The 214851-nt window shown below is 45.4% G+C and overlaps 1 protein-coding gene across 1 annotated transcript; it reads left to right on the top strand.

Moving 5' to 3' along the window:
• The first annotated feature begins 89825 nt into the window (after positions 1 to 89825).
• Positions 89826 to 192732, top strand: LOC146856388 (17-beta-hydroxysteroid dehydrogenase type 6-like). Its single transcript, XM_085654515.1, has 5 exons — positions 89826 to 90023; positions 118558 to 118890; positions 148885 to 149143; positions 189878 to 190041; positions 190830 to 192732. The coding sequence occupies exons 2-5, from the start codon at positions 118578 to 118580 to the stop codon at positions 191039 to 191041; spliced, it is 948 nt and encodes a 315-aa protein (XP_085510641.1). The 5' UTR covers positions 89826 to 90023; positions 118558 to 118577; the 3' UTR covers positions 191042 to 192732.
• Positions 192733 to 214851: the final 22119 nt, after the last annotated feature.

Below are 214851 nucleotides of genomic sequence, written 5' to 3'. Positions count from 1 at the left end.
GTTGGTGGGTGGAAGGAAAAGGGGGGCAGAAGCAACACAGTGGCAGAGGGAAAGCAAAACAGAGGGTGTGGGTGTGTGAAGCAGCATGGAAGGCTGTGGGGGGCAGAGAAAAGTAAACGAAAGAGAGAAAGCGAGCAACGTGGGAGGCAAGGGGGCAAAGTAAACATGAAAGTAAGAGCAATGTGAGGGGAAGAAACACACAGGTGATAAAGCAACGTGGAGGGAGAAGCACAAGAAGTGGACAGGCACACTGGTGAGAGAGAAAAACATGGAGAGGGGAAGAGAATCACATGGCGACAGCAAGAAAACACATTCCCTCTCATGCAGTGCTTACAACAAAAGAAAAACCTTGTTCCCTAAAAGTAAGCAGTGGAAGGAGACAAGTAAAATGGCAATGCCAGGGAGGGAGAGACACAAAATGGACAAGGCAAGTCATCAAATAGGAAGCATATAAATGAGACTGACAGTAAAACCAATCAGTGGTAAGCAACGGGCGGGCTGCAAGCCCCTCTATGTTCTTGGTAAGCCCACAGTATGTCTTTCACAACCAGACACCTGCACTGTCTGGTAGGCTTAACTTAAAAAGATATTCCAAGTTTATCCTTACAGATTAACTCAGCAATACAGACCTAACCAGGTCACCAAGCGAGGTGAAAGTATGAAGTGTTTAAATCTTGATCAGTTGCAGTAACTGACTTTGCAAGTTTGAACTTTTCTTCCAGTGAATTATGTAAAAATCCTACAAGTTGCTCTTAAAAGGTGACACTTTACCACGATTATTTATCAACTTGCACATCAGACTAAAAATTGGCAGTGTTTGAAACAAAAGCTCCTATAACAAGCATTAAAGTCAATATGTCTCCCCTTTGGGACCTATTTGCTTTGCCAGTGGTGTTTAGTGATGCTATATACAGATTTGCCAATACTGTATTATGTTGTACTTTAGCCACTATCCATCTACCACACCCTGGTGTAAACCTCTGCTTACTATCGCTACCTTTGGTGGCAAGTTAACTGTGCAAAGAAATTCACTTTTTTTATTGAATTGGAATGAAATTGAATCTTAGGCCTCACTATCTTCTTATTCCTTTTATCTCTTATCTGCACACACTAGGAAAGCTTACAAATAGGCTCAGTTAAAGGTAGTGTGTGCTATAAAAACTCTTTGGCAAAGCCCCCCTGCCTTGTTGAGACTTGCACTATAAGTGCTGCTGGTAAAAGGAGCCTATTGGGTGGCTCTTCTAACTGTTGCTTGTAATATCATTGCACTCACTTCCTTTATTGCTTTTGATAAATTCACTGTCTATTTTTTAGATTCTTCTCAAAACTCCTCTGAATGTGTTCCTGCACTGTTTGCAGCAGGTCCTATTAACATCCGTTGTAATTTTTTGTAGAGATGTGAATTGCAGATGGTAATGCAGTAATCTGTATATATGCTTCATTAATGAAGATTAGACTTTTTCGGCACTTGTGTGCTAACACTTAATACAAAAGTAAAAGCTAAGAATTGTAAGTCAGACATTTGAGCAAATGCTGTTCATATTACCATATGTTGTTTACGTCAAGGCCTGCGTAGAAGCCAGATCTTTGAAAAGATGTGGACCAACTGGGGCTCATGCATGAATTATATTTTTCAATTGGCCTGCACCAGTGGTGCTGCCACAATTGTCAATGGGAGGGTACTTCCATTAATGTGTATCACTGAAGTTATGAGGATTGTGAAAAATCCATGTGTCACACAAAGAACAAGTGTAGCAAATGTATTCAGGAGGGTGTAGTATGCCGATGGTAGTGCATTTTGGAGGACATTTTCGGAAATAAATTACTAACACATGGTGTGGTAGCATGCTGTCATTTACTGACAATACATTTCCACTGAAATGACCACTAAATGTTCACAGACATACAGTAGTATTGATAAAACTAAGCAGCGCCCAAACGGTAATGCATGGAAATCAGGTGTCAACGAATATTTCATTTGCACGTCCCCAGGTGTATTGGTTTGTTTTGTTCCCATTAAAATCTTTGTTTACACCACGCTTCAGAATTACACAGAATTTGCTTCATTTGTGCTTCCATAAATGCTAATATATTCTAAAATATCAACAGAGTTAATTTACAGGCATACATTTTGTTGGGGCTAGAATTTTTTTTTCGCCCTGCAGGCTTTCCTTTCAAACTTCTTGTTCACTTTACAAAATTCTCTCTTTTTGCAATCAGAGAAAAAAAGTAAATAATAACCTCCATTTTAAAAGAATAAACAGCAATTTGTCCGAAGACCTTATTTGGCCTCTGTCTTTGAACCACACAACAAATGTGGCAAGATAAAGAAAGCATTTAAAGTGCTCTTTAGTTCTCATTCCTGTTGTGAACTCCAGCTGGTCACAAGCATGCCTGAGTGATAAACTGACTGATAAAAAAAAGCTAGGAATGCTGGTTAACAAAGTGTGCCTTCTGTAGCAGGGAGAGGGGTATGGGGGCAGGGCCTGTCATCAGAAGCACATTTTTAGGTCGAGCCTAGACAGTGATATTGCGCTGTCTGGAAGATCTGTTGTATGTACTTTGTGTGGGCTTTGGAGCATGACCCTAGGACTTGTCTTCTTCCTCTTTTGCTTAGGGACTACTTTTTTTCTAGCAACTGCCTCTTTTTAACTGTTTTGATAAAAAACAACCAGCAGAGGTCAGTAAAATACCAGAATCGCTTTACCCATCATAATGTGCTTCATAGCTTAAAACTTCTAAGGTCCCAAAGGTGAGACCTGTTCCATTGCAAATGCTTGTTTGTGTTGAGCCTCCCTCAACACAGCAATTAAAATAAGAGACGCGTTTAGGCAGATCAATTGCCTTTATAAACCTAACATCGCCATGCTGATTCTTCATTCAGATACTGAAAACAGTAAATATAGTAAATGCACTTCCTCATGGTTGCAGTCCATCCTTTTAAGAATTTGTTCGGAAAAAAACCACACGTTGCCGGTGTGCATAACATAGTTCATATAATGTGCCAGCACTGAATGCTAAATATAAAACATGTAAGTGATGTTCTTTTCATGGTCATGCTAGGTCGTGCTGTCCATATCCACCCATTTCAGCTTTGTTTTAATAAAACAAGAACTTGACTATCAGGAACTGCATCAGGTGACACCATTTCCTATGTCCATATGTCCACAAACACGGCACAAACACCTGGCTAAATTACATAGCCCGTGCCACCTTTCAGTCTCAGAATTCATGGCTCCTTGCTTGACTGAGAAATCAACAATTCTTCCACATTGCTTTATATCAGCTGACCGGGAGCCCAAATACATCAGCCACTATGCCCCTTCAGTCTCTGTGAACACTTTCAGTACTACCAGTCTCATAATCCATCAGGGTGTTCCACCTGTGTCATTGCAATCCGTCATCATTAGCAGAACAGTTATTTCTATATTGCGGAGTCGGGGGAGACCTGCCCATAAATAACGTAAATTCTCTGTCCATATATCTCACCATATAAGTGATATTTACACAGTGCTCATCCACCAGATTGCAGCTAGCCTTCTGAGTGGGGTTTCCGGTCTACGGCTAGAGGACGGGGCATCCTTGCTGAAAATCACACGACTTCCTCATGCCGAGCCCTCACCCCATCCACACACAACACATTTACTGCCTCTTCCTGGAATGAAGTCTGGGGGATAACCTATCCAAGCAATTGCCATGCCACCTTCAATGTTGTGATCACCTTCTGTGGCCCAAAATGACTGGTGGTCCATGCAGAAGGGTCACCGCAATGCTTTAATAAACATCCACAAACTTCCTGCTTCCCAAAAAGAAAAGGGCAGGCACACGTTTATCTGCAGAATCGTTCTGTAGCTTTTTTAGGTCGAGCCTAGACAGCTCTTGCGCTGTCTGGAAGATATGTTGTATGTACTTTGTGTGGGATTTGGAGCATAGCCCCAGGACTTGTCTGCTTCCTCATTTGCTTAGGGGCTAGTTTTTTCTAGCAACTGCCTCTTTTTAACTATCTTGATAGAAAACAACCAGCAGAGGTCAGTAAAATACCAGAATTGCTTTCTGTTTAGGGACTTTCCTTTTTTATTTTTCTAACAGCTGCCTCTATTTAACTGTCTTGATAGAAAACTACCAGCAGAGGTTAGCAAAATACCAGAATCACTTTACCCAGGATAATGTGCTTCATAGCTAAAAACTTGTAAGGTTCTAACGGTGAGACCTGTTGCATTGTAAATGCTTGTTAACTATTTCCTACAGTGTTGAGCATTGCTGAAAATGTTTAGCAGATCAGAAAAAATATACTTGGCGTGGCCATTCAGGCAAACTGATTGGTTGAACGTCACTTCCTGACGTCTCCGCATCCCGACCACCCCTGAATATTTATATCTAATAATGCTTTGCTGTGTTTCAATGGGAAGCGGAACTCCAGGATCTGTATTGTGTTTTCCACTGTGGCATGGCGAACACATTGTATTGTTGTCCAGTTGACCAGCTGATTTGTAAGAGGTATTTAGCATTGTCAATGTTTAACACTTTCAGTTACAGTAAATATATCTCAGATCATACCTGGCCGTCATATGGATCCCTCATCTGTGCAGATCCGGGGGAGGCTAAGCCCTTAATTACACATGACTGCAAATATGGTTGTACTGGGAGAGTTAATAGGCCACACACCAACATTAGAATGGCCCCCATTAGAAAATGGCCACCTTTGCAAATCATTTCAGTTTTGAACTTGTAAAGAGGCTCTGTATAGGGTTTTTGCAAGGTATGGGACACTGCATGCATTTTTTGCTTGCTGCTGGAAATGTTTGTGGTAACATCAGTAAATTCAACAGTAAAAACTGGCCCACTAAACCATAATACAGGCCCAAAATGAGCCTCAAAACTAGCCGCACACTGACTTATCAGAGCATACCTTATGTCAATGTCAGATTGCCATATAGGCCACTCTGATCCTGACTTCAAGCATTAGGTACTAACCCTGCTGGAACTTGCCCAAGGCCACAGTAGGTCACTGATGGCTGATCTGGCCTGCAGGCTTGGGAAAAAGCAGAGTCTTCTTAGATATTGAATACTAAAAGGGAAAATCAGATGCTGCTGGGATATTGAATACTGCATGTGCAGAAAAGAGTCCATTTAGTAATATGTATCTCATCCATGTCTGATCTTTTCTGACCCCACTCCACTGAAGGAAGATAAATAGAGCTTAGCTGATATGGAGGGAGATTGAAGCAAGGTAGGCACCACCTGGCTGCTCAGTTTAACATTGAGAGCATACTGCAAATGTTTGCTAGTTGAAAAATCCTGCATATTTCTGCTTGTTGATCAGGCAGTTTCTATGTGCATGCCCACATGAAAGGTAAGGACACTGGCATGCTAGTGCCAAATCATTATACGTGTGTGTGCGTGCGTGTGTGTGTGTGTGTGTGTGTGTGTGTGTGCGTGCGCGTGCCCCCTCGTGGCAGTGAGCAAATGCAAGGATATGATTTGATAACAGAAGAGAGAGTGAGACAAGAACTACTTTTTTGGCCATAACCACCTACAGAGATGATAAATGCAAAATGTTAAACATATCACCTGCGGGTTGATCCAGAGAGTGACATTCAACCCTTGGAGTCAATGCATGGAGGGGAATCGCCCCAAACAAGCCAATAGTTAAGAGGGCTGACATATAGCCGCTTTCTCTACTGTGTGTGGTATGTGTCTCTAAGTGATACAAGGTCTTGTCAAACACTTAAAGCTCTCTTTAACTAGACTTAAATAGGGGGGGACAGCAAACTGAGGGTAAGGCAAGGTGAAAAGGGCAGACAATGTTGGCAGAGCAAGGTTTTGGCAAATAGGAACCTGAAATACAGCACTACTTATTTTCACAGGGATCTGCGCAAAGTATGTTTGCAAGTGGGTGTTTTTACTAGTGTGGTCATTTTAAACCACACAGGGACTTTTAACTATTCTTTCCTCAGTCAGAAAAAGAGAGTATCTGCTTTGCTCGAGGTGGCACACTTTATCCTCTTTGTTAATCCCATAGGGATTTTGGTTATAAAACAAAGTACTATATGCGTTAGAGTGTTTTATATCATGCACTCTAAGGTGCCCAGCAACAACAATGTCTCGTCGTGAGTGGATACAAAAATTATTATAAGTAACATTGTATAGCAACTTGTTTAGCCATTAAAGTGGGTCAAACCCTCTAAAATTAATATTAAATCAACCCTGCACCATACAAGACTAGCAGAGCTCTCAGTTTTCCCAGGTCCATGTATGAGTAACTTGGGCCAGTTCTTTTCCTTTGCATCCTGGTACTTGTAGTCCTGAATTTACAGTAGGGCATGCTGGCTCGACATACCAGAAAGAAAAGAAAAATCCTGGAATGGGTAGCCTACCCATGCTTAGACCTGGAAAGCTTGAGAGCTTTGCTTCATAGTAGTTGTACTATAACATTTATATAGTGCATACAACCCCTAAGTGAGACTCTGAAGCACGCTATACCTTGTAGGGTGTTTGGCTGGAAGCGTGTTGTCTTGGTTTTGATTTCATGTGGTAGTTTTTTCCATGTTGTGCATGAGAACCATTGAGGTGTGGTTAGGATGTTATGGGATGCATCATTTAGCAGTGTGATGGATGAAGAAGTCTGAGAGAGAGGGGCACAGTTTACGTTTTTTGATAGGTTGGCAGCTTTGAACAGCTCTACAGGTCCATTTACTGGTATTTCTTCTGCGGATAGTCCACTTAGCTGGTTACTGCACTTTGTTGTCCTTTATTGGATTTATTTATTGAAACTGTTTTTAACGGTTCTGAACAGGCTTAGGATGGAGGGAGAATTGGTGGAGAGATGATGGGAAGAACTTTGTTACTATTATCCATATTTTATTGCCATTGTGGGGTGAGAAGAAGCGTTCATACTGTATAGCTTGTTGGCAGGGTCAGCGGGATGTGGCAGACCGCTTTAACTATGCCATTCCTCTTCTGTTGGTAATGAGTGGTTTATTGCTATGGACTAGTACAGTACTGGATGATGGATATGACCTGTAGCAGTTTGGTCGTATGTGACTGTAGGAGTGTCTAGCAGAATATGGGAATTATTATGCAGGCTGTATGAACTATGATCACCCGCCCTACTGCTGAGTGTTACAATATTAGTATTTGTGTGGGTCAAGAGTGTTATATGTTGTATTGTAACTGAACTAATGTAGAGCTTACTACCACTAACAAGAACTTGGCACAAAATTCATCTTCTATGCAGATGACACGCAGCTTCTGTTTGCTTGCGAGAAGGGCAAGGACTTAGATGCAAAGCTGATCTCACGTTGTCTCACCAAGGTGTTTCAGTGGCTGGATATGCCCCATCTGAGATGCAAACCGGACAAAACAAAGATCATGACCTTTGGGGATGTCCCCCACAATTTTGTGGAAACTTACTGGCCGAGCAACTTGCCGCACCCTGTTTCCCCACTGTTAGAACTGGGGGTCTCTAGTTGGCAGCGGTAGGTACCTTTGACCAAATAGGGACCCTTGCTTCTAGTCAGGGTAAGGGGGTACACTTCTAAAATAACCCCTGCTCACCCCCTTGGTAGCTTGGCACGAGCAGACAGGCTTAGCTCAGAGGCAGTTTGTAAAGCATTTATGAACACATACAGTAATACAGTGAAAACATTACAAATGGACTCCACACCAGAAGGGAAAAATAAGTAATCTTTACTAGACTTAACACAAGACCAAACAACAAAAATCCACAATAATGTACTCAAAACAGACTTAAAGATGGTAGAAGTAACTTAGTTCAAGTTGATGATAAATGCGACACAGTTCTCACAAAAGTACCTGGATGCGTAACGCAAAACAAACAAAAGGTTCGCAGGGATGGAGATGCATCCGTTCCTTACTTCGGGGGAGACGATGCGTCGCGCCTCAATGCTTGTACAGAGTAGGGGATGCATCTTAGTCCTTACCGGAGAGGAGGTGATGCGTTGATTCTCGTACTGCGTTCCGGTTACGATACGACAAGATGGCGCCGCGATGCGACAATCCGGTGCGATGCGCTAAGATGGCGCCCTTGATGCGATGACGTGTAGACGATGCGTGCACACCCGGCGGCCGTGCATCAAACTCTGTAACTTTGGAGCCGCGACAAGCCCTGCGTCACGCTCTGCGGCGGGGACACGCTTCTCCGGTGATGCGTTGGGTAACCGCTTTGACAAAGGCACGCATCTCTGGTGATGCGGCAGCGACCTCTGCGGCGGCGACATGCTTCTCCGGCGATGCGACGGCAACAGCTGCGACTGTGACACGCTTCTTCTTCATTGAGTCACGCTTCCAGCTCCCAGTGACACGCAGGCTTCTGCAGACAGAATTCCCAGCAAGGAAATTCAGAGGGGAGCTGGTGGTGAAGTCTTTTGTCCCTGAGACTTCAGCAGGAGGCAATCACAAGTTCAAGCCCTTGGAGTAAAATTCTGCAAGATGATGAAAGTTCTTTGAAAGTCCCTTCTCCTCTCCTTGGCACTGAAGACACCACTGTAGGCCAACCCAGCAACAGAGCAAACTGGCAGGGGGGCAGTCCAACTCCTACAGCTTCCTTTGGTTCTTTTCCTTGACAGAGGTTTGTCTTGTTGTTCCAGAAGTGATCTAAAGTCTTGGGGTCTGGGTCCCCATATTTATACTACTAAATCCTTTGTCCTCTGAAGGCAGAGGGGCATGTACCTAGTCCAAACCAGTTCTGTGCAGTCCTGGAGCACTTTGTTTACAGGACTCCGTCTTTACTTTGGCAGGGTGGGCCAGGGACATGAGACGAACCACAGGAGGTGGAGCCAGCATTGTGAAAGGCAGGCACAGCCCTATTTAGACCCAGGTGTTGACTCCTCCCACCACTCTACATGCAGATAGGTCTATTCAGCCCCGTGCTGACTCACCCTGTCTCCTGGAATTCCCCAGCCCCAGTCACTCACAAAACCAGACACACAATACACAAGCTAGCAGAGGCAGGCTGGATGTTTCGGTAAGAAAATACCTACTTTCTAAAAGTGGTATTTTCAAGCACAGAATGTTAAAACCAACTTTACTAAAAGATGTATTTTCTAATTCTGAATTTAGGCATACTAAACTCGAATTTCTACCATGTTCCCTGGGTCAGTTAGGATTATAAGGTGTTATAATCAAACTACCCATTCTGGCCTATGGGGACTGGTAGCCTTGCAATAGTGAAAATCGAAAATGCCTGTAATTCACTATTAGGACATGCCACACACACCAGGGCATGTCCAACCTTATACTTACAATGCACCCTGCCCTTGGGCCTACCTTAGGGGCGTCTGATATGAAGAAAAGGGAAGGTTTAAGGACTGGCAAGTGGGTGCACTTACCAAGTCGACATGGCACTACTAGATTGTACACAGGCTCTGCAATGGCAGGCCTGAGACATACTTTACAGGCTGCTTCTGTGGGTGGCACAACCAGTGCTACAAGCCCACCAGCAGCATTTGATTTACAAGCCCTGGGCACACATGGTGCACTGTACTAGGGTCTGACAAGTAAATCAAATGAGCCAATCATGGAGTCACTAATCAATACATCAATTTACACTAGAGAGAGCATATGCACTTTAGCAATGATCAGCAGTGGTAAAGTGCCCAGAGTCATAAAACAAACAAAAACAGGTCATAGAAAATACAGGAGGAAGGCAAAAAGTTCAGGGATGACCCTGCAAAAAGGGCCAAGTCCAACACGACCCCCTTCCAGCCAAAACACAGGGTAGACCAATAACTACCTTGATGGGCTTCCCTGCTTTGGGCGATAGAACCTGGACCTGGCCCGCAACTGCAGGGGCATATTCCAGTTCTACGCCAATCTGAACCTATTTCAATTCCTCTGTCCATACTCTCAGAGCCCACCAAGCTAATCCATGGGGAACCCTTCTCCTCACCTGTGGACACCACCTGTGCAGTACCTAACCTTAGCTTGCTCACAGGTGTGTCCCAACAGACAGACAGCAAGCCACAGTGGCCACTGATAGTAGTCAGTGATGAGACCCAGGCCTTATGCCTCTCAGACCTCGGTGGCGTCAGAGAGCAGGGGCAGTAGCCCCAGGCGCTTGGCACCCTTTGTCCACTCTCCCTCTTATCAGGTCTGGTATGACATCCTGATGCTGACCTACGAGCCCCGGGCCTGTACCCGGCGGCTGGACAGGAGACTGGGGTGGGCTTTCCCACACCCGGTCCTCCTCCTCCTTGGGGCTCTGTACCCTCCAACCTGGAGTGGTACCCCCTTCCAGAATTGTCATGGTGCCTGAAGTAGGTATCTTGCACAATTTGCCCACCAGTTCAGGGGTTCTATCCTGCAACTGGGCTTCCAGGTCAGAGGGGACACCCTGAACCTGGCCCTCTAACCTAGGGTCTAAACCCTCCAGTTGAAGCGGGGTCAGAGGCGAGGACTCCCTCCCTCTGCACCCCCTTCCAGAGTACTGCACCCTCCCATCAGGAGCGGTACCCCCATAAGACAACCCGGTCAGGACACTGCTTACAGTTGTCCCACCCTACAGGTCAGACAACACCTGAACCTGGCTTCCCAACCCAGGGACCAACCCCTGCTGTTGAACACTTGCCTGGCGCACCTGGACTTCATTGGGAGCACATATGCCCCCCCCTGAGGGTGACACACAACTCATGTGTCGTGTGACAGTCTGCCTGGCGCAGATCTCCCGACCCCTGTCCATCTGCCAGCGCATGAAGATCCCCCAGGACAGAAGTGGTGTCACCATGGTCATTCATTGGTGACTCAGCCCTTCTGGCTGGCCCCTGACCCACTAGTTCTTCCACTGGGGACTCTCTCCCCCTCTCACCCGTCACTCTGGACTTCTGCACCCTCCACTTAGGAGTGGTACTGCCAGACACCAGAACTGATGGAGGCCTGCTTACAGACACTCCCAGTTCACTAGACACTACGGGATCCCCCTCAACGGGTGGCCCATCAGGACAGACTAGGTTCCCTACCTGTGTTCCCTTAAGGAATCATCCAGGCCCTGAGACTGAGGTTGGGCACTATTGGGACATATCCCAGTCTCACTCCTTCTCCTTGAAGACAGGACGTGAGGCCCTACACCCCTCCCACTACCACGGGACCTAGCTGGGCTACTCTGAACCACCTCCACCACTCTGGGTTGGAAGATACCTGAGCCACTCCCCTTAGGGTCACTCCATAATGCCTCTTCAGACCCTCTGGAATCCACCAAACGGTCTGCCTCCCTGGTGAGCTCCCTGGGGTCAGAGAACTCACTCTCCAACAGGTGTTGGCATAGCTCTGGAAAACAGGGACTTACAATTTGATCTTCCACAATTGGATCACACAGCCCACTACAAGGGTTAACCAAACTATCCTTCACCTCACCATCCAGTGCCTTGCACACGTACTCCACACCACTCTCCTGAGATTGGCAAGACAGTATCTGACAGTCTCTGTCACTCAACCCACACTCTTCTGGGCAGTCTCCACATTCACACACCAGTACTTCAACCATGAGGGAACCTCTCTCCCTGCTCCTCTCATCTAGAGTCAGTGGAGTGTCCCTCCCAATACTAGGACCATGAACCCCTGCGCCAGTGCCCCAATCTACTTCCGGGGACACTGCGCACCACTGGAGATACCTCAGATCCTTGAACCTCCTGGTGTATGTTAACCCACTCCCTCAAGTCAGGCGACACATCTCTGGGTGTGTGTACTACTCCTTCAGCACTAGAAAATTCAATTTTGCTGCCACCATCTGAGCTGGATTCCACCTCCAACTCAGCAAGTCTCACTTCCTGATCTTCCCAAATTTCTTCTTCTTGGGCTAAGGCCCTTTTGGCCTCATCAATCTCCTGCAGCTCCTCATCAATCTCTCTCAACCTCTGGTAATGAGCCAGAAACCAGGCATCTGTTTCTTCCTCACTTTTAGAGAACTCCTCCTCCTTAGACTCAAATGGTAGTGATGCCTTCTAGCGGGGTAACTCATACTGAAATAGGGATGCTTCAAGATCCTCCGTGGACCTTCTCTTCACAGGCAGCCCTCTTTCCTTGCAAAACACACGTAGCTCCTTCATTGTGTAGACAAACATGTGCCAGAAGTTTAGTTCCATTTTGCAACAACTAACCAGAGTCATAGCATCAAAAATACTTCCAGGAGGACACCAGGAAACAGAAAAACAGTATGTGGTTGCGTTTGGTCTGCACTCACTAGTAGTGTACACCAATTACTGTATATGAGTCACAAATGCAAGTCCAAATCCCCACCGCTGACCACCAATGTTAGAACTGGGGGTCTCTAGTTGGCAGAGGTAGGTACCTTTGACCAAATAGGGACCCTTGCTTCTAGTCAGGGTAAGGGGGTACACTTCTAAAATAACCCCTTCTCACCCCCTTGGTAGCTTGGCATGAGCAGACAGGCTTATCTCAGAGGCGGTGTGTACAGCATTTGTGAACACATACAGTAATACAGTGAAAACACTACAAATGGACACCACACCAGTTTAGAAAAATAAGTAATCTTTACTAGACTTAACACAAGACCAAACGTCAAAAATCCACAATACTGTACTCAAAATAGACTTAAAGATGGTAGAAGTCACTTAGTTCAAGTTGATGATAAATGCGACACAGTTCTCACAAAAGTACCTGGATGCATAACGCAAAACAAACAAAAGGTTCGCAGGGAAGGAGATGCGTCGGTTGCTTACTTCGGGGGAGACGATGCGTTGCGCCTCAATGCTTAAGCAGAATAGGGGATGCAACTTAGTCCTTACAGGAGAGGAGGTGATGCGTTGAATCTTGTACTGCGTTCCAGTTACGATGCGACAAGATGGCGCCTCGCTGCGATGTGACAATCCGGTGCGATGCGTTAAGATGGTGCCCTTGATGCGACGACATGTAGACGATGTGTGCACGTCCAGCGGCCGTGCGGGCAAACTCTTTAACTTTGGAGCCGCGACAGGCCCTGCGACACGCTACTCCAGTGATGCGACGGCGACCTCTGCGGCGGTGACATGCTTCTCCGGTGATGCGTCGGGTAACAGCTTTGACGAAGGCATGCTTCTCTGGTGATGCAGCGGCGACCTCTGCGGAGGCGACATGCTTCTCCGGCGATGCGACGGCTACAGCGGCGACATGCTTCTTCTTCGTTGAGTCGCACTTCCAGCTCCAAGCGACACGCAGGCTTCTGCAGACAGAATTCCCAGCAACGAAATTCAGAGGGGAGCTGGTGTTGAAGTCTTTTGTCCCTGAGACTTCAGAAGGAGGCAAGCACAAGTTCAAGCCCTTGGAGTAATATTCTGCAAGATGATGAAAGTTGTTTGAAAGTTCTTTCTCCTCTCCTTGGCACTGAAGACACCACTGTAGGCCAACCCAGCAACACAGCACACTGGCAGGGGGAAGTCCAACTCCTACAGCTTGCTTTGGTTCTTCTCCTTGGCAGAGGTTTGTCTTGTTGTTCCAGAAGTGATCTAAAGTCTTGGGGTCTGGGTCCCCATATTTATACTCCTAAATCCTTTGTCCTCTGAAGGCAGAGGGGCCTGTACCTAGTCCAAATCAGTTCTGTGCAGTCCTGGAGCACTTTGTTTACAGGACTCCGTCTTTCTTATGGCAGGGTGGGCCAGGGACATCAGACACACCACAGGAGGTGGAGCCAGCATTGTGGAAGGCAGGCACAGCCCTATTTAGACCCAGGTGTTGACTCCTCCCACCATTCTACATGCAGATAGGTCTATTCAGCCCCGTGCTGACTCACCCTGTCTCCTGGAATTCCCCTGCCCCAGTCACTCACAAAACCAGACACACAATACACAAGCTAGCAGAGGCAGGCTGGATGTTTCGGTAAGAAAATACCTACTTTCTAAAAGTGGTATTTTCAAACACAGAATGTCAAAACCAACTTTACTAAAATATGTATTTTATCATTTTGAGTTCAGGCATACTAAACTCGAATTTCTACCATGTTTCCTGGGTCAGTTTGGATCATAGGTTGTTATAATCAAACTGCCCATTTTGGCCTATGGGGACTGGTAGCCTTGCAATAGTGAACAACGAAGATGGCTGTAATTCACTATTAGGACATGCCACACACACCAGGGCATGCCCTACCTTAAACTTACAATGCACCCTGCCCTTGGGCCTACCTTAGGGGTGTCTGATATGAAGAAAAGGGAAGGTGTAGGGACTGGCAAGTGGGTGCACTTACCAAGTCGACATGGCAGTACTAGACTGCACACAGGCTCTGCAATGGCAGGCCTGAGACACACTTTACAGGTTGCTTCTGTGGGTGGCACAACCAGTGCTGCAAGCCCACCAGCAGCATTTGATTTACAAGCCCTGGGCACACATGGTGCACTGTACTAGGGTTTGACAAGTAAATCAAATGAGCCAATCATGGAGTCACTAATCAATACATCAATTTACACTAGGGAGAGCATATGCACTTTAGCACTGATCAGCAATGGTAAAGTGCCCAGAGTCATAAAACCAAGAAAAACAGGTCAGAGAAAATACAGGAGGAAGGCAAAAAGTTCAGGGATGACCCTGCAAAAAGAGCCAAGTCCAACACCCACAAAACTGCGTAAAGAACTTAGGGATCAAAATAGACAAATCCCTTTCTTTCCAACCTCAGATTCAATCCCTACTCGGGTCCTGCTTCAACGTGCTTCGCATGCTGAAAAAATGTCTGCCTCTTTTATCTGAGTCTGCTGGTAGAAAGGTAGTGCAGGCCCTGATTACGTTGAGACTTGACTCTGGGAACGCTCTGTATCTCAGTCTCCCAGACTATCTTCTGCAGGTGGTGCAGAATTCGGCGGCGAGACTGCTACTCAGACTCCCACCTATGTCCCACTTGACCCCTCACCTGAGGGCCCTTCATTGGCTACCGGTAAAAAAGAGGGCGGTCTTTAAGTCCATGGTCCTTATGCACAAGGCCCTGCAGTGGACAGGCTCGTCCTATCTCAGCAAGAGGATCAGCACATACATCCCTGCACGCACCCTTTGCTCTTCCTCGGTGTACCTGACAAGGGTGCCCCACATTAGTTGCCTTAGAATAGTTGGGAGATCCTTTTTCTATCTGGGACCACTCTTTTGGAATAGACTCGCATTAGATCTTCGGCTAGTACACAGCCTGGATATTTTCAAGTGTAAACTAAAAACCTGCCTCTTTAACAGCTAATCCAGTTGCCTGTTTGATCTCCCACTGCCTAACGCTGGGACACTCTGCTGAGTAGCTGTCCGCTTTACAAAACAATATAATTTAACGTAACATAACACTGAAGCACTTTAACCCATGCTGCACCCTTCTCCTGAACCTAAGGTTAATGGTGGTTTTTTCAGTGTTTATTGTTGCTTATTTGGATTAGTATTGTGCTCCTACGGAAACAGCTCCATGCATCTACTCCCATTTCTATGTGTTAGTTTAAATTAATACGAGTTAGGCATATTCTTAAGTGTGAAGGGGAATTTAAATTCATGCATATAGTTTGCAGTATTAATAGATGAGCTACAGTAAATTAGGTGTTGCAAGGCTGCAGGAGTATGCCTTTTAAAGGAGAGGTTGTGATCTTTGAAATGAGGATTAAGCAATTCAGAGAAATACAATAATGGGGATTAAGGCAAACATGCCTGTAATTTAGAGTAGGCTGTGTTCAGACTGAGGAGGCATGCAGGATATGGAAAGGCAGGAGAGAGTCATTTGAAAGAAAAAGGAGAGTTAACATTGAGATGGTTTAAGTCAAGGCCAGTTTTTCGTGCAGAAGTTTTAGGAATACTGTGGAAGCTATTTGACAAAGCATGCAATCTGATTATGTAAAACTTAGAAAAAAACATTATTTGCATGTGAGATAGTGCTGTATTAGGTACTTTTGATGGACCGTAGGTTCAGACGAACAGTCTGTCCACTGCTAGGCTGCTGCTAGACCAATGCTTCAGCAAGCACAGCTGATCTCCTCGGACGCTGGATGCATAAAGTAATGGCTAGCCCCATAAAGAGGGAAATATCAAATGTTTTAGGCTGTGCTCATAGAAAGATGTGACCTCATGATCATATCAACATCAAAAAGGAGATTCTGCAAAAGCCAGAGTGGATGTTTTCTGAGGTTCTCCCTGGAAGCTTGAGTCACAGTATTAATTGGCAGATGGGAAGTGTGGGGGTTAAAATTCAGTTTTGATTGTTCAAGGTGAGGACGTTTCTAGACAGGTCCTTTCCTTCTGTGTCCCTGAATACTGTTACAGATTGTCCGGTGCAGGGATCTCACACTTCATTGTGCCCATGTATTGGGTGCTTCACACTGGAAACAGCTGAAGCGCTACCTGCTGCGAGAAGCAAAACTTTACACAAAGGCTGTCTCTGGGAAGGAACCTGAGAATATTGACAATGGCTACGCACACATTTTATCTATCACCAAGAGTAAAACTCGCCATTTTCAGTCTGTCCTTCGCACAAATCTTGGAGTAACATTTTATGATAAAAGCGCAATACAAATGCACAAATTCAATTGGAAAACACCAGTAGCCGTACCGTAGAGGTTTATGGACCAAGTACCCAGCGAGTATCTTTAAAAAAAAAAAGAAAATCTTTTGGTGTCCTCATATCACCAGTGTTTGCAAAGCCAAGCCTGGTACCCGACCTGTTCCGCCTTCAGGCTACTTGCAATTAAACATCTAGCCCTGCTGCTCCAGTCCATCCAGTTTCCTGGTTACTGGTTTCCCGCAGGTGTAATCATAGGACGTCTCCATTAGGTTCTTGCTGTTCCATACCACCTCAAGTTATAGTCCCAAATCATACTACGAGGGCCCCCTCAACTCCAGTATTCATTTTACATGTTGTTCTAACCGCTTAGAGCCAGTCAAAACCCTAAGGGGGGAGAGGATCTGTCCATCTCTTGCGAATCTCTCTCCTGGCAAGAAGTATCATAAAAAAATGAGATCCCTTCGATTTGCCGAATAGGGCTGAGTAGGATGATCCTCCAACCCCATCAATATCAAAGTTGGACTCATTGTTACATTGGCCTGGAGAATACCATTGACAACTTTCTCAACAGTATGCCAATAATCCTGTAATTTTGAGCACTCAAAAAAAAATATCTAAATCATTGGTGCTTAACATGCCGCATCTATGACATCTTGAAGTTGGAACTGATACAAACTTTGCAAGTTTCTCTGGGGCCAGTACAATCTGTTGATTGTAAAGAAATGGTTCCTTTACAGGTTAGCAGGTTTAACCACCTTGTAAAGTAGTTTTAAATAAAGTTGCCAAGTTTTTTGCGGATCTGTCATCTGAATTACTCCTGCCCAGATCCCATATGGGGCTTTTAACTTCTTATCTTCGGATTCCGACAGAGCCCAATGCCAATCTGAAAATTCCTTTTTTCTGCAGGCCTCATTCTGTAATTTTGATTCCATGTCATGAGAAGTGCTGGTGGCAAAAACGGGTGATTCCCTCTCAAGATTCAAATACCTGCAGCTATAATCTTGGGTGGAGGCCAACAGACAGGAAATTGGTGGGTCTTGGGAAATTAATTCAAAATTACAGAAGTACCCAGCAAGTGTTAACTTCACTTTAACCGTCCAGTGTGTGTGGATTTTAAAAACAGTTGTTACTGTATTACACTGCATTGTAGCATTGTTAGAGCACTTTTAGCTCGCGACCTTTGCAGTCTAAGACATGCATGTCATAGCCACCTAAAGTGCCATGCAGGATATCTCAAAACACCACAAACTAATACCCGTTTGTGGACCTTTTATCAAAATAAGTTGCAAATTTGTTTCTACCAATTGTTGTATCGAAATCACGAACACCTTGAAGTAACAAAGGTCTTTTTGTGTTGGGCCATTAGCAGACAGTATATGTTCAGCTGTAACACTTTCGGTGCTGGTGATGTCCAAAGTAAGATGGGTTGTGATGTTTTTAGTCACATGAATAAAAGTAATATGAACAATAACAATGAAATCTAGTGGCGCTGAGCACCGCTACCATGCATCCATATGGTACCAAGGCGCTATATGAATGCAAAGCCAAAGAGCACGTAAGGATATTGTAGCACAACAGCGAAGGTAGAACACAATAATAAAGCTACAAAACTAAAGGACACAAAGAAACTCCAGCAGAGCCTAAATGTACAGGTCTGAAAAATCCATTCGAGCGAGGCCAGTGGTCCTATGACGAAGACAGTGATGAGCGCGTTCAAGTCACCGGCAAAGGAACGTTGTGAATGAAACTGGGGCAAGTTTAGCTTTTTGTCATGAGTTTAAGTAAGGTTAGCTTTTTCCAGGGGATTCTAAAGTAGCGCGCGCCGTCCCGGGAAAGTAGTCCGGTGAAGTCTCGTGGGGGCCAAAGAATTACGATACAATGCTCTTTGCTACCTTCACAAAATATTCCAGGGCAAGGGCGCTGCACATCTGCAGGCGTCGTCACACCCTAGACTGAAACCTTTTTTTCACACCACTCTCTTTCTGCCAAGCGAGTTGCAAAACTAAACAAACAAACGCGGGACTTGGGGGCATATCAGCAACAGACGGCGATAAATATCGCAAAGCGCGCTTACCGTTTTTATATTTATCGCCGCCTATCGCTGTAATTTATCGCCCGGATAACGCTTTATTAACAACGCGTTACTCCAGGGCGATAAATTTTAAATCAAAAGCGGCGTTATGTAGGAATATTGCTGTTAAACCAGCGATATTCCCACAGAGATAGAAGAAACCATGATGATAGCGAGATGTGGATTCAGCCACTGAATCCACCTCCCATGCCATAGATAGGGTAGTCATGAGAAATAGCAGACTTAAAATACCGGCGATAACAGCGGTTAGCGCTGTTTTTTACATCGCTATGGGTGTCCTGGGCCGTATTGTAAATACGGAGTAGGGCAGTTAGAGATCATTTTCCCTTAGTTTTTGCAGGGAACGCCTACTTTGCATCTCATTAGAGATGCAAAGCGAGGCGTGAACTAAACAGGAGCTGAATCAAGGAAACATGCGATAGCATGTCCTTGTAAATAATGCAATATAATTATCACCGCTTTTCGCCCAAAAACGGACGATAATTATATCGCCAGCCCTTGTTGATATGCCCCTTGGTAGGCAACATCTTCTCCATTCTGACTTTCAGTCCCTTAACGAGCTAAAGAAAATTACCGGTTGTTGAGGAAATATATTCAAAAAATGTGTTCTGGAAGCCGAGAAGGTTCACAAGCACTTTGGCGGGTCAGGGGTTTCGAAAGCCAGCTTGGCCAATTCTTGAGAAACCAAAAACTTGAGTAACATTAAACTAGGCAATTGTAATCTGTTCCATGAAAGCAAGCTATAGTAACCTGTTTTTACAGTACTTCAGAATGGCGAGAAGTGCATTACAAAGAGATGCACAAAGACAAGTTACTATTATTTAACAACTCATCTGATGCATTACCTGGTTCCCATAGCTGCTTACCAAGCCAGACTGAATCATGGCCCGTGTAAGAGGGGATGATGCACTCACCAGTTCATCATACTTTGTACTTCATCCTGTTGACCTAGTGACATCGGAAGCGGTTGCTACAGAGTATGGCGGAGAGTGGCGGGGTTGGTTGCCTCCCGGCCCTGGGTTCTAATCTTTGTTTAAGCTTGGACCAAAAACGTGCTGTTTTGGAAAATAACCACTTTTCTTTGTCTCAAATTACAGCTTGGCGTATTTTGCGTTTATGTAGAACTAAGCTGGCTCCTGGCTGTCGGATAATATCAGTGGGGTCTGGAGGAACGATATCATGATTGTGTTCATCAAGTGAGATTTTCAGCCTCACAAGTTTGGGTTCGAGCCCAGGTCACCTGGGCCCAAAATCACCAACTTGCCCACAAGGCCACACTATGTATTCAGTACTAATGAATCAAATATTTGTAAAATATACATATTTGCAGGGTCCAAAAATAACTATGTCACCTCACCACCTCTGTCTTCATACCATCCCAGCTCCTGTGGCTAGGTTTCACCAACGTACCCTCCAGCCGATCCTGTCTGTGAACAGTACACCATGGTTCTGATGCTCGGACAGCAATGATGTTTGTGAAGCCCTCCCCTGCTTCAGATGGTTAGCTTTAGGCCGCATCAAATACAAAACATCGAATTAATTAGAATAAAACCCAAGACAGGCATGAATTCATGAATACTTCACCACAGAATCACATCTTCAAACCCACGGGTGGTCCAACATACTTCAATTATGTTAGCCAAATTACCAACTTTTCCTTTTTTGGGCGGTCACTGGAAACATATGTCAAACAGCCACTTTTGTCTTCCATAACCAGTTTCTCAGGAAGTACCAGTCAGATTTTTAGGTCGAGCCTAAAAGAGCATGCGCTCTCGCTTGAGAGATTCTTGTGTACAATAATAGGCTTGGGACCCGCCCATAGCTTACCATTCATTGTCATCATTGTCTCTCCTCTTTGCTGTCTTCTTATTGGGTAGTGGCTTGCCTTGTGTCACTTCCCTTACGGTCCATGGTGCACGGACCAAGTACAGATTGATTACCTTTGATCAGTGCTCCTCTGCTGCCATCTGCTGCTCCCACTGTCATTCAGGTACTTTTTGCGCAATGATGTAATCAACGTCGTCTGCGTCAAAGCTCCTTTTTTGGTTTTTTTTTTAAACCATCCTTCCTATTTGTTCTCCTCTATGTCTCAGCAGGACACGATGTGGACACTCGGAATCAAGTTAGCCAGAGACTGTCAATTCTGAGTGTGAGCCATCCATTCATTGGAGGCAGTACTTCATTTGTGCTGGTGGTTGCCGGTGGGCATCACCACCCCTTACTTTAGGGGACCAGAGCTCTTTTTACTTCTTACCATGCTGCTTCCTTAGCCCAGACCTAGTGGCGGCTGGTGGATGTAAAATGTGGTGGGGTGGACATTTTACACCTGAGTATAATGTGAAAGTGAGAAATTAAAATGGGGAGTGAAAGGGATTCTTCCACTGCAAGAACATTTTTGGAAAAATGTATTCAAATGGTGGATTTTATGGCATGCAGTAAGTCATTCAGAACTTTGTACTTCAGTGTAAGGCAAAGAGCAACAGCCCAGTGTGAAGCATTTTCACCTAAATCTAACCATACACATACGTATGCACTGATAAAAGAACAATAAGATCTCAGTTTAAAACATTTATTTGTGTACAATAAGTTTTGCTAGCAATTGCCTTTTACAGTTCTTTGCGAGTTTCAGCCTTTTCGCTACTTAAAAGAGACTTATGTCAAAAGCAGACAAGCAAACTTCCGTCATACTAAGAGAACACTTTAACTCTAATTCTGGCACATCCTGACATATTGTACCATTTATCCTGGTCATTTTCAACCAAGATACTCAGTGCCTGCTACTATTGGCAATGTAAGTGTCATGCTTTTTCTCTGCAGAAGCCATATGGACATTGCCTGCTGTTGTGCTAATTTTTTTTATTCCACTTTTTGTTTTGTGTATGCTCGCCCTTGTAGTCCAATAATGACACACTCTGCACTCATTAAACATATTTTCATAAACTTGCACACATACATATGTCTTCTGAGGTTGCTTTTGTGGTGCAGTTGTTTCTGACAGTGTCGGTGCATCACACCACATTCAAATATGCCATTGAGTTTTAAAATTGCTTTAGGGAAGGCTCTGTGAGTGCACCGACTATAAAGCCATTTATTTTTACAATTGGTTTAAAAGGGCGGCTGAAGACACCAGTCACTGTCTATTGCCTTGCCCCCTTCTAAAGCCACTGGTAGCTCCACTCGCCCTCCGAACCAGGAAGCGAGGTGTATATCTGCGTGGGCAGTGCCATAAAGCACCAGAAGCAGCATGTGGCAGCCAAGCTAGCAGGTAAATCTGAATGGAGGGGTGTCATTCAAGTGCCTCAAAATCCCCTTTCACACATTCACATGCATACACGTATATTACTGCTTTGTAGGAATTAATTTTCTATTTGTGTACCTTTTTTACGCAGAAAAATGCATTTGCTTCTTCATCTTTAGCAATAATGGTTCGTATCTTGCAAAAACATGTCCTGCGTATTCTTTGGTTAGATATTCAATTGAGTTCAACATGTTTATCCCAGTGGCCGTTCCTTCGTGGGAGAGGAGGAGCATTGCCCCCCGACACTGCTGGGCAGAAAACATGAAAAATGAAATGGTAATAAATTAATTGTAATACCATTTTATATGTGACACTTTCTGCCAGCAAACAGAGTGCAAGGGCAGGGCCATTGCATCACTGCTGCGATTGACCCCCCGCCCCCAATGTGATTAGCCACCAACGACCATTGGTTTAGCCAAAAACATGTTTATAATGGCAACAGCCAGCCAGAATTTCACTGGAGACACTAGAGGAGATCGTAAATCATTTAGGCCTTCACCAGCCCCTTCTTTGTACCTGAATGATCATTTGTCACAGGACTCCTGGAATGTCGTTGTTAGGTCTCGCCTGGCATTAGCAGCGCACATGCGCTGCTGTCGCCATGTGAGGGCCTTTTGGAATCAATACAGTTTCGGAAGGGACTTTAAGCCCCGCCCTTGTTTTCAATTGGCACGCGTCATCGTTTATGTTAAACGCTGGCGTGGGATTGAAAATCTGGCTTTTCGGTTACCGCCTTGTCCACTTTTAGGACGGCCCATTTGGACAGGCCGATGCCATCTTTGTTCCCGTGACGTAGGAGGGCTTCTAATTGGGCTGTCAGAAACATTAGCACTTTATTGCTCCATAGCTCCCATCTGGGCTGGTACAGATACGATAATAGTCAGCAGGAAATAACATCTTGTCAGATGCCCTCGGACGATAACAACAACAAAAATCAATAGCAGGTCTTTGTGGCTGTGTCTGAAAAGCAGAGATCCGGCACAACAAACACCGCTGGCCGCCTTGGAATGTTTACGAGCACAACAAGACGCCCCTCGCAATCCCACCACCACCCCTCAGATAACCGCTTTATTGATGGCATTATGTAAGTTTTCCTTTGCGCGCGCTGCATCGCAAAATGCGATGCAGCGCGCGCAATGAAATTTGTTTTATTTATTTAAATGTGTACTTACCTCCGTTCATCCATATTCCGGTGTTTACATTTCCCCACCCTGCCCCTCCCCCGCCCCGCCTCACAGAACTCCCTCCACGGACCGCTACTGGCTGTATTATAGGTCCCAAAGGCGAGACCTATTGGCTATGCCAATGCTTGTTCTTGTCTGAGTCCCCTCTGATCGGGTTAACAACAACTCAGAAAAAGAGTGGACAGGCCTTAGAATGCCTCTGCATTTGGTGGACAAATGTGAAGACCTGCAGAGCCCAGGGCAGGGATTCTGTTGATCCAGTATCTTTGGGGCATAATATCAAGGACGGCGTTAAAATTATCGCCGGTTTAGCGGCAGAAAACTGCCGCTAAAGCGGCGATAATGGGCTTGATAATATGCCGCAGAGAATTCCAATGGAATCCCATGATGACACCAGAACATGGGCTTCTATGGGAATTCTCCAGGGCATATTATCAAGCCCATTATCGCCGCTTTAGCGGCAGTTTTCTGCCGCTAAACCAGCGATAATTTTTACGCCGTCCTTGATAATATGCCCCTTAGTTCCCACAGGAAAATAAAGAGAAGCAAGTATCTCTGCCACGCTATTCATTCTGTACAAGTAGAACATACACTGATGAAAACGTGAGTTTTCACCTCTGGGGCTCAACCTGGTGCAGACAGGAAGGAGAATTACTCCCATCCACAGTCTATCAGATCAGGATAAGAGATGGCTCACGTTTAAGGGCATGGTGGGACCAGGAAAAGCCTCATCGCATACCACATCTATTAATGAATTGTATAACTTGCATTAAAAATCCATTTTGCAGGCAACTTGGTAAATTCATGCATTATGGAGCAGCGCCATCTATTGGTGAATGTAAGTCCCAGAGTTCAATGTTGCAGAAATGAAGAACTGTTAACGGAAATAATAAATTCCTGTCAAATTTGCACTAAATAAAAACTTTTCAAAACCTGTTGTGTTGTCCATGAGGAGTTCCTTATTTATATTGGGCCCAGTCTTCTGCTTGACATTGCTGCACTAAGCCAGGAGAGTCAGGCTCAGCTACACAAGCCTTCCGGAGGGTAACACGCACTAGTGAACACATGAGTTTATACTGCACTCCTCGTACTATGAGGTCACTGCCGTCGAGGCACAGCAGATCGAAGAAAATCTCACCCGACTGCCACATGTGCAGCACGACATGTCCAAAATCCATCTCCCTCCTGTGGTGTAGCGGTCTAGTTCGTTGACGCACACTGCGTGTGACGTCAACGGAATTCCGGCGGCGGCCATGTTCTGCATTGGCGCGCTGACTCCGGAGAGAAGCAGAGCACCGCTCCGGCACGCCCGGTGGCAATAATTAAATAAAGATAAACGTTCCACATAACGAAGTGTACGAGGGTATCCTTATAACACAGCTCCTGCTAGGAATATGACCTACATTACAATGGCGACGAGGTGGTGAAAAGACGACCTGCACCCCATCGATACCCACGTGTGAGGGCCCGACCCTGGCATTACCTTCCTAAGGAGCACGTCACCGGGAGCGCGGCAGAGCAGCGGTAAGCACGCCACAGCCCCAGCGTCGCACTACACCTGAGCAGGCCCAGGGGCACCTCACGCCCACATCTACAGGAGCCAGCCACCCTGCCCGCAGAGGTCCCCGGCCGATGACCCCACGCCGCCCACGGGTAAGAGGGGTTCATCAGCCAATCGTCCCCAACAGGGGTGTCCTGTACCCTGGCGCAGCCAAGCGACAGCCACGCGGAGAGCGGGGAATCCAGCCAGGAGGATGAAGCGCGTTTTAGGGACGCCCTGGTTGCAGAGCTCCCAGACAACCCTACCTCTGCACGGAAACGTGCCGCGAACGGGGAGAATATGTGTGCTCAGACATTCTCGCTGACGAACCCAGTGCCATTCCTGGCAAAGGCAGGCGAACCCGAGATGCCGTGGGAGGACTGGAAACAGTACTTCCTGAATTACCTCTCGGCACTGGAAGAGGAGGGAGAAGCAGAGTTCTCGAGTGCCCGGCGGAAGAAAATTCTCCTCCATCATTTGGGCCCGGCGGGACAAAGAGTATACCAAAACCTGGTGAAAATAGACAGAATAGCGACGGATGTAGACGTGTTCCAACACACACTAGAAGACCTTGACGCCCACTACCGCCCTGTGGTATGCACAGCGATAGATCGGTATAATTTCTACCACAGGAAGCAAGACAAAGGGGAATCAGTCGATAAATACGTGGCGGTGTTACAAAAATTAGCCATAACGTGCAAATTTGGAACCTTACAGGAAGAATTGATAAGAGATCAAATTATCATGCACACAGTGAATTCCTCCATACAAGAGAAGTTGTGGATCAACGGCGATGCACCCTTGAAGGAGGTGGTGGCCTTAGTAAAAAAGGCGGAGTTGATCAAGAGGTGTGCGGAAGCTGCCAAGCACGAAAGCAGTCAAGGGCAAGCAGTGTGCAAAGTAGCGGACAGAAAGACACATGACAATAAACAACCACCAGGACAGCAAGGGGCGCGGAACTACAAAAAGTACAATACAAGAACATCAAGACCACAAGGACAACGGAATTGGAGTAGGAGTACCTGCTATAGATGCGGCAACGGCACTCATGCCGCCAACGACAAGGGTTGCCCCGCATTTGGTGCCAAATGCTCATACTGTGGACTGGTAGGACACTATGAGAAAGTGTGCAGGAGGAAGTCCCCTAGAAGCGAAGTAAAGTATGTGGCACAAGAGCTGTACAAGGAGGACGAAGAAGAGGACGAGGAAGATGAAGAAGGGATCTTGATAGTGGAAGAGCAGGTCCTAGGCATAGAGTGTACCACCGACAAGAAGCCAAAATGTGAGATGACGATTGGAGGAGTACGAGTGACCATGGTAGCTGATTCGGGGTCACCCTACACGATTATCCAGAGGAAAATATGGGAGAAGGAGTTCGTAACGAGAACAAGTTATCACCTAAGGCCCACAGACATCCACCCAGTGACATTCACCGGAGAGCCTATCCCCATGGTGGGATTTTGCCCTTTTTCCTTTGAGTTCAAGGGCAGAACATGCGATGGGAAACTATATGTGGCCAAAAAAGGACCTTCGGTACTGGGTTGGAAAGATCAAGGAGCCCTGGGAATGAAGTTAAACCCAGGAGGACACACGCAAGTCCTCATGACCGAAGAGGGACCAGAATATGAAGCACAGCGATGGAAAGAAGAGTTTCCAGAAGTCTTCAGGGACTCCATTGGTCGCATGGCAAAGTTCACGCATAGAATTCATCTGAGAGGGGGGGCACGACCGGTGTCCCACAAAGCACGTAACATCCCATTCCGGACAAGGACAGCGGTCCAGGAAGAGTTGCAAAAACTGGAAGATAACGGAGTGATAGAGGCGATCGACAATGCAGAATGGTTGGCGCCCTTGGTATTAGCGCAGAAACCTAATGGGAAGGTGAGGTTGTGGGTCGACCTAAGAGAACTCAACAAAAACATCGTGGTGGACAAGTACCCGCTTCCCAGGATCAACGAAATGCTAGCCAAAACCCAGGGAGCAAAATGGTTCTCCACCATCGATCTGACATCTGCTTACCACCAGATTGCCTTACATCGATCCTGCAACCACCTTACATCGTTTATCACACCGTTCGGTTGCTACAAATTCTTAAGGATGCCCTTCAGATTATCCTCAGCGGCCGCTGTATTTCAAAAACTGATGCACCGGCTGTTCCACAAGAAAGAAGGCATCCAATATTTCCAGGATGACATCTTGGTGATGGGAACATCCAAGGCAGACCACAACATGAAGTTAAAGGAGGTACTAACCATATTGATGCAAAACGGGCTCACCCACCCAATGGGACAAATGTAAGTTTGGAATGAACAGGGTCACGTATTTAGGGCACGAGATAAGTCGACACGGTATCGAGCCGAAAGCATCAAACGTCGCAGCGATCAGGGACGCCCCTACACCTAAGAACAGGGAGGACATCAGAACTTTCCTGAGGATGGCAGAGTTTTATAGTAAATTCGTTCCACACTTTGCATCCAAGACCCATAATATGCGATTACTACTGAAGGACAAATCTACGTTCCAATGGACGGAAAGGGATCAACAGGAGTTTGAGGACATGAAACGCAATATCAGTGAGGCAGTACCTATACACTAGGGGTGGGCGGAATTGGCGGAAGGCACTTCTGCCAATTCTCGCGAGAATGCACGCAATTTCTGCAATCACGCGATATTTCCGTGATCGCGGAAATTGGTGCTTCCGGCCTGCCGCTGCCGTTACAGTGACCATGTGTGTCTGTAACGTTGACACGGCGCCGACGTTCCTGGGGTCCCTCGAGTCAGCTGTCCATCAGTGGGGGCAAGGGCGGAAGACGTTGCCCACCGCTGGTGTGTGGGGCGGGGCTTCCATGCAGTTCACATGCCTTCTGTTTATGGGCCAGAGACCGAGCAGAGCAGCAGATGAGGAGACTGAACCTCCTGGAGACTACGCGGGGATTGCGCTCGAGTCGAGAGTCATGGATGCGCAGAGCTCCATCACGGATCGGGTAAGTGACGACGACCTGGGGGAGAAGCACACCTGCCCAGCCTCGACCTAGCTCCCGAATGTTTTGTGCTGATTAGAGCGTTACTGAATTTGAGCTTCCACTCGGGTCCCTGCTTTATTTATATCTGTAAGTGCTTCCTGTTGTGGTTGGCCAGGCAACAATTTCCGTTCCCTCCCTGAAATTGCGACAATTCGGCATTTCCGCGTTCCGGTCGGAACGTGGAAATGTCGAATTGTCGCTATTTCCGGGAGCGGAATGGAAATTGTCGCCCACCCCTACTATACACGGGTTCGATCCAGATGCGCAGACCGTGTTAACCACTGATGCTAGTGACCAAGGATTAGGGGCAGTGCTCACGCAACAGTCCACAGAAGGGGTAATCACCATGATAAGCTTAGCGTCCAGAGCATTGGCCCCCAACGAACAAAAATTCAGTGTCATAGAAAAGGAGATGCTAGCGGCAGTGTGGGCAATGGAGAGATTCCGGCAGTTCCTGTGGGGTGGAAAGTTTCTTCTGCGCACAGACCATAAACCCTTGGTGAAAGTCCTCACATCATGCGGGCACGAGCATGCTACACCACGGATTGCCAAAATGACACTGAGGCTACTGGATTGTGTATATGACGTGGAGTACCTACCAGGACACAAGAACAAAGTAGCAGACTCCAAAGAGAATGCGAAGGACCAAGAAGAAGGAGGATGGGAGGAGTACGCAGTTGCTTTCACAGGAGACCCAGAAAGAGCCATAAGCACCCAGGAGTGGGAATCCGAATACGACAAGGACGCGAAACTAAGTGCAGTAAAAGCATATTATGTGACTAACGGATGGCCGGACAAGAGGTTGTTGGTGGAAGAATTGAAACAGTACTGGGAAGTCCGAGAAGAGCTGTCAATAGGGGACAAACCATGGTTCTTGTTAAGGGGCACCAAAGTCGTCCCTCCTTACTCCCTGAGAAACCGTATTGTATCCATCACGCACGAAGGACACTTGGGGATCGTAAAAACAAAGTGGAGAGCAAAAGAAGACTACTGGTGGCCCGGGATGGACATGATGATAGAGAGATATGTAAGGGCGTGCGAACAGTGCAGCAATGCGGACAAGACTCAGAAATTATTACGCCCGCCCTTAGGAAGGTATGACTGTCCGGAAAACCCATGGGAAGAGATTTCCATTAGCATCCTGGGACCCATACAAGACCCGCAAGGCACTCAGAAATATATCACGGTTGTCATAGATCGATACTCCAAGTGGCCGGAGATCGGCGTGGCTGACAACACCGAAACCGAAACAGTACTGGCGTTCTTAACAGACATCTTTATAAGAGAAGGGATCCCCAAAGGGATTTTGAGTGACAATGGCCCGCAATTCACATCAAGTAAATGGGAAACTTTCATGGAAAGGAACGGCATCGCTGTACGACATACACCTATGTACCACCCGGCAGGAAATGGATTAGCGGAGAGATTTAACCGGGTGATCATGGGATCTGTCCAGGCAGCGATCAGCCACGGCATAAACTGGGAGAAAGAACTGAAACGACTGATGTGGGCCTATCGGATAACACCTACCACCACGGGGTACAGCCCATTCAGAATCCTGAGAGGAAGGGAACCATTCACAAAGGATAATGTGGCATGGAAACGTTTCACGGTGCAGAGCCACTGGTCTCCAGCAGTGGTACGCAAGAATTTAGAGAAAGCCCAAACAGTGTACTCAGAACAGTACGATGCGAAGCACAACACCAAAGATGTCACACTTGAGAAGGGCGAATGGGTGAGAATCAAGTTACCTACTCAGAGGAAGAAAGGAGATAGTAAATTCACCCCCCCTCTTCGAGTGATGGAACCATATTCCAGGTCAGCTCTCCTCAGCGACGGGAGAATATGGTCACAAGATCGAATGGCAAGATGTACTCCAGCAAGTGTGAGTAACACCATAGAAAAGACAGCTAACACCTTGACAGTTCACACCTTGCTGAAAAAAGAAGGAAACCCGGAGAGTCCCAAGGAGGTCGGGAGCAGTCCACCACTGGGAACATCGCAAGGAGCGAGGGAGGAGATGAGAGAACAGGCGTTCAGCACCCAAGAGAGAGTAGATCTGGAAGGAGGGGTGGAAGCAGGACGCATGGACGGTGGAGAAGCACCCGATCTGGGACATAATGTTTCCACTCCGAGTACTGGTGGTCCCAGTAGTCGGACACGGTGTGGCAGAAGAGTCAATCTGCCCAGGAGGTTGGGAGATTTCGTTATGGACAGCAAGTAAGACTGTACAATTTCTTTGGGGTTGTTGTTAAGGGGGGGAGATGTGGTGTAGCGGTCTAGTTCGGTGACGCACACTGCGTGTGACGTCAACGGAATTCATGCAGCGGCCATGTTCTGCATTGGCGCGCTGACTCCGGAGAGAAGCAGAGCACCGCTCCGGCGCTCCCGGTGGCAATAATTAAATAAAGATAAACGTTCCACATAACGAAGTGTACGAGGGTATCCTTATAACACAGCTCCTGCTAGGAATATGACCTACATTACACCTCCCCCTTAGTAAAATAACACAGATTCTGACCACGTTATCACCGAGCAGCAAGTAGTCATTTAGTCTCAGCTGCTTGGTGTTTCTTTAGGTCTCGCCTGACCCAGCGCATGCTAGGGTAGGAGGACAACGCCCATCCTGCCATTTATCACCAGCTGCCCCTGTCCAGACCCTAGCCAAACTGCCTTGGGTGCCTCTGCTTCCTGTCTCTTATACCCACGGTACCCACCGTCATCCCAAACCCAGGCTTTTGGTCGGCTCAGCTGGGCTCACACAGTTCACCACTAGGTCTGCACTTCAAGAAACTTGTGGTCTCTCCTACTTTGCTGTTTCGCCAGCGATTGCCCATGGCCTGCCTGCCCGCAGTGCTGCCTGCCTCAGTCTGCAACCTGAACGTGAGCTCAGCCCCAACAATCCATGCCCTTCTAGCGGGTGCTCTGTGGGTATCGAAGACCCACACCTGCTACCTGATAAACCCCCCCAGCAACGACATTATCAAGCAACGTTGTGAATTTGGCCAACAGCACCTCTTAAAAAAAAAAAATAAATAAGCACCGACCAGAGCATCTATCCACCTGCCCTCACTCTACCATCTATTCATCCAGGCATCAGTCATCCATACACGCATCTATCCATCTATTTAACCGTTTCCATCATTCAGGGTATTCGTCTGGTCATGCATGCATCCATCCATCCTTCTACACAGACTCTGCCGCTCACTCATCCGCTCACCCATGTACCCATTCACAAGAAGACCATTCATTCACCCACATGCAATATTTCATTCATCCATCTATCTACCCATCCATCCATCATATAGAGCATTCATTCATCCTTACAGGCTCATTCTCCTGGACACACATCCACATATTCATCCATGTATTTATTCACAAAAGCATCTAGCCATCCCTATACAATCTCCCATCCATGCCTCCGCTCGTCCATCTTTCCTCGCACCCATCCTTGTTTTCAATCAGTAAAGCCTCAAATTATCTACACATGCTCTCCCATCAAACCATATTCAGGTTTCTGCATCAAAAGAATAAAGACCTTGGCACTGTCTTGGCCACTCCTGTATTTGGCGAAGGAGGTAGAGGTACGGAGGTGGACGGCGAGGTCGTTCTAGGCTTTGGCAGCGAGGTGGGAGAAGGAGCGTCCTCCGGCTCGAGTGTGATGGATGCAGGGGACGGTGATGAGGGGCCAGGGAGGCGGACTGAGGGGGTCTGGTGGGCTAGTGGAAGGTCAGGCGGTTGTTCAGGTAATCTGGCCCCCTGCTCTGGAGGAATCTAAATTAATCTTTATTATCGAGATTTTGGACACTGTTTTGGTACCAACAGTTCTCATGCTGTATTAATAAGCTCAAAAGCCTAAACTTTTGAAACTGCTCTTATGTAAATTGCTTATAAGCAGTTTTAAACTGGTCTCCTTTTAAAGCCCTCTGACATCAATTGGGTCTTCTTCTCGCTATATTAAGCTGCAAAATAAATATACTTAAGCATAAAAGGAGATCATTATAGAAGATGAACACAAGCAAAATGCGCGAGCATAGCTGGAATACTCTACTCACAGAGATTAATGGAGTGAAAAAAGGACAGGTGCTGGACCATAGGCATCAGTCACAAGAGCTTAATGTAAGGGATCCATACAAACATGGATAGAATCATCGTTTCCCACAGACAAGAGGAAAGCAGAAATATGGCTAACATTGTAGCTGGCTCAGTCAGTGGGGTTCAGACCGTACTGGAAAAGTCCCTCCTGGGCATTTAAAATGCTGTGATGCATAGTAAAGGCAGACTGTGTCCTACACAAATGCCATGTTGCAACATTATGCTACCTGGAGAGTAGTAGAGCAGAAACATACAACAGTGCCAAGAATGCCATTCAGAGGTGTGCACTGTAAAAGTCAATCTTGAAAAATGAAAAAACTCTGCACCAGTAATTTCCAGTATGGAAACAACCCACCATTACTTCCCAATTATGAGTTAAACCCCAAAGAAAAGAGAATTACTGTACAGACCCATATTTACCAGTGGATCTGCCTCATGATATTCCTCTTTTCCCTGGGGTTTAATGCACACATTTACCACCTGCTCTGAGCATCTGGTAAAAATGTTCAGGGGGCTGTTGTAAGACGGGGATGATGGGAGAAACTGAAGAGGGTGAAGGAGTGGGAAGGTTGGCTGGACGGGTGATAGAGGAGCCTGCGATGCTCTCCTGTGCCTTTTCTGAGTTTAAGGCAAGGGTTCTAGACGGGATCCATGATACAAACAAGCCATTTCCCACAGTGACTATCAGCTGGATTGTCTAGCCAGTAAAATTGGGTTTATTGTTCCCGACCCCCAATATATCTGGCTGCAGGAACACTGGACATCTTATAGTTGAGCAGAATGGAATTTCTCACAGGAACTCTGCTCTGCACACAGTTCCCAGTCATGGCACATACACTTTATGGGCACCTTTCAAGTGGGCTCATCATGCTGAGAGAGTACAACACCATGAGACACTAGAAGCAATACAAACACAAAGTCTCTTCTACTTGCAATGGTCTTTGAATGCCATACGTGGGCTAAAGTGGGCAGGACCTATCGGGATCGACACTCCCAGCCTTTTTCACATTTTATAATAAAAGTGCCTTTACTTTTTGCTAAAAAGGACAACATTTCCATAATGTGTTATCGTGATATTCAAGTGCTTCTTGCTGAAAGGGAAGGGAGAGGGTCTCCTGTTCTGTGAAGCCAAGGGATAGGCAAACAGCGGAAGAAAAAAGAAGCCTTCTCTCCGGGTTGGCTGCTACCTGAAAGAAGTGTAAATGTGTGCAACTGGATAACCAGCAAATCTAAAGGTTGCTTGTGAGTCAGTACAGGACATGAATTGTTAGAGTAATTTGCAGCTTCATGGTGACAAACATTTATTCTTTTTGAGAGGTGATGTGATTATGCTAGCTGAGTTCTGGAGTGTGTCCTTCCAATGGAAACTTGTAAAAAACGTTCTGCACTAGGTACAGTCTGATTGCGTATTAAAAAACAAATGTATTTTAAACACACGTGTTTTATCGTAATCAATAATGGCCTGATTTAGAGTTTGACTGATGGAACCCAGTCCATCGGAATGATGGAGGACATTCTGTCCATCACCCTGGATGGACTACTGTCAATTAAATTTAGAGATGACCCAGGGGTCATCCAAGTACATTGAAAGTAACCGCTGTCACTGTGGTTCCTTTCAATGTACAAAAAGTTTGTTGGAAGACTACCATCAGTTTTAATGGCTGTTCACTAAACTTTTCAAAGGTTATTTGTTTTCCAAAATCGAAGTCCCAAAATGAGAGTTCCTATTCGAAAAATAAAAAAATAATGACCCCACAGCCGGGTAGCAGGGTACTCTCTTGTATTTGTGACGGAGTACCCTGTCCACCAAACCTGAAATTAGGCCCTAAATTTCCTTCCACAGTTCGGGCATCCTACTTTATACTATGTATAATACAGCTTTAAAATAAAGGCTTGCATATTGACAGTGATTTCATAGTACTGTAATTCAGACCATTCAGGATATTGTCATTTCCAAACAAATCGCAAAATCAGCAGTTTTGTAAAAAGAACTTGCTTTTTACAAAAGTGGCTGTGAAATTTGAAGCATGCTTTCTGGGCCCTCTGCGTACCCAGTGGGAGGCAGGCCAAAACCTGCTAAAAATTAATGCCTCCCCACCCCTCCCCCCCCCCCCCCCCCCCGAGGCATGCAATGGACCCAGGGGTCATTATTTTTTTTAAATGATTAGCTTCCACGAGGCACGTGGCAGGCCCATAAGACATTTATTTCTTAGAACTGTTTAGGGCCCGCGGGCACACGGCACGCCCAGTGGGGGGACTTTTTTTTTAATGATTAGGGCCTGCCGCCCGTGGAGCACGCAACGGGACCAGCGAACATTTTTTTTTTAATGATTAGGGTCCGCCTCCCCACAGGGCATGCAGGCGACCCAGGGGGATTTAATAAATGCCCCCTGGGCCTGCCACCGGCCCCCTGGGTGGCGGGCCATAAACATTTTTAAAAAAAAGAAATGCCCCCTGAGCCCGTCTCATGCTGCTTGGGTGGCGGGACCTAATCATTAAAAAAATATAAATGCTCACTAGACCTGCTATATTCCTCGTGGATGGCGGGCCCAAAACTGTTTCTGATCATTATTTGCTTGCCGGAGGTGCCATTTTACACCTCATTAACTCTTTTCCCTCTCATCCCATATCCCTGTCATGCCTTGCCACCACGCATCAAGAACATCATTCGGCCCTACCAACAACTTCACACTAGTGATGGAGCTAAGTTGTGAGTGCAGAGACATTTGTGTTCAGAAGCCACTCACTGATTTGATGTAATCAGCTAGTGACTGACCTGTGAACACAAAATGGGCAGTCTGCTCCCTCATTTTATTCATCAGCAGCAGCGAGGATGCCAAATTTCTTTCTGCCCTGGGCGCTATTCAAGATAGGGCTGTCTCTGCATAAAAGAATACATTTCCCATCAATTACTTTAACTTGCATTGCTTTTTTTATTTAAGATGTGTGAGTTGTAGTTTATATGTATTTACCTGAAGGGGAAAGGCCAACAAAATAGTTGCATTTCAACCTGTAGATAAACTGTGAAATACTTTGTACAAGACATCAGTGAGGCCCCATCTCCAATGCAGCCCAACACTAGGGCTGGGCGGTAAATTCCGTTCCGGTTGCGGAATATGGGCAATTCTGCGTTCCGCGGAGAACAGAGAATTGCCAAGAATTCAGCGAACCGCGGCGTCACGGAGTTTCTCCATTGTTCACTCTTTCAAAATGCGTGTTCACGCATGCGGGAGCGACTTACCAGGATCCCTGCGTTCGCCGGCAAGTTTTCCCTATCCGTTCGCATGCACCACGAGATTTTGGTAGCCGGCCGCGCGATCACACGAGAGAGTCCGATCGTGAACACGTCATTCGGACGTGCCCGCGTTTACGAACAGGAAACACGCATCGCGAGTGGGCGGGACAAGTGAAAGAAGATGGCCGCACCAATTGGAGACCGCATTGGCAAGTCCGCGAGATATTTCCCCTCGAGCACGCAAACAGCGTTCACGAACAGGAAAAACGCATTGCGGACGGGTAGAACAAGCAATTCCGCGTCTTTGTGGAACTCTGTGTGCTCGTGGACATTTTTTACCATTTTGAGGAGATTTGCGTAGAGCGACTACGCAAATTCCGCCCACCCCTACCCAACACACATAACCTCAAGAATAGTGAAGCTGCAGTAGCCCTGACTAAGGGATATGACGGGAGTGTGAGAGAGGGGATAAAAAGCCTGTCATTGTGAGCCTGGGGCTGTCTTTCAGTGCCTGGATACCCTCACAGGTGATTAGACACGCTCTACAAATTCACATAACATTTGCTATGGTGTGTGAGACCTAAGCATGTACGTTTGCAGTAGGTAAAGCGCTTTTGCAAACCTCTGAGCAGTACTGTTATTGAGACCGGAACGATGCCTAAAATCATATCTGTGTGACAGTATGAATGAGCAACTGGCTGAGACTGTAATGACTGAATGTGGTATGGGACGTTGGGTTGGGTGTTTTCCTGAAAGCGGGCATCTAAAGCAAGTTTGAGAGCTCTAAAAAATTATTCCTGACCTGAGACAGATTCTTGCTGTCTCAGTCAGGGCTTTAAGTGGGATGAAAATAGGGGGGTTCCCTGAAAGAGGTGGAGCCTGTACAATTAAGGGCATGGCTTAAACATACGCACTAAAATTCCCATAGAACGCCACCCTACCCACACATTCACATAAAATCGCAACTGCAACTGGCATGGGTGACCATTGCTCTGTGCGATTGCAGAGCAGCCAAAGATTGGATGACAATGTATTCGGAACACTTTTTTCCTCCACTGTCAGACAAGAAGAGAAACTTGCACTGCCATCAGCCACAATTCAGTCGTGCCCATTATTAACACCTGGATACAACGCCATTCAAACTATGCCCAAGACAAATATAATATGCTGCCTGAAAAAAATCGTAACACAGCATCCTGGAAAAAGCAAACACTCACGGGGAATGCACGATTGAGTAAGGCCAGACCTGCCAACTTACATTGTTTCACCATGCGTCACACGATTTCGGCTCCCTTCGCACATGCCAAAATCACGCGGTGACAGGGAAGACAAACTGGAAAGCACTACACAGAGTGGCTTTCCAGCTTGTCTTCGGGGGCTGTAAGCAGACAAAGTCCATTAGGGGGGTGAAAACACCCCAGGACAACGGTGTCAGCCTCACAGACCCTTTGGTTTCTTTTGTGAGGGGTGGGTGCATTGGTGGAGGGCAGAGTGCCTCTCAAGAAGCTCTCCGCATGAGTTTCGGCCCATCCAAGGCCGCGCCCGTCCTCACACAGTGACGTTTATTTATGGGTTGGCAGGTATGTAAAGCATGTGACATATAAGCGGGAAGAACATGGACTACCTTAATGTGTTTTACACACATAGTTCAGAGGCGATCAGTGTTTTTGCATGAAAAGTTAAGGACATGAATACAGGACCCAAAAGTTTTTTTTTTATGTCTGTTTTAAATTACTACTGGGTCTAAGATCAGGATGGTCCCGGCCCACTTAAAGCCCTGGCCTCAGTACTATCCGTCTGCACACTCCGAGCAGGCGTCGAACACTTCTTGTGCAGAGATGCTCGGCCCATGTGGAGGAAGCATATGTCCAAACAGATGCCTCATAATCTCATCAGCGAGTGAGCCATTACGGCCATAGTGAGTGTTATTTTATGTTATAAAGCTTTGTAGATCTTACTATTACCTGGGAGGCTATCCTGGAGCGTGATGGTGTGTGATTAGAAACTTTCTATTACCTGAGTGAGTGCGATGATTATGGCAGTGGATATCAATTACACACTTTATAAAGAATAATTGAAATCATGGCGCCGATATAGCCATGTTTCCAATGGTATTTATGATAGAGCTCCAGGATAAGATGACCAGGTGGAGACACTGTGTATAATAGTACATCGAACACTGTGGAGAATGTTATGAACACTCCTCTCTACAGGTCCAAGCCAACCTAGGTATGCTGCCTGGGGGTGAGTGTTGCAGAACTAGGGAACAAGGACTATGGTCTGAATATTCAAAAATAACAAGAGAAGAGCAAAGTGCATTAAAGGACACCTTAGGAAGGAATCTCTGCTACAGAAACGTACTGCTAAGGCATGGTGATTGCTACCTGCACAGTTAAAAAACAGCACACCACCAAGACTGAGGCAGGCATAAAACATGAAAATGTGTGAATAAACCCAGACTGAACCATATAACAAATTTATGATAGTCACGTTAGATGTCTTACACTTGGCAGAGCTCATGTTCTGCCCCAGGCAAATGGCTACATGAACACACATGGGAACAGCCCTAGGGCTTCATTTCGCAAGCCATCATAAACGTTTATTTTAGCCTGACGCTCCCTTCCTCCAGTGTGTTCCACCCAGCTCACAGGAATGCAGCAATCCACAAATCTGTTTGGGGGATTCCTCTACCTCCTAGTGTTCCTCCAGTTAGCCCTGGTTCTCCCAAAATCGAACCCCGAATCGTCAATGTAATCTACCGTTCCCAGATGCCCATACAACCAGCCAAGGCGTATTATATACATGGGGCCTGTTGGACTTTGCCCTTTTTGAGGGTCATCCCTGAACTTTGTGCCTTCCATCCTATATTTTTTCTGACCTGTTGGTGGTTCTATGACTCTGGGCACTTTTTCACTGCTGATCAGTTTTAAAGTGCATATGCTCTCATCGTAAATTATTGTAATGGATTAGTTACTCCATGATTGGCTTATTTGATTTACTTATCAGACCCTAGTACAGTGCACCATGAGTGCCCAGGGCCTGTAAATCAAATGCTGCTGGTGGGCTTGCAGCACTGATTGTGCAACCCACGGAAGCAGCCTGTAAAATGTGACTCAGGCCTGCCATTGCAGAGCCTGTGTGCAATCTGGGACTGCCATGTCGACTTGGCAAGTGCACCCACTTGTCAGTCCCTAAAACTTCCCTTTTCTATATATTAGTCACCCCTAAGGTAGGTCCAAGGTAATCCTGTGGGCAGGGTGCATTATATGTAAAAGGTAGGACATGCCCTGATATGTTTGTGGCATGTCCTGATAGTTAATTACAGCCAATTTCGTTTTTCACTATTGCAAGGCTACCTGTTCCCATAGGCCAGAATGGGCAGTTTGATTATAACATCATATAACCCCAACTGACCCAGGGAACAAGGTAGAAAAACATGTTTAGTATGCCTGAACTCAGAATGTTAAAATACATCTTTTAGTGTGGGTGATTTTTACATTCTGTGTTTGAAAATACCACTTTTAGAAAGTAGGTATTTTCTTGCCTAGCCATCCAGCATGCCTCTACTAGGTTTGTGTATTCCATGTCTGGTTTGTGAGTGACAGGGGGCTGGAGAGGGCTTTGGCTCCAGCAGTCTGATGGGATAGCGCTGGGATGAATAGGACCTGCATTGAATAGATATTAGGGGAGGAGATTTCCTTTCACTTGCCTGAGCCTTCATAGAATAGAGAGTAGGGGGAGGAGATTTCCTTTCAGCTACCTGGGCCAGGTCTGCTTTCTACAACGCTGTCTCCACCTCTTGCCAGGAAGCGGCACCAGGCAGGATAGAACTGGTTTTGGCTGGGCACAGACACTCTCTGCCTTCAGAGAACAAAGGATTTTGCAGAATAAATATTGGGGCCCAGACCCCAGAACTTTAGATCACTTCCGGGAATCAAGACAGACCCTTTGCCAAAGAGAGAAACCAAGGAAGCTGAAGGAGGAGACTGCCCCTATGCTGTTTGCTGTTTGGGGTTGGCCTGCAGTGGTTACTTATTGGAAAGGAAAGGAGAAAATGAACTTTGTGTGTACTTTTACTGTCTTGAGGAAGAACTCCAAGGGCTTGAAGCTGAGCTTGCCTCTTGTTCTGAAGTTTCAGGGACACAAAGTCTTCACCACCAGCTCCCCCTGAATTCCCTTGCTGGGAATTTTAACTGCAGAGAGGTGCCTGCTGTTGTTTTCGGCCCTCTGAAGTCTGCGTGTCGCTGGGAGCTGGAAGCGTGAGGCAACAAGGAAGAAGTGTGTTGCCGCCGCAGCAGTTGCCATCGCATCGCCGAGAAAGCGTGTCGCCGCCGCAGCTGTTCGCCGTCGCATCGCCGAGGAAGCGTGTTGCATTACCGGAGAAGCGTGTCACCGCAGCAGAGGTTGCCGTCGCATCACCGGAGAAGCGTGTCGAAGGGCTTGTCACGGCTCAAGAAACCATCGATTTCGCCGCACGGCTGTTGGGCGTGCACGCATCGCATCCATGTTGTCACATCGCACCGGATCGTTGCATCGCATCGAGGCGCCATGTTGTCGCATCGTAACTGGAACGCAGTAAGAAACCGACGCATCACCTCCTCTCCGGTAGGAAACTGATGCATCACCTCCCTTGCGCTGCTGTAAGGAACCTACGCATCACCTCCCCCGAAGCAAGGAACCGACGCATCACCTTCCCTGCGACCCTTTTGTTTGTTTTGAGTGACGCACCCAAGGTACTTTGAGAGAAAAGTGTCGCTTTTACCATATACATTGTTAAGTCTAGCAAAGATTACTTATTTTTCTAAACTGGTGTGGTGTCCATTTGTAGTGTTTTCACTGAATTACTCACTGTATGTGTTCACAAATGCTTTACACACTGCCTCTGAGATAAGCCTGTCTGCTCGAGCCAAGCTACCAAGGGGGTGAGCAGGGGTTATTTTAGGAGTATATCCTCCTTTCCCTGACTAGAAGCAAGGGTCCCTATTTGGACAAAGGTGCAAACCATTGCCAACTAGAGAACCCCATTTCTAACAGGGCCCAATTCACAAAGAGCCTCCTCAGTGTTGGTAGAGTCGCCACACTCGGGGCGGAATCCCAGCAACAAGAAACTGCAGTGTGAAGATTCCACCACAAGTGCGGAGCCTCCGTCACGACTGTGAAGGCTTTTTGTGAACCGGGCTATGCACTGCACAGCACCGCATCCTTCACGTATTGTGTTATTCGTAGGAAAACATACACCTGTGACAGAACACATGTATAACACACACTTACTGTGCAGCGCTGCACACAAACCCGATGTAGGCTAGGGGTGAGTTAAGCACACATCAGTGGAACGGTTGAATAAGTGAATCTGTAGGCCTCACTCTAGTGACACAGGTAAAAATGGCCTGTCCACTCCTACTGATCACTACACAGTATGCCGCCACCAACGCATTCTTCCTGGTTAACTTTTGGCAAAGGCTTTACAAAAAGACTGTAATCCATGAGACAAGCCTATGTCATGGAACTCCCGCATGGTCCATGCTCGCCCATGAAAATAAAAATCAGCTTCAGGGATATAGACATCATTGCAGCCAGGGCACTGAGGGCAGGGGTGTAGGACCATCACTGTGCGAGTGACATTTCCGTCCTAACACAAGCCAATGGGTGAAGCGCAATATGCTGTTGAGGCAGAACAAAATTGGGAATGACAAACTTACACACAAATGGATGAAGAGAGCTAATTGAAGAGTAAGTAGAGTATATCATTATATGAGAATCAAAATGTCTATGCTAACACAGCATAAAAGATGGCTGGTATGTCCAACTGAAGTACTGGGTATTTTAGTCCCAGCGGTGCAGGGGCACACACCCTATGACTTCTGGGTTCACCCTGTTCCAGACCTACAGAAACACAGAGTCTTCTGGGTGAAGTCAAAGATTCGTTTATTGGCTGCAGACCAATTACAGGTATCCTAGAAGTACAACAGCGTGTATGTTCTCAGGAGACTGCTGAAAATCATAGGAACGGGCTTCTCCTTAAGTACAAAATATCATGCTCCAGGCACACATTCCTTGGTTTACGATATGGCCATTATAAGTATATATTACAAACGAAAAAGCAGAGTCATGATGACCATCCCACATTCCAGTTCGGCCAGCCCACAATGATTTACACAGTAAGGTTCAGATCCCACATTTGATGTCAATAGACCCCCCAATAAACATGAGCATCTCCTGTTTTGGGAAACAAGTCATAAAGCAGGAACAAGCAGGTGTGGAAGAGATTAGCCGGGGGATTGTATAGAATGAAAGGGTTTTATGACGGGTCAAGCCCTGATGCTAATCACAGGTGGACGGAGGAAGGGGAGCTCGTGAGACCGGTTTGACCTGGGGCAGCAGAGCCAGCTGCCCAGGTCACAGAGAAGTCAAAGGAGAAGCCCATGTACTGTGAGGCCCGTATTTACTCCATTATAGCCTATGTGAGGGCAATGACAAGATGGCCACTGCTTCCAAAATGGAACCCGCGTAGTGAAGCAGAATAACGTGTACACAGTGCATTCATAGCTAGAACGATATATAAAGCACTTGTACATGCCGCATTTACCATTTGCGGTTTGTTAATACCAAGATAGACAGGGGTAGGGCCCTGTCCCCTACGCGGTCCCGAATATTAAAGTACGACAGACCCTCCTTTTGCCCTTACATAGGCAATCACTATACTCATCTTAATCCGAGTCTAGGTCAATATTCACAAAGTCATGGAGATGTTGCTGTAGCATCATCCTATTACTTAGTTCGTCCCTCGATACAGGTTTCCTTACACATAAGGTAGCACAGAGGCCACATATCGCAGGAGCACACTGTATGCACAGACAGAACAGGAAAAGAATGGCTAAGATCATTCCAATGACCATCAGAACTTTCCAACCCCAGGCAGATATCAATTCCCAGAACCACCCCACCAGTGACCAATCTGCCTCATCAACGTGTATGGATTCAGATATTTTATGGAGTTTGGAGATGGCTTGATACACTGTTGGAGCATTATCTGGTATGAAAATGCAGCAACTGGATTGGATGACCTTGCATACCCCACCGCGGTCTGCAAGAATAACGTCTAGAACCATGCGGTTCTGCAGAGTCATAAGGCGATCCGCTTGGAGCTCAGCTGTCAGATTACTAATGGCACCAGCCGTTACATTGACAGTGGATTCAACCACACAAGTCAGTTGTCTCAGGTTCCTACTATTGACCATAGGTCCCCAAAACGGCAGGAAACCCAAGAAGAAGTCTCCCGCTTCCTGACCGGCAGTATCCTCCTTACTAATCACACCTCTCACAACTCTGGTCTTGTGATAGTCAGAGGCAGCAGTAAATGTCGGCGGTAGCAAGTTCGCAATATAACATGTGCCCGAGAAATCAGGGGGCAGCCATGTATATGCTCGGTCATTACAGATGAAATATGTGCCCTTGGCAGCCAAAAACGCAGGGGAAAACTGCGATGGGAAGGTGTACGTTTCAGTACAGTCACTCCTTCCCAGTTGAGCTCTAGGATTCTGACCATTACCCTGTAAGCAGAACCGACCCATGTGGGGTACGACCCAGATTGGAGATGAGATTTTTCGCTGTCTTTCACCCAGACTAATACTATACCCCGTCGCGTTCCATCCTACATAAGGTCTCAACTCTTCTTTGGGAATGGATGAGTATGCATCGATATCCCTACTCATATCGGCAACTCCTTTTATCAAAGCCTTATTATTGGTGATAGGTCTGATGGAACGCGGTTGGCGAGGGGAATATATATCTAGAGCATAGAGAAACATGGTCTGGAATGCCCATGACGATCCATTGTAACTATACGGCAGCACTAGGTAGGGAATACCCTTGTTAATGGTATGTGGCATTAACCCACACACCCAGCAATTGGTCGTATTCATTACCAGTTGGTGCTGGTGCAAGAGTTGGATAAACGAGTTATTTACGAACTCTGATCGTCTGGTCTGTTCGTGCTCAGGCAAAGGGTGAAAAGAGTGAGAGGAGGCGGTAGAAGGAGATATAGGCTGTTGAGTGGGTGCAATGGGCTTTTGAGCGGAGAAAAACACAAATCCTACAATAAACATTATTGTGCTACACAGTGTAAAAAGGCACAAAAAGACAAAACATTTACTTTTTACAATTCTACACATCCTTGCGTTAAAGTTCATTTCCTCAATCGGTCTCTCCATCTTAAAAAACTCCATCCTCTACTCGGGCCGCTCGCGGTGGATGAGTTTCTTCTGCTAAGGAGTACGCCTGTCAGTCCAGGGAAACGCCCTAGACCCACCAGAACCGTTGACCTAGCGTCTTCGGCCTGTACCCCAAAGTCTTGGCACCGCGACCCTGCGGCAGAACCCGGATGGTGGTTCAAAAAACAAAAATCAAGAAAGTCTTTCAGATGGGAGAGCAAAAAATGTTAAAAAGGAAATAGTGAGGAAATCTTTATTTGTCCATGGGCCTAGGTCTCAAATTATAGCGGAGATGGCCAGGTGCTGTTTGGTCTTGAAACAAAAGTTCAGGCTCAGTGGTGTCCAGTCGATTTGATGGTGGCACAGCTTCCTGCAGAATATTGTCACTCTCTTGGTCTGAAACTGTGTCTTTTAGGCGTGCGTCACTGAATGGTACAAAACGAGGTACAGTGTCTGTCTCAGAGTCGGCGATACCCTCCTTGACCCACTGGTCATATGGCAGAGGCAAAGGGACTACTTTACAGTGGGTACCATGGATCCAGTGTTTCTTCCCTTTTACTCGCACTGCTGATCTTGTCGAAAGAAGAACAAGATGAGGGCCGATCCAGCGAGGCTCGTCGTTGCTCTTACGCTGGAAGTTTCGGATCAGGACCCACGAGCCAGGGTTGATGGGGTGTCCAGGAGGTTCAGAAGCTTGGGGAAGAGTATCATGTACCTGTTGGTGCAAAACACGCAGTTTAACAGTCAAATCATACAGGTAATCGAGTAGTACTGGATGCTCAATCTCACTGAACTTCGTAGGCCTCGGTACACCCCATACGTTGGCCGGGCGGCCAAAAACAACCTCGTAAGGGCTAAGTCCCACTCGTGAGTGTATGGTCATTCTGGTGGACAGGAGTGCTAAAGGCAGAGCGTCAGGCCATTTAAGACCGGTGCTCGCCTGAATTTTGGCCAGCTTGAGCTTTAAGGCTCCATTGTAGCGTTCTACTAATCCAGCTGATTGGGGGTGATTTGCAGCGTGGAACTTCTGCTTTATCCCTAGCCCTTCACATACGTTCTTCATCACTTTACCCACAAACTCACTTCCATTATCACACCACACCATTCTTGGCATCCCAAACCTAGGGAAAAATTCCTTCACAAGGGCTTTGGCTGTGGATAGGGCAGTGTTATCTTTCAGAGGATAAGCCTCTATCAATTTTGAGAAAGCACAAACAACCACTAGTACATATTTCAGGTTGTTGCATCTTTCCATGTGAATAAAGTCCAGCTGCAAAACTTCAAATGGACATGATGGGGGTGCAAAGTGACCAGCTGGAGTTGGGGTTCCCCTACCAGGGTTGTACTTCAAGCATACTATGCAATTCTTGACCACATTCTCTGCACACTTGGGAATCCCAGCATTCTGCCATACTGGAGCCAACAACTTGCATATACCTTTCGTACTGATATGTGCCATTCCATGTGCCATAGTAACCACTGGAAGCACATATGCATCAGGCAACAACCATCGCCTATGCTCTGTCAGATCAATCCAACAACCATTCTCATCCAACTTACCCATACTTTCTCTCCACTTGCTTAACTCTTCCTCTGTGGCTTCAGCTTGAAGCGACTTCACACTCTCTATTGTGTTCTCACACATTCCCACATCATTAACCCATCTTGCGGGGCCTGCAACATACATTCTAGTCTTCACATTCTGTGCTGTTTCTTTCGCGGTCTCATCAGCAAACGCATTCCCACGTCCAACATCATCTGTGACTTTCCTGTGCGCACTGCATTTCATGATCGCAACTTGCAACGGTAGGGTCAGTGACTCAAGGAGATCATTCACCAACTTGCCATTCCGAATTTTAGCTCCATGCGACGTCAGGAACCCACGCTCCTTCCACAGTCGCCCAAAATTATGAGCCACGCCAAAGGCGTACTGGCTATCTGTGTATATATTTACTCTCATTCCTTCAGATAACACACATGCTCTCGTGAGGGCGATTAATTCTGCTGCTTGGGCCGAATTATGTGGCACTCGTGCAGTTTCCACGACCGTGTGCAAAGTCGTGATAGCATATGCAGCAGTCGTGTCACCATTAGGGAGCTTGAAACATGAACCATCTACCCATAAAGTGCCATCACACTCAGTCAGGGGAGTATCTTTTAGATTTACTCTCCCTTTCGTCTCTTCTTCTGTTCTGAACAGACAATCATGTTGCTCAACCTCATCTGAGTCTGCTGGAATTGGCAACAATGTAGCTGGATTCAGCGTATTGCATCTTTTTATGTGTATGTGATTTGCTAACAGTGTAAGCTCATAACCTGATAATCGCGCACTAGTCAAGTGTTGTGTCTTGGTCCTATTTAATAATGTGTCTACTGCGTGTGGAACCATAACAATCAATGTATTGTCCATTACCAAACCAGCAGATTGTCGGATAGACATCGCTGCAGCAGCTGTCGCTCTCAGACAGCTTGGCAATGCCCTCGCTACAGGGTCCAAGGTTGATGAAAAATATGCGCATGGGCGCGGTCTGTCGCCAAAAGGCTGTGTTAACACTGATAACGCACAACCATCTTTCTCGTGAACATACAATGTAAAAGGCTTACTGTAGTCAGGGGTACCCAACACAGGTGCTGAACATAATGCATTACGCAATTCCACAAAACTTTTCTGGCACTCTTCAGACCATGGGATAGGATTCGGTGTGTCTTTGCATGTTAAGGCTACTAAAGGTTTTGCCAATAAAGAAAAACTAGGGATCCAATGCCTACAGTATGAAGTGATGCCCAAGAAAGCACGCACTTCTCTCTGTGTTCTTGGCACACTCAACTGTGCAATGGCTTGAATTCTTTCTGGGGTCAGTTTCCTTCCCTCCTTCGATAAGAGATGACCTAAGTAGGTCACTTCTTGTCGACAATATTGCAGCTTAGAGAGAGACACTTTGTGATGGAAAGCGGATAAATGGCGCAACAGTGACAATGTGGCTTCTTTACAAATCTTTTCAGTATCCGCAGCGATCAGTAAATCGTCCACGTACTGAATCAGGATAGCGCCACTAGGAAAAACAAGTGCATCAAGCTGCGCTTTTAAAGCTTGACCATATATTGATGGACTTTCACAGTAGCCCTGGGGAGCGCGTTTGAAGCGGAAGCTTCGGCCTCCCAGACTAAAACCAAAAATGTCTCTGCTCTCTTCTGCAATTGGGATGCTAAAGAAAGCATTCTTTAAATCAATCACTGAAAACCATGCAGCAGAGGCTGGAATCATCGTTAACAAGGCAGTTATATCGGGGACAACCGGAAACTGTGGCACAACAATCTTATTAACCTCTCTGAGATCGATCACAAATCTGTAAACAGGTGGCTGTGAAGGATCCGTTCGTTTTAAGACAGGTAAAATCGGACTATTGCAAACGTTGCCTCTTGTCTCTTCAATCACACCCTTATTAATCAAGTCGCTGACAATGTCTAACAATGCTTTCTGCCCTTCATTAGAGATCTTGTACTGGGGAATACGTGGCAGTCTGACATTAGCCTTTAAAGTCACCACATATGGCGGTATCTCCAAGAGGCCCACATCATTGGGACCAGTAGCCCAAAGGGCATCCGAAAGGGATGACAATTCAGGCGGCATTGTGTCTTTAGACAAGTACATTGGGGAAATCACTTTCTTGCCTAATGTAAGTTGTACTCCTGAAGGAGAACAATACAGTGTAGCATGCAATCTTTTCAACAAATCTAATCCCAGCAAATTCTCACCACAACCTGTTGTCAGAATCAGGGGTGCTTTCAGCTCACAAGGTCCAACAGAAAGTGACATGGGACTAGAAATCGGGTTCCTAACTGGGGCGCCAGAAAAACCTACCGAAACATTGATTTCGCCAGACAAAGGTGCGCCAGGGAGTTTTGAATGCATGATTGAACTCTTTGCAGCACCAGTGTCTAGCAGAAAAGGCTCCGTTACATTTGCTGTAGTTACCTCAACATATGGTCCACTCTGATCCACTGGCACTGAAACAACTCCCTCTCTCTGTCTATGGCTGTCCTAGTAATCATTACTTTCTGCATCACCGTCCTCTGCATAATAATCATTATTATAATACTGGGCCGTATTACTAATCGCGTTAGCTTGCTGATCAAAGCTATTGATGGTATTTTGAGGCGGCAGAGGACGCGCGTTCTGGGGAACACTTCCACGCCCTCTGCCTCTAGGAGCTTGCTGACCACCCCTACCTCTTGCGCCATACGCATTACCGTTCCGCTGCATTAATTTAGGGCAATTATATTTATAATGACCTTCCTCTTTGCAGTATGAACATTGGTTGGGACCTACAGGAACACGTGGTTGATAATACCCGTTCATTTGCTGATTGTTCTGAAACTGTTGGGGTTGGTGATAGACACCTTGGGGTTGCCTATAATTATTCTGACCTCCACGTGGCGGATAGGCCTGCTGTAAAAGGACCTTTGTCTTTAGTTCCTTCGTTTTCTTCTCTGTTCTATCTTTCTCGTCTTTATCTCTATTTTCATAATACTGTGCAGTAGCCAGTATTTGCGCTGAAGAAGAAACAGCCCAAGAACTTTCTGAATCTTTTAACTTTTTACACAGGTCAGGAAGTAAATTCTGCACAAACTTATCCACAAATAACCGTTGGCCACTCTCAGTACTCATATCCTGCCCACTGTGGTCAATAAATGTTTCTTCAAACCTAGTAAAGAAGTCTGACACTGTCTCATCTTTCTTCTGCTTGCATGCAGATAACTTGTCCCAATTTACGCGCATCGCAGGCATTATTGTCTTCATATACGTAATGATTCTACCAGGCAGTTCAGCTACTAAAGGTTCTGGTTTCGCACCACCAGTTTGTCTAGTATCAGCAGCAACAATGTTAGCCCATGTATCCCCTAGTTCTGCATTGTGATCTACATTACGAATTGACCCCCATAGAGGCTGTGGAACAACATTACCAAACAACATGTCTATGTCGGCCAGATTCATAACGCATGACCCTGCCGTCTGCGACAACTCGTTATAATAACCTGCTGGGTTTTTACGGGGATCAGGCAAGGACTGCTTAAGCGCTAACACCGCAGAGCGCTTCCATGGAACATGCACCCAACCACGCTGGAAATGCGCTGCCACAGCGGGGTTACCACCGGCAGCTGCAACCGCTTCCTTCCATACCGGGGGAACTTCTCTCATAGGGTATTGTCGTGCTTTTACTTTTTTCCCCACAAGGACATCTTGTTCAAACAATGACTGTTGGCAATCATCATTCCTAAAGGACAATACAACCGCAACTGCTTTATCTACTCCGCGGTCCACAATTATACCAGTTCCAAAATCGAACCTCACTCTACACAATTCCTGCGGGTTCGGATTTTTACCACTATCCTCCAATTCTTCACAGAGAATTTCGCACATTTTCTCAAACACATATCTCTGTTTTGGGGCGTCCCACTGATGGAAAACGTTGACAACTGATTCCACATCATACAGTGAAGGGAAAACAATCCATCTACGCGCCAAGTTATCTATTACCTTTTTCTCGTCAGGGTTAGGCAATTGGCTGCGCAACTGCTTACGCTGTAAACCAGGAGTCGCACCAGATGACTCAAAGAGGGGCGACATTAATGTAGTAACCACATTAGCTAAGCGCTGTCGCGCTGAAGGAGAAGCTGAGGCGAGAACAGGGGGAAAAACAGAGGGAAGAAAAGAGGATGTAGAGACAGGTACTGGAGTGGTGGAAGGAAGAGTGTCAGCGGAGGCAGCTGCTGTATTAGGCAAAGTCGCAAGAAGTGCGGGGGCAGTTGGAAGCACAACTGGCGGTCCTTGAGAGGGCTGCGCTACATGGATAAGAGCCGGATGCAAAGCAACTGGCGGTTGCGGCAAGGCTTGCAGTATATTCACTGGAGGTGGCATATTTACAAGCTGGGGAGGAGCCGTGGCATTCTGAGCATACGGGGGTGGCGAACTCAACAAATGTGACATCAGGGGATCTTTCTCCTTTTCTTCTAACCCATTCTGCTTAGAATGTGGTAAGGCTGGGTAACATTTGTCAATCCCTAACTTGCGCTGCCTATGCAATTGCTCACTCATCTGCTCCTCTTCATTGTCTTTAAATTGTACAGCTGCTTGCATTACTGTCATACCTTTCTCTCTCTTATTCTTTTTCGCCAACTTAATTTCCTTTTGTTTGGCTTCCTTTCGCCATAAGCGGAAAGAGTCAAACATCGCCGGCCGGGCTTTTTTCTTAAACAATTTAATTTCCAGATTATCCAAAATATCGGTATCAAAACTACCATTTTGGGGCCATTTTAAAACACCATCTTTCCTGGTGTAGTGGATCCACACTTCGTTATATGCAATGGGGCCTACGCCATGTTTTACATAGAGCTCATAAGTTGGAGTTCCAACCGGAGGAACCGGACATGATTCCTCTAGCTGGAAATCCTTTCCACAACCCAAACAGAATAATCTACCAAATAGTCCAGAACCAGGCATCTTTGCTCACTAGTCTAGATCCAAACGTCAAAGGATTATCGATTACGATATTCTCGTGAATACACGAGTCCTCTGGCTTTGGCGTTTGCAAACTCCAAAGTACCAAATTACCAAATCAAACGATCCCGAAGGATACCAAAAACAAATGGGAGACGCTCCACTTATACTTAACTGAATATTGCTGATCGATGGCGTCACCAGAAGACTCTCTCGATTGTTTCGCTCTCTCAAAACTCGTCAAGGGTCCAAAACAGGTCGATTAATCAGGGCAGCAGTCCTTCGTAGCCGTCGGGACGCGGAGAACCTCGCAGAAAAGACTTTCGGACCACGTCGACATGCAGGGGTCGATGAAGTGGCGGCCTTCCTCCGGAATTTCCACACGAAGCTCCTCACGAACCTCTGGCTTGGACTGGTACCGCTGAAATCGTCCCGAGTTGGGCGCCAAACTGAAGTACTGGGTATTTTAGTCCCAGCGGTGCAGGGGCACACACCCTATGACTTCTGGGTTCACCCTGTTCCAGACCTACAGAAACACAGAGTCTTCTGGGTGAAGTCAAAGATTCGTTTATTGGCTGCAGACCAATTACAGGTATCCTAGAAGTACAACAGCGTGTATGTTCTCAGGAGACTGCTGAAAATCATAGGAACGGGCTTCTCCTTAAGTACAAAATATCATGCTCCAGGCACACATTCCTTGGTTTACGATATGGCCATTATAAGTATATATTACAAACGAAAAAGCAGAGTCATGATGACCATCCCACATTCCAGTTCGGCCAGCCCACAATGATTTACACAGTAAGGTTCAGATCCCACATTTGATGTCAATAGACCCCCCAATAAACATGAGCATCTCCTGTTTTGGGAAACAAGTCATAAAGCAGGAACAAGCAGGTGTGGAAGAGATTAGCCGGGGGATTGTATAGAATGAAAGGGTTTTATGACGGGTCAAGCCCTGATGCTAATCACAGGTGGACGGAGGAAGGGGAGCTTGTGAGACTGGTTTGACCTGGGGCAGCAGAGCCAGCTGCCCAGGTCACAGAGAAGTCAAAGGAGAAGCCCATGTACTGTGAGGCCCGTATTTACTCCATTATAGCCTATGTGAGGGCAATGACAAGATGGCCACTGCTTCCAAAATGGAACCCGCTTAGTGAAGCAGAATAACGTGTACACAGTGCATTCATAGCTAGAACGATATATAAAGCACTTGTACATGCCGCATTTACCATTTGCGGTTTGTTAATACCAAGATAGACAGGGGTAGGGCCCTGTCCCCTACGCGGTCCCGAATATTAAAGTACGACACAACCCAAGTCTGACATTTTTTAGGGATGAACTAACGTCACACTCCAGCATCAGTGCTTTCTGTCAGTAGTAGCACTGGAAATGTGAATTTACATATGCTATATATATCGCCTAACACTGGCCTTTTTCTCTCCAGACTGAGAAAGCACAGAAAGATAGAAGAACAGAGAAAGCAATGATGGTGGGGGATGTGAGCACAGCGAGGAGGACAACTCACACAAAACTATAGGTTGAATCATGGAGTTTCCGTAATTAGTAGATGGGACACAACAAATTAGCGTGCAGACTCAGGGAACGGAGTGCCATTTTTCATTCTTTCACATTGGGAAGAACGAATATGTAATACAGTGGAATTAACCGAAGATTGGCAGGAACGCAGGGTCAAAGGTTTCATTTGTCAATAAAGAAAAAATGCCTTAGTGCATCTAGTCAAGCTGTTGTGAAGGGCATCCTTATGGTCTGAAAGAGACTAAAACTAACACCGAGGGGCATATTTACAAGGGCCTTATCTCCGCTTTTTTGGCTTTTAAAGCCAAAAAAGCGGAGATAAAAATATTGCCCTATTTACAAGAGGGTGCTAACATGCATTAGCGCATGTTAGCACCCTTTTCTCCGATGCCTCGCTTTGCATCTCTAACGAAATGCAAAGTGGGCGTCACTGAACAGTACAACCTTGTAAATATCGCTGATGTGCACATCGCGATATTTACAAGGTGGCCCACGCATTTTAGCATACGCTAGTTTTGTGCGAAAACCGCTGTTTTCGCCAAAAGCTGACGTCTGCTAAAATCATGACTAACCCACACCTAACATGGGGGGTGGATTCTTGTGTTACGACCACATGGTCATATCAACAAGGATATCGCCGTTTTGCAGGGAACATTGCTGGAAAACCAGCGATGTTCCCTGGAAAACGGCGATTATACCGCTATCGCTGGAATTCATATCGCCACTGCACTATGCGTTGTAAATACAGCGCAAGCATGGCGATGAATTCCAGCAATAGACGGCTATAAATATAAAAGCGCTAAGCGCGCTTTGCGATATTTATCGCCATCTGTTGTAAATATGCCCCCAAATTCTCAACCATGCCGGAGTAAGTGTTAGTCGAAGACATTAGTAGCACAGTAAAACAGCTCGAAGCGCTTTGACATAAGGAAGCGGTTTTGTCTCATTATCCTGTGGAAAACACTACACAATTTGGAGACGATAATTACACAAGACCTACCAACTGCGCAGTGAACACCCGCTATTGACATGTTTCAAGGAGACTTCTGAGATCTCATCCGTGCATATATTGTGATAAGGGATTTTGCTTCACTTGTCCAACAATGGAGGGAATGAGGCCTAGGTTTTGCGGTGATCCCTGTTTGCTCTGCCATCCTATTTCATGTTATTCTTGTTGCAAGACCTTCTAAACCCCATTGGTGATCTCTGGAGAGCGGTGCTCCTGAAAATGATAAGGAAACTCTTGCCGTTTATTCCCCACGATTCCTGTAAAACAGTTGTAACAACCCTGGCTTTATCAAGGCTGGACTATGGGAACGCTTTAAATGCAGGGATACAGGTCCAGCATCTGGCTAAACTGCAACGACTCCAAAAGGCAGCAGCTAGGCTGATACTGGACGTTCCCAGGTCCGAACCTATTACACACAGATTAAAATCCCTCCACTGGCTCCCAATAGGAAAAAGAATAAAGTTTAAGGCATTGTGTCTGGCCTACAAAACCTTGCATGGGTTGGGCTCGCAGTTTTTGAAAAACCCGTCTAAACGGTATGAGCCATCCAGAACCTTGAGATCCAGCCAATCAAAGCTTATACAGGTGCCAAAATATAAACAGGTCAGGTGGGGGGGAAGAAGCTTTCTACTGCATGCAGCTAGGGCGTGGAATATGCTTCCAATAGCAATCAAGAACAGCCCAACTTTGCTTTCATTCAGGAAAGAGATAAAAACTTGGTTATTCAACGTTGACTAGTTCATAGATTCGGTAGCTCTCCATGTCTCTGCATCTTCCTAGCGCCAAGACGCCCATGGACATTTGTGCGCTTTATAAATATTCAAATCAAATCAAATCAAAAAATCAAATCAGATCCAATATGATTCCATTATACATATGATTACAAATATTATCCTGTTCTGTCTTATTAGTATTCAAATGTTTTCAGTACATTGATGATGTATTTTATTGTGAGCCTGTTTTGTTATTTCCCTTTTTCCTACTTAATAAACTTTACTTTTAAAACTAAAAAGGTATGAATCCATTATGTGATGCGATAGCGCCTCCAAGGTGACCACACCCAGGCATCTCATCCTTACATCCAACTCTTTTGGAACAGATGAGGTGCTTGTGGAGCCTTCTCACACTCCAGCAACTCCTGCACCTGTTTTGTAAAGTCATATTCCTGTGGGGAAACACTGAAGGACCCACGGAAGCCTGGTTTGGGGTCGTACTTCATGGCTGGCTCCTGCCTGAAAAACAAGAAACCTATCCAGACACCAGGTGTATCTATTGGAGAAGACCCAATGAAAGCAGTCTTTGTAAAAATCCATATTTGAGGTCTGATAAGGGAGCTCATGTCATGAAAAACTAGCATTGGCAAAGCACAAGTCTGGTTTTAACCAGCTAACACATTCAATCAGAAGCACCACCAAATCCACATAGACTATGTGTGTTGTGTGACTGTGTAAGCTGATGCATGACACCAAGAACTTGGGGAATAAAAACAGTGCACAGGCAGGGAGGCACAGAAAGAGGCAAGCTCGACAGAGAGCAGGCACAAATCGTGTATACACATTTGTGCATACTTGAACATAAGGAAGCACACCAAAGCCACAGTTATTGACACTGCTATGCTAGTGCTTGTTTGTATTTCTCTGCAAAATAGTCTAAATGCAAAAGGTACAGCCAGACATAGATCCTGTGCTCACTGTGCCACAGGATTCGGATTGTACCTGAATGATCAATCCCAACATACCAAACTGATCGGGGGTTGTGCTCCTGATAAGAGGAAACATGTCTTAGCAGTTTGGACTTGGCTGTTCTTAATGGAGGAGTCCTATGATTGATCTGCACATAGTTTGAATCTGTGGGGCTGTTTTACAAGCTCCTTGCGCCGGCGGTGCATCACTTTTTCCCATATTAACAGTGATGCACCGGTGGCACAAAGGGCATGTAAATAAGCCTCTGTAAGTAGAAGCTCAGGACCTCATTTACTATATTTTGATGCACGGCAGCGCAGCAAGCCTTTCAGCTGCGCTGCCATGCGTCAAAATAAAATGGCAGGAATGCGTTGTATCTACATGATAATGCGCATTCCTGCCCTTTTCCCCAGCGCCACTGCACAAACAGCAGCTGTGAGCCAACACAGACACCCTTTCGCCATGGTGCAATGATGCTTGCATTGTAGGGATGATTGTTGTTTTGAAGGAAGGAATACCTTCCTGCACATAAACAATCATTAAGGGCAATTTGCTCCTTCTATGTGTGCTGTACACTGCAGCACACATAGGAAGAGCAAAAAATGAGGAGCAATAAAAGTATTTCTTCACGTTGCACCACTCATATGCCGCCCTGGAGAAGCGTATGATGCTGTTGCATTCCCAGGTTTACAACACTTGAATGTGTTAGGTTTCCATGGGGGTGTAGTGAATCAGCCACTTTTGTGGTCTGACACCCTATGATGACCCTCAACCACCACCATTCTGTACTGACTTAAGTGTGTTATGTTACCTTAGCCTTAATGTAGGATGGGTTTGCATATGCCTGCTTTTCTTCTGTCTTTTAGTGGAATAGTCTTTCCAAGAATAGAAGGTATGGGATGTTGAGGTGCAGTGCTGTGGGTGGTGGTGCACACATGTGCTCAATGTTGTATACTGAGGGATTAAGTGTATAATGTTATTTGGGTTAGGTGAATTATGACTTTGACCTATTGGCTTTGACGTGGTCTAATGTCATTCTGCCTTCTGACTTTACCTTGCTTCTGTGTGCACAGTGGTGCTTGTAAGTTGTGTGGATGAGAATTATAGGTGCTCCTTTGACATGGTCTCATGTCATCTTGCTTTTCTGATTCCATCTTGCTTTGGGCCTTTGTGTGCATGGCTTAACTAACTCTGAAGCCATTTTCTGTGAAGAAGAGGCCATGTTTTGCTTTCCTGCTGTTTTTCGCATTTCTCTGACTAGAGAGAACTGGTTCTTATCAGAGGAATGTGCATAGTTTGACTCGTAGCCATAGCGGGGGCCTGATCAACCCTTTGCTGTGACCTTAGAGCAAGCTGGTACGGGCTCTCATGCGAACTAGGGGGCGGAGTTTGCTAGTAGCTTCGCTGTGTTTGAATGTGTATTAAAAAGGGGAGTCTACACTGGCTTGGTGGAAGTTCATCCGTGGAGCAGACGTGTTGTCACGGAAAAGTGGTGTCACCTCTGAGCTTTCGCCCGGTTCAAGCAATGGACTCCCCTTGAACAAAGTGGGGTGAAATGATGGAGCATTAGGTGAGGTGTCTCTGCTACTAACTGTCTCTTGATTCTTTACTGATTCTCTCCTTATTTTCTGATTCTTATATCCATACATATATATATTTCTACATATATATTCAATCATATTATTGATATGTTAGAGTCTGCTATGTTAGGTGCATTTGGCTTACTGTGTGATGCTATTTACTAATAAATACATCCCAGATATACCAATTCGTCTTTTCCTTGTAGCAGGAGGTGTGGACTCTTCTTGGCCAAGTATTCTGTTGTAGAAGGATGGGTGAATTCCCTTCTAGCAGGTAATTGTGTTATAGGAAGTTGGCGCTACTCCTCACAAGTGATGCGCAAATTATTGTTATCTTGCCTTGCCTTTGGGGGAGTGTTGAAAGTTTGCCCACCTTAGGAAGTGATGTGTATATGTTATATTCCATAAGTTTGGACCTGATATTCTCGCCCTGGGAAAGTGACGGTACATTCCTTGGTCCAGGGAAGATCTAAAGTTTGTCATTACAGGAGGTTGCAAGGGAACACCCACAACACCCATGGAACATCCCTTTCATGCAGAGTAATGCGTGAAAGGGGCCCATATTTACAAGGCCATGAAAAGTTATGCAGGATGATTTTACGTGGCCTTGTAAATATGTGCAGGCACATTGCGCCGCCGGTTTGTCTAAAAAGGTGCCGCACCGTAATTTGTAAATGAGGCCCTAAGTGAGCAAAAAAAATTTCATGGAGGCAGTTGTCAGCATTAGCAGTAGCTGAGATTAAATATAGCAAACAAACCCCAGAGTTGATTCTCCAGGCTATGTAAGTGTGGTCAGCCATTGTAATACATATAGTGGACATCGGTCATTGCGGAATGTCTAACTATATAATGGCTGCACTGAACACGGTCATGTTTGGTATCAAACATGTCAAAATTATAGCCCAACACCGATTCCAGTGTTGGAAGTATGATTCCATGTACTGAGGGGCTCCCTAGGGTACCCCCCCTGTACTCCCGGTTACAGCCTTTCAGGATCTACAAGCAAGCTAGTGCTTCTGTCGACCACAGATACAATTCTGCCATCCTGCTGCTGAGCTGAGCTCGAGCAGGGGAAGGTAGAACAATAGGTTTCCTGTCACAGGGAGGTGTGACCACCTCCGAGACAGGACGCAGTGTATTGGGTTGGGGTGGTGCACTTTTGATGCCCTCCTTACAAATTCCAGCTTGAGCCGGTTCAGGGAGACCTTGACTACTGCTCTGGTGCGAAACTGGACAAAGGACATGGAAGTATCTTTCCATCTGTCAAACCCCTCCTCTGGGAGGAACCCCCAAGTCATTCCAACCCTTTCCTTAGGGTACTTAAGGGCTTACCTGTAGGTGGTTCCTTGGATTCGTCTTGGGACAAGAATCATTCCTGAAACTGCATCGATCTTCCACCGTCTGAACATTTGAACTTTGTTGGACCTCGACTGAAACCAAGACTGCACCAAGGAAGACTCCTGCTGCTCCTGGTCTCGCTGTTCTTCAATTCTTCAATTCTTCTTTATCGCCTGTGTCTCTTCCAGGTTCTTCAGCAGACCTGTGGGTATCAAGGACACCCAAAGTAATCTCCCTTGCATCGGCAGGCACCGCAACAAAGCTGACTGGTCTGGTGCTACTGTTATCCTATGGACTTTCAGAGGCTCAGGAACACAGGTGGTGGTTCTGCAAATCCCTGCAGACCTGTCCTGTCTTTTCTTTGGTTTTGAGTCCAGTATCCCTGGTCAGAACCGCAGGGACCGAACCCCTGTGCACCATGTCGACTCGTGCTTGCCAAGGCTTGTTAACTCTGCACTCCAGAGATTTTCAGGCTACAAGAAGCTCCAGCATCTCCTCCCTCCAAGATCAGCAGCCTCTCTGCATCCTCTGAACCTTGGGCTTTCATCTTGGGTGAGCTGCTTGAGGTCCTCCTGCGAATCCTGTGCCTTCGGCCTGTGGGTCCTCCTGAGGGTCTTCTACTGCTTCAGTGGGCTCCTCTGATTGCTTCAGGCCTGCTATGACTCTCCTGATGTTGGTGAGTCCCTTGGATCTTGCTGGTCACAACGTTGTTCCTTTTTTTCGTCTTCCACATCAGTTGGGTTTACCAAGGCTTGTTGATACTCCCGCCGGACACTGACCACCTAGTCACTGTCATCCAACATGGGACAGCTCATGCACAGCTCCTGGCCTTCCTCAGTATCGCCTGGTCCTCACAGCTGCAGCAACAAGGTCACTGTTGGCTCTTCAGAACCTCCCGACATCGGTGGGCATTGTGTCTCCATGCCTCCTGATCACTCCCGAGTGGCAGAGACTCTGTTCCCTCTGCTTGCAGGTTCTTCACTTCCAGAACCCACCCTTGGATTCCACCGGACTCCTTCTTGATCTTCTCCAGAGGTATCTTCTTTGAATTCTTCCATTGTCGTCTACGGCAGGTTCCGATGTCACATCACCTCTATGCGCCCGACATCCTGGCGTAGGTAACCTGGTTTATGGGGCATCCACGGGCAGGCTGGTTCTCCAACCTTCTGTCTTCCAAAGGGTTTCCCCAGGGTCCTCTCGGGATAGTCCTTTTTCCTCAAAACTGCAACCACAACTTCTCCATTGACTTCCATTGGGCACACGGCTGTGTTTCCAGTCTGCACACAGCATCTGTGGGGTTCCTGGGTACCTACCTTGGGTGGTTCCTTGTGTCTCTAGCACCTCTGGGTCTTCTGGTCCAAGTCCCATTTTCCCTTGCAGTTCGCATCCCACTTTTTTAGTATATGGTTTGGTCTCCCCTCGGAGACCATTGTATTTTGTGCTACTTACCTGATTGTATTTGAGGTATTCTTGTGTATTGTGTTGATATCTGCGGGTAGGAGATATATCAATGCGGCAGTGATATTGTGTAGTAATAAATAGACTTATTTTTGCTAAACGCTGTGTGATTTCTTTTCATCTAATCTACACTATGGATTAAACTGTTAAAATAAGCTCCTTAACACTCCTTCAAGATAAGTCTAAAGGCTGCTCTCCACAGCTACCACTTTGAGAGCTTTTGAAGGTTATTAAAGAACACTAAAATCATAAGGGTTACCTGAATTAGTGCAAAGTGCACCACTTGAATAAGTGCGCACCATATACTAAGCCAGCCTCCTACAAATAGCACAAAGCAGTCTCAAACCAGATCATTAAAAAAATGAAAGACTGATCACACAGAAATAGGCGTTAGAATATTGATTAGCCTCTATACAAGAGCTGGCATTTTGGCTAGTAATTGCATGTACTGATCAAGGTACTTTTTACGCTCTTGTAAGAAATGCCTTTGGCTTTCTGCCAAAGGTCATTGAGTAGAAAAAAATAGCAACTACACAAAATATAGCTCGAGGTCAACCCCACCATCATTCTTACCATGGCACAGAGAACATAGATGAAAACAGATGCCACGGTAACAGGGACCACAGCTGAAACCACGGCAGTAAACCACAGTAGTGACAACAGCTGCCAATGCACCGATCACCACAGCAGCAGCCCAACATCAGGGACCACAGCAGTATCTGGTCACGACCACTAGAGAAAAGGACAGACTGCTGAAGACCCCTTTCTTTCAGCGACAACCATTGTGAGCCATATTTGTATGTTTAATGGCCTATCTCCTTTGGTACCTGGCAGGTCGGATGGAGGCAGCTAGACTGGTCCTGCTACAGCAATCCAGGGAAAGCATGAACAGGTTTGAGGTGAGGAAAGCAAATAACTTAAAGGTGAGATGATGGGAGGTACCGAGAAAAGTGAAACCCAGAAATCAAAGTGGTGCAGCTCCGGAAGGATGAGCTGGGTGCAAACTTTAGCGAAGTTAGTGAAAGCTGTTAAGTTCGGATTTCTTTTGCGCATAACATTACAAGGTTACCAAAAATGTAAGTTTTTGGGGCTCTCCTCCCCTGCGGCCGTGCTCGTGCCCGCCCTCATGCTCTTGAACGCCACTCCATGCACCTGAGGAGCTCACCGGGACGTTTTCGCTGAACCTGCCTAAGGTCAGAAAACACCTCCATGGCCGCACATAGGGCTTAGCGGACAGATTCTTTGAGGTGGCAGGTTGTAAGGTTGTAGAGGAGACAATACTGTGCGTGCCCCCGTCGCAAGCTGCAGATGCTCGGTGCTGGCCCTGCTGACTCTGTTTCCGTCTGCCGCCACAGGTGTCCGGCAGGGCAGTGGGCGGTTTCACTGTAGTGTTGCGGTGCTGTGGCTGCGGGTAGATGCAGGTAGCTGGTTGCTACATGAGCATCCGAATACATTCCGGAGTTGGACCCTTAACCAAGAAGCAGACCCTCAGGGCACTGAGTCTGCTCAGTCTTCACTGAACACATTGCGGAGTGGCGCAGCTGTGGGTGGAGGCAGCGGTGGTAGTCAGCAAGAGCAGGGGAGGACCTACATTTGCACTGTCTCCACCTCTACTCCTTTTACTTCCTCATACAGTCCTCATATAGTTCGCTCTTACTGGCGCCGCCGCATTTGTGGCATTAACAGGTCCAGTGGGACTAATGGACAAACATTTCCCCTTTTCATAGTTTGGACAATCCTGGGGAAATGGAGAACAGTATAAAGTGGCCTAAGACACTTCCGACTTGAACCTTGGATGGGTTTATCAAGAGAGCAATGAACTCAGTCACTAAAGAAATTGATTTGGTGGAACGCCAACTTTCTTTGACTCCATCGCATACGAGGTCCACCACGTGCGGGACAAGGTCCCCAATTAGCCCACTGAAAAGGTGCGCCCTGGGAGCTGAGGTTTCCAGCTCCACAGTGAGAGCTAAGCCCAGCCAGTATCCTGAGGTGCCTGTGGTTCTACTGGAGGAGGAGGCTATAGCTCTTGGGTCAAACCCTGAACCAAGCCCGACAATGCTCCAGGAGAGCCCTGTCACAACTAAAAGGCCAGGGAGTAGAAAGAAAAGGGGAGCCGTGGTCCCTAAGGCTGAGAAGTCATGCACGGTGCACCTTGTGAAGAAGGGTGCACCTAGCAGGGGAGCCCACGGAAAAATCCAGTGAAAATATGCAGGCTTGGTGTGAAAGGGTTTTAATGATGCTGAAGGAGAGCCTGGAGCCTATTTACCATTTCCTGGGTGAAACTGAATCCACTGTGAGGAGTCTGAAAGAGATATTAGGAGCTAACCAGGTGGTATCTGATCCCCCCCTTTGGCCAGCGCCACTTGGGGCATTTCCCCCAAGGAGGTGGTTGTGTACCAACAGTTGCTACCTACCTCCGGATAAACTGTTGCAAACACTGGAGGTATCTCGATGAGTGTCCTGACAACCGTCCTGATTGCCCAAGGGAATGCAGATCACTGCCTGTTGCCAGGGGCTCCCATAGCAAGGGCGTGCGCCAAGGCAGAGGATGGAGAGTCAAGCACTGCAAGTATTGCAAGAGAGGCTACCAAATGGAGGCCAGACTGGGTCAGGGGTGCGTTTCTGCTACATAAAATTTGCTCCCAAAGGCTTCCCCTATATGGCATTGTTATCCATTGTGCCTGGCTTGAAAGAAGGAGTGGAGGATTTTTTTGTCCAGTTAAGAAACAAGGCATTACACTGGTTGTGCTCCCACGCTGGTTTCTGCTATGCTGATGTCTACTATATAATAATGGCTAGAAGAGTTACGAGGGTAGTGCCCTTGCGAAAGTTGCATAGGAGTGACTGTGTAGTTATTAGTTTTAGGAATCCCTTAGTTGTTCAACTTCTATTTAAAATTCATTCCCATCCAGGCCAACCAGGAGCTAGTATACTACTCTACCTACTGTTTTTTTTTTTATAATCATTTAAGGGGGAGGGGAGGGCCTGTCTCGCAGTTTGTGAGTGAGAACCACTTTATGATGAAAAGCTAGTAGCTGTAGTGTAGTTTTTAAGATAATGTATTAGTCTTAGTTGCAGGATGGTATACAGGTACAGCAGCCTCACCAGGAGCAGCCTGCCTGCTGCTCAGACCATACTCCAACTATCACACCTCACCACATAGGCACCCCAGCATTCCATTCATCATCACCACACCAACATTCCACGCAGAACACTCACACTGGCTGGGCAGCCAGGACCCAAAGTAACAGGGGAGAAGCATGAATACATAAGCAAGATTTAACAAACCAAAACTGTGGGAGGTGTGGAGTGTGGCCCACTCTTTTGGGCAACTATAACCGTCAAGGGCTGGTGGCAAGGGGTGGTGCCCTTTTCCCTTGAGTAGCTCCACAAGAAATTCCCTACCTACAAAAGGTTTACTCCACTTTTAGGCTTGGACTCAAATGATTACTTTATTCATTTGCGGCCCAGTTAAGGAGGTCCTGGAGAACAACATCAAGGGATTAATTGAAAACACAAGTAGATATACCACAATATACAGAGGAAGATATTAATAGGCTTCACAATGGAAGGCAAGTCCACACCCAGCCCGCAAACAGCAAGTTCTGATTGAGAGGGTTGATATTTGGCCACCCTAGGCAAAAGTGTTGACTAACACTTCGCGGCTAGTAATCCATATTATGAATGAGGTATCACAAGATCCCATAACTTTCAAGAATCTTCTACATCAGGGGTACTCAGAAACATTTCTTCAGGGACCGAAATTCACAGTCTAGGATATCACCAGGGGCCGCACAGATGACTGTGTCTGAGTGGGAGTGTGTGATTTGGTGGCGGGGTTAAGATGGGCGGAACATGGCATGGCGGGGAGTTTGGTGGACAAATTCTACCAAGTAGAGTAAAGCCATGCATGGCACTTAATTTGGGGTTTATACTGTTAGGACAAATACATATTTATTTATTTAATAAGTTATTATACAGATGACCTGAATGTATATTCCAAGGGTGAACTGTAGGCATACTCAGAGTGGTGTCTGTGATTTACACACCTCTCATAATCCATGTCAAAAGAGAAAGGACGCGACAGGCCAGAGGAGGTAAATTGGAGGAGAGATGGGCCCAACGCTATCATGGGTCAGCCTCCATAGCCCCTCTCTCACATGTATTTTATTTGTTTCATAGCACCTCTCATACCAGTGTAGAGTATTGGAGCACTTTACATCACACACATACAGAGACTATGAATCATACATGTGTAAATCAGTGTATACAATTTTTTACATGAGGCAAAGGGGACTACAAGGTGTAGGATTCACATGCCATTCACACTGGTAGGCACTTTTTAAGAGTGCCTGGTCTGGAGAAGCACACACTCAAGATTCAGAACATAGCACAGTGGTTAGGATTGACTTTAATAATAAGAATATATTTCTACCCAAACAAACCTTTTTTTAGCAACATCAGGATAATGAAAGACTGTTAAAAAACATAACTTTCTAACCTGTACAATACAGCTTGAATGCAGCTCTTAGATGACAGTTCGTGGCTCACTGTGCTAGATTAGGACTGTAACTTATGAACTGCACAGTGACAAAAGGGTCTGTGTGACAAAAGCAGTAACCCACTGAGCTGTGCACATAAAATATTGTTCTTTGATATGCATAGTACACGTTCTTTGCAGCAGACATATTAACCCTGTGTGCTACCCTAGATGAGTCAAAACTGGTGCTACACAAAACTACCATCTCTCCCCAGCAGATATTTCAATTAATCACCATAGTTAACTTGACGCTTTTATTGTTGCCCGAAAAGTGATGAATATACAAGGAACTTTACAGTGTTTTTAAAACGATGCACTGCTACAAAACCTGTCCCCACTAACAAAACCGGCCCCCCACCATTACAGACCCCCCCCCCCCCCCCCTCCGGGGAAATGCCCAATACGGCCAGTCCGACCTTGTAAGTATTACATATGTCCCAACTCATCCCATACATGCAGGGGCAAGTGAAGGAATCCTATTATGGGGATTGAGTGGAGTTTACTTAGCGATGGCTGTAGAGTTGTCTAGCAAAGATACCGGTAATATGCCAATGCCCCTCACTGTAGTTGTATCAGTACACCTGTAGTGGTGATGGGGCAGGAGCCTGCCTTTGTATGGGTTCAGGGACAGGAGCCAGATGCTTGGGCTCTGCTGGTGGAAAACGTAGAGCCCCCTTAGGGGACATATAATTGTTAAATGCAAGGAGAGAAAAGATTGGCCTGTAAGAGGCAGAATGTGAGATTTTAAAGAGACAAGAAAACGGCAGAACCAATTTCAGAACCCGCTACACATTGAGACCAAATGTTGGAAAATCTACGTCACAGGGCAGGCACAGGAAAAGCAGAAACTCTACAAGTATAATTAGACCTCAATGAACTATGTGCACCTTTGCTTATACACCTGGTGATTAGGCTGTGCACCTTTGCTTATACACCTGGTGATTGGGAGCAAGGCTATCAATAGCGCAGCAGGTGCAGTGGCATCGAGCCTGGGGCACTAGGTATCCACTTCAACCAAGGTAAGGCTTTATTATACTATCTAAATCAGTGAATAGGGGCTCATTTTCACAGCTTGCATGGGGCGAATGCCCCCTTGCTAGCCACTACAACTGTTGTGGGGAGATATGTTTCCCTCTCATCTTACCCCAGTTCAGTCAGAGATAATGCTCATGCTGGGTGTGATAAGCCCAGCTGATGTTTACTTTCCAATAAACCGTCTGAATCGTTTTTCAAACTTTGTCTAGGACAGTACCATCACTTCACATCAAAGGAATGCAGCAAAGCTATGCTGAAAATGAGACTCCTCAGAAGTAGCATGCTGAAATGTTTGATGGAGAAATATTTTTGGGAACAATGGGGGCAAGAGTCTACCTTCCACAGCAGCTGGTGCTACACGAATCTGTCTAGCAACCAGAGATTGTTTATTCTTACTTTGAGAAGACACATATCTTTAACTAGGGAAAGTGTGCAGCGAGTGCACTTAGTTTCATGTGCATAATTAATACACTCAGACACGAGAAGGGCGCAAGGCACAAAAGAAGTGCACTCACAGTACAGCACCACACCTTCGGTGCCTCCCATCTCCTGGCAAGCGAGCGACATCACTGAGCAAAGGGGTGAGGTGGCCCGCAGGTGAGACACTAATTTATTCAGCATGCTCCTTTGATGCTTTTTTTTTTTTTTTTTTTTACTGTGAATGCGGCCCCCGAGGAACGAACAACTAGCAGAATAATGGCTGCTGACTGTCTGCTGACTGTCTGCTGTTGTTTTCCACACGAGGGCCACATGGAAAGATCTGGTGGGCCGCAAATGGCCCGCGGGCCGTACTTCGAGTTCCTCGGTTCTACATCAAGTCATCTAGATTTGGGCCAGGCGGTGGCGGAACCTGGAACAAAAGACCTACCTGTAAAATATAAATGGAATTTACATTTCCTCTCCTGGAGCATAGTAGGAATTAACTCCAGACTTAAAAACAGGGACTGGCTTTCTTTTATTGAAGAATTTGTCATTATTTGTTGTCAAGAGACATGGGCTTGTGATTGCATTTCGATAGATGGGTTTTGCTCCTTTAACTACCCTGCTAGTCAGTTTAATCCCAGCAGGGGAAAAGGGGACCTTTTAGTCTTGGTTTCAACTTCACTAAGGGCCTAAGTGTTATGATGTTGTACGCAAATCCCTATTACCAGATTTTAAACATGTATTTATCTAGGGTATGCAATATTATTTTAGGGTATTTTTGTTATAACTTTTTTCTACACAGCCTGTGGAGATCATCAAGGACCTGGAGCGTTCTATCACAGCTCACATTAGTAGGGAGCATTCAAATGTTTCCATCATTTGGGCAGGTGATTTTAATACTGTTAAGTGTCCATACAGTGAGTCACGGGTTTGTGGAGTTATAGATGTTTGGAGAGAAAACAGTGGCCATTTTAAGAATTCGGTTTATGGTGAGGCCTTGACAGATTTAATTTTAAATAATAACATCTTCTTCTTAGAGCTAAACAATGATAATTGTGTGGAAGTTCCAACTTTCGTAGGGCAACTTTCGTAGGGAGTTGAAAAGAAAGTACAATTGATCACATTCTCCTGTCTGATGATTTAACCCCCCTATTGAAAAATTTGGAGGTGTGGCCATCGCCATTGAGTGACCACTACCCTCTTATTGTCAGTCTTGCCATTGCTTTACCATCTTTTCCTCTCACCAGAGCTCATCACCCTTTAACATATGCATCAAACAAGGGGGTTTGGAAAAAATGGCCCCACATCCATCCTGATATCGTTCTTAGGGGTTTGCACACTAATAATAAAACAGAGATTTTAAGGGCCTCTCGAAGGAGGTTGACCCAGTGTGTGTATGCGATAAGTTTGCCAATATCTGCAAATCGGTCGCATCACTCTTAACTTCAAAAAAGCCTAGGACAGTAATCATGTGCAATCTTGGTTTGATCAGGAATGCTCAAACGACAATAAACATTTTTCAAAAATCACCAACGAGGTGCCTCGGGATAGAACTGCGAGAGTGCTTTATAAACAAGCAATTGAAAAAAGGAAAGCAGCAATTAAAATTAGAGCCTGGGAGGACCTTGAAAATGCTGCTCTCCAAAAGGCTAAGTGCTTGTTTTGGGAGATGGTAAATCGACCCTTTTTTTCTGGAAAGACAACCAGGGCTATTAAATGCCAGATTATGGAACAGGCATGGGTTAAACATTCCACATATATTTTTAACCTAACAAATAGAGGCGAGAGGCGTTTGCTCCCAAATGAGTGTTTTGCTTTGCTGCAGACCTTTTAAACTTCAGTAAGACAATTACGGTAGAGGAAGTCTGCACAGCGATTTTATGTTCTGCCACAGGCAAAGCGCCAGGACCCGATGGAGTTCCAGCTGAGGTTTTAAAACATATTCTTGACTTCTGAGCCTATCTGGCGACAAATGTTTTAGAGGGACTGTTATGAAGAGACCTCTATAGACTTGGAGGAAATCTATAGTAGTACCCATATTAAAGAAAGAACAAAGAGATTCCCTGTCCAATTATAGGCCGATCTTGCTGCTGGCTGCCCCAGCTAAAATATTTGACAGGGTAATTTTAGCAAAACTAGAAGATGGGGCGGTGGATATATACTTGTTTCCTGAAGTGCAATATGGGTTTTGCCCAGGTTTGGGAACAGAGCAAGCCCTGAAACTTACATTGATCCTAGGTAAATATGTCAAGGCCAGGAAAGGAGCCCTTCAGATGGCGTTTATGGACCTCTCCTGTGCCTTTGACTTAGTGGACAGGGATAACCTATGGGACATTCTGGGTCACACTGGGGGTTGAATCCATATTATTGCACATTCTAAAATGTATACATCAAGATACCCATATGAGGGTTTGATATTCCTAACAAGTAGAGTGAACTCCCCCATTCAGGTTGAACGAGGTGTCAAGCAAGGATGCCTTTTAGCCCCTTTTCTATTTTTAGCTTATATAAATACCTTTAAAATCTTTTTAAGAACATGCACCTGTGACGTCCCTAAAATAGGTTCTGGTTTAGTTCCTGTTTTATTGCATGTCAATGACACGGTATTAATCACACAAACTGCAAATGGGCTACAATCCCATTTTAGGGGGATTTAATTAATTCATGGAAGAGCTGAAGCGCAATGTGAACTATAAGAAATCCTATGTAATGACTTGTGGCCCAAAGAATACCTGCTTCAAGAATTTTTGTATTGGGGGAACTGAACTTTAAAAGACTAAAGATTTTAATTATTTAGACCTTAGGTTCAACGAGAATTTGCATAGAGATAGATTAAATGCTCGGGGGAAACAGAGGATGGAGGCTTTTTGCGCAACAATTTCTAGCTGTGCAAGAAAACTAGGACATAAGCATGTTGCAGAAATGGTCATGCTATACAAAAGAAAAGCTCTCAGCATGGGCACACATGGAGCTGGAGTCTGGGGAGATACTGCAAATAAAGCCCCACTGAGAGCAGAGAAAATATTTCTGAACAGGCCACTAGCGACCCCAAAAGCTACCCAAGTTTCATTACTCAAACTGAACTTGGGGTAGGGTTTTTGGAAGATCCTTGCCCCAATCCAAATATGGACAAAGAGTTTATCTACAGAAGAATTAGGTTTTACTCGAAGTATAGTTAAGGATTGCCTTGTGCAGAATAACATGTCAGTGATCCCTTGGCTCAGGTACATTACAAATACTGTGTGACATAGGATTACTTTGTGGATTCTGTAAAGATTACCTCTCTTTTGAAGAACCAAGTAAAGGGAAATTTGGCTCTAGTTGCGCCCCTGCTCAGCTCTGACTGAACAAGATCTACTTTTTAGTGGCTTTTCCTGTGCATGATACCTGGTTTCCAAGGTTACCATGTTGTCCCTGTCATGGGAGATCCCCTCAGTTGACTAAGCATTTTATGCTGTTTTGTTCTCTATATTCTGTTTTTATTAAAAAGGGAGACCTTTTAAAAATCATCAGGAGGGCTTATTTTTCCTTTAGCGCCTTGAGACCCCGGCCATCTGTTATTCAATATCGAATTTTATCACACGCACTGAAAATGAGAAGAAAATATGCAGTGTATTTTGGGGGATGTTTGTATTTTAACATTGAAGTGTACCTGATGATAGCCCTTTTTATGATGAGTTTTATGAAATATTCCTTTTTAGGTCTCGCCTACGCAGTGCATGCGGTCTCGTCGACAGATGATGTATAGGGAAGAGGTGTGGCACTGCGGCCAGGGCGACTGACTCCGGAAAGTGGCGATCACGGTTCGATCCCCGGTGCTGGCAGCAGATTAGCCCAGCACCATGTGACTCTGGGCAATAGCTTGCTTAATCTTCCCAACGGCCCCCAGCGCCTAGAGACCCTTACGGGTGATTGTTCGCGCTTTATAAATGTGGATATTTATTTATTTATTTATTCAGTTTAGCGGGGAAGCTCCGCCCACTTTCCGCCTATCTTTTTGATCGGCCAAATTCCTAAATGCTGCAATCTGATTGGTTTTCAGCAACTTAATCCCGCCTCCTGACGGCCATGTCGTCATTTTTCTCCTTCCATAGCTATGGGCCCCTTTACTTTTGAAACTCTTTTGTTCCCCTGCCTCCCCCCATTCCCTCCCGCAGTCCGCAAGTTCTCTGCCCACCACCACCCCCCCACCCACTCCCGTTCGTGCCTTTTTGAACGTCCGCATTTTTGTTTACAATGCAATAGGTCTCGGGTAAATACAAGTCCTATTGCATTTGTAAATGCTTGTTTTCTGCAGGAATTGGCTGGGTGAGTTTGCACTATATTTTGCCTGACCTGTCCTATCCTGTCCAGAACAAATGCGCATACAACGCCTTTACACGGGCCAATTTACGGCGGAAGACAGAGACAGCACAAGCAGCGAAACAAAACAGTCCAAAAGTGAAGCGTGGTGGGTTCCACTCCGTCCTCAATCGGTGACTGACCTGGTCAGTGGCCTCCAGAGCTTCCGTGCATTGGTTGAATTGGGAGTGGGGGCAGGGTGGCATCTTCTTGAACTAATTTTACTGCACCTTCCGCCATAGCGTTGCATTGTGCGCCCATTTCTCTATCACCGCACTGTCTCGTATCTGCAGTATTTGAACGGTTCTCCAGGGTATAGTGCCCTCACCGTTTGTTGGTATGACTCCTCACATTTTCCAAGATGCTCCGTAACCTCCACTATTTATTTTATTTGAGTGACGCAACTTTTACAAAGTGATGAAAGCCCGCGTTTAGTTCCTAAAGTGTTAATCTTAGTCTTAGCTGTGGAATCTTTTCTTTGGTTTGTCATTCAGTAAAACCTCTTTAAATGCATTTACCTGCCGGACCCGTGCCTCTTATAGGACCAGGGTGCGAGTAAAAAGCAGCTGGGCTCAGCTTAACTATTGTATTTTCAAACAGAAATGAACACTCATACAGAACGTCTCTTGATACCTACCACTGTTCAAACTTTTCTTAAGCCGGTCTGTGTTAGTGTTGTGAGTCAGAAACCCCCACCCCTTTACATTTGAGTGTCACTGTTTCAGACCTCAATCGCCATCTACTTCACAGGAGCAGGCGCACATCACAGCATTTGTGGCATCGGCGTGCACATTATGTATGTTGAAGTGTTCCAAGAAAATCTCACCCCTTTTCTACCATACAATTCATAAGCATTCATTTATACTACCACTTAGTTTTCCATGTCATGGAGCTTATTTCATAATTTTGTGTTCGGTTATGGTGAGTGAAGGCGCTTAGTGTCTTTAAAAGGGACGTTCTCAAGACAGCTCCTTCAAAGAAAGCCTACCAGCATATCACAGAACTGTATTTTGTGTGAATAGCTCAGTGGGTTGCTGCTTTTATCACAGAGATCCCTTTGTTACTTGTGATTCAGCTGCACCTGGAGCTGAGGTTGGGGTGTAGGGTGCTGATTATTTAGAAATAATAGGTTTAAAAGCACCTGCTGCAGAGTTGAGTTTCTTGATGCTCAAATGGGTGTAATTTCTTATGTTTGTCTGTTTCCATAGACTTCATTGCATTATTTTGTTTGCAGGAAAATGTCTCAAGTGTCACACATTTAGCCCCTTTTACTTCGGTTGTTACAAGGAACGTCTTATTTATTTAGTCTGTAAGTACTATTTTCTTTAATGAGTTTCTCTTACTGCAGACACGACATGCTTTCCTGCAACATTCAGCGCACAATGCACGCTTTCACTTTCCAAGCGGCTCGGGACAATGGCGGCCGCTTCTTTGAAATAAAATAGGTCTCGCATTTACAAGAGTTTGAGCTATTGGCCTTGTAAATGACAATGCCTTTTATTTATGTGTTAATTATCAAAATAGATAAATAAAAGGCATTGTCATTTACAATCCCAATAGCTTAAACTCTCACAAAAGGGAGACCTGTTGCATTGCAAATGCTTGTTTTATTGGCCATTACTTTTTATTCTCTGTATCTTGTGATGAAGGAGCATAGGTATTCTGTGATTGATGTGTTATAGTTTTTATTGTGATAAGATGCCTTTTGACCCTGTGTTATTGTGATTTATTGTACGCTTTTATGGTCGATTGACCGAATAAAGGTGTTTGACTGACTGACCGTTTGCTTGCATACCCATGAAGAGGCCTAGGATACCTTCCAAATGATGGATATTTATGAAAATGTGGTCTTGGAAGGCACATTAAATCTGGTTCATGCTAGAGCTCTTCAAAGTAACGCTGTGATGGAACTTCCACTTCCTGAATCTTGTGGTTCAGGTCTGGCCTTCAGCTGTAGCTCAGAGCCTGGAAACTGTTGGCCTTCAGCAGTGGCTAAATGCCTGAAAACCTTTGGCCTTCGGCAGTAGTTCAGTGTCCGAAACTGTTGGCCTTCAGCAGCAGCTCAGTGCCTGGCAACTGTGTGTTTGGTGAGGTTTCTCCTGATGCTCAAGTCTTCACTCAATGCCACATGCTCCTTCACTTCTATTTTCACTTTGGGTTGTTCACGATCCTTAGGTTCTCCCTTTAGTCTCTGCTGTGGTTCCTTGTTGCTGGTTCCTTTGCTGCGGGGTTTGGCCCAGGATGTTGAATCAGTTCTTGGTCTCCTTCCAACTTCTTCATAGCCTGTTTTGGGTGACAGACCAGTAAGGAGTTATTATAATCATTTAAGGTAACACTGTGTGACTTCCATTTCACTTCCTTTCCATTATTTGATTCATTCGTCTCTCTAGCTGCTCACTAAACCAGAACCTATTAGACAATGAAAATGATTCCTAAATATTGTGTAGGAACGTTTCAATTCTATCAAGGACATGGAGGTGAGGATTATGCTTTACCCTCTTTGCTTTTATTACAGCAGCCATTTTTTTTTAACTTTACCATTAGGAACAAAACTACCAGTCCCAAGTGTCTTAGGGAATAGTTAAAAAAAACACAGCCAATCAAAACACAGCAGTAGTCCTGAACAGTATCCAATGAGGTTGAGCCACAGTCCTCATAGTCCCTCCTTTATGTTGTGAGACCCTCTTTTGTTGCGCGAGTCAAGCCTCAGCAGCATTCTCATGGATCTTGCTTAGTACCATCTGATTTTATGAACGAAAAACATGTACCAGGATGGAACTCACTCCAGAGAAGAAACTCCTACTCAAAGATGGGCTGGCTCAATGAAGGGGAAGCTTCAAATGCCTGCCACCTTTGTAAGCTGTCCCTGCCTTTTGCTGCCCTCAGCAACTGGCTCCCACAGTTCTGACCCCCACTTTGGACAGGAGAATCGGCGGGAAAATCAAGTTAGGAGGAAGGTGTGCCCACCTTTGCCAACCCCAGCCCTCAGGTGGGGAAGGCGAGGTGAAGCACACATCTCAGTCCCCTCCATCTTGAAGATGAGGGGACCCAGCCAATTAGGGAAAGGCTCATGCCCCCCTCCCACTGAAGGATGGCATAATAGGGGTTGTACTCACCCCAAAGGAAGGGAACCATTGGACCCGACCTGCACACCCCTGTAACGTCCCTAAATTTAGTATTTATGGGCCACCCTAAACCTTGCCTCCTAAGATTTGAGGAAGAAAATAGAAGGCCTGAAAAGCCCTGCTGACCCAGGAAGAACAGGACACCAACTGCTTTGGCCCCAGCTCTACCCTCCTACAGCAAAATTCCAGTAACCCCCCAGAACCCAGAGCACCTTTTCTGCACTCATCTCAAAGGCTCTGTGTAAGAAATGGGTGTCTCTAGTTGGCAATGGTTTGTACATTTGTCCAAGTAGGGACCCTACACTCCTAAAATAACCCCTGCTCACCCCCTTTGTAGCTTGGCACGAGTTGCCAGGCTTATCTTAGAGGCAGTGTGTAAAGCATTTGCACATAACCAACAGTAATACAGTGAAAGCACTATAAAAGGACACCACACCAGTTTAGAAACAATATCCAATATTTTTATATATCCAAAACAAGACCAAAAATTATAAAACTCCACCATACAGTGCTTAGAAAACTTCAGTAATCGAAAATAGACTTGAAATACAGTTCCTTGAAGTCGATAGCTCCATCTGGGGCTATCACGGCCTCGTGAACAACAAATCCAAACAGTTCTGGTTGACCGTGACGTTGCGGGCCAGCTACCATGTCAGGAAGACCCGCAAAACAGTTCCTTTAGAAATGTAAGGAGTCGGCAACCTCTCAATGAGCCCCGAAGGGCCAGTGTCTGCAGGCGTCCGTTCCGGAGGTCGATGCAGGAGTCGTCGGGTTCTTGAAGTCAAACGCATTACAGATCGAACTCCTCGTGGTTGAAGTCGGGAGCGCCAGCGTCAGCAGGAATTGAGGCTGCGATGCGAGGTGCAGCGTGCGGTGCCCTCAGGTCACGATGCAGGCAGCGGCTGGGTGGCAGTTGTCCAGCCGCATCGGTGAGACCAGGGCTGCAGTGCGAAGTGATACGGTGCTTGTCGTGGTGCTGGCAGGTCACGGTGCAAGCAGCGTCGTCATCGTTGCTGAAGCGCTGTTGTTCGCTGACAAACTGGAGTCAATGGGGTCGGTAAGCCAAGGCTGCGGTGCAGGATGAGGATGGTGTGTCGTGTAACTTACGAGCTGTGCCCTCGAACCCCTGTGCAAGTAGCGGCGTTGATGTCGGCGTGGAGAAGCGTCGTCGAGGATACCAGGGCAGTGGCCTGAAGCAAGGCGGTGAGGAGTGCAGTGACCACAAGTTACGGTGCAAGCAGCAGCTCGGTGGCGTTGTCAGGTGGCATCGTCGGTGAGACCAGGGTTGCGGTGCAAAGTGCGGCTGTGCCCTCTGTGGTGCCTCCAGGACACGGAGTTGGCAGCGGCGTCGTTGACGGCGTCGGGTTGCTTTTTCTTTTGTTGCAGCACAAAACACACAGTCCCCAGTGCTGGTAACAGATGAACTTGAAGTCTTTGCTGTTCCTGAGATGTCTTGAACAGGGGGCAAGCGCTACATCAAGCCCTTGGAGAAACTCACAAAAAGGAAGTTTGCATAAGGTCAGTCCAGTCCTTTTACTGCCCACGACAGAAGCAGCCACTGCAGGCCAACACAGCAAAGCAAACTGCAAAGTGGTAGTCTCTCCTCACTGCTTCTTCAGCTCTTCTTCTTGGCAGTCTTCTTGGTTCCAAAAGAGTTCTAAACTTCTGGGGGTCTTGGCCCCAATATTTATACTACAAATTCCTTTGTCTACTCAGGCAGAGAGTGTCTGTGCTTAGTCTAAACCAGTTTGGTCCTCTCTGGCCCAGCTTCCCAGCAGGAGGCGGAGACAGCATTTTTCAAGGCAGGGCCTATTCTGGTGCAAGGGATATCTCCTCCCACAACTCTACTTGCAGACCGGGCCTATTCAGGTGCTAGTGAAAACTCTTCCCTCTACTCTGAATGCAGCCAGGTCTTTTCAGCCCAGCCCTGACTCATTCAGACTCTCTGGAGCCACTGCACATCCCCAGTCCCTGTCACTCCAAAGCCAGACAGTCAATATACATCCTAGCAGAGGCACACTAAATGGCTAAGCAAGAAAATACCTACTTTCTAAAAGTGGTATTTTCAAACACAGAATGTAAAAATCGAATGTATGACGTTACAACGCAAACATTTACAACGCATGCCTTTGCAACGTAGTTTTACATCACAACATCCATTACAATGCATGATTTTACATCGCATGCCATTACAACACATTTTTAGAAACTACATTTACAACGCATTCCGTTACAACGCATACCATTACAATGCATATTACTTTTAGGGCAACAGTAGAGTAAGTGTGGGATAGTATAGGGGTAAAATTACTATTCCCACTCCAGTGAGTGCAACAGTAGAGTAAGTGTTGGATAGTGTAGGGATAAATATTACTATTCCCACTCCGGTGGGTGCAGCAGTAGGGTATGTTTTGGATAGTGTAGGGGTTAAAATTACTATTCCCCATTACTTACCTTATAGTGTGTTGTAATGGCATGCGTTGCAATGACATGCGTTGTAGTGACATGCGATGGAATGAGTGCGTTGTAATGGCATGCGAAGTAAAGGATGTTGCATTGTAATGACTCCATTGTAAAGGTAGTGCATTGTAAGACTGCGTTATAAAGGTTGTTTCCCGTAAAAATCACCCTCACCAAAAGATACATTTTAACATTCTGAATTCAGGCACACTAAACTTTATCTTCCAATCTGGTCCCAATGCTAAGTTATATTTAGAAGATGTTATAAATAAACTCCCATTCTATTCTATGGGACAGATAGCCTTTCATTAGTGAAAAACGAAATGCACTGTAATTCACTACCAGGACATGTCACACACATCAGGGCATGTCCTACCTTTCACATACACTGCCCCCTGCCCACAGGGGTACCTTGGGCCTACCTTAGGGGTGACTCGCATGTAAGAAAAGGGAGGTTAGGGCCTGGCAAGTGGGTACACTTGCCAGGTCGAAATGGCAGTTTCGAACTGCGTGCAGACTCTCCAGTTTCCCGTCTGAATTACCTTTACAGGGCTACTTCTGTGGGTGGCACAGTCAGTGTTGAAGGCCCATTAGTAGCATTTGATTTACAGGCCCTGGCACACTCAGTGCACTTTACTATGGGCTTACCAGTAATTCAAATATGCCAATCATGGAAACACCAATCCATAATACAACTTTCACAGAGAGCATATGCACTTTAGCACTGAATAGCAGTGGTAAAGTTCCCAGAGTCCTAAAACCAACAAGGAAAAAAATAGGAGGAAGAAGCTAAAAGTTTGGGGACAATCCTGTAAAAAGGGCCATTTCCAACACTCGAAAGCACCGGATTTGATCAACCAAGACTCCAAACATAGAACTCAGATCCTGGCACCTCCACTGTTCTGCACCCGACACCCACAGCCTGAGTTCGAGTGACCCAACATCAGGAAGAGGTCTCCCCAGCGATACTGACCTGGGATCAGGTGATCCCAGGCCACCTCAAGCTTGAAGCTGAAGCCTGCAGCCTCAACCTGAAGGGTCCCCCGATGCAACTGGAGCTGGGAAGAAGATTTGTCGCCTAAAGACACCCCAGCACCCAACGCCCCACAACCTTTCCTGCTAGTTATCACCTTCAGGACGCCTCTCTGCCTGAGCTTGCAGCCTTTTCTTCAAACAAGAGATTCCAGTGCTAACCACAGGGCTCCCAACGTCTTCTGGGCACTCTGCATCCATCTGCCCCCCTGCAGCTGGTGGTGCAGCTCCTGTGCTGATTGTTGGTTCCTTCTGTGCTGATCTTAAATCCCGGAGCTTTGCTCCCACACCCAAGTGACCTGCTCAGAAGCAGCTCCTGACCGAAGGCCCCCTTAGCCCCGTTGGCTAACATTGGGCCCCTGCACTCTGCACCCCGCGCCCTGGTGCCGTTGGTGATACAATTTGCATGCCTAACTGATTCTTGGGAAACCTTGGTTCTAACTCCCAAAAACTATTCTTGCAGGTCGTTTACTTACTTGCAAACCGATATCCTTCTTTTCCCCATAGGAACCAATGTTACGAGTTTTTGTTCCTAAAATGTTTTAAGTGTTGAACTGTTTTTGTATGGAAGAAAAGTAACTGTGCTTTAAACCAAAAAGTGTCTTACTTACCTTTGTATTGTAGAATCCACGGTGTGATATCTAGGCATATCCCTGAGTAGTCGATGTAAGCCAAAAGTAACACAAAATTAATCAAAAGTAATTTCTATGTATTTTAAACTGTTTTAAAAGCAAATACAAACCTGTAACAGTTGCATTTCCATTCCTAACTGCATTTCCTTGTAAGGTTTTGCATTTGAAAGTATATTTTACCTACCTGTGCCAAGTCATGCTTGGTTCTAGAAATAAAACATAAGTATGACTTTTTTATACTTACCTAATTGGTCCGGATTCAGTCTCTGAGTGTATGCCTTCAGCCTCGATTGAGTGAATACAATAAATGTATAACACAGCCTCCTGATAAGCCTAAATACTCAACCACACTACTACAAAGAGAGCTGTTAGTGATTATCTAATTTAGCCTCTGCTATACCTCTGGATATCCACCGGACTCTGTGCATACAATACCTTACTTTGCTACAGTACATACAGAGCCAGCTTCCTACACGTGTCCTTAATAGAATTTGAAACTTTCCTACACAATAGTTAGGAATGATTTTCATTCTATGTCAGGACCGGAGTCGAGGATTATGCTGGTTTAAAGCTTGCTCACCACCAATTGAGCCATATCTATCACTGACTTAAAGTAGAACCTGTTGAAGGTAGAATCTGAGGACCAATCTGCCAGTGTTCATAATGTCCTTACATCGTGCTCCCAGCAAATAAGCCTTAGAAGCCATGGCTCCTCTGGCTGAATGAGCAACAAAGGCCATTAGGTCGATTCCTGCCTCTTGCATCACCCAAAGCACCCACTGAGCAATGGCGGGAAAAGACATAGCCTTATGTGGTTCCCGCAAATCAATAAGCAGTTGTCGCTGACTTGGGGGTCTGCACTCCTCCGACATTTCCTCATATGCATTAAGACATTGTACAATGCACAACTTTAGGGAGTCTGCAAAAGCCAGGTAAAAAATAGTCCTGATGTTGGAGTTAGTCCATCTATAAATAGTAAATAAAACTCCCAAGGGGGGAAAGATAAAATCCTGCTTGTAATACCTAGGGCCCGAACATCAGAAACCCACCTGCAGGAAACCAGGCATAACAGCATCGCTAATTTTGCTGAAAGCTCCTTGCGGGATAGGAATCCATCCGGTTGCCAGGATAAAAACAGAACTTGGTTGATACCCCAAAGCACCAAATAACTTGGTGCAGGCGAAAGAGACAGTCAAATCCCTCTAAGGAGACGACACACAAAATGGTGCTTCCCCACTGTGGATCAATCAACTGGGGAATGTCTGTTAAAATAGCAGAATGAAAGGTATTAATGGACCGATAGGCTAATCCTTTAGTCGCTAGGCTTGCTAAGAAATTGAGTATCTGAACTACATAGGCGACCACAGGATCCATATCCCGTCGCAGACACCAACGTGTCCATCGAGTCCACATTGATTTGTACCGCTTGATGGTACTCTGCACCCATGCCTTGGATAAGAGATCTTGAGGTTGTCTTGAAAGGCCCAGGACCAACCAGCGTTCCTCTTAATCCACCAAGCCATCATACCTAGGGAGCCCTCCAACACTAACCGGTGTGGGAGATGTTCAGAACTGGGGGAGTTGGATTGGCGAATCCCAAGAAAGTTCCAGAAGAATCAGAAACCAAACCTGAGACCTCGGCATCGGGATGATTAGCGCCACGTCTGCTTACTGACTATGGATGTGGGCTGAGGCCCAGGTGATCATTGCAAATGAAGGAAACGCATAACCTCACTCCAGAGCCCAATCCTGCATAAAGGCGTTTGCCGCTGCCGCTTGCGTATCTGGTCTCCAGCTGAAGAACCTTTGAAGTTGATGGTCTAGGCGGGACACAAACAGGCCCACTGAAAAGGGACCCCACTTACTGAAGGTTGGCAAAAACATCCGAATGGAGTTTCCATAGACTGGAGTCCTGCAGATAACGGGAGTGCCAGTTCGCCACTTGATTCGCTCGACCTGGAAAGTACTCCACCGTTACCGAGACCTAATGATACAGGCAATACTGCCAAATATTGGTCACCAGGTCTGACAAGACCTTGGAATGTGTGACCCCCAGATGATTGATGTATCGGACATGCAGAGACATCGTCCATCTTGTGAAGCACACTTGATCCTGTCCTTTATCCACCACCTGTTTGCAAAAGAACCTGCTAGGAGTTCCAAGCAGTTGTTAGGCAATGTCTGTTCATGACTCCAGGTGGAAAAATCGCCACATCACGCGCCCTATCCTGATTTGCTTGCATTGGACTCTATAACAAAATCTGGGGGGGATCCAAAAATTGCTCTCCCATTCCATGTCTGCATGTAAGAAAGCCACCAGCAGATTTCCTCCCTCACCTTGTCCATGAGGGACATTTTTTAAGAAGCTCCACAGATATCTGTAAGAAGAACTTTATTGCAAGTTCACTTGTACAACCCCTAGACAGACAGGTCCTCTCTCTGCAACTGCCAGCTCTTCTCTCCCAGCCAACTCAGAACAAAGCATCCTGGTTGCTATGGAAGGAATGTTGACATGTTGCCTGGCTACATACTAAGACACAACACATCTTTCCTCCTTAAAGAACAAAAAAAAGAAAATATATATTACAATTTAAGGAATAACAAATTCATAAGTTAAGTTAACAATATGTGAAATTCATAATATACATAAAATAAAATACAACATCTGGACGATTAATAAGTCACATAATCATTATGCTAATTGCGTATTTTCCTGACACGTTTGTCATTGTTTACAGTGTCACAACATTTGTTTAGTTGATTGTTGCCATCCCCATCCAACCAGGTATCAATTTCCACTTTGTTGCATAAGGTCATACATCGTGTGTTCCACACTTTACCATCACTCAGCCAAACATTGTTGCCACTAACCTTCTTTATACATTTTGGAACAGACTATTTTGATAAACCTCTTTTTTTGTACACCTACACTATATGTCCTTACCCAGTCTCCAACTGTGAATTTGCGATTGTTTCTTTTCAATTTATCATTGTGTCTGTGCACATACTTGTCTTGCTATTGCTTTACCCTACTTTCTAGCCCCTTCTTACAAACTGGACGTGAAAAGTCCTTGAACATCCACACAGGAGTAGCCTTAGTACCCGGTTGCCTACCTTTGAGAAGTTTGAATGGAGATTCCCTAGTGACTGAATGAGGTGTAGTGCGATAACTCCATAACATTTCCTTTACTGCCTCTTTACAATCTTCACCAGATTGTTCAGATAACTGTATACATTATTTTAAGGCTCTATTAAATCTCCCCACAAGACCATTTTCCCTAGGATTATAGACAGCAGTGGTATGGTGAGTGATACCCATGTTGGCTAGATACGTTTTAAACTCACTGGAAATGAACTGTGGACCATTGTCTGTGATTAAGGTGCTAGGACATCCTTCCCTGTGGAATATTTGGTCACACAATTCTATGACATTACGTGCTTTGATGTCCCCCGTGAATGCTACTTCCGGCCATTTGGAATGGTAATCCATTAACACTAATGCGTACTTGTTGACAATTCCCTTGGCTAAGTATGGACCACAAATGTCCATGGCTACTTTTCCCATGATCTGCTAGGAAACGTGGTTGATGTTATGGGTGATTCCTCTACTCTATGAGATTTGTCACAACACATGCAATCTATGCATCCACATACATGTTCTTCTATATTTTTGTCCATTCCTGGCCACCAAAATGCTTCTCTGACTTTCCTCTTCATGGCTGACATGCCACCATGTTCTTTGTGTAATAGTTTGAGTAATCTTTCTTTCAATCTATCTGGAACTACTAATCTACCATTCCTCCGTAATACACCATCTAGCAGCGATAATTCGGACCATACAGCCCAAAATTCCCCAAATTTCTTTTTGAGTGTGATGTTGGATACAGATGGATTAGATAACTCAATTATTAAATCCTTGAAGATAGCCGTTCAATAATATTGTTGCGCAGATATAGGAGCCTTTTTTAAAAAAAAATAAGCTTCCACATGTCTTCTCAGCACTAGTGACACCAACAGTCATTAGTCAGTTTCAAAGCATAAAATATGCTTTCATTTGTCTTCTTCACGTTTGTAGCACCAGCAGTCATCAATCAGTTCCACGCTTATAATGTTAATAATAAAAATCATGCTGGTCTCAATAGTTTTGATTGGATTTCACTGACCTTGTGCTGTATTCAGGCAGTCCATTTTCGCTGGTCTCAATAATTTGATGATTATCACTCGTCTAGGGGTTGATGACTCCAAGCTTAAATTTCATTTGCTTTTATCATCCCACCTTCGTCGCCACTTTTAAAAAGCGCAGACAGATATCTGTAAGAAGAACTTTATTGCAAGTTCACATGTACAACCCCTAGACAGACAGGTCCTCTCTCTGCAACTGCCAGCTCTTCTCTCCCAGCCAACTCAGAACAAAGCATCCTGGTTGCTATGGAAGGAATGTTGACATGTTGGCCGGCTACATACTAAGACACAACATTGACTGGGAGTATGTCAGTCCCCTGCGTAGATGGGAGGCTTTGAGGTGCTGAAGGGCCCGATAGTGTGGAGGGACCGCAAAACCAGCTTGGATCAAAGATGAGAGGAGGCCTACAAGGCGGGCGATCTGCTGCAGGGAGGTACGTGGTTTTGTCAGGATTCTCCTTAACTTGTGCAGTGTTTTTGAAATCATCCAAGACAAAAGACTGAGAGATGTAGCTCAGTTTATCACAAACCCCAAGCATGTTGCCTTCTGGGAAGGAACCAGGAGAAGCTTTGACATATTGACCACAAACCCCAAACTTTCTAGACGATCTACTGCAGTCTGTAGCTGGAGCGATAGCTGATGGAGGCACTGAGCCATAAGAAGCATGTTATCCAGATATATAATGAGGCGCATCCCCTGCTCCTGAAGGCGTTCCACCACTGGCTTGCGAGCCTTGGTGAAGCACCAAGAGGCGGAGGAGAGCCCAAAAGGAAGACTTGAAAACTTGAATGCCTGTTGACACCAAAGAAATTGGAGGAACCGTCTGTGAGGAGGGAAGATAGAGAATGACAGATAAGCTTCTTTGAACTCTAGGCCGACCATCCAATCAGATGGCCCAAATACGTCCCGCAGGAGGTGGATGCCTTCCATTTTGAAGTGGCAGTATATAGCCACTAGTTGAACTCGTAAGTTGATCACAGGGTACTGGCCCTCGTCTGTTTTGTCTACTAAAAACAGGTTGCTGACAAACCCCTGGGGGTGGATGATAGTAGGTCGAATAGCACCTTTTAGCAACAGAGAGCTGACTTCCATGTTGATAAGAGCACCCTCTTGAGAAGACAAGTGGATCGGCTGAGGGCCGAAGGCCTGAAATTGAGTGCTGTAAAACTCTATGTGGAACCCCTGCACCAATTGCAGGACCCAGGAGTCTGCCGTGAGAGACCTCCAGGAGTGGAGGAACAGCGCCAGTCTGCCCCCCACCTGAACCACAGAAGAAAGGTGAACATTCATCTGAATTGGAGGGGCTGGATTGCTCCTTGAAGTCTCTGCCCCTAAACCACTGGCCCCTGGTGGGGTAGAAGTCAGTGAAGCGTCCTTTGCCTTGGCCTGGAGTCTAGCTCTCTGGAGGGGATGCTGGATGCACCCCGGCCGGGCAAGCAGCCCCTACCATGGCAGGCCCTTTGGAAAACCCAAGAAGCAAAAATTATTTTTATGGCCGTTTTGGGCTTTGTCCAGGGAGTTAAATGTGTTTACGTATTTTCCTAACTCCCTTATAAAGTGCTCACCAAAGAGCCGTCCTTGGGCCACAGCACCTGCCTCCGAGGTGGCAAGGTCCCCAAGCCTTGGGTCCACTTTGATCAATAAGGAGCACCATCACTACGTGAACAGAGCACAGTTGAAGTTACCTAGAAAGATAATTACTCTCTGCGCTCACCCCGAAAGAGCCTCTGGGGATATAATAGCAGCCAAAGACTTGGTGTCCTCTGCCATATCCAGGATATTGGTGAATGAACCCCCCCATGTACAATAACTTGTCTTGGCCAACCCTCCAAAACAGCTCTATGCCCTTTTCGGGGTCCTTTCATGAATTTTGTTAGGAAAGAGGCCATTATGGTATCTAGGATGACCTTTCCTTCCAGAGTAGTCCTCGGACAGTCCACCCGCATGTAATGTGCTACTTTGTCCCCGGGAACCCACTACGATTACCAGGGGTGGAGGAGCTCATTGGGGTCCAACATGTCTGACCCTAGCGTCATAGCGAGGGCTTCACTGGTGGTAGAGGAAGGCTACCATGGACTGGAAGACTAGGGGTAAGACATATATCTAGGAAATGTAACTGAAATTCTCCTCCGTGGGCCTGCAGCACTGGTTGTGGCATCCACAGAGGAAGCTCTTCAAACATGCCCCAGGTTTACCAAGGTGGGGCCTGTGTGTGCAGGTTACTGTTACTCAGCTTTGTATTTAAAAAGCTACTTGAAAAGATTCTGCATGTCTCTCGCTACATCCGAGTATTCCCTGGGGGCAGGGTGTGATGTCGGGAAGAGGTAGGGCATGTGCACGTGCACTCTACATGCACTGGTAATAAAGCTGATGCAAGGCGATTAAGCTGTTTTTTCAACGTGCAGAAGAGTGGCAGTATAGTGTTTGATATTGATGAATTAGGAATGGCAAATCCTCTCCGGTGCTGCAAGGGGATTCAACATTACTAATGGGAATACCACTTTGAGAAAGTGGGTATTTCTGTGATCATGGCTCTGTGTGCCTATCAGTCTTTCTCCAATCCACGTCTGGGTGCTGGGGGACAGATACATTGGTGCATTCCTGATAAGACAGCCATAAAGTAGGGGCTCAAGGGAAACTGCAGACCTCTTACTCTGAGGCGCCTTCCTGGGACAGTTAAGAGGGGGTGGAATTGGCACCTGCATTCTAAGGGGCAGGGTGTCGGTCCCACTAAAGATATTGATTAAGCCTCCCGGGGTAGGATGGAAAACAGGACAACATTTAGAGAGGGCTCACACATTTCAAAGGTGGCCTTTTGAACTGATCTCTACTTCAAAGGCCATTGTGGGTATAACTACTGGGACTCTGCCCTCAGTAGTTAGAGCCTCATGTGGGATTGGAACAATACTATGCTGGTTTGACTCTGGGACATCAACAAGAGGAACTACTGGGACAAGGAGTGACTGCAGCTGGATTATCCCCAGACTTGTGGCGGCCTGGAGTTGTAGTGCTCTAGAAAGGGTAATATCACTTGGTTGATTTTAGTTGGATGTTGCTGGCCTGCAGCTAATTGCCAACTGTTGTGGCCTTGGTCTCTAAGCACTCTCCAAGGGCCGGTTGGGTGTCCTCCTGCCTACGAGATCCCAGGGACAGAAAGAATCTCGCTGTTTCCACTAGATCATAAGGATCGTGCATGGTGTGGCGGAAATAGATGGAAGTGATCGTCGGTTGGGACAAGAACAGTTGCGACATGTACAGTAATCACAATGTGCCGAGGAGTGTGCTCATAACGATCAATGGCTCACCTGGGGGTGCTGAAGTTTGAGAAGTCTGAGGAACGTGGGGGATGTTTGCTGAATTAGAGGGACCCAACCTTACAACTGGATACCTGCGCTAGCTTGCACTCCGTAGCGTGTGGCATCTGAGGGGAATTGGGGGAAGTTTGCAGAGTCTGCAGGATCTGAGCTGGCAGCATAGATTGTATCTGACCTCCAGATTGGGGGGACGTCAGTGCCTGACATCACGGCCTCAGTCCAAGGTCACCTGCATCCTCTCCCCGGACCCATGCCACATGGTACTCTGTTGTTGAGAATATCGTGACTGGATCCGAGGGGTCTCGTTGTGCCTTGTGTGCACCCACGGCTCGCTGCCTGGAGCAACTGCAGTTCACATCTCCCCCGGAGGCGAAACCAATCTCCAAATTGGAAGCGTGACAGCTTCCGGTATCACAGTCTTTTGCCTACGAGGGATAGTGATCCCGTATTCATGAAGGTGATCCTGGTTGCCTGAGGACCTAATCTGGATGGACGATAACACGTAACTGTTTCCTTCCACTTTATTTGTTACTGACAATCTAATCTAAGTGCTGTCAGCGGTTGCAATGTGTATTGCTAGCTGGTGTAGTTTGAGTGGCTGAGGGGCTGAGTCATAGAGCATAGTCAAAACCTGTGATTTCTTGACCAATACTACTGTATGGGTATGCAATATTGAGATTGTCATGTTTTATGCTAAGGTGTTAGCGAGAAAGTGGAATACCTCTGGGAAGTGCGCACATGGGTTTATGTTGCTTACAAAGCTGAGGGGATAACAGGGCATGGGAATACCTATGACTATTACATATATGTTCATGCCATTCTGCTGCTAATGGAAGAGTTTGACAACTGCATATAACTGTAAAGCATTTTTCCAATATATATGTCGTTTTGATTTCAATGTGTGTGTAATACAAAGACTAGTGTTTTATACATACTTTGTGGAGTCTTTTTGTAGAGTAGACAATGTTTTGGAAGGGAGGGGGTTATGCCAGAATTTACACTTTGACCCTGAGGATAAGCCTGACTGCCCTGTGCCAAGCAACTCAAGGGTGAGCACAAGTTATCTGACAAATGTATCGTTCTCATCCTATCTAGGACGGTGGATTCTGCTGGGCTTTGATGCGTCCCAACCAGTCCGAAACTGCTTACTCTAACAGGGTCTATGGCCTCGTCCACCACCCTATGGATAAAGGCATCTACAACATCATATCCAACATCCCAAGGCAGGGATGCCAAGGGATCTTCATAAACATCATAAAAAGTCTCCATGAAGGAAGATTTAGGAAGATTTAGGGTGCAGCACGGCTGGCAGGGTAAGTAGCAGTGAATACAGTGCTGAAGAGCAGCTGTCAGGGCAAAGTGGGCAGAGAAAGGGCTGCGAGTTAGGGACTGGGGGACAAGTCAATGAATTTGTGAGTGGGCAGCGCAACGCAGTTTTTTGGGTTCACACCCGGGAACACTTACCCCCAGTGCCTATTTGAGGGTGCCAATAGTAACAAGGAAATATGCTTCTTCAAATAAAGACCCCACTTCACATGAGGAGTCACTCTGCAGACAAGGCTCCGGCAGTGTACGGCTACCCAGCGCACGATTCTGACACTGCCAGTGCTGAAACTGACAGAATCGTGCATCGCAGGCCGAGCGCCTCTCCCAGGAGAGCTCTACCAAGCAGGGGAAGGACCGCATCAGGGTGTGTAGCTGTACTGACTGAATGGCCATGGAGGAGCTCTTAATGTATTCCCGTGGCGAGATACTGTCAGCACACTCATTCACCACACCTTTTGAAAACAATGCAACTTGAACAGTAAAATCAGTCGTTGTCGCTACAATATACAAGAAGTAAGTAAAACATGACTTATCTGGGCTGCAAGCAGTGAAGAAAGAGGGTCTCACAACATAAAGAAGGGACAATGAGGACTATGGCTCAACTTCATTGGATACTGTTCAGGACTACTGCTGTTATTTGATTGGTTGTGTTTTTAACCATTCCCTGAGACTCTTTGTACTTCTAGTTTTGAATTTAATGTTGAAGGTTTAAAAAATGGCCGCTGTAATAAAAGCGAAGAGAGTAAAGCATAATCCTCACCTCCAGTCCTCACACAGAAACACTTAATTGACGGATCATTTGCCCTCCTAGCTATGCCCTTCAGTGTTTAGTCTCCTCCCTCCCCTTTTTCCATTATAAGGTCTTTGGCAGGTGCTGTAAGTTGTCTAGAGCCGTAACTGACCCATAGTGAAGGATTGGGGTTAGCATCGGGTTCCTCACTTTTGGTAATCATGATAGTTTGTCAGGTCATTATTTAAGCACTGTAAATCCTTTACCAGGTATGGCTCAAGTGATGGGGTTTTGCTTTTATTGCAGCAGTTCAGGTCATTTTGCCTATATTTGCCCTTTCTTGGTGGGACTTGGACTTAACTGACAAAAAACATCAGAGTCAATAGTGTTCTTCCAGATCTGTCAAAGATAAAGTTCACAATATTTAATAAGGTTCCTCATCCTGCCTTTCATTAGTAGGCTTGGGGGCCTAAAAATGTTTTATGGGGTGGTGTTTTTCAGCACGCACAATCAATTCCCATTAAATGTTCAAAAGTTGGTTAGCCTATTGGGGCATTCATGGTAATTCACTGACAATGTGAGACGTATGTTGAGATACCGGGCCTCTGATGGTAGTGATACGTTCAGAACATAAGAAAGAATTAATATATGATATCATCAATGCTCCCTTATTTCCTTCAGTACTAGGCCAGCTGGTTACCAGAGCACAATCCTTTAATCAGTTGCAAGTAACAAAGTTTAGTGTTTCATTCAGACTATTCTCTGGAACATTGATAACTCTGTAATGTGAGTGGTCACTCCTGATCTTTTTTTTAGTAAAACTTCTGGAACCTGAAGGATCGGGAATACCAGTAAATCATTTATTGATGTCTTCAGTATTAAAGGGGAAGACAAGGTACTCACTCACAAGCAAAATGGTTGTGCAAACAATCTTGTTTCATTGGACATAACACCCCATGGTGATATTTACCTACACATTGTTGAAGAATATCAAGCCTTGAAGGCCTATTTGGAAGACAATAGGGAGATGGGATTTACACTTTTTCCGCCTCAGCTGCAGAAGCCCCCATGTTTACCATCTCAAAACCTAATGGAGAGTATTGACCCTGCAACAAACACTGGAATTCAATACCATTGTGATTTGTAATGTAGAATGTTTGGCGAAAGTTATGAGCAAAGTGTTACTCATTCGATTGGAAGAGTGGGCATGCTAGCACTCGATATTCTCCCTGTCCCAGTTAGGCTTCAGACAATGAGCGGGGACTATAGAGCAATGTGTGAATCTGGACCTATTAATAGGTAAATATACACATGTTGTAGGTAGTAGATTATATCACTGCTTCACAGATTTGAGACGTGTCTTTGAATTAGTTGACCACCCTATTCTCTGGTAAACCCTGCTTACCATTGGTGCGTCTAGATCGATCATTTGTTTTCTCACAAGGTTGTATGAGAAATTATCACGTAAAGTACGCTTTGGCCCACGAGGCGAATGCACTGTAAATTTGAACATAGAAAGAGGTATTCGGCAAAGTTGTGTTCTGGCCCCCCTATTATTTTCCCTGTTTATTAATTGGGTGGATTAGACTATACAAGCAGATACCCCGCAAGTCACTGGGAACCCTATACCAGTGCTATTATATGCAGATGATGCTGTTTTGCTGGCAAGGACCCCGGTGGGCTTACAGCCTCTAATGAACGCCTTTGGGGATTTTATTGCCACAAGGAAACTGGTGGTTAACAAAAAGAAAACCTATACCATGATCTGTGGGGTCAAGCAAATGAAATGTAGAATGTTTTTTATGGATTACACCACGGTAGCTACGGTCAATATATTTTGTTATTTGGGCATCACTTTTGCAGGTAACGGCTCCTGGACACACAAAATCACAAACATTAGGGGTAAGTTGACTAGAAGCACCCATGGAATCTTTAGATTCTCAGCTAAGCTGGGTACCCGGCCCATAAAAGATATGTCAGTAATCTACAAGGCCAGGGTACTAGCTACTGCCATATATGCAGCTGGTGTGTGGGGTCAATATAATAGTAAGGCACTACAGATTGAGCAAAACTGTTTCCTCAAGCGCCTATTATATTTACCCACCTCTGCCTCCACAGAGATAACACACAGAGAGGCAGGGCTACAGTATCTAGCAGATATAGTCACACTTCGCCCTTGGCTGCTTTAGCGCTCTATTTGGATAAAAGATGAGACTAGCTTCCCTAAGTCAATCATTTTAGATTGTTTGTCCATGGATAAAGCACTGAGAACCCCCTGGCTAAGTTATATCAACTCCATTCTTACTGATTTCGTGAAGATGCCAATTCAGCCCAACCCCCTACTGGTAACAACACTCACCAAACGGTCCATCAAAGATAACTTCATGACCTTTACAATGGAAGTCCGGGTGAGAAGTGAGGGGGGAAACCAACTGTTATATTGTATTATTCCCTTGAGCTGGAGGAGGGCTGCCAAAGTTATTAAATTCATGTTTCAAATTCAATGCAGCGTTTTGTATTAATTAGATTTAGACTAGGGATTGCCCACCATTCAGATGCCTTTCCCTTCATGAAGTCTTGTTCTCAAGACACGACCTCCTGCCCCTGTGATGGCCAGAGCAAGCAAGGCACCATGCACTTAATGTATTCTGTGATTTTTATTCTAATTTTAGGCGTCCATATTTAAAACCTCTTATTCGTGCACAAAATATCAGATCGCATATTGTTGCCCTAAAATATATTCTTGAATTAAATGATATTTGGGTTTGCCTTAATGTTGCACTTTTTATCATCAAAGCAAAAAATATACGTAAAAGTTTTGCTTTATGATGTCATGATGAATTTTATGGAAACTGGATGGAAGTTTTCCCAAAAAATGTAGCTATTTATTTTGCTATTGATATATATAGATCTATGCAAGTGCTTTCACTTTTATTCTCGATTACTTTTATGTGCTATTGTTTCATTGGTATTCACTTTTATGGTTGTTTTTCCATACCGAATAAAGTCTTGAATTGAATCGTAATGTATACTCCTTCCCTCTTATTTCTGTTCAATAGATCAGTTTATGACACCTTAAGTAACTTAATTAAATTAAAATTCAAAAGGGGTATACAATTTATTTTCAAAAAAGGAAGCAGATGAATGGAAGACTGTGTTGAACACCCTGTAAGGGCAATTTTAGTATTCAGTAATGCCATTCGGATTGTGTAATGCTCAAGCAGCCTTTCAACATTTTTTATTCTCAGACATCTTGGACACTTTAGTGATTATTTATTTGGATGACACTTATTCCCAAGCATCCTTGAGCAACACAAGTGCATGTGACGGAAGTCTTGCATATACTATGTCAACACTGATGTTATGCAAAGTTGGAGAAGTGCATCATTGAAGTCATTAGCCGTTTTGAAATTGTGTTAGCCTCATAATATCAAGGACGTTCAACGTTTTATGGACTTTGCCATTTTTTACAGATATTTTGTCCACAATTTTCCTGATTTTTTAAGCTCATCACAGAACTGTCCAAGAAGGGTATATCAGTTGCCTGTGGAACTCAGCAGGAAGAAGCATTTCAATGCTTAAAAACAGCCTTTACCACAGCACCAATAGCACATCATCCAGATATTGCTCCTCTATTTATAGTAGAGACTAATGCTTCTGACTTCACCATAGCGGCCATTTTGTCACAAAGTGATCCTATAACTGAAGCTCTGCATATAGTGGCTATCTTCCCCAGAACTTTTACCCCAGGGGGAATTTTCATCCTTTACCAACACCTGAGAGAAATATGGTCATTCATGTTCATCGACTTTATTGAAGATTTGCATGACTCATGGTTACACGGCCATTTTGGCAACGGTGGATTGTTTCACTAAAGAGAATAATTTTATCATGTATTCTGAGATTTGCAGGCCTGGTTTTATAATGTGCGACACATGATTATATGACACATGACTACCCCCAGAGTTAAGCTTAGTTGTTGAGGGGGCAGGTCCTTCTCTTATCTTATGACCAAACCTTTGAACACTTTGCCATCTGACCTACAGGCCTTGGACGGGATTCTGCTTCTAGAAAGTCTCTAAAATCATGGCTACTTAGCCTTGAAGCATCCACTCTGAATGGTCATGTGTTCTGGCTACTTGGTGAAGCCAAGACGCCTCCGGGTAAAAACGCACTTGATAAGTTATTTCCATTCATTCAAGTCCCAGAATGCAAAGTAAAACCTGGACTGGATAATCTACTCAGCCCCAATCTACTCAGTATATATAAAAAAATACTGCTCACGTGACATCAACCATAACTGCATCTGCTACTCTAATGATACTTAGGCCCCTGCCACGCCTAGAGTTTGCTTCCGTTCTCCTATAATTTGGGGCTTGCAGGAAGAAGGGAGGAGCAGCGAGATGACTGACCCTAGGCCTCCGACTGAGCTGACTGACTTCATCTGCCAGGACCTCTCCTGAGCGCTAATATTGCTGCTGCCTCCTCTCACCCCGCCGAGCGCGAGGGGGACGAGGTCATCTGCGAACAGAAGCACCAGCGGGAAGCACGCCTCCGTTCCGAATCCGAGCCAGAAACGTTGTCGTTCTACCCTTGATTCGGACATTCCCAACAAGCACTGCTAGTCTGCAGGAGGCAGAGGTAAGTGAGGCCAGGAGGGGACAGAAAGGGAGGTTGGGAGGTGCGTCACCGGCGTAACGGTGGCCGTCTACTTTGGTCGAGTATGAATGATGTGGCGGTCTGACTTTTATCTTTACGTTATCGCTCGCTTCTTCTCTCCAATAGACTAAAGTAGAGGATGAAAACACACATTCTCTAAAGTAACAGCTTGTTCTTCGTATATTATCCCTCAGGCAGTGACCAAATCCCTCGTGCGCACTTTTAGACGAACTAGTACGTGGCAGCTTCCCGCGCTTTTCTCATCATTCTGAGACAGTATGTAGCACTGGAGCAGCAGTATGTTAACTCACATGCAACTGACAAGTGGTGTCCTGCCACGTGGGACGCCTACAGCCGGTCCTTGCTTTTTAAGCAAAAACACTCTGCATTACAGACTCATTGTGAGTAAAAGGCCAGGTTTGGCACAAGAAGTCACAATCCTGGAGTCACTTGGCAGTAGTGTCTCCCGCTCACACCATAACGATCAGCGGCAGTATAGCAGTGCTTTAAATGGGCAGGTACTGTCCGGTACGGAGTACCGGCACTTTTTATTTTAGTTTGAGAGGCACTTCCCAAGATAAATGCGATACGTTTGATTGAAGAGTACCGACACTTCTCAAACAGAGTACCTGCACTTCCATTTTTCCATTTCAAGCACTGAGCAGTAGTGTAGCCTTCTCACACTAACAGAGCACTAGTGTAAAGGCAATAGGCAGGAGGTGTCCTGCTCTGATTTCTGCCTGTGCCCATGGAGGCTCTTTGACACTTAAAAGGGACCCTGAATTCCCCCGTCATCTGAGAGTGGGTGCGAACCCAGACAACACCCAATCATGTTGGCCCCGCAAGCCCCTTACAAGGACTGCAGTGCAAGGGTACCCATGCGCACACTGTGTAGCCCTTGCTGCACTCTCAAAATGATGCTCACACTCTAGTCTAGGTCATTATATTCAGTGTTTCCAGGACTGGCCTTCCGTGTGATAATCTGAAGCATTCTGGGCGTTGTTGTCTTGATTTGCTTCCTTTGAACCAAGTAATGAGTGAGAATTGGTGTCAGCGTCTGAAAGACCTAAAGAGGGCAGTTTTGGGCTTCTCAAGGATATAATGTGGGGGAGCACGAGCGCAGAACTCAACCAGCCAACCCAATAACATATATGTTCAGCCCAGTGCTTAAGTTTCAGCAAAAGAAAGTACTTTTAATCACACAGCAGTACTAAACAGTATGCATTTCAACATACAGTGACTGTGGTGAACCCTTCCCCTTGTGGCACTACACCCGAGAGCCCCTTCTGCGCTGCACCCACCCGGAGGATTACTTGACGGATGGTTCTCCCCCAGTGGTGCACGCAAAGGCATGAACCAGGCACAGGTGCAGTCTCTAGTATTCCCCATGAGTCAAATGTACACACAATTCACCTCAGTGTAAGTTTCCTACCCTTGGTGGTCTAATGGAGATGCCGCAGTCTGTAACGCTCGCCCTCTGAATGAATCTTGGCAACCTCTTAATTCTTCTTGTCGCAGACCTGCGGTGAACGAGGACAGCCTCAGGGGCTGCTGTGTAGGCCAACTGTGACTGCGTCTCTAAGTGCACAGCCACCCAGCTCTGTCTTTGTTGTGCCGTTACACAAGTGTGAGGAGCCCAGATGCGGCCCAGACTGCTGCGTTTCTGCTTCGGCCACAAAGCGGGTCTGGGCCCCTCCACAAGGCCAGTCAGTCACTTCAGAAGATGCAGGCCAGTCAGGCACCTGTAAACCAGTTCATGCAAAGAGCCACTTTTGAGAGACCAGGGGGATGGTAAAACATTGCTTTATTAGTTGGAGTGGGGGGCTACAACCCTGAAACTCACCAAATTAAACTGAGCTCAGCCTGCTCAGAGCAGAGAGGCTTTACTTAGGGCAATATTTATGCACTACCAAAACAGTAACAAAGTCGAAATGCAAAACAATAAAAATCTCAGACTCAGAAGAAAGTAAACTTTAATAAACAGAATGAAACCAAAATGACAAAACATCATTAAGGGGAACCAGAGATATGAATTTTTAAAGTTTTAAATAGGAATAGAGCCAAGAAGCACAAAGTGCCAATGATAGTCACAGTAGGCTGGGACCTAGGATCAATTTGAGGCTGACCGTGTTGGAGTATGTAACCAATACAACAATCAGGTTCCTCCTGGTCAAAGATTTTACCTTCTGACTTAGTCCTTAAATCCAAATCCACCACATGCACTTCTAAAGCCCCACAGGACCGGCACTTAGAGACTTATAGGGTATCAGATGCTAACAGCAGGGCCAAGTCCAGGTCCATTTGCCACTGGTCAGCTGGGCAGTTGCACGAAAGGCCTCTTGTAGCTTGTACCATCCCTATAGCTTGAACATGAAGGTCGGCCAACTCACCCTTGGAGTCTAGAGATGCCACATTTATGCCTGGCACAATCTAGTGTGTGGGAATGCCTCCTGGGCATGCCCTAACCAATGAGTTAAAATTTCCCGGGGCCAACCCCAACCACTTTGGGTATTTTCAAGATGGTGAAAGACTTTGGCTGCACTAAAAATGGGCTACGAGGGATGGGGGTGTGTGGGGGAAGTGTACTATGGTATTCCTAGTGTCTTTCCACATCCATCTCTAAAATCCAGTTTGAGGAACCTACTGTACTATAATAAACCCAAAACAATGTCTGGTAGACAAAAATAGGGTTAACCACAAACCAGTGGATACACAAGAACCGTCTTGCCATCCTGTCTCTGTCCTTTCAAGTGCGCCCTTAGTCTTATATGTAAAACCCAGCAGACCAGTTAAGCAGGCTGTGACACTCAAGCAGGTTTTGAGACCGTAGTGTCAAAAAGGATGAGTTTTCTGGGAGGTTCAGGAGTCATCTGTGCCCATTCAGGTCAGACTATTGATTACTCCCGGGAGGCATTTCACATCCTTTTCAAACCTATTCAAATGGTAATCCCTGGCTGACAGAAGTTTGAAAGCAAATACAAATTAGCCTTCAGGAACTCCAGGAAGGTAAAAGTTTACTTTCTAAAAGTTACCTTTCTTTAATGTATATTAAAAATATGACTTCACCATTGAATTGGATTTTTCATTGCTATTACAAATAGTTGTCTAATTTTTTTTCTAACTAGTCCTATTCCAGAGATACAGTATTAGGATTTTAATCTGTACTCTTGTTTTCTACCTAGGACAGGTAGGCCTGGCACAGTGAAAAATAGGTTTTGGGGGCTAGACACTGTGATGGCATGTTAACATTACATTTCTTCATGTCCTACTTTTAAATACCATGCTACCTGCCTTGTAGAGTACAAGCCTTACATAGTGGCAATGTATTATTATTTAAAACTAAGGTTTTGACCTGTCAAAAGTTTTTGACAGGTCTAATTGCAGTGTTTAAACTGCCAAACTCAGGCTACAATGGTAGGTCTGAAGACATGTTTTACACTGTCACTGTAGTGGATGTCACAATAGGGGCTGCAGTCTACCAGTGACATTTAACTTACAGGCCCACATACTAGTGAAATATATGTTAGTTAATTATAACAATTATAAATATGCCAATTCAACCATGTTTAAGGAGGAGCACAGATGATTTACCATTGTTTAGCAGCGTTAAAGTGCACAGAAGTCTAACATCAGCAGAAATATAGGTTCCAGCAAAAGTGAAAAAAACAGGGTGACCACACAGAAAAGGCAGATTTCCTACAAGTATCATTTGCAACACAGGGCGCTCCTATCCGCTCTTAGTAGTCTGCTTGTTTTGACTGTCCCACAGACCAGGGACTGCACTAGGCTTTGCCCCCTGGACTGTATCTTCTCTGGCAAGACCAGGCAAACTTCTTGCCTTTCTCAGCAAGCAGGAATCTACATCAAGGGTGTACCCTGCCTACTTTCGTCGCAAGGGGCTGGAGGAGCCAGTCTAAGCAGCATTTCAGCAGGAAGGCTTCTAGGCATTCAGGCAGACACTCTGCCCCTCAGGCAGAAAGTGCTAACTTCAGGTAATGCCATCTCACTTCTCAAAAACTGGCTTTTGAGCAGACACCAGCCCTGAAAAAGGGGTTGTTGAGTTGACACTGCCCCTGGTAATACAGCAGTCCTTTGTGTACCTGCAGAGCACCCCCTTCTTGGTGTTGAAGGACTTGGAAGTGGAACAAAGTGAGGAGGTTCATTTCCCATTTTTATACAAAACTTCTAGACGGGAATGTAGATCCACTATCTAAACTTCAGAATTGGTTTAGGATGTTCTTCTTTCAAGTGCCCTTCTCAAGATGCTCTCCAATACAGCCCTTGTGTAGAGTGATGTAGAACTGGGCTGTCTCCAGACTAGATCACTCATAACAGAAGCACTAAGAAGTGTGAGGCTTCTGCACTAGGCTGTCATCTGCCTCTAAAGCAGTAACTGGGGGCAAGCAAAAGGGGCAGGTCTGATATAGAAACCTCCTCACCTAACACAATAAACACTCCAGTCCCACCCTTCACCCTTTCAATCAACCAAATGGCAATGCTCAGGAAAAACTAACAGGCATCTCCAGCTAACAAAAAGTCCTCATGGAATGTCTAAAGGTAAACCTGTCTCCATCCTACTTACTTAATGTCTGAATCTCCGCCCTCTAGCCACAGGAATTCAGTACCTTTCCACGTCCTCTTAAAGCTGTACACAAATGCTATCTACTGGCTCCAGTACTCACACTCACTCACACACAATCTTACAACTGACCATGTCCTACACACACACGCACACATGCACTCACAAACACACAGGTTGCCAGCTGAACTTTACAAAAGTGGGGCCTGTAGGCCACTTTCTCAGTAACAGATATAAAAGCGAGGCCACACAACCTAAAACATATGTATGTTGTCAGCACCACTTTATGATCTATACCCTTGACAACAGCAATAGTCCTTTTTCCAGCTTGAAGGCATGCTTGGAATGCCCTTCCTGGTCACAGTCGTCATAGGTCGAGGCATCTGTGCTCAAGCTGGATTGACATTGACGATAGGGACAAAATAGGCCAGATATACACTCAGTTGGGCACTTCAGGAAGGGAAACACGCCCATATACCATGAAGGGACATTCCTTGCCCTACAGTGCCTGAGCCTGGCTCAAGCCAGATGACTTGCTCAGGCACAAGGTCCTTTTGGATCCTAAATTGAAAAACGAGCCAAGCTTTGAGTGATTCACTTCTCCAGAACATGGAATGAGTCAGGGTGGGAGCTCAGAGAAATTGGAGAGGCATACACATGTTGGGAGAAAGACAGGGTGGAGAAAGATTGACAGTGGTGAGGAAGAGGCAAAGCAAAGAGGGATACAAGGGTGAGGAAAATGTTAGTGCGAAACAACAGGAAATTTGGCATGGAGAACGAGAGAAATGGGAAAGAAAAGAAGGATCAAGAAGCCGCAAAGACATGTCATGAAAAAGGGGAGGGAGTTTGACTTGCTTGTGTGAAAAGCAGGTAAGGCTGGGGCAGAGTGAGTAGTGTGACCTTTGAGAGACCGACTGCCTGCCTATATGAGGCACCAGACTGTCACAGCATGCCTGTATCCACCAATGGGTCAGCCCCCCATGCCTCCCCTAACCGGCTCGATCATTCCCACGCTCTCTCCCAGCTACTTCGCCCATCGCAGCATGACATTGATTTTTATGGCTTGGCTCATGTCTGGGCTCTTAATTTCTCTATCTCACCTCGCTCTTTATTGCGGCACACCTTCCCCAGGAACATTCATGACTAAGAGCATTTTGATGACCTGAGCAAGGCTGTTTCGGGGCATTTGCAGAATGGAGAGCGCCACAGGGACCCGCGTAATTGTACCACAATGGACGGGGGGCTCATGCCAGCCTCCACACAATAACATTTCTGTTCAGTAGATCTGCACTGGCACCCTAAAGCCCTTGGCAAGGCTTTGGCGTGTCAGACCAAATCTAAATAAGGATTTATGTGTGTCATGAGACAAGCTCACATGGCCTGGCATTTAAGATGGTATGCAGCTGCAGGCCAGGACCACTCTTGCTTATTCTCGTCCCCAGCTGTAGTTGGCCCTTTCAATTTTGTCATTGAAAATTAAGCTATGTTGGGGCACAATCAGTTACACGTCAATTCTTGAGTAAAGCTCTGACTAACATGTCAATTAGTTGTCTGTTATGAACAGGCTTGATTGTCCCTGTGCCATAGGGAGTTTATATAATTGGAATCCTCATCTGGGTGACTGAAGAGTTGATAACAGAAGAGGGTATTGAGGTGAAGAGAAAGGAGGAGAAGTAGAAAGAGTCTGAGGCAAGAGCAGCATTGGCAGTGCTGAAAAGAATAGAGGGAGATGGCGAAAGCAGAGTATAGGTGGGGTGGGGGAAACCGGAGATGATGGGGTTGGTTTGTGGGGTGTAAGGAAGTGAAAAAAAAGGACGTGGGGTGAGTGGTAGGAGAAGATGTGAAAAGGGAAGTAGGAGAGGTTAAAAGAGTGAGTGCAACAGACCTATGGGAAAAGAGAAGCAAAAGGGTAAAATAATAGAAACTGGAGGAAGAGGTTGAAGGACTGGGGAGAGGCAAGGAGAAAGAGAATGAATAGAACAGTGAAGCGAGAGATAATAAGTTAAGAGACAAGGAAAAAGCAGGGAGAGATAAGGAAAAGAGTACAACTTCAAGAAAAATCTGAGTAAAGATATCAGAGAAAGGAATTTCTCAAGGTTAAGGCATAAGGAGAGGGAGTAGAAGCAAGAACTATGGGATTATAAAAGGATGAGAAGAGAAGGAATGAGAAAGTAGATTCAGGCGGAGATTCACTGAAAGAAGAGAAGGCAGACTGATTAGTTAGCTTCTTTCTAGGTCTCGTCTATGACAGAGCATGCACTTTCTGTTGCAACATTTTGTTATCTTACAGGGGGCTTAGATGCAGGCCGTTGCTTACCATTGGTTGGGTTCATTGACACTCTCATTAGTCTGCTTCTTTTTCGTCAGTTCACTTCCTCTTGTGTGTTTGTCCCTCCCCTGCAGCATGGATGCATTACTTATGTCCTACCATAGCTCAATTAATCCAGGCTGTGATTTTACTTATTGAGGAAGTTAGTCATCTTTGCATGCACCTTGCCCCTTAAACAACCGAGAATCCAGCAACTTCCACTTGGTCAGGAGTTAGAGCACTTCCACTTCAGTAACACGGTCTAGTGCTGGGAGGGAGTCGTCAGCTGCTGCTCAACAGAGCTGATTGGTTGGCGGGCGGAAGGGGGCTGCTTAATTGGGACGCTGGAGCGGAGAGATAGAGAGACGCGCCAAGGGTCTCAGGTGGTCCTCTGTGTATGTACTTTAACTATTGCACGGTAAACCGGCATTTGACCATTATTTTATCGCAATTGCTGCAAATGTACTGTTAAAAATCGCTGCTAAAAATCGCCGTGCACCACTGTTTGAATCTATTTTTAAGATTGTGAATTAATCCAGGCTGTGATTTTACTTATTGAGGAAGTTAGTCGTCTTTGCATGCACCTTTCCCCTTAAACAACCGAGAATCCAGCAACTCCAGCTTGGTCAGGAGTTAGAGCACTTCCGCTTCAGTAACGCGGTCTAGTGCTGGTAGGGAGTCGTCAGCTGCTGCTCAGCAGAGCTGATTGGTTGGTGGGCGGAAGGGGGCTGCTTAATTGGGACACTGGAGCGGACGCGCGACGCGGGCGCGCCGCGGGCGTGCCTAAGGCAAGCCCGTCTGGGCCCGTCCGCCTCCGGCCGGGACCAGGGCCAACAAACCCTGGCCCAAATATACTGTACTCAGCAAGGAAACTGCTGTCCCTTGCCACAGGCAATCATGCTCTGAAGCCCTCTATCATCTCCATACTGAAAGCCGAAAACCTTCTGAGGAATCCCGGGATAGCTCCTGTCCCTCTGCCTGGGACCTTAGCTCACTTGTCGCCCACGCCAGGAAAACCACCTGGATTGAAAGTGGCGGTTCTGAACACAAGATCTCTTCAGAAACATCATTTAAAGATCTTCATGCTCCTTCAGGAGGGGGATATTGATATCCTGTCATTGACAGAAACCTGGATGGGGGACGCATCGGCCCCCGACATTATTTCTACTCTGCCAGGAAATTTTGACGCCATCTGCCACAACAGGCAAGACAACAGAAGAGGGGGGGGTGGCGACTCTCTTTAATACCAGTCTTGCGGCTACTATGATAATAGCAGAAAGCACTGATAATTCAGATATCCTAGGAGTTAAATTGACCTTTAACTCGTCCTGCCTCGTACTCCTGACAGTTTACCGTCCCCCGGATGCAACTCCTGGTTTCTGTGATGACTTTGGCGAGATGTTGTCGGACCTTAGCACACGTTACCAAAGGCTTATGGTTGCAGGTGATTTTAATTTCCATTGGGAAAGGGAGCCACAAGAGCCACAGGCAAAACAAATCGACATGATAATGTCGAATTTAGGATTTTATCGACTGGTAAACTGCCCTACCCACATCAAAGGGCATACCCTTGACCTGGTTTGGTCGTCTAACCAGCAAGATAGGCTTCTAAACATTCTACCATGTGCTTGGTCTGACCATTCCTTAATCTCCTGTTGGGTCCCTCTGGATATCTCCTCAACTCAATCTTTATTGGAATGGAGGAGAGTGCGAAACTGGCATAAGATCCAGACGGGAAATCTCGTAGATACTCTACAGAGATTACCTGCACGCACTCCGGAGGGAGGCCACACCAACATTGATATAGTCAGCCAATCCCTCAGTAATACCCTCCAATCAGCTATTGACCAATTGGCTCCGGAACGCAGGGAAGAATAAAATCCAAACGCAAGGGGGCCCCTTGGTTCAACGAAGCTTTGCGGGAAAGTAAACAGAGCATGCGTAAGGCTAAGAGGCAGTGGAGGAAAGCCTATAACCCCACTGACTTAACCTTCTACAAAGCCTCACTAACCCTATATAAAAAATCTATTACTATTAGGAAAGCTGAATATTACGAGGCTCGGATAACAGATGCTCCTAATAAACAGAAGGAAACTTTCAAGATCCTAAACGAGCTCAGCAAAAAGGTCGACGCCAAATCATCATTAATACCCTTTGACGTCAACACCTTACAGACTTTCTTTCTCCAGAAGGTGACAGACATTCTTCACGACATTGACAAAACTCCCATCACCCTGAGCTCCCAGGAGCTGGCTCTACCTTCGTCTTCATCAGACCAATCCCTCACAAATTTCCCACCTTTGAACCTAGAATCATTGGAAACACTGATAAATAAAACTAAATCAGGTTCACCGGCCGATCCATGTCCACCAAGGATCTTCCTAAACGACTCCCTGGCCACCGGCCAGGTACCCTCCAACCTGAAGGAGGCTAGAGTTATCCCCTTATTAAAAAAGCCAGGAGCAGACAAGGCTGAGCTGAAAAATTATAGACCCATTTCTCAGCTCCCGTTCCTTGCGAAGGTCATGGAGCAACATGTCTTGAAAACGATCTCTGGCTTTCTAGAAGAACGTGAGCTGCTCCATCCACGCCAGGCCGGCTTTAGAGCCCATCATAGTACGGAGCTACTTATGTTATCTGTACTTGACGATCTTAGATTAAAGGCCGATAACAAAGAGCCGAGCGCCCTGATACTTTTAGATCTCTCTGCGGCGTTCGACACGGTCAGTCATTCAACACTACTGACTCTACTGTTGGACCTGGGTTTTCGGGGGCCTGTCTACAACTGGTTAAAATCTTTTCTATCTGGACGTTCGCAGAGGGTCCAACTTGGTGATCATATATCGGACAGGGGCAACATCCTTTGCGGGGTCCCTCAGGGCTCCGCATTATCCCCACTTCTCTTTAACATATACTTGCAGCCCTTGGTGACTGCACTGACCAACATGGAATGCCGAGTCTTCAACTATGCAGACGATACCCAGCTTATCCTGAGGATCGACAACTCGGCCCGTGCTCAAGAGACAGTCCAAAACATCTTAAGGTTTACCACTAATTGGATGACTGTAACCTCCTTGAAAATTAACCCAGATAAAACAGAGGTTCTTGTCATTCCAGTAAAAAACAACCCCTGGAGTGGCCTGTTCTGGCCCAAAGAACTTGGGGCCCCGCCAAGCCCATCACCAGTTGTGAAAAGTCTGGGAATTAAGATCGACTCAGAACTCTCCATGAGTCACCAAGTCCATTCGGTGGTGGGCATATGTACTGGCGTCCTGAGACAACTGAGGAAACTGATTCCCCTGCTCTCAGTTTCATCTATGAAGTTCATTGTATCGGCTACTATCCTTACGCGCCTCGATTACGGGAACGCGCTCTACTTAGGACTTCCCCGGAAACGTATGAATAGACTTCAGGTAGTACAGAACGACGCTGCTAGGCTGATCCTCAGGTTACCCAGGATGACTCATGCCTCACCCCTGCTATGTAAGCTGCACTGACTGCCCGTCAGACAGCGTTCAAAATTTAAAGGATTGTGTATTGCTCACAAAGTCCTCTATGGTCACGCCCCTGGCTACATAAGGGAACGTCTAATCAAATATGTGCCAGGGCGAGCGCTTCGTAATGCAGAAGCTTTTCAGCTGGCCTGCCCTCGGAGTAACCTTGTCTCCATGGGTGGACGAGCTGCCACAGTCCTCCTGCCACAACTTTGGAACCAGCTGCCGGACACTTTCCGGAAGGAATCTGGTCTGTTTCCCTTCCGGAAGCAGTAAAAAAGTCTGTTATTTAGGGATACATCTTAATTTACCTCTTGTTGCCATGACTGTCATCCTCGGCCTGAATGCTACCTCTTCTCTGTCAAGCGCTAAGAGACCTGTCGGTGTATATGCGCTATATAAAAAACAAATACAAATACAAATTGTTTCAGGTGCTACCTTTTCCTTTAAACACTCTACAAGAGTGCATGTTTTTCAGCGGTCTCCCTTGTGTACTTCTGCAGGGTACTGTCCATGTGTTTGCCCACAAATCTCCACCCAGTCTCCGTTATCACTTTGGTTGCCCCCCCAGCACCCACTCTCTGTTGTCCGTGTAGTTGCCCCATCCCTTCCAGCTGACCCTCTGTTGTCTCTCTGCTTGTTCATCTGCTTGATACAATGTCCATCTACTTGAACACCCACCATCTGTTGTCCATCTGCTTGACCCCTGGTCTACCTTCGGCTGTCCATGTACTCCCCCATCCCCTCTTGCCTGTCCTTCTCTCCGTCCTTCCCTCTGTGTTGCCTCGGGGGAGTACACAGCTAAAAAAAAAAAAAAAGTCATTTGATGCAGCTAGTGCTGGATGCGTCATAGTGCTTTTTTATTACTTTTAGGCACTGTGCTGTTCACCATAGCTGCAAAATATTGACAAAGCCAATAGCTCTTGTAGCAAAGACCTCTTGGTTTTGCTAATGCTTGATAAATGTGTCTCTTGTCAGAGACCCTTTTGTTACTGTGCAGTTCATAAGTTTGAAGTTTGATCAAAGAGCTACATGAAAACTAAATGGTACAGGCCAGAAACAGATTTTTTCAGCCTTTCATTATCCTAATGTTGCTAAAAAAGGTTTGTTTGGTTAGAAATAAATTCATAATAGTAAAGCCAACCATAACCACTGTGTTATGTTTTGAATCCTGGGTTTATGCTTCTCCACACCAGGCACTCTAACAAAAATGCCTACCAGTATGGATGACATGTGAATCCTACACCTTACAATTCCCTTTGTCTTTGTAAAATTTTCTATACACTAATTTAAACCTGTATTACTCATTGACTCTGTATTTGTGTGTGATGTAAAGTGCTCTGACACCCTACACTGATATGAGAGGTGCTATAAAACAAATGAAATCCTTGTGAGAGAGGGGCTATGGAAAGATGATAAGCACTGTTTGAGGGTGATAGTGAGGGAATCATTCAGGAGCCCCAACAAAGATTATTGAATCTGGTGTACTCTAAGGTCATCATTTACTTACTTTAAAAGGTAAAACAATTGAATTTATAATAAAAAATATGTTGCAGAATGCACCATTTCTTCCCAAATTATTGGGGAGGGACACCCCCCCCACAAACTATCCTTGTAGTGGTCAGTCTCACTCTCTGCTCTCACTATTCACCGTACGGGGGCTGGTCTATCAAAATTTGCCAGGGCTGCTTTGGGTTCCTAGTCCGGCCTTATGCATGAAAGTTAGATACTATCATTTCCAACATATATTGAAACCTTTTCTTATTACCGAGAAATGCCTCTCCCGCTCAGAAACGACTGGAGTTTGAAATAACCAAGCAAACCATAATTATACTGGGCATTTTTGTAAAATGGAGCCACAATTTACAAGCAACAATACAAAAATCATTAAACAAGGTCCTGTGGACTGGAATAGAAATTGGACCGGAATCATTGGCAGCAAGGAAGTACCGGAAAAGCTCCCTAGACTCCCTACAGATAAGATTTTCATGGGATATGCCTGCTACACACACTTCTTTTAATAAGACACTGAACATGGTCATCAAAAATAGGGGTGGGCGATAAATTCCGCTCCACCAGCGAAGTTTGTGGAGTTTTGGCCACTCCGCAGAGTTCTGGCCATACTCTGCCACCCAGTGTATGGAATAGCGGTGGGGGGAGGGGGATGGGGTGGCGCCCGATGGACAACTTGTTTTCGAGTCGAGGGAGGGGGGGATGGTGGTAGTGGTAGTTGACAGACATGACTTGCTCACCTCCTCCGCGCCCAAAAGGAGTGCCGTCCCCCCAGCTATGCCACTGGGTGAGCTTAGGTTTTGAGTGGATGGATCCAATGGCACATGATTGAAAGCTCTTGAAGTCGAAGCTGAAGGTAGTCCAAGTTCCTCACAGTGGGTCATAAAGGTAAGCAGACTACACGCTCCTCCAACATTTGAAAACCAATAGGTCTGGTCTGGTTTGTTTTAGGAATATGTGTTGGCTGTTGTGTGAAATGTCTGGATGCACTAAAAAGAAAACGTATAGAGGCACCCAAATACCGCTCAGTGCCACGGTGTGTGAAGCAAAGTACATTAAATTACATATTTTTAGCCAAGCTCTTATTTACACAGGGCACGTCCCTTTAAACTGATTTCTAGTTAAGCTTCTCTGGCCATGCTCCTCTTGGAGCCTCCATCTTTTTCATCTCACTTAAAGCATTGCTAAAAATACATGACTATCAAGAAAGGAAGAGAGTCTTGTTTATCAAAATATTTTTAGGGCCCTTGTAGTATAAACTGGCCCATCGAGGTTAGGGGCTATGAGAGACCACTAGTAACTGTTTTAACAAGTGTGCCCAATGTGCCATTAAAAAGACTAGATCTCTCCTCTCCCAAGCTGCCTGAAGCGGCCTCCAATGCTAATCAGGACCTGCGGAAACCAGGAAACGAGAGGAAAAAACCAGGGCTCTAAAAGCAGCACCGAAGCCAGAGTCAGGGAGAAAATTACGTTTCTAAAGAGAGAAAAAGAGTGTGTGTCTGTGTGTATCAAGGGTGGAGCAATCAACAGTACAGCAGTTGCATTGGAGCCCAGGTTTGGAGTAGCCCATTGTATCCCAATTATACTTGTCTTTTTCTACCCAACTGGTGGGCAAGGGTCCTATTTTCCTTGCATACATTATGTCCCATGCTACGCAAATGATGTGCATGCATGAGCGCTCTCTGTGTGTGTGAAGACCATGTGTTTTGATTACGCCCCCATACCTGAAATGCTTTACCTGGCACAAAAGTGGAAATTTCTGGCAATCTGAGACACTGGCACAAAGGAGGTAATTCCTAGTAAAATACAGGCCCTGGTCCAACAGTGGTAATCTATCGCAACATTCGGGCACAAAAGTGGTAACCCCTGGTAACATGCCAGTCCCTGAACAATAATGGTCATTCCTGGTAAAATGGTGGGCCTATCTCAATGATGGTGATCCATGGTAATGTGGAGGCCCAGGCACAATGGTGGTATTTCGGGTACAATACTGGTCATGGCATAATGGTGGTAATCCATGGCAAATTGTAGGCAGTAAATGTATGGTGGAGCAAAGGCACAAATGGACATCATTTTGAATACATTACAGTTCACGCTAGTGCTCATATGTAAGATGCATCTTTCTGTACATGTTTGGCTAATCCTCCAAAACCCAAGACAATTTCTTTTGCTATTGCTGGAATTTTGGGTAGCGGATTGGACACAGTAAAACCTATTGTATTTCCAAATGCTTGATTCCACTTCCTGTAGCTTAATCAGTAATGTTGGTTATCTTGAGGCTATTTCCCTCCTTTCAAAACCTAGCAAGACGGAAGAAAGGAGAGCAAGGGAGCAGCCGTGGCCCGTGCAGGTAAGAGCAGATGGTAGGGGGGGAGGAGAAATTCGACACATGACCTTCGGGGAATATTAAATAAATAAATAATTTTCCCTCATCTGTCGAAACACCCCCCCCCCCCCCCCTGCCCCACCGCTCTTACCTGCACGGGCCGCAGCTGCATAGGAGACCTTGCCGAGTGGCTAGAAGGAAAATTAACATCAGGGCCAGGCAGGCCTTTTATTCCACTGGGCATTTCCCTGGTGGGCTGGAGCCCTTGGACACTATTTCGAAGGCACAGGGTCTCTGAAGCAGTCCGGGGGCTTCAAAAGAGAGAAAGATGGAAGGAAATAGACAGTAGAGAGAAAGTGATCAGAGAAGGAGATAGAAAGAATGGATGGAAGGAAGGAAGGAAAGAGACTGCACGAGGAGATGAAGGCAGCGGGGCTGGTTTGAGAACTGTTGCCTGGGCTGATTTTGGTTTCCCAGTCCAGCCAGTATGTCAATAATGCACTGTTCTGGTAGGAATGATGTGATAGATCACGTCATCTGTGACTTCATCTGTGAAGATGACAGCACTACATTTGGGGGTTTAGAGGACACTTTACTGAGTTCATATGGGTGTTTAAGGGTCTCCGGTAAAGGTTTTGCCTCAAACTTTCGAAAGCTTCTTGAAACATGTATCATGGTCTTCTACTAGGCAGATTGCCATGACCACTTTTGAGGAAATTCTATGCAATGAGCATTGTGTAATTTGCAAAAATATGTCAGTAAATCCTAACTGCACTTCACAGGCCTGGTTTCCATAGACACCTGTGACAAATATTATCTGCCACCTTTGGATGCAGGCTGAGGTTGCTGGACATGTCTCTTCAACCTCGTTTAAGACCTATTGCTACAGGTCATGTACGATTGCTTAATTTATATAGCAATTGATACTGTATTGTACTCTACTGCAACATTTGTATAGTGCTTGCAACTCCTATGTGGGGTGCTCAAATAATGGCTACTTTAGCATACAAAAAAGTGATGGATTGATGGTTGAGTGATGGTTGATACATGTTCTGATACAGACAAAGCCCTTCTCGATCTCTTGCTTACGTCAGCTGTGAAAATGGTACTTACCAATTGGAAAGACACAAGTAAGACTTAATATAAGGGATAGATAAATCTTAGAGGCGCAGACAATTTTGCTTTACAGAATTCTCCATAAAAACTCTCATCTAGCTCGCTGTGGAATTCCTTGCACAATTATTTCAGCTCCCATAAACCTCAGTGAAAGTACAAGTGTTGTTTGCAATTGGTTTCAAATATATTGTATTTTTGTCTTTGTTTCTTTTTTCTTTGGTTTTGGTTTTCTATTTATATTAACAATGCGTGTTTATTATAGTTTCCTGTGCCTACAGGAAATCTTCATCACCAATATTGGTATATGGTACTCGTATCTTTATCTAGGTTGCTTTCCTAATGATTAGATGTATAGGATTTTTCTATTCTCTTCTTCTCTTCTTCTTTCTTTTCCTTTCTTCCTTCTTTTTTCTCTTTTATCATTGATTGTATATGGTTTGGACTATTCATTATTGAATTTGGGTAAAATGTTATGATTATGCTCTCATGTAACATTGGGTTGTTTGTTTCATCAATATGTCTTTCCAACCATGTTATGCTGATCATTTATTTATTGGAAAAAAATTCAATAAAGTATTGGAAATTAAAAAGTGATGAATTGAATGCTTGAAATATATTCTTTATTTTTTACTTTAAAATTTGGACATCAGCCAACGCATTTCGTTCCAAAGGGAACTTCGTCAGGGCTTGATATTTTACACCATCAATATTCTTCACTCGATATTCAAGCAATTCAATATTTCAGCGTCAATATTCTGTCTCAGCACCGAGAAATCCTATGTTCTTTGTGTGTATTTCTTTATATTGTGGTGATACTTCCAACCCACAAGGGGTTCTGTTTCTTGCAACGTCCACTAAAGTCTTGCGTATATCCAAATGGTCCAAGTGTGTTAAGCAATCTCTGATTCGTAACGATTGAAGAGAAAGTCTTCGGACGTCGCCCTTAGTGTGAATCTGAGGCTCACATTGCCGGACGTGTGCGGTACAGAATACTCATAGTTCGGCTCTCGTAGATAGTCTTGTGAGAAAACGTTTCAAAACTACGCTCGACTTATCCAATGGCTTTTATTGCCATAATCTGTCCCCTCTCAGTTATGAGTGGACAGCATTTACCTCGGGTGGTAAACAAAAATTGTTCAAGAGGCTCCCGATGGGCTATAAGAACAGCCCTGGAGTTTTTGCCGCTCGCGTGGTCTCTCTCTTAGAGATGGTAGACCCGGAAGCATACTCGTATGTCGAGGACATCTATCTGACAGACGACGAGTTGCTTCCACACCTTGCTCATGTGGATAACATAGTGACTATGTTTGCAGACTTCGGTTACAAGTTTAACTTTAAGAAGTCGCACATTGCTGAATTTACAGTGTTGTTCTTGGGGTACGAACTCAATAATGAGGTCGAGGCTTGGCACCGCAGTTCCTTGAGAAATGCGCAAACCTTCGTATCCCTACGACACTGAAAAAATTACAATCCTTGCTGGGTTTTCTGAATTTCGGTCGATCCTACATTCCTGATTATGCCCAGCGTATCAAGACACTTTATGCCTTGATACAACCAACTTATACCAGATCTTGCTGGCTGCCAGAGCACTCGTTGGCATTATATACTTTGCAAACTGATCTTCTTACAGCTAAATATCTCAAAACTTGTGACAATCACACCAACCTGGTCATTAGAATTGTTCCAGGCGCGGAAGGTTTCACGTACTTAACGTTCAATGAGGGTGACACAGTCCCCATTGCTTACAAATCTCATCTGTACACTTCGGCTGAGCTGCGATTTTCCACTGTTGAAAAAGTTTTGACAGCAGTTCAGATGGCGATCCTGAAAGAACGAGCGCTATCGCAAGGAAAGCGCATGCTGGTGTGGTAACACCGTTTCCTGCTCTCGAAGCAGTCACTAAAGCTAGTGTACCAAATTCTAAGGCTTTGCATCTGAGGTGGATACAATTGGCGACCTCCTTGGCTTCGCCTGACGTCGAATACATCTTTGACGCAGCGTTGCAGACTCAAGAGAGTTTGGAGTATGAATTCGTTCATCCAGCTCCACAGTCGTTGCGCCCTATCGAGGAATACCATTGTGTCATATACACTGACGGTTCGGCGTAACCCGCAACTGGATCAAGGCACGCTTATTCAGCGGCTTGCGCAATTGTAGTCGGTACTTTCGTGAATGGAGAGTTCAAATCTGATGCAGTGCATACGCAGTCATTGGGTGATTGTACCGCGCAACTGGCGGAGCTACGTGCTCTGGTGCTTGCACTTGAGTTTGCTGATCACCGAGTCACTACTCTTATAGTGAGTGACTCTTACTACTGTGTTCAATCTTACAACGACAATATACTTTTTTGGATTATGAATGGTTTTCGTGACTCCAAAGGTTGCTCAGTAAAGCATAAGACAATTTGGGCTCGAGTGTCAGAACTCAAAGGGAGTTTGCCACTTGTGGATGTAATTCACACTCTGGGTCACCAAAGAGTTGGTGTCCATGCTGTCGGTAACAGTTTGGCTGACGAGGCAGCTAAAACAGCAGTGGCAACATATTTAGTAGCAGCAGTTACAAGATCAAAATCAAAGATAGATGCAGACATCTTAGCAGCTATTGCGGCAACAGAGACAGGGAAAAACTTCCCTAGAGGTTTCCCTTCTCGATACCATTATCACTTAAGTCCTGATAACGTCCCGTTAGTGAGGATTAACGACGTTGGTGATAGATTGATTCCCAACGCGGACTGCAGACCAAATCTGATAACAGCTGCTCACGAAGGTGTTGCGTCTGCGCACGCTGGAGTGTCAGCGACTGTTTCTCTTTTGCAGCAACGTTACTGGTGGTACGGTTTGTATAAACAAGCGCGGGCCTATGTACTTGATTGTGACATTTGCCAGCAGATCAAACCTTCTTCTGTTGCGCGTCCACCTCCAACGCAGCTGCATATATCTAATCAACCACTAGCGTGTGTTTATTTAGATCACTGCGGTCCTTTTACCTCTGATACTGCGTACAAGTACATCTTGGTTGCAGTGGATTCGTGCACACGTTTTCTGTGGGTGTGGCCATAAAGGAGTGCTGATGCCAGGACTGTCATCAAAGCATTGCGTGTCTTTATAGGGAGTTTTGCGTGTGGTACCCTTCACTCTGATCAGGGCCCGGCGTTCGCCTCTAAGGCTTACAAAGAGGCTATGAGAAGTTTGGGGGTCCAAGTCAAATTTTCGTCTCCATACCGGCCTGAGGGCAATAGTGTTGTGGAACGGATGAACCGTGACCTAAAGCAATCGTTGACAGCCAAGGTGTTAGGTACAGGCCGGAACTGGCTTGCCCACTTGTATGACGTCCAACGTGCACTTAATAATCTCCCTAGAAGGTCTCTGGGTGGGAGGACCCCTTACATGATGCTCTTTGGAGTGAGAATGTTTGTTCCGGACCTTGATGGTCTAGACATGGCGGCGGCTGCCGCCCCTTTTGACCTCGATGACCACTGTGCTGTATTGCAGAATCTACAAGAAGCAAGAGACACTCTGGCAAAAGAACACGTGCCCTCTGCATCAGAAGAAGCGCTCCTGATTCCGGTGGTCGGCTGGCTGCCTCGAGTTGGTGATCTGGTCCGTGAGAAGGTGGAGAACAAGAAGGAGTTTGGCCCCTCTTATCGTGCACCGGTCCCAGTGCTTGGAGTATTGGGTACACGTACAGTTGTTTTACCACCACTTCCGGGTCGCAAAGAAAAAAGGTACATTTCAATTGAAAATGTCAAGCTACACAGGGTGGCCGATTCTCCATAGTATGACACCTTCGGTTTCGTGCCCTTCAATGCTGAGAAACTCTGTTGTGGTGCCACCCTCTGTCATCGTGCCTGAAGTTTCCATTGAGATGATCACAGTTAATGATCCGCCACCTACTGCTGGTGGTTTGCCCGCTGATCCTGAGTATGCTTATCCTACAGAAGTTGCTTTGCCCCTTTTAAATACAACAACACTTGCCCAGTCCCAGTCTTCCTTTGAAACTGAATCATTGACTTCCACTGTCCCTTCCAAAATCTCTATATTTTTTGCCTGGTTCAAGAGACATTTTTTGGTTGCACCTTGGACTTACATCTGGTTGGTGCTGATTTGTATTTTTTTATTCATGACAATTGGCTTTGTGGTAGTGTTTTTTAGACTTATCAATGGACACTACCTGAATGAGCGTTCTACAATTCAATGAATTGATGGAACTTTGGCCCCCCATTCCTCATCACACATCATGAAAAGAGACCAGACGTTTGTGAACATCACCGCCTGGCCTGTACGTGATGGGATTGCTTGGGATGCAGTGAACTTTCAAATTCATGGTCCCACCGAAGTTATTAATGTGCCAACTGTTTTTCGTGTTTCTATGGGTGATGTAGTTAAACAAAACATCACCCATACATCCGCTCAGATGATTGGGATGTACAAGCAATAGAAGCACTGTTTTCTGATTTAAAATATTATGCTGCATTTGATGCTGAGGATCTGTATTTAAATACTGCAAACTATGAGGAGCAGTATTGTTTTCAACATTATGGCACACATTTCCTACACAGAGCAAATTTTGTTAATTACACCCAATGGGAACATTGTTCTGTCCTTATGCCTGGCAGCTCGGCCACTTTATTGAAAAAATTCACATATTTTTCGGATTTTAGTGTGTCAAACCCTGAGTCTTTTTACTTTAAGGTGGCGGGAGGACCCTCTTCTAAAGTCAGACTGACACACACAAAATTATTATATTCCAAATCCTTTATGGAGGAATTGGCTATTGGAGGTTATGACGTATGGAAAGCTACTATCGATCTTAAATCGGTTTGGGGAACTAAACCGTGGCAGGTACATGGAACAGAAGCTTTACATCGTGCCTGTCTTATCCCTAACCATATTTTATTTTTAAATTCATCTATTTTTCAGAGAACCTGTTTTGGATTGGCTATATCTAAAAAATTAATTTCCCCCTCGATCCCTGATCTGGGCGCTTATCCTGGTTGGGAAAATCACTCAGATCTGTCCCTTACTGGGTTGCAGTCGCTTGTTTCCAATGGCACCTTCAATATTTCAACATTGAATCCTGAGGGTTGGCTAGTATGGCAAACAAGCTCAGATTCCTGTCAACGTCGGTTTCTGGATTTGACCCCGGGGTATACACAACTTAGGGTTGACCCTTGTTTCACATCTTCACACACGGTGACTATCTACTCTGTAGGTAAGTTATGTCAGTCATGGTTGCAACATTCCACCTTAACTTCAGTTAAACTTCATTTGTCACGTTTAAATGAAAAAATAGATTTGAATGATTTCATTAAGGGTCCTGTTAATGGTAGTTCTAAACGATGGGCTTATGCTATTTACAATGAAGTTTGGAAGTTGTCGCAAATTGAGGCTGCTTCTAGACTACGTGCTATTGACCAGGTCAATATGGAAAAAGTATTGGCTGTGATAGATAATAGTATTAATACGTTGTCTTCAAGAATTTATACATTAGATAATATCGTTTCTTCTGTTGTAGACATTGTGCAAGATGATGTATCTGTTTTGTATCATGGTCAAAATCAATTGCGTTCAATTATGTAGTTTGCATGGACATTGCAAACGTTAAAGGCAGGGAAAAGTCCCTTGGGATTACATGAATATTTCATCGTTGTTCCTTCCATTTAATTTGACTGACAAGCAGCAGTTCATGTCCATGAAAGATGCTACTTATGCATTGCTGCACATTGAAAAATTAGAACCTTTACCTTTTTCTATAGCTGAGTTAAATTCAGCCGTGTGGTTAGTACACGGATTAGTAACTTTACCGTTCAGTTTGTTTAGGTTTAGTTCGTGTATGAAACATTATGCTATCGGCAGATACGAACAACTTGGTGATGCATTTCTGCATGAAGTTTGGTCACTTCCGTTCACTTACAGATGCATGAGAGATGGCAAGGAAGTTTACTTAAAAGGTGAAGAATGTAGTTCCGCTCCTGATCACTCTGTTGTTTGCAGACATATACAATTACATGGCGCTTGCAATATACACGCTCCTAATTTAGCTTGTGTCTTAAAGGGGATTCCAATGCCAGTTATAACGTCTTCTTTTAAGCTGCTTGCCAACGGTAGTTATTTGCTTTTAAATAGTGAAGCTTGCTGTGGGATGCTAGTGGGTATTCCTTACATAGTGACTGTTACACAAAAAGTAGTTTGCTGTAATAACGTCCTTTTCGCACCCCCGCAAGGCCGACTCGATATATCCATCTGGCCAGCGATTCCAACCTTGAACGCAGAGTTCAATAGGATGAGCAGAATAAGGGCTCTTTTGTCTAAAAAGGAGGTTGCGTTAACTTCATCCCGTGAAACATTTCTTCTTAATGTTGCAAACACACGAACTGAGGTACAAGCTCTTTTAAATACAGACCTCCCCCTCCATTTTGGAACTTTGATTCAAACTATCTTTAATGCTTCGTCTACGACTGGCCTTGTTCATTTTTTAAAAATTGTGGTCTCCGGCCTCGTGACATCTTTCCAGTCTGTTTTTGGTGTGATCCCCGCATTTTTACATTCTATTTTTTCGAGTGTCTTCGGAGGGTTACCCTTGCTCCTCGCTTTGGTGGCTGGGATCCTTTTGTTGATTTCGGCTCTTCGCTATGGCTGCACACCGGGAGCTGCAAGACAGAATGCTGCGCTTGCTCCATCTTCGTAGCCGGATGCTTGATTTCTATGGCACCTTACCACTGGCGGTATTAAGCGTCAAGTATGGATTGTCTTTCCGGTTTCCCTTTTTTACGTGTGCAACCTGTTTTTCATTGCCTAGATTGTCCCTTCCAATGGGCTCTGGACTTGTGCCTGTCAAACTTGGCGTCGCCTGACCCGGATTTTGATGAACTAATGTGTCCCTTAGTGGCTCATGAATTCGACTGTTCTGGTGTCGCGTTTATGGCATTGGGTGCGGCACACGGAGTCCGTGGAAATTGGGATATCGGAGAGGCAGCTATTGATTTCCTTGAAAGGAGTTATATTGAGGAGACTGCCAGTTGTCCTATCATGGTGCTGGATGCTCCGATAGTTGACGAACATGTATGCTCCTTTCACTTGCTCAACTGGATGGCTGATACTTTTGCGGGACGCTCCAATGATTTCCTCTTGGAAGCAGTCGCAACTTACGGTGCATATACCTTCATGGATTGACTGATTGACATTGTCAATGCAGCTTGCATCCAGAATTGTAAAATTTCTACAATAATTTGGCTTACTTTTTGTCACAATATTTTTTCATTTTTTTAAACGAACATTTTTTTATTATCGGACTTTACATTTATCTTGTATGTCCTTGAGTCCGTTCTAAGTCACTTGAACTCTGCTTTCTTGATAAATGTATCCCTATTGGTTAGTGCTCCGATCATGGGGGGGTGTGAGATGGACTAAGCCATGCCCTATTTACAACACTAAGTTAGCATAACCGAGATCATGGTTAACAAGCAAGCTTGTCGTTTCTGCTGCGCTGCACACGACACTGTTGTTATGTGTTGTTCATTTTGTAAAATGCTGACTCGTCTTTGCCCTACAGAATAACAAACGGTTGTTATACATTCTTAACCGTGAAATGTGCCCTTGGTCTGTACATCATGCAAAGAACGCGTCTGGGTCACTAGAAGGTACAGAGTGTTGTGTTTAGATTGATCGTACCACTTGTTAGACATATCATGCATACAGCTGCCAATGTTTGAAGGACGAGCGTCTTTAATATTGCAGAACAGTTTGGTTTTACATTCATTCGAACAAGAAGAGCTGATGCATGCTGTGAGAGCTGATCCTTTGATGTGATTCGACTAAGCTGATCTATACGGTATGGGGTCCCCCCTGTTAGCCTAAGAGACCTTCTAATAGTCTAATAATAATAATGTATTAGATTATAGTGAAAGGAGTGTGGCCATATACCACTGTCATTAATAGTATGATTGCTCCTTTCATTATATATGGTATTGTAATAATGTTCATGATTCTGATCTGTATTGTTAGTCTGCTGGTGTTAGCCAAAGTACTGCATCTTAGGACGCGAGGTTTATAAAATAAACTCTTTAAACTTTACCGTGTCTGTATTATTCAGTTGTGGACTAATAAATAAGTACGAACAGGTATTTCAGATTCCCACCACTCCTGAGAAATATCTAAGTCGCTTGTTCTGGTTTGTCTATACATTGGGACCACCTAGCTAGATCTAGGTTAACGAATGAGATACTAAGCTAGTCGGATAAGGGGTTCTGGGTTCTGAGGAGGATTTTCTGGTACACCACAATTCTCTGAGGTCCTGGTCTCCTGCGCATAGTTCTGTGCAAAAGCAGAATCCCTGCAACACTATAAAGGACATCATCAAGAAATATAATAGTAGTGAATAATCAAAATCCATAACCTAAATAATAGCCCTAATAAAAGATAAGCATGAAAAGTTAATACTGAGACATTTTGATGACTAATATATGTAAAATGCTACAGAGTTGTGACTATCTATTCATGAATACAGGAAAATAAATAGAACATTCCAAAACGACAAGAGAATTGAACCAGTAAAACAGCACAGAGATCATCTATATCTGTCAATTAGAGAGACATAAGCAAAAGTACCTGCAACCTATGACTTAATAAGTTATATAGGAGCCATGACATCAAAATTATTTCTCATTAGAGGCAGACTTTAGAGGAGAACGGGACTTATCTCGACGTTGTTCCTGAGTTAAGGTGGAGACAGTGTTTAAGGCGGAAGATGTATCATCTTGACTGCGAATAGACCGTTCAAATTCTCTGCCTCTTTGACGGGTTTCATGTAGATTGCGACGCATGTCATCCACAGATGTGGGAATAGCTTGAGGATTCCGAGAAGGAGCAGGGGTAGGAGCAGACTGCGTGTCCATGTCTTGAGATGTCATGTCAACCAAAAAACGTTGTAATTCATCTGGATTGTAGAAGTCTCTGGTGTCCCCATTCTTAGAGACTCGAAAGCGTGCTGGATCAAACAAACCATACTTAATGTCTAATTTCCTCAATTGAGGTCTCATGGAGAGAAACACTTTCCTTCTTTCATTGGTGTCACGGGAAAAATCAGCTGCCAATCGTATTTCATAACCGTCATAAGAGTAGGAACCCTGAGTACGTGCTGCTATCAGTAGTTGTCGAACTTGCTCATGCCTTAGGAAACAAGCAATAAGGGGTCTTGGACGTGTGTCTTTACCGTGCCGTGGATGACCTAATCGATGTGCTCTCTGGATCTCAAGCGGTGGATCGAACTGTATGCCAACTAATTTAGGGAGTACATCACACAAAAAGACTCTGGTATTCTGGCCTTCAATTTTTTCTGGAAATCCAAAAAAACGAATATTGTCTCTTCTGCTGCGGTCTTCTAAATCCACTAACTTACTACGCAGAAAAAGAAGTTCTTCATCTCTAGACTGCGTTGATGCAATTTTATTTTCAACAATTGTCAAACGTTGATCAAGACCCTCTGTTTTAGCATGGAATAGTGCTATGTCAGCTCGTATTGATTTAGTTTCTGAGGTAAGAGATGAAATGTTTATATCCATGTCTGTTAGCCGACAGCTGATTGTTGAAATTTCTTGGAAAAGACGATCCATGGCAGCATTGGATACCGCCAAGGAAGTATTATGTGCCTTATTAGAAGTTGATGCAGTGGAGTTTTTTCCAGACATCTTGCGTGGTTGTTTTAATACATCAGCAAATAAAAGTGAATGAGAAGGTGTGTTTCCACTCTTGTTATTAGACATTCACTTCTAACTTTAAATGTCGGGGAATATTTAAAACTGCAGACAAACAACCCTTCAAGTAGAGCGATCCAAAAAGCAAGATATAATCAAGTGCTACTGGAGTCAAAAAGCATTGAGGAAAATATCGCAGCAGTTTTATGTAGATTAGAAAAGTAAGCAACCAGTAAACCTGCAGCTGAAAAATCTCCTTATTTTAATGAAAATTATCATGAGAGAAATACTTAAGTTGTGAGGAGAAAAATAAATGAGGAGTTTGCGCTATATGAATAGCATTGATGCATATTGATGTACATGCAGACAGCATTAAACCTTTCAGGGAATGCTGGAAAAATCACTGCAGCAATGATTTCCCTCACTTTCTTTCAGTAATAATCCTCATGTGAGAGAAAAAAAAAGCAGATTGCTGTTAAGCCTCAAGTGGAGTTGTCATTCATCATATATAAAATATGAGACCGGGAATATTACATCCAGACTGAGGCCTGCAACACTTGTAGCCCAATTAGCAGGTAAGCAGTGAATATAATGTGCTATCAACTCACTTTCTTTTTTAACACATGTCTGTACACCGATTACTTTTAGCCAAAAGTAAAGCTGCCTTTTTTCATAAATAAATTTTCCATTGTTAGTCCATTTAGCAGAGGAGTCAGCAGGAATACAAGTCACACATGCTCCAGGAAACATACATTATTACTGGGCACGGCAGCCATGTGTTGAAGCAATGTTTCTTTTTTCACTGAAGCAGTTGAAAAAAGCTTAACCTTAACCCAGAGAACATAAATTACTGCTGGGCCTGATTGAAACAATGTTTCTTGCTTGAAAAGGAACTGTGGAAAAATGCTTAAAAAGGCAACTTAATAATATGAGACAGCAGAATTTCTTTAAATTGTTGTATTAGCAGTGAATTGTGAGTGGTTTTTTCCTCAGAATACAACACTTCAGTTAAGCCCAATTAGCAGTGAGGTCATCGGGAGTTCAGGTTACGCAAGCACCGGGATCCTAGGATTCTGCAAGGCCTGGCAAGCCACAATGTATCCACACTTCAGAAAAGCCAGTTAGAGATGGTCTAGCAGGACAGAATTTTCACAGCTGACAGCTTCAATGTTCCGATTGCTCAGAAATGCCAAAAGAACATCCTTAGACACCTGCAAATAGATGTTCAGTCCATTTGAGTGCCGGCCCAGAGCAGAGCCTCACAGTTAGGCGGCCATCTTCCTACGTGGCCAGACCACGCCCCCCAAGATGGCAGCTTTGAGCAGGGATGCAGATCTCTTTATAGTATTTCTTATGATCATAGCCTCCTTGGCTGGTTACTGCACTCAGTTGTCCATAGAGCACTGGTTCTAGTGAAGCCAAAACTGGAGATTTGAGAGCCTGAGGTCCTCAAAGGTGCTCCACACATGTCATGGCAAACAGGCAACTGTGCACAAGCAAAGCTATTAAAAGCCTTAAATATCTAAGGACATTAAAGGTTTGTTACATGAGTAGGGCAGTGGCAGCAATATGGAAGAATCATACAGCTGCCATGTTTAGTATTCCTCACCAAAGAAGGGAGACAGAAACATGGCAGGGTATTTTTTATCTTGGACACAAATTGGATATCTTCTTTCCCTGTTGGGATAACTTCTTTCTCTGTTGGGATAACTTCTTTCTCTGCAAAGTTGGGCTTGCTCAGTAATATAGTTTATGGATTTCTCTGGCGCAGATGGGCTTATTCTCTGGTGCAGTTCGACTTTTTCTCTGGGGCGATTGGACAGACTGTACTGCGTATTTTCTGTGAGAATCGTTACATTTTTAGAGTAAAAAGCATGTCCGTAGTTCTGCCCTGTATGACTTCAGTTAAAACAGTCAGTTGGGCAACAGTGGCACAACGAAACTTGAGGCTCCCCTGCAATCTACATGGAGGGGGCCCCCACACGCCGAGCCCAGTCAGAAGCTCTTAGGCTAGAGGCCCGCCGCCCGTAAACAGGGCCGGAGGGGGCCCCCTGGAGCGGGTGGGGGGCTGCGGGGGCTATTGTTACGCCACTGTGGGGCAACTGACCCATACAAACCCATGGCCCAATTCACAAAGGTAAACTTACATTGTTGTGTACGTTTACTCTTTCTCGCTATTCACAAAAATGATGCAATAGTAAGTTTACAACTACTGAAACTCCGCAGTCGGGATGGAGAAGTGAACTTTGCACATTAAAAGATAGGCCTGTCCCATATTTGTATTTGCAGAGATCTCTGCCCCGACTGCGGAATCTCCAATGTCGTAAACTTACTGTTCAATCGTTTGTTTGTGAATAGCAAAAAAGATTAAACTGACCAAAAAAAGTACGTTTAACCATCTCTGAATCACACCCCCTGTGCCCATTACTTGAAAATGCCAGTCTTAATTTTTTAATTTCTAAGCAGCTGTGTTTTCCAAGGCAAATCTACATACTCGCAACAGTTGTTAGTATTAAATATGAACATATTACAAGAATGGCCAGGTGCTCTCTGCAAATAGCGGAGGGGCACCATTAGCTGCCTCATGGGCAGGAGCAAGGTGGGGGGGAGGGGAGAGTCCTTTCTGTGTTTTGCCACAAAGAGGTTAGGAGAGGTGCCTGGGACGGGAGCTTTAAATCGTTGAGATGCGAGTGTTCAGCCTCTATTCCTCCCCGTCGGGCACCAGCATCCAGCATACTGGAGCAGATATCCACCCACTCCTGGAAGGCGGAATTGCTAGCAGCAGAAAAAGGGGGCTACCCAAAAATGTTGACTGATTTACTGAGCTGACCCCATGGAGGGGTGGTGATTTGGGTGGGCACTGGGCAGACAGAAGGGGGGACGTACATGCTAGTGGTCCTGGACCTTTCTGTCCTACCCGAGGATGCCTGGAGTTGAACATTTTTGGGGGATTTGCCTGGTGACAGGTACCCCGGCAGGTGCATAGCTCTGTGTAATGCCCTAGTGTATGTGTTGGTATGGAACTGCAGGTATTGTCCATCCCTGTGAGATGGAGGGGAAGTTGCATCTATGGTATGGTTGCCTATAATGGCTGGGATGACTTTGGGTGAGGGCATGGGAGATGGATAGGGAATAGGGGTCTTTTGGCACTAGGCTTTAGGGAGTGATGAACTGTGGTGGAGAGTGAAGACAATTGTTGTATTGCTTGTACAATCTTTGAACCTTTCAAAAAAGGAAATAAAACCAGTTTAAAAAAAATGGCTTGTACAATCTTTGAGCCATTTTGCTGATCTGTATTCTCATGACTATTATGTCTGGGGTTCTCATGTCTCACTGAACCGATGCTGTGTGAATAAAGATAAAGGGCTATGCCGTGGCTAAACCATAATTGAAGTTGTCTCTCTCCTTGTGTGTCTTCTCAGTGGTGAGCTGTGACTTGCACGTTGTGAGTGCACTATTATTAGTTTGCCATTACTTGTTTCTAATACAGTCAGAAGCTGAGGGTGCACGATGTGGCTGTACTTGGTGCCTCTTTTTGGCCTGTACTTTCTCCTCCGCTGGTCCTGGGAGAGGCAGATGGTACCGAACCTCCAGGATAAGTATGTCCTCATCACTGGATGTGACTCCGGCTTTGGGAACCTCCTGGCGCGATGTCTGGACCAGCAGGGCCTGCGTGTCCTGGCGGCGTGCCTGACACCGAAGGGGGCGGAGCAGCTGCAGGAGGCCACCTCCCAGAGGCTGCAGACGGTCATCCTGGATGTGACCAAAACTGAGAGCGTGGCCGCCATGGCGCAGTGGGTGAAGCGGCACGTGGGAGACAGAGGTGAGTTTTTTCCATTGGTGATTTTATTATATCAATCTTAAACAGTTCATAAAATATAACCGAACAGAGCAGTAAAACATGCAGCGAGACACAATGGTGCATAGATTAATGTAGCATTTTGAGTTTATGTATCCATTCTATTTATGATGGGAATGAATATATGGATGGATGATTGGATGAATGGATGGAAGATTAAAAACCCGCCCCTAAATCCTAAAGCCACCCTTACCTCAATATACTAACTTTACATATACTTTCCATACGTGGTAAAGGCATATGCATGATAAAAGAATGTTCGCTGTAAAGGCTTTGCATGCTAAAGACAGTGTTGTAAAGGTGGTTTTCCCAAGAAATATGAGCCATTTTGTGATTAAAGCTATCTTCCTATGCTGCCAGCTGCACCATCACTACAATGAACGTGGGTATCAGGCTGTAGGCTGCAGTTTGGTTCTTAATGCTCATATACCCCCCGTAAAGGGATACCCTACCTCAGAGTCTATTATATTGTTTGACATTGACTAAGAGGAGGGTCATACTAAATGTCTTAAATTTACAATAGCAACCTGAATCTGGTGCAAGCATTAAGCTACTTCCTTGGGTGAATGTGTCCTGCATGTATGCTGGCTGCCGATGACCCCTTGGACCCTTTTATGCATTAGATTGCTCCTGCTGCTGCTAGATGGACCCAAAGCTATTTATCTACCTGCTTATAGCAAGGTCATGTACAGATCTACTCTGGCTGCCTGTAAATGTGCACTCCCTGAGATCGCTCATCATCACTGCTGGTGGAGCTCAAGATTATTAGCCATGGCTGGCTGTATACAGCACATGCGTGCTAGGCGCTCACCTGCCATTCTGGGAAATTATACAGAGCTATACCAGGACTGATTCTATCGAGAGCAAGTCATTTATCATTCGTCTGTTGTAGCTAGGCTGATCCTAATGTGACCTTCTCAATCAGATATTGTAAATTGTATGTATTCCATCTCTCACTCCTTCCTGCTATTATGCCTCTAGTTTATTGCTGCCATGTTTCCTAGGTCCACGCGTGACTAATTAGGCCAGTCCCATTTTAATTCTGGAACTTGCATTCTTTTTTTTAATAAAACTTTGTATTTGTTTTCCAACAACATTGCATCGGTACATAGTATACATAGGAAACATAATAGCGATTCTCTCCCATGGTTCTGATAGGTTAACCTTCACATCTGAGGTATACACGGAATGTTGTAGTTCACTACCCCCGTTCAAAGCCAAGCCACTTACAAAATAGATTGTCAAAGAAAAAGGTTACATATCTTGACATTTTAAGCACAAACGTAAGTAGGAAGGGGTTCCAAACTTACAGGGGGGCTGAGAGGAACTAAAGGGAGGAGTACACCCTCCCAGGTTTTACACTATTATACCAGAAGTACTCCCCATTAACAACTCAAAATGAGATTGCGAGTTGTAATTGAACAGACCTAGAGTTCCCAGATGTTGAGGTCCCTAAATAAAGTCAGGACAGAACACCACTACTAAGTGGGGAAGGAGGCAACTCCTTTTGTTTTATATTCCCTCACACACCCTAGTGGTGTCATGCTTCATCATTGGGACACCTCGACGCCTACAAGTCGAGGTGGGCTCGACCATATTTCAGGGAGCTCTTAAGAAGATGTTTTTGGCCAGGGGGATAAAGATTAAAAACCCACAGCAGTTCCCAGTATCCCTTTTATTCTTGGAACTGCCAGGGGTGATAATAAAATAAAGTTAAAGGGTCAGTGGGGATATTATGGTCCTAAGACCCTATAGCCAACATGTTTCAGTCCTGCTTAGCCCCATGAAGGGTGCTGGACTTTCTTCAGGGCGGAAAATAATGCCCCCTGGAATGGGTAGGGCAGAAGATTTCTCTGCACTACTGGGGATAAGGGCAACTAACGCTCCTTATCAATTCACGTAGACTGGTTAGTCTTATATGTCACTCCATCCCGTTTTGAGAGGGGTATCGACTCCAAGTGGAAAACTACCATCTATGGGGTAGCCCTGTAGTCAAACAGCCATCAAGGGTCCTGCCCCTCGTATCAACCTGTTCGGAGGTGGTTCCACACTCAAGCAGTGGAACCACCTCCGAACAGGTTGATACGAGGGGCAGGACCCTTGATGGCTGTTTGACTACAGGGCTACCCCATAGATGGTAGTTTTCCACTTGGAGTCGATACCCCTCTCAAAACGGGATGGAGTGACATATAAGACTAATCAGTCTATGTGAATTGATAAGGAGCGTTAGTTGCCCTTATGCCCAGTAGTGCAGGGAAATCTTCTGCCCTACCCATTCCAGGGGGCATTATTTTCCGCCCTGAAGAAAGTCCAGCATCCTTCATGGGGCTAAGCAGGACTGAAACATGTTGGCTATAGGGTCTTAGGACCATAATATCCCCACTGACCCTTTAACTTTATTTTATTATCACCCCTGGCAGTTCCAAGAATAAAAGGGATACTGGGAACTGCTGTGGGTTTTTAATCTTTATCCCCCTGGCCAAAAACATCTTCTTAAGAGCTCCCTGAAATATGGTCGAGCCCACCTCGACTTGTAGGCGTCGAGGTGTCCCAATGATGAAGCATGACACTACTAGGGTGTGTGAGGGAATATAAAACAAAAGGAGTTGCCTCCTTCCCCACTTAGTAGTGGTGTTCTGTCCCGACTTCATTTAGGGACCTCAACATCTGGGAACTCTAGGTCTGTTCAATTACAACTCGCAATCTCATTTTGAGTTGTTAATGGGGAGGACTTCTGGTATAATAGTACATATCTTGACATACTGAATGACCTAGCCCTGGCGTTATTTCGTCTCCTAAGTGTCAGGGGGAGGAGATCCCACTTTTGCTGTCAACTGGGCCATCAAGGTTTGCTGGTCTCTCTGCAGTTCTACCATAGGGGATATGCACATGTCTCCCCTGTTTTTATTCCACTTCCCCCATTTATGGTCCCATTTCCTGGGGCAACCCCGTCCCTTAAACACCGTCTTCTCAGCCACCAAGGCTGCGTCCATGTCTTTTGCTCATTCGCCCACTAGCGGGGCCTGTCCACCCCCCAGTTCTGTGCTATGTTGCGTTTTGCGATTATAAAGCCCATCGATACCCAACTCTGTTCTGCCTGGGAGAGGTCAGTCGCTCCCCAAATGTTAAGAAGACAGAGCTGTGGAGACACCTTTAGAGGCTTGTCACATGTCCTATCCATTTGATGGGTAATCTTATCCCAATAATACTGAATTTGGGGACAGTCCCATAATATGTGTAGAAAGGTACCCACTTGGCTACAATGTCTGAGACAAAGCGGATCAGGGTGCCTACCCATTCTAAATAGGAGATTTGTGTCAAAGTAGACTCGATGGAGAATTTTCAACTGAATGAGCCGCAGGCGCATAGGAATGGCCACGTCCCTGGGGGAAGCCAGAGCGTCTCACCAGTCGTCATCCTCCATGCTTCCCATGTCCATCTCCCAGCCCACCCTCACTTTCAGCATCGGATCCACATGATTGTTTACCAATTTCTTATAAGTGAGTGACATGGCCTCCAGGGGAGAAGAGTCAGGGAGAGGGGTGTCCTTTGGCAAGGCAGACATAATTGCATGACTAATCTGCAAGTGCCTAAACGTTCCAGATTGTGCCAGTTGGTACTTCGTCTGGAGGTCAGCGAATGAGGCCAGCTTTCCTTTAACCCACATGTCCCCAACCGTGGATATCCCAATTGTGTCCCATATGGCAAATCCCGGGCATCGACCGAGGCGTCCCAGGATGTCAGGCTCCCACAATGGCGTCACCTTAGTCAGGTGTCCATTCCAGCCCAATTTTCTAGTCACCCGTGCCAAGTCTCGACCGTGCGGGCCGTAGGTCCGGTTAAATGAAGTTTATGGGGATTGGTGTAAAGCGCCCTATTATACCCGCCCCTTCCCATAAGCCAACGGTCTGTTCGGAAATTAGGCTCGTCATTTGTGTTGAACACCCATCTATTGATTGGAATTAACTGGGAGGCCTGATAGTAAAGTCTTAAGTCTGGTAGCCCTGTGCCCCCGTCATACCAGCCCATCGTAAGCTTATTCATTGCGATTCGTAGCGTACGGTCTTCCCATAATATGCCCCGCAATACGCTATCAATTTGGGAGAAATAAGAGTCTGGAATAGGATTGGGAGTGTTTTGTAACACATAAAGAAAACGCGGAAGCGTGAGCATCTTAAATAGAGATGCACATCCTAAGAGAGTAAGAGGGAGAGATGGCCAGTGTATGGCATCAGATTTTAAAAGTTGGAGGGGTCCGAGCAGGTTACGTTCATAGAAGAGGTCAACGTCTGGGGTTACAAAAATGCCCTGATAGCAGAACCCTCCCATGGCCATCGGAATCTCGAAGCCCCTTGGATTCGATGGGGGAGTGTCCCACAGCACATATAGTTGGGATTTTGACCAGTTTATCCTATATCCAGAGTGGGCACCAAAAATATGTAGCAGCTGCCGCATAGATCGCGCTGGAGATTCCAGATATAAGAGGATATCATCCGCGTACAGTGATATGCGGGCCTCACGGTCAGCCATCCATTTAATCCCCCGTATCTCCGGATCTCTCCTAACCCAAACCGCAAGTGGCTCCAACACTAGGGCAAATAACAATGGAGACAAAGGACAACCCTGTCTCGTGCCCTGGTGAAGGGGGAAAGCGGCCGAGCTGTGATTATTGACGACAACGTGCGCAATGGGTTGTGTATACAGGAGCCTAATCCAGCGTATGAGCTTGGGAACAAATCCCAATCGGGCTAGCACGGCAAAGAGAAAGTTCCATTCTATGGTATCGAACGCCATGGCGGCATCTAGGTATAACAGGATCGCATCTTCCTCAATAGCATTGATCCTACCAAGGACCCCATGCACCCTTCGCAGATTTCGGGCCGTGTTTCTTCCTGGGATGAACCTGGACTGATCCGGGTGGACCAAGTCGTTGATATAAGGAAGGTTTCGATTGGTCAGGATTTTAGTCAGGATCTTGGCCTCGGCTGTTAAGAGAGAGATGGGGCGATACGATTTGCAGTCTTCTATTGGCTTGTTTGGTTTGTGGATGCCTACTATAGCGGCCGTGCGGAACATTCGTTATATAGATTCAACAGATGGGGAGTTAATATTGTTGTCATGGGTTTAAAAAGCTCGACCGAAAGCTCATTTGGACCCATCGCCTTGCCGGACCAGACGTCCAGTATGGCCTTCTGAATCTCCATCTCCGTGATGTCTGCCTTTAGGGCCTCCCTTCCCTGTGGGAAGATGCTGACCACCTTAATAGTTGCTAGCAAGTCGGCTGACATTGGGGCCTGAGAGGTCTGTGGGACCTTATATACTTCCTAAAAATGAGATGCAAAGGTTTCAACAATCAGTTGTGGGTCAGTGAAAAGTGTGCCATCTGAGCTGGCTATCGCACAAACCCATTTTGCAGCCTGCTTCTTGCGTTCCAGCCACACCAGGAGTTTACCTGTTCATTCACCCTGCTCATAGATCCTGTGCCGGGAAGATGTGGATCGCATCGTGGCTTCTTCTAAAATAAGTTGTCTATAATCCTGTCGTTTGATTGTGAGGCTATATTGGTCAGCTTGATTAGAGGCCCGCGCCACCACATCCTCCAATTTCAAAATGTCTGCCTCCAGCTCAACCACCCTCTTATTTTGTTCAGCCCTATAACCCACTATTAACGACAACGCCCTGCCCCTTATGACTGCTTTGAATGCTCCCCCAAATCGTCACCGCCGAATCGACGGAGCCCACGTTCTCGGCGAAATATAGTTTGGTATCCTTTCGGAGAGCCTCTTTGATCTGGGGTATCTTTAGGACCCACAGCTGTATTTTAATGGTATCGGGGCATCTAGTCTGTTGTATGCCAAAAGTTGCGAGGACTGGAGAGTGGTCGGAAATCCCACGGGCTAGGCGGCTCGAGCTCGTGAAAGCGTGAATATCATGAGCATGTGTGAATATGTAATCTATCCGAGATTGACTACCATGCGCCCCAGAATGAAATGTGAAATGTGTGTGTAGCGGTTTAAGCCATCTCCATATGTCTACAACTCCCAGTGCATTAGCAAACTCCGAGAGTTGCGAGCCTCTTGGTGGGGTAGACCCGGGGTGGTAGACGGTCGCGAGAGCCATCCATTGTGAGGTTGAAATCCCCCCCTAGCACTAACAACCCCAGGGGCAGTTCCAACAGCAAGGTGCCTACGTCCCGTAGCGTCAGTTGTTGTAAGCCTGGGGGAGCATAGACCGAAATGATATTAAGGACAAGCCCTTCCCAGGAACCCGTGACTGCTGCGTACCTACCCTGAGTGTTAGTCCAGGTGTTATGGATAATATATGAACATCCCTTTCGGGTGAGAATCCCCACCCCCCTGGAGCCTGAGGTGAATCCGGAGTGAACTACCATTTTGTAACCTTTTCTATTCAGGGCCCCACAGAAGTTTCCAACCAAGTGTGTCTCCTGCAGCATCACTATGTCAAGCTCCTGCCGTTTAAGATACTGTAATACTATACCCCGCTTAATCTTGTCCCCAAGCTCATTGACATTCTACGTGGACAAACTTTAAGTGTTAAGCCAAGAGTCATCAATCCCGTCAATGATCAATGCGTACAACCAGGTGAACTCGCCCGTCAGGGGGTCCTCGGGCCCTCCCTCCATTACGTCGCAAAGTGGTTTTGGTGGCCAGAGGCAGCTTAATTGAACTTTAAACTGACTAATTGCAGTGAACCCAATGGTGACAGTGAAGAAACAATCGTTGTGGAGTACCGATACAAAACATAGAAAGAACATCATGAACCAACCCCCCCTTCTTCCAGAATGAACCCCCTCTCCCCCACCCTGCCTCCCTGCATAACAGGTCAAAAACCACCCGCCACCCCCAACATGCAGAGTGCCTGTCACCCAACCATATCAACTTTGGGAACGTGTACCACCCCACTCCCTATAGCGGCAAGTGTGAAACCAAATATCAGCCCCGGCCATAAAGCCCACGGGTGTGAAGAATTATACTGCATTGACCTGTAAGTGGTACATAGTCACAAAACTGTAAATCCTGATAGATCGGCGTCCCTGAACATCAGAGGGCCAAAGGCACACTATTGTGACTCTCAGATGAGACGATAAAGGAACTATGTCAAGAACACAAAAAATTAAAAGTCCCTGCAGCCCAAGCTAGTCAGAAAGATCACAAGCCAGCCCCATGAGTGGTCTATTGTTCGCTATCATCCCGGAGGACTCCGAGTGTTCGAATCAGAGGGTGGCGGGGAACGTCTATTCTGACGCCACTCATTGGTCCCTCCCGCCCTAGGTGTGGATTGGTTTGATTTCTTACCAACTGTACGCCATCCGTCAAGCCAGTCCGAAGCATCCTCCGGCCTGGTGAAGAACCACAGTTTTCCATCGGATTCAATTCGGAGCTTAGCCGGGACCAACATGGCATATTTGATCCCTTGGTCCCTGAGAGCTCGCTTCACTTCCAGAAAACTCCGGCGCTGTTTCTGGACCCTCAAGGTGAGGTCCGGGAAGAATGAAACTTTACTGTTTTCGATTGTCAATGGGGGGGGGGGCAGCTCTCGCAGTTTGCAGAATCACATTGTGGTCGTGAAAATTAAATACTCGGACCAAAAGCGGACAGGGAGGGGCTCCTGGTTTTGTCTTACCCCCTGGCACCCGATGGGCTCGTTCAATGGAGAAGCATTTGGACAGGCCTCTTGGTTGGAGACGCTGCAGTATCAGCTCCTCGACAAACAGATCAGCAGATGGCCCCTCCGCCCGCTCCGGGATACCAAGAATTCGGACATTATTGCGCCACATTCTGCCTTCATAGTCATCGAGCTGTATTGCCATCGCCTCTTGAGAGTTGGGCAGGTCAGCAACCTGTGTCTTGAGGAGGGTTGTGTCAGTCACCAATGCAGAGGTCGTGGTCTCAACTGTGCGCGCCTGGTCTGCCATTTTCCTCATGTCCTCTCTCATTAGGGTCATTTCTGTGGCTACTGTATCTATTCGGGTTTCAAGAGAGGTCTTCACAGTGGTTATTGCCGCCAGGAGATCTTTGTTTGAGGGCTCCGAGTCCTCACCCTGGCCTCCGGTATTGTCTGGCCTTTCCCCCTGACATTTCTGCCACGCAAACTTTTCCATCTTGGCTTCCTTCGTTGTTCTGCCGCTGCGGCCCGTTGCCATCTCAGCTCCGTGGGAAGGGTGAGGCTGCAGGGCTAGGGAGCAACTGCTACTCACCACCGCCTGCCGTGGGATCACCCACTTGGCCTGTCGGCTTTGGCCTGTGGCCCTCCAACCCCGTATCGGTACAATGCTGGGAAGCATCCCCAGGCACAACCGAGGGGGCTCCGGTCCCTCACCACGGCTCTGGATTCAAGATACCCCCACTGAGGTCTGGTGATCCCATGCCAACTGGCTCTCGGGATCCCGCCAGAGTATCAGGCCCAGATCAAATCACTGCTGTTGTAGTTGAGCACACCATCCCCCTGTGTGCCGCACGACAGCCGCCCACGCCTCTCCCTCAATCTCGAGCCAGGCCACAGACGGCCTCAGGGAAACACTGCCAGGTCAAGGCATTCAGTGGGCAGCAAAACAGTACTGTAGATTTCCCCGCCGGGAGGCAAGTTACATACGTGCGGTAGCTCGCCAATCAAAAGTGGCCCTGTGGGGGTCCGAGGCCTCCACTTCTCCCAAGTCCCAGAGGCCCTCTGGATAGTCCGCTACCGGATGGTGCAGTGTCTGGGGTGACAATCACTCCGGGCGCAGGGGCTGCGGGAAGATGTGTGGGAGGGCATGTGTACTCACGATGTTGCACAGGGGGGCTGCCTGGAGCAACATCGTGATGTTCTCCACCTCAGGCTTCACCAGCCTGCCTCTAGTATGCTCCGAGGCACCGGAGTGGCATCAGGATGGTGGATTCGCCCGGTTAGTCTTTCCGTCCCACTCGCGGACCAGGCCTCAGCCACGGTGTTTCGTAGCACGCCTACGCCACACGGCGACACTTTTGCTCGACGGGGCCGCTCCAGGTGAAGCCGGTATATGGAGCCTCCTCCGGACAGTCGTCTCGATCGGCCCCAAAGTTTGCCCGTGCCTCGGGCAGTAACCAAAGCAATCAGGGAGCCCCTCGTGAAGATAATTCGGCCGGGGCAAAGCAATTTTTTGCGGATATTTCAGGAGTGGCACGACGGAGCTCGGCTACAGTGCGGCCATTCCCGTCGGCAGCTGGCCACACCCCCCCCCCCCCGGGACTTGTATTCTTAACTATAAGTCCCAGAATTCTTATAAATAAACTGGACTGGCCTTGCAGCATGAATCTGGAAAACTTGTAAACCAATCTAGTTGTAGCGAAAAGAAAGATGAGAGCATTACTCCGATCACTCGTGCACAATACCGTAACATTCCCCATGTAAGTTACATTGCAATGCATCACTCTTTCCACTAAGCACTCCCTCAAACAGGATACATTTAAAAACAATACGAAAATTAAAATAAAATTGAACAAATATACCTCAGACAGTTTCAGTCCCCTTTAACCATACAGAGATTCATGCAGTTCAATAACCCTGCAGACTGTTAAATCAGAATGCCTTGGATGGGTGGAGAGAGTATAAATTATCCCATGTATAGCATATTCTGTTAATTACTAAAGCAGCATAGCACCCTAATTTGTGGATTCATAATTCATGGTTTTTATGTTGAAGGCAATGTGCAATGTAAAGGTATCGGCTATTACTTTTCAGTAACTCTCTACATTGTCTGTATCAACACACAATCTATTCTTTGTGTTGTGGTGATGTTCGGAAGTAGATATGATATAATCTAGGGCTTTTTGGCTTGCTCCAATAGCAACTAAATTTGGGCCCGACGTGAGCCATCTGAATGCACCCTTGGCCCATCCAATAAAAGATTCCTAGAGTCAGGCTTGTGTCTGTGACAGCTAGCCTTGTCACATTGTTCCTAAGACAACAGCGACCAGGCTTAGTGAGTCTTGGCTTGCTGATCCAATCATGCAGCCCGCCCCAGACAGCGCAGCACAGTGCCAATTTACTATTGTGAGTTGTGCAGTTCTATTGTGAATAAGCTGTGAGACTGAGGCGCCAGTATGCAGGCTTAGTGGTCAGGCAGCACAGTGTGCAATCTGGCAGCAGCATGTGGCCCGCACTGCTTATGCAGCTCCTCTCACCGGTATCGGCTTGTGCCTCACAGCGCTGGTGGTGTCATGAGGCACTTCAAATACAAGACTAATGCATTTTAGTGCACTGATGACAGCCACCACAGTAAAATGTGTTAGTGTAAACTCTGACATGCATGGTGCTTGGCAGGGCTGTTCCTAATTTGCAGTTAAAATGTACTGTAGAGGCATAGCACTTATGTAAAACTTCATGCCTCCATCCAGGCAGTGAGGCCAGGAAACTCTCCATCATATCTCACCATTCAATGATTGACACATACATAGCTGACTGGGTGTGTACTCTGAAGTTTATTCACACGCCCAAGCTGCAGCTTTGCATATGACAACAAACAAGGTCCTCTGTAAAACTGTGCACAACAAACTCATTCCACGGTACAAGTTTCAAAGTCAGTTGTCATCAAATACTCTCAAAAGCCAAATTGAAGACCATGTTTATAACTTTCCATGCTAAAATGAACATGAAAAGGCAAGTAAATTCCATCACACATTATCTATCACTTAACGTTGACGAGACAAATGACCTCCACCTTCGAGGAGAATGACATTTGGCCTCCATTGCCAGGTGACAATTGGTGCCAAACTGAACTATTGCATTGCCTTGTTTATTGGTGCATCTGAAACAAATGTAAAGAAATTGCAGGTGCTTCAGGATTTGGTGATACACCTTGGAGGAACTACATGTAGCGTCCTCCCCAGCACGTAAAGGATCACGCCACATACAGAGCTCTGTAACACACATCTTTATTATTCAGCATGCAACCGTTAACATACATTTTATGAACCACACCCAGATACCTCCCAACTGATTACGTAACTTTGTAAGGTGTCTGCCGAGGACCACAATATCCCACTGCAGATTTTCACACAACACTACATCTCCCCCTTTGTTAAATAAAAAGTAGGGACTATATATATATTTACATTAGAGTTCCTCAATGAGTCATTGAGGTGCTTGCACCAGTTTTCCTGATCAAGTCGCATCATAGATGTAGACTCAGATGCTTGACTTGGGCACTCAGATGACATGCCTCACTCACAATGTCTGTAGCCTACGAACATTGAGGCAGATGCTTGAAATGTGACGTAATGGACTTTCCCGGATGTTGAATGGTATTTCCTTTACTTGTTACAACTTTCATTGGATCACCATCTAACAGAGCGTCAGTATTGAGTTCCCATTTTTGTTTGACTAGAACAAGGTCTCCTTTCCCGAAAACCATATCCTGTGCACATCTGCGCTTATCTGCATAGGACTTCATCTTGCTTTTGCAAGAAGAGTCCATGACACAAATTTAATCAGTGTCTACTACTTAGTTTGTGGTCCATTATGGCAGATTTGTCCCAATGATTCTCCCAAACAACAAGGTGGCAGGGCTTTCACCTGTTGTAGAATGGGGAGTTGGCTGATAGGCACAAAGGGACGGGCATAAGGCTGACCTGAGATCGAATCCTTTGAGTGCAACACTCTGATTCAGTCATATACTTTATTCGGTCATTACGGCCATAAAAGTGTAAGTGCTTACAGTATAGTTATAAAACAATATATATAAATAGGAGAATCATTAGATAGTTTACGTCTTTTGCCAAAAGCTTTTGAGTCAAAATACTAAACAAATATAAAATGATAAAATCTATTATCATTTTTAAAACATATACCACATTATGAAAGGGATTTCTCCGAGCATCAAAATTTGATCTACTTACAAAGATAAAACATTGCATAGTTGTTGCAAAGACTGGAAATAATTATTTGATACAATTGTGAAATGCAGACTATCGCGTCTTGGATGCATACCTTCTGATAATCCACACGAACTTTGCAACTCCACATGCTACAGAAGGTCTACAATTTGATTTTAGGATGCGCAGAGCTTCTCGGTGGCAACGAGTTCCCAATAATCTGCAAACAGGGGCTAGCCATTTACATCTAGGAGGTCTGTACAGAGGGCAAACAAAGAAAATGTGGCCAATTGTTTCAATCATTGTAGGACAGCCCGGGCAGTGCTGTGTTATAGCCAGGGGCTGCCTCCAAGCAGCTGTAAAGGAGTCCACAGGCAGGGATCCAAATCTAAATTGGATATAGAGTTTCCCATCCTGCGGGATGGTAATAAGCCCCATATACTGTTCGAAAGCGCTTAGTAATTTGTGTTCCACGAATTCTAGCGTGAGGCGGCTCACAAGTGGTTGAGGAACAAAAGATTGTTATACCCACTTCCAAAATTCGTTTTTAACCACTTCTTTACTTGGCAATTGGCCAACGTCTTTAGTTTGCCATGAATTTCCCAGACCTATCGCTGATAGTAGAGTCCTAACCTCGTTGAACCACCCAATCTTTTTGAAGCGGTCAAGCTTGCTGCAGCATAATGGGAGAACTCGGGGGTTAATTTGAGATGGAGCAAAAAAGCAGGGGGTGGAGCCTTGCTTTATCCGCAATTGAGTGTCTGCCCATATCAAGCCGTAGTGGTTGAAGTGGTGTACTCTGGGGAAGTGAACATAAAGATCTTAGGAAGTTATTTTCTGTAATTAACAGGCTTTCAATGTTTTCAAATCCCTAGAGTTCAGTCCCATATAGAGCAGAACTCGCTACCTTTAAGATAAGTAACCTTATATTTTCCCATTCCATGCAGCAATTGGCACTCAACTAACTGACTGACACCCTGAATGAAGATGTCCAACTTGCGAAACAAGGTAATTGACCAAGACAGTTTGCTTCTCGCTTTTGGCTTCGTAACGCTGAAACAGCAGACGGCAACGCCGTCAGTTCACATAGCCTTACGCTTACAATGCACCGAACCTTCAGTTCGTTACCATTACCCTACAATCTCATTTTGAGACGCAACATACTAAACCTATTAGCTAACAACGACGGCTCGCTCTCCCTTAGGGAAACGAGCAGTTATGAGAATAACAACGATAGACTAATCGCATCACTTAAGCGACCTTATTCAATACAATGAAGAATCACACCAGTAAGAGAACCGAGATAGCGTTCACAAAAACCTTTTGTAGTGAGTCCCCCCTTTTAATAAGCATGCACCCTGTAATGAAAGAAGGCGCGACAGCAACGCAGTCCATTGAATTAAGATATTGATGTCAACAGGGCATAAAGCACGAGAATATCGTTTTAGCATTGTATAGTATCACGTTAGGCTGTCATTTAATCCTTGATTGTCTTTACAGGAACAGATACAACCGGTCTGACTTCCTTAAATCGAAGGTGGTGAGTACTTTTCTCCACCTCCAGAAAAATAGTGGAGAGCCCAATTAAGCCCTCCATTTCACCTTCCGGTCCTGACGAAAGCCTCTAGACCCTGCATGGGGCTGAAACATGTTGACCAGATAACAACAGATTCATACCAGTGCATAAAACTAATAATCAAGTTTATTCACATGCACGAACACCATTTTTAATTTCCCTCTGTCAAGAACCCCAAGAATAAAGGACACGGGACTTGACTTTAGGAATTTTAACACCACAGTTCACAGAGCACGAGCACGCCCTCGTTCCATTATCTCTGACCACTACTGTACAACCAGTTGGTCTTCCTCCATGGGGAGGTTAGCATTTGGACAATAAAAAGCCCAATGATCATGCTATCACGATACACTACGGCGGAGAATCAAGATATACCGCCTAACGCCAGTGTACGTATATGAGGGTTTTTTAAGGATGCCCAACCACGTAAATTAAAAGACCCTGGTACACAGGACAAGTGGTCCATTCCCCCACCCTGATATCTTTGTACTAACCCCTGGAAGCCGAATGGACCTCTGCTTCTTTTTCCCTCCCCCCATTGATATATTACAGTTATCAGCAGCGCACAGCTGTGGGATTTTCTTGCAAACCCTATTTCACACCAGAACTGGGACAAAAGGGTAGTAAAACAACAGCTTGAGAACATAAAGGTGATCATGGCTGAAATGCAAGGACTAAGCTACACAGAGGAAGAGGTGAACGCTATCCTTTCGGAATCTTCTCTGTTACAAGACAGAGACCTGGCACAAACACTAACACAAACCAATGAGTGGGATGAACTTACAGAAACCAAGAAAGAACTAGTGAGAACAGCCATCCATGGCATCATAATGAAGGAATACCTGCGCGCTAACTCAGCACCCAAAGGCCTTTGGGTACAGAACGCTCCTCGCATTTTTTTGAAGGATATACTCTTCCGTAAAGACTGGTCGTCCATTTCATGGAAGTGTACCAGAGACTATCTGGTCCTAATCATCAAAACAGCAACACGATTAGTAGAAGCTCTGACGATCAGCATACAAACCAGTGAAGCCAAACTCAAGACAACAGTACATATATCAGTCTTCAAGAAAAAACTTGAGGAAATAAATAAAGAAATGAACGAAACAAAGGAATACATCACTCAAAATAAAATTCAAAAATTAAATAAAGATCTAAAAAAATTCTCAACAGAGAAGATGCACCCCTACTCAAGAGAGGACTACATCACCCCTGAAGACAGGGAAGATGATGACTCCTCAGTAGAGAGTTCTAACAACAACTCTGACTGGAGTAGCGATGAAGGAACAACCTCAAGGAGAGGAAGAGGCCAAAATAGGAGGAACCGCCGCCAGAGAGGCAACAATTGGCAAATGCCCAGGTACTATGAACATCCACCACCAATTTACCAACCCTACGTACCTAATTATCAAGGATGGATGAACCCCTATTTCCAAGGCCCACCACACATGGGCACGATGATGAATATGCAACCGCAGCCCTCCTCTTTTTTAGGGAGAGGCCCTGGACGCCAGAGAGGAAGAAGAAAAACAGTCACCTGGAACGAACCAGAAAGACAAATGCACACCCGGAGCATGACCAAGGACCAACCAGGAACCAGCACGACCAATCACTGGTAGTCAACCTGACTGAAATCACACTGACACCAGACCAAGAAAATGTTCTAAATAAAGGCCTGGGATTTGTTCCGACTCCGACACTCGACATCTTCAAATTGAAATGTGAGCTAGCAGAATTCTGCAGAAAAGTAAAACTCAAGGCTTTTTTCAAAGAAAAGGAAACACAACCTAAAGAAGGAGATACACACCTGAGACCAAAGTCTACCTTCAACCCTCCAATGCACCTAATTCCGGTGGAGATACAAGCTTTTGAACAAGCCATAATGCAGCAAGCAGACAACCTAGGTTCCACGAACAGGAGACCCTACATTAATCTTCCCAAGAGGGAACAAAGAGCGATGGCCGATCTACGCAAAAACGACAACCTGATAATCAAACCAGCGGACAAAGGAGGAGCCATTGTTCTACTAACCAGACAAGGTTACCAACAACAATGTACTGATCTTCTCTCTAATGAAAGATTCTATGTTAAACTACCCGCTGATCCTACAAAAAGACTACAAAGAACCATTGAATTAATGGTGGATGAAGCAGAGATCAATCAATGGATTTCGAGCCAAGAAGCTGCTTTTTTAAAAACCAAATCACCAAGAACCCCGTATTTTTATTCTCTGCCAAAGATTCATAAGAACAGGATTCCACCACCAGGACGCCCAATAGTGTCCGGAATTGGTTCAGTGTTAGAACCACTCTCTCAGTTTGCGGATCAATTCCTAAAACCTTTGGTACAAAAGACACCAACTTATCTAAAAGATACCCGTGATCTCCTCAATCTACTTGAGGGACAGGTCTACAATGAACATACCATGCTTCTGGTAGGTCTAGATGTAGAGAGTCTCTACACTAGCCTACCCCAACAGAAGACTCTAGATACCCTTGAAGAAATTCTTTTCACAGGCAACTGGACCTACAAAACACCAAGACATTTCGTGTTAGAATGCTGCAGACTAGCACTCACAGAAAATTATTTTGAATTCGAAGGAACCATCTTTGGACAGTGCCACGGAACTTCGATGGGCAGCACATTTGCTCCAAGTGTAGCAGGGCTGTATGTGAGTAATTTTGAACAAGAGCACATACTTAACGCCATCAATCCATTCCAGCAGGGCATCAAGTTCTGGCGCCGCTACATAGACGATGTATTTATGATATGGGAAGACAGTCAATCAACCCTCAATGATTTCCTAATATGGTTAAACACCAGAGACGAATGTCTGAAGTTCACATCCACAACAGACAAGAAACAACTGGACTTCCTGGATGTAACCATCTTTTCCAAAAATGGCACACTACACACCAAAACCTATTACAAACCCACGGCAAGGAACAGCTTTCTTTCCTATAACAGTTTCCACCCCCGACCCCTCCGAGACAATCTACCTTATAGTCAATTCTTACGTTTAAAACGTAACTGTAGTAACCTAGATGACTATAGAGAACAAGCAAGAGGTCTAGAGGATCAGCTCAAGAAGAGAGACTACCCTACAAAGATCATAAAAAGATGCCAGAAGAGAGCCCGTAACCAGCCCAGAGAGAACCTACTTTCAACGATGCAGAGAGAAGAACCAAAAGATCTCCTCACATGCGTCACAACCTATAACACCGAATCGAACGCAGTGAAGAAAATTATCAATAAAAACTGGGGAATCTTGACCTCCAGCACATTGAAATGGCCCAAACCGAGATTTGCCCATAGGAGAACCAAAAACATCAAAGACATTCTGGTCCACACCAGACCAAGAGATGTTATTCCAAGAGAAACCCTGACTACAGTATGGAATCTGAATCCTATAGTGGGACACTACCCTTGTGGAAACTGCTCGGTCTGCAAACTCACGAAAGTGACCAAGACCCTACAACTACTGCCAAACCTAAAATGGGAACTACGTCACCACACAAACTGCAACACCACCCATGTGGTGTACATGATTGTCTGCCCGTGTGGATTGAGATACATAGGGATGACGTGCAGGAAAATCAAGCAAAGGATCATAGAACATCGAAGTAACATCACATGTAAAAGAGCAACAACACAAATGAGCAAACACTATATTGAAGCCAAACATACCGCAGAAGATCTGCAATGGGTTGTTTTGGAAACCCAACTGTTCAAAGGCCATAATGTGGAACGCACCCTCTTTGAAAAAGAACAGCGCTGGGTCCACCGCCTTAAGACAGATAAAGAGGGCCTGAACGATACCATACCATGGCACGCCCTAAAGAGGTGAAATACTCGAATGTGATCCCCTTATACAGAAGACCCCATGTATAGACTCATTATGAATCACAGACATCACCTTCACTCAGAGTAAGGATGATAATCTAACTGCAGAAATGCCTATTCTATTAAGTACACTCTGATGTGATCTATACACACACAAGTCTCTCGGTAACCCCGAGGCACTAACCTGAGTAACAAAGGTATACAAGATGCTTAAGGATGCTCATCATGTTAACTGTGCACACCGCTCAATGCATCCCGCGAAAGGGAAGCTTCAACAAACCAAACCATCTGCCACCATTATCCTTGTCTAATTTGGCGCAACTCAAGATGCGAAAATACGATAGAGAATCTCTTCTTCACATTCGCACATCATATTACACTTATACGGCAAAGACTATTATGCCAACCATAAGTGCTCTCCCGAGGCCAACCAAGACCGACTAGTCCTACTTTAATTTCATAGAACCGGTCTATGAAAAACGAGCCCAACCGGGAGCACGTTAATCCAGGGGAACGTCAGAGTCAGAACAAGCTATTCTGCCAGAGTAGCCGGTAAGCGACGGCGAGGCGAGCTCTCCACACCGCGGTAACCTTTAAGATAAGTAACCTTATATTTTCCCATTCCATGCAGCAATTGGCACTCAACTAACTGACTGACACCCTGAATGAAGATGTCCAACTTGCGAAACAAGGTAATTGACCAAGACAGTTTGCTTCTCGCTTTTGGCTTCGTAACGCTGAAACAGCAGACGGCAACGCCGTCAGTTCACATAGCCTTACGCTTACAATGCACCGAACCTTCAGTTCGTTACCATTACCCTACAATCTCATTTTGAGACGCAACATACTAAACCTATTAGCTAACAACGACGGCTCGCTCTCCCTTAGGGAAACGAGCAGTTATGAGAATAACAACGATAGACTAATCGCATCACTTAAGCGACCTTATTCAATACAATGAAGAATCACACCAGTAAGAGAACCGAGATAGCGTTCACAAAAACCTTTTGTAGTGAGTCCCCCCTTTTAATAAGCATGCACCCTGTAATGAAAGAAGGCGCGACAGCAACGCAGTCCATTGAATTAAGATATTGATGTCAACAGGGCATAAAGCACGAGAATATCGTTTTAGCATTGTATAGTATCACGTTAGGCTGTCATTTAATCCTTGATTGTCTTTACAGGAACAGATACAACCGGTCTGACTTCCTTAAATCGAAGGTGGTGAGGACTTTTCTCCACCTCCAGAAAAATAGTGGAGAGCCCAATTAAGCCCTCCATTTCACCTTCCGGTCCTGACGAAAGCCTCTAGACCCTGCATGGGGCTGAAACATGTTGACCAGATAACAACAGATTCATACCAGTGCATAAAACTAATAATCAAGTTTATTCACATGCACGAACACCATTTTTAATTTCCCTCTGTCAAGAACCCCAAGAATAAAGGACACGGGACTTGACTTTAGGAATTTTAACACCACAGTTCACAGAGCACGAGCACGCCCTCGTTCCATTATCTCTGACCACTACTGTACAACCAGTTGGTCTTCCTCCATGGGGAGGTTAGCATTTGGACAATAAAAAGCCCAATGATCATGCTATCACGATACACTACGGCGGAGAATCAAGATATACCGCCTAACGCCAGTGTACGTATATGAGGGTTTTTTAAGGATGCCCAACCACGTAAATTAAAAGACCCTGGTACACAGGACAAGTGGTCCATTCCCCCACCCTGATATCTTCTCGCTACCTTATGGTCATAAATATGTAGAGGGGCAGCTATTGGCTTAGTTTTGGCAGTTCTATGCTCCTTAATCAGTGTCCCGATAGTCTGCCTCTGCTGTAGATTCCGCTTTATAACATGATCTTTCCATGACATTTTCTCAGATAGGATTATGCCCAAATAATCACAAGGGGGATCCCCCTAGCAGCATTTTACCTTTGAACGTTCTATGTGGGTTCATTAGCAGAAGTTTGGTTTTCGAGGTACTTTCTTCAGGGTGCCCATAAGTCGTTCAACAACACCATTTGCCTGTGGCCAGAGAGGTGTGCTTTCAGAATCCTTGACATTTAAGTTACTAAGATAGTTCTTAAACTATCTGCTATTGAAGGATGAGCTGTTGTCAGATGTAAGAATGGAGGGAACACCCCATGGTGCAAAAATATAATCCAGCCTCTCAATGACTTTATCGTGGGTGGTCAATGATAAATGTTCCACCAAGGGAAAACATGAGTACTCATCAATAACTACCATAAGATGATATCCATTGTTTAAGGGTCTAAATAAATCAACTGCAATTTTCACCCACACTTTTAAAGGAGGATCAGACATATTTAGCGGATGCAGTGTTTTCTTGGGAGATAAGCAGTTACACAGGAGACATGCTTTCGGTTCCTTCTCAACTCGTTCATCAAGGTGAGGAAACCACACTTGGTCTCCAAAAGCTCTCTTGGTGGCTACAATGCCATGATTTCCTTTGCGTGCCAGTTCAATGATTTGTTGCCTCAAGCTTTCAGGTATGACAATTCTGGAACCTCTTAGTACAATACCTTCTTTTATTTTTGAATTATTTTTATTAGATTTTCAAACATTCATTACAGGTGCAATTACTGTGTCATCTTACATCAAATTCGACATTGCATATAATTTATACAGTACTATGCCATATACAATAAGTCAGCCATTTTACAACCATGCCATTATTCCTTGAGTAGCACAGTTTATTGTGCATTAGGACTCATACAGCCTTGATAAAAGATACGCAGTAAATGGACTCCAAATGTCTTTTGGCCTTGAGGGCCGTAGAATTTCTTTGGCGTAAAATTCTACTGGTCTCTACAGTACGCAAAGTCTTGCAGCCAGTGAGAGATCTTGGGGATTTCTCTCTTGCCCCAGTGGATTGCCACTCTTCTTTTCACTAATAGCAGAGCTACTGCTGCCAGTTTGTTGTTGGTCAGCTGCAGAGTCAAGTGAATAACGCCTGTACTACCCGCTCCCAAAATTCACAGGCAGGCTATGTCCGCTTCTAAAGCCCCACAGTGCGCACAGTTTGCATCTGAATTTGTGTAACTTGACAGAGCTATAGTACAATTGCTGCAGATATTTAAAGTGTATGATCCGTAAGTTACAATTGAATGTTAACATAACCGTTAGCTTACAACAATACCCCAATCTTCTAGGCTCAATGTTTCCAGAAGTATGGAATTCCATTTCTCCAATATATCGTTCTAGTGTCTCTCTCAGCATGCGTCGTCTGAAAGAATCGGAGAGGCAACCATTGATAACTCTGAGACGCATGGCTTCTTCGTCATTGAATTCACTGAACTGACAGTGCTTAATGAGGGTATCAAGTTGTTCAACAAACTCATTCATTGTTTCACCAGATTGCTGTCTTGCCTGGTTGAAAATGTACCATTCATAGTTGACATTCGGAATTGGATTGAATTTGACTTCTAATGTTCCTTTGATGGGACGGTACGATACTTTATCAGCATGTGATATTTTCTTTATTACTTCTTTCAGTCCATCACCTGCAAGGGTTTTTTTAAGTATTTGATGATCTTTTTGTCATCTACTTCTTCTAGAGCAGCAATTAAGTTTTTGAACATTTCAATCCATGCAGTCCACCTGGCACCAATATTCTCCTTCTTGGCTGTGTCGAGCAGCAGTGGTGGCTTCAGGAACGCAGCTGCACCGTACTTGGTGCTCCTTCCTGCAGCCATTGAAAAATGTCACTATTCCGACTGGCTTTTCATCAGATTTGATGCCACTGATTTCTTTGGATGTAGTGGCCTCCAAGCAGGCCTGCTCCGAGGTTGGGTGGCCTTTTCTTCGCTCACGCTGGTAGGTGCACTTATACTCTCTGTATCTGGTTGTCACTGTTTCTTTGCGCTTGGTCATCTCTGCCTTTAGCACTTTCTTGCACCTGACTGTAGCTGTCTTTAGTGCTTCTTCATACTTGCTTTTCACTGCCTTTAGCGTTTTTGTTTTGTATGGACGATGGCTCTGTGTTACACTGTAGCACAGTATCTCTTCTCTCAGCCTCACCAGTAGGCTTCTGGCAGGCTTTCTGACTGGCCTCCTCTTTAGGGCATCACCTTCTTCAAGGGCCTTGTAGGAGCAAAAGCAGTGCTTTGATTCCACACGTGCCAACTTTTAACTGCTTCTCAGCAAAATTGGTGCACGTGGCACACATGAGGAGTTTGCAGTAGTGTTGCAAACTTCCCAGTAGAGCAGTTTCGTTGCATCGGGGCACAGATACCGCACTTGTCGCCAGTTGCAGCGTCCTTCCCAGCTCTGAAGCACATAAAGGACCACACATGGAGTTCTGTAACACACGCTTTTAGTCTCAACTGTTGACTGAACATACTACATCATAAGCTTTATTGACCACACCCAGACACATCTGGATACCTCCCAACTGATTACCTAACTTTGTAAGGAGTCCGCTGAAGACCATGAGGGTCCTACTGCACATGATCAAACGACACTACCCCAAATTCAGCCAGCTTCTGGAGAAAGCACTGGCTGCAAGTCCAACACAGACTCCACTGCAGAACTCTTGCCGTTGATGCACAAAGCAGTACAAAAGGAGACCACTGAATATTGGAAAAGCTGGCTTTATGCCTATAACCCATATAGAGTGGAATGGACTGAAGGTGGTCATGTTGTGATTCACTTGCTTTAAAATGTTCCAGCGAGAGAGGCAGTTGTTTCAGAATAGGCTGGGACCACCACTGTGCTGATGTGTCTGTATAAAAACTCCACAGATTGGATTTAGAAGGCCTCAGAATTTACTTCAGATAGCGTATCTCAATCAGGCTGAAATTCAGAATGTTTAAGCAGAGAAATATCTTTTGATAAACATGAAAGCATAGTTTGGAATACTCTTCCTGTAAACTTAAAACTACTTCCATTTAGGAAAGAGTTAAAAAGTTTTCCAATCTCTCGGTAGGCTACAGCAGGGCAGAGTTTGGATTCCCATTCTACAAAACCTTTACACTCGTGTCATTAGTAGCGCTGCCTCTTTCTCATTCACACAAGACTATGAAGTCTGGTCATCACACCACATCCCTCTTTTCTTTTGTCCCCTCCATCATGGGCAGGTGCACTTCCATCCCCTTTCCCAACAATATAGTGCTCTGGGGTGGTAGCTCGGTAAAGCAGGGAGGTGGCAACTACTTTGTGGAAAGAGGCAAGCCTTCAACTCCAAGGGCGGCTGGTGACATTTGAAAGTGGTGGGGTGTAAAACAATTGCCGTGCAGCACTGTAGTGAGCGAGCTTGAACCACCTACGGGGTGTTTGGGGGTTCTCCCCCAAGAAAAATTTGAAAAAAGAGTGTGCGAATGGTGCATTTTCAAGCTAATTTGAGAAAGCAGGAAGGTGACCGACGACCACCTAACCTAAGTGCACAAATATTCTTTTCACATATGAACATCTCTAGAAGCCTGTGTTTATTATACAGTTTGCAACAAGGGCTGCCTTAATTTACCACCAAAGACGTGAAGAAGGGTCAGTAAAAAATGTTTTGTGATCCGGTCTTCAGAGAGCACCATTTGAAAAATAATTTTTGGGTCTATTTGATAAAACTGTTTACAATATTGAGCTGTACTTTAGCGCACTGTGTGAATTACACAGATAAAGATAAGGGCAGGACTCACGGGCAAACGCTGCAAAGCAAATTTACGTCTCAGATTCTCTGAACGAAGACGACTTATTTCTCTCCCAGGGGTAGCCACGCTTCTATTTATTTCTATTAACAGGGTAATATCAAAAGCAGTGACAGTAAGTTCTTAGAAAACGTAGTCAGTGACCTTTCATCTTTTAATAAAGCAATCGGGTATGACCACAGCTTTTAAATTAGCCTAACGGCTTGTGCATAATGCACTGTAACAGGGACACGGTCACCCACATACTTGATTCCCCCCGCACCTATATTCATTTAGACAACATTCTAATTATCTGTGCTAGATTATGAAATCCATCACAGATTTAAGTGCTATTAACAATCTCCAGAAACCCCATGTGCTGTAATAAACAGTGCAATGCCCTACACGCACTTAACATTTCTCTTTCCTCTATTGCTTTGTGTTCATAGTCAGAGACAACCTCTATTAAGACTTGCTATTCAAACAGAACAAAAAAACTGTAATAAATACACAGTGAGCAGAGCGAGGCTCTGAATATTAAACAGACAAAGGGTGCTGACGTAACAGAATAGGGAGAAATAAAATTCAGATCATGCTTTAAAACATGCAATTTTTAACACCAGCTGAAGAAAATATTTTGGTTACAATGAATTATCTGTAGTTCACAATGCCCTCCAGCAACTTTGTATGAATTTGAAACAAAACGGAAAAGCTAGTAAGCTACTCCTGGTTAAATAGTTAAGGTTAACACAGCTGCCAACTCTTTTTGTAACGTTCAGCGAGCAGCGCTGTGGACAATCGGGACTGAGAAGGAAATAAAATCAAAAGAAAGTGTGCTTTTCAATAAAGGTCAAATCCAAGCGTACAAACAAAAAAATGTATCTCACAAGTGTCAGGCTGATAGTAGAGGTTTCACTTCAGGCCTGTGCGCGCCGCATGAGCAGTGTGTGTCTACTTACTGCATAGCTCTCTGAAGATGAAGCGTGAGGCCAAAGGCTCCAAGGGGGACTGGTGCATCCAAATCCTGAGCAGAGACCCTCCGTCCGGTCACCATGGGGCCCTGGGCTCCCACCACCGAGGAGAAGTACGAAGTGGGTGAGTGAGTGCGAGCAAGCACCTAACATAGGGCAACGAGGGCTTTCTGTCACTGCCAGCGCCATTGTTTCAGGTCTCGGTCTCAGCCAATGCAGATGCTGCTCCAGTAGTGCCAGGATTGGCTTGAGCAGTAGTAGTGCGCATGTTCTGTTTAGGGCTTAAAAATGTTTGCGACCAGCCCGAACATGCGCACTAGGCTGGTCATTAGAACAGCGGCATGGAACAACCCTTGCTCTTCTAATGAGCAGGCTAGTGCGCATGTTCAGGTCTGGTCGCAAAATGTTTAAGCCCTAAACAGAACTTGCGCACTCTTGCTGTGCGCTCCGCCGACCGGCACCTGGCTGATACATATTATCGAGTCATGATGATGACTCATAACAGAGACACTTGGACTGAACTGCTGCCCCGCCCCCTTCTGAGCTGCAGCTGACTGCCTCCGGCGGCCTGGGATTTAATGTGAGTGAGAGACTGGCGGCAACCCTCCTTGTTACTCAACTCGAGTGCCTCAAATTAATTGGTGGGGCAGCGCCCAAGCGCCCTAATGGACGCACCGCCCCTGTTCAACCCGCTCCCTCACCTCAGGTCCTCTTGAGTAAAGGATTCAATCTAATATGTCTCATGGAAGATCATGTTGGGTTCCTGACACCCATACTGGCCTTGATGCAGCGGAGTTTACCAGCTCTGTACACACACATACACACAATTCTCACTTTGGGCCCATATACATTCATACATTCAATGAGCTAGCAAATGTCCGCTGGTCATCAATATTGATTTACCTGAGAGACCTGTTACACCAGTATCATTACCATTCCCTGTCTCCTTATGTAAATGTACTTTGTCGATAGATCTAGTTGTAGATTAGAATAGGGAGGAAATAATAACACATTTAACTTTTATTTTAAAGAACCACCGACTCCGTAGGAGTTTTAAAGATTTATATGAATTAATAATTTTTGTGAGTCAAATCAGAATACACGTAGATACACCAAAATTCTCCATCAGGAAAAACAGTACACTTAGCTTAAAATTCAATTCACAGTAATTAAATTCTCATGATGACAGTACTGGAGGAGAGAAAGAACAGAGAGCAATACGGAGCATTACCCCACAGAACTATATTTACCTAGAATGGTGTGAGGACCTGGACATCAGAGCATAAAAGATTCAGGACACGTTCAGGACAGGGAAGGTGACCACCTCTAGTGCAATGCCAGCGTTGCACCCCTCTCTGGTGCTACTCTCTCCGGCTCGGGCTCGTCCGGACCCCTTCCTAGATGTGTCTCCTCGGTTCTTCCGCGATTCTTCCCTAGTGTTGGATTCTTCAATCAGCTTGCAGCAATTTGGGCAGCATCTCAGCATAGCATCAGCATCGAGTGGGTCAAGTGTGTCTAACTAACTAAAACATACCAATTTGAATGCATGATCCACCCCCAAATGTTTCAATTCTACGTACACCCCTCAATTTAAGTTCAGAAAATTTTTATTGAAATAAAAAATGCTCAAGTATTACAAAATAAGATATAAGGCAAGAAAAAAGTAAGCAAAAATAAGTAAATAGCATGTTAAGTAATGACAATAACATATGCTGAAATATGAAACATCAGAGATTGAGAGTAATTAGAAGCAAAAACTGGCAATTGGTATGAAATAAAGTATTAAAAAGGGATATGAAATACACAATATAATCAATAGCAAAGTTGAAAGAGAGAAAAAAAAAAGAACGAGAAAGAAGTACCTTGTTTAGAAGGGACAGGAAATCATGGAGGTTTAGAAACTTCTTGCTGTATCGGAGTTAAAGACAGAGACGTACAAGCACTTAAGTCAAAAAATACTGTAACTGGGCTCCACAGTTCTCTTCGTTTAACAGCTAAAGTTAAGGGATAAACAAAAGTGGTATCTAGTCTATGATTGTAGCAAACAGCGTACCACCAAGCCTTATAAGATAATTTGTTGAAATCCTTCCAGTTTTTGGTGATTTGCTGAAATGCCACAGCTAATAGCAAATCAATTATCCTAACGTTATAAGTGCAGTGCTCCCAGATGGGAGACAGGCTTCCTAAAAAAATATGAGATAGAGAAAAGGGGTGGATGGAGGAAAAAATCTTATTAATTTGAGACCAAATCCGCTTCCAAAAATTAAGAACAAAATGACAATCAAAAAGCATGTGGAAAAGATCTGCACCTGGTGAAGAGCAGGACCAACACTTGTCAGAGGTATCTGGGAAGTGAGTGCTGAGAGTGAGTGGTGAAAACAATAAACGGTTATAAATAAAAAATAGTGTTTGAGTAGTATTTGCTGCCCTGGAGGATCTGCGAATTTTCAACCACAATTTGTCCCATAATACAATGGGCCATGAGGTTTCAAAATCTTTTTCCCAGTGTTCCTCTGTACTGGTTTTAATACGGGGATAGGACAAAGTGTGAAGAAAAGCATATATCTTTGAAGCTTTAGAGTGAGTAAGGAGTAAGGAATTCAGCGAGGGCGTATCAGATGACGTGGGAATTGATGAGGGTGGTGTAGCAAGATGGACCTCGTAGGCGTGCTGTAATGCGTGTGTCAACAATGAATATTTGGTTCGAAAAGCGAGAGGAAGGTTGAAAGAAGTGGCAACTAAATCAAAAGGAATGATCTGAGCATGGTGGAACAGTTGCCTCACCCAAATAAGACCACGTGTTCTCCAAGATTTCCCAAAAATTGGCTTATTATTGATTAAAATGGACGTATTATGCCAAATAGGTTGATCAAAAAAGGTTGAATCAGGTAAACAAGGAAAGATTTTGGAGGTATGTTTAAGAATAGGAGTTGAAATAGATTGAGGTCTACGAGAGAACATAAGGTATTCTTTGAATGAAAAAGGAGAAATGAAAGACTGTTCTAAAGTCAACCAGAGAGGAGATGATAATGAGACATCTTTGATCCAATGAGAAACTTGATGTAACAGGAAGGATTTATGGTACAAGGAAAAGTTTGGAAAATTTACCCCGCCCTCCCTCTTGGAGTGCATTAGCTTAGATAAAGACATACAAGATTTTTTATGCCCCCACAAGAAGGAAGAGAGAATGGAGTTAATCTTCTTGAAATATTTTAAGGGAATAGCAAGTGGTATGTTGGATAGTGTGAACAAAACAATGGGAGAGAGCATCATTTTGATTGTGTCTAATCGTCCCCACCATGACAAGTAGAGAGGATGCCATTTGCTAGTAAGAGTAGTTAATTTTTGTATACACTCTTCCATAGATTTAGTGATCGTGCCCGAAAGAGAGGAATGCAAATGAAGGCCTAGATACTTAATAAAGTTAGGGCTCCAAGTGAAACCTGATGCAGAGAAGTCATCCTTGAAAGTCACTTTAGTGAGTGGTAAGATTTCGCATTTATCTTTATTTAGTTTGTAGCCTGATACCTGAGCAAAAGAATTAACTTCGTCTAAGAATGCTGGAAGGGAGGTGACTGGGTGGGATATAAATAGTAAGACATCATCCGCATAAGCTGCCATTTTAATGTTGGAATCATGAAAATTAAAACCATGTATACTATCATTCTGACGAATTCGCAGAAGGAAGGGTTCTAAGGCAAGATTAAACAAAAAGGGTGAAAGTGGGCAACCCTGTCTAACCCCTCTTCCTAATGAAAAATAAGAAGATAAGCCTCCATTTGCCGAAATAGCAGCTCTAGGATACACCCCTCAATTTGATTGGGTCAGGCAGTGGGGTAAGGACATCACACCATACTAAGTGCAATAACTTTCTTTAGTTCTATTGTCTGATTCCCCGCCCCTTAATTTTAATACCCACAAGCTTTATTCCCACAAGCATTTCAGATGTGGATCGATAAATCTGTAGTACAATGTTTCGGCTTCTTCCTTTCGCAGGTTCAAGAGTTTAGCTTCCCATGTCCTTGCTGGGCACATGTTTTTGGCAGAGGTTCAATGGCATAATTGGTCTCAGGACAAGTTGCGTAGTTGTCGCAAAGGGATAGGGACGTCGGTCACCCTCCAAGGCCCAAATATGAGCTATTAACTCCTTCAGTGCCCATGACGAGATGGTCTCGTCATGGAGCGCGGTTGCGCTGTGCCCATGACGAGACTATCTCGTCATGAACCCCGCCCGCTAATGAAAGGGCCGGCACAGGGCGCGGAAAGGGCGGGGCACTGAAGGGGTTAATAAAGTCAGAGAAAAACATGTTAGAATACAAAATTAAATGAATTCACTGTATACCACTTACTTCTACTCTAACCCCATTTACTTAATATATCTTTTGCATTAATAGCTTAGTAAAACTTGCATGGTTTAGTTTCAGCATGGCATGTGTGTTAATGTGAGGGTTTCGAGCAGCCATGTTAAAAGCTATTGCGCAGCTGCCAAGATTTTCCACCAAGCGACAGAGACGTCATTACTACGTAGATGTAGTAGACGCATGCGCAGAAGAGTTCCCGCGTTTTTGGCAGCCATTTTTAGGACACTCTGGTTACTGGTTAGATACAATATGTAAAATGCGGTGCAACGTTAGTACTCACGAACATGTTGGTTATAGTATTACAGGTTATTCAAGAGGACTGCATACGAGGAAGTTTCTTTTTATACAAAACCTTGCTCCATCAGCCTTGAGCCCATAAATTGTCTTAAGGGCAGTGTCCACAAACTCCCCTCCCCTCCTTTCAGCTCCGGGATTCCCCATTACCGGAAAATTCCACTCACTCATACACATCAGTGCACATATGGTCAGCCAGTCAGACACCAGTGGCTCTTTGTCACTCATCCATAAATCTTACATTGCCACCGTTTGCATGCAGTCAGCTTCCCTCAAAGCTTTCAAGCACATGGCTTATCTTATGCTCAGCTGTACTTGTACCTGCTGCGGTTCACAAAGCTCTCTGTGCACACCCTCTCACACACACACACACACACACACACACGCACACACACACGCACACACACGATGAAGGTGAACAAACAAGATTGAGCTTCCATGCATTTTATCGTTTTGTGGGTAGAGGCCGAAATGATATTCGACAACTGGTAAAGTGGCTATAAAGCCAAACCTAAAATTGTATTGACGAATCCTATTGTTTGGGGCTTTGCAAAATGAAAAGACTTCAGTAGGACACAATGAAGCACATGTTTACCAGCAGTGCACACTTAACTTAAACATCGCACACTCATTAACAGCCAATGTACCGCTGCTGCTCAAGCAGTGTGTTTGTATGTAAGTCTGTATGAGTCTGTATTAAGTGTTCCTTGCATAGAACAGGTATAACAAAGGCAGAAGCTGGGCAAGACACACACACCTCTCTCCTACGTTCTAAATGCGTGCAATCAGAACACTGCTTTCTGCCTCCTCAAATATTCAATCGATCAGTTAGTCCCGCATAGAAAATAACACAACCTTAACAGAACTTCACTTCAGATACTCCCCACCCTAACAACCACGCCGGAGATCACGCTATTACAAGATCTCCGGCCCTTCATTGTAAAGTGACCCTCAATACACCCAGAATAATCAATCCTTACCAGAGTCCAGGCCGCGAGGGCTACACTTGCATCCACCTTTGAAAGTGGCTTATCCATTCACACTTGCAGGATACTTGTGTCTTGGATAGTATTTTACAAAAGATGAATAAAGTGTGGAATTAACGCAGTTTAAGAGGGAGATGGAAGAAATGATGGGGCTACACATTTGTTTACGTTCCCAGTCTTTCAGGAAGGACAGAGACTTTGGGCTCAGTAATCAGCCTCCTGGAGCACGCTTAAGACTAGACCCTCGGACGTACCCAGCTCAGTGTGGCCTGGATTGAGCTTTTAGAGCTGGAGATCTTGGCTACATTGAAGGAAGAAGGGCTGGGCTCAGCCCAAGCCAATCCTACTTTCTGCTGCCTGCTCTTTTCACCATTTCCAAACACACTACTAAGCTTCCGGTTTATCTCTCTTCTCTCCCACCAGGACTCTGGGGCCTGGTGAACAACGCCGGGATTGGCTTCCCCATGGCTCTCAACGAGTGGCTGACTAAAGAGGACTACGAAAAAGTGATCAACGTGAACTTGCTGGGCATGATCGACGTGACCCTGAATCTGCTGCCCCTCGTGAGGCAGGCCAAGGGCAGGATCACCAATGTAAGCAGCGGATTGGGCAGAATAGCAATCTTTGGTGGAGGGTACAGCCCTTCCAAATATGGAGTGGAGGCCTTCTCAGACAGCCTGAGGTAAGCAAGAGAAGTGCTGGCTCACCAGACAATTCAAGTCATTGTTAACAATCGATTAGTCAATGCATAGCAATGCAGGATGGAGACAAAGGTGCAACTAAATTTGTTTTGCATGTCATACAACTTTTTTTTCACAGAATTATCGAAAATTGATAAATACCATTGTGGGCTGAAAGAGGATGCATTTAGAAATAGACGTGAGCCTATAAAAAAGTGAAAACCAAGCAGGCTTACCCATGGTGAGTTGCAAACTCCTCCCAAAGAAGAACGAAACCCATAAATTCTTTACAATCTTTTTTTCCCGTGCTACAAATGCATCCTTTCACCCTCTCTGGTGAGGTCATTTACAGTTTAGTATCAGTGTACGCTCCGTATGATTTGCAGGGCTTTTGAGACGCCATCTTGGATTGCTGTGGGAACTTAGGACTTCACAGCAGTCATCTTGGATTTTAGCCCAGCTGTCGCATTTAATGTTTCTATATAATTTATAAATTAATCATGTTTGCAGATTTTCATGGAGTTGGCACATTACCAGACCCTTTTCGGGGGCCATCAGGTAAGAAGACGCTAATGGAGCCACAGCTGTTGGGGGTTGTTTGCGTCTAATCTTCCGGGATCCTTCCTACTATGGCTCTGCAGATTGGAATAAGTACAAATCATTCAGAGCTTGATTCTCAGTGGTCATCATGGTGAAAGGTGACAGGCTTCTCAGGGAAATTATTATGGGGGTACAGCAAGCTCAGCAGTCAACATACACTGAGTAGCGTAATAAATCAATTGTCCAGCCGAGTGCTTATCTTTATAAAAGAAAGATACTTTAATACATTTTAAAATATATTGATACACACTAAAAAACTCTGGTACTCATAATCTCTGGAGCAGCGCCACTGTCTTACAGTCAGGGATAACTCCCTACTCCACCTCCCCCCACTTTCCCCTAGCATTAAGGTTAATTCTGGTATGTGTCTTAAGCAAATGTGCAGTTCCTGCCCCCCTCATTTTCCCCCGCACCCCAGGCAGAGTTGTGCCATCAGTCTCTCAATCCTAAATATTTCACCAATGAGCATTTCTGGTAGGCATTGTTATTCCTAATTCAGTGCATGTCCTCCTATCAGTGCAGAAAGAAACACCAGACGCATGGGCACTGGCCCACTGCACTGAATCTGGGAGTAAATGCAGGGTCACCCGGTAAAGTCCCGATGTGACAGGAGGCACAAGTGCAAATGGCTTTGGATCAGCTGTCCTCTTCTGAGCACACAATAAGTCAACTGGACATTGAGTTGGCGGCACAGCTGGACAAACCTTGAGGGGGTCGAGTGAGGTGCAGTATGCTTTTGGTGTTTGGTTCAGGTCAGTTCTTCAGCAGTGCAGGCCGCTTGAGCACACTTGTGTATGTGCTGTGGTCTGCAAGAGCAGGGATTATTTTGGGAAAACTTTAGGCAAGTGCCACAGACCAGACACAGGCAGGTATCTTTGCAACGATCCACTTGGATACACTTCAGCAGTTTGTAACCACTCCACTTCAGATGTGGAGAGGGCTCCAAGCAGAAGGTCATGTTCTTGTGAGTCTATAGTTGATGAACCAGAACTATTCCATAGTCAACTGCTCTTGTCTGTGTTGGCTGACAGCTATGGGGTTTGCTTGCTCCCTCCCTCTGTGACAGGTCAGGTCATCTACAGGTGTACCAGGAAAGGGAGACAGTTCATCCTTCAGATCAGACACTATGTGATATCTCCTCACCTCTGAAAAGCTGACTGTCTTGCAGACACCATCCCTAGTTAAGCAGTAGTCCTCTGTGTACCATGTGGAGTGATGCAGCGGGTTACCAGCTAGAGGTACTCACAATCCATATACTCAACTGGGCCCATAAACACACATTCACATATGCTATTAAAGTACCGCTGGGATCAATTTGTTGTGATAATACCTGTAAGATAAGTTTACTTTGTAATTTCTAACCAAACCTTTTCTGACCAAATGTACTTTCCTCTGGTCAGTGGACCTTTTAGTTAAGTTGGTATAGGCGATATGACATAGAATAAATATCTCTAAATAACCACAGACTCAGGAAGAGTTTTTAATGTTTATCTAGTTATATTCATGTGAGCCAGAAACCAATACAATTCGTACACCGTTTTCTCTAAGGAAGGAAAAATCAATCTATCAAAAGTCAAAAAATTATTCTAAACAATGTAATTATGATGACAGTACCTTGAGAGGAGAAAACGGAGAGAGCAGTAACATGAAATACTACATAGATTTATAGTTACCTAGAATGGTGTGGAACACAACCCCTTGGCCAAGGAGCTGGAAGGGTCCCCTGGGACAGCTCAGGTGACAAAGATTCAGAACAGGATTCAGGGACAGGATAGATGACCTCTTCAAGATCCGACGCCTGCGTTGCACCCCTCTCTGACACTATCTTCCTCCTCGGTTCTTCCGTGATCTTCTTCTAATTAATTAAGTTTAGGCTCTAAGTTCTGGAATTTGATTCTTCTTCAGTATTTGCTCAGCTCTCGGACAGCATCCCGGTCTCTCAGCATCTCAGCAACACGAACTCTGCATAACTAACTAAACTATCTCAATTATACCTTTTCGAACGGCAAACACCATTCCTAAATGTTTCAAATTTATGAAACTCCTAATTCTAATTGGACGAGCAAGGGGGGATGATCATCACACCATGCTAAGTTTTTATCAATTTTCTTTCAGTCTATTGTTCAGTGTTCTCGCCCATTAATTTATTTTCCCAAGCTTTATTTCCCACCCGCATTCACATTTTTATCAACAAAATATATACATGAACCTCTTATTTCTGTTGAAATTGCTGGACGTCCATCAGGTTTCCAGGATATGTTACAAAAGTGGCGTTGGCTGAGATTCAAGTACACCGTCATGGCTTCTGGCGAGTTGTGACTGCGCTTGCGCAAAATTCACTTGTTGTATGGACATCGGTCACCCTAGGAGGCCCAAATACGAACTAGTAGAGAGGTCAGAAAGAGACATATTAAATTCAAAATAAAATGATTTCACTGTATACCACCTATCTCTACTCTAATCCCATTTACTTATAATAATTCTCTCTGCGTTAGCATTTAGTAAATAGCATGTTTTAGTTTCCAGCGAAGCAGGTGCTTAACATGTGAGTTTCAAGCGGCCATTTCAATTACTATTGCGCAGCTGCAGAATTTTCCCACCAAGCGATAGAGCGTCAATCTGCGTAGATGCAGATGACGCATGCGCAGTATAGAATCCCGCGTTAGCAGCCATTTTAAGTTTCACTCGGGTTACTTGTTAGTATGACACATAGGCAAGCTTCCCCTAAACTTGAGTGTATGGACTGTGGTGCATATTATTCTTTACAAACATGATTATTACGGTATTACGAGTTATTTGAGAGGATTGTATCCAAGCAAGTCTCTTTTATACAAGTCCTTGCTCCATCAATTCCCTCTCTGATGGCATTTGTACCATCACCAATTTACTAATCACTAAATCAGATGCCAACTTTAGCACATCTCATCTGCCTTTCCAGTCTTTTCATCTACTTCTTTATTATTGTATTGCAAATTCTTCATCCTTTTGTATAATTCACCTTTCATCTCTTCCAACTGAATTTCATCATACTTAATTTTCTTTCCCCTTTCATTCACTTCATATCTCTTTCTTATCTTACAGCATTTGTGCCATGTCATTATTGCCAAAACTAATATTTTTATTCCAAGTATTGGTAGTATTATTTGACCTATAATACTTTTACCTATATTAGTAAACCAACTCCCTATAGTGGTAATACTATTTGTTAATTTCTTCAATAAAATGTCAACTTCCAGTGGTTTCAAATCTTCCTCCAATTTCGAAATATTTTTAATGTATCCTCCAATTTCAACAGTTTTATCAGGAATATAAGTGCAATAAAGCTGTGCTTTCAGCATTTTACAGACTCCGCCTTCTTTTGCCAATAATATATCAAGAGCAAGTCGATTTTGTAAAACCATTGACCTATTTGCAAGCATTTCTGTATTAATCATCAAGAACGCTCCAGCAGTATCAGTCGATAGACAATCAACTACTGTAGATAACTGACACATTTTCTGTGAATTCAGAATTACTCCCACTGAATGTATCAATGCACTAAATATATCACCTACTATTTCTGAAAAACGAGCTCTCTTTGTACGTGTTAGTTCATTTGTGTCTTCATTGCTTCCAGTGATTCTTTTCACATTATACAGCTTTGGGAATACTATTCCAAAATAGCAACTCCCGTACCAATGTGCAGGTAGCCTGAAATAAGCTTTATACCCACACACATAATAAACTCCAGGAAATACTGGGTCTGTTCCACCCTTTGGTCCCCATCCCCCTATGACTTTGAAATTATGTGCACATTCACTGGAACCAATAAATGCATTGTTATAGTCAGTCTTTAATCTATGGAGGCAGATCTTCCCCTTCTTTTCAAAATCCAGGGACATCACAGCATGAGTCTTGCCAGCTGTATACATCTCTTCATTCTCAGCCCATTGAGGAATCTGAGGTTTCTTATCTAAAGCCTTTCTTTGGAAGTCCTGTCTCCTTTGCTCTACTAGATTCAAAAATATATTTTCTTCTTCGTGTAACATACATGTTAGATTGTGTTGATGTGCTTCAGCTATATCTATTGTTTTCATAGTTAGAAAATATTCACCCATAAACTGTGCATCTCTAGTACTAAGAACAGGGTTCATACTCTTTCGAATAGGAAACTCCGAAAAAATCAAATCTACATTAGAATATTAATACTGTAAATTTCCTGTTCTATAAAATAAGCTAGACAGAATACAACATGAAATACCATAGGTGATTGGTAAATGGTGATATGTTACACCTTCTACTACTGATGCTGGTAATTTCATACACACATAGTCTACATATTGCACTAATAATTTCGTAAATACATTTAAAGCAGTGTCATTGTTTGTCTCAGTGTGATGCAAGTCTAACTCATCTGATGCTCCTAATGCTACTCTATCTCATTTTATATTTGACTCATCTGATGCCTTTAATGCTACTCTATCTCCTTTTATGTTAGCTACCCTTTCAATTGTGTTTGTGTTATTTTTCTTTTCTGTCACCATCAAATAAGGCATGGCTGTGGTTAATACTAACCAAATTATGAGTACTAGAAATATACTACATATACATATTCTACAACATTTCTTTATACAATTTCATTTTGGTCTTCCAGTAGCCTGATCATCGGCCATTTTGAACTAAGAAGATTTCTCTTCTTTATTTCTGTTTTGGCTACAAATTCTCAAATTCAGAGATTTTTCAAGTGGGTCTCACTTCTTCCTCGTCAATCTGTTCTACAATTATTTCTTCAGCACTTTCTTCATTTAAGTCTAAATTTTCAAGTTCTTCAAGAATAACATAGGTCCATTCAAGACCTTTGAACTTGTTGTTTAATATCCTTAGTCTTTGACTTCTTTATTTGGGCCTATCAGTTGATTGCCCAGACTGGCTAGTGACTTTGTTTACTTGTTCAGGTTCTTCACTTATGGTTCGGAAGTGATATTTTAACCTGTTAATGCAACCTGGCCAGTTATCACCTCTTCTGACCCTTTTGGCTTGTACTGCACTGTCACTTTCTTCGAGTGTTATTTATTTTTTATCAAGTTGTGGCACAATTTGATTATGTTCATCTTCAGAGTCACTCTCTATCTGTCCTTGTCCAGGGCTTGGTACTGTAGCTTCACCTATCTGGACATGTTCTTCTTCCCTTGTCTGACCCTGTTCAGGTTCTATTTCAATTTGTTCTTCTTCTCGTACCTGAACTTGTTCTTCTTCTCCTAACTGGTTCTGTTCAGGACTTACTGGACTTTGACTTTCTGCAGCCTGAACGTGTTCTTCTAGACCAGTCTGTCCCTCCTCAGATCTGTGAACTTCCTTGCTCACCTCTATCTGAGTATATTGTTCTTTCCTTGTCTGATCCTGCTCAGAATCTCCAACAGTATGATTTTCCCTTTCCTGAGCTTGTTCTTCAACACCTATCTGGTCTTCTCTATTTTTCTGACTTTCTAATCTAGTTCTGCTTCTTGTTTTAACAATCACTTCGAGTATGTCAACCACTGGTACCCAGTCGTCCTGACTTGTGCTTGGTTGTTCTTGGTCAGCTACTTCAGGATCTGATATTCCAGATCCTTCAGCTGCACAACCTTCAGCGGCCTCAACTGCCTGAGTCAGTTGTGGTCCCTCCTCGTCAGGAGCTGGTACTCTTTTAGTATGGCTTGCGTGAATCCAGTTAGGCAAATCTGCACATTTTACTGCTGTTGTTGTGACCAATACAACCTGATGTGGCTTTTCTCACCTGGGCGCTAAGCACGACTCTCGAGTGTGATTCTTCACCAGCACCCAATCACCGAGATTCAGATCATGTGCTTGATTCGGCTGCCTGCCGACTGCATCCTCTCCAACCTGGTGAGAGACAGAATGCACCAGGTTAGCCAATCCTTTGCAATAATCTAATACCAGATCATCAGATATATTCAACAGTTTGTGTCCTGGTATACATGCTTGTCTCATTGCTCTGCCCATGAGAATCTCATGGGGACTCAATCCTGTATTTCTGTCAGGAATACTTCTGAGTCCCATCAGAACAAGAGGTAAAGCATCAGGCCACTCCAGTGGTGTGGATGCCCACACTTTTGCCAATTGTGTCTTTATTGTGCCATTCATTTGTTCTACCACTCCAGAAGTCTATGGGCGATATGCACAGTGCAGTTGTTGTTCAATTTTAAATGCTTCACAGATTAACTGAATTATTTCATTATTAAAATGAGACCCTCTATATGATTCCTAAGTTACTGGAAAACCAAATCGTGGTATCAGTTCCCTCAATAGTAGTTTTGCAACTGTTATGCTGTCCTTTCTTCTGGTAGGGTATGCCTCCACCCACCGTGAAAATAAGTAAACTATGACAAGGACATACTTTCATCCTCTGCAAGGTGGTAATTGTATGAAGTCAATTTGCAACCTCACAAATGGTCCCTCTGTCTTTCCAATTCTTCCCCAACTGACCACTGTCTTCCTGCCTGGATTAATTTGTGGACAGGTTAAACACCTCTGGCATAGGCTCTCTGCGACATTTGTGATCTTTGGATTAAACCAATCTTGTCTAAAAAGTCTGATCATTGCATCCCTACCTATGTGTGTGTCTCCACGATATAGTCTGGCCATTTGTCAGAGCATAGAATCTGGCATTACTGGTCTGCCATCCAGGTAAATCCACACATCGTCCTCTGTCTTCCTCTGACATCCTACTTTTATCCATTCTTCTCTTAAAACTCACTTCCACCTCATCCTGTAGTTGTCTTACTTCTTCCCATGTTTCTATTCCTGAGAGTAGCATAAGTTGGCAGCTGATTCAACTTGTTTCAATTTTCTTGTTCACCGACAATTTATTTCTGGCACAGTACTGGGCAACCTGGTCAGCATACCTGTTACCTGCTGTCACATAGTCATCTCCTGACTGGTGTGCAGCACACTTGACCACTGCCATTTCTTTTGGCGTTTGTATTGCTTCAAGCTACTCCTTCACAAATGTTCCATTTTTAATTGGGGATCCTAATGAAGTCATGAAATCCCTCTGCATCCAGAGCTGGCCAAAATCATGCACAACCTCGTAACCATACTGGCTATCAGTAAAAATGGTTACTTTCCAATTTTTCCCAATTTTACAAGCTTTAATCAAAGCTATTAATTCGGCTATTTGTGCAGATTTGACTCCGGGTAAATAGGATGATTCAACTATTCCAGCCAATGTGCATACTGCATAAGCAGCACTCAATACTCCTTCCTCATGTCTTAAACATGAGCCATCTACAAATAGCTCATGCTCAGCATTTTTCAGGGGCTCTTCTTGTATGTCTGGATGGGGTTTAGTACACAGTTCAGTCACATCCAAACAGTCATGCTCAACTTCGTCTTTCACCTCCTCTCCATGTACATATGGCAGTAGGGTAGCAGGGTTCAGTACAGTACAACTTACTATTGTTACATTTTCACCTCCAAAAATGATTCTTTCCTACTTAGTCATCCGACTGGGAGTAAGGTACGGTGTCCGAGTTCTTGTTAAAAGAATCTCGACTGAATGTGGGACATACACTTTTACAGGGTGTCCCATCACAATTGATTCGCTTTGTTCCAGACTCATACAAGTTGCAGCTACAGCTTTTAAGCATCCAGGTAATGCTGATGCTACAGGATCCAAAGTAGCGGAGAAATATGCTACTGGACGTCTCATCAGACCATGTATTTGTGTCAAAACTGAGAGTGCACAACTATCTCTCTCACAACAGAATAATGCAAACTCTTTCGTGTAATCTAGCATACCTAAGGCAGGGGCTTCACACAAACAATTAAGCAATTTCACAAAGGCTTCCATACTTTCATCATCCCATTCTATCGGATCTTTTGCTCGTTTCTTGGTCATTTGTATTAAGGGTTTGGCTAGCAGAGAGAACCCTACAATCTACTGTCTACAGTATCCTACCACTCCAAGGAACCTTCTGACCTCTCTTTGGGTCTGTGGTAATTGCATTTGTTTTATTATCTTTATTCTTTCAGGGGTCACTTTCCTCACTCCTCTTTCTAGTTGATGTCCTAGATATCTGACTCCTGTCCTGCAGAATTGCAATTTCTCCGGAGACACCTTGTGTCCGCCATCCGCGAAATGATTTAACAAAGCAATTGAATCAATAACAAAATCATCTCTCGTCTTTGATGCGACTAACAATTCGTCAATAGACTGTACTAGAACAGACTTTCTGGGCAGTACTAAGGTTTCTAAACATTTTTTCAATATTTGAATAATATTGAGAGGCTTTCTGTATACCCTTGAGGAACCCGATTCCAGACTAAAATATGGGATACTGGCTTTCTGGGTGTAATGGAATGGAGAACAAGGCTTGGCATAAATCAATTACAGTGAACCATCCTGCTTTCCGTGGTATCTGGTATAAAATTACTGCTGGATAGGGCACTTCAGGGCAACAAGGCACGACAATCTTATTAATTTTTCTTAAATCTTGAACTATCCTATATTTCCCGCTAGGTTTCTTAATGCTAATTATAGGTGAATTACAGGGACTACTCATTATCTCTTTTAGAATCCCTTGTTTGATCATTCGATCAATTTCTGCTGCAACACAAGCTTTGACTTCAGGACTCATTTTGTACTGTCGAGTGTTTGGATAAACTTCACCTTCCTTCACAGTCACCTTCACTGGGTCTACATTTGCCATCAACCCTACTTCCTTTCCTGTAAAATCCCACACTTCAGGATTTACGGTCGTTTTGACTTCATCAGGCAGATCGTCTTTTGTTATTAATGAATACATCTCATCTACCTCTGTGCCTTGTTTAGCTAACATGATTTTGTAGACTCCGTTTTCATCGGGGGTCTGAATTGCAACACCGTCCGGTGTGCAAAATATCGTGCAATTCATTTTGCACAATAGGTCCCTTCCTAGTAAGTTTACTGGACTAGAGTCACATACCACAAACTTGTGCATTTCTCTAAAATTGCCAATACGCACCTCCATTGGTTTTGTAAAGGTGTTCTAATCTGTTTATTGGAAACACCCACTACTTGGATCGCTTCTCCCAAGAGTGGTAGGTTTGGAATGCCTGCTGTTCTCACAGTAGAACGGGTAGCACCAGTGTCCAACAAAAAGGTAATATCCTTTCCTTCTACTTTACCATCAATATATGGACATGACTGATCTACCGGTAAGGATGCTCCAAGTACGCACTCCTTTTCCTCCCCTCTCAGGCACCGTCATTGACTGCTGTCATCAAGAAAACTGTTCTGCAAAAGAAATTGTGAAGTTACAGAATTTTTCTTACCACTTCCTCCTTGAAAGCCAGTGTCCGCACTGTACTTGGCTCTGTTCACAAAATTTGGCAAAGGGGCAGTGGCAACTGACTCTGATGATTTACAACCTGTTGTGGTTGACTCATTTTCACCTCATTCTGCGTCTGTGGATTTAAATTTGGATTTGGGCCATTATTATTCTGAATATTTCTACACTCGTTTTTCCAGTGCCCCAATTTTCCGCACCCATGACTGGGAAACTTCTTCTTTGCCTCTTCTCTACTCATTCGTCCTCCCTGTTTTCCCCTATTATTTTCATTCTGGCCTTGTCCTTTACCTTGATCCCCTGTCTGACTGTTTAATTTAAGCTCCTGGTGTTCTGCTAATTTCACTTGGGCCCACATCACCTTTTCTTCTAACTTTTTTCATCTCTTTTCGATGTCATCTCCACAGTACTTGGCGTACTTGAGAATCTCATCGATTGGCTTTGCTTGCCAGCACAACATGTGCTGCTGAATCATCTGACAAATTTTTGGTCTCAATCCTGACACAAAATGATACACAGAATGTCCCATACCCGAATCTCCAATGTTCTCGAATCCACTATACTGCTTGAATGCCTGCAATAGACACTCATAATAGGCATGCACAGTCTCATTTATGTCTTGCGTGGTTCTATCTATCTTTACCCAATCTGTTTCCTTTGGGGGGATTTTCCCTTTCAACAAAGTAATCACCTGGTGAAATTTTTTCATGACCTTTTCTGAAGGGGCTCCTGTTTTCTCATCTCTCGGGTACTCATCACTAGGCAAATCAACTGTAATTTTACATTCTGTCCATAAATCGGCAGGTACCACTATGTCAAACAGACCATCCAAATCCTTCAACAAAACCTTAGAAACCTTCACAAACCTTTCAACTTATCGGTACCATTCAACTGGTTTTTCTCTTAACTTTGTGAAATCATTAGTAAATGACAAAATATCTTGTCTGGTCAATGGAACATGTACATATCCTCCTCCAGGAACTTCTCTCATTGTGCACAATCTTTCTACCTTTCCTGTTTCTCTTAATAAAAACTCTGAAGTTGTTCGAATTGCTTGTGCTTCCTCCTTTTTCTTTATCCACCTGGCTCTCCATTTGTCTAAATTTCCCCATTTCTGCAAAATGTTCATTAATTCCTTAATCTGTAATTTTCTTCCTGACACATTCATGTTTTCCAAATCCTTGTCACTGAATTCTGCTCTATACGGTTTCTGTAATACCTTTGATTTCCATATCTCAATTCCCATTTCAGAAGCTAGGTCTGTCAATTTTTCATGAAATATCTCTGTGTTTCTAGTAATACTTCTACAAATAAACAGTAATTCTTCTTCACTGTAGGCATTTAATCTGTCCAATCCCACATTTCCAGCTATCATTTCTTCCAGTTCCACTCTCAATTTGTAAATATCTAAGATCTTCTGGTTCTGGCTTATCTATTCCCTGCGCCCATCTTTCTAAATCTGCTGGTGATACTATTGTGGCATTCTTACCTTCTGTTGAAGTTTCTAATCGTATTTCTTTTGAACAACTAGGTGTAGCTCTTTTCAGGGTTTCATTTATCTGTCCTTTTATTGGTAAGTCCATTAATGATATTACTGAATCGCACTCACTGCCTTGAGCATCAATTAATATATTTTCTTTTCTAGGTTCAATTATAGGTGTGGTCATGACTGGTGGTTTGGGACATCTCGTTTTGTCCCCATACAATGGGACAACTGGACCTATGGTCACTGGTATAGTCAGTGCTTCAGGGTGTGTACTCAATTGGGTTATTTTCTGCATTAGTTCTTTTTTTATTTATTGCTTCCCTTTCCTTCTCCTGAAGTACCCTTCCATTCATTGGCTCATGTATAATTTGTGGAACCAAAGTAGGAGTAGTTCTATTGGGTCCCTCCTGGTATGGAGGGTCTTTTAAATGTCCTCCATGAACTCATTTTCTGATTCCCCATAACCTGTCATTTTCAAATGTCTGGTTTTCTCTGTACACTTGCCTCCGGACTGATCTTCAGCCATTAGTACACGATACAGTCCTTCTGTGACCATTGCTTGTCTCCATTGTTTCATCTGACTAACTCATGATTCACGCATCTGTCTAGGAAAAAATCCTCTTAAACTTCTGCTACTTCTGGACCTGTCACACTCATATGCCTCAGTTTCCCATTCTTCTAAAGCTTCATACTATGTTAATCTAGGTCTGGGTTCTAATTCATTCATTCGCATCCTCAAATTATGTAATATTCTCCCATTGAATGTGCCAGTTTCTGGGAAAGCCAACACTCCATCATTTTTAGTATATTCTATCCAATTCTCTAACCATACACAGGCATGATAGCCTCTTTCCATCATCATGAATGATGTGGGCGTTTTCGGGGGAGAGATAAGAATTCCTTCTCTAGTTTTAATGGGTTTATCCTTCTTAAAATAATTTTAAATTTTCGGAGTAAATATCATCTTTCTCTTTTCTCCCTACGTTTTGTGTGGCGATCCTTTTATATATTGTTCTCGGGCAAAGCCTAAGTACCTTCTGTCTGGGCGATTCCCTATTAATGTCGGATCGTGTTTCCACATGCAAATCCCACTGTCAAATACAGCTTCTATTGTGACAACCAATTAAATGTTTGCTTTTACTCTGATTACTCGACCAATACCAGCGCAGCTTCTTATTCTTTCAACCAGGCAAGTTCTGACTCACGCTATTCTTTTAGCCAAGACTAACGCGGCCTTTCTGTGACATCAGTATTACTCCTTACTACTGACCCCTCCTTTACAATTTTGCCTCAGTCACACACCCGCTGTTTCAACCAATTCCAGCGTGGCTCTCTGTGACGTCAGTGCAACCCCAGCAGCTGACTCCTCCTTTACAAGGTAACACGATAAACTTATTTTCTTAGAATTTTCATACAAAATTCATTAATGACATCATAGAAACATTTGCTACTCTGTCTGTTCCGCTAAAATCAAAGGACAGTCGATTTTTTTAACTGCGAGTAAAACATTTCCGCCTACTCTTCACGCACTACGAATAAAAACTCTTTCATTTACTCTTCACTCAAGCGCCAACGAACCTGCTGCTCCTTCAGTATTACCCTTCCTAGGTGATATAAGACCAAAGTTTCACCAGTGAACTTCTTTTGCTATCAATCACTCTCACTTTTATACAAAAGAAAAAATAATCCCTAAATCACCACTGCCAGCCCTGCATAGCTTCTCAGTGCAATTCCAACAGACGAGTAACCTCACTGCAGTGTAGCGTCCATTCACCACTCGCTATTCAATATTCCCAGGGAATTTCCAGACAACATAAAACAAATACAAATGGGTTTGTTAACACATAATCAAAATTCAAATCTCAATATTTATCACCTAACTAGTTAATAAAATAACCATAGCTCTGCTACCACAAAAACTGATGCAGCGGATTACCAGCTAGAGGTACTCACAATCCACATACTCACCTGGGCCCATAAACACACATTCACATACGCTAGTAAAGTACCGCTGAGATCAATTTGTTGTGATAATACCTGTAAGATAAGTTTACTTTGTCATTTCTAACCAAACCTTTTTCTGACCAAATGTACTTTCCTCTGGTCAATAGACCGTTTAGTTAACTTAGTATAGGCGATATGACATAGAATAAATATCTCTAAATAACCACAGACTCTGGAAGAGTTTTAAATGTTTATCTAGTTATATTTATATGGGCCAGAAACCAATACAGTTCGTACACCGTTTTCTATAAGGAAGGAAAAATCAATCTATCAAAAGTCAACAAATTCTTCTAAACAATGTAATTATGATGACAGTACCTGGAGAGGAGAAAACAGAGAGAGCAGTAACATGACATACTACATAGATTTATAGTTACCTAGAATGGTGTGGAAAACTATCCCTTAGCCAAGGAGCTGGAAGAGTCCCCTGGGACATGCTCAGGTGACAAAGATTCAGGACAGGATTCAGGGACAGGATAGATGACCTCTTCTAGATCTGACGCCTGCGTTGCACCACTCTCTGACACTATCTTCCTCCTCGATTCTTCTGCGATTTTCTTCTAATTAATAAGTTTATGCTCTATGTTCTGGAATTTGATTCTTCTTCAGTATTTTCTCAGCTCTCGGACAGCATCCCGGTCTCTCAGCATCTCAGCAGCACGAACTCTGCATAACTAACTCAACTATCTCAATTATACCTTTTCTAATGCCAAACACCATCCCTAAATGTTTCAAGTTTATGAAACTCCTAATTCTGATTGGACCATCACACCATGCTCATTTTTTTAATAATTTTTCTTTCAGTCTATTATTCAGTGTTCCAGTCCATTAATTTATTTTCCCAAGCTTTATTTCCTATTCACATTTTTTCTCTTTTTTTGGGGGGGGGGGGAGTGTCGTTTAAGGTGCTGGAGAACAAGTGTACGTTTCAACCTATCTCCAAGTCCATTTACATTCCAACTAAGTAATTTGAGATGTGTGGGCAGTGAATGCGAAATTGCCAGCTGTCTAGTCTCAACTAACAAACAATGAAACCAAGGAAGAAAATTCCATCGGAACAGTCCCAAACCCCCAACCCTCAGTCCCCCCTCCCTGCTACCCTGCATTCTGAGCCCCCAACTGCCCAAATACCCCAACTGTGCAGAGCGCCTGTCACCCAACCAGTAAACCATAAAAAGGTAACTTCTAGGGAGTAATCGCTCCCACAAACCACCCAAACCTCAAGATATCCGGTCTAGATCATGTCCTCCGCTGGAACACCCCCATGTCCAAATGTCCCACAGTGAGAGTACACCCCGTCCGAATGCAGAGAATGTCGACACTAAATTCTGGTTTCCAGGCAATGTCCCTCCACTCTGTCCGATGAAAGGGCAAGAAAAAACATCCTGCCAGTTCGGAGCAGCCTCCCATCGGTCAAACAGTACAGCATCCTCACCTGGTGTTATGGTCACTCGCATCCCGCCACCCCTCCAGCCAGTCCTTTGCCTCCTCAGGGCGTTCGAAGAACCAGGCCTTCCCATTTGCCTCCACACGCAGGCGAGCCAGAAAGAGTATCAAGTACTTTACTCCCTTGTCCATGAGCTGCTTCTTGACTGCGAGGAAGGAGCGTCTGAGCTTCTGGGCGAAGTCCAGGAAAAAGGAGATCGTAGCGTTGTCGTATTTGAGCGGCGGGCCTGCCCTGGCGCTCTGACATCACAGTCCCTGAAGTTCAGTAGTCGGGCTAGGATTGGTCGCGGCGGAGAGCCCGGTTTTGATCTGCCACCAGGGACTCTGTGGGTCCTCTCGACCACAAATAGCCAAGACAGGCCCTTGGGGCAAAGGTGGCTCGTGATGAGGTCTTCCACGAACAGGTCCGCTGCCTGCCCCTCTGCCCTCTCCGGCACCCCAATAATATGTATGTTATTTCTCCTAGAGCGTCCTTCAACATCATCCAGTTTGTCTTCTGCCTGTTTTTTGAAGGCTTGGAGATCCCGAAGCTTGCTTTGCAGCTGGGAGACATCTTCCAACAGACTGGATGAGGTGACCTCAAGTTGCTTAACTTTGTCGCTCATCTTGGAGGGGTCTGCTCTGATGAGGGTGACCTCCACTGGTATAGCGTCAGTATGCTGTTCCGTAGAGTTTATGACCCCCGCGATGGCATCCGTCACGTCCTTCAGGGTGAGCTTAGGAGGGTGGTTCCCAGGTTCGGCGTTTGACTTGTCTTTGTGCGCAGTTTCAGGGGAGTTAGATTTGTGATACTGGAAGCTGTCAAGTCTGTGCTGGGAGGGCAACTTGGCCCCTTTGGCATTGGACATCTTGCGGGACTTCCGGATATGCACACCGCTCCGGACTTCTAGTGCTTCCCACACTGCACTACTTGGCCAACGATTACAGTCCGCACAGATCTATCTGTGGTTGGCAGTCGTTAGATATTCAATGGTGGTGCGGCCACTGCAGGTGGGGCCTTCCCACCTGCGACTGTGAACCAAGTGGAGTGCCTCGTGAGTCAGCCAGTCAGCAGCGCCAAATGAGATATGTGTGCCGAGTTAGTGATATCAGACTGATACCCAATGCGAAGTGTCATTCAAACGCTTGCCGACAGAGCCCACTCTGACTGGTGCGTAGCACGGCAGGGCAGGTCCAAGCGAACAATGGTGATGCCACCTCCGGCAAGGTCAAGGAGAGAAGCCACTTTGGACTATCGTAGGAGCAGGCAAGGGTAGGGGGCTGGTATAAGCGGAGGAACACACCTCACCCACCAGTATTTGCTGGATCCGGATCCTCGCTTCAGACGGGCCACCCCGCTGGTGTCTTCCGTCAAAGTAAATCGCTTCCGGAGCCGGGTGGGTAGCAGCACCATGGGGAGGTATGAGCGTCTTGGCAGTGGCGGCCGGCTGATACTTTAAGCGGACTGATATTTAGGCTGCCGCCGGCAGCGTCTCTTATGTCTGGCGTGCGGCATTGCAAGTGCGGTCCGAGGCAATAATGGCGGTCGCCGATCCCGGCAAGGCCATGAAGAGACGCCGCACAGGACTGTCCCAAAATCAGGCGAGGGGAGGGGACCGGCTGAGATGGATGCATGTATGCCACCTACTGCCCGTTGCTGGTACAAGATCTTCCGAGGGATGGAGGAGCATCCGCGTGCGTGTCCTGGACTCTCCCACTGGCGCGGCCCCTGTGTCCACAAGAGGCCCCGGCTCACTGGTGTCTCACAGGCCGCACGTCTGGAGGTCCACACCCGCTTGGCGGTCAGACATTGGGGGTCGTTCTATGTGTCCGCCAGGGAACCGGTACGGGAGCGTCTCAGCACAGAGGGACGGATAGGCTATTCATGATGTTGAGGAGAACGAGCAGGGCTGCGGGAGCCGATCAACTACGCGGCCATCTCACTCTCCGCATTCACATTTTTATCAACAAAATATATACATGAAACTCTTATTTCTGTCGAAATTGCCAGACGTCCATCAGGTTCCCAGGATATGTTACAAAAGTGGCCTTGGCTGAGATTCAAGTACATCGTCATGGCTTCTGGCGAGTTGTTACCGCGCTTGCGCAAAATTCACGTGTTGTATGGACATCGGTCACCCTTTGAGGCCCAAATACGCACTAGTAGAGAGGTCAGAAAGGGACATAATAAATTCTAAATAAAATGATTTCACTGTATACCACCTATCTCTAATCTAATCCCCTTTAACTATAATGAGTCTCCCTACGTTGGCATTTAGTAAATAGCATGTTTTAGTTTCCAGTGAAGTAGGTGCTTAACATGTGAGTTTCAAGCGGCCATTTTGATTACTATTGCGCAGCAGCAGAATTTTCCCACCAAGCGATAGAGCATCATACTGCGTAGATGCGGTTGACGCATGCGCAGTATAAAATCCCGCGTTAGCAGCCATTTTAAGTTTCACTCTGGTTACTTGTTAGTATGACACATAGGCAAGCTTCCCCTAAACTTGAGTGTATGGACTGTGGTGCATGTTAATCTTTACAAACATGATTATTACAGTATTACGAGTTATTTGAGAGTATTGCATCCAAGCAAGTCTCTTTTATACGAGTCCTTGCTCCATCAGGAGCACTCCCCTCCCTGGTCAGAGGGAACTTGGAACTGGAACAACAAGCAGGTTAACAGCTCCCACTTTTATGTAGGTATCGTTAACAGGAGATGTGTATTCTCAGTCTGCATTTTGAAGTGACTTGGGTTGGTTCTTCTTTCATGTGTCCTTCTCAAAACAATTTCCAGACTCAGCCTTTGTCTAGAGCAGTGTTTTCCAAATTGTGGGTCGCAACCTGTTATACAGTTCCTACAAATTATTTAGGACAGTGTATCTGGACAACATAAACATCAGAATATGGGAACTCGGTTCACACATATCATCAGGAAATGTTGAGTTAATTCCTAGTTAGCTCACAGTGCCCCATCTGAACCCCTAAACTTACCAGGGTAACAGATGGTATCAGCAGCCTGGAACATGACCACTATTTATTCCCCAAGGAAATTGTTGATCTACCCTTTTGTTGTTTAGTTTTGCATGCCCAAGGTAAACACAAGAAAGATTCGAACTAGCTTCACAAACATTTATTGAAGCAATTGTATTCTTGTAGAAAAGAGTCTGCTGCAATTATTAGACAGAAGAAGCAAAGCATTGTAACCAACATTACAAGAATGGTGAAAAAGATGAACAGCTCAACCAAAATAACATTACTATGTGATTATACTAGTATACTGCTACCTACCACTACCTATACTATCGAGAGCATAGAGGGAGTACCCTCTGCCAGATGCCTTGGGATTGGTAACTCCTAACCCTGGGTGGAGCTTGCGGAGTTTCACTCTGCGGAATTCAGCAGAGTGCCCAAATTTTGCGGAGTTCCGTGGGCGGGCGGAGCATTGCTGGACTCCCCAATATCCATCTACAAGTGTGTGTGTGGTGCTGGAGCACACCTCTCATTGGCAAAGGGACAGTTTTTGTACACAATGAAGACACTTTTGAATGTGATCAGCTATATAATCATTATTATGCTTTCCCATGCCTTGGCTGAGGCTCCTGTCCCACCACACACTGGATCTCGTCCATCTCACCAATCTTGGGCGGCTCCCGTACTTTAAATTCCCGTACCTCTTCCTCCTCTGGCAGGTTCAAGTCCTCAGTCTCTTCCCGTGTGCCTGTCATTCAGCTCCAGGACTTCTGTGTGAGAGCCCATTCTTCGACTATATCCAGTTCTCTCCCCAGCGGGCTCTCTCTGCCGCCAGCTGCAGCAGGGAGACTATGAGGCCTGGAAAGGTGTGGGAACTTAGCAGCAAGCTGCCATAAGATAGGAGGGGAGAATGCTCTGCGGGAGGGGGCGAGGTTTGGATATGCTGGGAGAGCGCTCCTTCTCTCTCACCACGAAGTCTAGAAGGTCCCCCTCCCCCACCGCAAGCTAGAAACTTCCACTACTGCAAAGTGAAAATGAGGGAAGGAGAGGGTCGGACTCTGTGGCTCAGCCTCTCGGCTGCCAAGCTTGCGAACAGGACTTTTCAGAAGGCTGTTCTGTTCCCTATGCATTGACGGCTAATAATGAAATTAAATTAAAGCCGCTTTATGTGCTTTGAAGACAGGGATTAGGCAATTTCTCCCAGCCCTTTCAGCCACAGAGTATGCAAGAGGTGCTGTAGCAGCGTAAACCATTAGTGGTGCATAATGGAGTGTAAATAAATGTAATAAGCGATCAGATACATCTGTAGACCGAGCCGTAGCTATAAATATCTTAATGAGGCCGAGTGATATCCTAAGGTGGAGACACTGTCTGTGAGGTGCCTCACAGACAGAGACAAGGAGATCAGGAATTGAAATGGGTCAATGGCAGTGATGTAAAAACTGGTGAGGCCTGCTATTGGGATTTAACACAGACAGGAATGTGAGACACACAACGAGGGGTTGAGACCAACAGTAAGACAAGACAAGACACAAACAGGGATGTGGTCAGGTAATAAAGTCAGAAGCAAAGAGGGAGGTATGACAGAGACAAGAAGGTGAGTACAGTCTGTAAAGTGTGAAAATAGCAGAGCCGGTGAGACACGGATGGAAAGGCGAGGCTATTAGGGTAGAATAAACAGTAGGATGAGACGCGTATATATATATATATATATATATATATATATATATATATATATGACCCGTTTGACCCGTAAGGGAAACGAAAGGATCCGACCCCCCGCACCGAAGGAACGAAAAAGCAAATGGAGAATGGTTTTCGGCGGTCTCTCCTGAACAGCGGATGCCCGTAGGAGTCGGAGGATTCTGAAGGAATTTGCAGCGTTCAGTGAGGGTAAGCCGTAACCGACTTCACGGTGCTTTAGCTCTAGATTTGGACATTTGCGGGTGCGAGGACAGCGCTAATTAAAATATTGCAATACTCCCACGTATACTAGGTGGGATTAAGCTGCAAGCACAAGCAGGTTTACAACTTTAATTTAAAATGTCGTCAGTGGCGGACGCCATGAGGAACCGAGAGGTTGCCGCGGACACCCTCTTCGATAACCTTCCTAGCGATATTTCCACATTAGGGGCTGCCAACACTATTAATCAAACCAGCACGATTGATGTTAAATCGCTTCTCAAAAAACTAGAAAAACTATTACGCACAGAACTCAACAAATGGTGGGAAAAACGATCATTGGAAAAATATAGAGAAGTGGGCAGAGTACCACGCGGACTAAGAATACTCATTGCTCCTTCCTTTGAGAACCCCAATCCCCTGATGCTCGAGGAATGGGTAACCAACAATCTAGAATCATCGATGAATATGGTCAAAATACTGATAAAATATGCCGCTATTGACAGAGAGGCAATTTTAAAGCAAATTGATGATTTAAATCAGATATTGGGAGCACACGAACAACAAGATATCATCACCAAGGGTCGAGGAGAAATTGATGCAAGACTTCAAAAATATGAAGAATCAATAAAGGCACGAAAAGTATTCAAATTCGCCAGGGATAAATTAGATTATGAGTCAGGAATAATATTCACTTTTGCACGCAAGTTTGACAATGTCAAAAGACAAGCTTTAACATCTAAAGCAATTGCACCTTCCACTATCACTGTGCGTCCCCCTGGTGATGTAGAATCAGACTCTGACCCTAGTTCAATGGCAAGCAGTGTATGTTCATCAGATAGTGGACCAACAACAGGATTAATGCCCATTCCTACTGCTATTTCCCCATCTGAAGAGCTTGGTTTTTTAGTCGAAGATCGCCGCCACACATTGCGGCAAACCACTCAATCCAGGAAAGGACCAAACGAAGAAATGAGAGCAGAAAACAAAGACGGAAAGCCAAAAGGAGGAAACAACAGGGGAAAATGGAGAAACACAAAGAAGAGGAATTAAACAGTGTCGAATCCTGTGACAACACTGTTATAAACCTGACAAATATAAATCTTACTAAATCTGAGACCACTACACTATCTAAAGGACTGTCATTTTGCCCGAGAAGTTGTTTTAGATATGTTCAAACAAGAATCGACGTTTTCAAATTTATAAGAAAACTAAAATTACTAAAACACTTCAAGTTAAGCAAAGCTTCTAGTACTGCTGCCAAAATTACGACCTCTGATAAGGCTGGATCTCGATTGACTGCTGGTGATGTAATGCAGTTAAAAACCATTCATGCCCTTGCAGACAACTCAGAGGATTCGGCATGCTCAACTCAACAACAGCTTGCAGAACTAGGCACTACAGGCAATTCACCAGCTGTCAGTCCATTCCGTCCCAAATCTACATTTATTCCACTCATGCCGAAAGATGCATTGGATGTATTTAGTGACTGCGTCACTCAAGACCTTAAAACACTCAACAAAAAGATTCAAAAGACAGTAAAACATCAGAATTACCAAGAGCGACAATATTCCTCCCTAATCAACAAATTACGAAATAACAATGAAATTATTATAACAAGAGCAGATAAGGGTGGTAATGTTGTCCTCTGGTCCAGAAATGACTATCTACAAGAGGCTTATCGTCATTTGAATAATGAATCATGTTATAAAAAGGCAACATTTAATGATATTAAAAAGCTTAAAGAATTCATCCATGCTGAACTCGGTCAATGGAAGAGAGATGGACTGTTGAACAAAAATGAATACAGCTTCCTAAAAATTGAGTTTCCAACCACTGCAGTTCTCTATTTTATTCCAAAAGTACATAAACAACAAGAGCCCATTCCTGGGAGACCCATCATTTCAGCTCAAAAGAGTTTGTGTGAGAACATATCTAAATATGTGGATTTTTTCTTGAGGGGATTTGTGGAAGAACTCCCGTCCTATATTAAGGACACGGGTCATTTTCTTGCCAATATATCAGAGATGGAATGGCAAGAAGGTTACTGTTTTATTGTCATGGATATTTGTTCTCTCTACACAAGCATACGTCATAGTGACGGTTTACAAGCAGTTAAATTTTACTTAGAGAAAAGAGAGATCATTTTTTATCAACACAATAGTATGCTACTACGTATGATCGAATTATGCTTAAGTAACAACTATTTCATGTTCAACCAAGAAGTATTCCAACAACTACAGGGTGTGGCTATGGGGGCATGCTTCTCCCCCAGCTACGCGTGTTTACACGTGGGCAGGTGGGAGGAGCATGTCCTCAGGGGCACACATCACGAATTATATCAGACCCATGTCGTACGATGGTGGAGATTCATCGACGACATTTGTCTAATCTGGAATGGGTCAATGGAATCGGCTAAAGAATTTGTAAAACTGATTAATTCAAATGATTTGAATCTAGAATTCACTGCCCATATTGACACAAATCACGTTGAATTTCTTGATGTTGAACTATATATCCATGAAAACAATATACAGACTAAAATACACCGAAAAATCACAGCGGGCAATTCAGTGCTCCATGCGCAGAGCTCCCATCCACAACATTTACTAAAAAGTATACCTTATGGTGAGTTTCTACGCATTAAACGCATCTGCAGAACTGATTATGATTGTCATAAATGTCAAAAGGACTCATTTAAAAGATTTTTAGCTCGCGGCTACACCAGAGCTGATTTGGAAATAGCACTGGTGAAAGCTAATAATACTAACCGCGAAGATTATCTCAGATCAGTAACCAGAACTACTACCAACAATTCCACCCCAACAAATGAGAATGAATGCAGTGAATCTGGATGTATCAGATTCATCACTACATTCAGTAATCAGGACAAGGAATTAAGAAAATTGATTTACAAAAATTGGCCCATAGTAAAAACTGACTTGACAATGTCCCAGCTAGTCCCTGATTTACCACAAATCACATTCAGGAGAGCACCCTCAATGAGGGATGCCCTAGTCAGGACTAGCTCTGAGGTTACTAATAAGAACACATGGCTATCTAATCGGAAGGGTTTCTTCAAATGCAGTTCATGTCGAGCGTGCAAGTTTGGCACTAATACATGTGAATTTATGGGCGCATTTGATCTAACCCCTACCACTCTTAAAGGTTTTTATACATGTAAAACTGACCATGCAGTTTATGTGCTTGAATGTACGTGCAGCTTAAAATATGTTGGTAGCACAAAACTACAGGCATCAGTCAGAATTTTACAGCATTTAAGGGCCATTGTCAACTCAGATTCTAGCTATCCAGTTGCCCGACATTTTAAACTAGTCCATAAGAACAACCTGAATGACTTAAAGTATTATGTTATCGATGCAGTGCCGAAAATGATTAGAGGAGGGAATAGAGAGAAGCGCCTTAGGCAATTAGAAGCCCATTATATTCTTTTATTAGACACTAAGTTGCCTAATGGTTTAAATACAGGGGAGGACATGCATACTTTCCTTTGAAAATAGCCTTACGATATACAACAACGATCTTCTCCTCTATATGTTAGGTTCTACATGGTAGGTCCTGTTAAAATTCCTTGCATTTAACTCTAATATTCCACTGCATTAAAAATGGTTTTACTAAAAATATTCTCTGAGGTAAGCCTTTTCAATAATACTTTTTATTTTAGGGGCATAGCTTGAATCTTTTTCCTTGATCCTGATAAGGTGCTAAGATGATATGTTTAATTAAATGAAATGATTTTATAGAAACCATAGAATGGACAGCCCCAACATGAGAGATGATTTTTACTATTGTGTAATAGGTCCTGTTCAGTCTAGTATCCTTCCTTGATTTTCACAATGACTTGCTGCCATACTATTTTACGATTTGCTATTTTGCACATGTATTACTTATTTTTGCACTAATGCACTTGCACTTTATCTCTAAAAGTGTTGTCTCGATAAGACATTATCAGAAGTATGACTATTTAAGTCAGAGACACATATAGTGCTTTGTTTATGCATTTGCACACTAAGTGACATACGCTACATAAGTTTATATTTGCACTGATGCACTTGCACTTTATCTATGATATAAACATACAATATCTGGATTTACGCAATTGCACTTTAGATATTGGAATTGGCAGCTATATATACGTATAAATATATATATTTTCATGAAGGAAAAACAACATACATCTAGACCAATAACAAACGAGGGTGATCCGCATGATATGATTTTATCTATTTTGGATTTTATATATTGTGATTTGTTGATATACTCTGATAAAATGAACAAGCATTTGCAATGCAATAGGTCTCGCAGTTGAGAGTTTGAGCTATTGGCATTGTAAATGGCAATGCGCCTTTTATTTACGGGTTGGTTTTTAAAACATAAATAAAAGGCATTGTCATTTACAATGCCAATAGCTTAAACTCTCGCAAATGTGAGACCTATTGCATTGCAAATGCTGGTTACAGTCTTCCCAATGCAACTCAACTCGGACTATTTAGCCCAGTTTTTTCATAGCACCCCACGATCACCTCCTGTAGCCAGTCACATCCGAGACCAATTCAAAACAGCCCATGTCTCACGTCACACAATGTGGTCACTGTACGTCCGCGCCCAGAACCCACTCGATGCAAAATGGCTGCTTAGTGCAGTGAGAGCTAGACATTGGCCACTTAAATACGCCCTGGCTGGTTGTGTTCAATAGGACACATTATGCGTGTTGTATTTTCAAGTCTGTTTACTATTTTGCACAGCAAACCTTATTGCACCCACACGGTCTCCTGGTACACGTTAGACAGCTTCTTTTTGTAATGAACTTCAAGAGACTTCCTGTGATCGATTTAAAACAATGTTAATTATGGTAAAGATTATTTATGTGATTCTTTTTCAAATTGTCAAAACAAATATTGAAACTTTAATTAAAAATTAAATCAGAGTGCTACCAGTGGAGTTTACGATCGACGTTGTACATCCCAGAACCCACTTGTCAAATATAGTGTTCCCATTTATGTTCTTTGTGCAGTACATTTTAAGCATTTATGACGGTACTGTAATGCAAGATGGTGGGGACCCCCAACGGAACGGAAGAGGGTGCTCTCGGTCCCTCATATCACAGATATTTATTGGTGTTGTGCTGAAGGGCTGGGGGCTCCCTGTGCGCAGGGCTGTGTTACATCTCTGGTTGTATCTTGGGTTTCAGGTGGCTAAAGCACAGCTGCAAAGTGGAACCATGTCCTCTGACATAGTAGCCAGTCCTTGCTTTTTAAGCCAGTGATGCACTGTATTTCAGGAGTTGCAGTTTCACTTTTGACATTACTGATATATGCTTACAGCGTGCAAACTACTGTTGCTAAAAAGGAAGCTATGATTAAGGGTGTCACACACGACGTGAAGCCTCTTGTCGCCGATGGAAAAATGGGAACCCTTAAGGTGTAACTGTCCCCACGTTTGTAGGATTACCCGTCACTTTTACGAAATAGTGCGCTGCACAGTGGGGCTGAAAGTCACGCGCTTATAATGAGAAGCATCGAAACCCAAGTCTCAAAATCCAGGGTCGTTGGCTACCTATAAGACCTGCCGGAAGGGGCTCCAAATGACATGGCACCAAGTAATAATATTGGAAGATGGCGCCAGGGATGTGCTATAAAGAGAAGTGTCATGTGTGCATCTTCTATTAGATGGAAGCAGAACACGGACCCAGTGTTATCTGAAGTGCAAAGAAAGTCGTTATTCTTTTTTGGGAGATTTGTTGAAAAGGCTGGGATCTGCGACATCACTGGATCACCAGAAAAGCTCATGAAGATAGTACATGAGCTGGGTGGGTTAATGTGCTTTTTGCAGATATATATGTACAGCTTGGAGGCCAAAAGCTACAATTCCAGCAACCTTCAAAGATTGTTGATGCGCCTTCTGCAAAAATCTGACATGTGCATGTGCCCTGAAGCCTCAAGCGGCAATAGCATGGACTGTAACTGGGGGAACAGGTTTGAGTCCGTTTAGTCTCTTAGGCTCAATATCCTGTGATTCTGGGGAAACCACTTATTCTGCCCGGGCCTAAAAAAATCTGACCTCGTGTAATGTAAGCTGGTGCTGAGGCAAAGCGCTCCGATGCCTTTAGGACAAGTTAAAATGGGGCAGTCACAGGGATACAAATACAATAAGTCACCCGACTGTTTTATTTTGCTAAGCACAGAAATAAATGCGTGAAGGCTGCAGTTCACATATTCCAGTTTGAATGTGTTTGATAGTTTAGGGCTAGGTGAAGTTGGAGAAGTCCGCCATAAAAGCGGAACAAGCTAAATCTGTATTTTTGTTAGTTTAAAGTCACACAAAACATACGAATCTGTGGCCATACTCGCTATCTATGCCGGAGCACAAAAGGTTGAAAGGGGTGTCTTGCCATGACCATTGTTTTCCGAGGGGAGATTGTGCGTTCTGGGGAGGGGGGGGGGGGGGGGGGGGGATGTCAGTCAACTTGAAGCACTGGAACAAGATTGCCATTACCAAGACGTAGACCGGTGGCCCATAGCGATGGAAGAAACCGATCGAGGCCGTGAAGATGGTGGCCCCAATTCACTGACCCATATACCTCAGCACAAAATAGCAGGCCAGCAGATCGATACAAACCTACGCCCAAATTTATGATGAAACACTGAACAGACCCACCTGAGGGAGCTGAAATGGGTAGAGAAGGCAGCCACGGAATCGGTAGTGCGGAGGACCAGAAATCGCTGATTTTGCTGAAGTTATCGTGACCAAAGCACTCCGGAATGCAAAAGGCAACAGCTTGTCAGTGACGTCGACTCAGGTATCCAGGCGAAGGCAGGCACGGGGAGGGGAGGAGAATGGGGGAAATTACAATTTACTGAAAAAAAAAAAAGGCAGTCGCTTGTGTTTGACACAAGAAGTGCAGCGGACCGGACGCAGAACGGGAGGGGACGGACCGCGCATTGCGCACTAAACACACAGCAAGGTAAAGAGCAGAGGCAGAAAACCATGCACACAAATGCAACTGAAACAAGCATTGGCCGTGATCGCGATCAAAGTGGCCGTGCGGCCGCGAAAGTGAAAGTAAGCGCGGCGCGCGCCCGCGCACATGCACTGTACCTCTAGGCTGGCCTGGTAGCACTTTTTGGAGGCCACATACAAAATGTCTCTTCGAGCCAGCGCAAGCGCTGGGGCTCAGCGAGACCTAAAAATGAATAAGAGATATGTGAGCTTAACTCTTGAGGTAAAGGTGAATTCAAGATGAACAACCACTATGGTTTAATGTGATATGTCTCTGACATTTAATATCCTTTCTATGTCTATGACAACCTAAAGTGTAAACTTGAAATCTCACTGTTCAATATGCCACTATGTCATTGGTTCATATATGAAGGAGGAGTCAACATTTTACTATATGTACTATGAATGGTTGATTTGGTGTCATGTGATCAAGGCCGTGGCAACGCGGCCGAAACGCGTCATACTGATGGACTAAGAAAATAAACCTGCCTTAAAACCTTATTTAGCGTGTGGTGGTCTGTACCTGCTCCAGTTATCTGCTGGAACCTGGGAACTCTTCATGATATATATATATATATATATATATATATATCCAACGAAACAGGTAAGCCCCAAAAGGAAGGAAGCCTCAGGCAGAATAATTCGCTCTTGTTTATTACTCAAACCTCCAGCATCAAAAGTTCAGTGATACGCCATACGCGTTTCGGGAGTCTTGCTATTCCCTTCTTCAGTGGCGCTTGAAGTAAAGACTGACAGCAAAGTTTGTTCACGCACCTTCATTTTAAAGTACTTGCCACAGTGGGCGTGGCCATCTCACAGGCTTCTGGTACCTGTGGTGCGCTGAATATCATCCCCAGTGGGCTTGCAAATCCAGTCTTAAAATTAAAGTTCAGTGATTTCCCAAGTGGGTTGGTGCAAAGTCTTTGTAGCTGCCTGCTCCGCTTTGTCGTTTTCAAAAGAGCGTCGGAACAACACCATCCTGTCAATGGCGCTGAACTCGTCTGTCTTCCGTTGTTGCCAGCACCAGGTGGGGCCAGCACGGACTCGCACAGCGATGGGCTTCGATCCGCGGCTGGGCAACAGCCGTATACATCCAACGAAACAGGTAAGCCCCAAAAGGAAGGAAGCCTCAGGCAGAATAATTCGCTCTTGTTTATTTGATAGATGACAACGTGCACGCAAGCACACTCAAAGCTCCAGCATCAAAAGTTCAGTGATACGCCATACGCGTTTCGGGAGTCTTGCTATTCCCTTCTTCAGTGGCGCTTGAAGTAAAGACTGACAGCAAAGTTTGTTCACGCACCTTCATTTTAAAGTACTTGCCACAGTGGGCGTGGCCATCTCAAAGGCTTCTGGTACTTGTGGTGCGCTGCATATCATCCCCAGTGGGCTTGCAAATCCAGTCTTAAAATTAAAGTTCAGTGATTTCCCAAGTGGGTTGGTGCAAAGTCTTTGTAGCTGCCTGCTCCGCTTTGTCGTTGTCAAAAGAGCGTCGGAACAACACCATCCTGTCAATGGCGCTGAACTCGTCTGTCTTCCGTTGTTGCCAGCACCAGGTGGGGCCAGCACGGACTCGCACAGCGATGGGCTTCGATCCGCGGCTGGGCAACAGCCGTATACATCCAACGAAACAGGTAAGCCCCAAAAGGAAGGAAGCCTCAGGCAGAATAATTCGCTCTTGTTTATTTGATAGATGACAACGTGCACGCAAGCACACTCAAAGCTCCAGCATCAAAAGTTCAGTGATACGCCATACGCGTTTCGGGAGTCTTGCTATTCCCTTCTTCAGTGGCGCTTGAAGTAAAGACTGACAGCAAAGTTTGTTCACGCACCTTCATTTTAAAGTACTTGCCACAGTGGGCGTGGCCATCTCACAGGCTTCTGGTACTTGTGGTGCGCTGAATATCATCCCCAGTGGGCTTGCAAATCCAGTCTTAAAATTAAAGTTCAGTGATTTCCCAAGTGGGTTGGTGCAAAGTCTTTGTAGCTGCCTGCTCCGCTTTGTCGTTGTCAAAAGAGCGTCGGAACAAGTGATATCCTAAAGTGGAGACACTGTCTGTGAGGTGCCTCACAGACAGAGACAAGGAGATCAGGAATTGAAATGGGTCAATGGCAGTGATGTAAAAACTGGTGAGGCCTGCTATTGGGATTTAACACAGACAGGAATGTGAGACACACAACGAGGGGTTGAGACCAACAGTAAGACAAGACAAGACACAAACAGGGATGTGGTCAGGTAATAAAGTCAGAAGCAAAGAGGGAGGTGTGACAGAGACAAGAAGGTGAGTACAGTCTGTAAAGTGTGAGAATAGCAGAGCCGGTGAGACCGAATGGAAAGGCGAGGCTATTAGGGTAGAATAAACAGTAGGATGAACAGTAGGATGAGATGCGTATATATATATATATATATATATATATATATATATATATATATATATATATATATATATATATATATATATATATATATATATATATATATATATATATATATATATATATATATATTAAAGGAAGGAAAACCCTTGTGAACCTGTGTGGGCTTGTTCCTTATGCAAAGGGAAGGTTCTGGTGTTATATATATATATATATATATATATATATATATATATATTACCTACTGGCGGTCGCCAGTAGGTAGTTATAGTTAGGACCCTGTTTCCATAGGAAATCCGCAACATTCTATTTTGAATAACTTTGGCGCCGGTCGACGAATCCTCGCGAATTTCTCAAAATAGGTGGGGCGCTACGCTCCGCTCCTACCCTGAAAGTCTCGGGGGGATTCGTCAAGTGGGGGCTGAGATAAAAGGGGGGTCCCAAAACGCGTTTTTCCCATGCATTTTTCCATAGGACCTTTAGACAGGGCTACAGCCCGAACGGCTGAACAGAATTACTAGAAATTTGGCAGAGAGGTAGTCCTCAAGTCAAGGAAGTGCCTTTTGTAGGTTTGGTGTAAATCTGTTCAGTAGATTCTGAGAAAATAGCCTTTAAATCAATATATATATCTGAGCCAGCTTACGGTACGCTTACCGTAAGCTTACCGTACGCGTACGGTGGCGTGCGCGAGCGCGATTCTGATTGGCTGTTACATCTAAGTAAACATTCGAATCGGTCGAAACCAGGAAGCGGCGGCCGCCATTTTCTCTCTCGCACTCTGAGGGGGGGGCTGTAAACAAAGGCAAAAAACATATAAAGGGGCTGTTTAGACAGCGCCCATGCACATAGCCATGTTAGTTGAGTCCTCAAAGATCCCCCAAGGCCAAAAACGGTTAATTTTTATTTTTTGAAAATTTCGCCGATTACGCTTACCGTACGCGTACGGTGCGCTTACGCTAAAAATTTTAATAAAAAAAAAAAAACACTCTGTGCATGGCATATTATTGTCATCACTTACAAATTAAATTTAACAGATTACCTATCACAAGGAAGCGCATAATATGTCCTCCATGTGCGCACGGTGCGTAACGTGGGCACGCGGTGCGCGTAGCGCACTGCGTGCCCACCTTGCGTGTACGGCACTAACTGCGTAAAGTGGGCGCGCGGTGCGCGAAGCGCACCGCGTGCTCACTGTGCGCGCACGGAACGAACTGCGTTAAGTGGGCGTGCACGCCACGAATGGCGTAAAGTAACTTAGCATTTAAAAAACCGTACAAATTCACTGAAAAAACCATAGGTTTCACACACGTTATAGTTAGGAATTAGCATTTAAAAAACCTTGCTAATTCAATGAAAAAACCATAGGTTTCACACATGTTATAGTTAGCTGGAAATTTTACTGATAAAAAACCAATGAAATTCCCCCGTTATAGTTACTGTAGGCAACTATAACTCACGCGACCGCAATCCTCTGCTGATGACATATGTGTCTTTATGAAAAAAAAATATTTGTAATATATGTATAGCTAAAATTTAATGGAAGAAGACATGGGCAAATAAGTGTCTAAATACAGTATTAGCATCAGCAGAGGATTGCGGTCGCGTGAGTTATAGTTGCCTACAGTAACTATAACGGGGGAATTTCATTGGTTTTTTATCAGTAAAATTTCCAGCTAACTATAACATGTGTGAAACCTATGGTTTTTTCATTGAATTAGCAAGGTTTTTTAAATGCTAATTCCTAACTATAACGTGTGTGAAACCTATGGTTTTTTCAGTGAATATATATATATATATATATACATACACGTGAGACACAGGCATGGAAGTGATACACGGGCAGGAAAGTGGGAAAAAGGCAACAAGGACAAAAGGAAAGATTAGACAGTGGGGTAATCTACCATTTCTTTCTTGGGCATTTCTATTTATTACTATTACTGAGCATTTTTTAGTTCACAGGAACTTTTAGTACGCATGCTTTTACTTAGCATACAGTTACTACGCAATTATCTTTACTTCTCAAAGTGGAATACTTTGCAGACTATCCACATCGTTGTTTGGAAAAGGAGGCGCTTCCGTTTCCAAACAACGACATGCTGCTCTTAAGACGCTTGAAGAAGGAGAAGAGTGGATCCAGGAGTGAAGGTGGAGAGAGGGACCACGAGGGAAGAGAGGTAAGTGGGGCAGTGTATTTTTTAGGGTTGTGCAGGGGGTTGTGTTTAAGGTTTAAGGGTTGTGTTTATGTATTGGTATTTGGGTTTAGGGTAGTGATGGGGGTCAAGAAGGGTAGTGTTTGGGAGTAGGGACAGGGCTGTGGGTGGGGAAAGGGATGTGCAGGGGGTAGTGCATTAGGGTTTAAGGTAGTGGTGTGATGTTTTTGTAGTGTAGGGTAGTGTTTTAGGGTAGTGTCGGGGGGTGGTGAAGTGTATTGTTAGAGTGTAGGGTCCAGGATGGGGAAAGGGGGAAGGTCGTGTAGGGGTAGTGTATTAGGGTTTAGGGTAGTGTAGTGGTGTTTGAGTAGTTTAGGGTAGTGTAGTGTGTGAGGGTTTGGGTAGTGTTGAGATTTTGTGGTGAATTAGGGTTTAGAGTAGTGGTGTGGTGTTTGTGTAGTGTAGGGTAGTGTTTCAGGGTTTAGGGTAGTGTCGGGGGTCGTGAAGTGTAGTGTTAGAGTGTAGGGTCCAGGCAGGGGGAAGGTCATGTAGTGGGTAGTGTATTTGGGTTTAGGGTAGTGTAGTGGTGTTTGAGTAATGTAGGGTAGTGTAGAGTGTAGTGTGTGAGGGTGAGATTTTAGTGCGATTTTTTAAAAAATCAACTTAAACCATTACAGGAAAAAAACATAGTAGTGCTATGCGTAGTAATAGAATGTGGAATAAAAACATTTAAAGTACATTTCTAACTATTTGCATTATAAATGCATGCGCAGTTACAACTTGTGAAGTAATGGTTATGCTAGGTAAAAACATCGCACTAAAATTGTGCGAAGTATTAGCATGCAAAGTATCGACAGACATTCGACAGAGGCGTTGAGGTGAAACACTGGCTTTGATTTCTAAGACAGGTCAGGAGGTGAGACACAGGAAGGGAGTAGAAAAACAGGCAGTAGGGTTAAACAGGCACAGAAAAAGCAGCAGGTGCGGGACAAGTTACAGGCAGGATGGCGAAACATAGTCAGCGTGGTGAGACCAATAGATAAAGACCACTGCCAACGGGCAGCCCCAGCCGCGCATGGAGAGCAGGAACTCTCTGTCAGTAGGGACTGGCCGATTCTGCAAACATTGTATCCAAATTCCAAGTGAGGGGACGTCGCAGCGTGAGCAGCGCAGAAGCAGTGAGAGCAGCAAGGAGGGGGCACACGGAGAAGTAGCCACAGTATTTTGGATTGGTATGAGCAGCACTGTGGCTGAGTGCGCCGTTAAATTCCGCTCCACTGTGAATGGCAAAGGTTTTGCAGAACTCCGCACTCTAACTAGAGTGTGGAGCAGTAAAAACTCTCCAAACTCCACTGGTGTAGCAGATTTCACCGCCCACAGCTTATGTAATACAGAGGCTATTTATATAATAAAGTGCTGCAGCAACAAATAATGTGTGAAACGCTGAATAAATCAAACATTCACCCCCAGTCAAGAGATCTGGGTTAAGTCCATCTCTTTTTGCTCACTACAGTACCCCAGTTTGGACTCAGCCACATGCAAATCAGTCTTGACCCTGCACCTCATGGGAACAGTCCGAACTGCTAAGTCGTCTCCTTCCTGGACCGGAAACAAGCATCCTGGGATCGGGTTTGGGGTAGCACTCCTTATCAGCCAGGTTAGCTTGAATCCAGTAGTGCAGGAGCAAGGGAGCATGGGACCCAAGTCTGGGCATACCCTTAGCAACATAGGGCAAACATAGCAACATGGGCTGACATGGGGAGCAAAATACAGATGGATTAAATCCAGATCTGTGGCTGGGGGTGAGTGTTTTTCAAAGCTTCAACACTCCGTCCATCATTTTATTTTGCATTGTTTATATATTAAAAGCACTGTTGCAGAGCTGATGTGATGGTGTGTCTGGAGCCTTAAAGCTGTCTCCAAACTGACAACCAAATACAAGGACATTGCACTCCATTGGACAAGCAACATGATAATAATGCTAGCTAAAAAAATAAACTGCATGCCAAATAGCTTCTCGGTACAAATATTGTGTAAGTGAAAAACATGTAAAAAGTCACCATTAGAAAAAGATGTCAAGCTAAAATGGAAACTGAAAGCAGGCCCTGTTGCGTCCCACAACAAACCCGCTGGTTGGTCGCCAGCCGATTTTTGATGTGTCACAAATGTCCAAGCAATAAATAAAGATGCCTTTAATTTCTCTGTTTATCTTTCACATTTGGTGCTTCAAAGACAGAGTTCAAATGACACACTATATGTCTTATGACAAATTGCTGCCTATGGGATTGGTATTTACTTTTCTTTCTCTGCCTGCAAAGTGAGAGAAGTATTTAAAGAGAATTATGCGACAAACTTTCTGGAGTGCAGCAAAGTGTGACATCGTTTTTTTGCAACACACAACATGTTGATACCAGTAAATGAACTGTATTCTTTCAGAAGGCAGGAAAATCAAAAATGGTTTCTTGAAATTCTGAAGTGTGCTGGAAACAGAGATTTTAATAGGAACAATTCAAGACACTTACTTGATGATGCATAAATGATATTTACAGAAACCCGATTTCCACATCTTATCTGTGGGCTATGTTGGTCTATCTGCAAAACTTGGCTGGGGGCTGAGGTGGTCCCTATCTACAAACAAGCATTGGCATAGCCAATAGGTCTCGCCTTTGGGAACTTATAAGTGTTTAGTTATCCAGCACAATATCCTTGGTGCAACAACATCAACTGCTGCATGGGGCCGGCAGAACCTGGCGGCATCTGAACAGAACAGCACAGGCAGATCACCCATTCTGGCCACTGCGCTGCTTCTCAGAGACCAGCTCATTGTCAGATTCGGGATGCTGCTTTACCCATCCGACCATGCTTAAACCATCCCTGCTGGTAATGTTAAGGAAGTAAATTCACGGCACAATGAGGACAGTTACAAATAGTCTTTCAATGCTGTCCCTCTTAAAATGCGAACCACAGATGACCAGGAATCTAGAGCTCAACTGCGAATAAAGCAAGTGGGTAACGAAATAAGGCAACAGTTTGGAGCCTGTCTTCAGCCGGTCTGGTTCTGCTTTTAATAATTCAGTCAACAGATTAAATGCACGTGTCCGGTGATGACAGTCCGGTCTGGAACCAGCGTGAACGTTTCGTCCACTGGAGACGGTCTACAGCGCGCCTTATTACGACATCTTTAAAAGACAAACACCTGCAATGCAATAGATCTCGTATTTACGCCAGTTTGAGCTATTTTCACTGTAAATAACAATGCCTTTATTTACGTTTTGGTTTTTAAAACATAAAGAAAAGGCATTGTCATTTACAATGCTTATAGCTCAAACTCTCGCAAATGCGAGATCTTTTGCATTGCAAATGCTTGTTTAGAGAGTTAGCGAGGATGTGGCTTAATCGCCAAAGCGTACGACTTTGAAGCTGGAGAACTAGGTTCGAGTCAGGCGGGAGGCTCAAACATCCTGTGATTGCTGACATATTACTTAATCTCCCCATTCCTAAAAATAATTATAAATGAACGAGTCTGTCTAAAAAAGTGTTACTAAATAAACCAGGCGAAGAGCAGCACCGGGTGGAAAAAAAAGTAGTGCTCTTAAAGTAATAGAAAAGCACGGCAAGGGTAACGATACCGTACTTAGCCGGTGCTCATCTGCTGAACAAGGGAAGTGACCTATTGTGGGCTGTACCAATTATGAGGCAGTAAAGAAGAGTGATGCAAGAGTCTGACCAATGGTGAGTAGCAGGAGGGAATAGAGTGGTATTATTGATGACACCAGGTCTTGCAGACAGCAGATGCGCGCTGATGCTCCAGCTAAAAATCTCATTCATATGGCATTATTGGAACATAAAGCCAATAGGTCACCCTACGTGAAGTAGTGGCTTTGTCGTGGTTGTAGCCATGTTGTACAACAGCACAGCTGAAAGATAAAAAAAAAAGCGCTATGACCCAGCCAGTGTTGGCTACGTCATAGCACTTTTTCTTATTTCGGGGGGAGCATGGGTAGAGCAGGAGGCAACATGGAGGGAGGGCCTTTACGGGAGCAACATGGACAACTGAGGGTGTGGGGAAAAAAGCCAAATGACGTGGCCAGTGCTGGCTGCTTCATAATGCTCTTTTTTTTTTCTTCTATGGTGAGCAGCAGAGTTAGGGCTGGTGGCAAGGGCAACACAAACATTGAAGGGAGGGCAGGTGTCAAGGGCAACATGGACAATGGATGGAGATCAGGTGGGGGGTCAACATGGACACCAGAGAGATGGCGGCCTGGGGGTGCAACACAGACAATGGAAATATGGTGGGAGTGGGAGGGCAACATGGACAAAGGAGGGAAGGTTGGTTGCAGGGCAACATGACCGCAAGCAGAGGAGGGTCGCACATGGAGGGGGGAGAAGTAGATGAATGAAGAGAGTTATTTGAAAGTGGGTAGATGGTGATGTGCAGAGTAGAAAGTGAAACTAGTTGGGGCCATATCAAATACACTGGGCTACAGTAGGTTGAAGGGCTTGAGCAGTATTGTACCAACTTAGACTGTGGTAAATGATTGATTGACACACAAGTGTGCTGCTGCTTTTGATTGGAAACGGTGCATCTTTTGTTGGCATATCTCAAGTAAACAACTGAACACAGTACAGTAACATGCCGATACCATAACATACCAAAAACAGCATAGCACAAATAAAACGTAACGGAACCCAACAAAAACAGAATACAACATAGCCAAAGGACAACTCATCACATTGCAATATTGCAGCACAAAAAAACAGAATACATCACACCTACAGCAAAATGCCACACAAAAAATACTCACTTAGTAACATTACCACCTCCGCAAACTTGCTATCATAATATTGTGGTAAAAGGTGGTGTGCACCAAACACTGCCTTAATGTACCACAAGTACATCACATAGCACTAGTTAAAAGTGTTTGTGAACAGGTGTTCCCTCTCTGTGTGTTCTGTGGTGATGGCAACCAGTGGCAGTGAGAGAGCCAAATTCTGTCGGAGTGTGGGTATTGTATATTCTGTTCTAATGTGTGTAGAGCACATTAAAATAATAATAAAGTAATGTCTTTGGCACATTTAAGTACTCAAGTTTTCATGTAATACAACCTCGGTTAATGGGGCATCCGTTGGGAGTGGCTAGCGGTTAACCAAATATACTAGTCAGTCAAATGCTGATTTGTCAGTTGAGATAGATATTTGATCACGTGGGTGCCCTTCAGTAAATGTGGCTCATTAGCACTTTGCAAAGCCAGGAAGGTTGCACTTACTAGAAGATTCGAGAATGTAAAGTACCATAGAACACGGGTAATGCTGTGACTGAAATAATTTCTAATGAAATCTGAATAACATTTCCTATTTTCTCTTCTCAGTGGTTCATTTGGTAGAATTTGAATAGGTAGCTGCCTTTTCTCTCACAGTGTATGTTAGCCTTTCTCTCTGATTACCTTCATTTCATGGAGGGACGGCATGTTCTACCTTTCCCCGTGTCTGTGTAGGTATTTGTGCACTGACGTGGAAATAAGTCGGGGAGAGAGACTTCAGCTGCCTCTGAAGCAATGTTCTTTGAAGTTGTATTTAAAGATTAGCTTATTAATGCTGTGTTTTGGGGGCTTCTAGGTAATTGCTTTTACGGCGGTAGAGGAGAGTTGCCGTCTCATGAATGCCAAACAGCCTCTTTTTAACCCTTGAGCCTGAGTCAGCTCTTTGTAAATCTAAATGACAGGGAATAAAAAAGAAACGCTTGCGGTGGCCGCCCTCTGCTTTGCCCACTCAGCCAGGTAAGTACCGGCCATTTCTCCCCATGCTCGCCCCCCGTTTCTCCCCGTGCTCGGTCCGCAGTCTGCAGGGCCGCTGATAAGACTCTCCCCTACGCCGCCAGACGCTCCGGAATTCAATTGGACAAGTGTTGTGGGCTTTGTAATAAAATGAAGCTGACCTCCATCCGCCGTTACCTCGTTTATCTGATTTACATTGTGGAATCGGGATCGTGACTGTTGATTAGAACATAATTAGTTAATTATGAAGAGGAAAAGCTGTTTCATGTGGGGCTCAAACATGGCGGGCTGGCTCGCTTAAAACATTTCCAAGGGCACGAGCGAGAGATCTTTTTATTTCAGGCCCAAGCAGTCACTGTTCTACTATGTACATATCCCAGCAACCATTCCACTTATAACAAGCCCGGGAGTGGTGCACGCCCACGCTAATAGGAATCTAAAAAAAAGCCAGCTAGTGGTGCGCACACGTGCACTGCAAAGAATTTAAGGAATGCAGCAGGCACAGTGCGGGGCCGCTGCTCTCTCCCGAGCTCCCTAGGCCAGGGGAGAGAGAATGCGGGACATGCACCCACCTCTGGCCAATTGCGTGCTGTATTTCTCAGAAAGACGCATGCAAAGGCCAATAGGTGTGAGCAAAAAAAAAAAAGCACACGCACGAGCCTGTGCTCCGTGTTAAAAGTCCTTACTAGAAGCCTCGCAGAGCAGCGCATGCTCAGGCGAGACCTAGAAAGGGGATAGAGCTCAGCCCTGTAACTATAGGTCTCTCAGCCTAATAGATGCGCTGCAAAAAGTTTTTAGCAGAGCCCTCCTTCAGAAGATTTTGGCTTGGGCAGACCACAATGCTATTTTAACACAATACCAAGCTGGCTTCAGAGAAAAGATAGGGACCATTTACCAGGTTTTTGTCTATTATTGCTCTTCTGGAAAGTTTTAACCATTGGTCAGGGTAGTCTGTATCTGGCTAATATTGACTTGAAGACCGCTTTTGATATAATCCCCAGATCTAAGTTATGGCAAGTGTTGAATGATATGGGAATTCCTTCTGCTATTCTGAATCTAGTCATCCGACCCACAAAAATTATTTTGCTCGGATGAGATGGGGCACACAAGGGCAGCTTACTGACCACATTCCTGTTAGCAGGGATGTTCGCCAAGGCTGCGCCCTGGCACCCACCCTGTTTTCACTCTATATGAATGACATCGTAAGCTTCCTATCTCAAGAGCCGGCTGATTCCCTGACTCTAGGTGGAGAGAAGATAGTGACCCTCTTATTTGCAGATGACACCCTACTGATATCTAAAACTCCGGCAGGGCCGCAGTCACTATTAAATAGATTCAATCATTTCTGTACTGCTCGGGCCTCGAAATCAACACTTCCAAGACAAAATTCATGGCTTTAACCCTCATATGTTATACAAGGGTAGGCCAACAATACGAGGGATACCCTTGGAGAGAGTAAGTTCATTCGATTATCTAGTGGTTAAACTCTCAGAGAGAATGTCTTGGAACCCTCACATAACAAAAATGACTCTAAACCACAAACGTGTAACGGGGGCACCAGTGAAACAACATCACTCCTCCCATACCAGACCAGTTGCCCCTGCTTTACAGGTCTATGAATTTAAAGCTGTCACCTCTGCCCTGTACAGTTCCGAATTGTGGGGATTGGAAAATATATTGGAGCTCACTAGATCGGAGCACAAATATCATAAGGAACCTAGTGATGCTGCCCCAAAGTACCTAAATTAACCCACTTATGCTAGACATGGGCCAACATCCCATTAGCGACATTGCTAAGCTTAGTCCACTGCTATTCTGGGCCAGAGAAAGGAGGACCCCGGAGCTGTCATCTTATGCAGACGCTATGGCAGAGGTCACCCGCTTAGATGCTTTTAACAAGGTGGGGTGGCTGAGCAACATAAAGAAGCTTCTATTTGGCATAGGGCTAAAAGAAGCCTGGGGAAACGACGATTCGCCCCTGCTTCGGAAAGCTATATTAAAGAAGTAGTATTGGGAATGGGTCGCACAAGCAGACATCGGCAGGGTCGAGAGGGATACTAACTACAGAATTTTTATACCACAAACAGACTAGATTTCTCGAACCCTATCTTGATCTAATACAAGTAACCCAAGACAGATAGCTCTATATCCAATTCAGGCTTGGCATGCTTCCAGTAAATGAGGTAAAAGCCAGATGGCACACTAAAGATCCATGCCTCAGTAAATGCCCAGGATGCGAGGCTCCCGTAGAGTCCATAGCCCATGTGCTGTTTGCTTGTCCTGCTTACGCATGCCCAAGACGGAAATTGTTTAAGCCTATCTGTCAGCAATTGGGCACTTGGAACTTTTGGGAAGCTCTCTGTATTTTAAAATAGACACAAGAGATGTATTTGTTTGCGCAGTAGCTAAGTTCCTTGGCCACATGTGGGGCATCAGGTCAAGGCAGGGAGGTCACTCAACATGTAGCAGAATGGCTAACAGCATCTAAATGGCCTATCCCTCGTTGCAGTATATAGGGGATACACTATCATAAACTGTTGGCCAATAATCGAGGAGGCTTTAATTGTACAATTATTACTAAAGCTATTTTGGGCTGCTTTAAAATTGTGTACATATATTTTTCTTTTATTTTTATCCTCTTAATCGTAGTGATGCTCTGATGGCTATTATCTTAAATTTCTATGAATTTTTACCTGTACGAATGTGTTCTTAAAACAAATGATTTTATCTAGTTGTTGTATGTGACACTTTTGAAGGCACTTTTGCAGAAATAAAGTAATTTGAAAGTAAAACAGTATGCCTGTGCAAAGTTAGTGACCACTTCAATAGGAAATGTGCTGTCGGGAAATGACAGTACGCTACCACACAATGCTTTAGTTACATTCAAAATATCGCCCCTCAACATGCCCATTAAAATTGGGAGAGTTGCCTAACTATCATTCTAAACAGTGGGTTGTAGGTCTAAAAGGTTTGGGAAACACTGGTCTAGCGTGATACTCCTCGCGGCAGGGTCATCTGCACTCCTTTACCTTTCTACTAGTCCTTTAGTCCCCTCATGAGGTGCTTCTCATATAATGATTAACATTACATGCCAGTTTGATTGTTGGAAAATCTGAAGCTCCCTCCCCCCGCTACCCCCCAGTCTTTCTGCCCAAACTACACCCCTGCCTGTTCCTCTGTGTCCAGGACCACACACGGGTCAAAGACGAGGCCTAGGCCTTAGAGCACAGGCTAGATTAGCAAGAGGTGGGAAACAAAAATCAGGATACCAGATACATGCAGTTGGGCACTCAGGGAGGGGGCACAACTGTGCACCATGCAGGGAACATTATCATCCATAATCCATCATTCCTGAACATCGTCTAATTGAGGACCAAGAACTGGGAGAACTAACTCCCTTTCAGAATGGGCTCACAGACTTAGATCCTAAAACTCAGTGGATTAGATTGTGGTTCGCATTGCCACACACACTGTAAAAAAGAGAGAAAAATGCGACTGTCTTCTACAGAGAAAAATTCCCTTGATGTTCGGACCCTACTGAGAATTTTTTAAATGGCGAGTTCCTGCTCCATTACCTTTTGTTTTAATATCCGAGGTGGCGCCATGCTGTCAAAGTGCTGTGGTGCAGGCTTTTGCTTGAAGCTCATGCTATTCATTAGTGACTTGCCTTTCAGAAGTATTAATTACCATGTTCTGTGCACTCTCCATCTTGTGTTAGGCGCGAACTTCGTCCATTTGGGGTAAAAGTTTCCATTGTGGAGCCCGGCGCTTTCAAAACAGGTATTGCAACCAAGCCAATCGTAGAGGAGAATTTTAAGGCCGTATGGGCCCGCGTGCCAAAGGACGTCAAAGAAAGCTACGGAGAGCAGTACTTCAACGCCTGTGAGTTCACTACGCATCTGCTATGAGAAGTGTGGTTACAAAATGTATCCTTTTATCTAAAGTGTGTTTGATACATCATTGTACTTCAATAATTGCATTACAGTAAGTGGAGGGTATTGCCATGGGATAAAATATCCATGGTATTATAGAAGGAATTAACCATGAAGTTGGTGCTTTAGGACACAATACTGAACTTCTGGCATATGATAGATTAAAAACAAATTGATGTCAGAGAGTGGAACAATAGAATTGCACTGTATTACATAATTCTATTTTATTAAACGTACCCCTGTGCGCTTCCCAAAAAACAAGAAATGCTACTATACGTGAATTTAAGTGTAGTTGAATGCACTGTGGCTAATCTTTAAGATCCTCAGGTAGGCTGTTACAAAGTCTTGGTGGTTGACAAAAGCTGTGGTACAGTGTTTTGGATTTATTTTTCATTTTTGGGGGGATTTCTAGGGGCAAACGTGATTTGCATTTGGTGTTCCTTTTTCCTCTTGGATTGCGGGGTTTATTTTAGACTGAAATGCAAGGCACTGTCAAAAAGGAGAGCTATTTGAAAGTGTATTCTGGCTTCAAGGAGAAGCCGATAGACTTATCTCATAGGTGTGATTTGATTGATTTTGTTTGTTTGTTTTTTCTATGGTAGAGTTAGTATTATAGAAAAGACATAAATTGCTGTAGGACATAATAGCAGCTTAATATTGTGCATCATAATAAGCGGTTTTTAATAAGTGCGTATGTGAGGATGTACTGTAGGCTCATCTTAAGTCTTCTCTTTGCAGACTGCAAAAACGTTATTGACCTGGTGACCAAAGGCAGCTCAAACCTGCACCTTGTAGTGGACTCATTGCAGCACTCTGTCATAGCCGTCTACCCGCAGACACGCTACTCCTGTGGCTGGGACTGCAAGTTTCTAGATCTCCCCCTCTCATACTTTCCGACCATCATCATGGATTACGTGTTGACCCGCTCATGCCCAACCCCTGGCCAATGAACGGTCTCATCTACTGAACAACTTTGAAAATGGCTGCTACCAGAAATGTATGTAACATCAGCATTCTATACTGGTTAACTGGTAGGTTATTTCCTCAGTATTAACAACTTCCTGTCAAACGGCCAATAGAACTGGAACAAACCTGGCTCATATTCCTATGGTAAACAACAGAAGACCGAGGGTACATTTTTATGGTGATGTCTGCTTGCTACATAAAGCCAAGTCTCTTCCTGAAGCTTCCAACTAAGAAGAGCCAAAACCTTCAAGCAAGCTTTTTCTTCTCAGTGGTTCCTGACTACTGAACAGCCTTCTATCAACTTGCAGCTGGGTTTCTCCTTCACTCTTCAGAAAGTACTTGAAACCTTCTTGTACTAAGTTCCGTCTGCTACACAGTCCTTCCTTTCTACTGTTCTTGAAAAGAATGTGAGGGTATTTCATGGTGGGATGTAAAGCTGCATAATTGTGTAGATGGGCACCTTGTAGAGATGCTTACAATCTTCTTCGTATTACATCAACTGATTATCTTTTTATGCTTTTATATTGCCTCCATCCTAAAGCACCCTAGTTGCATTATTGTTTTACGAAACAGTACCATAATTGACCACATTTCAATTTGCTTATTTAGTATACCCAATTATCACGTTATTTATTATTAAAGCTTTTTTCAATTAAATTGGAAGGAGTTTTTTCTAATTATATACCTGAAAAACACCCAATATGGTGCTCTTTGTAAAATGTAGTGCTCCTCTAAGAATATAATTTTTATCATAGTTAAAATTCTACTTTCAAAAGAAGCCTTTGAACTTCCAGGAACTGACTTTGGGTCTGATTTGGATCTTGGCGGACAGATTACTGCATCACAACTATCACGAATATCCCATCCCCCAAAAATATAAATCCCATTATATCCTATGAAATTGATATTTCGGCAGACAGGATTTCCATCACTGTTGTGATAGAGTAACCCATCCGCCAAGATCTAAATCGGCCCTTTGTCTTCGCACTATGAAATATAAAGAACACACTTTTTGGCAAACTGAGAACATATCCAACCTTTCTCCAATAAGCCTTTGGCCTCTGTGGTAGTTGTTTCTAGTATCCACCCTCCACACCCCACACCTGACAACCTTGTGCTTTCATGCTGGTGAAGTCGGAGGACTTAATGAAAAATCCTTACTCTTCAGATATACCAGAAGTAGACACTGTTAAGTCTGAAATAGCCAATCAGCTTCCAGGAAATTATTATAAAGTTCCTGAATGGCTAACCTTTTTGAATGTCCCTACCCCCATATTCATAAAATGTATTTCTAAATGAAACACAGTCAAAATGAAGACTGTGGCCTCTACCTACCGGTGAAATTTGTTGAGGTTCTGTTCACTCACGTGGCTCAAGATTTGCTGGCTACAATAGACCAGAATAATTAACTTAATGCTAAGGAAACTCTGGGAAATCATAAAAACTCTGGAACAGGAAAGTCTTTCTGGAACAAAAAGCTGAGGTTTCAAAGACCCGCAGATGGAAGGAATGTGAAGGGCATGCAGTAAAATGTTATGTAGAACTGAAATGCGTTCCATATCTCAAAATGCTGCAATCTGAATGTGATGAGCCAACAGTGATAAAAAAGACATTGTCGACAAAATACTGATGAAAAGTGTAACATGATGGAAAAGTTTGCAATAAACAACGAAAAAAACAGGAAGATTTGTGGGCTGAAACTAAATCTTTGGGACTTTGAGCAAAATTGGTAAAAACACAGAGAAGTAACAAGACGTGAAAGATGAAACTGATAGAGCTCAATGGTGCTCTTTTCATTTGTAGGGGTGCATCGTAATCGTGAGTAGTCTGCAACTGCATTTATTCTTTGTCGTATTAATATTAGGGTGTTAGAAATGTATCGTAAAAAATTATGAAGTCCATTAGGATGTCGGATGGTTGGACCACCGCGGCGCTGCGGAAAAATGCCTTTTTCCGCCCGCCAGCAGCGGACATCACGCCCGCCAAATTAGTATGGACAAACATAGGCCAATTCCCGACAGCTGCGGTGCGATGCGCACCGCCATCTAAGTGCGCCCGCCACCGCAGGGGTGGGAGCCAATGGAGACTCACCGCCGTGCGGAATGACGTCCGCTCCGCAAATTAGGATAACACAAGCAAGCAGACGCACCGCAGCGGAGACACCGCCCAACCAGAGACGGCGGAAGCTCGACAGCGGAGCGCGAAACCAGAGTCCTGGTCAAGACCGCCATGGACCCAGCTCTACACATCTTTCCGGTGCTGTACCTGCTACATCACCAGGAACTCATAGACCACCGTGGACGCCGCCGCAGGTACGCAACAACACAACACACGGCCTGACACCGGTCCCAAATACAAATCAAGCACCCTAGGGGGGACAGGGACAAATCCACAAGGGCAACACACATCACCCACCTGCCACAAAGTCACCCCGCTGCATCCTGGACACACAGCTACCGCCACCATGCAGCAATGTCCCGGTCACGTCACCGCAGCGGCGAACACAAGCAAATACATGCACACAATGCAGAAGGCAGGACCAGTGCCAGGCATGGACAGGGCACAAAGACCACAGGGACACACCCACTCCCACCACATACTAGCACACCCCATGAAGGCACATGACATGCGCCCCACCTGTGCACACCATGCACAACAACAAGCCAGTGCAATATACATCCTGCACCACACAACAAACAATCATGGAGACACACACTGCAGGAGTGGCTGCACAGGAACACACAACACACAGCACAGTAGCACAGGGCCAGGAAAACACACACAACGCCACACTCAGGGAAATATCAATGAGGACAAGCAACAAACAAGGAATCAACACCCAAATGGATACACAGCCTGCATAGTCACACATACATACAACTACCCCACAGGAGCACACCAGCAGCACTACACACAGGGTCCATCTACACACCTCAGGACTGACAAACACCAGTAAGAATCTACACACATACCCCCCTCACATCAGCAGCACACAACACCAGTGCCAAACACACTGAAGGCTGGCAATACTTGACAGATAATACACACACAAACAATCACACAGCCTGGGCTCAGTCACAGACATAACACACACACACACAGGGATGCCACCACTAATGTGGAAACAAGTACAACAGACAAACACATAGCCCAACAGAAACACACACAGAGCCACAACAACAGACCTGCCCTGTGCAGCTAAACTGTGGAAAGGCAATGGGAGCACAGACACAACAGGAGTGCACAACCCCATCACCCAGGAACAATGCAGAGACAACATACCACAACACACACAAGAAGTGCACCATCACAGAACAACACAGCCACAGCAAACAAATAACAGATGCACAGGCAGAACAATCACATAGCAAACACAGCACAACATCAGGAGATGCACACCAGGCAAACACAAGGCAACACACACACACACAGCACTGCATGCACAACAAGCGGCATGTGCACACCACGCATACCAGACACACACAGACATCAGTGACAGAACAGCAACCCACACAGCACAAAGACAACATCACACCCAGGAGGTGAAGCAAAAACACAAACAACACACATACATACAACACAACACCCAATAGATGCACAAGTCTGGACACAAAGGTGGAAACAACTTGACCACAGGACTGGGCAGCACACACAGTTGAACTGCATAGGAGCAACAATGACTGACAAACAGCACCAGAACATCACACATTACCCATTGGGGAAATGCCCCGAGTGACACATTGACCCTGGACAAAGAACTGCACCACAAAGCAAGTCATGGGGAGGCGCACACACATACAAAGCAAGGGGACAGCTCATACCAAAGTGAAGTGTACTGCATGTCAGTAGGGGACATTGTAGGAGTATACCATACCCAAAGAGAGGGAGTGCAGACCCACAATGGGTAGGCAGCTGAAGCACAGATAGGGGATGGCATAACAACACACACAACATGCCACACTGGAGGCATGAAGGCACCATGTGACAGCAAGGCATGAGAAAACACAACCACAACGGCAGTGTGGAGCAGCAGGTCTGCACAGTCTCCACAAACAGCCACCAGACACATGGATGTGCAACAAAACACAACACTGACTCACCAGTCACACACTCTGCATACTCACAAGTGACAAAAACAACAAGTAGGAGTCAGACAGAACTGCAAGGACACACCAACACACAGCACAGTGCACTACATACAACTCACACATGTGCATACAACCACATCCACAGGGCTGAACAATCAAAACAACAGGCACACAACTCCTGGGTGACATGTGTGTAGTTGACAGGGCAGAGGCATGTACACATCAACACTCCCCACAAACTCACCCCTTCACACTGCACGCTACCTGGCCATCCATGAGCACAAATGGAAAGTAAGCCATGGGACTTGGATGACTGGCCATCACAATATGACCACACATACACCACTGGGCACACAGAAAGGAAGAACACACATGCATGATGACCCTAGACAGCCTGCCTGCAATACTGTGTACAGAAACCCACTCTGTGCAGGCAGTGACCCCCCGATATGTCTACAATAGAGCCAACATGAACTAATCAAGTAAATGACTACTGCTAACCATTCGAAATTTACACCATTGCTACCACAAGTATCTGGGTCGAGAAGAAATGAAGACCCTGTCAGCCCTGAAAAAACAGAGAGTAAGTAAGCCCAAACATTGACCATGTTGAAGTGCCACACAGACCATGTGGCACAGTAAACCATTTACACACAGCAAATTATCTTTATTCAGTAAGGACACTGACAAAATAGACAACAGGAGAAACTGTCTTTATTCACATAGTGCACAGATAGGTACCATGAGAAGAGAAGAGCAAGGCACAAGATGGAGAGCATGTCCATGAGAAGCTGCACAGGCAGGGGGCACACAGCAGTGAACGACAAGGCCAGTGGGCAGGAGAAAGTGCAGACTGAGTCCATGAGAACATGCACAGGCAGGGGGCAAAACACAAGGCCAGTGGCCAGCCAAAGGTGCTGTCTGAGTCCATGAGAAGCTGCACAGGCAGGGGGCACACAGCAGTGAACGACAAGGCCAGTGGGCAGGACAAAGTGCAGACTGAGTCCATGAGAAGCAGCACAGGCAGGGGGCACACAGCAGTGAATGACAAGGCCAGTGGGCAGGACAAAGTGCAGACTGAGTCCATGAGAAGCTGCACAGGCAGGGGGACCACAGCAGTGAATGACAATGCCATTGGGAGGACAAAGTGCAGTCTGAGTCCATGAGAAGCTGCACAGGCAGGGGGCACACAGCAGTGAACAACAAGGCCAGTGAGCAGGAGAAAGTGCAGACTGAGTCCATGAGAAGCTGCACAGGCAGGGGGCAAATCACAAGGCCAGTGGCCAGTCCAAGGTGCTGACTGAGTCCATGAGAAGCTGCACAGGCAGGGGGCACACAGCAGTGAACGACAAGGCCAGTGGGCAGGACAAAGTGCAGACTGAGTCCATGAGAAGCTACACAGGCAGGGGGCAGCAATGTGCAGTACAGGCCCACCTGTGTAAGAGACAGGTGTGTGAGGGTGACTAACACTCAGACTTGGCTGTCAGGCGGACTGGGAGCTGGCTGTGTCTCGGGGACTGTTGGGGCACTTGATGGGGGAGAGAGCGGAACAGCTGAGGTAGAGCTATCAGTAGCTTGGGAAGCCGGAGGGCTGCTTGGACCAGGAGGTGTAGTAGCACGTGTAGGTGGAGTCATGCAGACGGGAGTCACTGTGTGGCTGGGAGATTGTGGAGGGGTGCCCTTCCACTTCTTGGGGATCCTAAATGGCTTGCCTGACTTTGGATCAATGGGAAGTGCTGTGGGCACAGCAGGCACACTCACCACCACTGCTGCAGCAGGTGCAGGCACTGGCAGCCCCTCTGGTGATGTGCTGGACCCAGCCTTGCTTTGCCTCTGCCCCCCCTCCCCTGTTTACTAGGTGTTACCCCTACAGTGCCCTCCAGCCCCTGCCTCACAGGGCTTCAAATGGGAGTCAAGGTGGTTGGTGATACTGCCTTGGAGCCCTTCCAAGGTGTACCCTTGGCATGCACCATCTCCTTGGTGAGCACAAACACTGTACAATTATCTTTGCGCAATGCTTTAGGGGCAGGAGAGTCCTTGGATGGGGAAAAGACAATTGAAGAATTCTACAGACTAGAACAGAATAAAAAATCACTGAAAGTTAAAAAAGACATTAAATCCTATGTTCTAGAGAGAACATACCCCTATCTACAAAAGGATTTCTATACTAACCGTACATACTCCAACCCTCAAAACACAAGACCTTGGGGTAGATTCAATAGGCGCAGCAATCTTGTGGGTTTTTCCGACACTTCTGTTGAATCATCTGACAGCTCAGACCAAGGTGAGACCCCTAGCACATCCAGTCGCCAACCAAACCAAACTTTTTTAGGCAGGGGGCAGAACGAACGCCCAAACAGAGGACGAGGCAAACGTCAATGGTACAACCCTCCGGGGGAACGCCAGACCCGCCAGAAGTTCTATCAGTGGTAACCCACACCATTACACCACAGACAATACCTATCTTTAATCTTTCCAAACATGTGTTGACTGACTCTGAACTGTCCATATTAAACAAAGGACTTTCCTTTGTCCCCACCATTAAGCCTAACTTTCTGGAGCTTCAAACAGAAATACTTAGATTCTTCCGTCGCATACGTCTACACGCATTCTTTCTACAAAACCCTTCTACCACGACCATCTCTAACACTCCACTTCGCCCTCTCTCCACCTTCTTCCCGAATGCAAGCATGTTCCCTAGTGAGATTATCACCTTTGAAAAATTGGTACTCAAAGACCTATCCATACTTGAGAACACTAAACGTTACATTCCATACAACATTACTATGGATGAGAAGAAAGCCATTGACACCCTCAAAAAAACAGAATCCCTTATTATTATTATTATTTTTTTTTTTTTGAAAAACCTTTATTTCTTCAAGAATCTGGACACAGCTATTCAGCCGACAACCCGGAGGTTCGGCAGCTTCGATAGGAGAGTACAAAGAATCGTCCACAGTACATTGAAGGAGCAGTAAGAAGGTTCCATTTTTAATAATTACAAACACACAACAAACCCCGGCAAGGCAACAACACTGAATGCCCACGGTGGTAGCCCCTCAGGGGGAGCCGGACCCCAATCGTCTAACAGTCACAGTACTATGATAAGAGGAAAAAGGGGGAAAAGCAGAGGCCCAAGAAGTCAATTAACCATCATATCTGCATACTGAGCTGGAAAGAAGGTCAAGAAGAAAGCTGTTCCTCGGGGGGATCCAGATCAGGGGCAAGACATATTCCCCCCCTGTATTGATTCCACCGCCCCCAGATGGCATGCCACTTCCGAGGGCGGCCTCTGGCGCAATATACTGTCTTCTCCCTGAGCATACTCCAGTCCATATTTTCTTTCCACGCAGTTAACGTGGGGGGCCCCCCGGAACCCCACAAGCGCGCGATGTCCCTCTTAGCAACCATGTTACCCAGGGTCACCCACTGGGTCTGTGCCTCATCATGGTCAGTGGGCCCCCAGACATTCAGGAGACAACACCGCGCTTCCGGCTGCATAGCAATGCCCGTCACCTCCCCCATCACCGCATGAACTCGCCTCCAAAATTCCGTGATGACACCACATTCCCAGATGATATGTAGGAAAGTACCCACCATACCGCATCCCCTCCTACATAGGCCTTCCTCAGAGAATCCCATATGAACCAGTCGCGGCCCCGTCACATACACTCGATGCAGGATCTTGAGCTGCACCAGCCTCAGACGCGACGGGATCGCAACCTCCTTAGGAGAGGAAACAGCAGACTGCCAGTCCTCATCATCCAACTCGAGTCCGTCCCTAGTCCACTGGTCCCGCAGCCCCAGTAGCATATCAGCCCGAACATTTATCAGTTTCTTGTAGATGAGCGAGATCGTGCTCTCCGGCATATGGCCATCAAGGATCCGGTCCTCCAAAGGAGAGGACTCAGGCACCTTCTCACCCTCCACGAGGACTGAGCGCAGGGCATGACGCACCTGAACATATCGGACAAACTCAGACGACCCCAACTCATACTCCTTCTGCAACTCTTCAAAGGACTTCACCCTACCCTTAATCAGCATATCTCCGACCCTGGAGATGCCGATCAAGTCCCATTTATCAAACCCTTTCGTATGCCAAAGCCTACCCAACCTTTCAGATTCAAACAACGGGGCAGCTAGGGTGAGCCTATCCTTCCAGCCCAGAGAGTCAGTCGCCATCTTCCATACACGCACCGCCACCCCAGTGGGCCCCGTGAGGGATGAGTCGAGGGACCGCGAGTACAACGCCCTAAGATAGTTCCCACCGCGTAACAACCATTTGTCCATGGCATATCCAGGGCTGAGGGCCGGGCCATAGAAACCGTGGTTAATCGCGGACATCTGGGTGGCCCAGTAATAGCGTCGGATGTCTGGAAGCGCGATACCCCCGTCATACCATGGAAGCGTCAATTTAGCAATCGCTATCCGCGGCCGCCCATCCCACAACAACGTCCGTTGGAGGCTTTCGACCTCCCGAAAGTACTTGGCCGGCACCCAATCTAGAGTATTTTGCAATGCGTAGAGGAACCGAGGAAGGGACATCATTTTGAACAAGGCAGTGCGCCCGACGAGGGAGAGCGGCAGCCTCCGCCAGCCCTCAACATCCCGCCGCAGGCGCGCCAGGGGGGGGAGCAGGTTTCTCTCATACCGCAATGCGGGGTCCATGGAGATAAAGATCCCCAGATACACGAAGCCCTGCTGAGCAATCTGGATCGAACAAGTTCGCGGGACCGGCGGAACCTCACCACTCAGGACGTATAAATACGATTTACTCCAGTTGATGACGAGACCCGAAGTCCTACCGAAGGATGTAAGAACGTCACAGACCACTATGAGTGAGTTCTTGGGTGAGGCGAGATACAACAAGATGTCATCAGCATATAGCGAAATGCGGTCCTCGTGTTCGGGCGACCACCGAAGGCCACGTATATCCGGGTGCCAGCGTATCCACGCCGCCAGCGGTTCAAGAGCGAGGGCGAACAACAGAGGCGACAGGGGGCAACCCTGCCGAGTCCCCCTCCCAAGCCGGAACGGAGTCGATGCCCGGCCATTTACCACCACACTCGCAAGGGGTCCCTCATACAGCAACCTCACCCAGCTCACAAAACCAGGGCCAAAGCCGAACTTGGCTAGCACAGCCCACAAATACTCCCATTCCACCGTATCGAAGGCCATCGTGGCATCAAGAGACGCCACAATAGCCGGTTCTCGCAGCGTGCCAGCCCTGGCGATCACCCCATGAAGGCGCCGAAGGTTTCCACGCGGTGTTGCGATGCGGAATAAACCCGGATTGATCAGGGTGAATCAAGTCTCCAAGTACCCTGACCAATCGGCCCGCCAGGATTTTAGCCAGGATCTTCGGCTCGGCGTTGAGGAGTGATATGGGCCTATATGAGGCACACTTATCTCGGGGTTTACCATCTTTATGGATCACAACAATTGTCGCCAGCCTCTGGTCCAACGGGAGGATCCCACTCCCCCGCGCCTCCACGAACATGGCGCGCAGGTGAGGGGCTACCCTATCCGGGAACAGTTTATACAGGTCAATCGGCAAGCCATTCGGGCCCGAGGCCTTGCCCGAGTTCAGCGCGCGAATAGCTCCCGCCACCTCATCGACCGTTAAGTCTCCATCAAGATCATCTCTATCTACATCAGAAAGACAGGGCAGAGCGATATCCCGCAAGAGGTCACGTGAGTCCTCGGGCGGCCTATCCGACACTGAGGCATAAACCTTACGGAAATAGTCCGAGAAACACTGGACAATCCCCTCAGGTTCCACAATCACCTCTCCCCCCTCCCCGGTCAGCTCCGGCACTACTCTATTAACCCGTTCTTTTTTATCCAGCCAAGCTAGGAGCTTCCCGGCCTTGTCACCAACATCATACAGGCGGCCCTGCTGTTCCCTACTGAGGGTCTTAGCGGCATTTGCCACAAGGTCCTTATACTCGGCTTGCTTCAAGCTCAGCTCATGCAGTGAGGCCGCTGTTACCTCCTCCTCTAGCGCTCCCTCCAAAGCCACGATCTCCTCCTCCACCTGCATAACCTCGCCATCTCTCCGCCGCTTGGCTGCCACTACAAGTGAGAGGGCCTCCCCTCGCAGCACGGTCTTAAATGCTTCCCAGAGCGACACTGCCGAGTCCACGGACCCCTGATTATCCTTGAAAAAATTATCAACTGTCTTCACCAGTGCGCTGCGCATCTTGGAATCTCGAAAGTACCAGGGGTTAATAGGAGCCACCCTTCCCCCTCCCTCTCGGCCGACATCCAGCCTGACCCACACTGGCGAATGGTCCGATATGCCACGCGCCATGTGCCTGGCCTCAGACACCAAAGGGGCGTGCACGGCCAAAGTGAGCAGATAGTCAATCCTAGAAAGGCTACCATGCGCCCCGGAGTGGAAGGTGTATTGACGCTGTATGGGGTGTCGGAGCCTCTAGCAGTCTATCAGGCCGAGTGTGTCTAGGAAGTCTGGAAGCCACTTCTGAGCCCCCCCTATGTCTCTGGGCGGGTACCTATCCAGCAGCCCAGAGCCGACAGCATTGAAGTCCCCCCCTACCACTAACATACCCCCCGGGAGATCCAGCAAGGCCCTACCCAGATCTACAAACGTGGAGGCCTGCAGGGCTGGAGGGACATAAACCGAAACTAAAACCAAAGTTCTACCTTCCCACCTCCCCGCCACCGCCACAAACCTCCCCCTATCGTCAACAACGGTGGAGTCCACCTCAAATGGTAGCGAGGCCCTGACAAGGATGCCCACACCCCTAGACCCGGAGGAAAATCCCGAATGAGCTATGAATTTATAACCCTTCCTATTAAGAGCATAGCACGTGTTACCTATAAGGTGTGTCTCCTGCAGTAGGGCAACATCTGGCATTGACCGTTTCAAGTGTTGCAAAACTATCCCGCGCTTAATGCGATCCCCCAAACCATTAACATTCCAGCTAATAACACTTAAACCTCTACCCCCCATCCCCAAACACAAAGAGGCCCACCCTCCCCCCGAAGAGCCACCATGGGACAATACCGAAGATAATCACTACGCCTTGCAGAAACAGACCCCCCAACAACAACCCCAAAATCCCAACCATCCCCCCCACCCTGCACCCCTGCTGCAGCTTACAAAGCCCCCCCAACTTGCAGTGTGCCTGTCGCCCTACCAAACCCAAAATCTACAAAAAGCACCCTAAGGGAGGAAAGAGCTCCCCTCGTCCTCCCGCAACCCTCCGCATTTACTGCACTCTAATCAAGTCATCAAATAAAGTCAAATCGAGTCAGACCGGCTCCGAAAAATCAGCCTTGCCCATCCCGGCCACTGTCCCCATCCGCGGCAGTGTCCTCTCCCGTCCGCCGCCGGGGCAAAGCGTCCAGCCATTCATCTGCCATGACAGGAGACTCAAAGAAGAATGTCCGATCTTCGTACACCACACGTAGTCTGGCAGGGAAAAGCATGGCATACTTCAGATCCCTCTCCCGAAGTCGCCTCTTCACCCCCAGAAAGCCCTGTCTCTGCCTCTGCACCTGCTGGGTGAAGTCCGGATAGAAATTCACCGACGCGTTCTGGAAGGGGACCGGGCCCGTCACCCTCGATGCTTGCAGGATAGCATCCCGATCTCGAAAATGAAAGAGCCGGGCGACAATCGGCCTCGGTGGGGCTCCCACCTTGGGCCTCCCACCCGGCACTCTATGGGCCCTTTCAACCGCAAAGAACTTCCCAAGACCCTTAGGCTGCAGATGGTTAAGCACCAAGTCCTCGACGAGCAGGTCAACCGAGGCCTCAGCCGAGGACTCTGGGACCCCGATAACGCGCACGTTGTTGCGCTTGGCCCGGCTCTCAAAGTCCTCCAGCCGGCGGGCGGCGAGATCACTCTCGGTCCTCAGCTTACGAACCTCGGTCTGCAGTTCCGTGACATCATCGGCGAGGCCTGTGGTCTTGAGGTCCAGGGTTTTAACCCGTTCATTCGTTTTGCCCAAGTCCGCACGGATCAGGTTAACATCCACCAAGATGGCATCCACCTTATGCGCCAGGGCATCAAACTGTCTCCCAATCGAAGTCTGCATCCCTTCGAGCGCGCCCATGACATCCTGCAGCGAGAGCTCCGGGGCCAAGGGCGAGGCCGCCTTCTGGGTATCCGGCGATTGGCTCGACCCACTCGGTGATCTCTTCTGCAGAGCATAGCGGTCCATATTATTGACTTGAGTATAGGCTCCCCGCCTGGTAGACTTAGGCTTCAGCCGATCCACCTCTGCTTTGCCCGACATGGTTGGTACCAAGCAGGTCGGTTCAGATAAGACGGCCCTCTCTCAACGAGAGGAATCAGGAGTAATCAGTTCTGCAATGGGCCGCCAGAGTAGCATGTAGAGCGCCCAAAGGATAATAAAGCCACCAAGAGCTCTCCAGGGGCAGGGCAGACAAAGGGAGAGAAAGCGAAAGTGAAAGGACGGGGACCTCCATCCGACAGTTCACACCTCGCCTGGCCGTTGTTGTTCAACTAGAAGTCGGGCATCCTGCCAACTCTAGCCCCTGGCATCCCTCGGAGATAGGCCGCAATCTTCCGCCATGCATAACTCCGGTTCCCGGTGGGCGATCCGACCGCGGGTAGCATCAATCGCCTCCCTGACAGGTCATCTACACGATGCCATGCATACAGACAGGATTAGAGACAGGATAGTCGACGGAGGGTGCGAGGGTCTCGGGAGCTCAGAGCTCACGCGGCCATCTTGGTCAAGCGCTAGGCTCCTCCCTAGAATCCCTTATTATTAAGTCAGCTGACAAAGGTGGGGGCATAGTCTTACAAGAAAGGAACGCATACAAGGAAGAAATCTTACGCCAACTCATGAACACAGACCACTACTGTAGGTTACCTACCAACCCCACTATGGAACTCCAAAAACGTATTCTTCAAATTACATCTGAAGCCAAAATACAAGGTTTCCTGAGCCAAAATGAGTTTATGTTTCTTAACACTAAGTCCCCACGCACCCCAGTGATTTACACCCTGCCTAAGATTCACAAAAATGAAACGACACCACCCGGACGCCCCATAGTGTCTGGTTGTGGTTCCATTCTCGAACCTTTGGGCAAATATGTCAATTTCTTTATTCAAGATTTTGTACCCAATACTGAATGCTACATCAGAGACAGTATGGCCATGATTAGTCTAGTAGAACACCATCCTTACGACATTGCGTCTGACATTCTCTGTACCTTTGATGTAGAATCTCTCTACACCAATATTCCCCAAGTAGAGGCTATGCTGGTAATCGAGCGCATCTTGAACCAAAGACCTCGGCCGCATAATGTACCAACCATTTTTATATTACAACTTTTGGAACTGTGCCTCACAAGGAACTTTTTCTCATTCGAAAACGAATTTTACCAGCAGGTTAAGGGTACATCCATGGGGGCAGTTTTTGCACCAAACTTGGCCATTCTGTTTATGGATAATTGGGAAACCTCGAGAATCCTCACCACACAAAACCTTTTTCAGGCAGGGATCACCCTATGGAAACGATACATTGACGATATCTTCCTAATCTGGCACTCCACTGTAAGCGCTCTGGAACAATTCCAACATTGGCTTAATAACAACTGCCAAGGTCTCAAATTCACTTTAACACATAATAAAACTGCCATACCCTTCCTGGACCTCACTATTCAACATGCCAATGGTGAATTAATCACTAGTTTGTACAGGTAACCTACCGAGAGGAACACCTTACTGAAATACAGTAGCAACCATCCACGTGCTTTAATAGACTCTCTTCCTTATTCACAATTTCTCCGCGTCAGGAGGAACTGTTTTAAGAAAGAAGACTATTTCCAAGAGGCTTCAGTCCTTTCATCCAAACTACAAGCCCGAGGGTATCCCAAACGGCTGGTGCGCAATGCACGAAAAAGAGCTTGGTATTGTCCAAGAGAAATTCTTCTGTCTCCCAAACCCAAGACTGACCAGAACCGCATTGTATGCGTAACCACACCTGTCTCTAATGCCATACGCAAATCTATTCTCAAACATTGGACGATACTAAATGCTGGCACTATTAACATCGAGCGTCCTTTGTTCACGTTTCGCAAAAGTAAAAACATCAAAGATCACTTAGTCAGGGCAGCCCTCCCCCCAATCAACCCACCAGCTACTCTAACTGAACTATGGGGTTTGAATCCCTTACTAGGGCATGCCAAATGTGGTAACTGTAGTGTGTGTGAGTTCTCAATTGAAGGTCAAGTGTTCACTTTCAATAATGTCACGATCACACCCAAAAACTTTACCAATTGTAATTCATGCAATGTTATTTATGTCATACAATGTCCTTTCCGTTGTAAGACGCCCAATGCACCACTGGTTGAACATTTTTCAGAGAAAGGACACAGTGAAAACGACATTAGATGGACAATAATCAAACCACCTCCAAGAGGCGCCGACATTGGCAGTATGCTGTACAAAGAAGAACTAAAATGGATTTTGCGCACCCAAAGTATTAAAAACGGCCTGAATAGGACCGAGGACTGGACCACTCTACTCTGAATTCTGAGATATGATTGTCACCGTTCTTACTCATGTCTTCCGTATTGAATTGAATTTTGAATTCTATGTAAGCCCTTTTTCCCTTCATTCTGTACTGCTTGATTTCCATGTTTGTCTTCTCTGTTTACTCTCGTGCCAATTAATGTTTTGAAATGGGCAAATTAAAAGAAGGTTACCTAAGCATGCTGCACCCTCTGTTAGCATGCTTCATTCACAATTATCCAAGCATCTTTTCTGTTCCCTCACGTAAAATGGCCGCCCCAGTCACCTTGTTAGTTTCTAACGCGCGTTGTTTAACCGACTCCCAGCAGTCCCTCACTTCCAGAATTCCCATCGAGCCAGCGCGCACCCTGCACGTCATCGGATTCTTGTGGCCTGCTATCTCAATCTAGGTAAGACCGTGGTCCACCTTGCACTCCCTCTACAAATCTCTTCTCCCCCGTACAGGGTGATACTTTAATTCCTTTCTCCTTTCCCAGACCATTCTGAGTCAATTTCTATGAATACCCGTTGTTACGCACCCAGCCGGGGTGTTAAAACCCAGCACTGCCTTGCATTAAGTCAGTATTTGCATCGAGCCAGCGCGCTCCCTGCACGTCATCGTAGTCTCGTGGCTTGCTATCTTATTATAGGTAAGACCTTGGTTCATTACACACCCCCTCTCTTCTACCCCGCACAGGGTCACACTTTAATTCCCCTGTTTCTTCCCCAGACCGGTCCTAGTCAAATTCTATGAATGCCCGTTGTTACGCACCCGCCCAGGGCCTTGAACACCAGCACTGCCTTGCACCGCTCGTATTAGGTAAGCGTGGCTAACTCATCGACGTAACCCAGCACGATCCCTTCCTATCGCCCCCTAAATTAATTCAGTTCCTTCTCCTAGAAGTGACCGTTCTCCCTTGAACCCTTGGCCAGCTCTACACCGGAGAACGTGGACACTTAATCACCCAAGGTATCTCTCCTGGTCTAATCTATTATCGGCTACTCCACGCGCTCACGCGCCGCTTTTGTATTCAATTTAATCTGCCTTCACGCGGCATACTATTGCTGACAATTCACTAAATCTTTGAAACCACGCCACCTTGGCATTTCACTTCTAAACTGCATCTTCACGCATCGGTTCGTGACCATACTACCGTTCTCACCGCGCTACCTTCACGTTGTGATTCACGGCTCGCCTAGCTTTTAAATTCCTTAAGCCCTTTTTTGTTACCTCTCTAATTTTAATTTCGAATTCAAAATGCATTCCATCTTGGGCTATACGGAACTGCTTTAATCCACGAAGACATCACGGCAATTGGTTCTGATTCTTGGCTCCAACTGGTTCCACATGAGTCTAATTTTAATTGTTTAACATGCCTTGTTAGGCTCCTGGGAAGCTCTTTTTAACCTTTAATGTTTTGTCTTTTTTCCCTTCATTTTCTTTTTCTCTATTATTTGATTGTCCTTACTATTAGTGATTCTAAATTGCTCAGGCCTACATTACCCATGTCCTGATGATGATCCCAATATTCTCCAATAGGGATCGAAATGTCGTTGACACTACTAAACACCATACACACTAAATAATCCTATTACTATGTGTCACGGTTGTAGCCATTCATTACGCTTGTATAAAAAAAAAATTGTATTCTGGTACAAGCAACTTTTTCTTTCGCCTGTTTGCTTTATGTTTTTTTGGGTTAAAAATATGTCTTTGTAATCTGTATATCGTCAATCTTTTTGTTTTATGTGGAATTGGATACAGGACTGTGTCCCACTACTAACCAATTTTTGTTTCTTTCTATTGTTAAATTCTCATTAAAAATTGCACTATCCGGCTGGATAGATCCCAAATAGAATTGATTTCTTTCTATGTTTATTCCTCGCTTGCTAAATCAATTTTTACAAGGACCATTGTTCTTTTTTTAAAAAGGGGATGCCACTGAGGCATGTGTGCCTGAGGTCTGCTGCTATGCTATTTGTCCACTGGTGTCACCTGATGGGCTTTTCTCCCTGTGCTCTGGTGTGCCTCTGGTCTTCTGTGGGGATGGTGTCTGTGCTCGGGACCGCTTGGGTTGCTGCTGCTGTGTGCTCCGTGTGCTGTATCGTGACTTTGATGTATGTGGACCGTGGTCACTATCGTCAGACATGGCCACTGCCAGGGGGGTGGACAAAGGGACTGGAGTTGGACTGTGAGTATGGCCTGTTGCAGGGCAGTTTACACTGTTGATGACAAAGCCTGGACTGTCCGGTGCAGCCCACCCACGTCGGAATGTATGTCCTCCATGAAAGCAACCACCTGGGCCAATTTCTTGTCGTGGTCAATGAAGGCATTGAGGAGAGCTGTCTGGCCTACACACAGCTGGCGCAAAAGGTCCACAGACTCAGCACTGATGGCAGCAGGGGGGTGCAGGGGCAGCTGTGCCAGGGATGAAGGACACGCTCCTTCCTCTTGCTGAGGCGGACACGGGCAGTACCAGAGGAAGTGGCTGGGAGGGTGGGCAATGGCCGCTGTGTGGCGGAAGTCGATGCAGAGTCCCCGTTCCCTGTGCCCTCCAAAATGGATGCATCACTGCTGGCATCAGATGATGAGGTGCTTTGCGTCTCAGTCTGGGACTCCTCCAGCAAACTCCTGTCCCCCTCTGAGGCGCTGGTGACATCTGTGTCACTGGGCTCCTGGGCAGCTTTGGTGCCAGTTTCACCCCGACTGGTGTCCTGTCCCTCCGTAACTACAGGTGATGCTGAATGGGAGAGAGAGATGTAGGGTCAGGTCAGTGGAAGCAACAGAACAAACATATGCAAGCAATGCATGACAAAATTTGACCAAATCTACATGTTGCACTCCACCCTGTGCAATCACATTGTGCAAACTCACTACATTGACTCAAGCAGTGCGTGGAAATGGGATACTCGGGCATGATTGAGCCATGTGATGACCACACAGCTCAATACCCTCCTTGTGGCTCTCTTCAAACAGACACACAAGTAGTTCTGAGCACATCTAGTGACATGATGGGGTCATACTACTTGTTGCCAACGACAGAACTGGATGGAACAGGAGGGGACAACACAGACCCAGACTACAACATGACAGTCCACAATGGAAATTAGCCCATGCCATCCACCATGTCGTACCTTGGGGACAATATAATGCTTCCCATTGCTGTAAGATGTGTAGGCCTCCCCAATATGTGTGCATGCAATGGATGCATTGATGTACGCACAGTCAGATCGGGCACACTGCCGTACCCTCCCATGGGAATCCCAAGACTACCCCAATGCAGTAGAAACCTGAAGAGCACAACTCAGAATGTAATGTGAAGGCACAGCATCCAAATCACCTTTGTAAGTACAGGTTGAGCAAATGCATGCCACCGGCACCCAGGCCAGCAGCCACTTACATGCCACAGCATCAAACTACCAACATCACAGAGGCCAGCGCTTGCACAGGCTCTGTACACATGTAGCCACTCCCAGCCAAATTCAGACTCCCCAAATGCTCACCCCTGGCTTGCTGCTGATGCTCCTTCAAACGTGCTTCCAGCTCAGGCTGTGTCACCGCCAAGATGCGCCCCATTAGTGGTGTCATACTGCGCCATGCCAGACGCCCAGTGCGAGGAAGCAGCCCCAAGGTCATCTCAGCCACATTCTTTGCCAGCCGGCTGATGTCGTCCCAACTCTTGTGGCAGTGGGTGCGCCGTCGGTTTGAGACCCTCAGGGCTCGCACCTTCGCTGCAATGGCCCACCACACGGCCTTACGCTGGTGTACCTTGAGCTGCAGGCATGGGAGACAAGAGTGAGAAATGATCAGTGACACAGTGCCATGTAACGACATCTATCAGTTTAGCAGCAAGATACAAAATCAGAGACTATAGTACAGCTCACATGGGACACCTGCATGGGAAACGCTGATGTTAAAGCATGCAGGTGTGAGGGGGAACACAGTCCCTGCACATCTCACACACATGCCGGATGCCAGCAATGAAACACCCATGTAGCCTGCCCACACTCCAGTCCATTTTAGGCTTGAGCAGCACATACATCACATGTCAACCTGTGTTTGGGTGTGGACTCACTGTGTCCAAGACTGCGCAGCCAGCAATGTCCCTGTCCTGTGAATAGTTGAATGTGTCCTGGTGGTCACATTGAGGGACATGATCCCACAAATACAAAATGCCATTCACAAGGGCAGTTGTGTGCAAAATACAGTGCTGAAATGGCCCATAGCTGGAGTGCAATGTGAAAAGACTGATGTTATACTCTGTAAGTTGAGTGAGGTGTCTTTGTAGGCGGGGATTGTGCAGGCCAGCTGGGCTCACACTAAGAAGGACTACAGGGGCACACACAGCCATCCAGTCAAGCAATCACTGTCTTGACTACAGCATGAACAACCTTCTGTGTCACTGTATGGCTGACAACACAACACAGGTCACTCATACATACATACATGTGCATAAATACATGTGCAGGGAGGGAAAACTGTGGCATTGGGTACACACACCCTCCCACTGGAGACAGCATGTCAGGCAGTGCATGACACTACCCCACAGTCCCAGGCACATACTGCATCAGTCCAACTACAGGTGTGGTCCCCCTGCCCTAGCCCACCACTGTTGGTAGACTTACCACGACATTTGGGGCACCATATAGCCTTGGGTACTGTGTGAGCACCTTGTCCACCAGGACCTCAAGCTCTGCGCTCGTGAAGGGACTGGCATGGATCGTCTCTGTCCTTACCATCACTGTGGATGTGAGACAACAGCAGCGGAATTGGGTGGTGAGGGTTCTCAGGCAGCAGTCCCTGGAGGCAGCAGCAGGTGAGGGGTCTCAGGCAGCAGTCCCTGGAGGCAGCAGCAGGTGAGGGGTCTCAGGCAGCAGTCCCTGGAGGCAGCAGCAGGTGAGGAGCCTCAGGCAGCAGTACCTGGAGGCAGCAGCAGGTGAGGGGTCTCAGGCAGCAGTCCCTGGAGGCACAGCAGGTGAGGAGTCTCAGGCAGCAGGCTCTGGGAGCAGTGGAAATGTGAGGCTCACTCCCACACATATATAACCCCCTGGGGTCGTTTCAAAGGTGCAAAGCTGCAGCAATTGGTGGTCCAGGGCTGCCTCTTTCAAATGCATCCAATGACCACCTCCGCGGTGGCGGAGCACGCCTACCGCGATCTTCAAAATTGCATCAAGCCACCGCAATCATGGCTCCCATTGGCTGTATGGGTATGCTCCATGGCGGTGACACAACGCAGGGGACCGGGGTGCGCTACCGCAATTTTGGCAGCGGAGCATGCCAACCGCCATGTTCCCATGTCTCCATGCCTCTCACTACCGCACTTGTGTGAATGGGGGTGCTGGTGACAACCCCGGGGGCCAGGCGGTAGCTACAGTGATTTGGGTGCCATACATTGACACGAGGCTCCGCCATTTAGGCGGCGGAGCATGCCAACCGCCATTTCCCCATGTCTCCATGCCTCTCACTAACCCACTTGTGTGAATGGGGGTGCTGGTAACACACCGCCGGGGCCAGGCGGTAGCTACCGCGATTTGGGAGCCATACAATGGCGATGGCCATCTGTCCAACATCAACAGTGCACAGTGCCAACATGTTCAATGGCACATCATTGTGCACACGATGCCAATGCTCAATTCAGTCCACTGATGGCTACACATGCCATGTTTGTGTGTATGTAACGTAGATTTGCCTGTACCCACTCACATGTCACTTATGTATTTGATGTTGGTGTAGGCAGGACAGTGTTGTTCTGGACTGTACAATATGTACACATGTCAATGTGTTGAGGTCCAGTGGCAATTACACCAATGCTCATCTCAATGAATGGTGATCTATTTAGCATTGCCTCTCATGTCTGCTCATGAACACATTCGTCATTCCAGCGCCAAATGTGGTCATTGTGTGGTGGATGTGTGCCAGGTTGCAATGACGCATAAAGGTGTGACAGGTACAGCAGCTAGGTATGAGACAGTGGTTTTGATTAGTTATACATATGCTGGATGCTATACTCACAGGCGAGCCCATGTGAACTGTGGCCATATCCCTATGTGCATTCACATTGACCAAGGTGGTGTTTGAGGTACTTGTCTTGTGTAAGTTGACACGTGTGCCCTTTGTGTAGCTGAAGGTGTCACTCCATGTCAGCTGGTCTGTTAGTCACTGTAGATGTCAGTCATTGTTGTGGTTGTGTCATCCAGAACATGATATGCTGTGCATATCTCATGAAGTATTGCATTGACATGTGTCCACTATCATCACAAATAGGAGGAGGCCAAATTTGACTCGTCACTTGACGCTGCTGGAGGACATGGAGGATGTTGCGATCATACGGAAATGCCGCCTGGACAGAGCCACCCTGAAAACCCTTTGTGATCTGTTGGAGCCCCACCTGCAGCCCCGCAGGGCATATCCAACAGCTTTCACCCCTACTTATAAGGTGATGGCAGCCCTGCATTTCTTTGCCACTGGATCGTTCCAGGAGACTGTGGCCAGCACTGGTGGGATGTCACAACCGATGTTCAGCATGGTGCTGCGTGATGTACTGTCCGCCATGATGCTATACAAGGACAGATACATCCATTTCCCCAGGGGTGCTGAATTGCCAGCTGTGAAGGGAGAGTTCTATCCCCTTGGACACATCCCCAATGTTGTTGGGGCCATTGATTTCACCCATGTCGGTCTTGTGCCACCACAGGCCATTGAGCACATATACCGCAATCGCAAGCTTTACCACTCCATCAATGTGCAGGTGGTGTGCCTGGCAGATATGACCATATCGCAGGTGTGTGCCAAATTCCCAGGCTTGGCCCATGACTCCTACATCCTGCGGAACAGCATAGTGCCCAAGCTGATGGCTAATCTTCTTCCGATGGTACATGGATTGTGGGTGAGTATGCCTAGTCGTGTGGTGTGCTGTGTGTGACCTGCTGCCCTCAGCGAGCTTGCAATGTCTATTTGTGTTTGTCATACCTAGGTGACTCTGCATATCTTAACCGTCCCTGGTTGCTGAGCCCACTGCGGAATCCCAGGTCCCCGGCTGAAGTCCGCTACAATGAGGCCCATGGGAGGACACGTCGTGAGGTGGAGCGTACTTTTGGTCTGCTCAAGTCACGTTTCCGCTGCCTGGACAAGACCGGAGGTGCACTGGCATTCTTGCCCGGGAAGGTGTGTCAGATTGTAGTGGCATGCTGAATGCTCCACAACCGAGCAATTCACAAGGAGATTCCCCGTCTCCTGGATGATGATGAGGACCCAAGGCCCCCGCCTGCAAACCAACTTGTGTCCAGTGATGAGGACAGTGGAGAGGAGAAAGGTGTTGACCTGTGTCAACAGCTCAACACCCGCTACTTCACTTGAAGGTGGGTGACAATGTACAACATACCCATTGTCTGATGATATTGCTGTTGTCATGAAGGGGTATGTGAGAATTGTAACAGAAGCCAGTTGTAGACTCAGCAGTGGTTGGCAATGTTTCTGGGACAGGTCATTTAGGAACATCTACAGGACGTGTATGTTGACACTCGTTGCCCATTGTGACGTGTGCATGTTGGCTTATCTTGATGGTAGGTGTTGTGTGATGTCTGTGATGCTACACCCAGACCAGTGACAGTTGTTCTGTTGTGTTTCCCTAGGTGCCTTCGACTTATTCTTGCCTACATACAGCCCATGCGCCTGGTACATTGTGATCATGTTGAAGACTGTACATTCTGCAGTAAAGATGGAGCGGACACGCCAACATGTGTGTGAGGATATTTTATTTACAATGGTGAGATGCAAGGGGGGGTGTACATTTCCATTGGGGTTGGGGTGGAGCAGTGAGTTGACAGTTGCGGTAGATGAGATAGTCGAGTAGTCACCACATTGCTGTGGGCACACCGGTCCAACAGACAGATGACATTCACAAGGCAGTGTGGGGAAGGACAGTCCAAAAAGTCAATGCAGTGGTGGAGAGGGTTGCCATCATGGCTGGCTCCGTGACTGGCGTCTGGCAGGTGCTTGGCCTCCAGATACTCCCAGGGTCTTCTTAGGACGGCCCCTTCGTTGTTTGGCAGGGGGGGGCCCTGCTGCAGGGCCAGTGAGGTCTGAGGACTCAACTCTCTCTGTGGGCGCAGGGGAGGATGTTGAACTGTCATTGTGCGGCCCACCATAGGGAGGTGGAGATGTTGTTTGTGGCGCATGCCTGGCCCTCAGTACCACCACTTCCTGGCCCAAGAGGTCCACGATTTGTCCCATGCGGGTGTCGATGGACCTCATCAGCAGGATGAGCTAATGCAACAGTTGGTCCGACTGGCCTGTTTGTCCCTGGGCCTGTTCGTATGCCCCCAGGACTCTGGTGATGTGTTCCAGGGAGTGGGTTCCAGCCTCCTGGTGTCCCTGGGTGACCCTGCCCCTCCCACCTGCCCTGCTGCCATGGACCTGTTGCCTCACCACTGTGGGCACCCGCATCCTCTCCCTGCCCTCCTCCGTTGGTGGTGTGTGCTGGTCCTGCTCTGGGACAGGGAGGGAGTTGCAGGCAGCACTGGTGGTGGTGGCATTGGCCGCACAGGCCGTGACAGCAGGAGTCTGCTGTGGAGTTGTTTTTGGCGCAGATGGGGTGGGGGGGACAACGGGGTCCTGGGGCCTGTTGATCCCTGGCACACCAGATGGGCCGGCTTCAAGCTCATCGTCCATGGAATCCTGGGAGTCAACATCTGAGAGTCTTTGTACCGGGGGTGGAGACTAGCTCTGCAGGTTGCTGGTGTTGTCATCTGCAGTGAGTTCTTGGTCACCTGTGGGTCAGATGGGAAATGGTCATTGCAGTGCACCCGGCAAGCTTTGTGTTAGCTGTGTGTCATTCACTTTTTGTACACTGCACAATTGACATATCATCACATTGTTGACTATGTGCAGTACTGTGCTTCCTGACATGATGCAGTGGTACAGGCATTACTTGTCCATGGTGTGAGGCGTCAAGGCATACCATGCGACCCGTGCACAATTGAGGTTTACAGAGACTTCTTGCCATCTATAGCCTGGCACAACATGTGTTTAATTAAGAACTCATTGTTTATTTGTTTGACCTGGCAGACATCACATCTGGCCATGGACTGGCCGTTGTCATCTCCTGCATCCCTTTGTCCTGTCATGTGCATATCTTGATTTCTACCACCACACATGCAGTCTTATTTTTCGAATGATCCTTGTTGCTCTGG

Source organism: Triturus cristatus, chromosome 4_1 (genome assembly GCF_964204655.1).
Source record: "Triturus cristatus chromosome 4_1, aTriCri1.1, whole genome shotgun sequence".
Taxonomy (NCBI): domain Eukaryota; kingdom Metazoa; phylum Chordata; class Amphibia; order Caudata; family Salamandridae; genus Triturus; species Triturus cristatus.
This window is presented reverse-complemented; position numbering and strand designations above follow the sequence as displayed.

Bases quoted from the DNA above. Each gene is read 5' to 3' on its own strand.
- LOC146856388 (XM_085654515.1), top strand. From the start codon at position 118,578: ATGTGGCTGTACTTGGTGCCTCTTTTTGGCCTGTACTTTCTCCTCCGC. The intron at 149,144-189,877 runs GTAAGCAAGAGA...ATCTTGTGTTAG, and splicing joins GCCTTCTCAGACAGCCTGAG to GCGCGAACTTCGTCCATTTG. The intron at 190,042-190,829 runs GTGAGTTCACTA...TTCTCTTTGCAG, and splicing joins AGAGCAGTACTTCAACGCCT to ACTGCAAAAACGTTATTGAC.